Below are 284,062 nucleotides of genomic sequence, written 5' to 3'. Positions count from 1 at the left end.
CAGACCAGAGCTTTGAACATACCGAGCATAGCGCGCATACGTGAGGCCGACCGGACAAAGAGAACCTTCCACGGCTTCTCGCTGCACTTCTTCGCCTCGCTCAGGAATGTGAGATAAAGTCAGGGTGATGGTAGTTTTCCAGCCCAGTCGGGTTCGGAAAAGCAACACGGAAGGAATGTAAAGAAAAAGAAATAAATTCTGTAGATTGAACGTGTTTCAAAATGATGATTCCAGAACCAGAGAGCAGAACAAAACCTCCCTCACAATCTGAAGTGAGCGCACTGACTGGACCGGTTCACATAGTTGACATACCTGCTCACACACACTTCTCTATCAGAGTCTGTCACTCACACTGAGGGGGGGGGGGGGGGGGGGGGGCGACATGACAGGAAGTGAGTGGTGAGTCAGGTACAGATACACAAAGCCTCAGGTGAGAAGAATGTTCAACTGGTATCTGAAGTAGGACCAGGTACTATTGTGCTTGTATTGCTGGTTTCTGTTCTCTTTGTAAAGTAAGTCATAGTTTTGGTCAGAGTAGTATCTTCTGCTGAGGCGATCATGGAGGTCCAAGTCTGACCCAGTCACGGGGCTTAGATAACTCAGCAACAAGTTTGTTTTGCTACAATGTGCTGGAAGACCAAAACAATAAGTTTGTTCTTGGAATAATCTAAATGTATTGTTTTGGGGATTTCATTTGAATAAACATCTGCGTTCATTTCTGAAATAAACGCATTAAACTTTGATTTTTTTTAATTGAAATGTTTTTATCTTTAGCATTGAATTGAATTCAATAATTTGTATTCAGATTGGTTGAATTTTTGTTATATGTTTCAAAATAAAGTATTTTTTGTACACATAGTGCTTTTTATTTTTAACCCAATAGTTCAAAAGTTTACTTTCTGAATTCAATGTTTTTTTTATAAATAGGCTTTTAAATTCAATGAATGTGTATAGTATTATACACATTGATTTTAAAGGCTACAAATTGAAAAATACTAAATTAAGATATATATTTTAAATGATCGGATTAAGAATATCATTATATATATAATGTATAATTATTTTTTTAAAATTTTTATTAAAGAATCCAAGTTTCATTAGAAATGTTACATTCAACCATTCTTTATTCTGATGACACTGATATACTACATGAATGTTAACATTAAATAATTGGACAGAATAATTAGACAGAACTACCTTTACTTCCTTCTTAAATAATTGGATATTAAATAATTGGACAGAATGAGACGTTGGGGGGCTCTCAAAGTGTCGAGGTCAAACTACCATTTCGCTCGCTGGTTGCAGTAAAAATGAGTAGCACTGAAAGTCCTGTCCAAGTATGGAAATATATTTTTCTTATTTTAAGTGGAATTTTGACGGACATAAGTTGAAGCTAGAAAGTCCTCAATGGATCCAAACTCAGAGAAGTAAAATGTGATAACATGTGAAGCTTTTTTTGAAAGATTCGGGTCACATTTTAGGGTCAAAACACTACAACTGATGAATGTTCCCACATTCCAGGAACACGCGCGTGAACGACTCAATCAAGATCCTCCCCATCTCAACGTTCCATCATTCAGAAGGAGGGTAAAAAAAAAACTCGGGAGATGATGAAAATCCATTTAGAAGTCGACTTTTTCTCTTCGGGATTGGTTTGGATGATGTTTTGAAGGTTGAGGTTCTTACATAAACAGGCACTTGAGGTCCGAGTACAGGCTGGTACTGAGGGTCAGCAGTGGAGGAGGGAACGAGGAGTGTGAAGAAAACAGAGCGGAACACAAACAGTTGTTAAGTTAAAGCAGCAGCATTAGTCACTTGGTACACACGTGTTTACGTGTTTTGCTTATCAGGCGTTTGGTTCTGTTGCTGCACTGTCCAGAACACATCGTTTCGTTCTGTTGAGTCATCTTTATCGTCATGAACTTAATCACAAATATTCCATAAGATTTTACCGTTTAAACTTTGACCAGGTGATTAAGATAAATATACATTTTGCCAAACTTTTATTTTTGGAATGTTTGTTGAGTACATTATTTATTGTTATACCTTTTTTTTGTACCAAAGATTTTTTTTATACCTTATTCATCTTAAAAGTTTCTTTTGTGTTTTTTATGTCATTATTTTTGATTTTTAAAAAGATACTTTTAGATGGTTCGCTGTTGTTTTTGTGATTGTTTTATGTACTTGTCTTTATGTACTTTGTCAAGTCTTACATTAACTAACTCATTGGCACCATGTAGCCATAATAAACAATGTTTCCTTATATTTATACTTATACATATACTTATACTAGAGTTGAATATTAAAAAATATAATAAATCAATTATACTATAACTCGAGATAGGTCAATTGCTAGCAGTTAGCATCACAAGCAAAATTATATTGAAGATTATTATTCATATTTAAACTTGTGAATGTCCAGGAATCTTTTGGGGGAAGATGTAAAATAAAGAAAATCAAAATTAAAATGAGGAAAGTTATCTAATGAATATAAGTTGACGAAAAAAAAAGATGATAATATATATCATATCTGTTTGATTTATTGTATTAAAAATCCACAGATATTAAGAATGTATAACAAAAGAAATTAAAAAATATAAAATCCCTCAAAATGAATTATTATTTTACATAAAATATTTTTCCAATTTGCTTTCGATGTAATGACTGTTGAAAAATGACGTCAACATATAAATTCTTGTCGTCAACGACACGTAAACAAATTACATTTGTACGTACATTAGCATCAAAAGCAAAATTATTTTGAAGATAATTATTCATATTTAAACTTGTAAATATCCCAGAATCTTTTGGGGGACATGAAGAAAATCATAATTAAAATGAGGAAAGTTATCTAATGAATATAAGTTGACAAATACAAATTATAATAATACATATCATATCTGCTTTTTGTATTGTATTAAATCCACAGATATTAAGAATTTATAACAAAAAGAAAAATTAAAATCCCCCAAAATCAATTATTATTTTACATAAAATATGTTTGCTATGTGCTTTCGATATAACGACAGTTGAACAATGACGTCAACATATAAACTGTTACGTCAGTTAGCATCAAAAGCTAAACGAAGGACGAAAACATTTTATTAAAGTTAAAGTAACGATTAAATCTGGAATGTAAAAATGTATCTCTCATTGAAAAAAAAAAAAAAAATAGTATTGTGTGTTGTTGTGACGTCACAGCCCGCCTCCTCCAGCAGCTCCCGTCTTGCCAGGTCTGAGGAGGAGGAGGAAGGACGACGCTGGTCCACATCTAGACTGGATCCACTGGACTCCACCTGTCGCGAGCGTCTAGTCCTGGCTCTGAGCGGACAGGAAAAAAAAACCCCACAACACTCCGGGACGAGGCGAGGAAGCGAGCGCTTGTCGTGACCCGGATCATGGAGCCTCGGAGCAGCTCCTGACGGACGAGCGAAGCCGTAGACGCGCGACTCTCGGCGGATGGTTTTATCCGCAGTGTCTCCTCGGAGCACCATGTCCAGGCAGCAGCCGCAGCCGCAGCAGCAGCAGCAGCAGCAGCAGCAGCAGCGGACGCCGATGAAATCCACGGACAACGTGGTGGAGGTCAAGAGCAAAGTGAGTCTCCGTAGAGCTACTAGCCGGGCCCTGACACTGCCTTGCTTCATCCGCAATCGAACCTTCACCCCTCGCTCAGATTCTCGCTGCGCGCGCCATGCAAATATTACGGTAATATCAAATCAAAACATTGTTTTTTTAGTTTCAGTGTAGTGACATGAATCCCGCCTTAAATAAATACATCATAACCATATTTAATTCGTTTAAATCTCATAGATTTTAATACAAAGAATGTTTATAAACACAAAAACGAGTCCAACAAAAACATTGTGAATACTAAAAGAAACGCAGTAAGGGAAGGAAAATACAAAAAACATCACTTTAAAAAAATGTTTATATCTACTTTTCTTTCCCTGAGACTGTTCCAAAGTCAAGGATCCTTGATCAACAACCACCTGACAGTAAAAAAAAAACTTGACCTGAAGTAGTAAAACTAACACGAGGGTCACGAGTGGTCAGAATGTCATTGATACATCAATTATTATACATATTATTATTATTATTATTGATCAATAATATGTAAACAAAGTCAATCAAGTGAAGTTTTTAGGAGTATTCACTGTACCGTGAGATCATATTGAACTGACATTATTGCAGTTCTATATACGGCAACGACGACCTGCTCGTAAAAGTTATATTTGCAGTTTTTGTCTTGTGTATGTAGTAACAATACTCTCATGCGATGTCATTGATACTTCTGTACATACTCAACATAGCCACATTGTTATTGTTGAGATAGTTTTATGACACTGATGTTCTGCTTCACAGACATATTTTTACTTTTAGAAGTTGTTTTAAAACTTAATTAATGGCAAAATATAAGTACTAGTTCACCTGTCTTGTTAATCTTCAGTGCTAGGATGTTTTGTAGTTGAAGTACCAATAGATAGCACTTGACTACTTCAATGTATTGGGGATAATTGATGAGTTTTTTATTTTTTTTTCTGTAACATTGATGGATGACATACAGTGATCCGAGCTCCTTAGTATCGTGGCTGCTGATTGGCTCAACACTGGAGCATCAATAAGTGACTTATGTCCTGCATAGTTCAGTTCATATCCACACATGTTGACTCATCAGAGTCTGACTCAGCAGTGTTGTATTTGGATTTGGACGTCTAAAGGTAAATTCCAGAATATTTCTGTGATATTTTTATAGTGTGAAGGAAGAGCGAGGGTTGGAAAGTTTTCAGTGTCAAATCTATAGAAATAATAACCTTTTTTTTTTTTAAAGCTGAATTTCTTTGCATGTTTATTTTTTAGTTCAAACTGTTTGCAATTTAAATGTATTTAATATATAATATAACATTTAAAAATATTATCATATCATCATATTTAAACTTGAGAATGTCCCAGAATCCTTTGGGGGAAGATTTGAATATTAAGAGGACGATATTGAATATTAGTTGAATAAATTAAAATGATATTAAAAACATAATATTAATTGTGTGGGTTTTTTTTAAAGCCACAGTTTTCAAGAATGTAAACTAATAGTTAAATTCATAAATCATTAAAAAAAATGTGCTATGTAGTTTCGATATAACGAATGTTTAAAATAAATAATGACGTCAACGTATGATTTGTTTTCATCAACGACACGTCCTCGGATCAGGTGACAATAATTGCTGTTACGAAACTATCTTCGCCCGCTGTCATTAGCTCTGTGGTTCCTCTCTTCATTACCGGTCGTTTGTATCAGTGTGAGAAACCATGTGAAGAATGTAGCTCTTTATCTTGCGTTGAGTTTCTCACATATTTAAGTTTCTAATCACACGTACGTGTACGTTGAGTCGACATATTTATATAGCGATGAATAGTTTCCTGTCAGGTGAGAACAGGTGACACAAAAAGTTCATGTTTGCGTTCGAACATTCTTGAGGGCTGATGCAAGACTCGGCTATTGTCAAGGTCGTCGTTATGATTCACGGTTAAATTGATGTTTTCTGGTCATTGGCGGCAGCGATTAGTGCTGCAGCCTCTCATTTAAAGATGGTTGTCGGTTCAAAACCTGCTCAAAGTCACTCTTAGAACCTCGTGTTTGTGTGGCTGCTGTGATGACATCACTCCTGTCTTTTCAGTCACTACAAAGCTGTCGTCCACAGGTAGAGAGTAGAAGTCTACCGTCAATGTAGAGCTTTGTCTTTTAGCTAAGCTCATTCTTAATGATTGAAGACAGACATCTGTCCATCTCTTATTTCCCTCACTTGTGAACAATACCCCAGGAAACTACACCTTCTCAGTTACAGCCTTTACTTTCTTCTGAGAATCATGGTCTCCGATTTAGAGAAACTCATCCACATCCTCCGAACTTTTTCACCTTTAAACATTTAAGGATTTAATGACAATCATTGTTGTGCTAATGGCTAAATAAATACCTCAAATATAGCTAAATATTTGTGTTATTCTACCTGACCTTTAAAGTATATATTTTATTGAGTATTGTTTTGATTGTTTAAGCGCTTTGTGACCCTGGTATGGAAAAGCGCTATATAAATACAAATTACTTACTTACTTACTTATTTGATATTATAAGCTTTGGTTTCATTTTCAATGTGTCTTTTATTTCAGTCTATCTTCAGAAAAATGTCAAACGCAGTTTTAAAAGAACGAATAAGTCAAGTTTAATGGCGGAGGATAAGAATAGGAAGATACCAACATTGTTGTTTGCGCTCCAGCTATGGAGGGAACGGAGCGACCGCCATATTGAAAGACCTCGAGCAGTTTGACTCAGTGTGTGGAGGAAAATAACAAGATGTTTCAGGATGTGTCACGGTGTCCTCGCGGCTCCCTGGAGGAACGATCGCCCTCACCCTCACTTCTACTGGCTTCATGGCTAACATCACTAATGTTGGTGTCGGTGTCTGTGGGAGGAAACCAGTGTTATCAGGAGTCTGGTGTCAAGACGGTAGGGGTTCTTGAGAAAGACTTGAGGGTTGAACATGGACGCGTTTCTGTTGACATGTCATTTCGCACACGTGTGCGAGCAAGAGAATCATTATGTCTTGATATACAAGAGTTAAAGATGAGGTAAGAGCAGATTATTGTATAATATTAATAGAAAATCTGACCATTTACTACAAGAGGAGACAACATTAGACAATTAAAGAGGATTAATTTTATTTTAAAAGCACTATAAACGAGGCGAACATCCTCATTTAAGCGAAAGATTAAAGTTCACCATGTTTCGATAGTTCCTCTTCCCGTCCTGACTTTCTCCCGTTACTCACCCACTTCTATTTTCTTCTTCCCTATCGTTGACTCGGAACAACAAACTGTCCTTGGTTAGTTCTTCATGATCAGCCTTCCTCTGTATTATCATCACCAGCACGTCACACTGATGATAAAGCTCGGAACAGAACATTTCTTTAGGGGAAAGAAATGAAAAGATGCAGAAAACTGATAGAAAAGCTGAAGAAAAATCTGAAGATGTTATGTAATTATTTGAGAAATAAACATAGACATGGAGAATAAAAAATGAATAATAAATTCCTTAGTTTGAAAAGGGAATCAAATAAAAAGGAGATATATTCATAGTTTTTTTAGCACATTACAAGTATATTTAATTTAATTATTATTATTTTTTTATTTTTTTATTTGCATTACAATGATTTAAATTTAAAATGAGAGCTAAAAAGGAAGACATCTTTCTAATTATAGATATAAAAAAAAAGAAAAATACAAAAATACAATTAAAAAATCTGGCTTTAAAAATTAGTTTTGGCAACCTTTTTATACAAGAAAGGGTATTATAAAATATCTTTATTGAATGTATAAATATCCCCGAACTAAGTGATGGAACTAAACATAATGGTCACATTGAACGGGTCAGAAGTCTCAGACCATACTTTGCTTTGGTCACCCAAAGAGGATCCTCTCACTTAAACCTCACGTTGTTCTTTCCTCACTTTAAACCTGAAATAAAACTCTTTAATCGGGATCAAAACAACAAACTGTGTCGCAACCTGCACCAGCCGGAGCTCTGCTCGAGCGTTCGCTCCGGCTCGGCGGCTCACGGTAGAATTAGCAGAACCAGAGCGAGCGAGACCTGGAGGAGAAACTCCAGTAGAACCAGATCCTGACGGACGCCGCCTCGACTGGTTTGACAGATGGGGGAGGGTCCAACAATACTATTGTCGTCGTCAAACGTGTTTGCTTCTGCTTAATATGATTATTAATGATCAAATAGAACGATTATGTTGCTCAAGAAAATAAACATTTTAGTTATTTTATGTTGAGTCACTCGCTCTCTTTCTGTCTTGATTAATCGCATTGTAAAACGTATATTAGTACAAAACAATATTATCTTTTTGTATTTAATTATTTTTTTCTATACACGACTACAATTGAATAAATAGTTTAATCTATCAACAACTGATCATAACACGATTTTCTAAATGATTGGAAAAATTGCATTTCCTCATCCATTTATAAAGTCTTTTTTTTTAAGTGAAATATATGAAAAATGTTACTTTTGAAACAAAGAATTGTCTTAAATTATCTTTTTTTCATAAACCAAAAACATTTTATGACATTGTTTAATTAAAATACTATAAAAACATTAGTTTTTATAATAATATTTAGAAAAAATGTATTTAAAAACAGTAATAAATATAGATTCAAATGCTCAATAGTAATCATACTCGATGGTTTTTTGAATTGAAAACACATATCTATAAAACTAACACTTTAACAAGAAGAATCGAAGACAATAAAAAAAAAACGCTTTGATGGCCCCCGAGGGCCACGCATCACCGAAACAGTGATTCATGTGTGATTTCTGCGCCTCTTGTCTCGATAACTGAATTATTTAGTAGCAGGTTTTCAATCCTTCATCATCAAAACACTGCAGCTGTGCCTCCAGATAAGCATCACTGTTATGATAGCTGTTGTGTTGTCGGAGGAATCTTGAGTTTATTCTAGATTTCCTTCCGTGTTATTGGCACCAAACCAGATGGAACGTGTTCATTTGTTTTCATCCTCAGTTGCTTCAGTAAACGTGGCTCAAGGGTGTTTAACTCAATCACTCCTGGGGCCAAAAATCCAAAAACAGTCCACGATGTGAACCGGACAAAAATTAAAAACTAATTTACTTTGACAGGAAATGAGGACCTTAATGGAAGGAACTCTGTTTGAATTATCTAATTTTTATTTTAATTCAATTATTTTGCAAGCACACAATTTTTTTTTAATATCATATTGCAATTGCAATGTTGTAGCAAAGGGGGATCCAGAAACAAACTCAGGAATGAAAATGTGTTTGTTTTTAATGATGGGTTTGAAACTTGTCCTTTTTCTTCACCATAAACATAATCAATAGATGTATATATTATTAAGATAATTATTTATATTGCAGTAGTTACTAGGTCTGTTTATCTTGTTGGTCATTTGAATTTCACCTTAAGAGAAGATTTAGAAAGACGAAAAAAAAATAAGAGCGTGACAGTCAGAGAACAGTCGCCAGTAGCTACTGTAGCCATTGCCTCTACTGCCAGGATAAAAAGGTAAAAAAGTACATGAAATAAATATCATTATAATATATCATATTATCATTGTTCTTAAAGATGCATTTTCAACACGACTGGAAAGTTGTGATCATTTTAACACCCATGATACAATACAGTGGCAGTGTTTTCCTGCAAAAATAAAACAATTCAAGAAAAATAAACAAACCTTTCTGTAACTCGAAACAATCCTGCACATCGATACATTAGTATCAGACAGTTGTTATATAGCAAACAACATCCTACACATGAAAATAACATTGTTTTTGAACGCAATAATAAAGTCATAATATTACCACTATACTACTATTATTATTTGAGTATTTCTCAATCAAGCAAATGTTAGGGTGAGGCACTGCAGCGTGGTGCCTCATATCTGTCTGATCCAATACACTGGACAGCAGTACTCTTTCTCACCTCTAGACGTTTTTGACCTTAAAAATGATATTATAAATATAATAGAATATACATATTTTTCCTTATCATTTTGATAGACAACCTTTTTTAAAATTGATAAAAGCACCGGATTTATTAACAACATTTTACTGAAGGTCAAAATAATAATTTGTGTGGGTCAAATCTTTATACTTTAATTTGTTTCCAGTAAATATGAATTAGAAAAGATTCTAGTTAGATTTCTAGAAAATAATCCTTCTCAGTAAGACAAACATGTTCTGTGTATATATAATTGAACGAGGAATGAGGATAAAGTATTACCAGTTATTTGCTGTTCAATGATGATGAAGCTCTTTTGGCTTCTTACGATTGTAAATCTGAGTCGGTGCCTCACCAGCCATGAACTTAACCACACGTCACTGTCAGGCGTTATGTTCGCAGATATTTCTCTAAAGTTGTATCGGCGCAAGGTTGCAAAGTCTTGCTTTTCCCCTTCACTCTATAAATCTTGCATCTGGCGAAATTGGGACGCTATTATTTTGAAAATCCTCACATCCAGACCAAGATAATGGAAAATGTTAGTGAGTCAGTAATTTTCATTTTGTTAAATTAAATTCAAAGTCGACCCTTTATTAAATCATGATTATTCATTTCGGAATATGTATTAGTGATTTTTCACCTTCGCTTTTTTAATAACAACTAAATAATCAGGTGTTTTTTTCTTGTTTTCCAATATCTGCTCTTGAAGTGAAATAAACGTGGCCCAGCTTTGAATTTAAAACTCTCTCAGGCCACATGAATTGACTTGGCTCTGACCCAAACTCCATCAGTGCCATTTGTTAATGGATTTTTTTTTTTCCCCGTCTTGGCAGTTCGACGCCGAGTACCGGCGCTTCGCTCTGAAGAGGAACGGGCCCGGCGGCTTCCAGGACTTCTACCGCCTGCTCCAGAAGATCCACCGCATCCCGGATCTGGATGTGCTGCTGGGCTACGCCGACGACCACGGAGACCTGCTGCCCATCAACAATGACGACAACTTCTACAAGGCCGTGTCGTCGGCCAACCCGCTGCTGCGCATCATCATCACCAAGAGAGGTGAGAGGTCGTCGCCGGCTTGATGTTCCCTGTTATCACTGATTAGGAACATCAAGATTTTAAACTGAAAAACATGTATTGTGCATTTTTGAAAATATCAAAGATGATAGAAATCCAGTCTGTTGGAGGTCATTGAGTTTCTATGGGTGTGAGAAACTATTGATCTACTTAACTTGTGTTATCTCAGGGTCAAGCTGACCGGAAGGCCCGAAAACAAATGTGTTTGTGGTATCCCTTTGTGTCTCTGGGTCAAGGTGATCGGCATTTGTTAATTTTTGTAAGTAAGTATGTGAGTAAGTAATAGTTATTTGGAAAGATCTTTCTAGACCAGGGTCACAAAGCGCTTGAACAATCAAAAACAATACACAGTTAAAAATGCCTAAACATTTAAAAACTCTAAAAAGCCAAGACAACATAAGACAAACACAGTTTGTGTTGCATTTAAAATTATGGCCACTAGATGGAAGCAGTAATTACATCCTGCTCAGCTACAGGAACAGTGAAATCACGCAAGATTGCGGCGATGACTGAGGACGAGAGGATACAGTGACTCCAGCATTTAAAGCTGATGTTCGGACATATTTTGGTTTGAAAACAAATGAAAGCAGTTACGACTTCATCAAGAGTCATGTGGTCTGTAAATACTACAACACCAGAGTCAAGTACTGGACAATACTACAAATATATCCTTGTTACTACAGTATCACTATACAAATGTGTTTGTGGTATCCCATGTGTTGTCTCTGGGTCAAGGTGATCAGCATTTGTTTATTTTTGAGTTGCAATTAAACTTACAGCCACTTGATGGAAGCAGTAATTACGTCCTGCTCAGCTACAGGAACAATGAAATCCCGCGAGATTGCAGTGATGACTGAGGACGAGAGGATACAGTGGCTCCAGCAGTTTTAAAGCAGTTACGACTTTGTCAAGAGTCATGTGGTCTGTAAATTCTACAACACCAGAGTCAAGTACTCAACAATACTACAAATATATGCTTGTTCTTATAATATCACTATACTGTATATCGCAGATATAGATTCTTGCCAATACACACCTCTGTGAGTGTCGTGATCAGGTTTCTAACCTTGGTTAGCAAGTAGATGCAGTAGTTTTAGGGTTATTTATTTATTTATTTCCATACCTTTAATTGTTCTTTCTTTATCAATTTGTTCATGTTTTTTTCCATCAATCTTTTCTTTCCTCTCGTTTATGGATTTTGAACCTGGACTTACCAGGACAAATCAGCTCCACCATGACAGCGTCCTCACACTGTCTGGTCGAGCTCCAATGAAAATGGATAGAGAGTGACACTGTGTGTGTGTGTGTGTGTGTGTGTGTGTGTGTGTGTGTGTGTGTGTGTGTGTGTGTGTGTGTGTGTGTGTGTGTGTGTGCGTGTGCGTGTGTGTCTGTGTGTGTCTGTGCGCGCTCGTTTTCATGTGTGTGTGTCCATGCGATTGTGTCTGAGGGTAAAGTGATAAAAGCCATTAGCCACTCTCTGAGATTATCTGACTCCCAAAGACACCATCAATCATAACAGCTCCGTGTGTTACTACCTGCTACAACTCATGTTGTCGACACTCGAACACACACAGAAACTAGACACATATACACACACGTGTGTGCATGTCTGTGTTTGTGTGTGCGTTTCTTTGTTTGTGTCTTTTCGTCCACGTGTATGTGTGTGTGTTTGCACGTGTGTGTTTCCACTTGTGTGTGTGTTTGCACGTGTTTGTGTGCACTTGTGTGTGTGTGTTTGCCCTTGTGTGTGTGTGTGCACTTGTGTGTGGGCAGGGATCTGGTCAGAGCATTACATCATCCAGTGGTGTTTGATAAGTGGATTATGTCGACTTGGGCAGGAAACAGTTTGTGTAGCTGCAGTTCTTGTTGCCGTGGTAACATTTGTCGATAAATCAGACAATAACGTTGTTTTTTTAATCAACATCAATCATCAATCTGAGCATCTTCAATCGGGCTGATGGACACTTTGACAGTCGCTCTTGTGCAGCTTTTGTTGTGGTTGTGGTGAAGAAGAGAATCAAACTAACAACCTTCTAGGGGTTTTTGTCATTACAAAGGAAGAAAAGTGCTTTTTGTTGTGTAGAATTGTGTGTCATTGTGACTCATCTGTCACAGCATGAATAGTGTTGTCGCCTCTAGTAAAAAAAAAAGTTTGTTACGCAGCATCATTGTGCTAATGGCTACAATTGATTGTTGCCTACAATGGTATTGTTTTGGGGAAAACTCAATTCAATTCAATTGAAAGTGTAAAATCATCAACACTTTACAGTTTAAGACTATATTGGAGGTAAGAAAAACATATCTGAGAAAATCAACAATGAGTGAATCACAGTTTGACAGCGGTAAGGCAGAAACCTCAAGCAGAACCAGACTCGGTGTTGGACTGATGATTATCACGCTCTACCCTGTCTTCACCCTCTTCTTCACCCCTCTTCATCTCTTCTCCATGACTATATAATTAACCCCAATACAATTTAATTATGGGGATTATTTTCTCGTCTCTACCTCCAAATCACTATATCATCGGCAAACATCATCGTCCAGGGAAACTGTGTGTTTTGTGTCTATACATTTGCATAGATGTTGTTGTCCATGTGCAGCCTTCTTTTCTGATAATCATGATGATAAGATCCAGATTATTTGACCTGACAATACGTTGAAAGGTCCAGACCATCATGAGTGGAGAATTGAAGCTGAGAAAAAACATATAAACAGGAAGTAGTTCTTCGTGGCGTGATGCTAATAAAATAACTACGAAAGTATTTTATAACAGCGTCAAAAATATAATCATCAACAAGTTTAATAACTTTGTTTATTTGAAGAGACCTAATTTAAAGTAAAATTTGGAACACTTCCACACTGTGGCCCTCACGGCTATTTTTAGAATCCCTGCCATCATTTGTTGTTGTGCGGTCACAGACGTAATCGTCTTTTAAACTCACAACCTTACTCGCGGCTCGTCGGGTCATTGTGCTGCCGTGCGACGCGAAACAGCAGAAATCTGAGAAGTAGAGTCGACTGTGACGACCACACAAATGACTTTCCATAAATACCCGGCGTCGCAAATAAACACGGAGCTGCAGCAGGTTTGTGTCTGAGAGAGACACACAAAGTATTTTTAAACCGGCCCAGCTGTCGGTAGCAAACGCTCCGGCACTGACCGTACAAACGGTGGCGAGGAGGCATCAATTATTGACGCGTGAGGATGCTCAGAGAACGTTTCCTTCCCTTTATCTCGCCAGGAAATCAACTGGAGCGAATCGATGGACCGTGAAAAGATTGAGAAGAAACTCTTTACAGAGATACATTAAATTGAAAATATTCATTTAATTACGATTTGATGTTTCAAAGCAAAATTATTTTTTCCGGATATTATGAAGATTTAATTTGTTTTTTCAAATATTTGTCGAGAATCTCATTCTGATTTGAATAATCTTCATTTATTGCCAGTATGAAGCAGTTAATTCCTAAAATCTCTGATTAAATATCCATTTTATTAATTGACAAGCTTAACTTTGACTCATTTTCATACCATCTCTTAATGTATTAAGTTACATATGAACCTTTTCTGACATTTTCTTTGATAATTTTTACCCTTTTTTACTCATCATTTAAAGAAGACTTGCGTGAGACCTTAAACCTTATTTACATGGCCCCCAGATAAAACTGATTATGTAAATACATTGTTATGATACATTTTAGATTTAAAAATCAATATTTTATGTTTCTGGGCTATTTTTCCTTGGTATTTGTTATCATTCAAATTAAACAAATATGTCTTTTTTTTTTACATCTTTCTTCCTTATATTGTAAACATAAATAGGCATTTTAAGATGGTTTTTTTTATATAGTGTATAATATATTTACAATGTGTTGACAAACTTTCAAAAATCTTTATTTAAAACTTATTATCCCCTTCCAAGTTTTTTTATGCTATTTAATAACATATTCTTTCATGTTTTACCCTCATATTTAGTCTCTTCTTTATTTCAGTATAACAACTCTCACAAATCCCTGTATATATACATGTATGCTGCTTTAAGAGCAACTAATGCAAAACTCTTTTGACTCGGATGTTTCAAATATTGAAGTCTTCCTCTCCAAGATGCAATAAGTTCCTCATCATGACCATGTTTTACACTTATTACTTTATAAAGTTGCTCTGAAATCTGGGCGAATGAGAGGTTACGAGAGTAGACGTAATAATAGCTTCACTCCTCCTCCAGCCAGCTGTAATATGCTGCTTTGTTCATACAACGAGTTCCTCGGAGGTAGAGACTTACGGGATTGATGACGCGCGGTGACGAACCACAATGTTTAACCAATCACAACAGAGTGGGCGTGGTTATGGTGAATAAGATTTCATCTCCAGAAAAACAAATGTTTTCAGTGGGCGGGGCCTAAAATCATTTTCTAATGTAAATATTTAAATGAAAATAGAGTTTTGTACAAACACACACTGATGACACAATAGAGTCAACATCTATTTAAGACTCACATCCACTCATTAGTTGAACTTTAACTAAAAACATTTTATGATGTTTAAGGTTATGAAAAAGATCAAAAGGATGTCATAAGTGCTAGAAAGTTCAAGGTCATGTTGTGGTTTTCAAAGGAAACCAGCGACTGGCCGTGTTGAGTCCTGCTCAGTATTATCAGGGATTTGATCTCAGTGGGGGTCGTCCCTCCTCCAGGGTCGGGCCCCGTCACAGATCCTGTTTCTTATGGCCCGTCTGTAGGAGGGAGATCAGTCGAGTTAAGTTCTCTAACAACTTTAACGACAAGAGAAAACAAGAGCAGTGTTTCCAAAAATGGAAAATGTGTAATTGTGAATTATTGATGTGGAGGCTGTGATGAGGGTGTGAGTGTCTTTGTGTCTGAACACAAGCTCATTGTTCATGAGCTGGATGTGGCCATATGTCAGCCCCCCCACGTTCCAGATGGTGGTCGCTTCAGAGTGAGGTCACTGATACACACACACACACACACACACACGCAGCACTGAGCTCTTTGAGGCAAGTCATTGGAGGGATAGGAACCAAACTGGCCTGAGGGGCGGAGCTCCAGATACCCATCGAACGCCTCCATACAATAATATAACAAGTGTGATGTGAAGGAAACACAAGCATAGAAGCATGAGCTACACTTAAGACACAAAAGAGTTGTTTGAAGACGCATCTCGAGACTACTCAGCACACACACGGGCACTCCTGGGAATTCCTCCACCTGATTTTATGCCTGATAGTTCTTGCCACAAACTAAGACGTTTCAAATATTGAAGTCTTTCTCTCCAAGATGCAGTAAGTTCCTCATCATGACCATGTTTTCAACTCATTACTTTATAAAGTTGCTCTGAAATCTGGGCGAACGAGAGGTTACGAGAGTCCGTTGATACAATGAGTCCCTTCAAGGTGGAGACCTTAAGATCATTTTCTAATATCAACATTTCAGTGACAAAAAAAGAAAATACAGCAGATAGAAGACACACACATTGAACCACATGTATATGGACACAAACATCTGTAGTCACACACATATATGGATACACACACACATGGACACACAAACACATGGACACAAACATCTATGGTCACACACATGTATGGATACACACACATGGACACACACACACATGGGCACAAACATCTGTAGTCACACACATATATGGATACACACACATGGACACACAAACACATGGACCCAAACATCTATGGTCACACACATGTATGGATACACACACATGGACACACAAACACATGGACACAAACATCTATGGTCACACACATATATGGATACACACACACATGGACACACAAACACATGGACACAAACATCTATGGTCACACACATATATGGATACACACACACATGGACACACAAACACATGGACACAAACATCTATGGTCACACACATGTATGGACACACACACATGGACACACAAACACATGGACACATACATCTATGGTCACACACATATATGGATACACACAAACACATGGACACAAACATCTATGGTCACACACATATATGGATACACACAAACACATGGACACAAACATCTATGGTCACACACATATATGGATACACACACACATGGACACACAAACACATGGACACACACGTACATGGACACAAACATCTTTAGACACAGTCTCTAGAAGACAGGCAAACTCCTTTTCTCCTTGAGTGTAAGGTTTTTTATAATTGTGTACGACTTTTGATTTTAGTGTATAAGCAATCCAAAAAAACTGTAATATAAACTAGTAACATTCAATAGTTCACCCTTGTCATTCAAGGATGTCGAACTCAATCTCTATTTTCTTCAACAGTCTGAACCAAGTGTTTATTCACTAAGCTGCAACAGGAAGTTTAAGTCTGAAAATATGAAAATATAAAAAATAATAAATAATTACATGAGTGTATCACTAAAAACAACCAAGTGTATCTTTAGTGGCAAATGTTTCCTGCATCGGAAGAAACTTGTCTGAGTAGAAAAAACAATCGACAGTAGAAAGAAGTTTTGATTGTGGTTTCAAGACGACGCTCTGCAGGAATAATAAGTGCGTTGATATTCTCCACGTCGTTGACTTCCCTCCCCGGCTCGCTGAGAGTAATCCTCCGCAACAACAAACTCTTCCTCCAGCGCGACAACATCCCGACCGTGATTGTTGTTTCTCCGCAGTGTTGGTTTCAGCTCAGTGTTGACGTTCAAAGATGGAATATAATCGGACGGTGTGAGAAAACAAACGGCTCAATGTTGAGGATGGAAGATTCTCATGGCTGCTGCGTTGTGTCCTCCTCAAGACCTGACCACCGGCTGCACCCTGACAACCTGATCCTCCCGATGATTTGAGAGAGAAAAAAAAGATTTAGGGCTTTTCAGCAAATCTAATTTTCTGTAATAACATCAGGAGGGTTCACCGAGAGCGGCTGCTGTGTGTGAACGGCAGTCTGGTCTCACTTTAAGATGAAGTGAAAGAAGTTTGTGATTCTACTTGTCACTGAGGGCCAAATTGTACAAGGAACAGCAAGTATGGCTACATTTTTATGGTGTGTTGATCACAAGGGCAGGCTGGAATGTGAGATACTTGAGGATTGTGTGTCCGTCGTGGTGAAGAAAGCAAAAGCTCGCCATTGGCGGTGGATTTTGACTTTCACCTGTGATTAGCAGCTTTAAATTCACTCGAGAACAAAATCACACAAAGATTTCTCTTGAGATCAAAGCTCAGTCATAAAAAAGAAACTCATGGTAGAACATCTTCAACATCAGTTCTAGTGGAAGGTGCCCCGGGACAGACCCACGACAGGAGATGTCTCTGATCCGACCCTGGTATTCCACCCGATCCATGTTCCCCTGATAACGGATGGAATTATGCCTTTGTGTCCCAACCTGTTTCCACCGTAGCCATTAGCTCTGTCGTAAGCAATCCATGTTACTATGCACTCATAGTAACTCTTTGAAATCGATAAATACTATCGTTTATTTTGACGTTTCTTCACAAGTTCCTCTTCTCAGCTCGTCTTTATCTCGAGCCCCCGTCAGCAGAAACCATCCCCGTGGTTTCGAAAACTTGTTTCAGGAGCTTTTCTTAGTTAATTGCATGTTGGGAGCGTTCGTGTCGGCCTGCGGGGTTTTGGTCAGACCAGAAACAGGAATGCCGCGCGGAGAATGCAGCAGGTCAGATATTCGTCTCCAGCCGAGACGTGATTTCCTCTCCTGCCGACCAAATCAAACCTCTGTGCGACTGACGGACGCGTCAGATGTTGCTTTGTGTCACGGCGTGCCTGGAAATGTGGATTTAAGTGTCTTATATAACGTGCTGAGCGCCTGCTTTTGTCCCCCGTGAAGATCCCGGGGGGGGTTTGTTTTGATGTCGCAAGAAAATCTGCTGAGTAATTATTCAGAAGCTCATCTTCTTGTGTTTGAGCTGATATTTATTCTGCCATCCTAGGAATTCATTTAAAAAATACTAATATCTGATGTTTATTATCCTCATCTTTTGGATGGTTTACAAATGTATAATTATGTATTATTTAATTGTATTTATTTATGTTTAATTCATCTTTGCAATTTTTTTTTAAATTCTTTTTTAATTATATAATTTGAGACTTTTTATATTGCTTTTTTCATTTTACACTTTTATTTACTTTAAAATCTTTCTTACTTAATCTACTTTCAAAAATCTTTTATCATTTACTTTCAGACAATTTAGATATGAATAATGTGTTCTTATTTAAAAAGAAATATATATATATAAAACATTTAATTCAATATTATTAATTAATTATAAAATGTTGTCTTTAGTTTATATAATTATAATAATGAAAAAAAAAGTTTTAGTTTGAATGGCTTTAAATCCCTTTTTTACGGTTTCCACAAAAATCTAAATTATTGTTGTTTTATTATATTTTTGTCATTATATCTTCCATTATATATATTTTTTTACATATTTTGTGGTGCTTTTTACGCAAGTATTATATTGTCTTTGTTTTTTGTAATTAAAAAAAAAAAAAACATTTATTAATCATATTCAATTTAATTTCTATGTTATTTAACTAAAATTTAATTTCATATGTATGTTTAGTCATCTACATATATATATTTTTTTTAAATGACTCTGTTTCCTCCTTCTGTTTCTCTTGTGATACGACCTGGTAAATATTTTGTGTTTCTAAAATAGAAACTGACACAAAGACAAAAAAAAAGGTGCGGTTGCCGCTGGAACGTGGCCCAGAAATGTTCCGGAACGAGAATCTCTGGCCGAAGCTCGAACGTTCAAGCCTTTGTCGAAGAAGTTGTGTTGTCACGTTTGTTTGCAATCATTTTAATATAAAAACCACCGTATGTGATTAACGCTCTGACGGACAACAAGCTGAGATTTAATGGCGCTTGGACCAAATCCGACACGTTTACACCGAGTTAATCCGGTAAACCTCTTAAACCCGACCCTCGCCCAGGAGAGTCGCTCCAGTAGATTGAAATAATCCAGAGTCTGGAAAGAGAAACAAAGAGGAGTAATCTGGAGCCAGAGAGTCCGGATCGACATCGAATCTGTCAATAGGGAGTAGCGATGTGCACCAATTGGCGTCAGAGTCAGGATACGAAGGAGGTAGAAAACCAACAAACTGTGAAAGAACCTGTCAACACTATCTAATTGGTACCTTCAGACAGTTTTAAGCTCCTCCCACTGACTGTCAGGATGTTATCAATCAAGACTTGCTGTGGCACAACAACCACCTTGATGTCCAACAGATCTAGAATAGGAACCTTTGTCAAATTGAGTTGAATTCAGAGTCGGAGCATCAATGAACTGACCAGGCATGCAGGGTTAAGTCCCCTGAAGAGTAATTTCCGAACCCCAAAACCACCCGAGGTCCTCAGTTCCTCCTCACTTCTTCTCACGAGAGCTTCCCTGTAGCCATGGCAACCGTCACTGGAGCAGAGCGAGGCTGATGTCGTCTCTCCGGGCTTTCATGTCACAGTCCATTATACATTCGTTGAAGATCTGGAGGCTCAGTTCCAGCAGGGCGGACAGACTCCCTGAAGTCCATGCCAGAGAGAATCCTGGAGGAACTCTGTGATGTTTTAATCAACAGGTCCAGTAGAAACCAGCCAGCCGGGACAAGATGGACTCGAGACTTTTAATCTCATGATGTCTTTCTTTTTTGTTCCCAGAAGACGAGCCCGTGGTTTACGGCACCAACTCTCTCCAGAGAAAGAAGAATAGGCTGGGTCTCACGGGGCTGCGCACCACAGGATCTGGCTCGATACACTCCAAGAGACAACCGGTCCTTACGATCGGGCGGCCCCTGAACTTCAGACAGATCTCCTCCATCATCGACGTGGACATCCTGCCCGAGACGCACCGGCGCGTACGCCTGCACAAGCACGGCACGCACAAACCGCTGGGCTTCTACATCCGCGACGGGGTCAGCGTGCGCGTGACCCCCCAGGGTGTGGAGAAGGTGGGTGTTTTTTTGGGGGATAGTCGTCCATCCCGGGTCTGGTGGTCACGCGTCTGTTCTGGTCTCTGCAGGTTCCGGGCGTGTTCATCTCGAGACTGGTCCGTGGAGGTCTCGCCGAGAGCACGGGTCTGCTGGGGGTCAACGACGAAATCCTCGAGGTCAACGGCATCGATGTAGCAGGAAAATCTCTGGACCAGGTGACGAGCCCGCTCATAACCCACCTCTACCCTTTTAGCTCAGCTCTTTCTTCACCATAACAGACCACAAACATCTACTGACAGTAGCATCATGCTATCTCCTCCGTGTTTGTCAGGTGACGGACATGATGGTAGCGAACAGCCACAACCTCATCGTGACGGTGAAGCCGGCCAACCAGAGGAACAACGTGACGCTCCGAGGAGGGAGGGGCAGCTTGGGGAACTCGGGCTCCGTGGGCTCGGCCGGGTCCGCGGGCTCGGCTCTGTCACATGAGACACCAAGCCCCGCCTCCCAGAGTAATCCACTCACAGCGAGGTCAGAACTGTTCTTTGTTTATTTATTTTAATTATTAAAATACATTTACTAGTTAAATAAAACAACCATTGAGCTTTAAAATATTTCATTACAGTGGTCTCTTATCTCAGGGTCAAGGTCACCCAAAGGCCTGAAAACAAATGTGTTTGTTGTATCCCTTGTGTCGCTTTTGCTCAAGATGAACAACTTCCCTGGCTTCTAGAAATACATATGCAGTGGTTGAGGTCGTTCATCTTGACCCAGAAACAACACAAGGGATACCACAAACACATTTGTATTTTCAGGCCTTTGGGTCACCTTGACCCTGAGAAAACACAAGGGTTAAATCATTTTGTGTAAGGGATTTCTAACCGCACTCACCTTACTTATGGTCACAACAAAACTGGTTGCATGTCAAAAGTGTTGGGCAGATGTAATTGGTGGGCTGGGCGGCAAAGCATTATGGGAGCTGTTCAGGTCAATGTTGCTGAGAGGGTTGTTGAAAAAGACGGTTGCATTGTTGAGTTTGTAAGTTCGAATAAATGTTCATTACATTTCATCTAATCTAATTTTCAACATTATTAATAATTTATTATATAATAATAATAATGAAGTACACAATGTCTGAAATAATATAAATTGAAAACGAATAATCAATTATACAACTTTTACCAAATACTGAAAAAAAAAGGTTTGACGCTTTAATTTGATGTTCCTGCTTCTATCGTTACCGCAGCAACAGCATCGCCGAGGGCGACAGCGAGGACGACGAGGACGACGGCGACCTCATCATGGAGAACGACCTCCTGATGTACGAGTCCCACCGTTTCTCCGACAGCCCCGACCTGAGCCGAGACTCGGCGAGCGGCGGGCTGTACGAGTCGGCGCCGACCCGGCTCCTCCCCCAGAGCGTCTCGCTGCCCAACAGCATGGGCGTCGCGCTCGCCGACCGCTCCAATCACAACGGAACCGCCGGCCACACGGTCAGCCAGGAGAACCTGCGGGAGGACGGCAACGTCATAACACTGTAGACGAGGTGGGGGTGCGCGGACCAGGACTTTGACAAAAAAAGCACCTTCACTTTACACGTTTCTTAAAAAAAAAAAAACGCCGATCTTCCATTTGTGTGGTGGACTGGAGCGACCCGGCGACCCTGCATGGACGTTCACCCTTCCAAAGCCATACGAGGTGTGATGTCGTCGACTCTTACAACCAGGTTCTCCCACGAAGGACTCCAGCGCGGCGACCTGAGCCAGCCGTGACCCCGGGAGGATCGAAGTTGGGGTCAGGAGTGAACATTTAGTCTGAAATATTTTTAGTTTTGTATTTGGCAGGAAAGTTGTTTAGAGATCTTCGACGAAAACTCATGTGTTCATGTAAATGTATTTCTATAAACATGATTTTCAGGGGGGGGCGGGGGGTGGGTGGAGTCCGTTAAAATGATGCTTCTCATCTATTCTGATCTTTACGGTACTGCTGTAAGAATGATTTCCTCCCGTCTGCCGACGTCCTCGGATCACACCCAGCTCAGGTCGTCGCCCCAGATCAGCATGAACGCTCCTGATTTGAATTTTTAAATTTCATATTTATCTCCGAAAAGAGCTCGCCGAGTTTGTGACGCCGGCGTTTGCACACGGAACAGATCGCAGAGGGATTTTTATTATTGTGTGGATGAATGTGGAGAAATAAATGATGACATGAAGACCAACCTCTTTACTGTCCTTTTTTGTGTTTTTCCGGCTCCGCCCCGGGGCCTCCTCCCAGCACGGTTGCTATCGATCCACCGCACCTGTGTGCGCACCTCTGATGAAAACCACGGTGACACAAACACACACAAAAGTTGTGTATTTGATGGCGGAGAGTTGTAATAATTGTGTTAAAAAATACATTTTGGTGGAAAGACAGCAGGAGGTGGAAAGGGAGTGAGAGGAAGTGAGGAAATTCCTGTCGTGTCTGAACCGTCTGATCACTGTGTGTGTGTGAGTGAGTGTGTGTGTGTGTGTGTGTGTAGCACTGGGGGTATTACCTTACAGTCAAACCGGCTGGCTGACACACACACACTCACACACACTGCTCTCTTTCATTACTCTCCTGCATCTCACTTTCTTCTCAAAGCTCAGGCCGACGTTCATTCATCCTTCGCTCTTCGAAGAGAAGGAAAAAAGGGGGGACTCTTAAAGGGTGGCATTTTGGGGAGAGTACCCGGGGCGAGGCCTTTAAAGGGGCTCACGGGTTTAACTCAATGGGGAATAAAAACCAAAACACATTTTCAGTCCAACTGTAGTTGAAGCTTTGAGTATGAGGAGGAGACTGGAGTACACGGAGGAGATCGTTAGATCATGGATGTTTGAATACACATATATATATAAAACAGCAGGTTTTACTTCAGGTGCACAACATTGGTCGGAGCAGGATCTGGTCCAACTGGACTCTGGCCCCGGCGGATCTGAGCGGCTCAGCGTGGATCAGAACTCTCTTGTGACTGCAGAACAAACCTCTCAGTCACTGCGGCTTTTACTCAGTCTTTCATCTGCAGACCTTCGGTTTCGTCTGAAGATGTCGACACAAAATTCCATTTTAATTGATTTTGCTTTTTATAAATACTTATTTATTAACCCCAAAAATAAAGTTGTTTTTTTCCAGTTAAACTGACATTGAAGGAACTTAAGTATTTTTGCAATCTACTATAAATGTATAAATATTGGACATTTTAGATTTTTATTTAATAATATTTGTATTTATTAAATGTAGCTATATTTCGCCCTTTTTTGTGCATTTATTGACACACTTTTTAACTCCATTTGTCTTTTAATGACTATTTGCTTTTGTTCATATTTAATGAGAAATAAACATATATCAATGTAACCTTCCATAATGTATTTATCTATAATTAAAGTAAAAAAAAAGTTTGATTAATTTTAATTAACACGTTTTAAATCAATGGAAAATTCTTGCGGAGACTGTGCTGAAACCTAGGTGGTCTTTTTTTCTGAATATTTTTGATTAAATTGTTATTTATATTTTCTTTTTTAATGTTTTATATGTTTCTCTGTGGATTTAACGGTGAATTTGGGTAATTTATTTTATTTTTTAATCCTGTCCAATCTCAATTATATAATCAAAGCTATACAAATGATAACATTTGATGTAATGATCTATTCTTTTTACCTTGATTTAAATATTATAGATATTATTAAAAAAAATGAAGACCTGCAGAATATCATGTCACGAGCCTCAAGTTTGATACCTAAGCTTTATAGTTGAATTAGTCGTAAATAAACGTAATAATGAATAAAATAATGAACATTAATTCAACATGTTTTCCTCACGTATTTCTTTGACTTGTTTCTTCATCACTGAGCTCCCAGTAGAGGTGAAGGACACGTGACCTCATGAAGAGCCAGTTTGTTCCTCCACAGAGGCTCACTCTCCCCTCACACCTGATTTCCGGTCTCAAAGCTCCCACTTCCTGTTCGAGGAAGTCGGGAGTTGACCCCAGACGTGACACGAGCCCACATCAGAGCACTGACGTCACTCAAACACACACCTGAAGATGAAGCTCGTGTTTCATGAAAGTGACGCCGCAGATGTTTGACGTTAAACTCAGATCCAGACATGCCTTTGAAATACTCGCACCGAGACTTCTTAGACTTTTGTTTTTAAAAAAAATAAAAGTGTTTTAAGCTTTAAATCGAGGATCGATGACTTGAAATTGTTATTGTTCGAGTCCCCCATCGTCTATGTTACTTTGCCTCCCTCTAGTGGTCACATGTTGAGCTGCAGGCTCATGTCAATGGAACGAAATTATTTATTTGAATAGAAATAAAATCTAAATAAAACAAATAGAGATTTAGAACATTGAAATTGGTCCACATAGTTTTCGCCCATACATGTTAAACCTCTGAATGGGGTTTATTATATTGTATTAATAAATGTATACATTTATAGCGTATTTGATTAATATCATTGAAGAAACACCCTCATACCAAAGTTATATACAGACTTTATTTTTACACTCCGGCTCCTTGAATAAATTATATTTACAGAGACATTTTTTACAAATGTTGTGTGTGCATGTGTTTGTGTATGTGTATGTGTATGTGTGTGAGTTTCAGTGATTTTAAGTCTCATCTCTTCTGGAAGAAGTGGATCAGAATTTTCTCTGCACTCACAATGCTGCTGGGATTGTTGAACTGCTGCAACCGCTTAATGTCTGAAACACACACACACAAACATGAGCCCACAGACACACAAACATGAGCCCACAGACACACAAATATTAGTCCACAGACACACAAACATGAGTCCACAGACACACGAACATGAGTCCACAGACACACAAACATGAGTCCACAGACACACAAACATGAGTCCACAGACACACGAACATGAGTCCACAGACACACGAACATGAGTCCACAGACACACAAACATGAGCCCACAGACACACAAACATGAGTCCACAGACACACAAACATGAGTCCACAGACACACGCAGACACACAAACATGCACCCACAGACACACAAACATGAGCCCACAGACACACAAACATGAGTCCACAGACACACAAACATGAGTCCACAGACACACAAACATGAGTCCACAGACACACAAACATGAGTACACGGACACACAAACATGAGTCCACAGACACACAAACAAAAGTCAACAGACATACAAACATGAGCCCACAGACACACAAACATGGGTCCACAGACACACAAACATGATTACACAGACACACAAACATGAGTCCACAGACACACAAACATGAGCCCACAGACACACAAACATGAGTCCACAGACACACAATCATGAGTCCACAGACACACAAACATGAGCCCACAGACACATAAACATGGGTCCACAGACACACAAACATGATTACACAGACACACAAACATGAGTCCACAGACACACAAACATGAGCCCACAGACACACAAACATAGGTCCACAGACACACAAACATCAGCCCACAGACACACAAACATGAGTCCACAGACACATAAACATGGGTCCACAGACACACAAACATGAGTCCACAGACACACAAACATGAGTCCACAGACACACAAACATGAGTCCACAGACACATAAACATGGGTCCACAGACACACAAACATCAGCCCACAGACACACAAACATGAGTCCACAGACACACAAACATGCACCCACAAACACATATACACGTATGAGCACACTCACATCAAATAACACATTCATCCACACACAAACACACGTTAAAATATTCACACAAACAAAGAAACAGACACATATAGACAAACATAAAAAATCTTAACTCATATAACACACACGCAAACAAACACACATACAATTAGTGTTAATTAGAATGAACTACACTGTAAAACCAGTGATATATTTTTGACCTGAGAGACATTAATACGACACAAAACTCAAATTCAACTCAAGTTAATGCAGAAAAGAGTGTCTTCATGTTGTTTCACCTCTGAGGACTGAAAACAAGGGAGACGGACCCACAACCTTCCCTTCGTCCAACACAAATCTTCTGCCATCTGGAAACAAGAGAACACACTCTGAACTCTTCTCAGAGTTCCGTCCTGGATTTAAAAGTTCATCCTTAAATTAAAGTTGAATCAAAGACTCACGCTTGCCCTTCAGGTACATCATGGACTGAGGACCCCAGTGTGTGTTCAGCTGCACACACACACGACAACATGTTGTGAGTCTCGGGAGGATGAGCGAGTGTGTGTGTGTGTGTGTGTGTGTTACCTTCTGTGTGTGACAAGAGTGAAGCAGCAGAGAAAGGATCAGCGAGCTCGTCCACACAGCAGCTGCAGCGTTCAGCATCTGGAGCGTAAAAGACATGTTTCGTGAGGACGGATTAGAAGTTAGTTTCGTCTCAATCGTTGTTTTCTGAGTCTCTCATGGATGTCGCAGCTGCTAACTTTAACAAGACAGACAAAATTTGGCTTTTATTTAAAGTCAATGGAAGTGGGCGAGCTCTGGTAGACCAGAAACCTTCAGATCTTTTTAATACTTTCGCAGTAAGGTAAAAATACGTCGGCCATTTTGAGTATGCACTGTTATTAGATCTGTTTTGACCTACCTTTTGAGCTGTGACTCGTCGTCGTTCAACTCTTTATTGAGCCACCAATCAATAGAGAGCTTTGTCTTCTGGCTCACCTCTGTCTTCCGGACATTTTCAATTTAATTAAATAATATTTTACACTTCAATGAATAAACCTGGTCACGACAGGTCAACAGGAGAAAAGACAGGACCAGGAGTTAAAAGGCAAGATGAAGTAAACCACGAGCAGACCAAGCTAGACGAGCTCAGGATGGAAGAAAGACTAGACGAGAATGAAGTGGACGATGCTGGACAACACAAGGTAATGAACGATGACAGGATGAAACGCACTCACCATCTCTGCAGCTCCGCTCCTGTCAAGAGTTTGTGGATCTGTCCGACACTCCGAGCTGCTTTTAAGGTTGAGGTTCGATCCGGGCTCCCGGTGAGTCCCTGCAGGGCTCCTGTTTACCGACGATTGACGGGAACAGCACAAAAACAATGTCTGACGTCACGGCCGTGATCGGCTCTTTGGAACATTGATAGCCGCGACGCGACACTGATCCGTGACTGAACCGACAAACGACTCACTTTCAAGAGTCGATCACTCTGACCTTTGACCTATGTTGAGGCACTAATTAACCACCGTTTTTTTTTTTGAGGGAGGAAAACAGAGTTCCCTGAGAAAAGATGATTTGAACACTTTTAATCACAGTTTAAAGCTGAAGTTTAAACAGACTCTTGGTGACGACGACGATGATGCTGCTGCTCAAGACTGTTGTTGATGGAGGCAACACAGCTGGGGTCACTCGTCCTTAATGGATTGTTTGTCATTGATGTTTCAGCTGGATCTCACTCTTCCTCCTTCTGACTGGAAAACATCCTCTCACACTCTGTGTTATCAGACACACGTCACTTATCGACTCACACAACAACAACCAGATATATATTATAATTTAATATAATATAATGTAAGATATTATAACGTTTTATAACGTAACGTAACATAATGTAAAGTTATATAATAAAATAAACTATACTATAATATAATATAATATAATATAATATACTATACTATACTATAATATAATATAATATAATATAATATAATATAATATAATATAATATAATATAATATAATATAATGCAATGCAATGCAATGCAACGCAACGCAACGTAACGTAACGTAACGTAACGTAACGTAACGTAACGTAACGTAACGTTACCTAACCTAACCTAATGTAGCCTAACGTAACATAATGTAGCGTAATATAATTGAATGTTATATAATGTTTTATTAGGTAACATAATATAATATAATATAATATAATATAATATAATATAATATAACGTTTTATAACGTAACGAAACTTAATGTAACGTAATGTAATATCATAATAATAATAATAATAATAATAATATAATGTTATGTAACGTGTTATAAGATAACGGAACAGAACGTTATGTAACGAAACATAATATAAAATAACATAACATAACATAACGTAACATAATATAATGTAACGTAACAACGTAATATAATATAATACAATATAATATAATATAATATAATATAATATAATATGATATGATATGATATGATATGATATAATATGATATGATATAATATAAAACAATATAATGTTTTATAACGTTAAGTAACGTAACGACACATAACATAACACAAAATAACATAACATAACAATATATGATATAATATAATATTATATAATATAATGTATGATTTATATTATAATGGCAGATTTGAAACAGATTAAATGGAGTTTGCCTTTTTCTATTTATTTAAAAACATAGTAATAATATCATGTATGAGTTGTCATATAATGTATCGCGTCAGCTGCCTCTCCTCTTGGGTTCAGTTTTCGCTGTTTCTCTGTAGTGTGAACACCAAAAAAATATATATAATATAATTTTATCCAAACAACATATATATGTCTTCAAAGCTGCGAATTCTAAGTATTACAAGTAAAATATTTTTTAAAAATCCAATAAAAGTTAATTATTCTGATTATGATAATAAAAGGACAAATATCAATTGTCACCACTAGATAGAGCCAAAGCTAATTATTACAATATATATTTTAGTTCGAGAGAATAAATAGGACAAAATAATATTGTTTTGCGAGGACATTAGACAAACTTGATGTACAATATAGAAGCAAAATTATTTGGAGAATTTCGAATAACTTTCTCAACTCATACAAGAGAGAAACCTGTTAAAATTTAGGTTTTTAACGGTTAGAAGTGAATAAAATGGTCAGAGTCATCTTCTGTCATTTACTAGACAATCTTTGATACATACATGGAAGCTATTGTTGTTCAGTGTGAGCATCTCTCATACAATCTCTGTCAGGAAGGTAACGTTTGTTTTCACCTCTAAGTTATCTAACAAATGTGCGTTTTAATGTTTATTATGTGGGAAAATACGAACAATAACGTGTTAGATTCACAGACACAAGCTGTGTCTTTACTTATATTAAGTTTAGAACGTATATAAAAATCGGAGTTATGTTACAATAGCATGCTAACCATATTAACTTAAAGAAATATGCAGTACGTACAACTTATGGCGTATACATGTTACTTAAACCTCCAGAATCTGAAAGTTAACAACATTTAGAGTAACATGTTTTGACAACTGTCTTTACTTTTAACACAAATTGAACAACTCAAGGTAAAAGTTGAAGTTAGCTAGTTAGTGAGTCATAATGCTAACATGCTAATGATAAACAATGTCACCTGTATTTTCAACTGACTTCATGAACATGTATTTGAGTTTGACTATTTGAATCTTTTAATGGAAGTGAATTAGTTTGTTTGAATAAATATTTAGAATATTACATTAACATGTTTACTAAAGGTTAGTAATAAGTATTTTTGACATGAGCTTTAAATAGAAATAGCTTTGCAAAAATATCTATTGAGTTAACTTAATTTTTTTTAAAGCCGATTAATATTAACTTAAATGAAGATTAGGGTGTTCAACGAGATGTTGTCTAATAAACTTTATATTATATTATATAAATGATAATTAAAAAATATTAAATGGAGTTAGTGGAACAGTTTATTTATTTTGACTGTAAAAGAAGAAAATCTATACTAACATCAGCCAATGATTATTAAAAGAGAGACTTGTGAAACATTCTGTTTATGTTTCTTCTTTTAAATAATTTGTTGGAGCTGCAAATTCGACTATGATTAAAACTTGGGTTTTGTGATTTTATAGATTTATAGTGATTTTATAATGACATTTAACACATTTTCTTTTTGTTCTGTATTAAGTAAGTAAGTAAGTCATTTGTATTTATATAGCGATTTTCCAATCAACCAACCTCTACCAGTTTATATTATCAATAAAAAAAAAACTCACAAGAAAAGTGTCTGATTCTGATATTTAATTGATTATCTTTTAAAACTAAAATTATTTTTCCTACCAGGTTTAAGACAAATTTCATTCAAATCAACAATTATGTTGAAAACATCACTATCTGTAATTGACTTGTGGATGAAAAACAAATATAAGATAGTTTTCAAGAACAAAAAACGCTACATAGTCGAGGCCTCTGTGACTTTCAGTGGATACAAACTTTTATTTACACAAAGAATCTGATTTCATAAGTCAAATCTTCGGCTCCGGGGTTTTAGGGGGAAGGGGTTGACGGCAGGTTGACATCTAGGACAGTGAGGGTCCGGACAATAGAAACATCAACCAGGAGAGAAGACAGACACTGACGAGGGACACATTAGGGATTGACGAGTTCATCTGATGTCACGGAGGACGGCAGACTGTCCAACGCTCCCATCTCTGCAGAGACAACACACAGGCTTCAGCATAATCCTGTTGAAGTATCGACAACCTCTATTTAAAATACCTTTAAGTTTGAGATACGACAGGAAGTCGATGATCGTGTGGATGATTTCTTCATCTGCTGTCCTGTGGGCCCCTGGAAGGCAAAGCAAAATACCAAATTGTTTTTTCTCTGTCAACTCCTGATGATTTGCGGAAGAATGGAACGTAGATAGTTTCTACCAAAGATTCGTTTGAAAGGACAAAGTGTGCATGAATTGATGAAGAAACATGATTTGTACGTGCACAGCAACTGTCTAAGATGTTTCTTTTTATTTAGGTTTCGAATCAACGACAGACCTGTCCTGAAGTCCTCCTCCTGGCCCATGTCCCTCTTCCCGGCCAGGCCCGGCTTGTCTCCCAGGCTCCGGTGTCCATCTATGCCATCTGGTTGGACAGGAAGTGAGCAGAGCGACGCCGTCATAGAAGCAGCACTCATAGAGATAAGTTCATCAGTCTGCAGACTCACAGTTCGACTCGTCGTTTAGGTACAAACAAAACTTGCTGATAAAGTCTGAACAGGAATCGTTCGATCCACTGAAGGTGAATTATCGATTGACAGAGTCCTTGGATTTGCATACAGGTGTTCCTGAACTCCTGGTTCACGTAATAACAGGAAGAAGAAAACTGTCATAGTGTATGTATAACACGTGTATATAACATGTGCAGTTGATGCTTTACTGCGAATGTTGTAAACCACAGTTGAAACTAAAAAAAAGGCAAGAAATAAACATGGTAAAAACTCTGATCAGATGTGGATCCTGTTGATAAATTCTTACATTTTAGTGTTAAAAATGAATCAAACAGAACACATTTTAACATTAAGTATAAGACCTGTATGCTCATGTACAATGACTCTGCAATCCTAAGACTAGTAAGTATGAAAGTATAACAATGTCATCAGAACATTAATGGTTGAATTAAACCTTTGAAATGTTGAAACTTTTTAAATTACTATTAACTGTTTATTAATTAAATAAAAAATATTTAAAAAGTGAAATATTTATTTTTACACTCAGTTTGATATTATAATTTAAAAATAAATATAAATGTATTCTTAATACATGTAGGTCGGTATTTATCTAGTACAACTGTACCTTTTAATATATTGATTTAAAAGGCTACAAATTAAAAAAAAAAATCATTGGATTTAGAATAGCAAACCCTATTTTCGTTCATTTCTTAAAAATATTTAAATTATTTAAACTAAATTATTAAAAAAAAAAAAATTCAATATACAAATTATTAAAAAGAAAATGCCTAAAAGAAATACAACATTTCAATTAAAAACAAATCGAAAGTTTCAATAAATGGAATTATAAATTTAACCTTTCAATATTCTGATGGCGCTGATATCCTTCCGGTTTGGGCGACTGATCTGAGGTCATCAACAAGTTTTGAACACACATACACGTACAGACGGCACGGGGACACACCTTCACCTAAGTTCTCAAACTGACATTTCTCTGGACTGAATCTCATTGTGTGTTTGGTTGTTTGCTTCCAAACGTGTACGGACCACCTGCAGGGCTTGTCTCAGTAGAATTGCGGTCGCAAATATATCAAAGATATATATTTAAGCAGAGGGAGGAGGCCACACAGACAATAACATCAGTGAGGAGGTGGAGGAGGAGATGACGAAGGAGGAGTAAAGCAGGAGAGATTAGAAGCGAGAAAGGTGATGACGAAGACCGCGGTGGTATAAATTAAACATAAAAGTCGATAACAAGGACAATTAGAGCATCAGAAGTAGCACTTGATCATGCGACTCTCTTCAAGCTGAAGTACAATCGACCCTGTGACCTTTAACGTTAAGTGATTTTCTCTTTTACTACTTTCATCAATTAGACTCTTTGAATCTCGATTTTAAAAGGTCAACTTGTTTTGTTTTCCTCGTTTGTTTTCTCGAACTATTGTGAATAGTAAAGTTAAGAAACTGCACTTATAAGAAATTAAACGTTTGTATCTCGCTTGGAAGTTGTTTAACGGTTTATCATCTGACTAAAAAGATGTTTCAGTGTTTCTGAATTTAATTATTTTTTTTAAAGCAGTCAAAAGTAACAACAAAAAGAATCCCAATGTCTTTAAATATGTCTATTCTCAGTCCTATAGTTATTTTTCTATTGCAACTGTACTAACATCTGCATTACTTTTTCTGTTTTTAAAAGTTTCCGGATTAATCTCTGATAAATGATTTGCTAGAAAACACAGCATTGATCGATATATGTTATGATGTCAACATGTACTTGAGTTAATCTTGTTCCTGAAACACCTTAAATCCCTATTTCATTCATTTTAAATGATATTTATTTGAATATTTTGCAATAAAAAAAAGCTTTTCTAGACGGAGGAGATCAGAGGAAAGTCTGAAGAAACCCTCACTCTTGGCTTCGTGTAGTGTGTAGCGAGAGGAGTAAACACAGCAAGCGAACACAGCGGGAGGTTTGTCAGACAGCAGGAGCAAAGCGAGAAGTTTTCAGGCAGAGCAATTCCTGGTCAAGACCCTGCAGCGGCCGTACGAGTGTTTCTATCTTACATTGAGTGATCAGCTCTTCTCTGCCTCTGGCACTGGGTGAAGCCTTTATCTGAATTAGGTGATCAATACGACCTGAAACACAGGATGAGGCAGGAGCAACCTTTACCTGTTTACCTGAGCTGCACACACACACACTGACAGCCACACACACAAGCACTTACACACACACAAAGAGAATGAATCTTTGTCCTGCAGTGATTGGAGCTCACTTTTGAAATAGTCAGCGTCGGCTAAATGAGTTCTCTAATGAGGCCGGGCAGGAAATGAGAGTAAATTACGGTGCAGACGGAGAGCAGGGACAAAAGAAGCCGAGAAGCTGATTCACAAATGAGCTGCATCACAACGCACGTGTTCAAGACCTTCATTTGGGAAGTGAGCTAATAAACAGCCCTCGGTATCAATTTAACTTTGGACAGAGTGCGGCTCTTTGTCTGCCTCTATCATCGCGCAAATGGATTCATACTGCGGCTTTCTTTTGTCGCCAGATAGAGCTTAGTCATTTGTTCCTTTAAAGCACTTAAAACTTGAAAAAAATGTCTTCAGATTGTTCTTCTTAATACACAGATGATTGTTTAAAAATACTTAATATAAAAGTAATGTTTAGTTGTATTACTTATCCTGCATCAGCATAAATCATCTGAGATTTAATGTTAAACCAGTTGAATCCCTTATTAAAAATGGAACAATAGAGGTCCGATGCTTAAAGAAAATAGACTCTTAATCAGATCTTTGTTATGTTGTAGCAGCGGACTTTGACATTTCACTCTCACTAATATTAAATTGTTTAAAGTAGGTCTAAAATATCAATTCGACTTCTGTCAGGTATCACAATAATATTTTTGTACAGAATACAGAAAACTGTGAACAAGGTTTTCCCCCCAAATAGTTGCTATACAAACTTATAATTAAGATGTACATATAAAATAAATAAGCAGAATTGATATATTGAATTTCTATTAAGTGAACTATTATTTGTTTTAAAATATACTGTTTCTGAATTCGTATGTGTTATTATTGAATTTCAAACTAATTTTCCCTTGAATTATTATTATTATTTATGTTTTAATATATTAAATATTCATGTTCATGCGTGTCTAAGTGAGTGTGTACACAGTACTTACGGGGACCTAACAGGTATCCAGCACTGTTGAGGGTCCAGCCTCGCTTCTCCTTCGCCTGCAGAACAGATAAAGTAACAGATAAAGTAATGATGAAGCATCAGATCAGTCCCTCTAGGATTTATGTGTTTTATATTATTTCTATTATTCAGTCATTCTTACAAACAAGCAAACATTTAAACTCTAATCTTCACTGTCGGGAATTGATGTTAATTTGTATCAATAATTTCCTGATAGTATGTCGAGACGAGAACATAAACATTTATGTCCTGATATAAAATGATACATTTTCCAAACAATAATGAGAATTTGACTTGAATTTAACATTAAGTATTTTCAGTAATAAAAAAGTGCTCGACATGTATCACGGTCAGATATGAATCCAGAGATTCTAGTTCCTCGTCACACATTTGAAGTCTCTGAAATGATGTTTCTATTATAAATACATTTTATTAAACCTTAAATAGCATATCTATAGTCCATGTAACATCAAGAGCAGATCTATAGTTAATTAAAATAAATGTACAATGTAATATAATCCATTAAAATACAGATTTGATCTTTCCATAAATGCATCATTAAACAATAATGTTCTTTCCTACACCATCATTTTTTCTCAAGTATGATTTCCCATCATGTTCAGGCTATTTAGTTCTTTCTTATTGATCCTTCACAAAAATCGCAGTATTTATTGTGCTCTTAGGATCTAGAAGCTCACACTGCGCACTTTTCTGCTGCACGTAGGAAGTACAATCTGCTAACTTGAGAAGGATAAATGTTTTACAATGTGGATTCAATTATACGTCATCTTGTCCTTTTGATATACATTCCAAGCGATCGGTGAGTTTTAAGTTCAACAATTTGGTCCAGGATTGAGGATTTAATTAGATTGTTTTTCAACTTTCACTAACCTGTTGGTGGTTTTGAGTGAGATTTTGAGCCAGTTAACCATCTACATATTTGGCTCAAATGATCTGATGTCTATTTAAGATAAGAAATCTTTTGGTTTGTTAAAATAAACTTTTCCATGCATTCCCTTTAACCAAAAATACTGTATGAATTAAAAAATGTTTTATAATAATTTCTGATATTTTCTGTTGTACTTTCAGAAATGTTTCTTAACTTTTTATCAATAAGAAATAACACCACTGTCCGAAAAATAATTTATAAATATAATAAATCATGTCAGATAATAAGCATACCATTTTATGAGGGATCATTTTACATTTAAGATTTTCAAATAATGTCCAAGATTTTCTTGCTTTTTGAAAAGTGCATTTTTTCTGTTGTTTTGAATGAGTTTATGTTAAAGTTCATAACACAAAGAATAGGATCTCTCTCAGAAAATCTCTCGCATTCGGATCTTACCGCGATGACCAGCCCGATGGTCTCCGACAGAGTTGCACAGAAGATGAGCGACACACAAAAAATCCCAAAACACTTCTGCATCTGAGAACCAAAAATTAAAGATGAAATAATTTTAAGTTTAACAGTAAAAAAAAAACGTTTCTCTTACCTTTGAATGGAAAGTCTGTGCTTCCTGTCGAGTCTCAACGTGTGTGTGTGTGTGTGTGTGAAGCTCTGAGTGGAGACATGAGAGGTTCCAGCCACCTTTTATTGTCACTCCAGCTCGAGAGCGTTCACGTGCACGAGCGCTCGCTGCCCCCCCGCAGGCAGCACGGCTGCGTCACCGATACAATTGAAATCATATAAGGGCAGCATCACATTTTATCACCCGAGAAGGCCGCAGGATCATTTATGTTCAATCATTTGATCCACAGATGTTATTGAACCCTTGAATCACAACGTGTTTACTGAAATTTTAATAGCAACAGTGATTCTTAAATCATTGAAATAGAAATTTATTTATTTATTCTTGTGATGTACGTATTCATTTCAACTTCTAATTTTAGTTTTTCATCTTTTTAATTCACTTAAATGATTCAACCCATATAGCATAAACCTATTTCATTTTGTGAAAATAATGTGATTTGTCACATAAAAATAAATAAAGATCATTATTTTAGTCTTTTTTTTTCTGCTCCACAAGGTCACATTGCACTCAAGTCAATCCCAGCGACTGGAGGTAAGAGACACCGTGAATGTTGTTTGTGGAACGATAGACATAAAACAGATTCCCCGGAAGAAATTTAAAATCCAGCCGAAGACTTCTAAAGAGTATTAGTATAGATCTGAATACAATGAGGAAACTCTGGACTGTTTCTGCGAAATGCTGAAGCAACTTTCAGGGGTTCAACCAGATTTGAGGATCAATTACATCCCAGAGTTCAATAGTGACTCATGAGACTGATGAAGGAAGAGGCAGAAGGTTCCGGGCAGTGTTGTTTTCTGAGAGTCTTTTCAAATGTTTCTCGTCTCAGAGATAAATGGTCACACTCTGATCTGGTCTTGCAGACCGACTGCTGAGGCGTTCCTGTCAGTGTTGCCGGTGACGGTCATACGTGATCTAGAGTACGAGCACTGACCCGCGGGGGGCATCGTCGCTCTCAGAACAAGAGAACCGATGGGAAGAATCCGTTCACCAAAATAAAGTCATACATCAAACACAAGTTAAACTTGTTGACTCTTTAATTATTGGTGACATATGACCAGAGAAGAGTTGAATGTATCAAATACATATCATTATATCACTTTATATTTTGATTTTCTATTTCTATGTCCTTTTTTTCCTCATTTATGGTGTATTTTCATTATCTTTCCTTCCTCTTACTTGATAAAAATTAAAAATTCTGTCTTGTCATAGTTACATTACATCTTTTATTTAGTGTATTTAACTTATTCGAATCCCTTTACATTTATATTTATATTGTTATTTTCTCATGTATCTCATTTTTTATTTGTTTAAAACATTAAATTACCATCATTTTACTAATTCAACAGTAATAATACATTTGAATTAATCAATTGGTTTGTTTTTTGTCTTTTTTTCACTCCTCTAGTCGAGTTTTTACTTGTTTCCCCTTTTTTATTGAGCATATAAAGTCATGTACAAAATAATTAGATAACCCTTTGTTTTCTTTGTATAAAGAGTACAAGGAAAGTACATTTTAAAGGAATCTCTTATTAGCGATTTTCTACTTTCATTATAGTTATCCAGACAACTATACTTTTCCTTGTACCAGACATTAAAATATAGTCTAAAGAATTAAGAAAAGAACGTGCTATCATTTAAATACCAATATTTAGATGCTTCTCTTGTAATTGTTATTTAACAAATTGATTGATCGATTGATGAAACTTTCTGTATCTATCTAGGCTAGTGATGATGCAATTTTGTTGCTTTTCACTTCTACTTACTTGCCATGACGTCATCATTAGAGCCCATGAAAGTTGCTTCTGCATCTTCATGACGTTACATCACAATAGATTCACTTAAGATCGGTCCGAGTGTCGAGCTGCAGCTCTGGTTTGTCTCCGACCGGGCTCCATGTAGACGTCTCAATCTGGTTAACACGGTCATTATGAAAAGATGTTGTGTATAAACTATTGACCCGTCTGGATCCTTGTCTTTAAATCAGGTTTGCTATGAAAGGAGTCCCTTCATGGTTCTGAAGATCGAGGTTTATTACCGCCTCTGTTTTGCTTTCAAATTGTAATACAAATGTGATCAAACTGAAATTAAAATATCTCTGTTTGCTGTCAAATAATTCCTGTTGAATTTTAATGAGTCAATGACGACATTATAATTAATGAAATCAGATATAAAGTTAGAACATCATTCATTACAATACATTAATACAATTGAATGCCAGAGTCCGGGTGTCAAAAATTAAGGTTGTAGAATAAAGAATATATCTTCATATAAAGATCCTGACTGTACTTTTACATTTAAGACAAGATATCAGCTAAAACAAAATCGTTAAAATAAAATAAAAATAAAAAATAAAAATTTTCTTTTAATGTTAAAAGTGTTAAAACTATGATTTATTTATGGCCATGACAGAAAACAGTTCTCCAAGGTTATTACAACAACATCATTTTATTCACTCAAAACAAGTGAAGTCTTTCACCAGATCACCTGAAACATCACTAGGAAATCGATGGTTAAAGGCGGTTTAAAGAAAGACAAGTTTTCATTTTTTTGACTGCTTAAAAGTATACACAAATATGTTGAACCCAGCAAACTACTGTCACTAAACTTACTTTGAAATGAATACACAGCTTTACAACATTTATAGTTTATCTAAGCTGATATATAAATAAATAAATGTTAACCACAGTGAGCCAACAAAATAGAGCCAAAACACTAAGACTTTTCTTTTTTTTTTGGCATTAGAATCAAACTATATTGTCAGTACAATCACAAGTCTATAGTACAACACACATTTCAAGAAGACCTACATTTTTCATTTCAAAGATCAACCTTTGCTCTCCACCTACTCATTTGTTCGAACTTTTTCAGCGGGTGACTAAAGGAGAGTCCGTTTCTGGTCGTCATTGCACCCTGAATCTTCAGGTAATAGGTCTCCCCAGGTGACCCCCTCCTCATATTGAAATGCCCACCTTGCTATTGTGGACAGGAAGCCTGAGGATAATGTCTTTTGTGTTGGTGCAAATCCTACACTACCACTTAGCATCGCACGTCATTAGCATTTAGAGAGACCGGGATCAGCCCGGGATCCACACACACTTGAGATCCGTCAGAGGTCTTAAGACCCACACTCATAAAAGCTGGGACCAGTATGAAAACAGATATTTCATATTATGATTCTATTTTGGTTGAATAGCTAACATGCGTCACTGCGGCTCTTCAGGGTGACGGAGTGAAGGGGACATCAGGACGACGGGTTGCGTAACTTGCGTAAGAGGTAAGACGACTTACCCAACCTTTACAGTGTCCAGTAACCTTCCTTTGGAACCTTCAAAAATGTTTTTGTGCCAGATTCTCTTCAGTCAACCTCATCGCTTCCACACAATCCCATAAAAGTGGTCAAAACTAGAGCTGAACCTCAATAGCAACTACGCCAAGCAAGTCAACCTCCCTTCATAGCCAAATGACCAGGTCAGTTTTGTTTCTGTGCCAACTAAATATTGCGTGGTAGTGTTGAACATTTTTAGCTATTTAATTGTATGGACTATATAACTGCACATATATGACATCAAATATCGATTGCCTATTGTTTCTCTTGCTTTATGTGATATTTGAAAATATCGCCTAAGCACACAGGTACTGTTTCTGAAGCACCATCCCGCAACATCTTGGTTATTAGTTAGAAAGGGCAAAAAGCAGAAGAGCGCTCAAGGATGTCAATTTTGTTTCTCTGAGTCACGATGCAGGATGAGATGAATCCTCAACAAATACATTGCGACCTTTTGATCTATATGTTTAATGACGGCGTCGACCACACACCCCTGAAGTAAGTAATGTTCCTCTGTCACCTTCTGTTATTAAAAACACGTTCAAATTACGTTTAATCACTGGTCATTAAGGCCATCTTCAGACGAAGCCGGCGTCCAAATACAATGTCGTGCAGCAATTATGTGTCATTTTGGAGAAGAAGGTATAATGACGCTCTTCTCCTCACTTTGCTCCATGTAATATTTACGACATTGCCGTTGTTCTTGTCTGAGGCGACTGGCAGGGAAAGATTTATGGAGAAAAGTTGCATGTATGAAAGCCCACCTTGAAGAACATTTTTTACAAAAAGTTATGGTGCAGTTGAAATCTACTGTAATGGTGAACAATAGATTTATTTGAATTCAAATAAACACAAACATGAGAGTTACATTTTTTGTAAATCTTTCATATTGAGGAGAACGGGAGGAAAGTCTTGTTACCTTTCTTGCCATTGTATGAAATAATTATGGTCATTTTTAATGGAGCTACACGTTTTTGGAGATACTCACTGTACGCTCACTGTCTTGGTGCAAGACCCTTTTTTATCAGGGTTTAACCAATAGGTTTTAAGGAAATTTTTCAAAATAACAAATACGTTAATTGATGATTTTGATTTCTGAAGAAGACCCAAAAGGAGAGTGTTTTACTTGGCAGCTAGGACAGCTACAAACTGAACTAAAGGTCCCTCCACTCCAGAATTTGGAAAGTTTTGGCACACATGAGATAAGATTCTTTTTATCAGTTGTGAGACGTGTTAGTTTGCATTGTTACTTGTGATCCTGTATTAACAGAGTGGACTGAGGCATGATCAAATAGATCAGTTGAAAGAGCGTTTGCCTGTACATCAAACGGTCCCTCGTTCATTCTTAGGTTTCAGCAGCTGGGAATGCATCAGGGTAGCTTCTTTTCATTAGTCTATTGAGGTATTACTGTATTCACTCATAGTCCTGAATCTCCCCAGCCCCAGTAAAATCTGTGTTCTCATGTTCATGGGTCTTTTCCCAACCAATGGCAACAGGTGTAAATCCTGGGTTTCAGAAGCTTCTGGCACCCATCAAATGAGGTACTTCTTTTTGGATTGTGTGAGGTGTTCTCTGGCAAGTATCCTCATGTTCCTGAATCTCTCCAGCTATCCAAAAACATGGATGGACAAAGCGCCCTATACAACGGTGAATGATGGAAAATTGCTAATATCTTATACTCTGGCAGAACAGTTATTTTGTTTACATTAAAGCCATTAACAGCCAACCAATCTGGTGATATATGCTGAAATAACTAATTTGGAAGAGCGTTAGACTGAAGATATAAAGCTTGCCGGTTCAATCCCGAGTTTCAGCAGCGTCCGGCACCCATCAACTGTCTTTTTTTAAATTTAGATTTTTTTAAATATCACAAAGGTTTATCTCTTCAACCTCGAGAAAAACCTTTTCCTTCGAGCCGGATTTCAACCAGCCAACCAATCTGGTAGTATATGCCGAAATAGCTCAGTTGGGAGAGTGTTAGACTGAAGATCTAAGGTAAGGTAAAACTTTATTGATTGAAATTGTTTTAAAGGTGTTTATCTAAAGGTCCCTGGTTCAATCCCGGGTTTCGGCAGGGACTGGCACCAAGTAAAATGCAACATTTGTTTGGGATTTGCTGAGGTGAAATTTGCCAAGTATCCTCTGGTTGACATGTAATCAAGATGTTTCATAATCAAGGACACTAAGGCAAACCAGAGGATGGTTAGGGAATGGCTTTAACCATTGAGCCAAGATTTTTTTTAATATCCCTCTTCAAACTTAAGAAAAACATTCTCCTTCAAGCCAGATTTGAACCAGTAACCTAAGGATACTGATCTACAGTCCTCCACTCTACCAACTGAGCTATCAAAGGTCAATGGACTAGGAAATAACATAGTATATAAGCATGTTCAACAATATGTATATAAATGTAAAGCTTGTTATCCTACAGAATGTGAGGCAATAGAAATGCTAGCAGAGGATGGTTTTGATCCATCAACCTCTGGGTTATGGGCCCAGCACGCTTATGCTGCGCCACTCTGCTATGAGGCTTTTGGGTGAAAGCCACAAAGATCTTTTCAATGAAATGCTTGGAAACGCTTTTTGCTCTAGCACTGGAAAGTCCTAACAATTGAATGACATTCAGTCAATGAGGCCCATCAACCTTGCTCTGACCTAAGTCTTCCGGCTCAAAGGCTCCTAAATCTATAACGTTTAAATCATATCTATATAGACGTACAGTTTTTACTACTACAGAACAAGACCAAAACAGAAGCTAGCAGAGGATGGTTTCGATCCATCAACCTCTGGGTTATGGGCCGAGCACACTTCCGCTGCGCCACTCTGCTGCTAGGGCTGTGCTTTGAAAACAGCAAGATGTTTCAACAAAAGGTTGGAAGACTACTTAATGATGCAAGAGTCAATAGACCTACTAAGTAAAAAACACGTGAAGTACCAGTTCCTCGAAATCAACAGGTGCCACCGAGACTTGAACTCTGATCACTGGATTCAGAGTCCAGAGTGCTAACCATTACACCATGGAACCAATGGTAACTGGTTGACACGTAATCAACATGTTTCATAATCAAGGACACTAAAGCAAACCAGAGGATGGTTAGGGACCGTCTTTAACCATTGATCCAACATTTTTTTTAAATATCACAAAGATTTATCTCTTCAATCTTGAGAAAAAAAACCTTTTCCTTCGAGCAGGATTTCAACCAGCCAACCAATCTGGTATCATATGCCAAAATAGCTCAGTTGGGAGAGCGTTAGACTGAAGATCTAAAGGTCCCTGGTTCGATCCCGGGTTTCGGCAAGGTCAGGCACCATGGAAAACGAATCATTCTTTTGGGATTTTCTCAGCTGAAATCTGGCAACTATCCCCAGGTTACTGAATCTCTCCAGCTATCCAAACATGGATGGACAAAAAGCCCAATACAACGGCGGCTGATGGAAAGGTGCTGAAATAGTACGCTCGGTCACAGGTTATTTTGTGTACAGTGCCTTTAACAGCCACCAATCTGGTGATATCGACTGATATATGCCGAAATAGCTCAGTTGGGAGAGCGTTAGACTGAAGATCTAAAGGTCCCTGGTTCGATCCTGGGTTTGGGCAGGGACTGGCATCAAGTCAAATGCAACATTTCTTTGGGATTTGCTCAGGTGAAATCTGCCAAGTATCCTCTGGTTGACATGTAATCAACATGTTTCATAATCAATGACACTAAGGCAAATCAGAGGATGGTTAGGGAATGGCTAGCCAAGATTTTTTTTTAATATCCCAAAGATTTGTCTCTTCAAACTTAAGTAAAACATTCTCCTTCGAGCCAGATTTGAACCAGCGACCTAAGGATGGCTTTAATGCTCTACAGTCCTCCGCTCTACCAACTGAGCCAAAGCTGGGGCACTTTAGTCTGTTAAGGGGGGGAAGAAGGAAGAGGGTGATCGTTTTTATGCTATTGACAGTTTTTATCAACTATGGGCATTGTATTTACAATACATATTATATATATTTTTTTTTTATATCCTCAAGCCACTTCTCTTTAGGAACAGTCTCAGTCGAAGGGCAGTAAATTTTCCCCTGATACTGACTGTGCCCAGTCTCCTTTGTCCTAAACTGCCCACATTTTTTACAGCTATTGTGCTCCTCCTTGCGGTTCTTTACGCTGTCCACTCCTGGAGTGAACTCCTTTCTTTTGGACGCCTTAAATCGCCCAGTCTGCAGCTTTTCCTGGTGCCTGGCTGCAAACACAACCCTCTGCCGGTCATACTCGAGCAGGCCACTCCACAATGCAACAATGTTGCTAACCTAAGTCAAGAGAGCATTGGATATGTTAGGAAACAAAAAACAACAACAACTTCTTTATGGTGAAGAGTATGAGAGAATATATCTCACCTGCTCATTATTCAGGGTTAGGGATGACAGTGACCTAAGCTCAACCAGATACTTGGCAAGACTGTCCACCCTGTCCATGCCTGGTATTCCAGCATCGTCCACTGCCTGAAAGAATAAATACAAAACAATTTTTAGACTCATGTATTACATTCTACTTTGACATACAATAGATGCAGAGGAAGATGCAGCAGAGGATGACGCTGCAGACGTTGAAGCTGCAGTGGCATCAGTACTCACAACAACAGTTTCACCAGGGCTCTGTGTCCTGATAGTGGCTGTTAAGGTGGTGGGAGGCCTCACAAAGGCCACAGATGATTTCCTCTCAGAGGACGGTGGGGGGGCAAGGGTGAAAGTTGCAGGGCTGCGTGGAGCAGGGCTGGGTGGAGCAGAGCTAGGAAGCTGATGGTGGAGGAGAAGGACTTGGGCTGCGGCTCACTAAATTAGGCTTTAGTAGAGCTGACTTGGACCCTCCAAAGCGAGACTTTGTGAACTACAAAAAGAAAAAAATGTATTAGATCATGATTGATGCTCCATAAAATTTCACAAGTGTTGTGTCTAACTGTGGGCAGAGATAAAGAAACCAGATGCATGTATTATAGGTGTGTAACTATATTATTATGAATGGGTGTTTGACATTTGATTAGACTTCAAGACCATAATGATAAGAGCACAATGAAATAAAAAAAGACTATTATTCACCATCGATAAACTGGGAGGAGGTCTCAAGAATGACCGTGGCGTCGCCAAAGCCTCAGTCTGTGAGGGCCCGGTTCCTTCTCTTGATGTCCCAGCTGCTACTGCTGTTGAGGTGGTAGCATGGGACACCGATGTTGTTGTTGCAGGCCCGACTGGATTGACAACAGCAATAATGTAGCATTAGGACAGCAATGTTATAGTGTTATAACATAACATAATGCTGAGAGTAACTAATATTCGACACATGACCGTCATGCTGATGTTCAGCTCACAATGTAATCTCATGTGTTTATGTTATATGAATAAAAAGATTACTTTAGAGGCGTGAAAGCCACAAGAGCAGGCAGTGGATCCTCCGAACAGGACAGTTTGTCCACGGGTCTGCAAAGGGCACTTCTCAATCTGAGGAGATATTTTGGCGTTATTTACTCACAGTTTATAAGTATTTACGAATGCATAATTTTTTACCTTCTGATAGAGGTCATGCCACTTCCGCTGTCGTGGAGCTGGTCTGTTGCCTGCTCTAGAGGGCCAGACGCCTGTATTGGCAAAGGCCTTCAACCTGGCCATCCATTCACCATCCCCCATGGGCTTGTGGGACTTTGGTCTAGCACTCATCTGTTGTGGAAGTAATAAAGTTAAATTAAATCCCCAAATTTCTCATTTTTATTAAGCAAAAATAAGTGAATTATAATATATTATAATTTCTACGGCTGCATGCTTTGTAAAACGTGTAAAACTCTGTTTAAAAACGTGTAAAACTCTGTTTAAAAACAATAAACTCTGTTTAAAAACAATAAACTATGTTTGTAAAACACCCCAATAACTGTAGAAAAACGAAAACACAATGCCTATTCTTACCATGGAAATGTTAAACATAATATTTTATTTTATTTTTAATTCTATTCGACTTTAAATCATTAAACTCTTGTAAGATAACTTCTCCCTGCGTGTAATTGTTATTAACGGGAGACAAGAAACAAAGCCCTACTTCGACGGGCAAAAACACAGCCAAAAAATAGATTATTTGTTATAAAAGTTAGAAATATTTTTCTGGTTAAATTACTGACATGTATTTAAAGCGGGTTTCATTCATACATTAAAGCTAACGTGGGTAGTGACAAATATTTTGAAAAGTAGTGTGTTATAACTAGCGTTGCATGCACGACATTTTATGCAAGAAAATAAACATAAAATGTTATTTACATGGCTAGATAGTAATCCTTAATATTAACAACTTACCTTCTCAATGTAACAGTCTGCAATTCTTTCTCCCGAAGCAGTTAATGGCAGCAGCAAACTGTTTTTTTCTCTACACTGCAAGTCCTTAGGTAGGCTAGGTTTGGCACATCTGAAAATAATTCCAGGACGTATTTTGTGATGCACTTCTGTGCTGTACAATAGAGTCCAATCCTCGTTAGTATAGTGGACAGTATCTCCGCCTGTCACGCGGCCAGACGTGGATACCTGGAACAGACAAACAGCCAATCAGAATGCCAAATACTAACAGCCAATCAGAATTCTCCATCTTAACACCTGGTGGCCAACTGTTGAAATATTTAAATAATGTTGGCGCAATAAAGACCCCGGTTCGATTCCCGGCCGATGCACACATCTTTTTTTCTTTCTTGTTAAATTAATCACGTGGTTAAGTATTAAGTATTAAAAGTAATATTTTACATCGCCTTATGTCTCTGGGGGCTCAACTGTTTAATGTTAAAAGCATAAAACCACACATTTCTTTCTTTTTATATTTTTCTTTCCAGTTAAATGAATCCTATTGTGAAAGGTTTTTAAAAGAGGATTGATTATTTTTTATTTCAGGATTTTGGAGAATTTAATTTAATAATTTAATAATACACTTCAATGATCAACACTATTTTGCTGACAGGTGTCGACCCAGGCCAGAGAACCAGGGCTTCCAACTATGTTTTCATCCAGACTTTCTGCTGGTGTGAACAGGTCTAGGGGCCAATGTCGTGGGTTGACCAAGAGGCTTTGGATGAGGACGTGGTCAAACAGGTGGCAATGGCTGACCTGGACAAACATAACGACAGATTAGTTATCATAAAATTTGATGATAAAAAATGTGATGATAATATGTCCAACATACTTTTCAGAGGGCTTTGGCTGGTTGCTGTCTGTTCAACGGCCTTGTGTGCCAGAGTTGGTGCACTGGTTTCTGAATAGTGTGGCATGAGCAACAGGTAAATCAAGTGACATGTTTCAATTTGTGATGAACTTTCTGAAATACAATAACAACATTACTTATTAAGAATGAAATACACTATTCTGATTATGACTTTAAAAAGATAGCTATGCTTGTTAATGTGAGAAATGGATAACATGCCCAACTGGTAGAGGGGTGGAAGTTTCAGCTTCGGAAATTCCTTCTGGTAACAGAAACATCAGCTCCTTGGGAATGGGAACGGTTTTCTTCGTTGGTGCCTCTGTTGCCTCTGTAGGTAATAAAAGAGAAAAATAATCATGACAGTGTCGATGTAACTGAGAAAAAAACAACTTCATTTAATTTAATAATTCACCCTTGAACTGTTTGCATCTCCTCTGGGGCTGGACATGCCATTGTTGCGACTACAGTAGAAATGTCAGTAAGTTATATGTACAAGGAATTCACTGTTATGTACCGATTACACCTGAGGATGTATTTGAGGCCGGTTCCACAGCAGGGGTTAAGATGGATTCCTGTTTCTTTTGAAGGTATTTTCGCAACTTGTGCATTTTTGTGCCTGGGGTACATGCTTTTTTCAAAATAAAAGAAGCAAAGCCATCTTTTATGTTTGCCCAAATCTCGCCCCAGGTTTTATTTGCTTGTAAACCAAAGCCAACAAGCTGGTCGTCCTCTGTTCTTGTCTCGGGCCTTTTTCCCGGCATCCTGGATTCATAATCGAGGAGGGAGCTTATTTCTTTAAAGGAGAGGGCATAACTGATAAAGGAGAGTAAATTGTCCTTGCTTGGGCCTTTGGCAACAAACACACCAGCATCCTCCTCCTTCTTTTACTTGTTGATCAGATAGAGCGTGTAGCCAACATCATTTTCAAGAAGCCAGCGAAAAGACTTGTCCTTGTACTTGCCAAACTGCAGCACATGTTCTCCAAACACCTCTGTCTTGTCAGAAGCATCGCCTCCCCTTTGGCGGACCACAAAGAGGGCTTTTTCTCTCACAAGTCCTTCTTTAATGGGCAAAGACTTGTCCCGTAGAGATGGGTTACTCTTTATGGCTTTGGCCGCATCAGTTGGATCCTGTCGCAGATATCCAAGTGGACCTTTCCGAAAGGTAACTGCCACTCTTCCAGGAAAGAAGTTGATTTTAGACATTTTACCTTCAAAGAGAAAAATGTAAATTAATGTAACATTTTTTCACACATACCAAAGACTCACAGCATGCTAAAGTGACTGATAAAATATATAAAAATATATATATAAATAAGGATGTAAGTAACACATAACAGATGTGAGAAAGTTTAATAGTAGATGTGTTTTTAATTTAACCTTTATTTAATTGAGATACAAATCTATTTTACAAGAGTGTCCTGGCCAAGACAGGCAGTAGCATAGACATACATATACACAAAGACAAGGTGGACTAACTAGAAACACTAAGCATCCAAAACAGTAAACATTTGAAGAACCGCTAAAATGTCATCCAATTTCCCTTTAAAGGTGTGTTTATACAGACTGACAGACAGATCTATATATATATATATATATATATACACGAGTGTGTGTGTATATATATATATATATATATGTGTGTGTGTGTATATATATATATTTATATATATATATATAGATCTATCTATATATAGATCTATATCAGAATCAGAATCAGAATCCCTTTATTATCCCGCGAGGGGAAATTCTTTATAACAAACAGCAAGAGCAATATACCAGAAGAAAAATAAAAACACCCAGAAATAAAATATTAAAAAGAAAAGAAAGAATCTAAATAGAATAGAAAATAAATCTGCACTATATTATATACACATATTTACAAAAATAACAAGAAAGGTGCAGTTAGATAATTATCTGGCTGTGTTGTTATTGTGGAGTCTGATGGCAGTAGGGAGGAAGGACCTGCGGTACCTCTCCCTCACACACCGGGGATGGAGCATCCTATCACTGATGGAGCTCCTCAATGCCCTCAGTGTGTGCTGGAGAGGGTGAGACAAGTTCCTCCTCATGGAGCCCAGCTTGCTCCGTATCCTCCTCCCAGTCACTTCCTCCACAGGATCCAGGGGGCGCCCTAGGACGTAACCGGCCTTCTTAATAAGGCTGTCCAGTTTAGCCCTATCCTTTGCTGTCATGCTGCTCCCCCAGCAGACCACACCGTTGAAGATGGCAGAGGCCACCACTGAGTCATAGAATGACTTCAGGAGTGGCCCCCGGACACCAAACAACCTCAACCTCCGGAGCAGGTAGAGTCTACGCCCTTTTTTATAAAGAGCAGCAGTGTTATCCACCAAGTCCAGGCGGTTGTTGAGGTGAACACCCAGGAACTTGTAAGACGTGACAATCTCAATGTCCTGTCCCTGGATGTTCAGTGGTGAGGGGGAGATGGAGGGACACCGCCGGAAATCCACAATCAACTCCTTAGTTTTGTTGGAGTTGATCTGGAGGTGGTTTTCCAGGCACCAGTCAGCAAAGTCCTGGACAAGTCCCCGGTACGACCCATCATCCCCGTCCTTAATGAGGCCGACGATGGCGGAGTCGTCCGAGAACTTTTGCAGGTGACTGGTGGGAGACAGGTGTTGGAAGTCTGCAGTGTACAGTGAAAAGAGGAACGGTGCCAACACTGTTCCCTGGGGGACCCCTACACTGCACAGTACAGTCTTCGAAACACCATCCCGGGTCCTCACGAACTGTGGACGGTTGGTGAGGTAGTCCACAATCCAGTCCGTGAGGTGAGTGTCCGCTCCAGACAGCTCCAGCTTGTCCCTCAGGATGTTCGACCTGATGGTATTGAAAGCACTGCTTAGATCCAGGAAAAGGATCCTCACAGTGCTTCCGGGCGACCCCAGGTGAGAAAGTGCTCGTTGGAGAAGGAAGATGATGGCGTCCTCCACGCCGATGTCAGGTTGGTAGGCAAACTGCAACGGATCCATGGAGGAGCGCACCAGAGGACTCAGGTAACTAAGGACCAGCCGCTCCAGAGCCTTCATAAGGTGGGATGTCAAGGCCACAGGTCTGTAGCAGCTGGGATCCTTAGGGTGCTGAGTCTTCGGCACCAGTACCACACAGGACGTCTTCCACAGTAGTGGAACTCTTCCCAGGGTCAAGCTCATGTTGAACAGAAGTCCAACAATTTCACTTAACTGGTCAGAGCACGTCCTGAGTACTTTGCCACCGATGCCGTCTGGTCCAGGGGCCTTTGTTGTTCTATATATACACGAGTGTGTGTGTTTATATATATATATCTATATATATATATATAGATATATATAGATATAGATATAGATAGATCTATCTATATATTATATTTCTATATATTTCTAAATGTATCCATATGATAGATAAAACCTTCATCTTTAATAATACATAGTTATTATTTACAGAGGTTTTCACAATTTTATTGTCTTCCTGTTTAAGGTTCACATGTCTTTACACAGTATTTAAATGACTACAACATTCAACACATGATAAAACAAAACAAACTACAATAAAATGTTTCCGAATTAATTCGTATGATACATAAAACCTTCATCATTAAAAATACATAATTATTATTCACAGAGGTTTGCCATTTTTCCATTTATTGTTGTTAAAAGGGGTGATGTGAGTTCAAATTTTGAAATGACGCAAATACAAAATGACTTTTCATTCATTCTACACACAAATACGCCAGGTAAAATCTCCGGACAGGATCGAAAAAAAACACGTTTCAAAATGACACAATTTACAATTTTACAATACAAAAAGGAGTCTTAATTCCAATGACAAAAGAATATGGACAAACAGCGCCAGGGAGGCGTAAAAACAACCTTTGAAATGTCTAAAATCTAAATAGGAAACGATGCTCTATTCACATTTAAAAGACGCGGGTCCAATAGCGCCAAATCGGCACCCTGTGGCCGAAAATCGTATTGATTCTCACTACCAACTCATACCAATTCACTACCATTGAAAATGAATGGGAAAACTTCAGGGATTTTTAGCGCAATAATCCGCGGCGGCCGCGCCGGGTTCGATTCCCCGACGGGGAGGGTTCTATCATCTTTTTACAAATCTTCCCATCTGCTATCTTTTCTTGGAGATTGAGAATTGTCGGAAGTGAATAAACGCCTTGTGTGGGCCACCATCTAAATCGTGGTATCGTGGACTCTGCCAGTCTGTTTTGAGATCAATGGGTAATAATAAAAGGCTGGTAGATTACCAAAATTGTGTGGGTATTTGGATGTCTGCCAAATGACTTACTTACTTACTTACTTACTTTTCCTGTAAGAACACACTGGAAGCCTTGACAGGGAATGATTTGAAAATGGATCGGTAGGAGGAGAATATGGTGTGTGATAAAAAAGACAGCTCAATGGATTCAATCCTAGTTCAGGTTGTCTTAAACCAAAAAAAAAGTTGGTATTGTCAAATTGGCAGAAAGTGCAAAATGTGGCCTGTTTCGACACCAATTGTTTGTGTCCCTGTCTATTACTGTGGGTCAACACCTTTGTTAGATGTTTTAGTTCTGTCATAACCATTTGCCTAAATATAAGAAACTTGGTCACCTGAACAGGGACATGAACCCTGGACCGTCAGTTTAAAAGTCTGATGCTGTACCTACTGAGTTATCCAGGCTGGGGATCAATCCATAACCTTGGCGTTATTAGCACCACGCTCTAACCAACTGAGCGAACCGCCTCATGAAACTATTCCAAATGTTATGGTATGTTTTTCTTACAGATAACAGAAATGAGGCAAAAGGGTTAAAAAGCCAGCCATACTTCTCTGTTAGAACACCAATTATTTGTGTCCCTGTCTATTACTGTTGGTTAACACCTTTGTTAGATGTTTTGGTTCTGTTTTACCCATTTGCCTAAACATAAGAAACTGCGACCTAAGGTTGGCTTTAATGCTCTACAGTACTCTGCTCTACCAACTGAGCTATCGAAGGTCGATGGCCTTGAAAATAACATAGTGTATAACCATTTTCCATAATATGTATATAGATGTAAAGCTTGTTATCCTACAAAATGTGAGGCAATAGAAATGCTAGCAGAGGATGGTTTCCATCCATCGACCTCTGGGTTATGGGCCCAGCACGCTTCCGCTGCGCCACTCTGCTACTAGGGTTGTGGTTATAAAACAGCAAGATGTTTTAACAAAAGGTTGGAAGACTACTTAATGATGCAAGAGTCAACAAACCTTTTAAGTAAAAACAACCGGAAGTACCAGTTCTTCTAAATCAAGAGGTTCCACCGAGACTTGAACTCGGATGACTGGATTCAAAGTCCAGAGTGGAAACCATTACACCATGGAACCAATGGAATCTACATGACAAGTAATCAAGATGTTCCATAAGCAAGGACACTGAAGCAAAGGTGAGGATAGGGAACAGGTTTAACCGTTGATCCAAGAGTTTTTAAAATATCCCAAAGGTGTATCTCTTCAACCTTAAGAAAAATATTTTCCTTCAAGCCGGATTTGAACCAGGGACCTAAGGATGGCTTAAATGCTCTACAGTCCTCCCCTCTACCAACTGAGCTATCAAATGTAAATGGACTAGAAAATAACAGTGTATAACCATTTTCCACAATATGTATATAGATGTAAGGCTTGTTATCCTACAGAATGTGAGGCAATAGAAATGCTAGCAGAGGATGGTTTCGATCCATCAACCTCTGGGTTATGGGCCCAGCACACTTCCGCTGCGCCACTCTGCTACTAGGGTTGTGGGTATAAAACAGCAAGATGTTATAACAAAATGTTGGAAGACTACTTCATGATGCAAGAGTCAATAGACCGAAGTAAAAATGACTGGAAGTACCAGTTCTTCTAAATCTAGAGGTTCCACCAAGACTTGAACTCGGATCACTGGATTCAAAGTCCAGAGTGCTAACCATTACACCATGGAACCAATGGTAACTACATGACATGTAATCAAAATGTTTCATAAGCAAGGACACTAAAGCAAAGGAGAGGATAGGGAACAGGTTTAGCCATTGATCCAAGAGTCTCTGAAATATCTCAAAGGTTTATCTCTTCAACCTTAAGAAAAACCTTTTCCTTCGAGCCGGATTTGAACGAGCTAACCTAAGGATGGCTTTATTCCTCTACAGTCCTCGGTTCTACCAACTGAGCTATAGAAATGCTAGAAGAGGATGGTTTCGATCCATCGACCTCTGGTCAGGGCCCAACACGCTTCAGCTGCACCACTCTGCTACTAGGGTTGTGGTTATAAAACAGCAAGATGTTATAACAAAAGGTTGGAAGACTACTTAATGATGCAAGAGTCAATAGACCTACTAAGTAAAAACAACCAGAAGTACCAGTTCTTCTAAATCAAGAGGTTCCACTGAGAATTGAACTCGGATCACTGTATTCAAAGTCCAGAGTGCTAACCATTACACAATGAAACCAAGTTGACGTGTAATCAAGATGTTTCATAATCAAGGACACTAAAGCAAAGGAGAGTATAGGGAACAGGTTTAACCATTGATCCAAGAGTTTTTAAAATATCCCAAAGCTTTTCCTTCAAGCAGGATTTGAACCAGGGTCCTAAGGATGGCTTTAATGCTCTACAGTCCTCCCCTCTACCAATTGAGCTATCGAAGGTCAATTAAATAGAAAATAACATAGTGTATAACCATTTTCAACAATATGTATATAAATGTAAAGCTTGTAATCCTACAGAATGTGAGGCAATAGAAATGCTAGCAGAGGACGGTTTCGATCCATCGACCTCTGGGTTATGGGCCCAGCACGCCTCCGCTGCGCCACTCTGCTACAAGGGTTGTGGTTCTACGTCATTGGTGCTCCGCCCTCTAACGGCTTCGCTATTGGTTTACCCCGAGGCACCGCCTCGTCTCTGAGAAAGTTTAATGAACTCGCCACCCAGCAGGGGGCAGTCCACTTCCTATAAAGGCGGGAAGCACCCGCCGCACTTTCTCCATTTTCAACTCCGCGAGAAAGCTCCTGGATACAGCATGGCGGACGTGAGCATGAACGTGGACGTAGATGTGTCTTTGTGCCTAACGTGTGACACCCCCCTGGGGAGGGGGGACACACGCTCTCTGCTTCGTCTGCCTAGGCCCAGATCACGCGTTTGCGGATTGTGGGGCCTGCCGTATGCTTCCCGAGGAGGTCCGTAGGAGACGGGGAGCATACGAGGCCCATCGGCGCACGCCGCGTCCTCCAGCCAGGTCGTGGGCCGACTACGATGAGGAGGACGACCGGCGGTGTTATGCTTGACGTCCTGCCGCGCATATTCACCGCCGCGGCGAACCGCATGGAGGTCGAGCTCCCCCCCCGCACCTCCACTCGCGCCACCACCGTTTACATGCGTAGTGAAGGTCGGGCGGAACGAAGCGCGCAGGCCTACGGTTCCGGGGGTTATCTGTCCTAAACTGGACGAGATCTGGGGCTACGCGCGGCGAGGGTCTGCCTCTCCCATGGCTTCAGGGCCTCCCGTAGGATCCTACGGACCCTATTGCTGTGTGGACGGGGTGGACTGGCGGCGCGGTGTCCCGGAGCCCTCGGATACGGTACGTGCCGCCCTCGACCCGGGAGCTCGACTGTGGCCAGGCCGCCCTGTAGCTCTGCCTAGAGCTGAAGACAGGTTGACGGCAATGTTGTTTAACAGATCCTACAGGGGGGGGACGCAGGTGGTCTCCCTCCCAAACAACATGGCTCTCCTGTGCGGTGCGCTCGACAGGCTCACCGTGGACCGAGACGACCTTGGACCTTCGGAGTTGGAGGAAGTCAAGGACTCGGTGGCTGCGCTCCTCCGGATGTCGCAGGCGTACGCGATCCTGGGAGGGGGACTACGCGACGCTGGACAGCTGGGCCACCGGCACCTGTGGCAAGACCTGGCCACAGCGCTGCCGGAGAGAGACCGGAGGCTCCTCCTGGACGGACCGAAAACGGAGGACTCCCTGTTCGGTCCGGAGCTCCCGAACGTCGTGGCCCGGCAGGAGGCAGCGCAGCAGGAGTCAGCGCAGCTCCGCCATCACCTGCATGGACGTGAGGACGAGGCGCGACGGGGGTCCGGCGCTCGGAGACGGAGAGCCCGTTCGTCGGCCCCATCAGCTGGTGCGGGGGGAAAGCGTCACCAGAGCCAGCCGCCCCAGCAGCACCAGCAGCAACGGCAACAGCCGCGGCGGGCGACGACCGAGCGTCGCCGGGTTCCGCAGCCGGAGCCGGGGAGCCAGCAGCCGCAGCGGAGCCAGCGGAGACTGAGGGACCCGCGGCGGCGAGGACGCAGAGGCGTCGAGGCTTCGTCTCGGGGAGCCCTCCTCCCCCCTACTCTTTCAAAGGGCTCTATGTAAATAAAACTAAGAGAACGTATGACGTTTCTGTGGTTCGTTCTGAGAGAGATGTTGGTAGCGTGCATGTGTTTCCGCCTGTGAGTGTGACGTATTCACAGGCGTCATTAGAAACTTTCGCCGCTAATGCTAAGCTAACATGCTCCGCCGTTCATAGACGGCGTGATTTTCCTCTCATAACACAGTCCGAAGGAGGTTTTAAACCCCTTCGCCCGGGTCATGCCGAGACTGCAATAACGGAGTCTGTCCACACGAATGAGGGGCAGACTCCAACCACATGTGTTTTGTTTACAGACGAGCAGAGGTCCGCGAGACCGGCTGAGTCAGCTGTGTTTACTTCCGCGTCGACCAGCGCTCGTGCCCGACAGAGCGTGACAGCTGATGAGGTGAGTGGAACTAGTCCGGACATGTCTATGTTGACCGGAGGTTGTTCCTTCCCCCACAGCGCTGTCTACAAGCACTGGCACCGTGGAGGACGTCACGTTTGGCGGCGGAGAAACGCCATGGAACTGACCCAACCTGGTGTTTTTCCCTTGGGGGGCGGGCCGGAGGACTACCCAAGGTTCGCCAGGGCTGCGGTTCTGACAGAACATTATTCGGCTTGGAGTCGCCTGGTTTTACTTCTAAGACCCACTTGGCTGGGGGGAGTAATCAGGCGGGGCTATGCCCTACAATTTGCCCGTCAACCCCCGCGTTTTTCAGGGATTCTCTGGACGCGTATGGCGGAGCAGGAGAAATAATCCTGTTTGAGAAACAAGGTGTCTACTCTGCTGCAGAAGGAGGTCGTAGAACTGGTCCCTGCAGCCGAGATGATGACAGGGTTTTACTCCCGGTACTTCCTCGTGGCGAAGAAGACCGGGGGTTGGAGGCCCATTCTGGACCTCAGCTATTTGAACAAGTTCATAGCTACCCGCCCGTTTCGCATGTTGACGGTCAAGAAACTGCTTTCAGGTGTAAGTCCAGGAGATTGGATGACATCTATCGACCTGACCGACGCGTACTTTCACATACCGATAGTCAAGAGACATCGAAAGTACTTGCGTTTCGCCCTCGAGGGTGGGGTGTTTCAATACACTCGACTCCCATTCGGCTACTCTCTGGCACCCAGGACCTTCACCAAGTGTGTGGAAGCGGCAGTGGAGCCATTGAGAGTGAGTGGGGTAAGGATCTTGACCTATCTGGACGACTGGTTGATCCTTGCCAGGTCAGAGGCAGAAAGTTACGCTCACACACAGAAGGTGTTGAGCCATATTGCCACCCTGGGGTTCACAGTGAACCTCAGCAAGAGCGCTCTGACTCCAGTTCAACAGTTAGTTTACCTGGGGGTACTGTTGAACTCGGAGGAAGGATACGCGCGCCTCCCGGACGTGCGTATCCAGCCCATTCTCCGACTGACAACACAGTTGCTGGAAGCTCGGTGTCACGTGACAACAGCAGGCACTGTTATGTCCCTCCTGGGGCTCATGGCGGCAGCCCACACGGTTGTTCGGCTGGGCTTGCTGCACATGAGGGAGCTTCAGAGATGGTTTGGTCGTCTCAAGCTAGACCTCAAGCGGGAAAGAGGTCGGAAAGTGCGCCTTCCCGCTCGGGTTTTGCAGGACATCCAGTTTTGGAAATCTCACGCCAACCTCAGGCGGAGAGTTCCATTGGGTTGCGTCCTTCGTTACACTCAAGTGTTTACAGACGCTTCTCTGACAGGTTGGGGAGGCACCTCGGGTCAGGCCTACGCCAGTGGGGTCTGGAGCAGTCCGGTGCTCAGACACATAAACTGGCTAGAGCTGAAGGCGATTCACAATGTCCTGCTTCACCTCTCTCCCCAACTGTCACGGTCCAACGTCCTAGTACTATCAGACAGCTCCACCGCCGTGGCGTACGTAAATCGCCAAGGTGGAGTCAGATCCCCAGCCCTTCTGAGTGTGACAAAGAAGATTTGGCTGTGGGCGGACTGTCACCTGCTTTCGCTCAGAGCCCAGCACGTACCGGGCGAGCTGAATGCAGTAGCGGACAGACTGTCGAGGGGGGCCGTCCAGGACGAATGGGGTCTGTCCGAGGCAGTGGCAAGCGAGATCTGGTCTCGATTCGGTCACCCGGTTGCAGACCTCTTCGCCAGCAAGGAGAACTTCAAATGCCCTCTTTGGTTCTCCCTCAGGGCTTCGGATTGCCCCCCACTAGGCGGGGACGCTTTAGCCCATTCGAGGTGGCCGGTCGGTCTGCTGTTCGCCTTCCCTCCTCCGCGGCTCCTTCTCCCCTTGATTTGGAGGACGAGGCGGGGGGGGGGCTGAGGTTAATTCTAGTAGCACCAGACTCCCCGGGGGCGCTCTGGTTCCCAGAGCTGGTGCGCATGGCGGTCGGGGCCCCGTGGGCCATTCCTTGGGGCCCCGCTGCCCTGTGTCAGGCGGGGGGGACTCTGACAGCGCCCCCGGTGCTGGGCCGGCCTCTCAAGGTGTGGCTCCTGCACGGGACGAGCTGATAGGGACTTTGGACCCGGACGTTCTCCACACGCTGGAGAACGCCCGGGCCCCGTCAACACGCAGGCTTTATGCCTCAAAGTGGGGGATTTTCTCCCGCTGGTGTTCAGACAGGTCCTTGGACCCCAGCTCTTGTTTGGTCTCCGCTATCCTGTCTTTCCTGCAACATTTGCTGGATAACGGGCGGAATGTGGCGACACTGTGTGAGTGTTCGCATCAGCCATAGCGACGAGGCATGTCGGTTTTGAGGGTGCTTCGGTTCGCGCCCACCCCTTGGTGGCGCGTTTCCTGCGGGGTGCCTGCAGGCTTCGACCTCCTGCAAGGCCTTCCAGCCCTCAGTGGGATCTCCAGTTGGTACTGGACTCTCTCACAGGCCCGACCTTCGAGCCTCTTGACCAAGTCCCACTGGATATCTTGTCTTTCAAGGTATCGCTCCATCTGGCACTAACAACCACGAAGAGAGCAAGTGAGCTTTGTGCCCTCTCCATTAGCCCTGAGTGTCTTTCCTTTGGCGTCGAGGAGTCTTCGGTGTCTTTGCGTCCTAACCCAGCGTTCCGCCCGAAGATTCTGAGTTCCTTGTTCCGGGCGACGACCTTCACGCTGCGGGCCTTTCACCCGCCGCCCCACCCCGACCCGGGTCAGGAACGTCTCCACCTGTTGTGTCCAGTGAGGGCGTTGGCCTGTTACTTGCGGCGGGTGGCCGAGTTTAGGCGCTCTGATGCCCTCTTTGTCTGCCACGGTAGATGCCGGCGGGGAGAGGCGGTCTCCCCCCAGAGGTTCTCTCATTGGGTGAGTTCGGCCATTATCCGGGCCTACCGCGCAGCGGGTGGATCCGCTCCTAGCGGTCTGAGGGCACATTCCACCCGTGGCGTGGCAGCCTCAGTGGCTATTTGCGGGGTGTGGCAGCAGAGGATATCTGCTCAGCTGCCTCTTGGGCGTCCACGTCTACCTTTGCTAAGGCCTATCTCCTCGACGTAACGGCGGGATCAGTAGCTCATACTGTTTTGAGCGCTGCTGTGCCCCCCTCAGGGCCCACGGCTCAAGTGGTTTTTGGACCCTGGGCCGGCGGGGCCCTAGCGATGCTGCTCCAGGAGCGGCGTCCAGCTGGGGTTACATTTATCCCGTCAGGCTTCGCCTTTTGGGTAAACCAATAGCGAAGCCGTTAGAGGGCGGAGCACCAATGACGTAGAACCCCTGAGTTATCTATCATAACCTCAGGTTCTACGAGTTGGTGCGAAGCCCTCTAACCTCGTCGCCCAGCGGCCGCCCTTCTCGCTGAGTTTTCAGTTGGAGAAAGTGCGGCGGGTGCTTCCCGCCTTTATAGGAAGTGGACTGCCCCCTGCTGGGTGGCGAGTTCATTAAGCTTTCTCAGAGACGAGGCGGTGCCTCGGGGTAAACCAATAGCGAAGCCGTTAGAGGGCTTCGCACCAACTCGTAGAACCTGAGGTTATGATAGATAACTCAGGGGTTATAAAACAGCAAGATGTTATAACAAATGGTTGGAAGACTACTTAATGATGCAAGAGTCAATAGACCTACTAAGTAAAAACAACCGGAAGCACCAGTTCTTCTAAATCTAGAGGTTCCACCGAGAGTTGAACTCGGATCACTGTATTCAAAGTCCAGAGTGCTAACCATTACACAATGGAACCAAGTTGACGTGTAATCAAGATGTTTCATAATCAAGGACACTAAAGCAAAGGAGTAGATCGGGAAAAGGTTTTACCATTGATCCAAGAGTTTTTAAAATATCCCAAAGCTTTTCCTTCAAGCAGGATTTGAACCAGGGACCTAAGGATGGCTTTAATGCTCTACAGTCCTTCCCTTTACCAATTGAGCTATCGAAGGTCAATTAAATAGAAAATAACATAGTGCATAACCATTTTCAACAATATGTATATAAATGTAAAGCTTGTTATCCTACAAAATGTGAGGCAATAGAAATGCTAGCAGAGGATGGTTTCGATCCATCGACCTCTGGGTTATGGGCCCAGCACGCTTCCGCTGCTCCACTCTGCTACTAGGGCTGTGGTTATAAAACAGCAAGATGTTTTAACAAATGTTGGAAGCCTACTTAATTATGCAAGAGTCACCAGACCTACTAAGTAAAAACAACCGGAAGTACCAGTTCTTCTAAATCAAGAGGTTCCAACGAGAGTTGAACTCGGATCACTGTATACAAAGTCCAGAGTGCTAACCATTACACAATGGAACCAAGTTGACGCGTAATCAAGATGTTTCATAATCAAGGAAACTAAAGCAAAGGAGAAGATAGGGAAACGGTTGTTAAACCGTTCCCCATTGATCCAAGAGTTTTTAAAATATCCCAAAGCTTTTCCTTCAAGCAGGATTTGAACCAGGGACCTAAGGATGGCTTTAATGCTCTACAGTCCTCCCCTCTACCAATTGAGCTATCGAAGGTCAATTAAATAGAAAATAACATAGTGTATAACCATTTTCAACAATATGTATATAAATGTAAAGCTTGTTATCCTACAGAATGTGAGGCAATAGAAATGCTAGCAGAGGATGGTTTCGATCCATCAGCCTCTGGGTTAAGGCCCCGGCACGCTTCCGCTGCGCCACTCTGCTACCAGGGTTGTGGTTATAAAACAGCAAGATATTATAACAAATGGTTGGAAGACTACTTAATGATGCAAGAGTCAATAGACCGAAGTAAAAATGACCGGAAGTACCAGTTCTTCTAAATCTAGAGGTTCCACCGAGACTTGAACTCGGATCATAGGATTCAAATTCCAGAGTGCTAACCATTACACCATGGAACCAATGGTAACTACAAGACATGTAATCAAAATGTTTCATAAGCAAGGACACTAAAGCAAAGGAGAGGATAGGAAACAGGTTTTACCATTGATCCAAGAGTATTTAAAATATCCCAAAGCTTTTCCTTCAAGCCGGATTTGAACCAGGGTCCTAAGGATGGCTTTAATGCTCTACAGTCCTCCCCTCTACCAATTGAGCTAATGAAGGTCAATTAAATAGAAAATAACATAGTGTATAACCATTTTCAACAATATGTATATAAATGTAAAGCTTGTAATCCTACAGAATGTGAGGCAATACAAATGCTAGCAGAGGATGGTTTCGATCCATCGACCTCTGGGTTATGGGCCCAGCACGCTTCCGCTGCGCCACTCTGCTACTAGGGTTGTGGTTATAAAACAGCAAGATGTTAAAATAAATGGTTGGAAGAATACTTAATGATGCAAGAGTCAATAGACCGAAGTAAAAATGACCGGAAGTACCAGTTCTTCTAAATCTAGAGGTTCCACCGAGACTTGAACTCGGATCACTGGATTCAAAGTCAAGAGTACTAACCATTACACCATGGAACCAATGGTAACTACAAGACATGTAATCAAAATGTTTCATAAGCAAGGACACTAAAGCAAAGGAGAGGATAGGGAACAGGTTTAGCCATTGATCCAAGAGTCTCTGAAATATCCCAAAGGTTTATCTCTTCAACCTTAAGAAAAACCTTTTCCTTCGAGCTAGATTTGAACAAGCTAACATAAGGATGGCTTTAATCCTCTACAGTCCTCCATTCAACCAACTGAGCTATAGAAATGCTAGCAGAGGATGGTTTCGATCCATCGACCTCTGGGTTATGGGCCCAGCACGCTTCCGCTGCGCCACTCTGCTACTAGGGTTGTGGTTATAAAACAGCAAGATGTTAAAATAAATGGTTGGAAGAATACTTAATGATGCAAGAGTCAATAGACCGAAGTAAAAATGACCGGAAGTACCAGTTCTTCTAAATCTAGAGGTTCCACCAAGACTTGAACTCGGATCACTGGATTCAAACTCAAGAGTACTAACCACTACACCATGAAACCAATGGTAACTACAAGACATGTAATCAAAATGTTTCATAAGCAAGGACACTAAAGCAAAGGAGAGGATAGGGAACAGGTTTAGCCATTGATCCAAGAGTCTCTGAAATATCCCAAAGGTTTATCTCTTCAACCTTAAGAAAAACCTTTTTCTTCGAGCTAGATTTGAACAAGCTAACATAAGGATGGCTTTAATCCTCTACAGTCCTCCATTCAACCAACTGAGCTATAGAAATGCTAGCAGAGGATGGTTTCGATCCATCGACCTCTGGGTTATGGGCCCAGCACGCTTCCGCTGCGCCACTCTGCTACTAGGTTTGTGGTTATAAAACAGCAAGATTTTTTAACAAAAGGTTGGAACACTACTTAATGATGCAAGAGTCAATAGACCTACTAAGTAAAAACAACCGGAAGTACCAGTTCTTCTAAATCAAGAGGTTCCACCGAGAATTGAACTCGGATCACTGGATTCAAAGTCCAGAGTGCTAACCATTACACAATGGAACCAAGTTGACGCGTAATCAAGATGTTTCATAAACAAGGACACTAAAGCAAAGGAGAGTATAAGGAATAGGTTTAACCATTGATCCAAGAGTTTTTAAAATATCCCAAAGGTGTATCTCTTCAACCTTACGAAAAATCTTTTCCTTCAAGCCGGATTTGAACCAGGGACCTAAGGATGGCTTAAATGCTCTATAGTCCTCCCCTCTACCAACTGAGCTATCAAATGTAAATGAACTAGAAAATAACATAGTGTATAACGATTTTCCACAATATGTATATAGATGTAAGGCTTGTTATCCTACAGAATGTGAGGCAATAGAAATGCTAGCAGAGGATGGTTTCGATCCATCGACCTCTGGGTTATGGGCCCAGCACGCTTCCGCTGCGCCACTCTGCTACTAGGGTTGTGGTTATAAAACAGCAAGATGTTATAACAAATGGTTGGAAGACTACTTACTGATGCAAGAGTCAATAGACCGAAGTAAAAATGACCGGAAGTACCAGTTCTTCTAAATCTAGAGGTTCCACCGAGACTTGAACTCGGCTCATAGGATTCAAATTCCAGAGTGCTAACCATTACACCATGGAACCAATGGTAACTACAAGACATGTAATCAAAATGTTTCATAAGCAAGGACACTAAAGCAAAGGAGAGGATAGGGAACAGGTTTAGCCATTGATCCAAGAGTCTCTGAAATATCTCAAAGGTTTATCTCTTCAACCTTAAGAAAAACCTTTTCCTTCGAGCTAGATTTGAATGAGCTAACCTAAGGATGGCTTTTATCCTCTACAGTCCTCTGTTCTACCAACTGCGCTTTAGAAATGCTAGCAGAGGATGGTTTCGATCCATAGACCTCTGGGTTATGGGCCCAGCACGCCTCCGCTGCGCTACTCTGCTACAAGGGTTCTGGTTATAAAACAGCAAGATGTTATAACAAATGGTTGGAAGACTACTTAATGATGCAAGAGTCAATAGACCTACTAAGTAAAAACAACCGGAAGTACCAGTTCTTCTAAATCAAGAGGTTCCACCGAGACTTGAACTCGGATCACTGGATTCAAAGTCCAGAGTGCTAACCATTACACCATGGAACCAATGGTAACTACAAGACATGTAATCAAAATGTTTCATAAGCATGGACATTAAAGCAAAGGAGAGGATAGGGAACAGGTTTAGCCATTGCTCCAAGAGTCTCTGAAATATCCCAAAGGTTTATCTCTTCAACCTTAAGAAAATGTTTTTCCTTCGAGTTGGATTTGAACGAGCTAACCTAAGGATGGCTTTAATCCTCTACAGTCCTCCGTTCTACCAACTGAGCTATAGAAATGCTAGCAGAGGATGGTTTCGATCCATCGACCTCTGGGTTATGGGCCCAGCACGCCTCCGCTGCGCTACTCTGCTACAAGGGTTCTGGTTATAAAACAGCAAGATGTTATAACAAATGGTTGGAAGACTACTTAATGATGCAAGAGTCAATAGACCTACTAAGTAAAAACAACCGGAAGTACCAGTTCTTCTAAATCAAGAGGTTCCACCGAGACTTGAACTCGGATCACTGGATTCAAAGTCCAGAGTGCTAACCATTACACCATGGAACCAATGGTAACTACAAGACATGTAATCAAAATGTTTCATAAGCATGGACATTAAAGCAAAGGAGAGGATAGGGAACAGGTTTAGCCATTGCTCCAAGAGTCTCTGAAATATCCCAAAGGTTTATCTCTTCAACCTTAAGAAAATGTTTTTCCTTCGAGTTGGATTTGAACGAGCTAACCTAAGGATGGCTTTAATCCTCTACAGTCCTCCGTTCTACCAACTGAGCTATAGAAATGCTAGCAGAGGATGGTTTCGATCCATCGACCTCTGGGTTATGGGCCCAGCACGCTTCCGCTGCGCCACTCTGCTACTAGGGTTGTGGTTATAAAACAGCAAGATGTTATAACAAATGGTTGGAAGAATACTTAATGATGCAAGAGTCAATAGACCGAAGTAAAAATGACCGGAAGTACCAGTTCTTCTAAATCTAGAGGTTCCACCGAGACTTGAACTCAGATCACTGGATTCAAAGTCCAGAGTGCTAACCATTACACCATGGAACCAATGGTAACTACAAGACATGTAATCAAAATGTTTCATAAGCATGGACACTAAAGCAAAGGAGAGGATAGGGAACAGGTTTAGCCATTGATCCAAGAGTCTCTGAAATATCCCAAAGGTTTATCTCTTCAACCTTAAGAAAACGTTTTTCCTTCGAGCTGGATTTTAACGAGCTAACCTAAGGATGGCTTTAATCCTCTACAGTCCTCCATTCTACCAACTGAGCTATAGAAATGCTAGCAGAGGATGGTTTCGATCCATCGACCTCTGGGTTATGGGCCCAGCACGCTTCCACTGCGCCACTCTGCTACTAGGGTTGTGGTTATAAAACAGCAAGATGTTATAACAAATGGTTGGAAGAATACTTAATGATGCAAGAGTCAATAGACCGAAGTAAAAATGACCAGAAGTAGCAGTTCTTCTAAATCTAGAGGTTCCACCGAGACTTGAACTCGGATCACTGGACTCAAAGTCCAGAGTGCTAACCATTACACCATGGAACCAATGTTAACTTCATGACATGTAATCAAAATGTTTCATAAGCAAGGACACTAAAGCAAAGGAGAAGATAGGGAAAAGGTTTTACCATTGATCCAAGAGTATTTAAAATATCCCAAAGCTTTTCCTTCAAGCCGGATTTGAACCAGGGTCCCAAGGATGGCTTTAATGCTCTACAGTCCTCCCCTCTACCAATTGAGCTATCGAAGGTCAATTAAATAGAAAATAACATAGTGTATAACCATTTTCAACAATATGTATATAAATGTAAAGCTTGTAATCCTACAGAATGTGAGGCAATAGAAATGCTAGCAGAGGATGGTTTCGATCCATCGACCTCTGGGTTATGGGCCCAGCACGCTTCCGCTGCGCCACTCTGCTACTAGGGTTGTGGTTATAAAACAGCAAGATGTTAAAATAAATGGTTGGAAGAATACTTAATGATGCAAGAGTCAATAGACCGAAGTAAAAATGACCGGAAGTACCAGTTCTTCTAAATCTAGAGGTTCCACCAAGACTTGAACTCGGATCACTGGATTCAAACTCAAGAGTACTAACCACTACACCATGGAACCAATGGTAACTACAAGACATGTAATCAAAATGTTTCATAAGCAAGGACACTAAAGCAAAGGAGAGGATAGGGAACAGGTTTAGCCATTGATCCAAGAGTCTCTGAAATATCCCAAAGGTTTATCTCTTCAACCTTAAGAAAAACCTTTTTCTTCGAGCTAGATTTGAACAAGCTAACATAAGGATGGCTTTAATCCTCTACAGTCCTCCATTCAACCAACTGAGCTATAGAAATGCTAGCAGAGGATGGTTTCGATCCATCGACCTCTGGGTTATGGGCCCAGCACGCTTCCGCTGCGCCACTCTGCTACTAGGTTTGTGGTTATAAAACAGCAAGATTTTTTAACAAAAGGTTGGAACACTACTTAATGATGCAAGAGTCAATAGACCTACTAAGTAAAAACAACCGGAAGTACCAGTTCTTCTAAATCAAGAGGTTCCACCGAGAATTGAACTCGGATCACTGGATTCAAAGTCCAGAGTGCTAACCATTACACAATGGAACCAAGTTGACGCGTAATCAAGATGTTTCATAAACAAGGACACTAAAGCAAAGGAGAGTATAAGGAATAGGTTTAACCATTGATCCAAGAGTTTTTAAAATATCCCAAAGGTGTATCTCTTCAACCTTACGAAAAATCTTTTCCTTCAAGCCGGATTTGAACCAGGGACCTAAGGATGGCTTAAATGCTCTATAGTCCTCCCCTCTACCAACTGAGCTATCAAATGTAAATGAGCTAGAAAATAACATAGTGTATAACGATTTTCCACAATATGTATATAGATGTAAGGCTTGTTATCCTACAGAATGTGAGGCAATAGAAATGCTAGCAGAGGATGGTTTCGATCCATCGACCTCTGGGTTATGGGCCCAGCACGCTTCCGCTGCGCCACTCTGCTACTAGGGTTGTGGTTATAAAACAGCAAGATGTTATAACAAATGGTTGGAAGACTACTTACTGATGCAAGAGTCAATAGACCGAAGTAAAAATGACCGGAAGTACCAGTTCTTCTAAATCTAGAGGTTCCACCAAGACTTGAACTCCGATCACTGGATTCAAAGTCAAGAGTACTAACCATTACACCATGGAACCAATGGTAACTACAAGACATGTAATCAAAATGTTTCATAAGCAAGGACACTAAAGCAAAGGAGAGGATAGGGAACAGGTTTAGCCATTGATCCAAGAGTCTCTGAAATATCCCAAAGGTTTATCTCTTCAACCTTAAGAAAAACCTTTTCCTTCGAGCTAGATTTGAACAAGCTAACATAAGGATGGCTTTAATCCTCTACAGTCCTCCGTTCTACCAACTGAGCTATAGAAATGCTAGCAGAGGATGGTTTTGATCCATCGACCTCTGGGTTATGGGCCCAGCACGCTTCTGCTGCGCCACTCTGCTACCAGGGCTGTGGTTATAAAACAGCAAGATGTTTTAACAAATGTTGGGAGACTACTTAATTATGCAAGAGTCACCAGACCTACTAAGTAAAAACAACCGGAAGTACCAGTTCTTCTAAATCAAGAGGTTCCACCGAGAGTTGAACTCGGATCACTGTATACAAAGTCCAGAGTGCTAACCATTACACAATGGAACCAAGTTGACGCGTAATCAAGATGTTTCATAATCAAGGAAACTAAAGCAAAGGAGAAGATGGGGAAACTGTTGTTAAACCGTTCCCCATTGATCCAAGAGTTTTTAAAATATCCCAAAGCTTTTCCTTCAAGCAGGATTTGAACCAGGGACCTAAGGATGGCTTTAATGCTCTACAGTCCTCCCCTCTGCCAATTGAGCTATTGAAGGTCAATTAAATAGAAAATAACATATTGTATAACCATTTTCAACAATATGTATATAAATGTAAAGCTTGTTATCCTACAGAATGTGAGGCAATAGAAATGCTAGCAGAGGATGGTTTCGATCCATCAACCTCTGGGTTAAGGCCCCGGCACGCTTCCGCTGCGCCACTCTGCTACCAGGGTTGTGGTTATAAAACAGCAAGATATTATAACAAATGGTTGGAAGACTACTTAATGATGCAAGAGTCAAAAGACCGAAGTAAAAATGACCGGAAGTACCAGTTCTTCTAAATCTAGAGGTTCCACCGAGACTTGAACTCGGCTCATAGGATTCAAATTCCAGAGTGCTAACCATTACACCATGGAACCAATGGTAACTACAAGACATGTAATCAAAATGTTTCATAAGCAAGGACACTAAAGCAAAGGAGAGGATAGGGAACAGGTTTAGCCATTGATCCAAGAGTCTCTGAAATATCTCAAAGGTTTATCTCTTCAACCTTAAGAAAAACCTTTTCCTTCAAGCTAGATTTGAATGAGCTAACCTAAGGATGGCTTTTATCCTCTACAGTCCTCTGTTCTACCAACTGCGCTTTAGAAATGCTAGCAGAGGATGGTTTCGAACCATCGACCTCTGGGTTATGGGCCCAGCACGCCTCCGCTGCGCTACTCTGCTACAAGGGTTCTGGTTATAAAACAGCAAGATGTTATAACAAATGGTTGGAAGACTACTTAATGATGCAAGAGTCAATAGACCTACTAAGTAAAAACAACCGGAAGTACCAGTTCTTCTAAATCAAGAGGTTCCACCGAGACTTGAACTCGGATCACTGGATTCAAAGTCCAGAGTGCTAACCATTACACCATGGAACCAATGGTAACTACAAGACATGTAATCAAAATGTTTCATAAGCATGGACATTAAAGCAAAGGAGAGGATAGGGAACAGGTTTAGCCATTGCTCCAAGAGTCTCTGAAATATCCCAAAGGTTTATCTCTTCAACCTTAAGAAAATGTTTTTCCTTCGAGTTGGATTTGAACGAGCTAACCTAAGGATGGCTTTAATCCTCTACAGTCCTCCGTTCTACCAACTGAGCTATAGAAATGCTAGCAGAGGATGGTTTCGATCCATCGACCTCTGGGTTATGGGCCCAGCACGCTTCCGCTGCGCCACTCTGCTACCAGGGTTGTGGTTATAAAACAGCAAGATGTTAAAATAAATGGTTGGAAGAATACTTAATGATGCAAGAGTCAATAGACCGAAGTAAAAATGACCGGAAGTACCAGTTCTTCTAAATCTAGAGGTTCCACCAAGACTTGAACTCGGATCACTGGATTCAAACTCAAGAGTACTAACCACTACACCATGGAACCAATGGTAACTACAAGACATGTAATCAAAATGTTTCATAAGCAAGGACACTAAAGCAAAGGAGAGGATAGGGAACAGGTTTAGCCATTGATCCAAGAGTCTCTGAAATATCCCAAAGGTTTATCTCTTCAACCTTAAGAAAAACCTTTTTCTTTGAGCTAGATTTGAACAAGCTAACATAAGGATGGCTTTAATCCTCTACAGTCCTCCATTCAACCAACTGAGCTATAGAAATGCTAGCAGAGGATGGTTTCGATCCATCGACCTCTGGGTTATGGGCCCAGCACGCTTCCGCTGCGCCACTCTGCTACTAGGTTTGTGGTTATAAAACAGCAAGATTTTTTAACAAAAGGTTGGAACACTACTTAATGATGCAAGAGTCAATAGACCTACTAAGTAAAAACAACCGGAAGTACCAGTTCTTCTAAATCAAGAGGTTCCACCGAGAATTGAACTCGGATCACTGGATTCAAAGTCCAGAGTGCTAACCATTACACAATGGAACCAAGTTGACGCGTAATCAAGATGTTTCATAAACAAGGACACTAAAGCAAAGGAGAGTATAAGGAATAGGTTTAACCATTGATCCAAGAGTTTTTAAAATATCCCAAAGGTGTATCTCTTCAACCTTACGAAAAATATTTTCCTTCAAGCCGGATTTGAACCAGGGACCTAAGGATGGCTTAAATGCTCTATAGTCCTCCCCTCTACCAACTGAGCTATCAAATGTAAATGAACTAGAAAACAACATAGTGTATAACGATTTTCCACAATATGTATATAGATGTAAGGCTTGTTATCCTACAGAATGTGAGGCAATAGAAATGCTAGCAGAGGATGGTTTCGATCCATCGACCTCTGGGTTATGGGCCCAGCACGCTTCCGCTGCGCCACTCTGCTACTAGGGTTGTGGTTATAAAACAGCAAGATGTTATAACAAATGGTTGGAAGACTACTTACTGATGCAAGAGTCAATAGACCGAAGTAAAAATGACCGGAAGTACCAGTTCTTCTAAATCTAGAGGTTCCACCAAGACTTGAACTCCGATCACTGGATTCAAAGTCAAGAGTACTAACCATTACACCATGGAACCAATGGTAACTACAAGACATGTAATCAAAATGTTTCATAAGCAAGGACACTAAAGCAAAGGAGAGGATAGGGAACAGGTTTAGCCATTGATCCAAGAGTCTCTGAAATATCCCAAAGGTTTATCTCTTCAACCTTAAGAAAAACCTTTTCCTTCGAGCTAGATTTGAACAAGCTAACATAAGGATGGCTTTAATCCTCTACAGTCCTCCGTTCTACCAACTGAGCTATAGAAATGCTAGCAGAGGATGGTTTTGATCCATCGACCTCTGGGTTATGGGCCCAGCACGCTTCTGCTGCGCCACTCTGCTACCAGGGCTGTGGTTATAAAACAGCAAGATGTTTTAACAAATGTTGGGAGACTACTTAATTATGCAAGAGTCACCAGACCTACTAAGTAAAAACAACCGGAAGTACCAGTTCTTCTAAATCAAGAGGTTCCACCGAGAGTTGAACTCGGATCACTGTATACAAAGTCCAGAGTGCTAACCATTACACAATGGAACCAAGTTGACGCGTAATCAAGATGTTTCATAATCAAGGAAACTAAAGCAAAGGAGAAGATAGGGAAACGGTTGTTAAACCGTTCCCCATTGATCCAAGAGTTTTTAAAATATCCCAAAGCTTTTCCTTCAAGCAGGATTTGAACCAGGGACCTAAGGATGGCTTTAATGCTCTACAGTCCTCCCCTCTGCCAATTGAGCTATTGAAGGTCAATTAAATAGAAAATAACATAGTGTATAACCATTTTCAACAATATGTATATAAATGTAAAGCTTGTTATCCTACAGAATGTGAGGCAATAGAAATGCTAGCAGAGGATGGTTTCGATCCATCAACCTCTGGGTTAAGGCCCCGGCACGCTTCCGCTGCGCCACTCTGCTACCAGGGTTGTGGTTATAAAACAGCAAGATATTATAACAAATGGTTGGAAGACTACTTAATGATGCAAGAGTCAAAAGACCGAAGTAAAAATGACCGGAAGTACCAGTTCTTCTAAATCTAGAGGTTCCACCGAGACTTGAACTCGGCTCATAGGATTCAAATTCCAGAGTGCTAACCATTACACCATGGAACCAATGGTAACTACAAGACATGTAATCAAAATGTTTCATAAGCAAGGACACTAAAGCAAAGGAGAGGATAGGGAACAGGTTTAGCCATTGATCCAAGAGTCTCTGAAATATCTCAAAGGTTTATCTCTTCAACCTTAAGAAAAACCTTTTCCTTCAAGCTAGATTTGAACGAGCTAACCTAAGGATGGCTTTTATCCTCTACAGTCCTCTGTTCTACCAACTGAGCTTTAGAAATGCTAGCAGGGGATGGTTTCGATCCATCGACCTCTGGGTTATGGGCCCAGCACGCCTCCGCTGCGCTACTCTGCTACAAGGGTTCTGGTTATAAAACAGCAAGATGTTATAACAAATGGTTGGAAGACTACTTAATGATGCAAGAGTCAATAGACCTACTAAGTAAAAACAACCGGAAGTACCAGTTCTTCTAAATCAAGAGGTTCCACCGAGACTTGAACTCGGATCACTGGATTCAAAGTCCAGAGTGCTAACCATTACACAATGGAGCCAAGTTGACGCGTAATCAAGATGTTTCATAAACAAGGACACTAAAGCAAAGGAGAGTATAAGGAATAGGTTTAACCATTGATCCAAGAGTTTTTAAAATATCCCAAAGGTGTATCTCTTCAACCTTAAGAAAAATATTTTCCTTCAAGCTGGATTTGAACCAGGGACCTAAGGATGGCTTAAATGCTGTACAGTCCTCCCCTCTACCACCTAGCTATCGAATGTAAATGGACTAGAAAATAACATAGTGTATAACCATTTTCCACAATATGTATATAGATGTAAGGCTTGTTATCCTACAGAATGTGAGGCAATAGAAATGCTAGCAGAGGATGGTTTCGATCCATCGACCTCTGGGTTATGGGCCCAGCACGCTTCCGCTGCGCCACTCTGCTACTAGGGTTGTGGGTATAAAACAGCAAGATGTTATAATAAATGGTTGGAAGAATACTTAATGATGCAAGAGTCAATAGACCGAAGTAAAAATGACCGGAAGTACCAGTTCTTCTAAATCTAGAGGTTCCACCGAGACTTGAACTCGGATCACTGGATTCAAAGTCAAGAGTACTAACCATTACACCATGGAACCAATGGTAACTACAAGACATGTAATCAAAATGTTTCATAAGCAAGGACACTAAAGCAAAGGAGAGGATAGGGAACAGGTTTAGCCATTGATCCAAGAGTCTCTGAAATATCCCAAAGGTTTATCTCTTCAACCTTAAGAAAACGTTTTTCCTTCGAGCTGGATTTGAACGAGCTAACCTAAGGATGGCTTTAATCCTCTACAGTCATCCATTCTACCAACTGAGCTATAGAAATGCTAGCAGAGGATGGTTTCGATCCATCGACCTCTGGTGGGTGTCAAACTGGTCCAGAAGAGGGCCAGGGTGGTGTAGGTTTTTGTTCCAACCAGTCAAGCACATATAGTTTAACCAATCAGGCAACTGTAGACAGTAATCGATTAATTGTCAGTCAGGTGTTGATTGTTTAAGCCGACACCTGATTGATTAACTCATGTGTGCTTGACTGGTTGGAACAAAAACCTACACCACCCTGGCCCTCTTCTGGACCAGTTTGACACCCCTGCTCTTTAGAGACATTGAAATCGAATTAGGGCAAAATAATGCTGTCAGAAGTGGGATTTGAACCCACGTCTCCAGGGGAGACTGCAACTTGAACGTAGTGCCTTAAATTTGGCCATCCTACCTATACAGTACTCCCAAGAATGATTGGCACTGTGGTTTAGATGATTAAACAAAAACATTTGAAATTTCACATTGAAGAACAGACATACTTTATAAATACATTGAATGGAATATAGTGAAAGAAATCTTTGAGAAGTGAGTCAAACACCAATTACAGGGTAGACTCACCTGAACGCAGCGCCTTAGACCGCTCGGCTATCCTGACCATAGTCCATATGAAGATATATTGCTGTTCAATTTAGATGATTAAACAAAAACATTTGCACTTAATCATTGAAGCTTAGACATACTTTATAAAGACATCGAAAAGGAATTAAGCCAAAATAATGCTGTCAGAAGTGGGATTTCAACCCATGCCTCCAGGGGAGACTGGACCTGAACGCAGTGCCTTAAACCGCTCGAATATCCTGACTATAGTCCATATGAATATTTGCTGTTCAATTTAGATGATTAAAAAAAACATTTAAACATTGAAGCTCAGAAATACTTTATAGAGACATTGAAATGGAATAAGGGCCAAATAATCTTGTGAGAAGTGAGATTCAAACACTGGCTACAGGATAGACTGAAACCTGAATGCAGCGCCTTAGACCGCTCGGCCATCCTGACTGTAGTCCATATGAAGATAAGCTGTTCTATTTAGATGATTAAACAAAAACATTTAAACTTAAACATTGAAGCTCAGACATACTTTATAAATACATTGAAATGGAATAAGGGCAATATAATCTCTTGAGAAGTGGGATTTGAACTGACGCCTCCAGGGGAGACTGTGACCTGAACGCAGTGCCTTAGACTGCTCAGCTATCCGGACTATATTCCATATGAAGATTTGCTGTTCAATTTAGATGATTAAACTAAAACATATGAACTTAAACATTGAAGCTCAGACATACTTTATAGAGACATTGAAATGGAATTAGGGCAAAATAATGCTGTCAGAAGTGGGATTCCAACCCATGCCTAGAGGGGAGACCTGTGATCTGAAAGAAGCACCTTAGACTGCTCAGCCATCCTGACTATACTCCCAAGAAGAAAAAGCACCGTGGTTTAGATGATTAAACAAAAACATTTGAACATTATCAGTTTAATCTTGAACTTTTAAATATATATTTTATTGAGTATTGTTTTGATTGTTTAAGCACTTTGTGAGCTTGGTCTGGAAAAGCGCTATACAAATAAAAATTACTTACTTACTTACATTCACATTGAAGCTCAGACATACTTTATAAAGATATTGAAATGGAATAAGGGCAAAAATAATCTTGTGAGAAGTTTGATTCATACACTGGCTACAGGGTAGACTGAAACCTGAACGCAGCGCCTTCAACCGCTCGGCTATCCTGAATGTTCGCGATATAAATATTAGCTCTTTCGTTTAGATGATGAAACAAAAACATTTGAACTTTTACATTGAAGCTCAGAGATACTTTATAAAGACATTCAAATGGAATAAGGGCAAAATAATCTTGTGAGGAGTGGGATTCAAACACCGGCTCCAGGGTAGGGTCATTTACAGTGAATATATGATTCCAGGGAGCATTTGCCAGTTGCAAAACCTCTTTGTCGAGAATGTACAGCTGCATGTGGGCCATATTGCAAACACAAATCCTGTTTAAAAAAAACACAAATGTTACTTTAGAAATGTAAAATAAATATTTTTAATGATCAGAATCATATTGAACGTTATGGGCTTGCACTTAATTTAAGAAGGTACCTTATTATTATTGATAATACATTTCATTTATTTTGCATTTTTCGTCAAACAATGTTTTAAAGAGCTCTTACTTTTTAATAACAAATTACTGACAACAAACTTGTATGGAGAAATTTTAGTAATAAGTTTATCCAAATTTTCCACATAGACTCGTAATAATACAACATTATTTTACTGAAAGACTGAAATCAACCCTGCACAATTTGAACAAATATACTCCTTCAAATTGATTTCCAGACAATACATCACATTAATGTCGTGATTTATGTCCAACTGCTGCAAACCGGGACATGGCAACTTTTGCAACGTTTAGCGAGTGCTCATTGGAAATGTGGTCTCCCGTCGGGCTAAACACTACCACTTTAGTCCACCGGCGTCACTTGACAAAAAATAGCACAATGCTGCTTTAAAACCTATTTACATGCTGTAATGAAGTAAACACGCGAGGAAGATCCGACCTTTGTTTACTTCATTAGTTTTTATTCACATCGTTATTATTAAACGGATCATAGATAAATGTTTCGAAAGAGAATATTAAATATAAATATAAATTTATTTAATTTTCATTTAATAAAACAAAATACAAGGCGTATTTTCTTTCTATTATAATCCAAAGGGAATAATCAGAATAGAAAAATCGGTGGATTTTGAATTTGTAAAATGAACAACAACATTTAAATGACTAAAGAACTAAAACAGAAAAACTGGTCGTTTTTCTATTACTGAACAGGAAATCTGGATTTACAAAACAACAGATCATAGGAGAGTCTGACGCGCTAAACTATTCCGCATTTAATCGCATTGCCATGTATTTTCTTTACAGTACATTGTTTTCCGAGGTGGCAAACGGCTGTGCCTCGAGGAAGAAGACATCCCTGCAAACAAATTCTGTCTGTTTGTTACTCTCTCTGTCTTCTTGCCTGTGCGTCTGTTTGTGTCATTGTGTCTCTTTCTCTCCATTCCATATACTTTTCAATTATCTGGCCAAGTTTCTTCATAATGATTTTTATAAACCGCCTCTCTAAAATAAACTAAATATACAGTAGTGTTGGTTTGTTTTGAAGCTTAAAAGCTATTTAATGACAAAGCCACTAACACAAGATTGATGTAACAACTGAAGCCTGAGAAAGTAATACCTGGCGCCTTTATTCACGGAAAGGTTGATCAATAGTTCTTAGCACATACACACACTAACTTAAGTATATTCTGGCCGAAAATCTTTTTTGGGCTCCACTTTCGGGCCTTATGTTTGCAGATATTTCTGCAGATTACAAGCCATCTTTTGCCAACTCCAAAATTGTAATGGCGCAAGGTTCCAAAGTCATTCTCTCTCCTGTTAACTGCACAAATCCTGACCTGCACTGGCTCAATTCAAGTATATCTATCTGCAGAGGCAGAGGATTCAGACCGACCGTCGATTCAGACAGGAAGTGGGTTTAGACGATGCATTGGGGGCGTGGTCAATTCCGGAAGTGGCCTCAGACTAACTACGCCTTCTTTTTATTTTGTGAAAGACTTATCGAAGACTAAGAGAGGAAGATGGAGGAATTTGTACAAGACGCAAAAACAATTAAAACTGTGACAACACGGTAAATTAAAGAAATTAAAATTTTAGCCTTTCTTTTAAATATTTTTTACGTTTCTTTTAAATGTTAACTGTCATTTCATTTCATAACGTTTTCACGTAGTTACATTTCTTTTTTTTTTCGCTTTTGTAAATGTTTATTGTCCTTTCATTTCATAACGTTTTCACGTAGTTAAATGGCGGACAACAGGGTAAAATAAACAAATGAGATTTTTTACCTTTCTTTTACACGCTTTTTTAGATGTTAACTGTCATTTCATTTCATAAAGTTTTCACGTAGTTATATTATTTTTTTTCGCTTTTTTTAACACAATTTTAACATTTCTTTTTTTACGTTTTCACGTTGTTTTTTAAATGTTTACTGTCATTTCATAACTTTTCCGCATCGTAAAATGACCATTTTTACGCTTTTTTAAATGTTTACTGTCATTTCATAACATTTTCACGCAGTAAAATGACAATTCTTACACTTTTTAAAATGTTTACTGTCATTTTATGTCACAATGTTTTCACATAGTTTCAGCAATGCTTCTGTTAACTTGTTTTTCTAGATGTATAACGTAATCCAAATGTAGGCTTACAAGATTGTTTCTGTTTATTTCAATCATTAGTAAGTAAGTGAGTAATTATTATTTGTTAAGCAATTGAGGTTCAAGCAACGTTTATATATATATATATATATATATATATGATTTCCTACCATTCGTGATTTTGGATCTGCATAAGAATGGTGTTTTAAACTTATCCAGTATGTTCATTTAAATCATGTTCTCATCTTTTATTTTGAAATTATGTTATTGCTTAAAACTATACTAATATATATTTGGCATTTATTTTTATTTCATGCAGTCAGTGACCTGCATGAACCTCCAGAGATCTTTGTTGGAGAGGTAAACGTGGAAACATTCTGGGAGGCATTGTCCAAAGAGATGATATTCATAGGATTTCTTGCAAGTAAGTACAGGCCTTTTTGCTATTTCATATGTCAAATATTAAACCCAGTGACTTTAAAGTGTATTGCTTTTATTAAAGGCACTGGACAAAATCCGTTTGGAGTAAAACCCACTTATCACTTTTGGGCCCCTTGGATTGGGAAAAAGACACGCCGGTCTGACAGTGTTATAAACACTGAATATCTGAAACTCAAACCTCCGAAACCTGGCTCTGAGACTACAGCAATCTCTGTGACTGAGGAGCGTCTAAAGGACGAACTGCAAAAACAAAGGGTCAGTCACATTTGTGGATAACTACTTTATTGTATAATGTATAACTAAATCTTCCAAATATACAATATTGTTTTCTAGGTTAATGTTATACAGGAATTGTGCAGAGAGTGTGGCCTTGACACAACAGGCTCCCGTAATGACCTACTCCTACATCTGTCCAATGAAATGAGGACAAGACAGACCTATGACAAAGTATTCGAGAAAATCTGGGGTGCCTCCAGTGAGTGTTATTCTGTAAATGTATTGTTTTGTAAGTAAGTAAAGTCCAGTATATTGACATTAGATTGTGAGTATTGGGATGTTGTGTTTGATTGGATGTTAGTAATTCCTCCTATTTTAATTTTCCCAAACTAGGAGGATTTGGTGTCGTCATGTGCACACGTGGCATAGTTTACAGCATGAAATGCAACCTGAGAGCGGAAATTCTTCGTGCACCAGAATGGTGCCATACACCCTCATGAAAGGCGACTTTCAGCTCAAAGGTGGCAAACAACATACATGGAAAAGCTGTAATAGGTATTTTGAAATCAATATAATTAACATGTTGTTATTCAAATAGTAAATACAATTAATTCATTTTACATCAAATACAGGCTTCTCAAGTGATCTTAAGATGACCCAGGGCACTGGATGTTGTGTGTAAGTAATTCTTTTTTTCTGGCTGTTTTTATCTGCATTTGATGTAACAAATAACAGTAATTGAGCTTGATTTCCATCAAATAAGAAATCAAGGGTTGTTTCTGGTGTTAAATTGATGAAAAATGACGAAACAAAACCATTACTTTATGCATTATGGCTATTGTGAAGTTGCCAAAATTGTTGTACATTTTCATGCAGATCATGAAGCCAAAAGAGAGGCTCATGCACTTTCTGGACTTTACCAATCTCGATGGATTGGGTTGTCCTAATTATGTAGACCTGTTCAGGTTGCTTATTACTCATTCAATGATTTGAGTGAACCTGTTCAAAGTTCGAAGTTCAAGGTTTGTTTTGCATGTTGGGATGCACATTGGAGAAAAAAAGTGTGGTAAAATTCACATTATCATTTATCTTTCTTTTTTTTAATATTTTTTTTTTTTTTTAATAAATATTTATATAGCCCACTCCACAACAAATTGGCGGGGTTGACCCTGGTGTCTAAATGTTGATGGTGAGATATGGTTGTAACTATTTTAAATTCGGGTTCCACTTACGTTTATCTTTTAACTTGTTCCAATTTATCTTTTTTATCGTTTTTTTTTTTTTTGTATGCCTTGCATACTGTCCTTGCGGCACCCTACAACTTCACAGCAGTATGTGCAAATGAAAATATTAACCTCTGTTTTTCTTAAAACAAACATTGAGTTCTTCCAATACATATTTGTCTTCCAGTCTGACCTTCCACAAATAAGGAAATGATGGACTCTGGTTTTGATGGAGAACTTTGGGGACTTCCATGACAGACAAGTCCTACAACATTGAATTACTGTGAGAAGAACCCATGTCTAACCAATTCATTGCAAGACAGAAAACCATGACAGAGAGAGCCAGCGTTGACCGACTTTTATTAAAGCATTCGTTTTTTATTTTATAGTTTGGGTTTTGTGGTTTGTTTGTTCCTTTTTGTTGTGTGGATGTTTTGTGTAAATATAGTTTTATGAACAGTGTCAATGTGTCTTTCAGTAATGTAATTTATATATATGTGTTGTTAACATATAAATGAATCTTCACAGCAATGCAAAAATGAATACATCAGATGATAACTACTGTTGAAGGTGTCTATATTTAAGCCTTATATTGGCATGGTTTTATTCAGATACGAAGAATGACACTGCCAAGATATTGTGTCGGTGCCCCAGTGTCTGTTTGGTAAACTGTTCAGGATTTAATACCAATAAACACTCTTTTATTTTAGATTTTGAGACAAAATGCAAAAACCTTTATCTTAAAACTTGGAGAGATTCTCTATAATGGTAAAAATAAGTGAGTAAATAGTTCATAGCAATACAATAAGTACTTGTTTATGGTAATCATTGCTGCATGACATAAACAACAACAACAACATAAAAATGCGTGTCACACCTGTATACGTGCCTGTCATGCGCGGTATAGTTTTCAAAACATGTTTTTTATTTAAGTCACATTACGTAGCAGGTATCATTAGATCACCCATTATCGTCCAGAAGTATCTTTAAAGTGCTGTTTACTAACTAGTTGTGTCGTTTTTAATTATAAATAAACTAAATCTGTGTGGAATGTTCTAGCTAACTCCCCGTTTAATTACAATTAATCACGCTTTGTCGTTCGATATGAAAATCATGTTTATACTTTGAATGTGTTACAGATTATTTTAAAGAACATGCTCGATAACAGGTATTTAAAAATGGCGCTGTTGAAAATCACTCATCTGAAACAATTTCCTGTCTGGATTAACGGTCCGTCTGAAATTACCGGCTGCAGATGGACCCTCCTCGCTCAATTGGGATTCTCTTGTTCTGAAATTCCTAACATCCTGTTCAGGTTTATACAAAAAACGACCCATTTTTCTGTTTAAGTGCGTCAGTTAATTTATGTTTTCTTGTTTATCTTATAAATTAAATATCAACTGATTTTCTATTCTGATTATCCTTTTTTGGATTAAAATAATAAAAAACACGCTGTATTTCGTTTTTCGTTTTTTGTTTTTTAAATGAAAGTTGAATTACCACTCATTTTTCGTTTTTTAACATCTGCTCTCCCATCGAAAATCCAATGACCAAAAGTTACACGGACCCTTTGACTAACTGTGCGATCCAAACAAGTAATTTGTTTGAAAATAATCTAATAATTAGCTTCATTATTATTCAGTTATTTCTACAGTAGCATTTGATGATTAAGTTTTATCAACGCTCGTAGTTAAGTCATTTTCATTTAAGTTCATTTTTATACACATTACTACCATCTAGTGGCCTTTTAGTATAACTACATCGATTATTCTAAATCAGTTACATTTTTGTAGATTTAATAATACAGAATATTCCAACTATAGTACAATTACTGTATGCAGACATGTTCAGTGTGTACAAGAACAGAATCACAGGTATTTACATTAGCACACCATAATAATAAATAAAACAACTGGATCATGGAGCATTGGATCCCCCTTGTTTTCCTTTCCCCACGTATCCTGTACATGAGTCTTTACAAGAGTCTTCATATTTCTAAAATACTTTTGTCACTCTCCCCAGGAACTCGTGCGTAGCCGAAAAAAAAAGACAAATTGCCGAAATTGCTCACTCACGTTATCTCATGTTCCCAAAAAAGGGACAAAGCAAGAGCAATCAATCTCCTCAACGTCATACTGTAATATTAGACTTGCAATTTACATATATCTACTAACTGAATTAGTAACCGAGTAGTAATGAATAAAAACAGAATCTTATTTATAAATTTAAGTCAATCATACATCATTTTTTTTAACTATAGGCTTTTATGTGTACACCGCACCGCACATGCGCAGCCAGGATACTGTAGGCTGCCCTGATCCTGTACTGTAAAGGGGTACTTGCAGAACTCTGACTACTCAGTTACTTACTCGCTCATCTTCCCTCACTCGTCTTACTCGTAAAGGACCAGTAACACAATCAAGAACAAGCTTTAAAGCATTTTACAAGTTTGTTTAATGATGTAATTTAAATCTATGCAGCTCTGAAAAAAAAAATCGAAAGTTTTTTAACTGCTGTATAGAAATTATTTTTTGTATTTCAGTTACAGACCTTTACATTATATAAATTAGGTTAAGTTTGATAAGAAATCATTTAATTTTGATTATAAGTAAGTAAGTATCCAATTATTTCGTTTTCTGCATTGTTGAAATGACAATAATAATAATGGTGATGCAATTATTATGAAGTATATTAATGTATATATAACCTTTCAGAGACAGATAAGGCTTAACATATAAAAAGAGTTCAAAACAAACATGAATCAGTTCATCAGGACGAACAACATTCTTATGTTATTAATCAATGCTTAAAGTAACATTTCACCTAAAATTCAAACTCATTTTCTACTCTACCCTTATGACGACTAAGGGTTGAAATTATTTTCAGAGTAATCTTTTGGAGACAAAAATGTTAATTGTAATGTAGCGACTGGAGCTCAGCTTCATATTGCTCTTCCGTAACAACCATCTTGTATTGAAGATCTTTAGGCTGCGGGCCTGGTATCATCCACTAACAAAAAGCCTAAAATATAGTTGATTAATTTTCTTTGGAACAATTCCTCATCATGTACATCTATATACTTTGTTTAAATATAGCATAAATGCAAACAGAAAAGTGAACATTATATGTAATAATATTTAACTAAATCGAAAATGGTTTTGCTGCTCCCAATGTTTTCTTTCCTACAAGCACGGATCCAAATGGCTCTGAGTTGTAAAGGTTGCGACCCCTGTGCTAACGATTATCATTTCATTATATACCACACATTACCAATTGAAGCCCTCTAACAGTTTCGCTATTGGTTTACCCCAAGGCGTCTCTGAGAAAGCTTAATGATCTCGCCACCCAAAAGGGGGCAGTCCACTTCCTATAAAGGCAGGAAACACCCGCCGCACTTCCTCCAACTGAAAACTCAGCGAGAAGGGCGGCGGCTGGGCGACGAGGTTAGAGGGCTTCGCACCAATTCGTAGAACCTGAGATTATGATAGATACCTCAGGGGTTCTACTTCTTATTGGTGCTCCGCCCTCGAACAGCTTCGCTATTGTTTTAAACCCAAGGCGAAGCCTGACGGGATAAATGTACCCCCAGCTGGACGCCGCTCCTGAAGCAGCATCGCTAGGGCCATGCCGGCCCAGGATCCAAGTCTACTGGAGCCGTGGGCCTCGAGGGGGGCACAGCAGCACTCAAAACCGTATGAGCTACTGATCCTGCCGTCACGTCAAGGAGATAGGCCTTAGCAAAGGTTGACGTGGCCGCCCAAGAAGCAGCTGAGCAGATGTCCTCTGCTGACACACCCTGCAAAAGGCTGCCACACTACGGGTGGAATGTGCCATCAGTCCGCTAGGAGCAGATCCTCCCGCTGCTTGGTATGCCCGGATAATGGCCGATCTCACCCAATGAGAAAACCTCTGGAAGGAGATCGCCTCACCCCGTTGGCATGTACCGTGGCAGATGAATAGGGCATCAGAGCGCCTAAACACAGCCACCCGCCGCAAGTAACAGTCCAAAGCCCTCACTGGACACAACAGGTGAAGACGTTCCTGACCCGGGTCCGAGTGGGCCGGCGGATGAAAGGCCCGCAGCGTGATGGTCGTCGCCCGGAACAGAGAACTCAGAATCTTCGGGCAGAACGCTGGGTTAGGACGAAATGACACCGAAGACTCCTCGACGCCAAAGGAAAGACACTCAGGTCTAGTGGAGAGAGCACAAAGTTCACTCGCTCTCTTCGTGGTCGTCAGTGCCAGAAGGAGCGATACCTTGAAAGACAAGGCTTGGTTGAGGCCTTCACTGCTAATGCTTATGTTATGCTGTCAGTTTCTGCCGCTCTGCAAGGTTTTTCTCTCACCAAAAAACATAAAAGGGTTTTTCTACCGGGGCTTTCTTAGACGGTCTGTCCACACGGATGAGGGCCAGACGCGATTGCTTGTCTTCTATTGAAAAATAAACCCCAGACAAGCCCAAGCAGCTACCACTTCCGGGTTGATACTTGCGCCGGTCTGACGGGGTTCCTCAGCAAAAAAGGTTAGTAAAATGAAGCTGATATCGGGGGTTCCGGTGTAGGTACAATTTCGGTCCCCCCTACAATATCGGTCCCCCCACTTCCTACGTGATGACGTCACACGCGTCATATGCGAACGTCTCTTTAAAATATTTTTTATGGGTTAAAGAAACGTCAACAGAACGTTTACATGATACTTTTGACCACACATAAAACATTTATATTGACAAAAAGACGATCTTCGTCAACATAATCACTTTCCGTTCTTTCATTTCCTGGTCTGACGACACACGTGACTTTGAGACCAACGGAAGGGTCTGCGCTACATGTGACGAAGCCGCTGATTGGCTGAAGCTGTTTTACTAATAATAAAGCACAACTGTATAATGAAATAAAAATCATTCGAGTTCCGAAATAATTCGCTTTTCAAAAAAAAAAAAAGTTAGAATATTCCCCTTTCAATAACTTGTCTGTAGTTCGGATCATAAACACCTCAGTAATTATTTAGGTTTCGATTTTTTTTAAATCAATTAAATCAATTATTAAATGTACATATGCCCACTTTATTGAACGAGTCATTTTTTTTAATTGTCATATTTGTATAATGTATGCACTACAAAAAAAAACGTGTTTTTTAACACTACTGGCAATAAACATTTTCTAATTTTCATACATTGAGATTTGTTGTCATATTATTGAAAAACGGTTGTAATATATTAGGGTTTATGGTCTTAATTGTAACATTAAAGTGGCCAATCAGCGACATTCTCACATCTAGCAGTTGATTGGCTGAACCTGTCTATATAAATATCGGCGATATTCAAAATTCTTCGCTTTGATTACTTGTAAGTGATCAAATACCGACCGAAAAATGGACAACATTCAGGATGAAGTTCGCCATTTCTTGCTGAATAACGACTACAACAACCTGACTCTTGACTGTGATAATCCTAAGAACAGAAGGAGGATAATTAGGAGAGCAGCCAAGAAATACACCATCAAAGGTAAGCACTAATTACATGTATCTTAATGACTAGTTTTTAAGTGATCTGCATTTTTTTTCTAATAAATAAATGCAAATATAGTGAACATCTTAGTTAACCACCCTTAAAAGGTTTATCTGATTGCTTTTTATTGTATATGAATGAGAAAATGATTTTAATATATGTTAAATTTTTGTTTTCTAATAAACAAATATAAATGTAGTGAAAATATTTCTAATTCACTCCAAAAGTTGTATCTGATTGTTTTTTTTATTGTATATGTATGAGAAAATGGGGACATTTGTTAATATTCACCTTAACTAATTTACTATCTATTTTTATCTAAAAGATGGCCAGTTGTATTACTGCTTCAATGATGTTCTACGCCTGGTATTGTTCACACGGGACCAGGTGTGTGAAGTCTTGAAGATGTGCCATGACGACCTTGGTACTGGGGGTCACCCAGGTAAATATTTTGTTCTTATTCTTTTGTATGTCCAATATTCTTTAACCTAATTGTTTTTCTTACTCCACTTCTTCTGTATTTCTCCAACATGCCTAACTCTCGTACTAATGACACCCAATGATCTGATCACGCAGGTAAACGCCGAACTTATGAAAAGGTTACGGCATCATACCACTGGACTAATCTTCGACAAGATGTGGACAAATGGGTGAGATTTTTTGAGAATTGGTGACATTTTAGTCAACATAAGATAGGTCTGGAATATATTTTTCCAAAGGTCGATGAGTGTCCCCGCTGCCAGCATCATGAGGTTTTGAAGACTGTTGCTCCAGTACTTCATCCCATTGAAGTAAAGGAGGCGTGGACTGTTCTTGGGATAGACTTGATTGGTCCCCTCCCAACCACCGCAAAGGGAAAACGGTAAACCGATACTTACAAATAAGAGTAATTGCCATACGACCTTCAGCGTGTCTTACTAAAAATGTTTGATTTATCTTGTAGGTTCATATTGACGGCCACAGATTTATTCACCAAGTGGGTGGTGGCTAAAACATTTATACTAAAAGTGCCCATGAAGTGTCCAAGAAGATTGTGAACATTCTTCTGGAATTTGGACTTGTTGAAAAGATTATTACAGACCAAGGCCGAGAATTCGTCAATGAAGTACATGATATATATTTATATATATATGGCAATTAATGTGAGTAATGGATCATCCCTACAATCTTTCTATGTCTATCTGTGTTCAGCTCAACAGCAGTGTTTTTAAGGCTCTTGGCGTGAAGCACTGCATCACCTCTGCCTACCATCCACAAGCCAATGGTCAGGATGAGAGGACAAATAAAAACATAAAAACAGCGCTGGCCAAGTACTGTGGAGATGAACAGAATGACTGGGATGTTCATCTCCGGGGAGTTGTTGCAAGCATTAACACATCCAAACAGGTAACATGCCACAAAGTACTCTGGTGGACAAAAACAAAATCTAAATAGATCAAATGTTTTTTTTATAGAGGTCAATCAAGTACACACCGTTTTTCGCTCTGTTTGGAAGACACCCCCGTACTCCAGGTGTAATTAACGCGATGCCAAGTGAGATGGAAACTACATCCGTGTCTGTTGAAATCTCAGAAGAACACCTGGAGGCAAAGGCTGCAACAGTTGCAGAGTTACATGCCAAAGTTAATGTAATGATCATCTGAAAACCTCATGTATTGAAGCAAAGAATGTCAAGTATCCAATAACATTTGGTTTTGTATGTTTTTTTAGATCTACCAAAACATCAAGACAGCACAAGAGAGCCAAAAGAAGGCATATGAGGCTCGGAAAGGAAGAAACGTGAAGTCTTTCCAATTCGACGTCGGCGATGAGGTCCTTAAGGCGAACAAGCGGAAGGAAGGCCGCAAAGGAGGGCGTTTGGAGTGCAACTGGTCTGGACCCTATGTCATTGCCTCCATTTCAGGGAAAGGTGTGGCAATGCTGGCGAACACTGCAGGATCTCTCCTGAAACAGAGTGTTAACATTTCCCAGCTCAAACCCTTCATCAGACCAGAATTAAGAGGTAGAAGTAATTTCTTTATTACAAGAGTAGTTACAGTCTGAATTATATTTACATATTGACCTGATGTCTTTTTGTCCGCAGCATCCATTAACAACAGAGAGAACAGCATACAAGGTACATTTATAAAAGTTTACCTTTAATAGAATGGAATTTCATGCATACTGAAGCATTTAGCTAATATGTAGCAAGTAATAAGAAAAGCAAGTTAACAATGGTTACAATAAGATCAACTAATACATTGTTATGTATTGGTTAGGTGAGATGATGTATGTAAAGAATATGGAATAACAAATATTTGCTATATTTTGATTTGTTCAAAAGTATCCACATCTGAGCATTCACCATCACTAGGTTCAATGCATGGCCATGATTACTGGTCAGGTGTTGGATATTTAAGAGAGATGCAACCTGACCAAGTCCTGCTGGTATGTATAAAAATGTTACAATTGCAATATATCTATATTGTGATGTATGTGTGATTTTTTTTTCCCTAAACTATTATTTCTAGCTTGACTACGTGCTGGACGAGCTCAGACCACCCGCGGAGATCATTGTAAAGGACCAATCTGTGTGCCTTACCAGAGAGGACTTCTGGAACTTGGGCCTTCCTAAATGTTTGGAAGCCAATGTAAGTGAACTTTAAAATTGTATTGCATTCTTGACAAATGCATCACTTGTTTCTTCTTTACCCTGTGACAGATTGGAAATGCATGCTTTAAGCTTGTTGAGGAAGCTGCTCGACGTCATGTAGGTTTTTCCACTCTCATTGAGAAAGACATAAGCCACTTAATACTTTTCTACTTTCGGTTTTCTTATTTTTATTTTTTAAGCAGCATAAATACTGAATGTGTGTTTAATCAACAGGGGAAACATATCCATGTTATGGATTTGTATGTGGTGCCAACAATGAAGATAGGAAAAAGTACATTTCCTGTAAGTTATCCACAGTCCTGTTTTTACCTGTGACATGATATATCTAATTCTGTTGTTTACAATTATAGGATGATCTGTCTTTAAAAGATATGATTGTCATTCCTGCCTGGAGCCGACAGACAGGGAGAGCAGATCACTATTTGCTCGCAGTGAGTCAATTTAAAAATACATTAATTAATCTTATTGTAATCCTGCTATACTTATTACTTGCTAAATACTACCTAAATGCTTCAGAATGCATGAAATTCCATTTATTTCTCACAATGATTTCAGGTCCTGAACCCAGCAAAGAAAGAGATTTTCTTTCTTGACTCCATTAAACCTGATGGGTTTGGTGACAGTTCCTACCAGAGCATTATTAGGTTTCGTAAATTTACTAAAGCCCTGTTCAGTGGCTTTCTTTGCATGTCAATTTTAAAGAATTAAAATAATTCATAACTTTATAAATACAAAGTCATACATAGGATAAATACTGCCCTGTCCTTAATAGATGCCTCGTTTGAAAGGCTTTTGCCTCATTTGAAAGGCTTTTGCCTCGTTTGAAAGGCTTACATAAGTTGTTTGTTATATTTTTTGCATTCTATTGACTATTTTATAACTTTTATTTCTTGTAATAATTACAGTAACCTTGCTCAACACATTGCTCCTGGCCAGTGGACAACAAAGTTTGGACGAGACCTGGAGGTGCATTTCTTCTGTCACTAGTATTTTATTTTATAACCCCTAACAACAGCACTCAACTTTTAATGTATTGTCTCACAGGGCTTTCCTCAACAAACGTCTGGGAATTCCTGTGGAATTTTCATGTTGATGGTAAACTAGTATCACTATTTTATTTTTTGGATTATCAGAAACTTGACCTATTATCTTCACAGTACGCACTCCATCTAACCACCGGATCTCCGTTCTGGTTTAATGAGGTCAGCATCTTATGTATAAAATATGATATTAAAATGATTAGTACTGAACATGTAATGGGTATAACAAAAATGTTATATTAATAGGAGGACATACCACGTATCAGAAAGTGGTGGTGTATAACTCTGATGCAAAGATTTGAGACTGAAGGGTAAGACTGAATACCTTTTTTTCCTAAGATTTCAATAAATGAACCCTATTTACACTATCTCTGCTCTCTATCAAAATTTAAAGCCATGGACGGAGATTTGCCTACTGGACCAATGAAGCCAGAGTTCTGCTTCAAGGGACACTGAAACCAATATACAGGGTCCCTAAGTCCCAAAAGAAGATGCACATGGTAAGCAAGATAATGGAAAAGTGACTTGCATTCAACTTTTGTTTTTCTGCACATTGATTCACTGAAACTGTTATCGTTTAAAGGTTCGGACTGAAAAGGCTGACAGGTGTCTCATACTGGAGGTAATTGTAATTCATATTATGTTGCTCTGAAAAACAGGAATTGCAAAGAAAAAAACATAGTTGATGCTTCATGTCAAAAACATATGTATTTGTTTCATGTAATTTTTTTAAAATTATTTTCAATAACATTCAATCTCTGGATTGCATCTACCATTATTTTGCAGTTGCCAAAGGAGATCCTCTCAGAAATCCTCCTTGAGGTTATCCTACTGGTGGGAGATGGTGCATACCTTACATTGAGCCTGGTGTGCACCACTTTCAGAGACACCGTTTCTGCAGATTTCTTCAGAATACGGGCACATTTTCAGTGACTTGATAGTAAGTACAACATGCATGTATTCACAAATCCTATCCAACTCCTTTTTCTTACGACTTTTCTTTTTTACATATATCCTGAGGCATTAATACCTGGAGCACAAATTCTGCATCCTTTAGAAAAGAGTTCTACAGGATGTACACAATCGACTCCTGCAGAGGGTGTGGCCTGGAATTCAAAAACAGTTTACCAGGTAAACGTGTTCGTAAGGTCATTCTTTGAACATAAAAATGGATAACCTTTATATTCATTTCCATAGGTTACACTGGGACCAGAAAAAGGGGAGATCTGCAGGCCTTTTACTCAGAAGGTTCCGAATACTGCAGTCATTTTTGCAGTCTAATGCCATAGGCAAAAGTAAGTTGTTTTTAGATTTTCATAGTGTAGAGTAGTTGCACTCCCTACCATGTATCTCTGCTTTCACTGTTATTTTCCTATAGGCACACATCCAGTCTCCATTGTCCATTCTGGTAAGGTGGCTTTTTTCCAATTGTTCCCGAGTTGGAGGATTCAGGTGAGTATTGTGTCTGAACATTGGCTTCCTGTAGAATTTAGAATATAATTTAAAATTCTTCTCTTAACCTTTAAGAGCTCTGTATATCCTTCCTTTTCTGCATTACATTCATCACCTGTGCAGTTTAAACACCTTTTTATTTCTCTCCCGGAGCCCCAGGACCTCCAGAGCTGCTGCTCATCCAGGATCTCCAAGACGTCATCAGATCCAGAGTTCTCTCCAGCACCTCCATGGACTCTCCTACACTGTCCTCTTTTTTTCTCACTATATCCTCCCTCACTCTTCTCTTTATCCATCTGTCTACCCCTCCATCCTTCCTCCCAGCCGGTCAAAGCGGCAGGCCGTCAACAATGAGTCTGGTTCCGCTCGAGGTTTCTGCCTTCTAAAAGGAAGTTTTTCCTCGCCATTGCTCACTGTACAGTGTTTCGCTTCTTGCTCTTTGTTGAATTGCTGGGATCTATTTTTCCTTAATTAACTATAGTCTTACTTCAACTGTGAAGTGTCTTGAGATAATGTTGTAATGATAAGACACTTTAAATAAAATTGAATTGAATTGAAAGCTTGTATTTTCTTTGACTTGAAGAGGCGAATAAACGACCCGTTACACACTCTTTGTGTTGGAGCGACTGAAGTGTCGTGTTTTGATCGTTTTATGAACCATTGGTGGTCAGACAGTTTATTACTGTTTGTTGAGTGTTGTGACCTAGAGGCCACATGCTCATGAATATACTGAAAGGCCGTAATTATTAAATGTTGTTGTCATTTTATCATTGTTTCTGTCATTTATTTGTGTTGCAGTGTAAATAAACAGACTTAACTGTAGAATTGTACGTATTATGCAACTGGAATAATCAGCCTAAACATGTTTCCCCATTGTTCTACAAGCCCGTTTACAATTGAGAACAAAAAGCAATATAGGAGGGTATATTCCAACAGTATTATGAAGAGAACAAATCTCAATAGTGTGAAAATTAGAAAATGTTTATTGCCAGTAGTGTTAAAAAAACACTATTTTTTTTGTAGTGCATACATTATACAATTAAAAAAAATGACTCGTTCAATAAAGTGGGCATATGTACATTTAATAATTGATTTAATTGATTTAAAAAAAATCGAAACCTAAATAATTACTGAGGTGTTTATGTTCCGAACTACAGACAAGTTATTTAAAGGGGAATATTCTAATTTTTTTTTTTTTCGTCTTTTTGTCAATATAAATGTTTTATGTGTGGTATGGTAAAGTATCATGTAAACGTTCTGTTGACGTTTCTTTAACCCATAAAAAATATTTTAAAGAGACGTTCGCATATGACGCGTGTGACGTCATCACGTAGGAAGTGGGGGGACCGATATTGTAGGGGGGACTGAAATTGTACCTACACCGGGTTAAACACCGATGTGATGGCAGCGTGGTGAAGAAGCTCTCAATAAAACCTGATAAATTTACTAAATAACCCCCCACAAACTGAGAAATTTCTAAAGATTTTACATTTTAAACAAAGGGGGCAAGCATTCTTCCGTGATTTGGACCCAAAAGACGTGTCTCGAAGGACAGCGAAAACACCTGTAGCGGCGCAGACAACGAAGCTAATGAGCCAACATGGCCGACATGGATCTCATCCTGCAAGAATTGAGAGGGTTCCGACAGGAAAGTAAAACTCAATTTCAATCATTAAAAGAAGAGATGTCGAAGCTAAATACAAGGATGGAAGAGGCAGAGGGACGGGTTGTGACGGCAGAAGAAAGGCTTCAGAACATCGAGGAAGTTGCTACAGAGATGCTAAAGCTACACGTGAGAGTCGAGGAGAAGATGGTGGACTTGGAAAGCCGATCTAGAAGGGAAAATATACGGATCTATGGCGTTCCGGAGGGGGCTGAGGAGTCATCCTCGATGATAACTTTTGTGGTGAACTTGCTTCGTGACGGACTTGGGATGACAGAAAGCGGAGCGGAGCTGAGGATCGAGAGAGCGCACAGCTCCACTGGACCTCAGCCGCCCGACGGCGCAAGACCGCGCTCCATCATCGTCAAGTTTTTGAGTTTCACAATGAAAGACTCGATTCTTCGCAAGGTTTGGCAAAGAAGAGGATTTTCCTGGAAATCTAACCAAATAAACATGGATCATGATTATCCTCCAGCCGTCATCAAACAGTGGCGCGAGTATGCAGAAATGCAGAAAAAGTCCTGAAGGAAAATCAAGTTCAATTTCAGACTCTTCCCGGCCAGACTACGAGTAAAATACAAAGACGGAACCAGAACCTACGCTACAGTGGAGGAAGCAACGGAGGATATGAGAAAACGGGGATACGACGTCACACTTGTCAGACCAGAGCAGTCACTAATGGAGCAGCTGAGTCGACTGACGTGGACGCGCGGAGGCGGCAGGAGGCGAGGAACACGCGTCACACTTCCACGTCAGGATCAGAGCTACAAGGAGAAACTGCGCGCTTTCAGAAGAACTCTCCACTCAGCGGGTTTGTGACACGTACAGTATTATTATTCACTCATAATTAAGATCAGCGGAAGGAAAACGCAAGAGAATTAAAAAGGTTTGTTTGGGACACTTGTGGCTGAACAGGGTCAGTTTCTGAGACCCCTCCTTTGGGAGTCACTCAAATTGTTTATTAAGTTGGATGTATTATTGAGTTTGTTTGTTTTTTCTGGATTTGTTTATTCGTTTTTGGTTTTTGAGGGGGGGAGGGAGCATACCCGTTTTGTGAGATTGTTCGAAAAGGACACCAGTAATGGATAAAAGATCAATAAATATTGTGTCGTTTAATATTAACGGCGTACTCAACCCTGTTAACAGGGCGAAGATATGTTCAAAACTTAAGAAAGATAAAATTCAAATTGCTTTCTTACAAGAAACACATCTTGATGACATAGAACATGGTAAACTGAATAAATCAGGATTTAAACACGTCTATTTTGCTTCTCATAGTTCAGGAAGAAGGAGGGGAGTGGCAATCCTCATAAATAACGCAGTAAATTACCAGCACATTTCAGAGTATAAAGATAATGAAGGTAGATTTATAATAATTACAGGTAAAGTTGAAGATGAATTGGTGAGTTTCTTAAACGTGTATGTTCCACCTGGGAGCGACTGGTCCTTCTATAAATGTTTACTTGAAATAATGACAACAAAAAGTCAAGGGATGTTGATTTGTGGGGGCGACTTCAATATTCGACTTAACCCCAACATGGACTCCTCTAATGGCAAGTCAGACACAAGAAACATCAACAAAAAGTTCAACAATATTATGGAAGAAGTGGGAATTATTGATACTTGGAGAGAGTTGAACTCAAATAATAACGAGAATATACACATTACTCAGCAGCTCATAATGTTTACTCTCACATTGACTATTTCTTCATGTTTAAAACGGATCTGCAAAGGGTAAATAACTGTGAAATAGGCCCTAGTAGTGTTTCCGTCCACGGTCCTGTCTACATGACGGTTTGTCTGGGTAAAAAGCGTAGATCTACAGTTTGGAGACTAAATTCAAACATTTTAAATAGACACGCTATTAAAGATAAACTGAAAGCTGAAATTGAAGACTATTTAGAATTAAATGATAACAAGGAAGTATCACCACCTATATTATGGGATGCTCTAAAGGCTGTGTTGAGGGGTAAAATAACTTCTATCTCTTCATATGAGAAGAAACTTAGACAAACAGAACTTATGGAATTAGAAGACAAACTGAGGACAACTCAAATGAAACACTCCCAGTCGTTAGATGATGCAACACGTCCTCACACCCAAGGCGTCATACCGTCCTACGCTGTGCAATGTCCCCCTGGCGTCCCTAAGGTAACGTTACAGGGGGGACAAAAACGTCGGTTTTCGCCTACCCGGGTCACCCAGTAATATACAGAGCACTCCCCGACGTCGGATTCAAACGACCCAGGTTACATTTGAGGCGTCGCCTAACTCATCGTTGCCATGGTAACGTGACGTGTCGCTGTTGTCATTTGGCTACCGTAATTCTAAAACTATGAAGCGCACCTGAAATGTTTAATGTCAACAGTGCGATTCTACCCCCGATTGTGCTTAACGACCTCGATCCACATTAAGGAGATGAACATAAATCGGTGAAAAATGCTTCATTTTTATTTTTTGAAGCTTGGATTGTTCACGCATCGCGGAAGTCAAGAGGCTCTCGCGGATTAATACAGATGGTAGAGTGGTTGCCTGCAGTCCAAAAGGTTGCAGGTTCAATCCCAGCTCCAGACAAGCTTGTGTCGTTGTGTCCCTGAGCAAGACACTTTACCCTGATTGCTCTTGATGGTGAACTTGGCGCAGGTGTGCAGCCTACTCCCATCAGTATGTGTGAATGGCTGTCAAAAGCACTACCGAATTTCCCCTTGCGGGACAAATAAGGGATTCTAAAAAAAAAATTTAAAAAAATGCTTAAAAGGTCCTGTAAAAGCGACTATATTGTATATTTGTAGGTGTTTCAACTCCATAATGTTGACATTGTTTTATGAATGAATAAAATAAAGTCTGGATGTGCTATTTCGCTTGATCCTCTTTATAATCCGGTGCGCTTTCCTATGAAAATAGAATCTTTCATTGAGATTGCGTTTATGGACATACAAGTATGTTTTCTTTTTATTTAGCTGCGATTATGAGCGTCTACGTGACGTTTGTCAACATTAATCGAGATCCTGCAGAGGTGACGTCACACACACTAATAAACTGATCCTGCAGCGGTGACGTCACACCACAGGAATAAAATGAGATATTGTGCTTGTTTGTTTAAAAGCACCATGAATACAATTGTAGATGTGTGCTTGTATAAAGACCGAGTTAAGTTTAGTTTAAATTTAGCGTCAGCTAAAAAGTTTTCAAACTGCCGCACACGCAACTTCCGCTAAACTTCCGGATGTTGACGTCACAATTGTTGACAAAGATCGATAGCATTTTGTGCTCACGTTTGTGCTGTAACTTGACGGAACCAGGTGCGCGTCACTCGTCTATTAAGGTAAGATATAATTATTGCTTTAAAACTCAGAAATAAGGTTTCATTGCGTGCAATGTAACTTTCTGTGGTGCGTTAACACGAGAGCTAGTTCGCTAAAACTTAGCTTTTTTAATTATAATGTAACTCACACACGTATTTTGTTTTTTATTTTGAAGGACGAAAATATATTTATATTCCAATAAAAAGTTTGCTATATTGGTAGGTCATGGTAGGCGATTTATTTTATTAATATTCAAGATATTGATTTCATTTATCACCTCCGCATATTAATACAGATAACATATTTATCGTATTTAAGTATATAAGTATACGTTTATTTTAACCCTTTTGGATGAGGGATTTGATCTGTTGTTGTTTTCTTTAAATGAAAGAATATATATAAAATAATAATGAAAAGTATTTTAAATTCCAGCATAAAGAGGTAAACCAGATGGAAACACCATCAAACAATGGATGAAGGAAACATGGAGAGCTTATCTCTGAATGATCAGGTATACTTGCTTGTATTTATTGATTTATTATATTTAAAAGGGAGCACTAGTATGTTTTTGTTTTGTTTTTGCATGGAAGTGACCTGCAAGAACTGTCCAGAACTCCAGACCTGCTTGACATGAAACCTTTCTCTCTGTGGTTCCTGCCAAATGATTTAAAATGTGAAGTAAGTGAGTAAGTACTATTTGTAACATAGTGAACACAAACTTGTAAACCTACAGCACATCCCATCATGTAAATAATCTAAAATGCAATTCTATGTTCTTTTCTAGGTGAGATGTAGTGCTGCATATCAGGTGCTGGACTAACCATCAGAGGTGGAAGGGGTCAACATGTCAAAAGCAGGTGAGATGGTTACATCATACATACTTTGGTCATTAAAATAGTCATGTTTGGTAATAATGATCAATACATTTCTGTGGCAGGACGCACTGACATGCTGACGCTTATGGTCAAGGTTTTCTGGCTTCTGTTGTTGGAAACACTTGGTCGTGCCTGTCAAGGTGGAAGGTACCAGACTGAAGAGTCTTTTTCAATAGATTTTACACTTCAAATGATTGGAATCATACGACTTCATTAATACAATGTTTTCCAGGCTCGGTTGACTTTCGGACAAAGAGGATTCGACGTTGTTATGGCAGTAAGGAGACGGCAGGAAGTGAAAGATTCTTGAGAAAGAGATGAACCACCTCTGGAAGTCTCTGTCAAGTCGTTGGGATTCCCTGAAAGAGTTGTCTCGCATGGCAGCGTCACAGCAAGGTAAGAGTTTATTTAGCAAGTGAAGAACAGAAGTACAGCTGCTCATTCTTTTTTTCTTATTCTTTTAAGATGCACCATGGGCTTGACTGGTGAGGCTTTGAAGGATCTTCAGAGCATTTGAGGAGCAGCAGCAAGTCAGCATGACGTCACTCGAACCATGACTCGGACCAGAAACTACTACACACAAGTCTACGCTGAGGACGAGACCATCAACGTCGTGCATATTGACTCTGATGGTTACTTGTGACATTTGTGACGATCTGTGAACATTTGTTTGATATGAAACCTGTAATAAAGCACAATTTGACATCATTTTGAATAACGTCCCATAGTATTCATCATCAGTGCAGGTAATGTGTTGTGAAAATGACTATTGGTGATTTAAAAGTTGTAAAAAGGTCTCTGTTTACCCCAGTTTGAGATCGACATAGAGTTCAACATGAAAAATATTCAGGCAAAGCAGACATCATATGTTAATGAATCATGAATGAATGAATGCTTTGTTTCAAACATGTTACATAAGAAAGTAAACTTAAGAAAAACAAACAAAACCAATGACATTAGTCAAACAATAATTATAGTCAAACAATAATATTTAACCAACATGTCGAAAAAGTAAGAAGGATGAAGCATAAGCTTTTCTATACCTAACCCTTCACTACTCTGTTACTCTACTCTATTATTAACCATCAACACCCAAAGCATTAAACAAAATACAAACATAAACAAACAAACGTGCAGCAAAACACAGTGGAGATATTTAAGATATAAATAGAGATAAACCACTGCTTTCTTGAAATCACCACACTTGCAATGACTTTCATAATTTCATAATGTTGTCATTCCATGTGCTATGGGTAAGCAGTAACAATTGATTTAATTCATCAGTAATCATCATTGTTTAAAATAGCAACTAAAGAGCTATTTGTAAATTACACTCAAACTATGAAATAGAAGACAGCACTTCTAAAAGCTTTGTGAGACCCACAGTACATGTTTGAACTTAAAAATATACATATTTATGTTATTGATAGGTGACTCAAGACTGCTGTTATACTATCAGAAAACTACACACACCAACATGATTCATTTGTTTGTAGTGGCCTATGCTACATCAAAGGGTTAATTCTCTATCTTCAAGAGGCATGAAGGCCCTTGTAAAGCTGATATTTATATGACACATTCAGATGGTCTCCTACTATCCTGTGAGAAGTTTGGTGTCAATGAGTCCAAAAATGAGGGAGGGGTTGTCATTCTTCTGTCAAGATCGTCTCTGAGTGTAACAGAATAAGCAGACCTGATCCTTCGGGAATGGACTTAGGCAACTTTTTTTCTACTTGGACCTCAGAGCTGATATTTGGATATGTTATACTAGACTCTATTCTGAATTGAACGGTGGTGGTTTGATGTTGCTATGAACTTCCTGTGCCCCATGGTATCATGGGAAACTTGGAGAAATCTGGACTTTGAAGCTCTATAAATCGACCATTGTTAATTCAAATGATCTGAAACTTTTAGAGGTTCTTTATGTTCCATTTGTACACATATGTTTTCAATGGCGTTTTTCTAGTTGCTTCCTGAAGCTACTTCAGGTTTGGGAGGGGCTATTATTATGGTTCTACCAGCATATGATTTTAGAGGTGTAAGAGGTCACGCAAACCAAGTTTCATATGTCTGAGGGTCACAGAGGTCAAATAAGAGCAAAAGAGCAACAGTCATGAAAAACACGTTTTTGGCCCCAGTTCATTCCCAGCGGCCCCTGGGGGTCTGAAAATGAGCATGATAGTTCACACTAGCCTCAATATCAAGCCTCTCTTAATTAATGTACATGTTATTGATTACTAATGTATGATTATGTTTGTACTTATGCAATACATATTATTGATTACGTGTGATACAGATGTAATTATTTCAATAGTAGTAAACTTTTAACTTTTGACACTGGATAAGCTATTAACTGTTATCATAAAAACTTTATTTTAATTTTTTAAGCATTCATTGGTATCAATTATAGGCATCTCTGAAGTTACAACTGCATTGATCATGTTGGGATGAATACTATGGGAGCATTATTCAAAATGATATCAAATTGTGCTTTATTACAGGTTTCATATCAAACAAATGTTCACAGATCGTCACAAATGTCACGAGTAACCATCAGAGTCAATCTGCACGACGTTAATGGTCTCGTCCTCAGCGTAGACTTGTGTGTAGCAGTTTCTGGTCCGACTCATGGTTCGAGTGACGTCATGCTGACTTGCTGCTGCTCCTCAAATGCTCAGAAGATCCTTCAAAGCCTCAGCAGTCAAGCCCATGGTGCATCTTAAAAGAATAAGACAATAAGAATGAACAGCTGTACTTCCGACGTTTTTGTCCCCCCTGTAACGTTACCTTAGGGACGCCAGGGGGACATTGCACGGCGTAGGACGGTATGACGCCTTGGGTGTGAGGACGTGTTGGATGATGACACTAAATTGAAAGTCCAAAAACTAAGAAAAGAAATAGATGAAAAAAATACACATGAAATACAAAAAAAACTACTTTTCACCAAGCAAAAATACTACGAGGCTGGTGGAAAATCTATGAGGCTCCTGTCCTACAAATTGAAAAAATAGCAAGCTGACCAGTTTATAAAAAGAATCAGAGACCCCACAACTAAAAAAGTGGAAACTAATCAACAAAACATTCAGAAATGTTTCTTGAAATTTTATGAAAAGCTCTACTCTCAACCTCAAACAGCTAATGTCCACCAGATTGACAAATTATTATCCCAAATTGAGCTTCCAAAGGTTAGAAATGAACAAAACGAAAAATTAACATCAAAAATGACAGAAGATGAACTTCGATCAGCAATTAAAAGATTAAAAGGAGGGAAATCCCCCGGGACAGATGGATTTACCTCCGAGTGATACAAATTAATGCAAGATCAACTAATTACTACACTCCTGAGAACATTTAACTGGGTTTTAGAACGTAAAGTTGTACCTCCCTCATGGAGTGAGGCAATCATATCTGTCACCTGCATACTTACAAGAAGAATTGAACCAATCTTACCTAAATTAATTCATGAGCATCAGACAGGCTTTGTTCGAAATAGACAAACTCAAGATAGCATCAGGAGAGCATTACACGAAAAGGCGTTCGACTCTGTAAGTTGGTCATTTTTATATAAAATTTGATCAAAATTTGGATTTCATGAAACTATAATTGATACTTTTGCAGCATTGTACAAAAAACCAACGACTCTCTTGACACTCTTTGCCCTCTTGTCTCTTGACTCTCTGGACACTTCACGCTGGACTCTTGGGGTCTAATCCCCTTCTCTCTTCACCCCCGTACCTGACTCCTGCCCCTTCCCTTTCTGCAAGTTGGTGAGAAGCTCCCCAGCTGCTTACCTTCTCAAGACTCAAGGAAGCTGCATGCATCCAAGCTCTTGCACTCATCCAAGCAAGGCTGAATCTCTCTGGCTCCACCAAGCAACCAAACTTCTCTTCCAGAAAGATCTGTGCGTCAGAGACTTGTGATCCCTTGAGTAGAGTAAAGATATGTCCCTGGTTGGTTACACCAACTCGCTCAAGGAAGATCTTTGCCAGCCTGCAACAAAGGACCAGGAACGGACCCAAGAAGACCCGACATCGCTGGATCCAGGGCCTTCATTCGTAAGAAACATTGTCACTCTTGCATTGATTGATGTGTTGGGATTTTTCAAAATTGATCATAGGTGGCAAGATTAGCTTAAGATAAGTCTTAAAGCTTTCCAAGAAGTTGACAATTGTCAAATCTTTCAAGTCCATTACTTCCTGATGAATTAATATCTTTCCTTCCATGATATCAAAGCAAGCATCATCATTCCATTCCATTTTTCTTAACTGTTCTCCCTTTTCTCTTTGTTTCTTTCAATAAATCCTATAAAAAGAACATCAGTTGCCTCTACAATTTTTCATATTTTTGTATAATCAATTTTAGAGCCTCTTTCTCTCTTACTAAAGTAGTAAAGGTATTAATCACGAAGTGGGGACTTAAGTTAATGAGATTGATTCAAACAAGTGTTTCATAATTATTAATAAGGCCAATTCATTAATTATTATCCACATAAATGTAATAGTTAGACTAAGTCGCAAAGGTGGTGCTCGTTTCTTCAGGTAATTTTACCTGGAGGAAATTTTAAAGTTAAATCTACCACAACTTAGATGTTCTGAAAATAAACCTTTTTATAAGGCATATAACATTACTACATATTTATTTATTTAATTATTTTTCTCTTTCTACTGTTTTAGTTGAGTGTTTGATTTGCCTTTATTATCTTCCCCTTTGTATTTCGTTGAACTTCTTGCGAAGAGAAAAGGCTCTGGACATTGTATTTATTGGCAAAAAGACTCCTAGGACTTTGGCACCATCAATTGTACGGTTTGTATTTTTATTTATTATTGTGGATCACTTTTGTACTTATTAACAATGCCTTCAGCTCCTCAGACGCACAGGGTGCGAGGGGGTCATCTGCAATCCTGCCTGCACCCCTCGATAACCTGGTAACATACAGTGCAGTGATGCAAGAGGGCAGCCAATCACCTTCTCAGCAGAACGTATAATCCGCAGCCGTCTTTTCCTGTCCATAACTCTCGCAGTGGTACCCAATTGCGATGAAGGAGTTGATGATGGACTCAACAATGGCCAAGGAGTATATATTTTAGAATAAAATTTATAATTTCTGGAAATAATAATGGGAAGCATGTATCATCCTCACTACATTTTAGATCATATTTTAAGTGTGTACATGGAGGACGGACTGCACATCTCAAACTGGATTTATAAATAAGGAGTAAAATAGAAGTTTCAAATGTTTTATTGTTTTCTAAGTTTGATCAGAGTCACTATTTTACTTTTCTTTTAAATATGTTTTAGCTAAAAAGTAACAATAAATGAGGTAGTCAAGAGGCAGTAGAAACGTAATTAGCAACATTTATCACAAAAGTGTTGATAAGTAAAACGTTCATGCTTCCTGGTGAATCAATAAGTTGCATGGTCATCACTAAACACTACAGAAAATAAAATAAAACACAATTTTGATCCATGTAATATATCCACAAGAATTCAGCTCATGTGTAGGCTTTAAGATTATAATATATTTTTTCAAAAACTAATAGTTTCAGGTTATTTAACACAGGTATTATATGCATGTAGATTAAAGAGACTGTTATATTATCTAGCATGTTTAGAAGTGGTTCATGTGAATCCATTCACATGTCACTCATGACGAATGCGTTTTCTTGGAGATGCTGGTGGATCCAGAGAAAAGGCAGTTGGAGAGATGGGCCTGGATTCAGGGATGTACTCTGACTGATACTTGTCGATGTATGGCTTGGCAACATTCCACACCTGAGTAAAAAACATTAAAGTGAGCTGTTAAATGTCGACACAATAGTGTGATGATATTGAGGTTCTTCCACTTGCCTTTTGGTCAAGAATGAGACGATGCACAGCCTCAATATCTGGAGACATGAACCTGTCTTTGATCCATGGTCTGTTTCCAGCAGAGCAAAAGAGACAGACAGTCGCAAGTAGAGAATCATTAACTACCCAACTCATCATTTCAGTGGATAGAGGGTCTTTGGACCTTGACAAAGTGTGTTTGACTTACTTGACCACACTGCGCACCAGGTCATAGACCTTCTCCAATGGAGTGGTGGTACGAAGAGGACGGAGGAACTCGATACCCTGACAAGCAGCCAGCAGCTCAATAGCTAAAACTGAGCAGACACAGAATGTTCAAAATCATTTTACACATGGAAGTGCATATAGAATGATGAGTAAAAAACTATTTCAGAAAGTTTTATCGAAATTTCCATTTAAACCGGAGTAAAATATTTGAAGAAGGACCAAAGTACATGTCGACCTGCCAAGTGCTTCCTCATGCCACTTTACAGCCGTATTCTTTTAAATGAGATTTATGGATATGCTAGTCCTGGAAAATTATCACTCCGATGCTGTCAATCCTCTGTTTCACGGCTCATTTTCTGTATGATTATTTGTCTAGAATAGCTCTTGTTGTGTCTCTTTCCTGTTTTTTATCTTAACAAAGATAAAATGGACTCAACATACTTAAGGGACTCACCTTGCTCTACATGTTCCACCACTCTGAGCGCCTTCCTGGCTGCCCAGCCGCCCATCGACACATGATCTTCAGTAGCAGCACTCGTGGACAAGGAGTCAACAGAAGACGGGTGACACAAAGCTTTGTTTTCTGAAACTACACACAAGAAAACAGTCAGATCAGACGGTACACAGAGGCTTAGTATATGTGAAGACTGACCAAGCGCAGCTGCAGTACAGTGAGCGATCATGAAACCAGAATTCAGGCCTCCCTCGTTGACCAGGAAAGCCGGAAGCTCGCTAAGAGATGGGTTACACAACCTCTCGATCCTCCTCTCGCTAATAGAGGCCAGTTCATGGACGGCGATGGCCAAAAAATCAAGAGCCTAGTGACAGAGGAAATATTACAAACTTATTCAAGGATTTCTTTTTTAATGTTATCCCATTAACTAGGAATAGGACAAAATCTGCATCACACATTTTGAAACCTCTTAATGGTCTTTGTTCTGGATTTCTATCTTATCTGTTTCCAGTTCATCAACCCTCTGGAAAACCTCTAAAGGAGCATATTTTAGCGTTTACGGCCGGTACCTCTGTAAAAGATGATTCAAGGGCCTGACAAAAATGACTGCATGTTTTTTTTGTCTTTAATTATTCTGGTCCTTTTATGAAAATGGTAAATGGTATCTTTCTATGACTATATCTATTTATTTTCATGGTTCCTATCCCAGCTGCTTTGGGCAAAAGGCAGGGGACACCTTGAACTTACACCTGAAAAATGCAGTCTGTGTGAAGGAGTGTGGGAGTGCCCTGAGTAAGCATAGACATATATACATAGACACCGCATCGAATGCACACGGATGTGTATAAAGCGTCTTGGTACAGTGCCATCAGAGGCAGCGGCGCATTAACAACTGCAGGGAAGGAGATACTTCTCAATCTTAAAATACAATTATTCACTGAATTTTGGAACAGTTTGGTTAGTTCAAACCATCATACAAGTAGCTAAGATACAGACTGCTTGGATAATAATAATAATAATAATAATAATAATAAAGATTCCTTCTGATCATTTAGCAACTATGGCTACACCTTGGATAGTTCCTGGCCATAGAAGCTGCCGTTTGAAATTAATGTTCTGAAAAACAAGCCACCACAAAGTTGTTGACAAATAATAACTTCTGTAATAAGAAGAAGATACTCAAATGCAAGAAAGCTTCAAGCAATAAAGATCAGAATGTTTTTTTGGTTGTTTTGGTTTTATTTATGTCTGTCTGTCTATCTAGCAAACAAACCCTGTGAAAATAGCAAATGACAAATGAGCGATTAGTGATATAGACGTAATGCACTGTCGGAGCAAGTGGCACTGTTCCAAGGCGTCTATGTATATATATCTATGTGAGTAAGCCCTTGCAAGCAAGGAGAGAACATACCAACTCATCACAACAAGGAAGCACATTGCCACAGGTCTTTACATATGGTAGGTGCCATGATATCACTTCCTCATGTGTGCATGGATGTAGACAATTAGTTAGAAGGATGGTTCATTGTAAGTCTTTGACTTCATTTTTTTTTTAGGTTTTTCTTCTTTTTTTCAAGCGTTTTTTTATTAATTAAACTTAGTTACTAACCTTTGCTGGGTATTCTCCATGAAAATTACCACCAGATATAGTCTCACCCCTTTCTGCAAACACCATCTTCATCCGACTGTTAAGTATTCTTAACTGTTTAAATTTCAACAGGGCTCTAGGTACATGTGTACAACACCTTTGATTAAGAACATATTTCCTCCCCAAATAGTGAAGGATACCGGGTTATCAGTGGCACTGTTGATTTCAGTGTTGATGATGTTCTGGACAAATTTGATTGTGTCAGTGGCGATTCCATGAACCTACAATTGAGGAAATCAGAAAAGTTACAGCAGTAATCATTGGTTGTAAAAGACTAACATTTATGGTACCGATTGTAGATCATGAGGTTACCTGAGGACAGCAGCGCATTGTATAAGCATCCTGGACTCTGTCACAGAAGCGATGACTCTCTAGGAGAAGAAGCATGACAGTAGGGTTTAGTGAAAAGACATGAGCATGAACCTGAGTAAGTAAGTAAGTAGTTGAGTTGACACGATGGAACATCAAATCTTAAACCCACTCAAGTCCTGCCGCTTTCCTCTGATGTTCTCTCAATGATATTTAGCATTCTGCTTGGCTAGATTTGTTTGCTTTTTCATCCTGAGGTGTTTGCCCAGGTTGTCCTGGACATCTTTATGAACTCTCAAGCAAGTCCTGTCTCTCTTGTTTTTATAACTGAACTTGGACGTTCCACAACTACCAGTATCAATGTCACCTGCCCACTTGTCTGTTTAGTTATTTTTTTGACTTGTGAATTGTTTCCCTTTCATAGGAAATGTTGTTACATTTTGGATAGGTTGTGTATAAGGTTAAAAAATCTATATGGGGGTTGATTGGCAGAAATCTGAAACCCCACATTTTTATGAAATGTATTGCACCAAATAAGTAAGTAAGATTCAGTCATTTGTGATCTGGTGGTTCTAGTGCTGACCTGCGATCTGGGACGGATGATGGTCAGAATCTAAAAGCGACCGAAAGCGTTGGGCCACTTCAATCTGGCCTGGATGTGGCCGTAGTGTGTGAATGTCTGTGTCAGAAAATAGAATAAAATAAATGCATTATTGATGGAACATTAAACCTTAAAGCAAGTCGTATCTTCTCTGATCCTCACCGCTATCAAAGGCCTTTGTGGTTCCCTTCAGAACCTCCAGAGTGAGAGCAGCTATGATGTCAGCTTGCTGGGCAATGGCCTGGGCTCTTTCGACAGCCTCTGCCCCCAGTGATGTGATCATCTGGGTCCCATTGATCAGAGCTAGACCCTGTAAGAGCGAGACACATAGAGGTAGGTCAGGGTAGGTCAGGGTGGGTCAGGGTGGGAGGCCAGCAGTTGATAAGTGGGTTGATAACTACTCCAGTGTTTGAACCAGTGTTTTTGTATGATAATAGATTCTCTTTGAACTTGCTGGGTCAAAAAGCTGCTTCTGTCTGATCAAATATGCATAGGCACCAAACATTACCTCTTTGGGCCTCAGTGATATTGGCTTCAGTCCATGGGCCTCCAGGACCTAGTCATAGAAGAGAGGAAAACATGCCAAGAGGTCAAGGGACGTCGTAGGTAAACATGTTTCCCTTTTGAACCTTGCAACATCAATGAAACACATGCGTCACTTTTGTTTTACAAGTATACTTCTTACATATTTGGCGTCGGCCCATCCGCTCTTGGGCGACCACATTTTACCCTCTCCCATCAACCCTAGTGCCAGGTGAGAGAGAGGGGCTAGATCCCCACTCGCACCCACTGTCCCCTTCTCGGGAACGAAAGAGAGACAGGAAGCTGCAACAGGACCACAGTTTAAGATGACTGATCGGCTGAGGTAAGATTGGGATTATTGTACCATTAAAGGCCTGGATCATGGCTAAAAGTGTCTCCAAAGAAATTCCACTATGCCCTTTTGCAAGAACGTTGATCCGCAGAGCGAGCAGCATACGCGTTCTCTCCGGACTTAGTGGGTTTCCCACACCTAAACACACAACACAAGCAGTTACAAAAAACAGGCAAGGTCTAAACCAAGACATAAAATCTGACATGTTACCTGCTGAGTGTGATCGCACAAGGTTCTCCTGCAGCTCCCTTCGAACACACAGTTAGGGACACATAAAATGTAGAAATATTCAAGCTAAATAAATAATTTGAATAATAGGTTGGAAAGCCTTACTTGAGCTTGCTTACTGGAATAACAGTCCGCGCAAACTTGCCAAAACCTGTTGTGATACCATAAACGACTGAGGGCAGAGATAGACACTATTTTTAGACATGGGTTGTTTCATCCAGTGAAATTTCTTTGCAACAGTTGTAAGAGAGGAAAATACCTTTGTTTTCTTTAACAATTCTGTCCAAAAGCTCTCGGGATTGCACAACCTTCATCTCTGCCTCTGCTGTCAGCTGGAATCAATATCCCAAAAAAGGGTAGTTGTTTACAGATTACCAAAGAACGGTAGCTTCAACATGCACAGCTGCCACTACCTTTATCTTGTAAAGTCCTCTGCCCAAGTTAACCAGATCAGTCGACGTCAAGCTGTTGCCATCCAAGGCAAGAAACTTAAATCGTTGAACAATAAAACAGTCAAGGTTTGCAGATGTTACAGTTATACTAAAGTCCTAGTACAATAATAACTTTTTTGTGATTAGTTCATTTGAAGGGGCAAATGGAATGTTCCTCATAAACCACTATACACATCCACAGCTAGTCAATTAATTATACTAATTAATGAATAGTTATACGTAACTGTGACTTATAAATGAACTGTAAATGTACTTACCTCTCTAGGTTCTCTGTAAGCTGCTGTTCTGTATTAAATCATCATTGAGGAAACATCAATCCAACTTTATGCTTCAGAATCTTCGTAAATCATAGTTAACATTTTTGATTCTAGTACTTTTAAGCAGCAAGCAAATTAAGGATACAGATGAGACACTCCAGGTTGGCAAGGAATAAAGTCAGGAGACATGGTGTCTCCTTCAATAGCTGTAGGGAAATGGCAAATATTCACTTTCCGGTTCCGAATTTGTCTTGCATGATAATACTTTAAATTAGAGAGCTATTATTTCTGAAACTACCAAGCTCAACGAAGTCATTATCCTCCAGGACATCGTCAATGGTGTCGTCTGTGTCCAGCAAGCCCAAATTCTGACACCTGCGCACCAAAAACCGTGTGTCCTTCACATCGACGATACCTCCGTTGTCCGGTTTGTTCTTGATGTACCGCTTGAGAGCCTCCTGTCCGAGCCACCGGATGGTGTTGGTGGTGTCTCGGCAGGGCACAGCCAGCCACTCATCTCGGATGTGGACCGTAAATCTAGGCATTGTACTTTCAACCAAACTCTGCAGCAGTGACCGTGGCGATGCATCACAGAGGCATCGTTATTAAGAGGCTAAAGTTCAGCAGCCAATCAGGGAGCGAGGCCTTGGCCACGCCCCTGGGACTACTGACCCCAAGCATGGATATACTAAAATCCTTGTTGCTCACACAAACCCTAAAACACCAATTAGCTTTGACACATACATTTCTTATATAATGTGTCATATAGGTGGTTGAAGCTGGAATATTAAAATAGAAGTAGACTTTATTCCCATACACTAACACAATGGGACTAGAGCATCATCAATAAAAATGATAAAAGAAAGTATATCAAAACATGCAAATCAAACACAGAAGTGAAGTGAATGTGATTATTATATAAAGATTTATATATTAAATACATTTTTCACATTTGAGGTATCAATTCATTCTCAAATTTATGAAGTCTGTTCTTGAATCTCTTTGTCCTAGTTCTCCTTTTGGGCTCAAGCAGTAATTTATGATTGCTTTAGCTCTGCTGAGACAACGGGAGGGGTAGATGTCGATCAGGGAGGGGAGAGAACTGTCAATGATCTACTGAGCTGTTACAACTCTCTGCATCCTCTCCCTGACTAGGGGTGTGTATTGGCAAGAACCTGTCGATGTTGTAACATCAGGTACGGCAGAAGAGGAGGGGACATTTTGATAGAGGTGTTTCAACAATAAAGTCGCCAAACTCACATGTTTATCATTTCTGTTGTGGCTCAATGTTGAAGGTATTTTGCTTTTGCAATTTCTTCGATGTTTGAATTTGTTGTGAGCTTTGTCATCCATCAGAACTCCGGCCCCTCCCCTGCTTGAAAGTTGCTCTTTGCTTAAAAGCTGCACCATATGCATTCCTCCACGTGTTTTCCATGATGAGGGTGTGTCTGGTGCGCAAAAAAAAAAACTAAATCAAAACTAGTGTCTTCTTCAGCCGTAAAATATTTCTCCATGTCTGTAACTTTTTTTTCGTTTAGTGCAAGTGGGGCCCCTGGTGGCTGTTGGTCACTAAAAATCTATATAGTGCGTGGGGAAAAAGTACAACTTATATTACAAAACTACGTTACATTCACGAGTTTAATTTTCACTGGTAGACTGGAGCATTTGAAGTGGCTTTTACAGAATAATTAATAAAATAGAATTTGTATTATTTGAATAGAGACAAAAATTCTAAATCAAAGGAGGTAGTGATGGTCTGATGAAGCTTTATTTTTAGTCCACTAGATGGCGGTCTCTGCACTATTTTCCTAACTGTTGTAATGAAACTTCTGATGGCGCCACCTACTGACCTCTTAATTACATTACACTGCAAATGTATTTCTGAGACAGTGGTTCAAAATCAGTTTATTCACACACGTGGAGCAGAAGGGCAAAAGCTCGCTTGATCTTGATTTTTTAAACATGCAAAATGTCTCATGCCCAGACATACATACACATGCAACCACATAAAGGGGCGGTATAGATGAATAAATATTGTCATATATTATGTGATAAACATGATGTAAAGGATGGTATCTATTGACATTGACTGTCTATGCAAGTCAATGTAAACTCTCTATTCTCAGAAGAAACAGTAACCAACACAAACTAGATGGTTGTTTCTTTTGTGTCTTCAAATTTTTAAGGCTTGACTTGACTTTTGAATGCATTTAATTAAACAAAAAAAAAGTGGTACTTTTATATTGCAGTCCACCGAAACCGTGTTTAATGAATAAACAAAGGTGTTTTGAAATTAGACAGTTCCCTCTTGTGGTTTTAAATGGTAGTTGCTGGAAAGAATAGGTTCAATGGTGTTAGTTCATAACATTAGGGGGCGCTATTATCTGTATTTTTTATTTACTGACGTGAACTTGGCCTGCATGAACATATACGATACAAGTGTGGTCAACAATACATCGCTGATGACGTAGGTGCCTCACTCCGCGTCCGAAGAGTTACACTAAACATGCAAATTGTCTAAAAGAAAATACAATACACAATTATTTTTTTTTTGTATTTTTAAATGTAAAACCATCAAATTATTGTTATTTCCGACTCTATGTTGTTGCTTTACAAACGTGTTTTGTGGCAGTGTGGTATTCCGCGAAAAATAAATAAAAGAAATGGATTTTTAATATTTTAGTTTAACTTGTGAGCTACTCGCTACCATGTATCTATCGATAGGTGATGTTTTGATGGTATTATTGTTTTTACTGTTTATCAATTGAAAAAGTGCGTTTTTGTTGCGACACTTCGAGGAACGAGGCAGCCCTGAACTCAACGCTCGAGCTGCGGCCTGGTGATGTCACTTCACGGACGGTGGGAGTTTCTGGTGTCGTGTGTGCGCGCGGACAGAGCTCGACCGTCCGCGGGCAGCAGAGGGAGGAGGAGGGAGCAGCAGTGTGTTGACACAGACGGCAGAGCGCCTGGGGAATGGTCGGGGAGAGGAAGTGAGCCGGCTCTGTGTCTGCTGCTCCAACTTCCTGCTCAGAAAGAGAAAAAAGTCCAGGATCCGATTTCAGTCCAGCTCAGTCGTGTCGAGCCGCAGCAAGCATGGAAAAACAAGGTCCGGCAGAACCGTAGACTTCCACGCAGAGAAAACAACGTCGCAGGTAAACTAACTTTGTTCGACATGTGACTTTAAAGTTGCCGTGTTTAGACTCTCGGCTGGTGTTGACAGCGACTTGGGAAAAGTAGAAAGACTTTTTGCTTCCGGTACTGAACGCGAGAGATAGTTCGAGGGAAACACGGTTTACGGAACCTCGAGACGTATGCAGATGCTTTTGTTTCGGGGCCGCTGTTGGTTCTGCTGCCAGCAGGAAGAGAGAGCAGCTTTAGTCATGGCTCAGTAATGTCTGCACACACACACCGTCTAATCTCATTAGGAGTTTCCGTTCAGCAGACACACAGCACGTCTTTGTGCCGAGCATCCCCGAACCAAAACCACCACAATGTCCCTGTGATAGTCCTGGAAAGAGAGAGCCATGTCCGCCGTGTCAAGAGTGCTTGTCATCGCGACTGTTTGATAGTCCGCCGAGGTTTCTACATCCTGTTTGCCAAAGGTGACAGTTGGTCGGATCACTTGGGTCCTTTGTGTCGGTGCGGTGGTTCTGGTGCTGTTGGACTTCATCTTGTCTGCTGCCTCACTTATCAAATCCTTTTATTAATCACACCATTGTTTACGTCCCAACAGGCCCTAACTTGACCTTTGGTGTCCCTCAGGGATCGTCACCAGGTCCTGTTAGGATGTCACATATATTGGTTTCCATTCTGGTTATGAGTTAACTGTCTTTAATAGGTTTAAACTCAAAGTCAAAGATTCTCTACTTTTACTTTTGGTTTATCTTTCAAACTTTTCCTCTTGTAAAAAGATTTTGTAGCTTCATATTTAAACATTTTTAAAGGAGTTCAAGATAATGATTGCGTCGAGACTGTATAGAAAAGCAAATTCAAACAGAAAAGCACAAGAGATGATTTTTATTGTCGTCTGTCTTAAGACGGAGCAATTCAAGTTCAAAATGAAGGCGACGCTGTGATTTCAACACTTCAGACGGCAGTCGGTGTCAGTCAAACAAATGTTTTCTAGAGCTCCAGACAGAAAAACAAACTTCTTAAATAATGACAGCGTATCTGTGTGTATTGTGTATTTTTAAACTCCAGTCTGGTTAACTCAAACATAATTTAATATAATTTATAATAGCACATTTCTTCATAAATATTTATAGTGGGTTATAACTGTGTATTCAACTATGATACTACCATGTTGAAAAAATGATTAGAGAAGTCTTAAAGTTTTATTAACAACACTTAATTCAATTCATATTTTTCATGATTTATTTAAAGTCACTAACACGAGTGCTTGCTTTAAGCACACTTTACTATCTATAACAAATGTTAATGTCAATTTAAGTTTTCCTAATGTTGTGTAGAAAGTAAGAAAAAACAATCACACTTTTAACATAGTTTCTTTGAAAACGTTAAAAAAAAACTTTTTCTTTATCATAAAACATTTCTGTAAAAAGTAACACTCATGTTATTACTATTGTTTTTGACCTGGAGTTAATGTCCTGTATGACGGTGCTGAAGTAAATCAACTTCCTGATAAGAAATGAAAAGGCATTAACAATGATTCAAATCCAACTTTATCAACACTACTCGGCTCACGTTGGCACAGCTGAACAGCAAGGGTGTGTGAAAGTGTTTACAAGCAGAAAGTGCTCAAGTGACATGGAGGAGAGTTGAGAGGACAGTGGCGTGATCTCTTGACCTGACCCACTGTGGAGGGAAGTGTGCTGGACTGGTGGAAACCCTCCCCTGCTGTGCGATCTCCTCCGGGCTCTTCATTTGTCCTTGGAAGTAGAATAGGAGGAAGTCCTGACTCTGACAGCTTTGTGGTTTCACATGACAGATAGAAAACTCAGGGGAGAGTGTGTGTCGGAAATGAGTCCAGTCTTTTCTATCCGTCTTTTCTATCTGTCTTCTGGGTCGGTGCCGCCACAGGATGCAGTTCAAAGGTCAGCGTGTTTGTTGCCTCCACTGAAGGTGTAGTTTAACAGTTTCAATCAAGGAATGTTCTGTCAAACCATCAACACTTTCACTGTATTTCAGCTACAACAATCTTTGGTCTCATGAGCTCCGCTTGACCAGCAGAGATAATATATAATATAATATATAAGATAATATAACGGTGCTGGCCTCTCTTTTATACTTGTGTATATGCAGTGGTCAGTACCAGCAATCGTGGTCCAAAGAAGACATGATTTATCATGTTTTAAAAATAAGCTTAATCGTTTACAAAAGTGTAAATGTGCAATTATTTATGGTGTTTACTATAACGCACAATAATCTATATTTATTTATGCTATAATTGATCATTCATTAGTTCACACTGCTCGGTTGCAAACATTTTATTGATGCATGTATCATCAGACCTATTTCTGTGGCCCTCATAAGGACAAACTCAGTGAGGGTTGTTTTGTTATTCATTAGCTCAACTGACTTTCTCTGTGTTTTATTCTTTTAATTTGACATTTTACCCTAAAAATTCTTCAAAGAAAATGTGAAAATATATTTAGGTTTTATATGATATTTAGATGTAAAAAAAATAACCTTTTTTAACATTTAAATTAAATCTACGAGCCAATAACTAACATATAAAACAACACATTTTATTTTATATTTATATTTTATATATTTATATTTATATTTTATTTTCGTTTTATAATTTGATGCCATAAATATACAATTTACTTTCAGCATTTTATATTTTTTTCTGTTTTGTCTTCTCTCAACAGAACATTTGTATACGTCACAGTACAGATTGGAATTCTAATTTTCAGATCCCGATACAGTAGTAGGATTCCAATCTGTACTTGTAGGATTCCAGATCCTGCTGGATTCCAATCTGTGTTTTGACATATACATCCCTTGCTTCTTCTCTCTTCTCAGACCCTCAGTCGTAGTGTTAATGATGTCTCTACTCAAAGAAAATGGCATTCACAACCCTGACAAAACAATGAAAAGCCCTTTTTTGTGTTTGTCATCACACCGCTAGATGTCATTGTACTTTCTGCATTTGTACAGAGCTGTAACTGTCTCAGTGTGTTGACTCGACCCTCCGTCTGAGATCCTCGGCAACGATCGACTTTTACGACTGACGCAGTCAACAAGTCTTTTTTTCCTGATCAAACTGCGATGACTCGCTCATCAATTATTTGCCGATTCAATTTGATTGAATTGTTTTAGGACGACTGGTGTTACCCGTCTGCCCTCTGGGTTCCTGTGCTAGCAGACAGACGGGAGCTGCCAGGCAGCACATTCCTCTATTAGAGGAATAACCCACCCCGGGCCGTCTCACTTCCTGTGGAGAGAGGGCCAGGTTGAACCGCAGCATATTTCTTGCTTGAGCTGTTGTTCCTCCTCATGTTTTTTTCCCTCTGCCGCTGCAACATTATGCTACACGCTCGAACACACACCTCTATTCATCAGCCTAGCTCGTCCTCACACCAGCCGGGATGAGAGTGTGAAAGGTGGGGACGAGGCTTGGCAACATTTTGACGTCAGGGTTTGGCGAGGAGCTCCTGCACGCGTCTGTGTTGCTAGATAAAGGTCCACAGATGTGTAAATGAGCTCATTCTGAGGGTTGTAAGTGTGAAAGTGGAGGTTCAAGGTGAAGGAGGTCTAACAGTGTCCCCCCCACATGTTTCTGGAGGTATGGACAGCGCCATCACCCTGTGGCAGTTCCTGCTGCAGCTACTGCTGGACCAGAGTCACAAACACCTGATCTGCTGGACGTCCACGGACGGAGAGTTCAAGCTCCTGAAGTCGGAGGAGGTGGCCAAGCTGTGGGGGCTGCGCAAGAACAAGACCAACATGAACTACGACAAGCTGAGCCGAGCGCTGCGCTACTACTACGACAAGGTACCTTTGATGCTCACAATTCTTTATCAGTTCAGAAACACAAACCTATTCTTTGAAACGGTCATCATTAACCAACTCACTTTTTTATTATCTCGCTTTTATTATCATCTTAAGTTCTGGCTAGTCCAGATCTCTAGTCAATACCAAGTCAGAACCAGCAACATTTCTGCTGTGATGCTGCTAATTGGGTCAATAGAAGGTTACAGGTTAAAATTAAATCAAGGTCAGCCAAAAACGTAGATTGGATTAAGAAAAAGCCTTCGTTTAAGAGCTTATTGTAATTGTAGTTACAGTTTTAAGTTGACTCTTAAAATAAGTAATTTTTCAGGCAGTTGATTTTGCACTGAAAACCAAATAAATAAAATAACTAACTTCACAAAACTAGTCATTCGCTCTGTCAATGTACCTCTGCACACACAACCGTAAATACAAGAATTTCCCCAAAAGAGATTTTTAATTTTCCTCCTATTGAACAAAAATGGTCAAGATCCACTGAGCTGTCATACTTGTCTCCTGCGCTTCTGTTGTTTGTGTTTCAAAATGTTTAAAACGTACATCAAAATAAACATATATTTTCATCTGGAAAAATACATTGTTTAACCTGTTTTACTTTTTCAAAACTTGACAACAATGCACAAACTAAAATGCTGACATTATTAATTCAACCACTATATGAAACAACACGTCACATTTCTCGATAACACGACATGCAATACTGTGGAACCTTTAAGAACAATAAGAAAAAATGTTTTTGTGTTGTTCTTTGTTTGTTTTTGTGTAGAACATCATCAAGAAAGTGATCGGACAGAAGTTTGTCTACAAGTTCGTGTCCTTCCCCGAGATCCTGAAGATGGACCCCCAGACGGTGGAGATGGCTCTGGCCTCGGGGAGGTTTCCCCCGCAGGAGGGCGACTCACCTGAGCTGGACGTGGAGGAGGAAGAGGAGGAGGAGCCAGAAGAGGAGGTACACCGGAGGTCTCTGTCGGCTCTGGAGGCTCAGCAGTGTCGCAACGACTACCTGCGCTCGGGCCTCTACTCCTCCTTCAGCATCAGCTCCCTGCACAGTCAGTCCAAGCTGCTCCGAGCTCTGAGGGAGCAGCAGGAGGAGTCGCGATCCGTCATCCGCTTCGGCACCAACGAGAGGAGCGCCTCGCCCTCCACTACAGAGCCCTACATCAGACCCCCCCATCGCCCACCTCACTCCCCCACACCCCCTCCATCCCAGCCCAGCCAGAGCTGGAGTCCTGCAGTCAAAGAGGAGCAGGAGGAGGACTCGGACCAGAGCGCTCAGCCGCTCAACCTGTCCTCGGGGCACAGGGAGCGGGCCCTGCATCCCCCGGACAAGAGGAGGAGCAGCAGCAGCAGCAGCAGCAGCAGCAGTAGTAGTGGCAGTAACCATGGAGACAGACTCCCACCTAAAAGCAAAAAGCCTAAGGGGCTGGAGATCTCTGCGCCATCCCTGCTGCTGGCAGGAAGTGACATCGGGTCGATTGCCCTCAACAGTCCTGCCCTGCCGTCAGGCTCGCTCACTCCGGCGTTCTTCACTGCACAGGTGAGCTTTCTGGTCACCGCTGAGTTCTAGTGTTGTTAAATTACTGGAACATGTTGACGTGTTATTTAGGTCAAGTTAAGTTAACAAGAGTGTGGATCGTCCTGGTGAAGTTGTGAAGTATGTTGGGGTCTTGTTCCAGAGTGAGGGAAAAGCGAATATGGATGAACTGAAGGATACAAGTGGCTGAAATAAGACTCGAAGTAGAACCACTGCTCCTCATGACGAGCCAGTTGAAAGGCTATGAGACACTTTAAGGTCCTGCAGAAGTATCAAGGGCACATTTTAAAAGCCACAGGAAGATGTTGATGCTATAGTTACAAACTTTGGACTCTTACACGAGCTCAGCTGTAGATCATCATAGAGACACAGCTTGGTGATAAAACAATATCCACAGAAACCAATTTGAACAGTTGGAATAAATGTTCAGTCACCAGCACGCTTCACAGTCTAATACAGAAAAGTCTTATTTTTTATAATTCATATCAGCTTCTGTCTGTGGCCTGGTGAACCACTGACGGGCAGAGCTGGATGATGTCATTGCACTTTCTGACCCAGATCAGCAAGTCTGACTGTTGAAAAACATGTAAACCTCATGTGTTCGTGTTAACCACTTCATCCGAGTGTTCTTCATGTTGAGTGTTACAACTTTCACGTTGCTTGATTCTATGCGAGTTACTACTCTTGTAGGCAGCAGAGGAGTAGAGCTGTGTCCTCCACTCTCCTCAGTACAATCCCAAGTGCTTTTCTAGTCGAGGGTCATGTGGCAAGTGTAGACCTCCACCGTCCCAGTGCACGTCTCTCACCATCCGAGAGGACCAGTTTTAAAAGACAATGAATATAGATGGGGGAACTTCCCTACCACGGCTTAATCACTTTCTACCAAACTAAGAATTTCATCCTGCTGTTTATGCTGGTTAAAATTAAAGAAACAACAAACACCGGTGAAGACTTGACCTCCTAGGCTGAGGTGGAAATACAGTTTGTAACAGCACTGTTGAGTTTTTTAGATTTATTTTAGGCATAAATGTTTAAAAAACAACCATATTATCTATAGTTATCCTAATTTTAGTATCATATGCATTGAGAACGTAAGAAGCTCAATTTAAAGGCCCTAGCTTTTGTTGGCTCCTTCTATTGTCAGACCTGCTATGACTTAAGTTGCCAAATTACTGCTTGTGCATGTACATTTCTACATGTGGTTAAGGCTCTTGTTGTGTCCGTTTCTGGTTGAAAGTGAAAACATTCTCTCAGTACTTGGTCACATGACATTCACAGACTCTCCAGGCAAAGGTATGTAGCAATAAAAGTAATAATTTACACTCCTAGTAATAAAATAATAAAATAACAGCCAGAGACTTCTACTATGTGGGTCATGAAGCATCAAAATTGAAGCATCATTTCAGAAATATTAAACAATAATAAAAATAATGTCAAAGTTTTACATATAGTTGCTTTAAGAAAATACAAAAAAGTTCTCTAATGGTCTTAATTTTACATGGATTTTTGTCTTATAGTAAAATAATGAGTAATAAAATATATTTATAGACAAATATGAAACATCACTAGAACAAAAAGATCATTTGTCTATTTATTTATGATAATCAAATATCTGAACTTGACCTTAATATGTGTCCAGGTTTATGGTGTTTATTTTAGTCACCTTGTTTATTTTTATCTATTAATTATCATTTGTTTTCTCCGTCATTGAACGTTTCATTCGTTCCTAAACAGCTATTAAAGTACGAGAAATGGATCATGACATAATCGCTCGCGTGATCAGTCATCCCAAATGAAGAGAATGAAATGCTGTATCAAAATTAAGATCCCATGTCAGTAGATCTAACATTATGACCTGCTAGCTGTGCTTCAATCTCAGCATTATAGTTTCCAGTAGTCCTGGTGTGAGTCGCTGGTTGTCACGGCGACGATGGTTACGGGGTGGACAGCACAATCTTGTCTCGGTGAAGTCTTCAAACACATCATCTCTCTGCCGGTCGGAGTCAGAAAAACAAGAGATTAGGAAAGGTTCGGCCCGTCAGACCGGCGAAAGGCGGAAAGGGCCCTAAGTGGTGCCATATGGCCCAATAATTCCATTAATAACGAGCCGGGTCGCTCCACAACACTGGCTCGCTTCTCTGAGGTGACACAGAGGAAAAGTGGGGGAGGGGGAGACGACCAGGGGAGAGCAGGAGAAATTGATTTCATATGTTTGCTCTGGAGCTGGCGTTCCAATCAACAACATCCCCCACCGTCCCCGCCGCTCTCCCAACGTCACCCCGCTATTCCAGGGGAGAAACCACAGACTTCCTTCCTGCTCCTTCACTTTGTTTTTCCAAACGCCAAAAACTGTCGTTTAGCTTTGGCTGCATGTTTTTTATTAGCCCGGAGTCTGTTCGTGCCCTCACTCCTCTCTCCCTCTCCCTCTCTCTCTTTCTCCTTCTCCTCACAGACGCCCTCCGGTCTGCTGCTGGCCCACAGTCCGCTCCTGTCAGGAATCCACTTCTGGAGTAGCCTGAGCCCCGTCGCCCCGCTCAGCCCGGTCCGGCTGCAGGGCCACAACTCTCTGTTCCAGGTGAGTCTCGCTCCACGGGGACCGTCGGTGACTCTGCCTCCGCCTGCTCCTGCTGTTTGATTCCTACATCTCTACACACACGTTTTGCTTCCAGGCCGCCGTGTGTGTTCTCGGCACTCGCCGCACTCGCTCCAAGAGGTGACGTCACCCTTGGATTCGACCTTGCTCATGGGCTTTTTAAGCGGAATCAGACGAAATGATGCTACATTGTTGAACACGAGTTTCGTTTGAGCAACACATTCAACACTTCTTTGAAGTCATTACAACTATATGACTCACAAAATAAGTCAAATAGTAACACAATCACCAAATGAAACACAAACTTGTTGCCTCTGCTAAGGCAGCTTCAAAGATCCAAACACTGAAAAGTTCAGAGGTCGCAAAAGGTGGAAGAAGGATGTAAATAAACAGCACTCTGCTGTGTAAATGTCAAACATAGTGTTGCAGTTCACTGCGCTCTTTCTTCCTCCTCTCATCCTCTAGTGGTGACGTCATCCTCACTTTCACCCTGTTATTCTGGTTTCATCTCATTTGCTAACGAGTAAACACATGCGCCCCTAGAGGTGTCTCCCGTTAGTGCACCCAATGAGACTTCCTGTTTTTTTTTAATATTCTGCATGAGTTGGATCAATAAAGAGTAGTTTTTCAGGCAGCCTACAGGGGGCGATCGACAACAGCTGAGTCATCACTGACTCTTCTACTGAACCTGGTTAAATGTGGCCCCTTAATTGGTCAAGACTTCTAAACCATGGATGCAATGTTGAATTTAGCCATAAGCACAACATACAGCGTCGTATTAAAATAATACATTCTGTTTTAATAATAGATAAAGAATGTAATAAACTGCGCAGGAAGTGAAATAATTTGATTCTGTGCTGGTGAGGTTCAGTGCTGAAAGTGGGACCAGAGTGGTGAGGCTAGTGTCGGTCGGTCAGCAGGTCCATCTAAGGTGTCCTGTTTCAGTGCTGGAGAGGAAATCCTGTCAATACTTCCTGTTTGAACCCTGGGGAGCCGGTCTGAACTGGGCGGACCGGTTTGCAAGCGGCTCACACACACACTCCCCCCCTCCTCCACACACACACACACACACACACACACACACACACACACACAGACGGTACCGGATTCTCTGTGCACAAACAAGGCTGACGGCTGCCTCCGGAGGCGCAGGGAGACAGAGACCAGAAGGAAGAGGCACAATGAGAGCGGAAACCCGAGCGGTGACAACGCTGCGCTGACTAACTCTGCTCCGCTCTCTTCCTCTGCAGTTCCCCAGCATTATCAACGGACACATGCCTGTCCCCCTGCCAACCCTGGAAGGAAGTCCCTCCTCCCTGCTCCTGTCCCCCTCCAGCCACAAGTCCTGATCCCCCATCTGTGGACCGTCTCCATGCATCTCACGTTGAAATGTTTCATCAGCGGCGTCCTCAGCGACAGTATGTGACCTCACTTGTTTTTGCACTTGAGTTGCTGCGTGCTCCGGTGGTTGAAAGCACTTGGTGAAAGTTAAAAAAAGAAGAAAATAGGAAGCCATTTCGCTGCGACCTCTCCGAGACAACGTGGCGTGTTTTGTTGTGACAAACTTTCAGCACATTTCTACTCCGTCTGTCCAGGACGGCATGTAGTCGGCTCTGTTATTCAGCCGGCTGCACATCTGAGCAGAGCTTTGTTGATGTTGTAATCTCTTTTCCACCGGCACGTTCACCTGGACAGGTGGACCAGCATCACTGGATTCAGACAAACGGCAAGATTTGTTGTGTCGTGTGAAAGCAATGATGTAACACCTAAATTTCAGCAACTTATCAAGAGCATTTAAAGATTTTTTTTCCTCCAGTCTGTAGCCTTTTTACATCGAATATAGATGTACAAGAGGCGGCATAGTCTGACCTATTGTAAATGCATACAATAAACCTGCAAAAGAATCCTTCCTTATATAGAACGCACTTACAAAAATGGGATTAAAAAGAAAAAGTTTTATTTTTTTTATCAATTTGACCCAGGCCTAAACTTGGAAGTCTGACAAGCTACCATGCTATCCGAACAATGTTTGTGTCCCTGCAGAGTTGCCGTAGTGATGTAACAAGTGGACGAGAGACTAAAGTAAAGTTGTCTGAGATTACTAAACTATTAGAAGTAGTATTTCTTTGAAATACTTCTTATGCACGCACAGCCATTACATCACCATCAATCCACATTGGTGGTCATAATTATACAGCTAATCTGGCCTTAATCTAAAATATCAAAACAAGGCTGTTGGATTTTTAAAGGTTAAGTAGTTGGTCTGCAAATAAGATGTAGCTTCTTCTATGTGCACCACAACACTCGTGACAAACAAACCTCATCACGTTTGTGCGTTCTGTTCAGGGCTGTCTGTCCATGTCAACGTGGCCTCTGTATGTATTTCTCTGCACTACGCTTCTGATAGTACCGGCTGTGCCTTATTGTTCTATTGTTGTTGGTTTTTCTCCAAAATATTTTGAATGAAGACAAGATTTCAGATCGATGAAAAAACTTTAAAACTTGTAATGTTTTGTTTTTTATACTGGACGCTACAGTTTGTATTCTGTATCTTTTGTATTGTGAATGTCATTTTCAATAAAAGCATTGAATGCTAAAACACGAGTCGACACTGCTGATGTTCAACATTTCTTTTACTCTGGAAAAAGAAAGTTTTGGGGAAAACGTCTGCAATGAAATCCCACACTGATAACAATTATCCACATATGAAGTTAAAGAATATGATACAAAAGTTCTGTGGTAACACTGTTAGACTCAGTTTCACGAGGGGCGGGGCAAGAGGAGGCGAGCGGCGGCTTCCTCGTACAAGATGGTGGCCATGCAACAAGACGCAGGCGTTCCTAGAATAAAGGTCAGTTTGTACGGCGAACAGCGAAGAGGAGGCTCTTTCTTTGTAACAGACAGGTCGTAACAAATGGTGAAAACAAATGATCAGTACTTGAGGTTCTGCTCATCCTTCATCAAGGTGGAATTAAAAATAAAGAACTTAAGAATGTGTTTAACTGTCTGTGTTTAAAGTCCAGAATAGCTCAGTGACCCCATTTACAAAAGTAACATCAGAAAATATAGTTTTTCTCCTTAACAGTGAGCGAAAAAGTGGTGAGGATGAACCCGTGGGGGAGGGGGGAAAAGTCAAATGACAAACCCTTTAGAGTTTACAGGAACTCAGAGTAACTTGGTTCTAAAAGAGTAACCCTAATGGACTGAAGCCGCTGAGCTACTGTCGTTCAGTGTGAGGCGAGGGATTCACAGACCAGTTACACTCCTCTGCTAACAGACTTCTGTGCTCGTCGCCACCAGAACCACATGGAATGATAAACCAGCACGATCATGATTCCACGGCGCTCCCACCAGGAGTGAGAATGAGGAACATACCCCCGTGCACTTCCGAGCTCAGATCCATGTATGAAATGAAACGATGACAAAACAAACACTAAAATACCACCACTTCAAAAAAAAGAAAAGAAAAAAAAGTCTATACACATTGCATGAACTCATTAAAGTGACTGAGCCAGTTAGATTCTAGACAGTAGTCAGGTTTAGCAGCAAATTCTCTTCTTAATAAATATAGATGTACAGTATATAAACGTCTATTCAAGGGCCCACTTCCGGCCAAACCTGCGAGGGGGCGGGGTCACACTGTGGACGAGCACCCAGGCGGGGAAAGTGAAGATGGGGATGGTGATGATGATGCTTCACGCCAACATCCATCCGAGGTCACTGCTCCGACAGCGCGAAGTTAGTCCCCAAATAAAAAAATACAGTCCGGAAAATCTAAAACAGCATGCTCTGGCGTCTGCTCTTGCCGCTCCCTGAGGAAGAAACACAGCGTCAGGCGGAAGAAACAGCGACACGTGATGCTCGTTCAAGCCGTTAGATTCACTTCAATGTAGCTCAGCAACAGAACCGCTGCCACTCTTAACGCTTCACATGTTGACCAGCAGGTGGTGTTATCGTCACACTGCAACCACGCTGCGGTTAAGATCCAACAAAACAACTAACTAGACCATACTTGCCATGAGGTGAGAGGGTTTTTTATGTTGTTCTTCTCTTTACATTCTATCACTAGTGTTGTTCTAACAATCACTTTTTGTTTTCTTTGGATTATTTCTTGTCCCTCAGAATAAAGTAAAAAATATCCACACGGTTGTCTACATTTGTATGGATTTAAAATATACCAATTAACCAATTATATCTTATTTAGTTAATAATAAAATATAAATATTATTAATATAATAAAAAAAAATGATCCGTTTTAGGTTTTCCATCCCAATAATGCATCATAGTAAGACAGTTTCAACATTGTTTCCAAATTTACAAACAGCCAAAACATCATAACCACCTACTGCTTTGTTTTTTTTTCTTAATTCTTTCACTTTTTTTAGAGATGAAAAAGAATACAAAAGACATTTTACTCAACTAAAATTGGGTTAGTTAAAATGTACTTGGTAAAAGTGACTTGAACTGCACATGGAGAGAGACGTGGGCTGCTGATCATTTTACTTTTTTAGAAGGTTTTCTCATTTCAATAGTACCGATGTACGACGAGTGAAAGTTATCTATGAAGACCTTGATTACTTCATAGCTGGTAAAGGCACATGCTAAACATGCTAAATCAATGTTCTAACCAGGAGATCTTGTTGCTGGCCGCACGGTTGAGGCTGTTTGACATAGAAATACACATTTACTTTGTAAGTTTCATCTTCTGGACTACTTGTTTGTGAAGAGACCAAAGTGTTGTTTCCAACACTGCTCATGTTCGGTTTCTTACCTGACTCCGGATACGAGGAATTCCGGTAACCAGGGTCTCTCTGCAGCTGGACCTCCTTCAGGGTGAATATTGATATGCCTGCCAACAACACAGACAGACTCAGTGACGGCAGCACTCGCAGCACTCGCAGCACTCTGTGCCAGGAGAATGTGGGCTCTGAACCTCCACCAAACGCAGATTGATCTTTGTAACTTGTACGCGGCGGAGCGTGCCGACTCAGCAGTACTTACTCTCTGGCAGCGCGTTCACCCGGGGCCCCAGACTCCTGAAGTACGGCTGCCTCATGCCCTCGTCTGCGGAGATCCTCTTCTTAGACTCGTACTGAACCATGGAAACACAGAGTGGTCAGAGTTTGGCGTGACACACAGTGCGGGAATCTTACACTCACTTTTAGGAATGACATCAGCAGGTCAATGCCATCCGTGTCCAACCTGAGACAGGAGAGAAGAGGGGAGGGGGAGGAGATGAGGGAGAGGTCAGTGGAGGTGCTGGAGGGGCAAAGATGCTGGCAACTGTGAGGAAGGAAGTGGAGTCAACTATTCCACAGGATTTCCTAACAGGAAGTGACAAAGAGCACACACTCCTAGTCACACAAACCCGAATGCTAGACTCGGGTGTACCTGAGTTGGCTGAGATACGTTTGCTCAGTGTCATCTCCAATGATGAGCGGGCTACCGAGAGAGGCGGGACAGTCACGTTTAAACCTCTGTAAGAATAGAGGTGAGCCACGGTGGGGGGGGGGTACCTGGGTGCGTGGTTGATCAGGGGCTGCGTCTTGTACTTTGGGAACTTGTAGGACTTGAACTCGTCGATGGAGGAGATCCCCGGCCAGCTGTCCTCGGTGGGCGTGCCTGTTGAGGCGACATGATACAACACAGTCAGAGTTCTGCTTCGCCCGGGGCAGCTGGGGATGTTTTTCGTGCCGCCACGGTGGCCACATGCCGGGGTTAATACGATTAAAGGATCATGTTGACAGAGTGGTCGATCTCTGCCAGCAGGGGGCAGAACTGACCTAGAAGCCTGAAGATGAGGTGCAGCTCGTCCTCCACCGTTGAGCCTGGAAATAGGGGCCTGCCGGCTGACATTTCGTAGAATATGCAGCCCACTCCCCTGTAGAGGAAACATGCAGAAGAGATTATGACTCTTTGGGTCGTGTGGTCACTCGTCCTTCAGTTGATCCACAATGGCGAGACATACTTTAACAAACTAATCAGAGCCAAACAATCTCTGTGTGGGTCATTCACAAGAGTTGGCCTTGTTTAAGGCTGACCAGGGCTGATTTAATTCACATGATGAATGCGTATATTTTTGTTGCACTCTAAAATGGGATCAGCATTGGACAGTTGTTACTTTTATAGATTAGATAGATAGAGTAGATGTCATGATTTCACCATGCTGAAGTTTGACACGCCACCTGGGATTTTAGGTTTACTTTGGTTATATTAATTTTGCACTGTAAAGAAAATTGTCTCGACTTCTTAGGAATTCAGATTTGAACCAGGGCATCTTCCCATATTAGCACAACTTAACTACCTACTTTAACCTCCTGGTCTCAGTTCAGAGGAGCAACAGCTCTACTCCGAGTCCTATTTAACAAGCTCCTTATTCAGTGTCTCCACACAGCTCAAGGGGGAAACTCACTTCTGTATACTGGACTTGTGACTGAAATGCTGGTTTTCCACCTGGTGTGACTGGTTTTGAAGAAAAATCTGTCTTCACACCACCTTTGTTTTCAAATTCCCTTCAGATGAGTTGTATGTCTTTGTGTAGTACTCTTTCAGGATGTGAATTCCTTCTACTCATTTCTGTTTCCTTTTCACTGGTTGCTGTCAACACAAAAGCACCGACTGTGACTTCCATCTGAGGCAATAGCTTCAGAACGGGGAGGAGTTTAAAAAAAAACAACCCACGTCCGATAGAATTGATTCTTTCCATTACTGTAAATGACTGACATTTCCTCTACCTCTCTGTAGACAAATAGAACGTGAACATATATACGTATATTCTGTGTGGTACTTTAAAGGGGCTTAAGAAATCAAGTTTTTCCCTTTTTGAACATAATCTTAATACTCTAGAATTATAGTAGTTTCGTAGACTAAATCATTTTCAATTGACTTCTAGTGAATATTACCGATGTTTAGTTGATGATGAAGATGAAGAAGATGAAACAAAGTGATTTCATTTGTAATCGTAGGAAACAGACCAGGATCTTGCCTACAGATGACATCATCTGACAAATGTCAGATAAAGATTTCAGATTCATTCACTGTCGCAACTCGACAAGAATGCTGGAGCAGAAATCAATTTTTTAAATAGCAGTGGGGGGCGTTTCAGTTCAATCAGCTGAAGAGGAAAACTTCACAGAGGAATTCAGCAACAGCTTGATCACCAGCAGACGTGCCCTAAATCTCCGTCTCTGCGGTGCGGATTACAACACCTGTCTGCGCACATCATGTGACACGCTCCAATCAAAGTGACGCAGCGATCCACCATCCACGACTGAAGCACCCAAAAACCCAGATAAACATGTCGTATTAACTTCATTATGACATATCAAGCCGCCCTAAAAACTGAGTGTCAACCAGACAGCTGTTGAGGGAGATTCAGGTCAATGTTGATGCCGTTTCTGAAGAGCCCCTCATCACAAATACTAATATAAGTGTATTCTATTAAAGAACATCTATTCTCATTAAAAAAAAAATTAGAAAATATATATTATGTAATTAAGTCCATATCCTTTCCTAGCATATCCCATCAGCATTGCCACAGTGGTCCGCCTTCTCTACCTTAACCTATTTTGTTTTGCTCTTCCTGCCTTCATTACAACCTCCACGAATCTGGACTAAATGTTCTTATAAATATAACCATTAGTTGTAATAATCACATAGTCAAGCAAACCAGTCAAAGGTTCGGATAAACTGAACAAAAAGAAGAGATGAAGAAATCTGTGTTGTGTGTTATTTGTTATATCAAGACAGATAAATGAACATGCTTCATAAATGTGGAAAAAACTGCTAAAATCTTTCAGCTAAAATCTGTAACTACATTTTTTTTAGAAGATGTTCACTCACCACATGTCGATCTGCGTGGAGTACTCAGAGGAGCCCAGCAACACATCTGGTGGTCTGTACCAGAGCGTCACAACCTCGTTGGAGTAGGTTTTAGTGGGCACAGACTTGGCTCTTGCTAGGCCTACAGAGGAGGGAGATGGAGAGTGAGAGGAAACACAAACATTCTCTGTTCATTTACTTGAAAACGACTGCTTTTAGACAAAAGTTCAGGCAGCATAATAAAGCTACAGAAGTCTCCAATGCTGAGGCTCAGTCTCCTGGTACCAAGCTGCTACTTTCAGAACTCTGTCAGGAATGTTCTGATTACATGCCACAGAGAGTTGCTGCGGAGTTGTTGGCTGAACAACCACATCCAAAAGGTTTGGTTGGACTGAAATCTGGTAACTGCGGAGTTCATTGAGCCTAGCGGTCATGCCCCAGAAACTCGTCTCAGATGATTTCAAGTTCTCTCATGGTGAAAACGGCCATAAGAAGACGGTCCACTGTGTTCTTAATGGGTTAGACATGGCCGACAACAGCCCTGGGGGTATAAAACAAGCTGGTCAAGTTGCTTGGAATGCTTGTTTGTCTGTCCTTATAGAACATGTTTTTAGAACATGAGTTTTTTTACTTTTCATTTGTAACCTGGGTTACTTGTTTTTATGCTCGCCAGGAGAAGAACATGGCATTACGGTTACATGTGTGGTGCACACATAGATGCCCATCATCATCTGGCAATCTTCTGCTCATTCTAAACAGCATTTACCAGGGAACCGCTCACTGGCAGTTTCTCTGTTGTTGGACAGGAGCCTCTAAACCTCAGAGATTGTTTTGAGTGCATATCTCACTTGATCATCTCTGAAACTCCATGGATGACACATTGTGGAGCTGCTGCCACAAGCTTTATAGGTGCGAGTGTATTTGAGGATCTCAAACTTAGAATATGAATAGATAATGAAAAACAATCTTTACCAAAGTCGGCCAGCTTGAGCTCCCCTCTGTCATTGATGAGCAGATTCTGTGGCTTCAAGTCTCGGTGCAGAACTTTCCGTTTGTGGCAATAAGCTAAACCTCGCAGGATCTGGTACAGAAAGATCTGGCAGGGGACAGAAACACTGGTAAGTCGAATGAAAGCAGATATCACTCAGTCTGACATGTCATCTTACAAAATGAGAAGTTCAACAGTCAATGTCTCTACTCTACCACCAGGGGTCGCACCAGCAGCGTGTGCTGGTGAGGATGCAGCCACTGCTTTCCACACTCACCTTGACATTCTGCATGCTCAGGATGTTTCCACAGTCGTCCATGTACTGCTTTAGATCTTTGTCCTGGACCACAGACAGATCACATGTGTTAGTTGAATCAATAATGGGATTCTGTCAACCACAGGTGTTAATCTCCTCGACTCACTGGCGAGTCGTGCGAATGACTTAAAAAAATATTTGTGCCTTTCCTCACCAGATATTCAAAGACCAGTGTGAGCGACTTCTCTGTGTGTACAATATCGTGGAGCGTCACAATGTTGGCGTGTTTCAGGTCCTTCAGTAACGAAACTGAGAGCAGGGGGATGAAAATAAATGATTAACGAAAACGTCTGAGGTCATTGACAAGAGAGAACCACAGTCAAAAGTTGGTAACATGAGGAATATCCTAACAACCCTAATGTCCTCAGATTCTCCCTGGAAACAACAAGAAATGTGGTTGTTTGGTTCATCTAGCTCACACACTGCACATCAATCTTTCACCACAAATGTATAACTATAGGTTTCTTCTCTGCCTTATCTCATGCTTTAATTCCCATCTTCCTATAGCAACTCACAAACTAAACAGACTTGTACAAATATGTGCAACAGAGAAGTGCAGTCATGTGGACAAACAACTGTAGAGTTACTTATGTAATGTTGTAGAGTGGAGTGAGACAAGATATCATAAGGAAAAAAGGGATACATCAAATAAAATGTTGGTACCAACGCTACGAACAATCCATTGCATTTTTAAAATTTAATTTAAAGATTCTGAATATTTACACGCAAAAGATATAAATAAATCATGGTGAATTAACATTAAGGTACATCATTTAAATTCATCAATCCTAAAACAAACATTTTCTTAAAATGTTTGTTTTATTCACATTAGAACAAGACATTTTCATATTGCCATCATATCTACTTGAAAATTGTGTAAATAGTTTAACTCTGACCTCACCAGAGCTGCATAGCTACAGAGCAGCTATGGTCCACTGGCCTCACTATAGTGTAATCTAGAAGGCATCAGTAACTGTGTGTAAACTGTTCTGCCCACAAATCTTAGATTTCATCATTGAGGACTGGCTTCTCATTTATTTAAAAAGCGTTGCCTAGTTTTTATTCCTGTTTCATGTCACATATGATATGATCTCAGAGGAAAATAAAGACCGATGTCAGAATCTGTGACCTCTTTTTGACAAAAAAGGAAATGTGTACTTCTCTAACAGATATCAATATTAACCATCTGAATTCCACATGGCCACAAAACGTTCATACCTACACACAATATAATTTTTTCTGTTGCCTCTTTGAAAAAATGGAACTAAATATTTTCTCAAGAATGATGCTGCTCAATGTGTAAATAAGTTAACTATAACAGACTAAGCTTTGATGATTCTGGATGTTTTGTACCTTCTCGGATAGCTGTGCACGGCGCCCCCTCTTCGTGCTCCAACCGGATCTCCTTTAGTGCCACAAGGTTGTCCGTCAGCTTACTCCTCCCCTTAAAAACAGTTGCGTACGTGCCCTGGATAGAAGGGGAAAAAAATGGGTATCAGAGGTTTTTTCTGGGAACAGCAGCACCTGAAACACGCTCAAGGTTGTGACCCACTTACCTCCCCCAGTTTATCCAGTTTAATGTAGGTCTCCAGCTTTCCAAAACCAATCTCAGACTGAAAGAAAAAGAGAAAATAAATCAACAACAGCGGGGACTTTATTAGTGATGACAAGCGAACACCCACCACAACAAATCCTTATGACAGCCTGGAAGCAGAAGAGGGAGCAACTAACACGCACAACCCCGTTAACAATCACATGTAATGTCTTATGACAAGTGCTGATCAGCTTCTGGCTTATGCGTTACTTCATGGACATTATACACAACTATGCGTTAAATAAGTCAGCTATCTATATAATATGTATTCTGGTTGTAATGACTGTGACAAGGAGTTTAATCTCCCCCCTAATTGCAGAATGTTTGGAAAACTTGTTGGACTGTAGAGTAATAACATAGCCTCATCGGAGTTACTTCTGCCCGAAGCGTTTACCTTTGGCTAAATTCACATGTTCACATGGGTTTAGCACCATCAGCATCTTTTAAAGTGCTATGAGGTTTGCTGTACAAACTTTGAGGGGATTTTTAGCATAATTCTGGTTAAAGCTTAACAGTAACTTCCTTACCAACTTAGTTTCTATGCAATCATAAAAATAACCTTATTAAACACAATTACTGAGGTAAAAATATCATTATAACATTTGCATTTCTCAAGCATGAAATGTGTTACAGATTGAGCGGCCATTTTGAAAAAGAGATTAAATAAACATTTGTTTTAACTTCCAAAAGGGAGAAGGGAGCTTGACCTCTAAGGCGAAGGGGAATATTTATTAAGATAATCCTGGGTCCTTAGCAGCAGAAGAATAATACTGTCGCCACTGCCAGTGTCACCACAACATCATCTACACCAGAGCAGGACGAGCAACAGCGCCTGACTGAGCCGGGAACTACTCCTGAAGAATGAATTCTAACATTAATCATGTTATGAGTGAGACAGTTGCCATAACAAGTCTTAAGTGAGATGTAAACATGTGTAGAAAATGAATAGCATTGTGTTTATAACCCAATAATGAGCTAAATATTCAAGCAAAAACACTCTTAGCCAAGCCTGAATTCTGATAATAATGTCAAAAACAGAAGAAATCTGTAGAAGGCAAATGATTGAGCTGCTTATCATCTTATCAGCCTATGTTCAAGTCAATATTTCGATAAAAAAGATATTGGTCCTGTCTGAGCAAACCTGAATGTGTGGTTAAATAATAAAGGTGGAGTAAATCAAGGTTTATATGTCACCTCTACAATCTGTTCTCGTAATATAACTCTACTCAACTGCATGTTGAGCTAAAGAAAATACAGTTTGACCTTTACAATACATGAAGAAAATCATTATCAGTAAGCTGTATTAATTTAAAGGCTGAAAATAAATAAAATTAGTAGGATTTTTGCGGAACATGGATTTTTTATATTTGGATGTTTTTAAGAGTGTCTTTTTGGACGATGATTACTGACAATTAGTCGCTAAATGGATTTAAGTTTGTGCCCCACAAGGAACAGATTACTCTGAAAATAATCATAACCCTTAGTCGATATGAGAAAATGTGTGAAAGTAGAATTTTGGGTGAACCATCACTTAAATGCACCACAACTTGGTGTCCAAGTTCTTATTTTACATCTTAGGCGTTGATAGTATAAATGTAATTTCACAAGAAACACTTAATGTTGAAAGTGGGGCTGTTTGTTGCACCTCTACATTGACCTTAAATGTAAAAGTTCATGAGACAAAGAGTGATATATACCACTAAAAAGTAATCATAGGCAGGCAGGCTCATAACCTCCTTGGCAGAGGTAATCATGTGTTGCAATTAAATGTTTCAATCAAGCAACATGTGATTTCTCAGAAACAAAGCAGCCTTTGATTTCTGCAGATACATAGACTTTAGCAAATAGTGAATACAATGATAAGAGTACATACAACGAGGCAAGCGAACACAGGATTGCATTTTTCCTATAATTATAGCCATGGAGAACAGAAATAGTGAAGGTCTGATAAAGACATTCTCATGACATGCTCAAAAACTGTAACCTACATTTCAGTATTTAAATAAGCATTTTAAAGTTTTTTATTTCCGCTATTCACTCCACTTTCAACGTCCCAACTCACCAGAGATGCTCTGCGGGAGCGGCGGCTTAGTGGCTGGTCAAACGGGGGGCTGCTCAGTTGCAACTTTTCGAGGTAACCGTCTGGTATCCGGATGTCAGCGGGCAGGGAAAGCCGCTTATTCAGGTCCTGAAAATAGACACAAACAGCCAAGAGCAAACTATTTAAGCGTGGACCAAGAAAAAACACATGTAGTCCATCAGCATCCTACACAGGTTTAAATAAATACCACAGATTGACAAGGAAATGGCAGAAAATCTAAATAAATATTCCGTGACCAGAAAAAGCTAACATTAGACGGCTGCCTTGGGCCTAATGGGTCAACAGAGGAACTAGTGTTTAAAGGTGCATGCGCAGCAGCAGACATGTGTCTAACAAAGGGGGCTCTTTAAGAGTTCACTGTACAGCCTTTCACACAGCAACAAAGTACAAAGGCATGATCCTTATAACTGGTTATATAAAAATCACAACAACTCGGCAGACAATGTCTGTATTCTTCCCATCACTCATTTCCTCCATTTGTTAGATTATTGTTAATCCTCTCGGCTGGTTTATATCCACTTCCGACCCTTCCGCAGTTGCACCAGATGACCCTGCATCCCTCCTTGTGGTGCGCTAATGCAAGAACAAAAATACACTTTGAACCTCCAGTGGTCATCAACAAGAAGATTATTGATGAATGTGTAACTGAGTCCACTTACTGATGGACATCTTAAATGACCCTTCAACCTCTCTTTCTCACACACACAGTTTTAGATATCTGCTGAAATATTCAGACACATGCTAGTAAATGAATTCTTCATTTTCAAATAATCGTTCTCTTGATTAAAATAAATTTATATGAAGCTGAAGAGTATCAAAGAAGATGCAATTACAATGTTGAAGGACACATTGGACAAGGAAACCACTAAACATGTTCATCCAAAGCCACATACAGAAGTCAAATCAAGATGTGGTTTTATAACTCGTGTGAGTCAAAGGTATTATAAAGTAGAATGTGTATATGGTCAGATCTAGGTGGGCTGAGTTTTCTGTCTCGAGTGAAATAACACATGAACTGAGAACAGAAACTTCTATTTTAATAGTTGCTTCGTGTTCATGTTTGCTGTGGAATAATTGAAGTGATACACAGGAAGTACTTTTTCTAGTCCTTTTTTTCAGACAGGAAGAAGTGGTCATTTCTTCAGGTGAAGCTTTCACACAACACTTTGCAATAGGAATGAAAGATATTCTCGTGAACTTGAGCAACAGGAAACTATGAATCACTGAGTCTGACTCATCAGATCTGACAGTTATTTGAAACACCTGCTACTTTTCTCAGGTTGGCTTCTATTCACTAGCACATTTTAAACAACAACTAGCTAAATAAATCATCCAAAGAAATGTCCTGTTTGAGGAGATTTATTAGGGAATTAAAACAAATTCCATTTTTTTTAATTTTTATTAACACAAAATGAATGAAGCTGCAACTCAACATCAAGAGAATGTTTTTTAGTTGAAAATGACAGTATCTTACTGAAAGAAAATCATCTTTAAATTATTTTTAGAGTATTTTTAGACCGTGGTTTGGTTTTATGGGCAATAAACATCCCACAACAATTAGTTAGATGAAAGAATGAGCCCCTCAGCTTTCGCACTATTGATAGCATGATAATTGTGATACGATATCATGATATATGATAATTGTAAGTTCTAATTGTTATTTTGTTTTGTTCATTTTGAGCTAGGAAATGATTTCTATGACATGTAAAATGTCTGTGTTCTTAGGTTCAAGTGACAAACATCCTATTGTTATGGTTTGCTGTGTCACTCACAATTGATACACATTTTTCTCACCACAGAAAGTGATGCCTTCAATCTTCTGACCTTTGAACCCCTCCCCCGGCTGTTGTCCAATCAACTAGTCTTAATCTGTTAGAAGAGGAGCCCATCTGGAGCGTATTACACTAATCCATGTGATGTAATTCCAAAACAGCAATGGCTTCCTCTGCTGTGAGAGAAAGACAATCTGCCACCTGACCACCAAACGGGGGATTTCCTCACTCATCTTCTCTTGACAGGGACACAGAGTTAATAAGGTTCTTCAATATGATCTGTCAGGTCAACTTTATCAACAACTTGGCCTTTGCTGAAACACGCCGAGGACACAAACAAGTCTGTGCTCATCCACACAGACACTACAAGAGAGGCAGTGTTTTGACGCTCTGCTTCCACACTACTGACACACAGCAAGAGGTGATGTGTCATGTCTGATGCCCCAAAAGAAGTAAGCAGCTTAGACTCACGATAAGATTTTTTTTCCCAGTGTGCTCAGCAGCGTGCTGTGAAAACACATTCAGACAATCTTGCGTCAGAGGTCTTCACTGTTGTTCACTCCATCTCCCCTTGACGCAGCTCAGACCACATGCTCTCCACAGTCAACAACCACCCATAAGCCACAGATGTTGTCTTAATGTAGCCGATATTATTTTGTACGACACACCTTTAAAGGACGGTTCAAAATTAACTAAAAAGTTTTAGCAACCAGTGGTGTTTAGAAGGATCGTATGTGCCCTAGTACAATGTAAGTATTTAAAACTATACAATTCTTGATCCTCATAAACAAATTACAAACTCAACACAATTCTAAGCAATGGTTTACAACAAACAGGAAAAAAAAAATCTAATTAGGAGTCATTAAGATGGATTGAAGTGGATTTGTCATCAAGGGATGTGACGTACATTGTAACTCCAATATGAAGTTAAAAAAGTAAGAAAAAATAAACTGGCATTTGTTGTAGGACCTGGCCCAAGTTAATATTTAACAAAAGATTGCAGGTGGCTGAGATGTTTATTTATTTGAGACGGTTTTACCATTTCATTGTCTTTAAATGTTAATCTTATGATATAAAATTGATTCATTTAATCTCACAATAAAATGATTGATACGATATTTTTTTGTGTAGTTTTATGAACGATTTCAGGGCATACAACATTTTTGTGACATCTTTTGATTCTTCCACTCTTGTTTTGGTTGAATTTATTGAACCAAAAGCCAATATATGCCCAAATATTGACTTTTAAAGCAGCTTCAGCCGAATGTGTACTATCCCCTCATCCACAGTCATCAGATGCAATTTAAGTAACTCTTCTGTTGTTCCATCTGACAGACCACATGCACGAAGTTGAACTAACAAATATGAGTTTTGTCCATTAGGTGACAAAATCATAGACCTTTACGGTTTGTCCCTTAGCAGATTTGTTGTCTATACAAAAACATTTACATCTTTCATATTTTGTTTAGGAGAAAGCAAGACTTCAAGTATAACGGAACATCTTTCATTAGTTTGAATGTGGGTATAGAGTATATAACCATCTTCTTCTTTTTTTGACATATTGCATTTACAGTACATTACATAACTACTTCCCATCACTGAAAAAGAGTGCCAAGTGGGTGGATGACCGTACGAAACCTTTTGCAAAACAGCTTTCAATGTGCGTTCTGAAGTACACTGTAGTGTGTATATGTGTTTTCCTATTGAGATTGTGTGGGCAGTTGAGGACTTGCTCACGACACACCACGTCAAAACACCTACACCAAGCTGCCACATGTAACTGCCGTGACTACCACAAAGATTCCAGCCAAGACATTCGATCACTTGAAAATGTACAGCTCCAAATTATTTGTGTATATTAAACATTACAGATAATATGAACACCTAAAGGTTGTGGAAGGCAAACACAAAGTCAGTCAGTTGAGAGTTAAAAAGTGCAGCACAAGAAGAGAATAACAGCAGAATGCTGGAGGCAACTCACCTCTGCAGAGATGCGTCTGTTCCCTCTGTTCCTCAGACAGACTCCTGTGGGCGACTGCACCTCATCAGACGATGTTCCAGAAGCCTGGTCACTCTCTCCATCTGACCCCATCTTCATGTTTTCATGAACAATATCTAGATCCAGAGGAAAAGTGAGAAGCATAGTTGAGATGAAGAAAGGATATACATATATTAAAGAAAGACAAAATCTAATGAATACAATCAAACTTTTTGTGTCAATTATACAATGACAAAGATATTATTACGGTTGACTTCAAACCACCATATTATGCAAGCAACAAGTGATTTTAGTATAAGTACTGCAAATAAACGCATCTATCAATATCTTTCTTATTCATAATTAGTAAAGGAAATAAGGAAATCTTATTTCAGTATTTCCCGTTAGCAGTTGATTTGGCCATTTTTTAATAAAGCATCCCTTTCTTGTTTCTTCCAGAATGCGATCTTTCTTTACACCCACAATAACTTTTTTCCCATGAACTGCGATATGATGATGTGAATGTCTCTCACCGAGGCGGCTGCCATTGCGAGGCATTACCATCAGCGATCCCAAACCTGCTCCACCGATAACACTCTGTGGTCGTCGCAGAGGTGGCTTTTTAAAGGAGCCGGTGTACTGGTGAAGAAACGAGTGGACACTGTGAGCCGACGGTGGACGTCCATTCCTCACGATGGGCTCTGAGGAACCAAGAACACAATTTTTCAACACCTCAGCACAACCAAAATAATAAAATACCTAACCCATTTTATTGACTAAAAGAAATGAGGCAATCCATATTTGCCTACGCAAACAGATGATGAATCTCATTATTCATATCTTCCATTTAGCCCCACGGTTAATCAATGTCGGGCTTGAAGCATGGACATTTAAGATGAATATAATACATGCTGAACTCATAATCATAGTGCATCTACACATGAACAGATTACAGAGTCATTGGTGTGCTTATGCAACAGGATTTCACTTTTAATCTACAGATGGAGCCGGACTGATATTAAGTTTTGATCATCTTAACCGTCAGAAATCATAAAGACATAAGGGATGTTGTCATGGTCATATTTACTTATTTACATTTTTTTAAACTTGAGCACAATTTAATATATCCAAGAATTACCTACCCCTAGAGTTACCTTGAGCATTGAGGCAACATCAAATATGAACAATTTTTGAGTAAATCAGACATAAGGCTGAGATGAAGGCCACCATGACTAAGATACCATCAGCAACTAGTCATATCTAAACTGTATAAATACAACAAGAAGAACAAGTTATATCACAATCCAGAGAAAAACCACGGCTCTCCATATTTGAACGACTTCCAATTTCCAGGGTCATTACAGTTCTTTGTATCTGTGCAAATCGGACTTAACTAATCTCACAAGACCCTGGTTGCCAGTTCGGAGAAGAGAGAGAGTATTCTGTGTCAAAAAGATTCCATTACATAAGTTTAGCCAACAGATGTCACATTTTGGAGCCTTCAAGTTACTTTTCACAACTTAAATAACAAGTCATGGGTGTTTACTTCCTTGCACAAACGCATCGATGACTTTCCTGAATTACAGATTAGACATTACTACCACAGACACGGGCAATATCTGTGAAGTGATGTATCCCCTCTCGCATCTCTGAAGTGACTGCTACCGCTGGCCTGGGTTATGACTATGAGTGTTACATAATACGATCACCACGCTTTCCCCAGTCAGAGGGGTCGGATCACATTTGATCTGGCTACTTGTTTCTGTCTCCTTTCTGTACAATTTACTGTTACCACAGCTGCTAAAACCCCTCCCCGACCTCTCTCTCGCTCGCACACACAAACCAACATGATCTTGTGTCCTTCTCGCCCAGAACAGAACACTCTGGCCAATCCTGATGTTAATCAATATACAAAGGCTGCTTGCACAGTCCAGTCCGCTCGGAGCGGAAACTTCAATGATATGATTCATAAAATAAAAATGTTTTATTTCGACAGGGAACAGGGTGGCCAACCAGCTGAGGGTGCTAGAATTGAGGCAACCAACAAATGTGATCCTTGTTCTACCAAGTCATCCTCGTTCCCCTGGAAATATAATGGGAACTCGACAGCTCTTCCAGGCTGGAAACCCATGGCAACAGGCTTCTCCGTCAAGCTGATTTCATTTCACAAAAGCTCTGATATTTGTGTCCTTCAACAGGATTCAATTGAATAACAGAACTTTATGCAAGTACTGAATGAAGCCGGAACCGAGACTACTAGTGAATCAGACCCGCATATTGTAATTCCATTCATCTTGCATTGACAATGTTGATGACTCACTGATGGAGATTAAATCTAGTTGTAAACCGTTTGAGTAACATAAAAACAAGAGGTTAACAAGGATTAACTTAGTTTGCAAAAAGTCTGGGTAGTCAACTTCTGGTATCTTATATAGAGGTAGTTGACTGTGTATTGCTTAAATTATAATAAATCTTCCATTGTAAAGGATCCAACAAATGTCTGAACTTTAATGTTTTGCATTCCCCAAATGTGTGCCTTTATCTTTTGTTAGCTTGACTTAATGGTGAATCAGCAGAAGAAATTATTTTCCATCAAATTTCTTAGTAACACACATGATGTGATGCTGCCTACACGCATTCTTCAATATTTATCTCCGGTTATTTCCATTTCACGGACACCGTGTATGGACAGATAAGTAAACGGCCTTATTCTGTCATCATATAATATATCGTTCCACTTTACTGAGCATGTATACAACATTCTCTTCCTGAGAAGTCCATATCTCCTAGTAACAGGTGAGTAAATCATTGTTGATTCAGGCTTAATCAGCTGACCAGTTTGGTGGTTTAACCCATGAACTACCAAATTTCAAATTGTAAAATTTGTTCTGAAAGAAAAGGATTTTCCTTCTGTGAATAAGTCCTGATCGATCAAAACAGAACTGAAAATAGCAAAAGGAATGTAGCATCTCAACATTCTCGGAGAACGAGAGGTTACGAGAGCAGAGTCCATTATGATGCAATAATGGGCTTCACTCCTCCTCCAGCCAGCTGTATCACACCCTGCTTTGTTTATTAAACGTCTATTTTCTAATGTAAATATTTTAATGAAATATTTTAAGAATTGTACAAACAGACACATGATGAGTACAATAGCAGTTCAAGATCAATTTAAGAGACACTTAATCAACATATTAGTTGCCCTTCATGCCTGTCATCATCCACCCTCTCTTCCCTGCCTTTTGGTACCACCTGGTAACTGCTGTGTAGTGTTTACCTCAGCAATGGCATCATTATTTGTAAAGAAAATAAATAAATAAATAAAAACAATTTTTACACCTCATGGGAAACTTGGCTGTGAAGATCCAAGAAAAAGTTGAAGAAAGTCAAAGAATCATACTGAACCATGCATTGATCATTTTAGTTCAGTTATGTGGGTTAATGGAAGTTGCATTTGGATAAAGACTGCAATTAAAATGCAGTCCATTAAATTTGAGCAACTAAATCCTATTTCATAAACGCATCATTTAAATTTGCTGCTGGCAGACGTGGTGGGCCAAAATACTAAAATATGTTAAGCGGGTTTAGTCAACTTCTGGTGATAATTATGATTTCTAAAAATCTTCACTTGAGTCTAAACTGAAAATAATTTCCCAAAACCCTTCCACACTCCCACCAGCGTCTGTACTTCCTCTGCTCTTGGATGACTTTTGTGTTTCTGCTGTGGATCTCTTCCTATTCATGCTGCTATTATGTAACGATTACGAAACACAGATCTTCGGACAGGTGACAAATCAGATGTAGCACTGGAGCAGAAATATGACAAACACAGATGCTCCCACACACGGTCACTGAATAAGTACATAGAATTAAAGATGATACTGTAGCCTTCTCAGTCGTAATTTATAAGCCATAACAAATACATGGTAAGTCTGTTACATTTCAGATTTAATTGAGATACATATCATAGCATTCATTATAACAGCAGATGCTTCATAAACCCCAATAGGATGTCAATCTTACCGCTGTCCTTTAAGCCATTCTCCTCAATGGTCATCTGCTCTGCCAGCTCAGAGAGAGACTCGTCGATGGTGTGGCTTCCTCTCAGAGTCTGCGAGAGACGTCGCTTGAACCGCTTCATCTTCTCCATGGAGCTCTCGGGTAGGGGAGGCCTGGGGAAGAGTATATTAAATGAGTTATTAATAATAATAATTCATACAAATTCATTCATATTGCAGGTAACGTACATTTCATATTTCTAATATTTCAGACAGGGTGTTCCGAAGTCTAGGTGCTCTGAATGAGTAGACTCTTTCACATAATCTCAACATTGGAAAAAAAATATCTGAGCATCCTGGAAGGCTGGTAGAGTGTCTTGCAGTCCAACAATGTATTGAGAAAGCAATAGATAGGCGTTGTAAGTCTTCCACAAAATTCATTGCCATGAAGCAAAAAACTGTGTTTTCATCTGAAGGAACATATGTTGGTATACAAGAGCACAGGATTTTTTGCTATATATATATATATATTATTTTGACTTGTGTTAGGGTCCAAGGCCATTATAAGGGAAGCAATGCTAGTTTTGCGAGCAAAAATAAAAATACACTTGCTCTACAATTATTCAGATAAGTGTTCTGTGTGTTTTTTAAAAAAAGGTTAAATAAAAAAATAATAAAACCCTAGGCAAACAACATTTAAGCCCGCAATGGTGTCAAACTGGTCCTGAAAAGGGCCGAGACGGTGCAGGTTTTGGATCCAACCAGTCAAGCACATATAGTTGAACCAATCAGGCATCTGAAGACAGTCATCAATTAATTGTCAGTCAGTCTTGTTAAAGCCGACCCCCGATTCGTTAACTCATGTGTGCTTGGCTGGTTGGAACAAAAACCTGCACCGTCTCTGCACTTTTCTGGACCAGTTTGACACCCATGATTTAAGGTAAACTTGCTAGATAAGACAGAATTTTTCTCCCAATGACAACAGGATTTGGGTGACGGCAGTGATGTAAATTAAAAAAAATCAATCACATAATATAAAACAATGTGGACAGAAGATGGATATGTAAACATTATTCTTAGCACAGATGAGACAAAACAGCCTTGCCTCAGTCAATCTATGCATAGAATTTGGGAAAATGAACAGATTGTCAAAAAGAAGACTGGAACAATAACCAGACACTCAACACTCTGACGTTAACTATGACTTGCCTGCCTCAAGCACATTACTTTACATTCCAGCTGTTGGGAAAACATGACATTGCAGTGAGAGATTCTAATGGCCGAGTTTGGCAAACTGGACTGAAAAGGCAAATCCTAAAAGTAGGGGGGGATTGACTGATGAATGGAGCAGGACTAGCCCAGGCTACGTTGAATCCACATCACACATTCCAGCCACAGTGACTCTCCGGTGAATCTTCATGAGTGACACAGTACTCCGGTAAAAGTGTGGGTGTGTGTGTGTGTGTGTGTGTGTCGGTGCAAAAAAGGGAGAGGACGTGTGAGACGTGAGTAACTGTTTGAAATCAAGCCAGAAGACATTTTGGAATTTCTTGGCAGGAGTTGATAACAAGTGGTTTCTCCCCCATGAACTCCACGTACAAATGATGAGTGCAACGCATCTGCAGATCTGGACATGTCGGTCTGTGGCCATGATGTGTGAACACTGACGTAGAGACAAACCGGTAATTTATTTTTTAATGTGTGGGCCTTTTACACTTTGTGCCAATTAAATTCACTCATGCAACAATTTCAGCTGGTATGAGGCAGTGTTGCACAAACACATAACTACTTAAAATTATATTAATTAAAGTAAATGGGACAGTGCTTTATGAAGACATTCACACAAGTGCCACTAGACGCTCTCCCAAAAAAATTAAATGATCTGGCACATTTGTGTGAAAACTCTCAGTTGATTTGTGTTGTTGAATGAATGATTGATCCAGATATAGAACTACAAGTTTAATCCAGTAACTCATTTTATTTCCTTGATTTACTTTGAAGTAAATACACATTTAACTTAACCAAAAGTTGTACTTTAAATTTCCATGTTATTAAATATGTATATACTTTTATAACCTTCTTGTAATGCGAATTCATCATATAGTGATGAAACTGAATATATGAATTTTGTTTTAATAAGTTGCTAAAAAAAAAAAGTATTATTATTATTATTATTATTATAGTAAGAGATATTTTAAGTAAGATCAGTTACCTCTAGCTTTAACCTCCATATTAACAGCTTCAGTAAATAAAAATACAAAGAATCAAAAGTTAAAAATAGTTGATTTATGATCATTTTATATTCTTACCAAATAAAACATGCTTCTTTAAATGTAGGTGATCATATATTGTTTTCTAATGTCAAAACAGTCAAAATGCTTGGTCTTCATTGGTTTTTGACTCTTCAGTGTTAAATGTTAACTTTATAAACTCTAAACTTTCATGAGTAACCATGCTAGAACAAATGCGCAACTACTAGCAAAAATGACCATAAAACTAAACATAAAAATATGGTAAGTGAATAGTAGTTGATATCAGTAAACGAGTTGTATAACTTTATGAAGATAAATTGTAATATCAATGCACACTGGGAGAGGAACCATTCATTATTGATCCATCAGGCATTTATATTAATCTCTTGTAGCAAATAATTAAATCAAATGCTATATTAAGTAGCTTTTGTTAAACCACAATGTCTGGCAATGATGACACATCATAATGTTTATTTGGGAACAGAAGCATCCTCTAACAAAGACTTGTTTTAGGGCAAATGGCTGCCTACAGTTTCCTATTGTATAAGAAAATTGTTTAAATCCATATGACCCACCATCGCAAGACACAACTAATTATTGGGACAAATAACATGCATGTTAAATGTTTCTCATTTAATGATTACAAGGTCTGAATTTCTATCCCTATCCTCTGAAGACAAATCATATAGAAATGTTTCAAATTCCCTGGTGGGAAAGTTTGAAGCAACCTGGGCAAAGCGAAAGCTAGAATATTAAACAAAGTTTTTCACAGCAGCACCACACAATGCAGCTTGGCACACTGTTCGTGTTAATTAGAGACAAAGAAACAGGAAAGTCCAAACTTGAATACCTACATGTCACCCAGCTTGAGTCATCAAACCAGGAAACAACATCGATGACTGGTTACGTGATTCAGAATTGCCATTGGTCATGTCTGACACTAAAGACTAAAGTGAATCAAACATTGCTTTAACAATAAATTAGTCATTACAAAAGAAAATAATAATAATAAAAGACTGAGGGGAAAAAGAAAACGACAAACTGTGCACATTCAAGACTGATAGAGATAAAGACTTTTTCCGGATGGAGTTAAAAGTAGGTCGCACATAGTCAGTTCCATCTTTGAAGCAGCTCTTTGGTAACCACCAATTCTGTTGTCAAGGTGGCTGTTGCCTTGTTTTCAGAAGGACGTGTGCAGACTATTTAACATTAGTGACATAATCAAGCTTTAAGACCAGATATTTTCCATTCATCTTAATTTCCAGTGAACCTCAAGAAAGCATTTAAAAAGCAGCCCATCTATCTGTAGTTTACTGATGAGTAACTTTGCATCACAAAGGCAGATTTAATTTATTCTCAGATTTATGGGTCTGACTGTAGTAAACCCCTGCCTCAATATGCAGTAAACACTTCCATAAGGAGGCGTGAAGACATTCCTGCAAGTAGTCGCAACAACCTGAATTAGTTCCTCTCAAATCAACATAACACTGACCGAGTTTACCGATTATACAAAATCCATTTTACCTGCCTGAGGGAAACTATTCTTGGCTTCACCAGCGGGAAAAATGATTACAAGTTAGACAAACACAAAATCCTGAAGCTCTGACTTAAGCCATCGGGTTTATCCGATCAGAGCCACAAGAGTTGCTTCTTTGTATCTGCACATTTTTTTGTATTAATAATATGTGAAGCAGCTTTTCTTCCTGGAACACTTAACTGTATTTCTTAAAATCCTCTTTACACCTCTATTTGAGAAATTTCAAAATGCATGTGACAGACCTCGATGTTTGACCAATGACAACAGAGTGGGGGTGTGGTTATGGTTAATAACAAGCCAGAAGACAAAGATTTGATCTCCAGAAAAAATTCTAATCGACACATTAGTTGCCCTTAAACAGAAAATACAAGTCTGGTTTAAATATTATGTTTTCATTCTTGTAGGCTTGATTCTACCTTAATTAGATACGTTTTCATTCTCCAACACTCCCCTAAAAATCTATACCAAAACAAAAAGTAATATTTTAGTCACCTGCCTACAAAAACAATGCAGATACTCATTTGCCATTTGTCTAGCCTTCCCCCTCTCTATTTGTGCCATGAGGAGAAGTTGAATATTGTGACAATCCTATATAGAAGAATATGCTCACAATGTTTTGAAGAACATCTACACTGCCTTTAAGCATAAGGTGGTTGTGGTGTTGTGATAATAATAGAATGTCAGTAGGTATGCAAACTAAACTATACTAGCAATGCATTGTTTAGTTAGCGAGCGCATTCAATATTGCGTTTAAGCACAATTTCTCCATAAATAAATGTTTCTCTACAGATAAGGTCATATAGGTAAATTGAATTCCTGATTTATGCTTCTGCTCTTTACTCTTGCGGTCCACTACATACTGACACCTAACTAAATGGAAACAGACCTCAAGTACACAATCAGTTATTCCTCAGCCTAAATTAGCTATAGATAGTTAGGACATTCAATCACTCATTAAAATGCAATTTGAAAAAGCACATTTGACACATAAACAGGACGTGAGCCCAGTAAGCTTATTTGCACCTTTTAAACCTCACAAAAGTTCATAGCCACGTTTGAAGGGGTTGGGGGGGTTAACTAGTGTGCACACGCATGTCTGCTGGCCCGGGCACTTGCTCTGGGATTGAGTTTGGTGGTTTGGACATGATCCCCATTCCTACTCTTATCCCAGCTCCCCTAAGTAGGTGGGTCTTTAAACAGAGCTGCTGATCCGCTGGGAGGGGGCCAGAGACTGGCTGTGGGGAAACAGTGGGGTGGAGGGGGTCTCTGTGCACAGCACTGATTCTGGATTTGTTTCCAAGGCAACCCTGCTGCTTTTTCCATGTTGAAAATGCAGAGCACGAAAGGCAAGCGCATGCATACTGATTTCCCACCACCCTTCATTTCATATCCAACCCCGGCCACCCATCTGCATTATTCCCTTTAATAGATGTATACTTTGTGACTTTTAACACATCCACTCATGACTCCAGCTGTAAGCGAAATCAGGATTTTTATACGTTGCTCTTGGCAAGTACAGTAGGTATATATGAAAAGAGAACTGGATGCTGGGGAGGCGTGAGAGGAGACGTCACTGCAATGTCGATGCTGCACTGGTGACAAAAGACACATGCACCATATAGAGTCTGTCCTCTCAGGGCCAAGGCCTGTGGTGATAATGAACAATGAACAAGCTTATGAAATGTTAAGATTAGAGCTCCAGCAGTGCTGTTACCACCACCCCCAAGGAAACCCTGCTATGCCAAACCAAAGCTTGAGAAGGAAGTACCATGTATCCCACTTCTGCTGGACCATTCAATTACACGAGGGTGACTGGAATTGCTGCTACCCATAGGAAAAGGGTAATGATCCCATATTCCATGTGGCCGAAAAAGTTTAGTAAAAAGAAAGCAGGCTACAAGGGACTAGAGGTCTTTAAAAAAAAAACTGCTTTTTTAAGATGCTGAACACAAAAACACGTGACAGTTGGCGTGATTCACGGATGAGCTCAGCGTTGCCTTTTCTAAAGAGCAGCCTTTTCTCATCCTGACCAAGACAATGAGGACATGAGTGAAGGAGCTGGCTCTATTATTGTGGCCTTACATAAAGACTGCATTGTGCGTAGTAGCACGGTGCAGAGATCCTCTAACCTCATGCTGGTCTGGTTTTGTTAATATACTATACTAAAAGTATTCACCCAGAGCAGACGTGTTATTTCTACACATTGCGGAGTCAAAATGAATCAGTCCAGGAGGAGAAATGTTTGTTTTAAGAAATATTCAGCCAAAATCCATAGCTGAATCCAAAACCTAAAACACATCTAAGATAAAATGATGACAAGTGGGTGAGGTCATCAGATAGTCATCGCTAAAGATTAATAGATCAGTAATGTACAAATACACAGCACAGGTTTAAAGACTGGTGTTGCCCTAGTCTCACTGTACTGCATATTTTAGAACAGTTGCTATGACCTAATTTCACAAGAAACAACATCAAACAGTTGATTTATGTATGATGTGAATTGTTCATCAAATAAATCTGTGCATGGTTGGACGGGGTTTCGAAGTTTAGAGTATATTTCTAAAAACATCCTCAGACTTTTTAACGGATCAAAAATGATTTAATCCCGATGGATTTTCCAGCGACCAGGAACCACTTCATGATAGCTGTTGCCACCGTTACTTGATGGTTGACCCTGTAAACTGTAGCGCCACCTGCCTGTCCCATGTGCATAAGAGTGAGTACAATTTTTTTAAAGCCTTTAAGAAAATGTTTTTCTGAATTTGTATAAGGTTTCTACCTTTGATAAGTATTCAGGTGTAAATATATTAGTTTACAAAAGAAAAAATGTTGTTAATTAAAAATAAATCCTAGTGCAACTTTGTACTTAGTGTAGCTTAGTTTAGGAGTCATGAAGGTTACAGAAATAATGAGACAAATTAAGAGTTAGAGAACATCAGAACTTTTTACTTTCTGATACCAAAAACGCAATAAACATCAAAAGTTTCAATAAAGGTAAAGTATACATTCCATTACATATTGTAAAAATAAAGCGTCAGTCCGGAACAAGTTTGCCTTCACTGACTGAAGAAACTAAAAAAGTTTACTTCATGAAGTCACTTTTCTTTGTCTTTTATAAGGTTAACCACCATCAAACACAGTTTGACTTAATGTCAGGTCAGATTCATTCCTTTTTTAAATGGCAGTTTTAGAAGCACAGACTCCTGTTCAGGTCATTAGAGAGATAATCACCAAGGCGTGGATTGATCCAGAGTCAAGTCACCTGGCCGGGGCTTCAGAGCATTAGCACCAGACAAAGTGACCATTAGTTGCCCTCTCCACGCCCGTCTCCGCTCGTCCTCCCTTCAGCTCCTGATAGTCTTTCACTACACTTTAAAGAGAACGACCAGACAAGGAATCCATTTGAAAGCTCAGGGTTATCAGAGCATCAGCTTACAAATCAAACAACAAAGACAAGCAGCTACCATTAGTACCTGAGGTAACACAAGTTAAGATACACCCAACAACATACCGCTAGATAAACCTCTTTGTTCAACTACAAGTTTTGCCAACTGAGATCCTTCCAGGCTGTTGCACCTAAGCTTTGGAACAATCTGCCTCTCCCACTGCGTTAGATGGATCTACTGACTCCTAGAAAAAGCATCTTAAGACCTATGTATTTGTGCAGGCTTTTTCTGCTATGTTTGTCACCGTGTTATCTTGACCTTTTAAAGTTTTAAAAATTTGTATGCATATAAATTACTTACACATAGTCACATTTAAACTCAAAAGCTACGTTCTGTCATTTTTTACAAGATATATTTCTAAAACAATACTATTCATCCTTTATTAGGCTTTAAAACTTATAAATTAATGTTCTAATGCTTGATTCAGTTACTAGTGCAAGTCACTTTCTTCCACCCCAAACCCTTTCAACCAAGCTACCTTTTACCAATAATGTTATCTCCATATTAAAATGCAATGACATGAGCTCTACTAGTGGCTTTCTACAGAAAATATGAGCAATTCTGAATTGAATTCTTTTCTGAAGGATATGAAAATCCCTTCTGTACAAGAATACATATAACTCAAGAGTGACAAAAAGGCAATCTGTAATACTCATCTGTAGGACGTTAGAATTTTGAATATCTATTAAAACATGTGACACAGATCAGTGACCAGCGTTCAAAGAATATCATAATTCTGAGCAGGTTTGCAGCGTCAGAGTTGAAACGTTTGTCCACTGGAGCAACTGCAAGGAAGGACCGAGCTGCTGGTGCCCGAGAGTTCTTGTTTTCATGCCTTAGAGAAAAGAGAAAGAGTTTGTATTCATGGCTATCTATAGACCGGAGCGGTGCCGGTGACATAGCAGCTGTTCCCCGGAGAGTGGTGACACATTAACCTTCAGCCAGCTGTCTTGGCAGACCACTTAAACACACACATATGAGCCGTCAGGCAAAAACGCACACACATAAATTAGCATAAAAAGTGTGAATAAAAACCTTGAACTGCACAGAAAGTGACATTGGCAAGTTGCAGGAAAGTATGAACGGGGTCATTAGTACAGACATCTGGGTGTGTGCATGTACACCCAGGCAAATACCAGACCATCATTTGATCTTCACTGGAACTCTGGGGGATCAGCGCCGCGTGGCTACAGCTGTTTCTCAGCCGGTCGGGTTACCCTGGCATCACTATCCCCAAGGCCCTCACCAAGGGAACGACCACGAGCCTACCCAACACACAGGTACAACTGCCCAGACCAGATACTTGCTCTGGTGAAGTGACTGAAGCTCTTGAAGGACACATGCATTCAGCTCTCGCTTGTCAGTCAAAAGTGATATCTGTTTACAGGAAAAGTGAGAGTGAAAACTTTGTGACGTCTTAAAAAAGGATTTGTTTTAGAATTGATTTAGTATTTGTTTTTAAACATAAATGTGAAAATGGTTTTGTATAAAGAAAGCGTTATTAAGCCAATGCAGTTGTTTTTTCTTTGTTTTCTTATAGCAAGAACATTACATTTTATTAATTTCAGCAGTGTCAGGGTAGATTGTGGAACGATAAAATTTAAAAAGATACATTTGTGTTCTCACCTTTTTCCAACTAACATATCACATTCAGAAAAAAAGTGTAAAAAGTCATGATGGATATTTTATGCAATATCATTCAACCACATCTGTCATGACATCACCACCCACAAATACTGTACAAGACATTCAAGCATTGAAATGAGTCATCAGTCCACCCTCCTGTTGATCGACTCTATGAGGCGACAACTATTCTTGATATCACAGGTGTCATTCAACTACTTTCCACTCAAATCTGAAATAATCTCTGTGGTTCATCCCTGAATACATGATGTATGAGGAACCATCAACTAGAATCCAAAAGCATGTTTTTACTACTAAAGGTGTCAAAACTCTTACAGGCCACATAATGTGATTTGGTGGGCTGGATTCGGGACCCAGGCCTTCAGTTTGACACATGCGGTCCCCGTGTTCTGCTTCATTCTAGACTCATGAAAAAATCTTATCAAACTTAACCACAATTATGGAGCAGTTTGGACAAATATTGATTTGGTTTTAGAAAATGTTTCAAGATGGCGGCGCAGAGCAGTGGCTTCTTGACCCCCTGGGCTGATAAACAAATAACAGCAGGATTATGGATAATTTTGATGCTAATTTTGTCAGACAATATAAACTAGCATGGCAGACTGACGCTACTGAGGACATCAACCATCATTTATTTCATTTTCGGGCCGTCATATAGTCACATGACTTTAGAGCGACGCCGAGCAGAAAGAGCGAGAGAAATGTTAACACTCCGCTTTAAACCGATGATCACTGAAGTCTACAGAAGCTAAAGAGCAGCAGTATATGACAAATGTGGGGATAAAATGCTAACAGTGTCTCAACAACATGGAACAACATGTAGCATCAGACTCACAAGCGAACTTTTCAAACCCCCCTATTGACCGCGACTTAAAACAACATATGGAGTAGTGAACAATCTTCTAATATGATGATGGCAGCTCAGATGAATGATGCTACAGTGTCCACGTTAACATCCTGACATCGGTTCATAAATTTGAATTGAGACGTGCTGCTGGCGTGTTTGTGTGTGTATGCTAATCCAAAGTATTACCTTCACAATGACACAATTCAAATTGTGTAAAATTACAATATATTAATGTTAATGACAGGAGATGCACTTAAATATGACGGAGAAACTTGACTAGGAGAAAATTTGTGTAAGAAAAGAAAAAAAATACCTTAAAATACAGTGATATGATTTTAAAAAAAAAACATGATATAAAAATGCTGTCTACCGCCCAGCCCTACTTTAAAGGGTATTTTTCAGCCCGTGGGTCTGAGAAAAAAAATGGTAAAGTTTCCAGGGCCATCTCATTGAATACAGAGAAATAACTCCCGATCTAAGCAATATTTCACTTCTTATGAGCCGAGGTTGATGAAACAAAACGTGAGGATGATCAGAGAGTTTTGAAGCTCAACAGAAATCAACCTTTTATAGATAAATATCCTGATGAGAATCTGATGGATTCTCAAGCAGAAATGTATGCCCAAGTTTTGAAATCATCATAAATGGTTGTTATGGAAATGGTATACTTAACACAGGTAGTGACAACACATTTAGGCCTGTTTTCAAACAACAAAGTGAAGGTTTGACATATTTGTATTAACTCCAGCCCACGCCATTTTTATACTCCATTGATTGACTATTAAATTAACAGAAAAAATATTCTCATAACAAAAAGCAAATCAGAAAATTAGCATTCAGCTGTCATCTGTTGAATTATTAGCAAATTCAGAAAACAACAGCAAATAAACAGACAAAATAAACATCTCCTCCACTAAAATAACCATAAAGAAATAGCATCCATCCACCCGTACAATAACAGACAGCCGATGAGATACGAGCATATGCTATAAAGAAGGATGTACAGGACTTGCATCATCTTGGACTTTTAATATACAGCAAAGCATCCGCTAAGCGAGAGGGTTTCTCAACATATTTCTTGCATCATCTTTAAAAGCAAAGTTTCAGATGAATTCTCTAGGCATCCTCGAAACAATCCACGTTGAATTGTTGTTTTGCACAACAAAGACCACCTAGTTGACTCCCAGATAGCTAGAGTCTACTGAACTTGTTGCCTTGAACTTGTTCATCTTCAGGAAGCGTAAACCATTCAGGCATGGATACGTTACAACAGCCACCAATAAATTAGGCGTTTGGTTTTTAAGCCGTATAAAGTTGGGTATGACCACTTGAAAATTAGTTCAATGAGTTAAAGATTGAAGTTGATTGAAATTAAAACAAATGCACCACACCCTGGTTGAAATATTTTATAGAAGTATTTGGCTACAAGTGGACTGACTTTCTATGGAAGCTAGAATAATTTGTGCTTCCAACCAACAACAAGAAAGTGGCTCTAACAACAATATGCTGGACTCTATGCTGCTGCCTTAGTCTGCCTATGCTTATGTTTACATGTCTGGTTGTCTACTCTTGGACGAGCTGTACTGAAAACAATTTTGTTATTCTGGGAAACCAGTTCAATGACAATAAAGAAACCTTGATTCCTTTGATTTTGATAATTTGCTTTTTCTTCTCACCAAGTAAAAAATACATTAGTGTCGGTCAGGACACGTCAATCAATGATAAAACATTAAAGAAGATGCATCTGAGTTTAAGGCAGGTCGCTGATATCTATACACAAACAGAAATTGTGTATAATTAACATTCTTGTCCGTGTACCCGTTTTACAATTAAACATCTTCCTCTTTCATCTGTAAACACACTTGATCTTGAAATAACTTTATAATTAGGCATCAAACTAAACGTTTGAATAATTAAGACTGTGTTTATCAAAGAGTAAGTGACTTTGTGATGAAGTCCATGTCCCAAAAAAGACATGGTGATAAAACCTGCTACTCAACTCTCATTAAAACAATTAAACATAAGAGTACCTTGCAAAAGGAATTCTGTAACAGTTCCTTAAACTTAGTAAAAACAATTCTTTAAAAAGCATTTAGATGCCTGATCTATAGCGATATAGAGAGTAACTGTGATACTGAAGTGCCGACGATGTTAAATTCAGTAAAGTTAAAAAGGAAAATCAAAGACAACCAACTTAACTATGACCAAGTTGTAAAGCTAATGTTGTTTTCTTCTTAAAGCTTGATAGCTTGTAACAAATAATGAGTGCAATCTTGTCTCTTCTCATACAATGAAATTATACAATTGCCTTTTAAAAAGCAATGTTTTTAAATTTCTTCAGAGCAATGACGTATTCAACGCATCATTTGTTCTCACACAAATGTAACCTGCATGATCTTGGAGTTTGTTTTAGAGCAAGGTTATTCTTGAGGGATCCAAGATTAGAACTAGTCGGTTGGACATAATAAGAGACCCCGTTGACTTGCCCAACGGTCCCTGGCATTACCAGAATTTGGCAACTCTTATTTTACCAAACATGTCTTATGTTGGCTCGTCTACACAGATGGTTTACGGCAGTTAATACTGTGCGTTTGTGTGTGCGCGTGTACGTGTGTTTGTGTAGCTGGAGAAATGTAAGGGCCAGACAAAGATGACACCTGTGAAATGTGGGTCAGTGCGTTGGTTGATCGCAGCCGTGCAAGACGATACAAGCAGAGCAGCAGAAGTCTTCATGACTGCCACACACTCGCACACGTACAGAGACAAACACACACACACACGCGCATACACACACACACACACACTGTGGCGCACGCATACAAACAGCGAGAGAGACACACACACGGGATAATGATATAGTTGTAGGTAAACTTCTAGGGAGCAGCCATGTTGCTAGCAGCTTGTTTAGCTAACTGCGACCACCCGCCGGTGAGCGAGACGAGCTGGAACAACAAACGCTGCATTCACAGAGTCACAGTAAACATTGCTGCATTGTTCCTCCTGTTTGTGTCAAAGCCGCGAGCGTTTCACTCGAACAACTGTCCTCTCTTCTTCGCGTCCAAAACCGCCGACGTTTCTCCGCCGGTTCTACCTACCAGAACCGATGAGCGCTGCTCCGTCCGGAGTCCCCCACCTCGGAGCTTCTCTTCAGGCCGGATGCCGTCTTTACGTCCGAGAGGGTTTTCAAATAAGCGTCTTCTGTGTGCGGGGTTCGCTGCGGAGGTGGTTTACTTCCAGGCGCAAAAGACGCCTACATCCGCGGGGCTCTGACGTCCACGAACATGGCGAGCGTCAAAGTTTGAACGTCGGTGAAGAAACAGGACGCGCTGCTGCGGCGGAGAGCATGACAGAGTGAGCTGAGCTGCGAGGGTGACTGAAGCTCGTCCTGCTGACGCTGACCGCGGATGTTACCTCACCGCAGGGAACAGCGACACCTAGCGGAAGATACCGGGACATCCTACGAAAGAGCCAACGTGGCCTTACAGCGCCCTCTGTCGGTCGATAGACGTTGGAAATTACAACCGAACATGCTAACATTAGTTGAAGGTGAAAGATTAATAAATTAAAGAAAGAGGTGATTTTTCAAATTCATACAAATAAAGCGCGTCTGATGTATATATATAATTATCTATATATATATATAGATATATATTATTTTGGATCAACAAATGAATGATTTGGTTGCTAAATTAGGACCACTGTTTTATTTTATTTCATTTTAATTCAAATTAACCTTTTTATACTTGTAAGGCAATGTGCAACATTTTGCCCGTTTTATTATTTAGGAAGCCGTAAATAACCTATCATATAAAATTGTTGTTTTATGATTTATATTCAAGTAAAAAGTGTTTTAATGATGAAATAAAACACAATCCATTTGTTTATTTACTTTGTATCATATCCTTTTCTTATAATATTAGTCTTTTTTCTATGTTGTCCTTGTTACTGATGATTCCCAATCGTATAGGCGTCAGAAAGGACAGCTGAACAATCACAGGGTTACTTTAGTTGAAGGTGAAATATTAATTTAAAAAAAGATTCTTATATAAGGTAAGGTAAGGTAAGGTAAAACTTTATTGAACTAAATTGTTTTTTACCAATAGCCAGCAATTTTTCATAAACAATAAAAAAATAATACTTAAAAAATAAAATAAGAAGAAGAACATAAAGAGGAAGAACAAGATGACACAATCTAAGTCTAAAGATAAAGACAAAGAACATAGGTCAAAGAAAAACAACAAAGACAAAGGATACAAAGACTAACATAGCACAGAAAATCCAGATACTTTCACTCCACTCCTGCCCCGGAACTCAGAATTGTACAATTTAATAGCCCGAGGGATGAATGAGTCCCTGAGTCTATTTGTTTTGCACCTGGGTAGGAGCAATATTCATACACATATAGCATGTCTGGTATATACAGTATATACGGTCCTTTTTTCTATTTTAGCTAAAAAAAAAGAATGCTTTGTTTGTGAAGTTTACACGAATTATCAACTCAACTCAACTTTATTTATAAAGCGCTTTAAAAACAACAACAGTTGTTACAAAGTACTGTACAGTGACATAAAAGAAAGCATAGTTAAAACACACAAAGGTAAAAACAATATCAAATAAAACAAGTAAAAAAGCACTTAAAACAGCTCAGAGTCTCATGCTGTGTTAAAAGCCAGGGAATAAAAGTGTGTTTTAAGACGAGATTTAAAAATGGACAGTGAGTATGTATCAAACTGTTATCTACTCTGTTAACAATTTGTTTACTTTATTTTGTATTACTGAGTTAAAAATTAGTCTTCTGAGTTGACACTACATTTTATTTAATCCCACTCCAGGTGACAGTCAACATTCTGTACGTTCAAAAGATCTACTTGATAGGGTGCTGTACAGAATAAATATGAAGATGATGCAAATGTCAAATTAAATTGGCGTCACAAGTAAGAAAAATGTAATGATACAGTTCACACATTCTGAGATTGATGGGAAGTATTCTTCAGGAGTTGGTTGACGGAAACCACCTGAAGAATGACCTTCAATCACATAGTTGTTGTAAGTTACAAGCTTGTATAAAAAAACACATGGTTAAATGACTTTGACAGTAAAATGACAACATCTTCCTAAATCCTCCCACTTTAATTCCTGCTCAACTTTCCTTCCCGGCCAGCAAGTAAACATCATATTGCCAATAATATGCTGAGGTGAAGCTCAACGGCAGAGCAACAGCACAGTGTGATTTGACAAGCTTCATACAGCAGGAAAACTGATGTTTTGTACGGGTATCTTTGGCCTCACACACTCACCAGTGTGTACATGATTAACAATCTGGTTTCCTTTATGTTCAGCATCTCATATGAGTCCAACCCCCCCACTAAATCTCCCTGTGACTGACAGTCAAGTATATGAATCCCAAAGCCCTCCTCTCACACACACCTACACCTCTGCCACAGGCTCATCTCTCAGCTCCTCTAACAGGAACCTGAAGATGTCTTGGACGTCCGGGAGCCTCCTGACTCTCTTTGTGGTGCTTTTTGCACTTTCCTGTGAGTCCAGTGCAGGAGCATATTCTCTGTTTACTAACACTGAATTCATCTATCGTGTCAGGCATCTTAATGACATCAAAGTCTCTCTTCCATTAACTTAGTCCACTTGTGTTCCGGCAGTGTCTCTGGAGGTTCATTCTGCAACTGTTCCCAGCACAGACAAAGAGCCACAAGGTGAAGAGCTGCCTCAGCATTTTTTAAATCAAGCAAACATCCTTATTTCTTCATGTTTTCAAGCAAAATCTTCTGCTGGCACAGCAGGTTTGCTCAAGAGGATCTTCCTGAAAGAGTCTGACGCCTCAAACTTCTTCAAAAGACGCAGCAGGAGAGGAGTCAAGTCGCAGGACGAGATCGATGGTGAGTTTTTGCAATAACTTTGAAATAATACCCTTTATATCATAGAGCTGGTGGCAACATGTGTGTGTGTACACAACTAGATGGCCTGAATCTATGATATTAATAGATAAATATTAATTCATGAGAAAGGTATCTGACTTCATTTTATTAAACCCTGAATGAAAGTCAAGCTAAAAAGATGAGTCAGGTAGATAGTTGAGATCTTAGCCTGCAGCAGGATCCCCAGGACTGCCTGGAGGTCCATCATTCTCCAGTGAAAAAAAATATTCTTTCATAGAATTGCTGTGAAATTTCCCACAATAATGTGTCTGACATTCCGGGCTGATGTAACGCATGTGTTATGAGCAGCTCCGGCAGCAGGTAGGTGAGAGAACACACAGACCACGGCTCTGACTGAAACTTACATAAACAGTGTGAGGAGCGAGTGGGTGAGAGTTTGGGAGCTGGATGTGCCGACACGCCAGCAGGATGAGCTGGAATTAGACAAATATTTTGGATCAATTTGAAGTATACACACATGTTTGGAAGTTGCAAGTGCACGTGATGCTTATTGACACTTCAATATATAAAATGATGGACTTTAAATGCTGTTTTATAATAATATTCTAACTACACCTTCACCTTGCACAGAGCTGTGCTCAAGATCCCCAAAGGAGGTCAAAGGTCAGCATATTTGGAAGGTCCATCTCAGTCCATGCCTGCAAAAGATAAATTATTTGTGAGAGGCTTCACTTGTTTGACCCCTGTAGTTTTTCATTATTCTTATTCAAATTGACCTTTTCAAACCTGTAAGACGATGTGTGACCCCGGGGGCCACACGTGTACTGTCTTGATGAGAAAGACTGAACCAATTTATCATATGAAATAGTTATTTTGAGATTAATATTCATATTAAATATTCGTATGATGAAAAGTCTATTAACTTTTTATGTTGACCTTGATGATTTCCCACCTTATAAATGCATGTTTTCTACTCCGTTACTAACATTACATTGTTTTCTCTCGTTTATGACTTATCTTTTTTCATATTTTTCTTTTACTAAACTCTTTACACAGATTTATCAACAAAGGGGAATATAATCCATGAGACTGTAGTTATATAACATACTCTTTATGTAAGCATCAACAGGGACTACTTCTGTTCTCTCAATTGCTTTTTACACAAAGATTAAACATCATCAGCGTGTGTTCACTCACACAACACACAAACAAGAAAATGCGGCTTTGATATCGACTGCCTTTAGATGATCATCTATTTATCTTTGTTTCTAGCAGCCGGGTTGACAAGGACGAGTGTGCGACTGTGGGTCGTGCTGCTCTTTTCTCATGGAAATGTCAACTTACTGTGCAATTCCACTTTACTTAGGATGTTCTGTGTTGTGGTGAATGATCACAGATCGTCTGAGTCACAGCATCACAGCTAAGAAATATATTCAGCAATCATTCAGCAGCCTTTGTCCGGGCTTCCTTGAGTGCATCACACCTTGTTATTTTGAATCTAGTGAATGAAAACGACCTCAAGCTAGCTGTCGATGGACTCATGATCTACGCCTCATAGTAGGCAGACATATTGTCTGTGACTAGAACTGTTGAGATGAGGAAGTGTTTTGAAGTCAAGGACAGACCCACTGATGGACAGGTGGTTTTGCTTCTTCAAATAAATACAACAGTCAAATTTTAACAAAGTGTCAGTCTCAAAATAAAGGTTCTTGAGATTCTGAAAAATTACTAGTTGATCTAAAATAAAACAAATGACTTTCAGCTGAGCAGCGGCAGGTTCTGGCGGCCGATGAACGGAGGAGAGAGTTCCATGAAGAGAAGAGGAACGAGTTCGAGAGCTACGCTGAAGAGGAGCATGATGGTACGTGGAGCTCATATTTAAATGTCACGAGTCATTCCTGAACTTTATTATACGGTCTTTCAGAACAAAACGAGAGGACAAGAGAAAGCACGGAGCAGTGGAGGGAGTTCCACTATGATGGGATGGATCCTCCTCAAGAATACAATCGACACATCTGAACTTTCATCTAGATGTAGATAGACTTAATTGAACATGTGTTTCTTCAACTTCTTGTCCTAAACGGCATAATGGCAAAATCTTTAAACAAAAAAAAAAACTATTAAAAAACAAGTTGCCAGATTCATCTTTAACCTGCGCTTCTGTTTTGATGACTATTCTTTCTTGTGTACAAAATAAACTGCATATGAAGAAGAAAAATACAAAAATAAAGACTTACCCAAGGAGGGTACACTTAAGCTTTTTTATTTAAAATGTATTTCTAAAAACTGTTTTTTCTTCAACGTTCTTCTCTTGATGGTAAACATGCTAACGCGGATCTCAGATTTTCGTCACTCCTGCTGAGGTTTAAGGCTGAAATTTGCCTTCATTCATTTTAATGTTTTTAATTATAAAATAATTTGTTCTTCACACTTTTGAGTTCAGTTTGGGTGGAAAACTTGGTTTTTGGTGGGAAATCTGTCAAATCAAAATGATTCAAATCAACATCCAAAGAAAATTAATACAGAACTCGAACAATAATTATTTACATTTATTCACTAACATACAAGATCATGTCTATACATTTTCCGGTTAAAAATACAAACATTTACAGTGTAAATATAAAAAGAAAACATTGACATTACTCTGCCAAAAAAGCCAAAATAAATTCAAACCAACTTCCTTTAATACACGAATCAAGTCCAAACAAAATATTTAGAACATGCACACAAATAGTTTTTTTGTTGAGAAGATTACAGGGAAGACAAAAAGAAACACTCAACTCCCAGAGAACAAGTGTCGAGATTTGAATTTACTGTAAACATACAATTTGAATATTTTACGACAGTTAGAGATGAAGTCTGCGGAGCATGTACAACATTTGATAATTGTATCTTCAACCCTCGCACTTACAAGAAAATTAAACCACACACACACACACACATATTCTGCTAAACTCTACAGACCGGGAAGAAAGCTTCTTTTTGTTTTGTTTTTAATTTGCCACTTCACGTGAGCGGAAGCAGACCACAGAAGTTCAACTAGTAAACAACAAATGTGATTTCATTTTTTTTGCATGCGCCACTGAATAAAATGTTTTAAAGATGAGAATTGAAAAATTCATGTTCCGTTTGTTTTGCCACTCTCCTGATGGCACGTTCATACGCAGTGTTCGGAGGTCTAGCAGAGGGTTTGGTCAGAACATCCCTGAGAACTTCTCACAAAAGCAGCAACACGTGGTCGCCCTCTTGTGGTCAAGGGGGCACTTCACAGTACTTCAGCAACTTGGTTACAACGGTACGACGGATAAATAAACAACTTTTTTCAGTCCGGCCTCACCTAAAAATGGCATACTTGCTAGAAAAGTTGAGACATGTAGTAGGAAAATAAATAAATCCATTAGTGCGGCTCTTCTGCTCTCTCACTGCTGCAGCCTTGAGAACACTCTCAGTCCAGCCCAGACCACAAGACTACGCACTTTGAAGCGAGGAAACGTGTCTCTGTCGTACTGCAGCAAGTAAAGACCGTGTTGGCCATTTGCAGCAGCGACCACAGAAACACAAGAGAAAAGCTGTCAAATGAGAGTACAGGTGATGTTACAAAGATTCACTACAGATGTTGATTTGCTCCACCGAACTGCTGCGCATCCATATATCACAGCGTTCCATTAGTTCCACACCATGTCCCGGCTGTTGGAGTACCATGACTGTGGCAGTGCACTTGAGTGCCAGGCAGTGGATCCAGGCTGAACACAACTCTTTCCCTCAGAGCTCGTCTTCACCTCCACTTTTTTGAAAATGGAGCTCCTCAAATTCCGGCCCACCCCGGCACAACGGGGCGGGAGGTTGCGGGATGGCAAACTGGGCGATGACCTTTTTAAAACACGAGGCCGTCTCACAGCTCCGTGGTCTCCCAGCTCACCTCCCGCGGAACTTGGCGTCATTTAGTCCCAGTGTGGATGACCGTGACGGTGGAGGGTCGCGGCCGCGGCGCCTCCACCAGAACAGACGCTTCCTCTGGGACAGGGGAGGAGATGTGAGAGTCCTGCTCGTAGGAGGTCACTGAAGAGGGCAACTGGCTGATTGTACCTGGAGGGAGATAGGATGGTGACTAGAAGACCTTAGTCAACAGTGTTTCAGGTATATAGAATATTCACCCTAACATCCAACTAGCCATGGTTTGACCATAATATACCTTGTTCATTGAATGAATGAGAACTGTGGCTTTGCACTCATATAACAGTCATTATGGTATTCTGCAGTAAGAATACCTACGGGAGGGAGCCAGACAGAGTGAACTAAGCTGGAAGCACAAGTTTACTAAGCAAGAAAATGAGTCAGTTCGGAGCTCAAAGGCTAAAAAACAAAGCAGGAAACAGAGCTTGTCCATTGGAAGAAAAACTAAATAATAAAAGAGATTATATTTTCTTTGGTAAAAAGGAACAAAATAACTCAGTAGATTTAAAAAACAAACTTGGCTGACATGTATTTAGGTGCTGTAGTTATGGTTTGAAGGTAATCCAATAGTTCAGTCAGTGAAAGTGGCGTGTATCGAGTTACTGTCAGATGGGTCTTCTACACGACATCCTGATGTCAAGAATAGGACAGTTGTGCTTCGGATTTCAAAGTCTAGAGGATGAATATTGGCATTCATGACAAGTCTTTTTGCGTCGCAAAAAAGTGCTAGATAAATGTTTATTATCATTATTATAAGATAAGGGGCCAGGACCGTGACTTGACTCACTAGAGGCTGACAAATAAAGATTATATGTAGAGCACGTTTTTAAAGAAATTAAATGCACGGAGTGATGAGTAGATCGATGATAAATATTCTGACACCAGTAGTATTTTCATGCGCGCTTTCATGCGAACCACCTTTAATAGCTTGAACTATTGGAAAACTGTGTTCAAGGCTCCTTTGATGACGAGCACACCTCATGGTACCAACAGTGAGGAGCACAAATGTTATGTTTGTTATGAAAACATCTGCGGCGAGTGCCTCCCGTGTCACTCACAGTCCTTCAGGGAAAGTGGTGCGCAGTCCACCGACTGGCTCTTGGATGGGACTCTGCTGCCGGCGCTGGAGTCAGTGCTGGAGCTGTGGATGCTGCTGTTGAAGCTGGTTCCCAGCTGCAGGCGCCTCATGTGACGGATCACAGCTGTGGCATTAAAGGCTTGCTGCAGGGAGAGAGGAGACGTGTAATACCACTCGCACACACCACGTCAACTGCTGGGAACAGATTACTCTCCGCCATAGATTATTCTTTTTGTTTGGTGTGTTCTCACCCGCCATTTGCTCTTAGCAAAGTTCTTCCGCATCTGCCGACTGACTGATTCATGGATGTTCTTGCAGAGTGCAGTATCGCCCGCAATCCTGCAATATTCAAGTGGGACACGTGATGAACACTCGCACTAGAACAGTCACGTCAATGATGAGAGTTTGAGTCCATCCTGAATACACTGCTGATGAGTGGCTGTTCAAATACAAACAGGTGGTTTAAACATGACAAATTATGTTGTTGGATGGTCATGTTAAATAAACATAATGAAACATGTTTTAACTTATTTAAAATTGGTATTTTATTTTCCTCTAAAGGCTGGCAAAAATTTGAGTACAAAAAGTACTGCTTGTAAATTCACTAGTTAGTGTTGAGATCAGAATAGATGTAGTGAGCAGTGAGGTCATCCAATTACAGTTTCAGCCATCAGGCTCTACAATAGCTGTTTAACTCTAAATTAAGGTTCATCATCAGATGACAGATCTCAGACTGCAGCCCAAACAACACATCTCCATGTAACCTTATTAAAATGATAAATGTTAAACAATACGGTACAATACAATATTTATGGTCAAAACCACAAGGCTTTTTATTATTATTATTCCAAGATTGAGATTTAAAAAAATAATGTGGAAAGACCTACAATAATTACATTTGTATACCAGCAGGCCATGATTTTGCAATCGCATAGTTTAATAAATGTAATACAACTTATTAGAATTAGGATAAATAGTTATAAAAATAAATAAATAACATGTGCAGCACACTCAAGTAAGTGTCACCTTTTATTTAATTTCAATACGACCGTTTAAAACTAGACAAACAACTTCAAACTTGGCTACTCCCTTATACCACTCTTAATCCACTTTAAGTCTCTCGAGTTCGAGTTCCTCAAGAGACACTTTCACAAATACAGTTATTTTAACTATTAAACATGATGACAAAACTCTTTCTAGGTAGAATAAAAATAATACACATTTGCTGAAGATCATGCTTTATGTTTTCTTACATTTCTAACTTTTTTTTGTAACTTATTCACAGCTTTGTGCGACTAAAAAACTTCAGCATCAAACTTGGCATCATGATGAATTTGATTTAATAGACAAGAATATTGCATTATTATTTGTGTCTCCCATTGCAGTAATAAAGCAATTCCCTCCATTTACCAAAGGCATTTATTTTCATATCTGTAAAACTCTGATCGATGAGCTGAAATGGTATCAGCAGATTCCACCCCGCTTCACATTCATCATCATGACTGTCTCCCAGACCTGGCCGACAAGAGTCATTTCTCAGTGTTATGACACCTGCTGCTGGTGTCAAAACTCACATATTTGTATCTCGGTGCTGAGAAAGGCCCATTATCCGTCATCGGATTCATTCATATTGTCCTGAGACGTCAGCGAGCCGAGGAGGCGTTCTGTCAGACGGAGCTCAGACATGGGAGGACAACCTAATTGTTCATTAACGCGCCCACATTCTTTAAGGACGAGTACCCCGCTCACTAATTGGCAGCCATTTATACAACAGATTTCTCATTGAGGGCGACACTGATGTTGAGAGGGGGGGGTCCAGCTGGGAGCCATGGCGACAGATGACAGTGGGAGGACATGCTCTTCATGACAAATGGCCGTATGAGTCACGCTGCTGTTTAACCACTCCGAAATCTTTGATGTCTCCGGTAGTGTGTGTGTGTGTGTGTGTGTGCGGCGGTGACCATTTCTTACCAGGGATGTTCCAGGGACTGGTCGCAGGTGAACCTTTTCTCCGGATCCTTCTCCATCAGGCTGCTAATAAAGTCTTTGGCTGTGGTAAAAAAATGAAGACAGAGTTTGATATAGAGCCATGCATTCAAAGTTAGACCCTAGTGTTCCATCGTATTAGTAGTATTTAATAGTAGCCCAACAATTCCTAGTCTAAACATTTGCTTCAAAGACAATTTTATTCAATTTTTTTTAAGTCGTTGTGATCATCACTTCTTGTTTCAGAAAGTGTCCCCACTTAAAAAAAAAAGAGCAGCAAAGGACTTCATTCCAACAGACTCAAGCTAACTTCCTCTAGAGAAGGCTTGTAGCTGACAGTATTTACACACCATCAGTATTGAGTTGATTAAGGAGTGTGTGTTCTTCAATGTAAATACTATCTACATACAGTTTGTAATTATTTTTGAATCACTTTAAAAATAAATATATACTAATCATTAGATAATAACTGTTAAACTCATAGAATATGGACTTCTGCTGTTGCTATAGTAACAAACCTTCCGGAGAGAGTCTCACCAGCAAAATATGTTCTTCATTGTGAATTGCTTTGAACTCATAGTAAGAAAGTGACAATTATAAACAACTCCTGAGGTATATTTTAGAGACTTCGAAAGTAACTACTATAATGTGTATGTATATAGGTGAACTGTACCTCGGTGAAAGAGATAACAGAGCGAGTGGGCTCACCTGAGTCAGATATGTCATCCCAATACGGTGCGTCAAACTCGTAGTCGGCTTTGAGGATCTGCTCGAACAGCTTGGAGTCGTTCTCATCATAGAAAGGAGGGTAGCCGCAGAGTCTGAGTACAGATTACACAACAGTCCGTGTCATCGACCAGCCGACGTTACGAACTTGAATCCAAAATGTAAAAGGATTTGCTGCAACATAATCTTATTCACTGGCACTTATTTATTGTTTCATACGGCCGGGAGCCGGGAGACCCCGTCAATGGATTAGAGAAAAACGACTTAAACTGAAGGACACAGTCGAGCAATTGACTTTGTGCCCACGAGGTCTGTGTCGGTCTGTTGTAGGGAAGAAAGAGCTGAGCCACAGGGCAAAGCTTTGCATTGACCGGTTGATCCATGTTTCGGAATTTAGATAAAATGTCAATGATTTAGACGGATCGTTAGAGATATTCAAATTATTAAGACAATTAATAGAAAGAGATTATAGCGAAATATTTTACTTTCGCATCAGTTTGAAATAAACCTCCAAATAATTGGTTTCCTAACATGTATCATTAAGGAGTCGGATTATTTATAAACTGCAGGTGCTGGAACCTTCCCAGCTGCAGCAACATTGCAACAGGAGATTAGACTATCTTTCTGTCACGATAGGTGTGCCACCTGCCAATTTGTGTCAGGACGCCACTGATAAGAAATAATCCCACAAAGCCTTTAAGGATACGTTTGTGTTACATGCACGCCGTTTCAATTCAAGCCTCAAATCCAGACCGATTTTCTATAAAATACTTTTCATGGTGAAATATCTTTTTTTTTGGATCAATCATGAATAGATACTCACAGGATATAAGCGATGACCCCAATAGACCAGCAGTCCACAGCTTTACTGTAGGGCTTCTGAGCCAAAACCTCAGGGGCTGCAATAGAAACAAAAGTTGCACATTTAGTTTCAGATGAAATGAGAGTTGTCCTAATCTAGCAGCCTAATGAGAAGAGAAGGTGTCTTCGGTGGGTAAATAACACATCTGATTAACACGGCTCATCTCACATTCTAGTCTGAGCTCACCCACATATCCTGGTGTCCCGCAGGCCGTCGCCATGACGTCACCTGTTCCCTCCATCTTGGACAGGCCAAAGTCGCTGATCATGATCTTGGAGTCATCATGGGGACTGAAGTAAAGAAGGTTCTCTGGCTGCGAGAGACAAGTTGGTTAAAGACTCTTTTAGCTTACATACATTTTATATTTTCTCCACCGACAACTGGTCTTCAATAGTACATTATGCAATATTTTTATTTTCACATCAAATCTTATTGCCTTCTATGATTCATTAATTCACTGATGATTATTCCTGACCACCTACACTAGTTACCCGTCATTCAGGTGACACACAAAAGACATCCAATGGGTTTAACATCACAATGCCACAAGACTTCACAGATTACACCGGTTATGAATAAATGTAGTTTCTTCTGACTTTCATGTTAGGACCTGGTGTGGATTCCTCAAACGATCAAATAAAAGACCTATAAGATTATAAACTCAGAACCTCCATCATCTCCATTGTACCTTCAGGTCCCTGTGCACGATTCCCATAGAGTGGAGGTAGTTGACTGCGTCCAACACCTGTCGGATGAGCCGACTGGCATCCATCTCTGTGTAGAAACCCTTTTCTACAATTCTGTCAAATAGTTCTCCTCCCGAGACCCTGCAGCACAACACGTAGAGAATTTAATTTTTACAACGCTATTTTCATACAAGAGGGTTTCAAAAAGTATGTAATTATTATCCTATTATTACACACAAGCAAGTATGGACAGCATTTCTTGCCATGATTGTACAAACAACAGTGTGGATGTCAAACGCTGTTCACTATATTAGCAAGGACTTTGCGTTTCATCCTTCAAACACATTTTAGAGAGGTCAACATGTCAGCAGAAAAAAAACAAAATAAAACACTCCCACAGATATCAAGTATATAAACAAATAAAGAATCACAAACAAAGCAAAGACTACATCGAAAATAGATAAAAGTAAAAAACTGTTAGTATTAAGAGAATAATATATTTAATCTATAAATTTGTGGGGGGTTTTGGACACTGTACGTCACGTTATGATGAGAGGGTGGATGAAGACAGATGATCAAGATGGCGGATTGGTACTCACAGTTGCATTATGAGGTACAGGTGGTTGGAGCTCTCATAAATGTCCTCCAGAGCCACGATGTTCTCGTGCTTTATCCTGCGAAGGAAACAACAGACCATGTAGACGCTTTTCTATCAAAGCACAAGCAACTAATGAGCCACAATTAGCCTCTTTTCTTTTCAAATAATGGCGCCGGCGACCACTGACAGCATGATGCGTCTTGTGTTTATTCAAACAAACAGCCTCTGTTGTGTTCATGTGTGCTCCTACATGCGTGTTCTTTTACACACTTGTGCAAATGTTACTCATCTCATGGGTGTGAATGTTACTCGTTGCATGAAAAGAAACCCTTTTGGAGTCTAATGTTGAGCTGTGTGATAGAAATGAGAGGATGTTCGGAAGTGAGTCATGCACGGCAACCCCCATCAGCAGGGGCACTTGGAGAGAATAAAACAGGATGGAAAGAGATGCTGGAAGTCTTGTGTCCAAGCAACCAGCCAACAGGGTTTCAGTAGAAGCCCAAACAGATGAGGTTTAGCTGCTGGAAACAAAAGGTCATAGGAGGACTAATCAACCATCAGAACTTTGACACAGTATTTTGCAAATTAGCAAAAGTCGTAGCGCTGACAAACTCAGAGAAAGGGGCCGAGTGCAGGAGATCACGACAAAAAGAGGAAAAGCAGAAGTCAAAAGACGGCGACTGTAACCAGGCAACTACGCCCACGACAGTCACTTCTGCACTCAGTGATAACAGAGATTCTCCGGGGAATAACCCGGTGTGCAACGAAGGGATCTCACCTGGTGTCAGTCTCATTTGACTATTGGGGTTGCACTGTAACCCTTTTTGAGACTGATCAGACAATCGAAGCAAAAGAAAAAAAAAAATCTTCCAACTCTAGTGTCGTTCAGTACTTACTTTCTAAGCACTGCGATTTCATTTTCGATGCTGGTCTCCTTTCCCTTGAGAGCCTTTTTTGGGATGCACTTGATGGCCACCATCTTTCCGCAGGCCCTCTCTCGAGCCATCACCACCTCGGAAAATGCCCCGCTGCAAGATACGAGGGGAGAAACACGTCAGCCTGCTTGGACGGGCAATATTGACAGAGGAGAGCGAGGCGGGTGGACAAGGCCAGAGTACACAAACAACATATTGGGAACATTTACTGGGAAGTGGCGAAGACTTGACTCAAGCTGTCAGCTGCCCTCGTTGGCTTATAGAGCGCATGCTGCCAAAGGCACTGCAAACAATTTTAAGAAACCTCTAAAGAGGAACAAAAATAGTTTTGTATAACTCAAATACACGTCTTCTGTAGCCATCTGTCTCCATACAAACAAATACAGAATTAAGGGGATATTTGCTCGAGTAATCTGCATCTGTTGCTATGATACCACAGCGAGTCCACCTTAATGAAGCTTGCAGAGCAGGAAGCAGGACTTGTTTTCTTTACACATCCCCTTTTTCTATTCTTGCACATTTACCGAGCTCCTTGATGTGTGGCAGTACAGATGGAGGTGTGAGTGTACACCTCGAAGGGAAGCACACAATATTTATTCTCGAAAATTAACATAACACAGGTCGTTTATCAGTTTGATAAAGAAAACTGGTAAAAGTTTTTTCTTTAAAGTGAATACATCAGGTCAATAGTGTGTGTTGCTTTTACTGCTTTCACTGTATTAAAGGTCAATGATGGCGGTTAATATATGAAGAAAATAATTGTTGGGATTTGTTTTGTCGTTATTAGATGTTGTACATATAGCCCTGGCCCCTTCATATCCAACATATTCGTACATGTCCACATGAGTCCAATCTGAGCCCGCTCTCCACACCTTTTATTATCCGCATGAGTCGCTCCTGGATCGAGTTAATTTTCGTTTCATCTCAAATTCTTCCGTAATAACAACAGATATGCTCGTCATAGTTGTTGTCATGTTGTTCTGTTCTCTCATCATCCAAGGCACCATCTTTATGCCATTATAGTTGCTCGACTTTTGTTAACATTTCTTTTATCATCATTGTTTTTCTAACTTTCTCCATATCCTTACCGATCTTGTTATTAAGTATCCATCCTTAAAAACCAGCACAAAAAGAGTTGAATGCTGAATTCATGGGCTGCAGTGATGTCTACTGAAACCTCTGCCTGAAGTTCATTAGCTTCAGTGTAAATACAAATATTTACAATTGATTATCGGTCTTCTATTCTGATTTAAGTGTCTTATCAGCTTCAACAACATGCGTTTCTCAGTGCTAACATAGCTACAGTGAGCCAGTGCAGCAACTTTTACATCGTTCAAAATTTGTACAGGACTTTGTTGCTGCCGATGAGATAACAGAGGCACAAAATAATAGAACCAACTGTTGCGTTGAGCGGTGAATTAGATCAATGCTTTGAAAGCTTGCTTAAAATACATCCACTCACACATTGGACTTGTATAGAGGCTTGTATTTTGCAGACTATAACACGGCCAATAATGCTTTTCTACATTTTGAATTTTTGTTCTATAATATTCTTAAAAACAATCCGATCCTGTTGTGTTCATGTTTTATTTCTCCATTTTGTTGCTGAGCAATCAACTTGTGTTGCACATGTTGTCATTATTCCTCTAATCTGCTGCCAATACACAGAAAGTAATCAGGACTGCGCCTTTTCATAAGCTTGAGAAGGTATTAATTAAATAAGGTTTTGGGAACGACAGCTTGAAAAGAGCAACACGGATGAGAAGGAAACCTGCCTGGGATGATTGACAGCTGTTCAATAGCAACATAAAAGGGTCGATTACATCCTCAAAGTGTAATCAGTTCCTCCCAACAGGCATCAGCTTCTCGGTCGCTGGCTGCACTAAGTCCCTCAGTGGCCATCAAATCCATGCTAATCCTTCACTCCATCAGTCCTCGGGCGGGAGGGGGAAGGGAGGGTCAGCCAGAATCGCAGCCATGAATACACATGGGCGTGCAAACAAACTACCTGCTCACAATGCTGCAGGTGGAGAACCCCGGACCGCTGAGAGACGCTGAACCCAGACCTTGGTTTGACCGTATGAACGAGTTTGTGTTGCTGTGAGGAAAATGAGCATTCCGTGCATGCACCACACTTCCACAGCTGCACAGACATTACAGGAAGTCACATATAAATAGGATTCATCAGACTGAAGTGTGAAAATGTTACACGCCTACTGCAGCAGGAGAGGTGAACCCCCCCCCCCCACACACACACACACACACACACCCCATCACCACAAAACAGCAGCATCCTCACATCCTGTGAACGACTGCATGACAGAATGTAAACCTGCAACTTCCCTTCAAACTCTCACACAAACAACTGAGCTGCAGCTTCTGGTGGCATTTATGTATGAGGATGTGTGAATGCTGCCACTGGTGACGCGTGTACTAGAAGCTTTCATCATCATATTCATCCAACCAGCATCTGCAGGTTCTTGAAGAAGAATATTAAATCCAACCTATATTTTCAATGAATTTAAAAACATGTACATGTGAGCTTATTAAAATTTAATTAAAATACCTTCAACAGAAAAAGCTTGTTTAATATCAGTGTTTTTCTCCTCTAGTGTATGTGATGTATTCACAATGAGTTTGTCCACGTCATAATTTTGTCTTCTGAGAGACAAATGTTAATTTTAGGGTAAGATTTTCACCAGACTCAGTAGGCTGGGCAGTAATTATCAATATCAATGAATGAGCAAAGCAAGGATTGAATCCATTAACCAAATGTCTGTGACACAGTTTGTGAATAATCATTCTGCACAGTCATGCAATAAAATGAATAACACTGGTTGGCTTTTTGCAAGCACTCTGAAATTACAGTATGTGTGTGTGTGCATAATTGGTGCATAAACGTATAGAACGCCAAGTTTCTGCCGGACAATTATCAGACGTATAGCTCCATGGTTCCAACGCCACAGAAACAGAACTGTGGTGCATGTCAATAGTAAGTAATACTAACTAATAAGTTCAAGTAAGGCTTGTCTGATCTGAAAAATAAACGTCACCACATTTTTATTTCTCCTACATTTAAAACCAGTTCTTTTTGACTGGAGGAAGCATATGTGAATGAGACGAAACCCATGAGAAAACTAGACACTTCATGTACTTGCTGAAGATTGCCCAACAAAGCAATTCAAGCAACAAACAGTTATTAAAAGGAATTACAGTTATTAATCATATTTGTGTAGTTTTTACCCCCTTTCTTAACGCCTTTTTCTTTTGTTTTCGCTTGAAAATTCAAAATCTTTCTAATGCTACAATAATTAATGTTAAAAAGGCTTAACACTAACTAAACACAGTTCATGCCAGGCTAACTTGTTAACTAGCTAACGTTTGTTAACCCAGCAGTGTAATGTAATTATTTATTTCCGCTTGAATAATAAATGTATGAAGTTCTGCAAGGTGGAATTTATCACCTCCTAGAAAAGAGTCAACAATCTAAAACAAATGCAGATGATGACTCGTTTGTCATCGGTAGTAAAATAAGTATATAGCCCATCCCTTATGATATGCAACTAAACACATTACAACCACTTTTATAGCTGGTTCAGTGGCTTTAACTTTAAGAGGAGACAGAACTTGTGAAATTGTAAAGCCTCTTCTCAACTATTGGAAAACACACACTATTCCACTGGACTACAAACTACTTCCTAGGAAAAATATCTATCATATTCATCAAAATGTTTATTATGTTTTGTCACAAGTGCACAGGTGGATTGGTTATAAAAATGCTCAATCCTTTTGTTTTTTCACAGTGAGAAAAAGGAAAACACAATCATTAAGACAAGTAGAAAGACATGGAACTAGATTACATGGAAATCATACATACTTGGTTATAAATCTTAAGGGGTTTAAGAGTAATATATAAAGTACAACACATTGTAATCAACCGTTTATGAAGACCAGATTATTGAAATTGCCTTAGTTGGCAGAGAGAAAAAACAATGTAATGTACAAAGCCAGAAATAGAATTTTACCTGAACATCTTCAAATGTTAATGAGACCGACACCTGATGAAGAACATGAAAGACGTAGAAGGAATTTTTGTTCAAACTACTCCAAGACAGGTGAACATTTTAGTTAAGTGACTAAAAATATCTAAGTAATAATAATAATAGTAACTATTTATAACAGTATTAATATAAATAACACAACAGTATAAAAGGTAATGATTACACCAATTGATCAAATTATACACACACACGATGTTAACATAACACACACAATGATCTTATGACACAGACAAAGTAAGTATTTAGTTAAATCAATCAGAAATAAACATAATTATCATTTAAGTGGTACCTTTCTATATTGTGTTTAGTGAAATAGATATATAGATAAATAGAAAAATGCATAGAATATGGATGGAAATCATACAACTGTTCTTCTTTTAAACATCTATGTTTTTAAGGGTATAATTGTTAATAAATGTGAATACTTTATCTTTTGTAAATGACAATAACGAGTATGCATATTTTGGTTTCAAACTAAAGTCATTTTAGCAGATTATTTGACTCTCGATCGTCAGCTGCCATTACAAAACATGTCCTTCACAAGAATGTAACTGAAGGACCCTGTTGGTGGGAAAGGAAGAAGGAACCAAGGACTTCCATCGGCCCAGTTGCCTAGCTGCCATTTTCTCTGCATTCATTGGTGCTTTCAAGGACCCAACACTCTGGCAGGAGTCACATTTCAGAAGGTCTCCAAAGACTTAGAGGACTTAAGTTTCACATCACTATGAAAACTGAACAACAGTACTGTCGGTGTAGACATGAGCTAAAAGGTCAGTTAAATGTTATCTTTTTTGTGTTCAGACATTGTTGAGTTAACCTCAAAAATGTCTATTATCTTTTTTGAGATTTTAGTTAAGATTACACCTGGGGGGGTGGGGGGGTATGTTTATCCCGGTGATTTGACACACATTTTTTCCAAAAAACATTGAGAGCACAAACATCACCCCTGCAGAACTAAAAAGACCTTTAATCCCTGGTCGTCCACAAAGAGGAAGTTTTCTGAACAGGCAATTACCCAAAAATGTAACTTCTCGAATTTGAAGATCCTTATCTACACTATATACAGCTATCAAAAAGCTGACATCCAAGAAAAGGAATGCAAGTGGAAAAACAAGAATACGTCATTTCTGTATGTGGAAAACCATTTATGGTCAATTTTGCTCAAAAAAGAAGACTACTGGCCGCGTGCTGGATCAGTAAAAAATGTAATTGACGTAAATGACGCGTTTGTATGTGCCCTAGGTGAGCTGGGTAAAATGGTAATTAAAGCATGTGCCGTTTTATATAATTTAAATTATGAATAGTATTTTTACATTAATAATTACTGCATAAATATACCCGTCTTATATACACGCAATAAATAAAAGCTTGCATTGATTATCTGCTATAGGTTTGCAACATTTGAAAGTGTGTCTTAGATTAAAAAACTCACTTATGAGGGCGTCTTTTTGCAAACCACAAACTATAGTCTACCAGTTCCAGTGGCGTAAACAAATATTAAAAGGTCCAGGGTGGGGAGAAACTATTCAACCTGACATGACAAAAATTCATATTATGTTTGACAAAGATCCAGCCTCTAATTCTTCAACTAGGTGTGGATAGTACAGATTAAAAAAAACGATGTCAGCAAGATTAATCAGATGTAAATAGGGCCAGCGGACATCCTGCTGTTATCCGTAAACACGGCTCCTGCCCGCTGTGTGTATATAGGTTCACCTGAGCAGGTTACTTAACTTGCTTCCACAGCCATCAGCAGCTTAAGGCTCTGAAATTAGCTGCAGGCCAGTGGTCAGACTCGAGGATGGACTTCAGTGGCACAGATCTTATTAGTTCACAAAGCTACCTTAGGAAGACACAGGAGTGTTGCTTTGGTATTAATGACACAGCTCTGTCTGATAATGCGAAGGATTCAACGCTGCCTGAACGCACGACAGCAGGAAACAATCGCGTTCATTCGTAACAAACATTGAACCATTGCTGCGTCACAATAGTTGTCCACGTTACCAAAACAAATCTTAACATTGGTTCTGGCACTAGAATGTAAGAAAAGTCATGTTCAAAAAAGACAATGTATATAGACATTTTTGGAACACATTCATGCCCCTGTGACCTTAGATATAATTTAGAAAAGTTATTCATTACTTTTAAATCTGTCAGTTCCTAGTGCATCTTCATAAACTCAAGTTCCTTTTTTTTCCCCCCAACTTCCTGGGTTGATTCGTCACTAGAAAAGAGAACTAAAAGGAAAAACAAAGACATGACAGACATGGCATGTTGTGAAATCCCATGATGCAACACCAAAATAGTGCATTCAGGATTAGGAGAAAGTTCATAGAAAAGTTGGGATTCTGAAGTTTGTCTGAATAGTATAAGAGTGCATTCAGTGATGGGCGGAGCCTAAACATGTATCGTGATAATTCTGAGAACAGTCAAGAATAAACAAGAGTATAAATTAACATACAACAAAAGTGTTCAACTTGATAGCAATAGATCACTCTAATGAGACAGTTAACACCGATTCCTCTTCCAACTTCTGTTTTTGTGTAAATGACACGAGTAGCTGATCTTCTGTCAGTAATTCAATGTATTACTACTTCATGAAGACATAGAGGTGCATCAAACTATGACCGTTACCTCATCTTCTCCATCAGCTTAATTTGATCCTTTTTGCCATTTGCATGCCAACAGCAATATTGATGCACTAGTTTAAAAACATTTCAAATCATTAGCCATTTGGAAAAACCTGCATTAGGGATGAGATGTACTGATAAAAAGGTTTATATGTAATGAAGTTCATAAGTGCATGACATAGAGATGGAAATCTTTGGATGGAAAAACCTTTCTTCTTCATGCATGTTTGCATAAGAGCAGATACTTCAGTGCACAGCGACTACTTCCGTGAGGACTAACGTTGTCGGGGACAGGAGGTCACATGGGGACTGCTAACCTAACAGGAGACCTGCAGGAGATAATCTACACCTCGTCCACGCCCATTATTAATCCTTAAGAAAAGCTGCAGGGTTGCAAAGCCATTTGTGAACCCTACTGTGCCGATTATGAGGACGGAGACATCCCTGTATGAGGATCAGCGTAAGAAGATGCATTCATGTGTAACATGTGGCTAACCTGAGGTGTGTGCTCGGTGTGGTGGGCGAGGTATGCGAGCTCCTCCGAACGCAACTCAACGCAGATGATTCACTGGTGTTTTTCACAAATAAAAGGAGAGCCTTGGGGAAATCAAAAGTGCCTTCAAGTAAGAATGTCTGACTGTTCGATACAACACAGCGCGATGAGAGCGCTTCATGAATCATCAATGTGGGGGAGAGTTTTTGTGATGTGATGTCGGGAAACAAGTCTGCGGTCAAATTGAGTTTCTACAAGACAAGATGGAGAAAAGATTGTGCAAGATGATGTGTTTTACTTCGACAACAAACCAAAGCAGATCGTGTCATCGTGTATGAATGAGTGGAATGAGGTTCAGTAGGTCAAGTCAACTAGAGGGAATCAGTTTAAATAAACAAAAATCCAAACCCTCATCCTTTCTCTGGAGGATCAACACGATAATTCCACTCGGTTAGAAGTGACTTCCTTTTTAAGCCTCGTTCATCAAAACAAGCATGAGGATCCCATTCATGCCAATCAAATGATTAGAGTATGATTACAATTATATATATATATTATATATATTTGGATAAAAGCTAAAATATGACAGAAAATAGAAAATAAATATAATGATACTGTTAAAAGTTTTAACACAGTTGCATTTGTAAAACAAAAATAAATAAATATGAAAAAACATGTTTAACTTAAGTGTATTTTCCAATTCTCACAAGCTCCTGTATTGACTGACTAAATATACGTCTAAATTTCCATAACTTGCAGTTGAGAAAAAATAAATTGAAAGTGAAATTGAAATATGACTCATTTTTGTTTTATTTTCAACGATCAGCATTGACATTTAACAGAACCCCTTAACCACTTATCACAATGACATTTAATGCCTTTTCAAAGTAATATATTTAATGAGCTTGAAAACGCATCAGATGTAAAAGAAAAAATTTAGATTCACACTCAAGTATTTGATCGGACCAGAACTAAACTAGTTAGAAATTAAACACATGGCTACTGTCTTTGTCATCGGGTCCGTCTACTGAGTCACATTACAAAAAAGCGTTCAATTAAAACTTCTGCGTTGGCGTTCCAAGAACCTCTGGATTAGATTATTGCTCGCGGAAATTTGTAGACGTGGGTGAATTATCCGAGATATTCCCTTCACGGCAAAAACAGGACAGTACTATACCACACAACCGGTTTTGGTGTGAGTCCAGCTTGAACCCAGAAGCCAAGACCCGTGACTTAACTTGAGATTCTGGGTATCCTGGCGTTCTTTAGGAAACTAGAAAAGCTAACAAGAGCACTACATAGATCAGCACTACAATCCCAAACTTGTTAGTTCAACCATCTATGGAATACTTAGGAATTTAACTCAAACATTGTCTGTAGTCAAACCAAACCAGTAATCATGGCGACTGACGATCCTAAAAGAATCATAGCTTGACCAACAAGTCTTTTTACTCATACCGTGAAGACAACAGTCAAGTCAGGGACAAGGGGACCAAAATAAACGGGAATTTCCCCAGATACTCTGTTCTCCCGTTTAAAAAAAAACAAAAAAAAGTTTAGTGACCCCAAGATAAATCTTCGTGAAGCAGAGGTCCCATGAATGTATTGATTTAGAACCAATGTAGGCCAAGAGATGGGTTCATGGACCATCTCAGATTAATAGAGATGGTTCATGGTGGTAGGAAAGAGTGAACATTTATTTAGGTCTTGGATATGACAGAGTGAAGCTGAAGTGGCACTCTAATAGTTCAAACATTAAAGATTCGCACAGGACGAGAGGGTGGGCCAGTTTGACCTTGGACAGAAAAAAAACACCAATGTTTACAACAGAAAACTTTAACTGTGCTTGGCGATCTGACCTGGGCGAAGCTAAATCATATAAGGAGAGAAAATATTGGTGTTACTAAGATCATAACGATGTTCCAGAAGCCAAAACAAATATGATTTGATCCAAATTCCAACCACTGTGTACAATGTGGTAGGATCTGTTGCCTAGTGGACATTTGTTGTGGACATCGTCCCACTGGCCTGAATACAGGGACTGGTTACAGGGACTGGTTAGTCAGCCCAAAAGAGACTTTCTATTTAAGGATCAATCCAAAAGTTGTCCTCCTTTAATAGGATATCCAAACAAAATTAGGTCCACGTTTTTAATCCTTGAATGCTAATCTAGCCTGAAGGCTTTAACGTGGTTTGTGTTGCATAAATACATAAATTGCTCTACATCAAAACCACCTCCAAAACACACTGGCCAGTCTCCACACAGATCACCTGCTTTCCCAATTTTAATCGAGTTCTCCATCAGTTTTTATTTCAAAGTTAGTTGTGGATATTGAGGATAGTGTTTGCTTTAAAATAAAGAATTTGGATGGATCTGTTGGTTGCATATCAAAATTAATGAAGATGATCTAATTATTTTTTTTAATGTATACACTTTATTAAACACTAATTACTACCTAACCTTTTTAATCTCAACTGTTTTTATTCATTTTTCTATTGCAGTTACAGCCCAGTACCCAAGAGAGTTTGACTTAATCATTTCAAGATGGTCAAAATGAAATTTTCCTCTAACATACATTGGAATATGAAAGTGCACAAAGGTTAATAATAATCATATACATATATATAAAACCTTCTTAAACTAGTCGGTTGTTGGGAACACTCAGCAACCATTTTTGATAAATACAAACATTTAAAGTGTTGTTTTTATGCAAAGATATTCTGTAGGTGTAATAGAGTCTATTAAAAAAGCAACACAGCGAAATATAGTATTAGAGATTCAAGGAGGGTCAACCAATTTGATATTTGATTTAATAACGAAGTAGTTTGATCAGATCTTTAATTCATAGTTTTAACAACTTTTTCAAGTAATATATGGATGAATTAAAAATGAGGTTTAAGTATTGCGTGATGTGAAAGATCTTAGATACGAGGTCATAATGTTATAAACATGGATGAATTAATCGTCACATGCTTCATATGTTGATAGTTTTCGGCAAGAGGTGGTTTGTTGGATTATTTTCTGGAGATTTGAAATCAACCCACGTGCGCTCAAAGCTGTGCTCGGCACACATTAGATTCTGTCGTTTTTAACCAAAGATCGTGAGACTCGCTGTGGTTTTCTTCCTCGCGGACTGAGCTTGAATTCAAGTGAAAAGCAGAAGTTAAGATGTCAGACTGTGACACGCAACAGCTGCGCGTCGTGCGGAGGAAAAACGCCTGACTCACACAGGTGGATGAGAAGTTGTGTGTCTGCGGAGGATCTACTCACGTCCCGAGCACTTCCTTGAAGTCGAAGATAGTCTTGATGTCATCGACGTGTTTCTTCCAAGATCCATCGCTGGACTCCCCGTTTTCTTTCGCCATTTCTCTCCTCGCCGAGTACTGTCTTCGCGGGGAGAAGAAGGCGATGGTCTGGAGAAGAAGTAGTGCACTTGTGTCTTCCTGGAGCCCCCACTGGTCTTCAGCCCATGTACGCGGGCAGAAGGAGGAGGAGTGAGTCCTGCTCACCGAGGGTTCGGTCTAATCTGTCTGACGTCGCTCTTCGCCTCCGTCCAGCTCCCAGTGACCGGGAAACACCTCCTCCTCCCCGGGCGCCTTCAGGCGGTGATGCGGTCAGGTGAAGTCGGGCTCCGCTGGGCGCTGGTTGTTATAGAGATGGGAGGGAGGAGCGGGAGACGCCGCTCTCGTCTCTGGATCAACCATTCAAGTGTTCGCATTGCACCAAATACACCGGCACTGGGGAGACCCCGGACCCGAGCAAGGGGTCCGACTAGGATCTATTTTCTTAAAAACCACTCCGCCACGTAGAGTCTTTCAGGGTGCACCGTCAAGACGCTGTTGCTGCCTTCAATGTTGCAGCCTGTGAGGTCAACCAGCGACCTTTTTAAAGGGCAACTAATGTCAAACTCTCCTGACTCACATTTGAAACATGCGAGTCTTGCAGTAAGTCTCTCATTATGACGATGTTTAGAACTTATGACTTTATAAAGTTCTCTCCTGTCTGAGATCTCGGCGAACGAGAGGTTACGAGAGCTGACACCATTATGACACAATAATGGCTTCACGCCAGCTGTAATCAACCCCCGCTACTTGGTGAAGTAGGAGGTGAAGGTTGATGATGTGCGGTGACAAACGTTGACGTTTTGACCAATCCAAGCAGTGAGTGTGGTTATGGTAAACGTGATGGAATCTCCAGAATAACCAAGAGTTTTCAGTGCACACAAAGGTAAATTAAATGTTATTTTATTATTGATTTAACAAGTTTTGCAAGCAGGTCAAAGGGCAGCTAATGTGTTGGTTTGAGCGTCTCTTCAGAATCAGAAACTTTTATTATATAAGTGTCGTAAACACGACATATGAATTCTTCATTAACAATTATCTTTAACAACTCTAAATGAAGACAGCTGAATAGTTATTGTCAACTGTAAATAGATTTATTTGAGCCAAAAAAAAAGGCAAGTAGGATATTTGGTTATTATTAAGTCAAATACTATTTAATTCTAAACAGACATTTAGTCCTGGCTTATTCTTGTAAATAATGTCATGACATTAACACAAGTTGAACTGACATTGTTTAGCAATTCACCATGAATTATTCAAAAGCATTTGACAAACCACACAAAGTGAAAATAGATTTATTTGAAAATATTTAAATGTTCTATCTATTTACATCCACTGAAATCTTAAAATCATGATCACTGACTTTCCCAAATCTTCCCCACAAATCCCCTCAGTGGTCAGATGACAGGGTCAGCAACATGTTTCTCATCCTTCAAGAAGTTTTGTATTAAACTCCAAGTGATAAAGTATAATTCCAACTTGTTAGGATGACATGATTCTGAAATGATAGTGTGGTCTACTACACAACAGCTGGACCTGAGTGGTACAACATCAGTGGTGAGTTTAAGTCGTTTGTTCGGTAATGCTTGCAGTTGCATCTAAACTTTACTTCTTGACATGATCTACTTTTTAACATAGTTAGAGAGGGCGAGGTTGAGATCAGCACAAACAAAAAACATGGTTTTATTCTAGTCACTTCTAGGAGAAGGTGGCCGACAGGATGGCCTCTTGCTGCTGCTGGTGAAGAGTTCCGATGCCCACAGCGGGTGCCGGAAGAGCAGGTCGACTCACTAACCGGAGCTGGAACACAGAGAATTTCAAACTCAGAGCATGATGCTTATGACATCATGTATCACTACAGATGTAACTCACCTTGCAGGCCAGCTGCTTTTCAAACCTGGGAGCCACAAATGACCACGGACCCATGTTCTGAGGCTCCTCCTGGCTCCACACAAACTCTGTAAGACAGTTGGATTCAGCGCAAGTGTTCCAGAAGCACAGAGAAGTGATTTATTAACAATCTACTTTGATTACATTTACAAGCATTTGCTTTTATTTGGGGATTTAGTATGATTAACTGTCTCTCTGGCCTAACTTTGGAGTTGAAATGCCTCGAGTACACTTAACAAATGTTCCAACTCAGAAGGCCTTGAACTCTGGGTCACATTTTTCACAGACGGAAGGCTTAAGAAATCAACGCAAGCCTTCTTGCGGCTGAAATGTGTTTTAACAGCAACGTGGTAGTTTTTAGTTCACCATTTAACAAGCAGCCAATAGAGCAAAGGAACACATTTATAGCTGATCAACATCTCCACAAAGTACGTTACTGGCCAAGAACATTTTTTGAGATCAAACAAACTGCAATAGTGTTGTTTGATGAGCAGCTGTTGCTAAAGGTATTTGTTTAGCAGTAGGACAACCATGTTTCTGCACCTGTATGACTTGTTGTCAACAAGCGATAAACGTTAAAAATCTAATTATATTGTTATTTCAGCTCATGCAGAGAATTTTAATTCAAGATTTGACGTGTCGATGATCAAGCTCTCATGTGTCAAACAAACCTCAGCATCAAACATTTTTAAATTCACAATAACCTTTTTAAGGTAAATATTAATGCATGTTGTGTAATTTTAAACCATCCTTTCATCTGACAAATGTATCCTTGTTTTTCTGGAGTTTTCAGCCTTATCGACCTAAGCTATTGATCGATGCAATTTTTTTCTTCTATAATTAATTTTGACTTTTTAATACTTATGTTTTCAACTAGTTTTTTGACAAAATATTGATATATACTATAACTATTCAATGGATTCTGCTGGTGATAGTCACTGTAATTTAATGATTTTCGCGTCAAGGTAGAGATTTCTGGCCAACAATAGCAGTGGTACTGCAGAAAGGAAAGAACAAGATGGAGGTAAACTTCTTCACCTTTAGCATTAGGGTACTTGTGGAGCTCCTGTTGAAGAGCCTCCAGTGGAAACGGACACAGCTCCTCCACCCTCACGATGGCCGTGTCCTGCTGGGCTGGTGCAGATGACTCTCTCTGCTTCAGCAAAGCATAGTAGTGTTTGCCTGAGCACAGCACCACCTTCTGGACACTGAGGGGCAACACAGCAACGTTTAGTAGCCGGAAAGTAAATGGACAAATACAGCATTACAACAAGAAATGGACTCAACCAACTTAACCGGTGGTAATATTAGTGGTGCTTGGAGCTTCTCGTACCTTTCTGCAGGGGCCAAGTTATCTCCTATCACTGGTCTGAAAGAAGTTCCTGGAGCCATTTCGCTGAGACTGGAAGCCGCCCCCTGGAGGATGAACAGTCATTTACCCTACTGGAATACTTCTGGAGCAAAAGGAACAGAAGGGAATAGAACGTGACGCCTACTGAAAATCTGAGAAGAGTTTTGGGTCCAACAACAATGAGAGGTTTGCGAAAGTTGCGGATCATCTGTCGCCTCAGCAGGTGGAAGTACTGAGCGGAGGAGGTGGGATTGACCACAGCCATGTTCACATGATCACCGTCGACTCCCTCCTCTTTGCTGTCGCACATCTGAAAATGCAGGGCGTCTTTTATGTCACAAAGACAAGTCATTTCCTGGATAAAACCCAACGGCGTGTTCAAGTCTTCTTGTCACACTGGCTGATAAACTCCTGTGATTTCAATCAACCACAGCAGCAGCACATGCTCTCACAGCTGGATCAGATTGACAGCTCGAACACAGCAGAATCATTTAGATTAAAATAAACAAAATTGTCAATCAAGGAGTTGGCAAAAAAAAACATTTGTTCAAGTGATTTATCTTTTTGCTTATCAAAATATATGATTTAACCAGAGTTCAGGGATTAGTGAACGTGTTCGGAAGATTAATGACAAAAACAATCAAGTGTGCTTTAATCCGGTTGATATGATTATACTTGAGTAATGAGAAAATGACTGTCTGGTTCCATCATTGATGTGAGATGAAGAGGATAGTCACAGCGGAGAAATCAAAAGTGAATTGTTTTAGTTGGACTTGGCAAATGACTTCAACGATATGAACAATGTTCTCGGAAGCATTTCAGTGCTCAGTATTCCATGAAAGACTGCAGCTGTCGCTCTACTCAACGTGCGTTTCCTGACATTGGAAATCCACACGTATGACCAGACGTAGTTGCACCTGCTCTCACATGAATGTTTAGTGACCACATATAGAGCAGATTCCAATGAGGTCATGACCTGTGCGGAACAAAAACACGTTCCCTTTTCTCTCCGACTACTAATGACGAACAGTGAATGTGATCAACTAGATGGCCTGATCAGATGTCCCCACTGTCAGTGCCTCATGTCTTCATATTGAAGTCTGCCCTGATCAACTGACTCTGAATTCAAAAAACATTGAATATCAAAATATAAAAATATAAATACCATTTAAAAAATGTTCTCATGACTGGGCCATAGTCACGACAGAAATTGACCTCTGACATTTGAGATTAAGATTAGTGATTTTAAATTGGAGTTAATTTTCCCCATATTTTGTCAATAATCTATCACAAAGGCATTTAAAAAGCTTCTTCCTCTTCTGAACAGTGCAGTCGAGTTTAACCAAAAACGTGTTAAATGCTGAAATTGTCCTGTGACAACTTAACGTCCTTGAAGTCTGTTGGAAAACTGTGTCCGGAGAAGCATGAGGTACACTTCTGCACTCCTGATGTGGATGAATAAAAATATTTCTGCTTCAAAAAAAACAAAATTTTTCTAGCAGTGTAATTGACAGCTTGACACTTTTGTGAAGAGTGAATAATCTGACTCACTCACTTTCTGCACTGAATGCCAGAAGACCTTCAAAACCCATCGCTACTTGTTCATCCACGTTTTTCTTTAACCTTCCTTGACGATGCCAGTTGTGTGTAGTGTTCAACACTCTCTACACACTATCATTCATGAAACTTCTGTAATTCTGATTCAGTTTTCACTTCAACTTGATTATCACTAAAGCTTTTCTTTTGCAGCTGAAGAATATTTATGGTAGTCCTTTTTCTAAATACTTGATCAGACTGAGTCATTTTAAAATCCTAAACTGGTTCTGCAAACTACTGCAGCAGTGACACTTGTCATACAACAAGGCACTTCAGCATGTTGAGAAAACCTATCAAACAACAACCTTGTGATCGCTCTGACAAACCTGGAGGAAACGCTCCATACGACAAGACGAGTGTTCAGGTCCTGCTCCGTCGTAGCCGTGGGGCAGCAGGATCACCATTCCACACTGCAGGAGCCACTTGGCCTCACCTGGACACACATTTATGTTTAAATATCATCAAGCATGTTCATAAATTCCTGCCTTTACCTCCAGAAATGAAGGTGTCAAAGATGATCTGAGCTCCATTGAAGAAGTCTCCAAACTGGGCTTCCCAGATTGGCAAAAGCTTTGGCTGAGCGATGCTCATTCCATACTCGAACCCGAGCACCGCTTCCTCAGAGAGAGGGCTGTTACACACCTGAACATGGACAATGGGACAATGAATCAGTCTAGAATTTAAAAGTTTCATCTCTAGGGAACTCCTTACCTCCAGTTGACCCGTCTGCTCCGAGATGACGTGGTTTAGAGGAATGTACATGTCGTTGGTTTCTTGACAAACCACCATAGCATGACGCTGACTGAACGTCCCTCTACCCACATCCTGTCCACTGATCCGAATATTGAAGCCTGAAGAACATATGAAAAAACAAGTTGTTTTTTTTATACAGCAACAACCAACAATAAAAAGCTCATGAATATTTAAAACTATGGCGTAGAAAATAAATTCTGGTCTTAAGACAAATGATGCTAAAAGATGAGAAACATCCTTGATAGTCTAATTTTAAAGGCACTTTTGATTCATGTGGGTGGTTTCAAAGCGAAACAGCAGCTTTGATCCACGTCTGCAGCAACTCTACTTAGATGTGACATTCAAAATTGATGACACAGAAAGAAAAAGGAGGATAAAAAAAACATGATGGGAACAGAGGGAAAAAAATTGATCAAACTGAGGCTCCAAATACATTTTTAAGAGCTAAATTTGACTCCTTTCTATTCCACTATGCTCTCAAACAATGATCAGTAAAATGCTCGAGAGGCTGAAGGTCGTAATCATCTACTTCACACATGCCTGATCGATTTTCTGATTCCAGCAGCTTTCAGGTGATGAACATCTATAAAGGCACTACTTTTCCAATTCACATGTTCTCTTTGTTCCCCAAGGACACTAATGCATATCAAAAAAAAAGTTTTCCATGAAGCTCATCAACGCAGTGTTGTTTCTGATAGGACGGCAAGTCATTCATCCCATGATCCTTTGCATGCAGGAGCATGCTTGGACTATTGACGTAATTAGAACTGTATTATGAACATAAGAATTTATGACTTTTATAGTTACTCCCAAATTCACAATCACTGTTCTCATGTTGCGCATTGTTCAGACACACTATTCACCTTAATGAGTACAATTTCTGTTACTTATGTTCTCGTTAACCACATAATGATTTCACATTTTGAGCAACAATTTATCACACAATGTCACCCTCGAATCAATCTTCTTATATACAATCGAACCAATACAAAACAAACAGTGACCTTGGCAGAGAAGGGAGCCAAAGGCTAATGCTTCTGCTGTGGACCAGTCCAGTTTAGTTCCCTCTTCCAGTTTTTGAAGCCGAGCCTGACGACACAAACGGTAAAAGTATTGTGTAACTTTTTTTGATTCAAGGACAACAATTGACTTTAAGCTGAGAGTATCCAGACCTGGACGTGGGTCTTCACCAGGTGGCTGTGAACCTGGATATGCTCAGGGATTTCAACTGACTTTGCGCCTACGAACTGCAGGAGTGAAATGGGAACGCCGGTGTCCCACCTGGTGACTCTGGGCTGTGGTTCCACCAGGTCCCCCCAACGACCCTGAAGGTTGGTGGGTGGTGGACTATACAAGGTCATGTTGGCCAGTTTGTCATTAAGCAAGGCGTAGTGTTTAGTCTTGATCTGGTGGCACTCGTCTTCTGTCATCAGACCCTCGGCGATGAGCTGGTCTGAGTAGGAATCAGGGACGCTTTTTCTGGACCTGTGAGGCAAAGCTTATTTTAAAAAATGACACTATATAGCCTCTGATATGACTCGGACCACTAGATGGATGAGTGGGAGAAGATTTGACATTTGAAGAATAGCAATATGTTGGATAATTGACTAACCGGATAATCTTGTACATGGCTGGGTTGGTGAAAAAAGGTTCGTCCATTTCATTGTGGCCCCACTGTCTGTAGCAGATCAGGTCCAAGATAACGTCCTTCCTGAAGTGCCTCTGGTACTCCACTGCCAGACGAGTGGCCCTCATCACGTCCTCTGCGTCGTCACCATTGACATGGATCACCGCACAGTTCACCATCTTACCTGTAAGCCCAACCACTGACATTAGAAAAGGCACCATCAAAGACACTCCATGAGAGGATGATCCTCACTGACCGACATCGCTGCAGTACAGAGAAGATCTGCCTCTCTCTGAGGGAGTCGTGTAGCCCACTTGGTTGTTGACAATCAGGTGAATGCTGCCCCCCACTCTGTAGTGAGGAAGGTTCGAGAGGGTCAACGTTTCTGGAACTATACCTTGACCAGGAAAAGAGCCGTCACCATGGACCTGTGGAAGAGAGACGTCTTTGTCAACATGTTGTGAAGCTTCAAAAATAATGCTAAAATACACTAGTAGAAATAACAGCAGGGATTTAGAGTCACATTGCTGATTGTTGTGCATCACTATTGAAGATTTTCCTCGAAAACACAGTTCAAAAAAATAGTACAGCAAGAAGTTCGTAAGTTCTCTTCCAGTTTGAGGGACTGTGTGTAGCTAGTGTATAATTATATAATAATCAATAATAATATTGCTAAAGTACTTTTGACTTTAACTTAAGCCTTTAATTTTGAGCAACATATTTCTGAACCTACTCACCAAAAAGGCCACATTTTAGACTTAGTTTTTACTCTTGGCCTGGACATGTATCTGTACATAATGTCCATCTGAGTGATCATTCTCTTGTTTTGTTTAACTTGGACTTTATCCCCGAGTCTAAACCATTAAAAGTTGGGTCTCAGAGGCGTGTTATCTCAGCCAATACAGCAGTCGTTTTTTCTGCTGTGTGACCCTCTTTTCTTCAATGATTGCCATGACGTAGACAATTTGATTCACTGTTTCACTAAAATCATCGTGTTGATATACTGGATCAAGTTGCACCTGTTAAATTGACAATTCAGAAAAAAGCAAGCAAATAAAGATCCTGAGTCTGAAGAGACTTTGTCGAAAGACAATGCTTTGTTGAGATTTTTCACTGACAAAATTAAATTGATCAAAGAGAAATTCCCTTCCCTTTTGTGTGGAACCCCTGTTGTCACTGAGCCTGTCTCTACCTTCTGGGCCTTCTATAAGCCTGTAACTCTGGCTGATATTTCAGCACTGGTGAGCAAGATGAAACCCTCCTCTTGCTCGTCCTTCCATGTAGCCTCTTTATTAAAGTGTGTAATTTTAATTGGCCCCTGGGTGAACAAAATGGTGAACTTCTCCCTTTCCATAGGGGTTTTTCCCAATGCATTTAAACATGCCATTGTGGAGCCTTTACCCAAAAAGTCAGGCTTAGACCCAAATAACCTCAGTAATTTCAGGCCCATTTCTTAGCTTCCCTTCTTGTCCAAGATCTTGGAGAAGGTGGTGTCTGAGCAGCTGTCGTTGTTCCTGGATCAGAGCGACTTCCATGAGAAGTTTCAGTCTGGCTTCCGCAAACATCACTCTACGGAGACAGCCTTACTGAAAGTGTCCAGTGACATCATGATGTCAGCTGACTCGGGTCAATACACTGTTCTGGTTCTCTTGGATCTGTCCTCAGCCTTTGAGACAGTTGATCACCAGATCCTGCTGAGAAGACTGAGGGATGAAGTGGGACTGTCTGGGTCTTTGTTACAGTGGTCATACCTTTCTGGGCGCAGTCTCAGTGTATCTGCCAATCAAATAAGGTCTGAATCGGCGGATCTGTTTTGTGGAGTCCCTCAAGGTTCTGTTCTGGGTCCTTTATTGTTTTTTATCGATCGATCGAACTGCTAGCTCTGTGGTGTTGCACTAGAGACATGTCTTTGTCAAATACAACACCCAGGTTGCCAGGCTTAGTTTGAAAGACTGACCTAAGTCACCCAATAATGACTCAACCCTGGAACCTTGTCATTTAGCTGCAAAGTGTTTTCACTCAGCCATTGTTTGATTTCTAGCAAACTATTGACTAAGCTGTTCAGTATCTGGGGCTCAGTTGGATCAAATGAGCAGTAGAGCTGGATGCTCTAGTTACTAGAGATACTGCGAGTTCTTCTACTAGACTCTAGTATTTCCCCGATCCTTAAAACTCTTCACTGGCTCCCAGTTTGTTTCAGGATCAATTTTAAAATACTGGTTCATACTTTCAGATCTATTCATGGTGAGGCTCTTCTTTACATCAGTTATCCAGCCTTACACCCCAGTTCGGGCTCTGAGGTCTGTGGATCAGAATCTACTGATGGTTCCTCGCACACGGTTCAGGAACAGAGGAGAGAAATCCTTCCAGGCTGTTGCTCCTAAGCTTTGAAACGATCTTCCTTTCCCCCTGTGTTTGATGGATCTACTGACTCCTTCAAGAAACATCTTAAGACATTCTTATTGTGCAGCCTTTACCTGATTTTCTGGGACTCCTGTGTTTTACTTATGCGTCTCGGCCTTTTAAGCATGTATTTTAGCTGTATATTGTTTTTGATATCTAAAGCGCTTTGTGACCCTGGTCTAGAAAAGCGCTTTACAAATAACTATTACTTACTTAGTATACACCATTTTGTGAGTTTACAGTCCAAAATAAATATAGGTTGATTGTGTTTTATGTACCCTATGACAGGCCCTGCCTGTCACCCTAAAGAGCTAGGACAGTTTGAATAAACTATAGTTCACCGATGCATGTGACCCTGGTCTGGTCTCCTGGATCTCGGATTATCTTACTGATCGACCACAGTATGTCAGGCTGAAGGACATCATGTCGGACACTGTGGTGTGCAGTACAGGAGCACCTCAGGGGACAGTACTGGCCCCTCTCCTCTTCACCATATATACTGCAGACTTCAGCGGAGTCTTGTCCAGAAGTATGCTGACGACACTGCCATTGTTGGATGCATCTGGGACAACAGCAAAGACGAGTATAGGAGTCTGATGTGACGTCACATGACTTTGTTGACTGGAGTGAGAGGAACCACTTGCAGCTGAACACCTCAAAGACCAAGGAGCTGGTCTTGGACTTTGGGAGGTCCAGGACAAAGCCACGTCCAGAGTCCATCAGAGGCGACGAGGTCGAAATAGTTGACAACTAAGTACCTCGGTGTGTGGCTGGGCAGTAAACTGAACTTTCTTATACACATGGTCTGTGCTGCAGGACCAGTCCAGAGTAGACTAAGGAGGCTCCGATCATTTAACATTTGCAGGAAGCTCCTCTGCATGTTCTGCCAGTCTGTGGTGGCCAGTGTCCTGTTTTGTGTTGGGGTGTGTTGGGGTGGGAATGTGTCCAAGAGTGTCAACCGGTTGGACAGGTTAATCAGAAGGGTTGCTCTGTGGTTGGCATGAAGCTGGACTCACTGGTGACAGTTACTGAGGGGAGATCACTGGACAAACTACTGTCCATCATGGATGATGACAGTCATCCTCTGAACACCGTCATCAGTGAGCAGAGAAGCAGATGGAGCACGAATACTCCTCCCCAGATGCAAAACTAATAGACTCAGGGACTCATTCATTCCTCGGGCTATTAGATTGTACAATTCTGAGTTTGGTTGCAGGAGTCACTCAGAATTGTACATGATAATATTCTATGTTAATCTTTGTATCCTTTGTCTTTGTTATTCTTTGATCTTGTTCTTTAACTTTAGACTTGGATTGTGTCATCTTTACTTTCTTTTTATAGAAACTTTGTTATTGTTCTGTATTGCTGTGTGCTGGCTGGAAAAACAATTTCCCGAAGGAGAGTCAGTCTCCAATTTCATACACTTATTTTAAAGGACAACGTAACTTAAAACCTTTTACACATTTAAGTTGAAGCCTAGTTGGGGTGTATGGGGGAAGCCATACATTAAAACCTTTGTTGCTTGTCTTAAAAATTGGGCATTAACTGTGAAAATATTAACGTTGTATACATCAGGGATAAAATGGGAAAATCTTTGTGCTAAAAAATTTGAAATATTAATCCTTGAAAAAAGCAAGGAAAAAGTAAAAAGGTATTATTAAAGTTAATCATTGTGTTGTGTGGAATTAGCTGTACCTTAATAAAACACTCAAGGACTTATAGTTGAAATGCTAACAAATAAGTTGCTCAAACCTGCAGACAGATGACTTGGTCACCGGGCTGAGCACTGTCTTGAGAGGAGTAGTCTCCCTCTTTCCGGAGCTGCTGCCTTGCTCGAGCTTTGCCCATAGCCACAGGGTTGATGGCCTCCAGGTGAGACGGGTTAGGCAGCAGGGTCACATGAACAGGTTTTTGTGCTCCAAAGTCCAGCTCCACTGAGGACGTGAGGTGGGAGAGGACATCACCGATAGAGGGTGATGTCTCAGGGAACTCGCTGAGGCCACGCATCTTACGAAACATCAGCTAGAGGAAGAGAAGATATTCGTTCATCAGGTGCATGTGAGGGGTTGGTTGGGTAACAGATCAAACCTCAGGCGGGAACTTGAGTAGACCAGTAAGCAGGTTAAGGCGCCCCCTGTGAGGCATGCCAACGACCACATCAGTGATTCCAGAGTGGGCAGCTTGGTGGAAAAGCTCGTAAAAAAATCCCATCATGCTCTCTGCTCCTTCACCACCGTAACGCTTCACTGTGGCAAATTTTGTGGCCAGGAAGTGGTCAAATTCCTTTCAAACAGAATAGCAGAGTCACTATTTGTTTTTTTTACATTTGAGCATTTCCTTACCTGAGACTGCAACATGATTTCTGCAAGCTTCTTTTTCTCCTCAGGAGAGAAGCTTGTCTTCTTCAACTCTTCAAAACGGTCAGCGAACCATTCCCTCTCCTCAAGGTTCTTGAGCTGACTGACCTCCACTGAGAGGTGGCCACAGTAGGCCTGCTCCAGGTAGGCCTGCACCTCCTCCACAGAGCCCACCGTCTTGCCAAAGTGTCGTAATCCTGCACAATCAAACAGAGCCACAACATTGAATGACTGCCGTTTCTTAAAATGCATAGAATTGTCCTTTTCCCAGTAGATTTCACAGTTTTTTTCATCCAAATTCTTATTACAAAATCCTTCAGACACACATTATATGATCATCCATGTTTTTTCTTGGCAAAATAGCTCAAATAGATGAATGTTATTTTCAGGAAATGCTGATAATAGCACAAGACGCAGACGATATAATTATGGATTCATGATCTCTGTGGTGCCGAAGGTGCTGCAGTACGAGCTCCTGTTTCGGGTCATGCCTAATGTGGGTAATGGTGAGCCACGTCCAGAATCCTGTTTAAGGCAGCTCATTGCTACTAACAATTTTCAATTTTTTACGTTATGTACCTATATCAGTACAATTTAATGTAGCAGGATAATATTAGGTATTAAATCAGAAACTGGTGAAAATAAGTGGTGTTGACCCCTTGTTTTACTATATACTAATATGTTTCTTACTTCATTACAGTTAATAGTTTACATATGTTGAGGTATTGATGTCATAGTCTTACACTTCTTTTAAAAGTGTTTCAGTTTGACCAATGTTAAATTATAAGATAGATAGATAGATAGATACTTTATTCATCTCCTTAGAGAAATCCACGTGTCAATAAGTGTCAATGAAGTTGAACCACTAATCTATCATGATCTCTGGACATCTAGGATTATCGTACACATTACACAAATGTGCAAGTGACTCATAAAGGACAATGGAAGTAAGTAAGTAAGTAATTAATTTTTATTTGTATAGCCCTTTCAAGACCAGGGTCACAAAGCCCTTTAACAATCAAAACAATACTCAATAAAGTATATACTTTAAAGGTCAAGATAAAGCTGATAACACAACAGGAGTTCCAGAATTTAAGCCATCACAGAGATCCAGGTTTGACGTCACACACCTGAAGTGTTGAGTTGTCCCGTCATCGTTCCTGCGAGTGTGTTTATCTCTGGGACGCTGTAAACAACAGGCTGCTCTGGCAGGAGAGGGTTAATTTTAGCAGCCTTGTGTCCATGTGCTCTGTATGCTTCCACCAGACGAGCAAGACTGTGATCTGTGGACAAAATGACATGCATTTCAAAAATACCTGCTGAAGAACACAAGGTGTAGTTTTGCTGTTGACATCCAGGATTAATGTGTTACACAACTCGATAGAGCTCTACACAAACACAGCAACTCATCTCCATTTCAATTATCTTTTTTAGGGACTTTATAATTCTCATTTAATTTAATAAGATCCTTCATTTATTCCCAGAAGGTGACTGACCTTGGTTGAGCGCAGTGATGCGGTCGTCCTCCGCCGTGTGCGCCCTGCTGCTGCGCTTGGGTTGGAAGCCATAAACACCCTTCTCTGTGTGATACCAGCAGCCCACCGCCTGCCGAGACACCCTGGGCGAGAGTCTGCTCAGCGGGCCCCGCAGACACAGAAGCGCATACATGTTTTTTTTAATTGTAAAAGTCAAAGTTATACTCGTGAACTGCTACAGGTCGGCGGCCATACTGGCGACACACGGCGGGTGTGGGAGGAGACGTCACGCGCGCGCCTCATTGGCTGAACACAGGAAAGTTTAGTTTATTAACTCCCGCAATTTTTATATTTCATTTATTTTTTATCTTATTTAAACGAATACAAAACGTGCTAATAGTGTCACCGAACTTGACTTTAAAGGTGTTTTTTTAAAGGCCAAACAAGTTGGTTCCGGTGACGTAGAGCAACAAGTGTCAGGCGATGATACTGTGCTGCGTTCAGGGGTTTATGGAAATAAATGTTGCGTTGATGTCCAAATCAATAAACTAATGCATATTCAAATTATATTTCTTTTTTTATCCTTTGTTGTGACAGGAGTAAATAAACCCTGTAGTTTTGAGTACAATATTATATAACAATTTAATAAACCGAATGAACGTTAAGCTTTTCGATGTCGTGTTTACTAAATCCACTAGGGGGCGACATTCACCTACAGTGAGAATCAGACTATTGATAAGTTATCTCACTGTGACTTCATCACACTGCTACATTTGTTTTGTTACGCTTATGTTAAATGTAGAAACGGCGTGAAAAGAAACCTCTTAAACCACAGCTGTGGACTTTTATTCTGCAGTGGTCAGCACCTGTGAAACCGTTCAAGGACAAATATATTGAGTCACACTTTCCTATGAATGCATGTTGGGATACATCTTTCAACAGGTCAATGTCTTGTTTTGACCAGCGATTTACAACCGTGTTCAAGGGTCCAATAGCATAAAATGAGAAGTCGCACTCTCTCAATTGACACGTGTACGAGTTTATACTAACGTGACTAGGGTATTAAAACGTTCACTACAAACAGTATTTGATCACATGCTAAATAAAATATAAGGTCGGGTTTAAACCATCAGATTTCTTTCATATCTAAAAAATAATAATTTAGCCAAAATAAATAGATGTTTGACACAATAAATGCAACAAAAATTACCTGCTCTTACCACTGCAGGAATTCCCACCATTTTCATGTTGCAATTCTTCGTCCGGTCGCTAGATGGCAGCAGTCATTACCATGCAGTCTGTAAATCCTGCAACGCCAGAGTCAAGTACTAAGATAAGGTAAGCTAAAACTTTATTGATTAAATTAAATAAAATAAAATTACTCGGGCAACACTACGAATGTATCCTCGTTTCTAACGGTATCTCGATATATTGTATAGTTGCACCGGTATCATGAAATGATTGCCAATAAATCTTGCGTATGAAAAAAAAAAACTAATAAGTACCCAGTGTTGTCATGGGAACACGAACAGGTGATTTTCATCCTCCACTGGTTGAGGATGAAAAAAAAGGATGAGGAAGGGGACCGCAAAGTTCAACATGAATCTTCTCTATAAAAAGGTATGCATTACATTCAGGTCTTGATCTTCGTCAAAATTTAGTTTCCATTCTCTGTTGGGTGAGGAGTTGGCACTTCAGCTAGACTTTTGAGTAACACCTCGCTCTAAATTAACAAAATAAATCATGTATTTTAGGTTAAACCTGAGCTCAAGATTTTACAATACAGAATAAGAGTTTAAAATGGTTATCAAAATCCTGTTACAATAGATATTCTTTTGTCTTAAATACTAAACTCGATCATCATCCAATGCTCAAACTGAGATTCGACAGTGAGCAAAGAGAAGCACAAAAAAAAGAACACATCAGCAGGACAGGACACACTGGGGAGGGTCTGGAGGGTTTAAGATATATATGTCTTTACAACACGGGACAAGCACAACACACAAGACACCGTCAATATTAGGGGTAATGATTTAATTTGGAGACGGAGGCAAAGAAACACACCACACATGAACAAACATTGACAAAAGTAAAGAACAGAGTTTTTCCAGCTACACACTCCTCTAGGGGAAACAGAAATGTCTACACAGGTAAAAAGCAAGGCTCAAACTAAACAAAGAGTTAACTCCTCAACTAAGACAATTATCCACACACCAAAATTCCGATGACATTTATGTGGACAGCACGAATACTAACATGGAACTTACCACAATTTTAGAGAATCCCCTAAAAAGTGAAACAGATGCAGGGATCCATGTAAAATCAAAATCAGTCATCTTTTAGAAACAAAAATAAAAGGAAAAAAATTGCTTGACACCACCAAGAGGCCAAACCCCAGACCTGGTCAAGGTGAGGCCACATTGAGAGGCCAGACAATTTCTTATTTTCCAATATAGATTATTTTTCTTTAATTTCCAATATAAAAGCTTCACTGGTACAAAATACATATGAACAACCAGCTGTAGAAATTGAAAAGCCTGTGCATGTCATTTTTTTTAAACTCATCTTTCAAATCCCGCCCTAAAAAAAATAAACACTGAAAAGAAAAGGAAAAAAAACTACTGTGTGTGTACAGATCACATCGAGATGCACCCACTTTGGCTTTCATCAAGACAAGAAAAGGAAAGAAGCACTTTAAATGTGACAAAAAAAATAAAATAAAGTTGAACAGGATTCGTGATGGAAGCCCCTGAAGTGAGTCAGTTCCATTTTTTGGGGGGGACAGATGTGAACTGTACATTGTGCTTTTATTCATCAACCGCAACGCTTCACAATACATCCACTCACAAGTAAACATGTTTCAGTGTTTGACACGGTTGAAGAAGCTAAATAAAGAGACAAACTACAAGGTCAGATTGCTTCTGCTGCACGTCGTGGATTGTATTTCAAAGCGTTACAGTTCACGATTTCACACCAACAAAGCGTTTCAAAACGGTAGGTTTATTTATCTACAATATTTTTTCCACTTGCTTTACAAACTGTTCAGATCGAGTACATCACATCACACTTTTCACCAGAACTGGACACAGAGTAGGTCAGGGGAGGAACACGAGCAAGTGACACTGGCAAAGAGAGAAAAGTCTGCAGCAATCTCTAACCAAGGCCTGATAGGATGTGTAGGCAGTTTCTAGACGTATATGGCACTTTTGAATATTGTATTGCATTTGGATAGAAAAAACACACCTGTACAAAGCACATGCTCATATTAGAGTACAAAGTGAATTGAAATCCAAGGATAGAACAACACACACACATTTGGATTAAGTGATAAGCTCCCCATTATTGTGCTTGATGATTCATTTACAAAACATTTCAGCATCTAATTTGGTTCTTTTTCGGGGGGCAGGGTGGGTCTTTAGAGACATTAGGGGTAAAAAATGGCAACAATTGTGCATTTGACTTTAGTAATTCTTTGTGATCTAGTATAAGACAGAAAACCCTGAGTGGACAACTCATTCGTGCATTTAGGAGAGCAAACAAGGGGATATATTTTACTAAGGTCGTCTCATGCAGTCCAACTGACAGATACCAAAAGTGTAAACTTTGTGCTCAAAGGAAATGGAATGTACTTGAAAACCGACGACCTGGTGGTGGATTTCACCGTACGGCGCGGTTGTGCGACTAACTTGATAAAGCATGCATGTATTATTCAATGTGCAGAGAGCCACAGATCATGTGACGTGTCCATGTGACCTCTTCAGGGGCTCCCACGTGCACAGCAGTGTGTTGTGGTGTCAGAAAGCAGGGCAAGTTTACAAGAAAGAAGTGAAAATCCTAAACACAGATCAACACACGGGCACTTGGACAAGAAAAACAAAGACATCGTCTGGCATCAGTATGTTTGACAGACATAAATAATCTTTCAACATTGAGGCATCCAAATTTAACTAAAGTGAAAACATCCATTATATTATTCATGAGAGGTTCACAAGTCATCAAGACGTACCATGGAAGTTGAACACTAGAATTCTATCGATTTGACACAAAGAACTAATAAATCGCCCAAAAGAAAAAACAAAATCTCACAAAAAAGCCTTTAGTTGATGCGGATATTCTTTACATCAAGCGTGTTTTTGAATCAATCATTTTTTTTTTTTAGAAATGCCATAGACTGTACGCCCCCCCCCACCTACACAGATGACAAACAACATAATCTACAAAAAACCCAAGGTTTCTGGGTTTGTTAGTTAAACCTCTATAGATTCAATGGTATAAAATATAGGTAATCTAAGTGTGCATTTAAACCACAGATTGTCTAGTTGTGAATCAGTTCTAAAAAAGTCGACTCATGTAGGTAGTCATTTCTCTAAAGAGAGTAAATGTACCTTTTCTTGTGCCATCAATAGTTCAAAAAGGTAAATACACTGGATACTTCTGCAAAGGAAAAAGGTATTTTAAATAGCTCCGATGAACGTCTGCAGAGTTTTACTGCTCAGACTTTCAAAAGTGTTGAAGAGTGGTCTGTAAAGAAGCAGTTTTTTAAACAAGCCAACATATTGCTAATGGCACAAAGTAGAACGGCAATGTGCCAATCCCTGTATTCCAACGTTCAAGTTAACTTTACTGAGAGAGGTAAAAGAAAACATAAAAAAAACAACGTTTAAAATAAGAAATCCCACAGGTTTTTTTTAAAACATTCAACAGAAGAAATCACAGGAACACAAATCTTCACATTAATTTGTTTGACCTCTCTCCCATCTGTCACATTTCTATACAGAAAATAAAAACACACATGCAGAAAGTAAATAATCAGGTTGATCTAAGGTCAAGAGTCAGTGGGTGGCCAGGTATTGGTCAGGCGAGCTTAGAGAGACATCACAGACAATGGTGGGATGATGAGGCCAGGAGTTTGGCTTGGCTTTCAACATCATGAAGACATGCTAGGCTAATGATGGGCAAACAGGCATGGAGATTTGTTCTAAAAAAGAAACAAAAACACAAAAGAGAGAAAGAGGGGGACAGAAAGAGAGAGAGAGAGAGAGAGAGAAAGAGAGAGAGAGGAGACAAAGAGAAAGTTAGGGGCACGGCACAAGAATCTTTTATCCATGAGGCACAAAACGACAACAAAAACAACCACCACATGTAGTAGGAGGAGCGTAACGCTGCCCCTCCTCCACACACAAACAATACACAAACTGCAGAAGGTGACACCACCGGGATGGATGGCAGAGACTCCCACATGCACTAACTGTTTACGTGGCACCCAGAGAGATCCATCAAGAGCCAGGCCCCTGCGAGAGGCTGGAGGATGGATGGAATGACTGGAAGAGTTGTTAATAGAAAGAGAGGTAGCCCAGCGCAACATGGCTTAGATCAGAGAGACGGCTGGAGGGAGGAGGACTGGGAGACACGGGGAGGAGAGACTGAGGAGTGCAACACAGCTTCACATTGATAATGAGACACAGAGACGCAGACTCTCAGACGTGGCCCGGCTTCAGCCCTTTAACAACATCTGATCCTTAGTCAACCTGGCGACTTGCAGTCAATAAAAAGGCTTGGAAACAAACTCGATGCTCCACGACAACGACACACCTCCAGCGAACACCGACTCCAGTGATAGTCATAAATAATCATATACATTAAAATATTTCATCCAATTGAGCCACATAGTAAAACCGCAGGAATGAAATACAATAAAACATGGAAAGATCTTTGCAACTAAGATTTTTTTTTTTTTTTTTTTTAAAGAGGAGAGTCACCCCTTTTCCCTGTGCCCCCACTGAGTCTCTGCTGTGGTGACTTTGGCTGGAGGGCGAACTTACCCTAGCATTGCTAGTATTAGAGCTGGGGAGGGGGCAGAATCAGTAGGGCTTGCTGTCGTTTTTGGAGCGCTTCAGTTGAACCTTCAGCCGCTTCATGCCGATCTGGAAACCATTCATGGCCTGGATGGCGGCTTGTGCAGACACTGGATTATCATAGCTGACGAAGCCTGGGACGGAAACATAACAGTCACAACAAAACCACCATCACTTTGAACCTCAAACACTCTGGAGACCTTGCATCTACAAACTCCCACCGTTTGAGCATCTACTCAATGTTCTACAATAATGGACAATATAACTTAAAGGCAACCAAACAACATTCAGCTCTTCATGTATTCATTTACTTCTGTGAGGTTGTTAATAGACTTCATATCCATGGTAGACTTCATATTTTTACACATTTTATATGGATAAATGGGAAAAAAAAATCTTACCGAAGCACTTGCTCAGATTGGTCTGTTTATCAATGAAGACTTTGGCTGAAACCACATTTCCAAAAGGCATGAACATCTGCAGAAGATCCTGGTCCCCAAACTCCTGGGGCAGATGGTAGATGAACAGGTTGGCACCCTCTGGCCCCACTGGCATTTGTAAAAAAAACAAACAAAAAAACACACATGACCATGTTATCGTCTTAATTGAAAGATTTCAAAAGTCTTTCACATTATTATTATTAATTGACGGATGTAGCTGAAGATCCATCAGATAAAGCTCAAATCTCCTTTGAAACGCATCAAAAAGGCAGTGGAGCTGGTTTGTTGCGATGACATGCTTCAGGAATACAGGTCGTGTTAATATGTTCACCTTCTTTCTGGCTGCCAGCAATACTTTGCTGCAGGAGGTTCTGACCATAGAGTGAGGGCAGGGCCGAGGCGGTGTACTGCTGCATTCCTGAGTAAGCCTGGGTTAGCGCGTCCATAGAACTGGCTGCTGATCCGTTGGCCATCGACCCAAGACCTCCATTCAAAGCCCCCATTCCTACCAAAGAAAAAGAATATTACGCACTGCATTGGACTTTCTTAGCCACTAGTGGGCAGCAAACAGTCAGTCAAGAGCAAGCGTTTGATTTTTCTGTTCTTACCAACACTACTGGTGAGAGCGTTGAGGTTGTTGAGGCCCATGGAGGCCCCAGTGAGACCCTGCAGGGTACTCAGAGAGGCCAAAGTGTTCATAGCAGCACCAGCACCTGCTGTTGAACCGGCTGTTGATGGAAATATTGCAGCATGAGCACAGCGGCCTCGATCAAACCATATGTCGGTTTGACAGCCAAAGCAGCTTAATGTCAAACCACAACATAATAACAGTATTGTAGATGCTAGTAGTGTTAAACAATTTATACAAGCACTACTTGAGGCCCTCGCATCAATATATTGACACATCATGTGCATGAGGAAACCACAGTCAGTTACCTTGACTGGCCAGTGCTCCCAGAGCTCCGCTGCCAGCAGACAGGCCACCGGTGGATGTGGGGCTGCCAGAGTTCTGGGCTGCGGCGGCAGCTGCTGCGAGTGTGGCCAGGTTTTGCAGCTGAAGAGAATTCATACCTTTGGAGACGACATGCATTATTGAAACACTGACCAATATGCATGATTAAGCAGTATTGCGGACATTATTTAGCCGTTTTTGTTTAGATCATTAACATGTTAACGATACATTATAAATTAACATTTACAGGCTTATTAATCCTAAATTTGTAATCCTGTTAAAAGGCCTCACTAATCTGGCTAATGAGTGACATGGTCTTATGTGCCCTCACAAACCGATATATGCCATATTATACATTCAACTACATGTCTTGTGAGTCAACCTCATACTAGTCGATGGTTGAAAAGGTCAGAATTATAACAAACGTCAAAACAAAGCATAGTAAACGTACCTCCAAGCCTCTGCATACTGTTGAAGCTTCCCTGGTTGGGGGTTGACGTGGCCTGCTGGAGCAACTGTGGAAGCAGGGGAAAACATTTATCAGGTCCGACATATTGAGGTGAAATCATATTTTGAGGCAGCAGCTCTAAAGTATTCTTCAAGTCTAGTTTTAATTGTTGGGATAATACTTCTCCAGGACATGTCAGAATACAGTATTAAAGGCATACATTTATATTTTAGGATTTTGTGTTGATTGTCACACCCACAGCAACATGCATGCTTGTTGACTTACTGCCATATACTGAGGCGAGAGAGTCCCCAGGCCAGTAAGGTTCCCCCACGTAGAGGCGCTGTTTAGCTGCTGAATCTGTTGTACCAACTGCTGCTGTAGACGCCGCTGCTCCTTATCCCTCTGAGTGTCTGCAAACTTCACCACCAAAGGTGAGGAGCAGCCCTAAAGCGATGGAGAGGTGAGCCATGTTAAGCCGGCACAGAAGCCTTAAGCAAAACCACTTTACTTTCTAAAGCTGAAACAGACTGTGAAAAATTATTTTCAAACAGGGCGGGGGGATATTCTCTATGCCTGGAGACACTTTTGTATCTGTTGCGGTAATATCAAGACTAACACAGAGGTCATCTGCCATGCATAGCTTAGCTGGACCACATTTCAAATCAGGGGTACAGGACAACGCTGCAGACAACTTTTTGGAGCCTTTTGTAAAACTATTTTGACAAGCAGACAACAGATGGAGACAAAGTTAAATAAACACATTCTAAAAGGAATACGTCAGCAGACATTAAGAAGGAAAAGGTGCATTATATTACACATAATCTCCCAGACAGACAGTCACATACTGCTCAGACATACTCGTGGACGAAAGGCATGCGGTGCAAAGTATTTTGAGAGCCAAAGACGGGGACTGGGTCGGACAGGGAAAACAGCTTCTGAACCAGCAGTGCCTCCCCATTGCTGCCGAGAAGCAGGTAGGTCGTGATAATGGGTAATGTAGATGGCAACAAGCACAGCCACCTGCTTTTCTTTTCTACACAAGTGAAACGTTTGGCTGATAATTAGACTTGGTGTGATGCTTCAGTGGGTATTTCTGACCTACTAGCTGTCACATTATTGCTGCTCCACTTCGACTCCATAACGACCCAGTTTTAAGGCACATGCTGCAATCTACCAACCTGTATTTTTTATATTTTAACAGCTCATCTCTTGTGTGTTAGTAACAAGGCAATATGATTAGATGTAATGTCTTGTTTATCATCTAGAAAAAAACTGTTTGCATCGACATCTTAATTTTTCTAGCAAATGGGGCGGCAGATTCTATGAGGGAGGGATGAAAAATAGGTGCTGAGGGGTACAGTACCTCCATAGTCTGAGAATGATGCATGGTTTTGATTGCATTCTGTGCCATTGATCTGGTAGCAAATGTGACAAACGCACAGCCTGTAGGGGGGGAACAATAGGAGAGGGAGGGGGGAAGGAGGGACAAGAAGAAACAAAACAAGACAAAAGGTTTGGACAACTCGTTATGAACCCCCAAAAACACATTACAGTACAGAGAATGGCAACTCCCAAGCACACAGAACCACCCTCACTGGTTAGCACACACAGAAAGAAAACACAACGAGGAGAACAGTAACATGTGAGCACAGTGATTCAACAAATTAATTACCACCCAGAGGGTCCGCTATGTGGGATGTTGGTAATTACACATATGTGAACATTAATTCACATTTGGGGCAATCAAGAAATACAAAGCTAGCTTTATCCGCTTTGTGAAATGTTGATAGGTGTGATTGAAAGTTTGGGAGTTAAAATTTAAAAAATGAGCCTACATCTCCGCTTGTATGCTGCAGAGCGCTGCGGAGGAGATGTGACGACAGGCTAATTCTAGTCTTTGTAGAGTGTGATGAAGGAGGCGGTGAAGGAGGAGCTGATCCCAGCTCTGCTGCCTGCCAGCTGAGCCCACGAACATCAGCAGCCAGCGGTAACCATGGCAACAATCTATTGTACCATGGACAAGTGCAAGTCTCTTCACCACACTACGTGAAGACTGGATGTCAAAGTGATGAGCAGACAGGCCTTGGAAATGAAGCTGTGTCAATTGTAGGTTATTAGAGACTTTAATATTGGGATGTAGAGGTGGGATAATCGAAATAGTTTGTTTTATATGTATAGCAGCATTGAGACTAAAACCACTGCGCTCTAGTTCAAAGTATATCTACCTCTGCTTTGACCATCTGGCCCGCGGAGAATTCGACATTCTTCAATCTGGCCAAAGGACGAGAACATCATCCTGATTTCATTCTCGCCATATTTCTTTGAAACCATTCCAATGAACAATTTTCTGTCTTCTACCGCTGCAGAGAGGGAAAGAAAATAAAGTTACTTTTAAATTACTAAACACAATAAAAGAGGCAGAAAATAACTGACATTATGAATCAAGCTACTCGGTCATTTAGTTTCCATGGCCAACTCAATTGAACAACGATGATTACTAGGGAACTGTTGAAATGTTAACAGTTTTAATGTCTCCTTTTTCTATTCTCTTAAACACATTTTTTAACAAAACTGACTTAAAGGCCATTATCCATTGTCTCGGAGCTTTAGGCACCATCTTTAATTATTAACACACAGTAAAAAGCCAAACAGAGCCTCAACTCTTTTGAAAAATCAGTCCATATCAGGGTCTATAGATCCTGACATACAAAGATATCATGATAATGCATGTCAACCTTGACAACTGTCAACTGACATTTTATTCAAGAGTTATATCTGGTGACCTTTATATGGGAAAAATCATAATCTAAGTGAGCAATAAGACATACTAATAATATCAGTGCATGTAGGTAGTCTCTTAAGGTGAAGATTCCATCTTTACAGAAATGTATTATCAAAAGCATATACACATTCATCAGAGTCAAACTTAAACTTCCAAATAAAATTAAATCCATATCCCTTAATCAATCTACTACTGTCGGAGTGTATGAAATCATCAGTTGCTACACATTTCAGCACATTTTTATTCCAAGTTTTTCTGTTCTTAAATAAAAGCCAAAACCCTGCAGAGCATGGCCATTGTGTGGCAAAATCAAAGAGACTCCAGAGACTTCAAAAGGAAGGGACACAGGAGAAGTCACAGAGTGCCAAAACAAATCCTCTTACCGCTTGTTTTCTCACTGTCAGCGGGTTTCATCTGAATAGGATGATGCATCTGTGGAGAGGAAGGGTAGAGAGTTGGTGAGCATTCTGTCTGGTAGTATAAGGTTAAAGGAACAAAACAAGATATTCCCATCCCCCAAGTCTGATATGTTCTGCTCAAAGTGGGACATGTCAGTATAAGACTTGATGTGTGTGTGTGCGCGAGTGCATGTAAAATGGCTGACAAAGGACAAGTTGTAGCAACCATCGGCTGTGACGATGTCATCACTATTTTAATTCCCAACAACACTAATCCAATTTTAAATGCCCATCTTTGCCACAAAAGTTTTAACGTGGATAATTGTTCTATATTAAGTTTAGAAAAGGTTGATTCAAGTCAGTGGGTAAATAACACTTGAATTAACTTCTTTAACTTCTTTGGAGCAGATTTGTTTATCATCAACATACTTTCAGTCAGAAGCAAATAAGAATGGTCATCTACTGATTTTAGGGTAAAGATTCAGTAATGTGTTATAGAAGAGCTGCCAGCTTTCAGTCATGTCCATCTTAACAGGGGGTCGCAGAGTGACCTAATGGTGGTTAATGTGGCAGACCTATTCACTTTGGTATGAAAATGATGGCTTCTTCGGCAGGCATCTAAAAGGTAATGACAGCCCACCTTTACAACCTAGCTATTGACCAGTGTTCAAAAACACTTTTGTCTAGCAAATGTCCACACCTAAATTGGTTGCAAAAATGCTCCAAGTTACCAATGAAACATATTACCATCAAGTCTGGATAGTAGAAGAAAATAATTGTTTGATTAATAACAGCAATAATAAGAAATGTCCTCAATTAAGAATATAATTTGAGTGATATGAGATTATGTCTTCTGCAGTTTTGCACCATGTCTCTACATGTCCTACAAGCAAACATGAATAGTGTGCATAAAAATAAAAAAAAAACTAGCTCATCGGATGAACAAAAAATGTGTTGAATAAAAAACGATAATGGGAATAAAATGAACTCAGAATAGCTGAATAACTCAGCTTTAATTTGACTGATATTCATATAAAGTATCTCTGGATGTCACTTTGAAGCTTCAACTGCAGAATAACTGCTACAAAAATCTGGAACACGTACTTTTATCTCGACAAAAACTCCTCTGAAAAAATATTTTTAGCGCATTAACCTGCCATGTGGCATGAAAGAGAAGAGATAAATAAGACCCATGAGACGCCGAGCAGTTTGCTCTTGGTGGGTTCATTATTGACAAGCACTGAAGAGGAGCAGACAGATGGCATGCTCAGTATGAACTGGCTAGCATCACCAAGTGAGAAGGCACAGATGGACGGACACAATAAAAACATACTTTTCTCACCATTACCAAAATTATTGTCAACAACAGTTTATGAAGCTGTAATCCACAAGAACACATTTTGAGCACGGAAATAACTGTATTTGTCATAGTTTTGCTGGAAATGTATGGATTCATTCATTTTATATTTTTCAGATCAGTAAGAGAGACATTGAGGTGAAATTTCAATGATGATTCAACTTATATAAGCAAACCTTAAGAACGCCAAGCTTATAGTTTCGTCAACAAACATGCTTTTAAACAACCCTATTTCAAATGTCAAGATGATTGATGGCCCTTTACTAAAGAAGTCTAGCAACCCACTATCACCATTAATCAACTGTGTCAATATTTATGTGTAACTCACCGACAGTAGCTCCTTTCCCAATAGACTAGACGATTGATTTCATCGACCATTGGAGTTGCTTCATAAGGATTGCCTTGACTGGTCTGAGAGTAATTTATAGCAAGGGACATGCTTTTACTACTGCACTTATGCCATTTAAATAGATCATTATGACTTAATGGGCCATGTGTATCTTTAGCTTATACAATATACGCATGAGACATGAATGCAATTACATAATAACTTAACAGTTCAACAATATAGAATATTAAGTATGTAAAGTTTAAAACAGCACAAATACACTATACAAGCTTTAATTTTACTTCATCAGTATCATAACATTTTGTCAAGTTCATTAGCAGTTCAAGGATGACTTTTACTACTTTTTATTTGGATTGACATTATTTTTGATTGATTGGTTGGTTTCTCAAGCCTTTAGGTTAAGTAGACATGACTTGTTATTGGCATGAGAGGAATGACAAATTGTTTTGTAGTACAGATGAGCCACTACAGATTTGCCATTTAAGTGTCTGGTAAATAATCTGTATATTTTTAATGCATTTTTTATTTTATTTTTAAAAACTCCATTAGTATCAAGAGCAGTATTCCTCATATGTCAAAATGTAGACAGAGTGTAAACAATTGGTCTCAATAATTTACCTTTTCACACAAGGTTGATCAACATTTATTTGATGCTACATCCCCTTTTTATTTGACGAATCCATATTGTCCATTTCATTTGGCAACGCGTTCTTGGACGGGTTAAAAACTTTGCAAACGTGAATGTGTTGCATGTCAAATTAACACTGTACCAGTGAAGCACCCAACATTACTAATGACCTGAACTACCCCCATTTAAATTTCTATCTTTGGAATGTAAAGACGTAGAGGTTTATTCATAATTCAGCGAGACTGGCATTAATAATTTGTTCTTCTGTGGCAATTGTGTATTCATTGTAGCACACTCCATGAAAACTAGGCTGGCCAAGAATTATGTGCCAGATTCTAACATTTTTATTGGGTCATCTGGTTTATCAGTTCCACGTGCGGAGATTCAGGGCAGTCCTCTGTGTGTTGGTGCTAGTAGGGGCCAGGATATTTTTGCAGGTCAGACAGTAGTTCAGCAAGCCGAGAGCACATTATCTGCCAGCCCACAGCTCACAGAGAGGAGACGGGTTGTTGAGGGGCTCGGTCAGCCCCTACAGTGATTACTCACCCCACTTAAGGTCTTTATGTTGTGCAGTGCATTCTGGGCATCCAGTGCAGCTTTTCTGGTATAAAAAGTTACAAAACAGCATCCTGCAGAGACAGACGTACAGGGACAAAGAAGGGGTTTAGGGAAGGAGACAAAAAGAGAATTAAAATCATGGCGCATGCAGGCAGTAAATAGAAAACCTCAACTGCAGCAGAACAGAAAATAAGCCAGTGATAGGAAAGCATATTCTCAAGTCACATGTTTCAACATGTGACCGGATATTCTTAGCAAGGACTGTTACACCAAACTCATGGAGGAGCTTGAAGCTAGGACACCAGGGTGATGAGATCATTGACGACTGCTACGTGACATGAACATCAGCTTTATTTTACAGTCACGGAGCTCTGGTGTGGCCAACTTGTAGGTCAGAGAACATCGTTGGCGTCGGAGGGAGCGATGCTGCCGTTCTAAATTAAATCATACATATCTAGGTACATATTAGAAGCATTCTAATTGCACAAAGACCGGAGTAGGCGATATGAGATGGTGGGGGAGGGGTAAAAGGAAAAGAAAAGCGGGGGAGGGAAAAAAAAAAAAAGAAGAAAAAAAAATCATCCTTCCGTCCCAACAGACCGCCAGTGGCGTTCCAGCCTGTCAGTTTTGCTGGGCTAGGGAAGTGGAGCACTGCAGCGTCTCTGACCTACATAGTGTGTATTATGTTATTGGAGCTCCCAGGCCGCGGGGAGGGCTGATGAACTCCAATATGCATCGAGCTTCTCTTGCTTTCCCTGCCATTTTGCCCTCCCACCCATTTACCGGAGCTAAATAAACTATCCAAAGAGGCGTGATGGTTATCATATGATTTTTTTATGAGCTGCGGTAGACATGACCTAAAAACAAAAGAAAGCCTGATTCAATATCAAACATCCCAAAATGAAGAGGTGAGTCACACTTAACAAACTAAACAATATGCAGAATCTTCATCAGGTAAAGGCCCAACAAACCGAAATGTAAATGAATACAGGCTGTCAGCATCAGACGGCCTGCCTGGACAGACGTCTCCGACTCCCACTGTGGAATGACGAGTTGGTAAAGAGGAATGGAGGCGTAAAGAGGCGGGAGCAGCTGAAAATTCACTTCACATGGGGCGAGCGAGTCGGCTGCGATCAAGGCAGATTATCTATTAGAATTCATTAACATCACATTAACATGTCAATAGGCCATCACAGCTGACACTCCACATAGAAGAAGGTGGGGCCATCTTAAAAAAAGGGGTCTTTGATTTGCTCCAAGTCCAAATGAACCACACACTGACTCTGGGTATTGATTAAACAGCACTACCCGGAAGCCTCTTCCCTCCCTCCATCCAATGGAGCTCTTCTGTTCCTGTGTTGTCAGAGGGGCTTTTGTTGAACCACATCATAAACAGAATCCAACATACCCAAGGTGGAGGCTCAGGCATATAAAGTTCTGCTTTTAGTTCTTCTTTTAACCAATAAGAGTCCAAAACTAATGTTAACTTCTCTTCATTACTCAGAAAACCTTTGTTTGATGTGAGAAACAAAGCAGTTTCCATATTTTTAAACAGAATAGCTTAAACAAGTCCTTTTCATTTTCAATTAAATATTAAACAATAGTTGCAACTCTTGCCAAGTACCTTATATAACAGCACCATGGCACACTGTTTTAAACTTAATCCAACCCCAAACACACAAAACCTCTTGGCCTCCCCAAATTCCGTTCACAAAGCAAACTTGGCATCTATAATACTTACTCTTGGCATGAAACGAAACTGCACTTCAGTAATCCAAAATACACATTTATTGCTGCATATGCAACAAACAATATATTTGGAAGAGGATATCTCATGTTGGACGGCCATGCTATTCTTTACAGGTCTCTGACTACTTATAATTAGTACTTGTGTTCTTCAATGAAGAAATTGGCAAGTGTTTATAACACAGAAAAAAGGCAATCAAATGGTAGATTAAATGGCTGCGCTGCACCAAAAATAGCTCTGACATGAACAGTGCTGTTTAGTTTATCCAACAGCAGTTAGTTACACGAGACTGAACACTTCCAGTGGCACTTTGCAGTCCTCCATAGACGGCCGACTTCCACTTCAACGTCTCCTCTAATTGCAACAAGAGCTGAAGCATCATTCCCTACTAAGCCGAGTGCATCGACAGGTGGAGTAATGGAAGATTTTAGTGGTGGTTATTCTTTGCAACATTTGGATGTGAATTTTATCGTTTGAAGCTGAAGTGTGATGAAGGATGCATGTCATTACTCCAAATCTATAAATTAAAAAAAAAAAAAAGGCACTGATAGACTACTTTCCAAGAATAAAGAAAACAAAGCATCAAAGTGGTTTCTATTAGAAATGAAGGATAAGCGGTGGTGCAACTATATGATGATTACTGATACACTTCTACCTCTACAGAACCTTGTGTGACATGAGCTCTGTGAGGTTTTCTTTTTGCAACGGACTCCATTTTAGGACTTCATTTGCTATGAGAGATCCAGCATTAATGAGCTGCTCCACAAAGAATCATGGAAGAAAAAAAAAAATCAAAAGGATCTATGCAGATGAGCAGGGCACTGTTTAGCATTCATATTAGTGTTTGCATGTCCTTATTTCCCATCATCACCATTACCTTTGCTCTGAGGGGGATTTTGGGTGCGGTCACGGAGGATGTTGATTTGGTGCACAGCTCCAAAAGGCTCAAAGAGCTCTTTAAGTTCCGTTTCTGACCAGGCGCGTGGGATCTGTCCAACAAACATCTTGATGGAGTCCGGGTCTGGTTGGTCCAAGTGTTCCAGTGAACCATTCATCTTGTTGCCGTTGCTAAAAAAAAGAAAAAAAGAAAATTTCCTTAAGTTAGGGGACGTTCATGAGTGCACATAATCATTTACAGCATGTAGTCATGAATTCTTCTGAAAATAGCAATTGCACAAAAGCTATTAAATGACATTCTAACGAACAGAAGACTCATCCATAATGAAGACCTTCTCATAAACCCCCATGAAGCGGTAATTGTAAATAACAAGTCTGTCCGGATTTTCAAAAATTTTGCAGTGGACAAAAATCTTTCCGACGAAAGTCACACAAGTGAAGCAACAGGTTGTTCCAGTAGCAGCTTGAAATCAGCAAACAGGCAGCTGTATCAGTGGTTGCCCCCGGGCTGGTTAAACACACACAACCAGTTGAGAATGAGTAATAATACAAGGCTTTTGCTCAAGTCCATTGTGTGTCTGGGTTTCTTACATTTGAAATGCATCATCATGCATTATAATAGCCTATCTGAAACATTTTCTAAAACTTCACAAAATTGCTCATTTAACACAGCAGGTATACATATAATCCCCCACTACCTGTAAAATAGGCAAAAAAAAAAAAAATGTTTTCAGTTCTCTAGCTGCAAATCTACACCTGAAAGCTGCTTGTCTGTTGGAAAAGAAGGCAAATAAGCCAACGCATTTCCATAAATTAGACTGTCATCTGTGCTCGTGTCACAATATATCAAAGATACGCTTTCCTTTATGTAAAGACTATTGTACGTGATTCAATACATGATAGGCTGTGTTGCTTCAAACTCTTTAAAGAGCATTAAAAAAAGTAAACAAGTATACTTGAGTGAAGGAATATTAAATTGACTGACCATATACATCACCAATAATATGAGACCAAGTATTGTAGTCATTCGCATTTACAGATCATTATTTAACTTATATGGGATCATTTTTTTCATCAATGTTTACTTACAATAGGTTATTCTATAATGTTTGATGTTGCAAAGTGTACCATAAAAATTAAAAAAAATGAAAGGATAATAAAAAAGGTAGCATTGTTGTCACTTCAAATAGCAGCAGAGTTCTTCACACCCTCATGTTTGCCTCGATATCCTGAGAGCTTTGTTTGGAGGAATTATTCTTAATTTTAGATCTTACATTATTTAACAACAACAATGTAAAATCATCACATGCCATTAAACCCAAGTCACTGCTAAGGAAAGATATAGTATTACTTCACTGTGCACAAAGGGGATCCATGCAAACTATCAAACCAAATGGAGATTTAAAAAGACATGTTCCAATTTACCACCAGATCAATTTGGACAGGCAGTTAGTACTGAGGAGAGTACTTTTTCAATATACTAGAGCAGTGTAACTGAAAACCAAATACCAAGTATACATGACAAATGACAGGGCCCCGACAACAGGAAACAACTTGTTGCATTGAATTATTCACATTACAACATAAAGCCACACATTTGTTCCACTTTAAACCATCACAAAATCTAAAGAATCAAAAATACAAACAAACCTTTGAACACGACTCATCCATCGCTTGTATATCGAGCCGAGCCTTTCAGCAGAAACCCCAAACTCCTTCAGGGATTTAAATGACATATTCGAAAACAAGGTCTCCAGTTCAGGGTCTAAAACAGCTTGGTATACAGTGTCTGCGTACAAACTCCTTCCGTATACGGCAAAAGCAAACTTTTCTTGAAAAGGTATATTCTCCAGAGAAAAAAGTGGTAACGACTTCTAATTTAGCCAGGCTTAGTCACCTCAGAGCGTCCAATCTTTGGAGTTTTGTGGACAAGAGACTTGGCGGTAAATAGCACTGAGCTCTCTGGTGATGGTACAGAGAGTAACCTACAGCTTCTTCGCCAGAGCAAGGGAACAATCATATATTGTCCCTGCATGCTATTCACTGATCCACCAGCAGCACAATGGGCCGAGTCAGTAGAATCAACTGCTGTAAGCATTCCACAAATGGGGTGTAAAAACTCTGCACAATACGGTTCATAATTGTAGATATTGATCTTTCTGTTGTTTCCTTCAAGAGGATCGATCGACATGCGTCTCATCTAGCCGACCCATCTGTGGCGTCGCTTCTCCGCTGCATATGAACTAAAACGTCTGCATAAACCGTTACAATTGTGTTGTTTAGTACATGATGTTTTCATTTAAGTCAAGTGTTTAATGTACCGATATAAAATGTCCTTGACCTGATGCCATTATACAAACCCAATTTCTCTCACACATGTGCCAAAGTGGTAATTTGAGAAAAAAGTTTAATCACACTGGTAGGCTTACCAGCTATTGCATTTTATTTGAATCGACTTGAGCATGATATGCTAAAAACATCTCAAAGTTGCCCGCCAAGTAGTTGGCAGGGTTTTCTGGCATGGCAATTATATTTAGAATATTTTCTAATGGATTGGTCATTCCAGCAAAGATGGAGCCAATTGTACCTATTTCTTATTGACAGAATCTTTTTTTTTTTGTAATCTTCTTTAACCTCAAGTGATTAAAATGCATTTTGTTTTGCATACAATAAGGTTAATTAAAAGCAGTGATATCTGCCAACTCTTTCAGTTTGCTCAAGTGACAATCCACCAACAGCCCCACAAGTGGCAGCTCATCACAGACGCCCTGCAGCAGCTGACGAGTCCAGCACTGGAGTCCAGAAGTGGCATGTCAACTGCTGCACCGATCATAAAGACAGGTGATTTATCCGAACTATGCGTCTTCCTCGTTTATGAGCTCTAACCTTCCATGTATGCCAACAATTTTTTTTTCAAAAACAATATACAGCCCGTTAAATTGACAAGTCAGGTACAGTTTATAAAGCAGCCCTCTAAATGTTTTGAAGTTAATTATTCTCAGAGGAACACATGTGATAGTGCCTTGTCCTCATGAATGGCAACTTAAATTAAGTATTCATGAATATTCACACACAATATTTCTTTTAAGCTGTAATGATTCGAATGTGACCTGTGCAGATGTAATCATCTTACCCTTATTTACCCTTTCTTAGGAGAGAAATCACTGCAATGTCTCTTAAGACTCTTAAATGTCAATAAAATTTCATTCTGTACCCATGAAACAAGATTTCCAAATCGTCATCATATCATATCCATAAAAACGATTTTTGTGCTACATATTAAATGAGCAAATCAACATGTACCTATTAAAGTACAAGATTATAAAAAGGGTTTACATTTAAACACTGAAATGGGACAGGAGCCACAATAAATGCAATAAACAGCAGGCTCTTATGATCAACGCTTGGTGGAGGAAGATAACAAGATCAAGACACTGCAGGATATACATCGAGACAGGAATAACTGATCACAAGCAAAGCAAATGTCCCAAACTATTTACTTCACAACCTCTGTATAATGTGCAGTATAAGACAAAAAAAGACCATAGCCTTGAATTAAGTCGTCAGCAAGAGACACTTGTTGACCAATGGTTGTTTTGGTAACCCTCATCCAACTGCCACCGCAACATGTTGGGATTAGGAACTCAATCCAAGTTTAGACACATTTGAAGCTTCAGAGAAAGAGGAAATTGGTTCATTGAAACTTATGGTTGCAAGTAGGTCTTTGAGAAATACTTTTTCTTTCAGGAACGCATACATACCGATTTCTTTGCTAATGCCAGTGACATGTTTTCAAGTTGGGCATACTGGTGGTTTTTCTCAGCTTGCTTTATTCAACAAGCCAACAGAAAAAGGGGTCAAGTTTGATATGCCTTTGCACAAAAATATAAAGCTCATTTTACAGTGGAATAAGTTAACAATTAGGAATCTGGACCATCAGATACACGCTGCACTGATTTGAAACAGTTAAAATAACAAGATGAATATTTAATCGACACATTGCTGTGAACTGGAGTCATTTTCCTATCGCAACCAGGGTTCTTAGTTAAATTTCCCCTGATGAAGACAGACATGTTCAATCATCCTCCTAACAGGCTGCATGTTAACAGACGGCCAGCATCTGATGACAAGGCCTTGCCCCATTAGCTTCATAATCACACGGACTCCCTGGCGGTTACAGATGACGATGTTAAAGTAAATCTAGTCACAGACAGTTTTACATCAGTGTCAGGTATATGCAAATTTAAAAGTGGAACTTGATGCATCAGCTCATCATCACAGCAGATGAAGAAGGAGCAAATACTGCTGATTAGTTTGATGGATTGTCCCTACTGTGATGCCTTGATCAAACGTGTATTATTGTAGCCCGTGCTGGGCTTCAAACTATTTCACTCAGAATTATTTTCTTCATCTGATGCATTCAAGCAATTTTCTTTGCAAATATTATTCAACTCAATAACTTTATTGAGCTAGCAAACAAAGTGTACCAAATCCTTCAGTGTTAAGACCAGGGGTGTCATCATTTACCCTGCAAAATTGTATTTAGTATACAGTGGATGTGGCCTAGTACAAGTTACATAACACATTATCAAAGCAACACTTTTTTTTTTTAATATAACCTTTGAAGGATATGTTGTTGTTTTTTTAAAACATAGCTGAGCTACAGGTTCAGATGATGGAAGGCTCTGATGCACTATAATAAAACTTTCGCAAAAGGATCTTGCAATGACTTCTGTATATAATCGCAATGCTTCCTTTTGTTCTCGTGTAACACCTACACACAGCCAACTGGAATACAGAAGCAATCGAGGTCATTAAGACAATACAACCCTTCATATAACTTGAAACAGTTAGTCACAAGACTGGTGCAATTCATTACTCTTGACATTTAGTTGCACGGATTTACGCAGCTACCTATTTATGATCATTTTTAAGAGTCCAATGCATTATTTATTAAAAAGTAGCACCTATGTGTCAAAAATCATCTGTCAGAGCTGTGTCAAAACTGTACAGGGTAGTAATTTAAATAGGAAGAGCAAAATATAGATGCACAATTCTTACATGAAAAGGTATAATAAGGAAATTGCAGTTTACTTATTACAACCACAAAAGGCTATTATGCAGCAGAGAGGCATGATTCCTTCATATTCAAAGCCAAGACACCGAACGCCATACTGATGAGCCGATATCCAGGCACAACAACAAGGATCACTGTGTCGATTAACTTAGCAACATTGCAGCGTCTGTGTCGGCTGCCAAAGGATCACTCTTAATCCCAGATAGTCTCTTCGTCACCAATCAAACGGGATAATTCAATTAACTTAAGATGGTGCCTGATCTTTAGGCAATTCAAAATATCAAGCATGTGGCTAAAACATTTTTAACGCGATGAAGGTTAGTCATACTCCGACAAGACATTTGAAAAACTTTAGGGCTTGAACTTCCTCAGATAAAATATACAAAAACATGAGATGACATGGTCAATTTGATTTCTATAAAATGTTTTAACATAAGAAAACCAAATTAAAATTATGCTTCAAAATATTACATAACCATATGCCTTTAGATAAATAATACATCATCTACGTTTCAAACGAATTGTGCTCCAACATTGGTCTATTACAACAGTTTTTAGTCAATTAAAAGGTATGGTTTAAATACAGGGGACACATGGCTCACTAAGGATTCCTAATGCCATGGTGAAATGTCTATTTATATAAGGTGAAATTTTCCTTGATTTTCTTGAACTCGGATCAGTTTTATCTTGCCCTTTAAAGTATATACTTTATTGAATATTGTTCTGATTGTTTAAGCGCTTTGTGACCCTGGTCTAAAAAAGGGTTATACAAATAAAAATTACAATTACTTTATTGAGCTAGCAAATTTACCAAGTTTACCAAATCCTTTAGTGTCAAGAACAGGGATGTTATCATTGACCCTTCAAAATTGTATTTAGAATACTGTGGTTTAAACATGAGCACGAATGGTAAAATGTACCAACAACTTTAATTTGCTAAAACAAAAACACCTAAAATAAACACAACCTTCAAGTTTCCTTAACACTTTATAACAGCATTTACTGTTACAAACGGACCTAACGTTTATAGGCACGTGCGTGAAAATGTAATCCGTGTCTTCTTAAAAGACTGGAGACATGATGCACTTAAACTAAACACATATCAATAATCAATCTATGTTGGCTCTTTTTAATCGATTGATTTGGTCATACGGAGATGTGTATATTCCCAGCCTACTTGTTCACTCAACGTGTCACAAGATCTCTGGTAATGCAATAAAAAGTTGCAAACCACGTGTTTTCCAGGCCCCTCAGAACTTCACGGATCTAACTCCAACATGGCTAGCGAACCAGCTGGGAATGGAAACGAGCAAAAACAACATGGAAATAATATTGTTATATAATATTGTTGCTACAGTCAACGAGGCGGGGAGTTTCCATTCAAGTGCGCTAGCAACATAGCTAGCAATGCTAGCACGTAACCAGAGCGTTATGAGGCGTTCAAGAGCTCTGTTATCAGTTTAACCGTTTCGGTTAAAAGCAAGAGCAGACTTCACCCCCGGACAAGAGAGTCCTCCGAGGCCCGATCGTTTTTAAAAAAAACACCCCACGGTGCAAAAGGAGGAACCATGTTCGAACACAAAAGGACCGAAAAGTCGAGACTATTCTATCCGTGCTGAAGCGTGTGATGCCCGGAAGCACATGTCACTTGACTCTCTCGTTAAATGTTCAATTGTTCACACGGGAAACTGCGATAGAATCCGCCTCGGCATGTGTCGCAGCAGCTCGGTGAAGGTGGCGGTTCTTGAGCGTCCAAGAAAGTGTTGAAAAACGCCAGGCGGGCGGCGCCGGTAACTGTTTATTTCGTTAGCATGTTAGCTTCGCGTGTAGCTAACGCTGCTAGTTGCCTCCCTCGTCGCCCGTGCTCTCCAACAAAACGCCAGAAAACCTCCCATATTATCACCATTTTAACACAAAACGTTTACTTACATTGAGTCGCTTGAAGCCATTAAGCGACTTTCGGCGAGTGGGTGGAAGTCCAGGTTATATGCCGAAGTCATATTCGCCAACAAACGTCTGTGCTCGAACAATGAAGGAAGACTCCAGTCGAGAGGACGAATCCGAACAGGTGCGGGGAGTAAGGGGGGAGTCTTTTTCAGGTTAGACGTGCATGAGAGACGGAGCTGATGTCCGCCTGGATCCTTCTGCCTTCTCTCTCACTTTCAGACTGACTCGACTGAACAAGCCGCTGACACAGCCCGCCGCAGAGAACCAGGGGCGTGGCTTCTTCAACCCTCGCCTGAGACACCACACTGCTGCTGCTGCTCACAATGGACGATCTCAGGCTGGTTTCGTTCCACCAAAACTGGGGAGTGTGGCTCTTATTTCCATTAAAAATTAGGTAATATATCAATTATTATTCACTCAAAAGTGAAACCATTTAAATCAGACATCTTGATTTATGGTGTACATGAATGGTTTATTTTATATTATGATATGCTGTCCATGTAGTTTGTTTTTAAAAAGGTTGTGTGTCTGTCAGGTCAATAATATATATATATAATAAAACCATATTATTCTTTTCTGAGTGAGTATTAGGAACGCTGTGGCATGTGAGTACAGATCCGAAAGGTCAAGCAGATTTTCACAGTCCAAGTATCTCTTAGTTCATATTCATTCTTGTTTTTTTCCCAGCGTTTCTTCTTCTACTTTTTGCTCAGCAGTGAGATATGTATTTGACCTAATTACAGCTGGCTCCTCCAGATCCCTTTTTTTTCCTGGTTATACATTATCTCATCATATTCTGTACAAATAACCCTCGTTTTGTTAAAAACCTTTTAGCTATTTATCTAAAGAAGTATCTCAAACACACTAGCAATTAAAACAATTAGAGCAATAAAAACCTAAGGAGATATATTTATACTTTACCATCTCAAAACTAATATTTAGACTTAATTTATGGAATTTCATACTGTCCCTGCTATCTTCATGTTTTTTTTACATTTAAACAGAACCTTCAAATGATCATCTTTTTAATACAGTATTAAAAAGTTAAATGTTATATCACTACTAAATGTTAAATGTACAAATTAAAAAGTAAAATAATCTCTAAGTGATTTGAACTATTGTAATGTGTGTAAATGAAAGATTTAGATCATGTTTATCACATCAGGAAGTCACTGGTGCGTAGCTGTTGACAAGATTAGTGGGCTGTATTTATCTTTGTTTTAAGCTCCATAAATCAAACGTGAGATCATTAAAACAAGCTTTTTTTCTGCTGGTTTCACTCCGGCTTGTCCCGGTGTCATAGGTTGTTCCCCTCTTTGTTTTGGGCGGCTCTTCCCATGGGGGAGGGGGAGCCTATCTTCTTTTGTTGTTTCGGACAGGCGGGGTGAGGCCTCATTTGGAGGGGCGAGGGGGGGCAATACTGTTTGGCACAGTGGAGAGCCTAATTACTAAAACCATTTAGTATTCCCGAAGCAGCTGCACAATCCAAAAATATTATTCATAGTGAGTGTTAAGAAACATCCCATTTATGAAATCCCACTTAATCCTCGTATTCATTGCGATTTCAAGGCAACCTGCCATCAGAGTGGAGGGTGCTTTACGAAGCAGTGCAGAAACTGGTTGCTGAAGATAATTAAAAATGCAACCTATTTTCTTGTTCATGCAGACAGGCCCACTCTGGAACACATACAACCATTAAGCTTGAGGGGGTGCTAAATGTAGACTAAATCTCCCCGGAGAATCAGCTTTCATTAAGATGGAGAAGAAAAAACAATAATGCCATTCCCGTCTACAGCTTCAACCTCTTTTCTTCAACTCAACGAGATCCCGAGGGGTCTCATTGAGAGGTCTGCTGTAATGGAAGGACGGCTCTGGCCAGGAGCGGGCACTCTTTAATCCAGATTACATTCAATACACTTCTTTGTCCAATAGCAAATCCACTGGCCAACTTTAAGTGTCTCTCATGCTTTCCAGGCTGATGTCCAGGCATTTATACCAGCCGCCTATCCTTAATCTCAGATTATAACAACTATAATCCAATCATAATCCTTCACATGCACTCTGCTTTTGTTGTTTACAATCTGATGTCCTGAAGTGTCCTGCAAGTGGTGGCAAATGTGAAACCAGGCCAGCTTTGAGTCCAGATATTCTGCGTCATGTCTTTTGAAATATTGTGTTAACTTCAAGGCTCTTTTCACTTGAATCGCAGCAAATGAAACGGCTCTCAAAATGGATGGAGACGACCGGATCTTATCATGTTTGCCAAGAGGAAATGTTCTGTAAAAGAGATGCAGTGTGCTGTGCAGATAAAGCTCGGCCAGCTTTTTGCCTGCAAACCTAGATATATTTCTTCTTGTGCTGTTCAAGATAATGTGTATTTTAGAACAAGGCCTGGGGTTCTCAGTGGTTTCTGTAAAACATGATTATTGCTTTTTTTTTTTTTTATTCATGTGTTTGCAGTGATCATCTTGTGTGGAACTTCGGAGCATTGGAGGAAATAATTAGGGAACCAGAAGTGTGGTGTTTGTTCGCTCTTCTAAATGGAACTTCTATGAGCGTATCATGTTTTTTATTGCAGTCACACAGTAAATGATTGATGGATTTACACATACATTGATCCGGTGTTATGATAAAGGAGAAGCACTAGCTGCCGCTGGGAGAACGTCTGACCTGGAGACGTTCCGAGACAATATCCAGCAAAGACAATTGAGGCACTCCTAATAAGGGCCGATCCAGAACGAGGGGGCCAAACCCAACGTACCTCATAGGCAGGTCCTCATTCCTTACAGGGATCCCGGCTGCAGAGGGGGGGCAGCGCATGCTGTTGGCATACAGACTCTGCACCAGGGCCAGCTCAGAGGAATGCTCCAACATCGGTGCTCTTCTTATATCCACCCGGTGCAATAGATACTTTCTTCCCTCCTGCTCCTCTTATGTGTTTCTCTGGGTTCCTGTGCCTCCCGCCCACTCTTTCTCCTCGTTTTAGTGCAGCAGAGCGTCTCCCACCCCCTTCGCTTTACTGGCGTGGCTGAAATAATCCTCTCTGACAGCTCATCGTGTGCTAATGCATCGCGTTGCCCTGGGCATCTCAGCCTGTAGGAAGTAGGGCTGTTTCTACAGTGGCGCTCCAGCACTCTTTGACACCCATGTTGGAAACCTGGAATTAGGCTGCCAACTTCAGCAGTGTTATTAACGACAGCCATGACAGAATTGAAAAAGAGTGAAAGGATTTTTTGGCCGGTAGGAAAGTCAGCTTGGTCCGACCCATTTTCTGTTGTTCTTGTGGAGTGTATTAACCAGCCTGCAGTCGGCTCACCTTTTATGCTATTTTATAAATAACCCAGGCAGCAGGTTTGATGTTTTATTGTACGGCAGAATGTCGTTGGAAAGAAGCATCAAAATATTCTCTAATAGTGGATCAAAAGAAAACAAAAGTAGTTTCACATAATGACACTTTTTGTGGCCAGTATATTTCATGACCTTGCAAAAATATAAATGGACAAGTTCTATGAGTAGAATAAAACAAACTTGCTTAAAATTCTTTGTATAAAAACAAAAGTTAAAATGTTTTTATTTTCTACAGTCCATTCCCTTCATTTCAAGTGGGCTGGAGACAAACCCAGTTTATTAAATTGCTGCTCTCAATTATGCAGAATTAAAAAATAATCATATTTTTTTTAAATCTCCATCTTGCAGTTCTACACCAACATGTGACGCCTATATACTGTATGCTGTCTATAACAAAGACATACTTTCATTCGCTCAGTCATGTTCTATCGCTCCAAGTGATCCAATAACACGTGACATCACAGCAGGTGATATCACTGAAACCTTTGTAAGAACCAAAGTATGTTCACTACTCCCTACACAGTTGGATTTTACTCATTTGTTTTGGTTAGTTTGTCACTGTCAAGCCCTACACATATAAAAAAAGGGAAAAGCTAAAATGCGTGTTCTTTTCTCATTTATTTTATGATATTTATTTTTTTTCTACATGGGGACATTTAAGATTTCAGTACAGTCCATCCACGAGTAGACCCGTAAATCCGTAAACATAACAGCTATAAAGCTTAGTTTAAATATAAACTGATTGGATTTCTTGCTATCTTAGCTAACCAGTGCTAGTCATAGTCATTCTGAGGTGAAATATTAATTGTATTTATGAGTTTGTAATTGGGAACTACTATTTGCATTTCTGATAAAAAATTCCAAACATGTTTACAAAAGGGAAATGTGTAAATGTTTGACATGTATGTCCACATTATGCCTCAAATGGATTCCTTGATTATTGGGTGGTGAAGAACATGGCACACCAGTAAAACAAGAACATTATTAATGGGGTTGTTAAAGGTTTTGTTTTACATAATGTTGGCCTTGTTGCTTGCTTCTGTTTTTCTATTCCTCATTTGGTTATGATTTTATTCTGTACAAATCTGTCACAATTGCCAAGCAACTGAGTTGACATCACGACTCAAACAAAGTTAAATGCCTCCTAGAATTCAGTTATTGTGCTGGAGTTGAAAATAATTTCTGCTTCACCATTCAATAGTAGAGAATAATTGATTGAATATTACCTTTTCATGAATCTGAGGATGGATTGTCTCTAGACATGTCCATTTAGTACTAGTATAATTAAACACAACACTTGGTGGGAACTGTAATTATTATATATGACTCAAACCTGACATAAACTTTCTCTTTTTAGATGTCTTTCTCTTTGCAAATTTAAAAATGAACTATTAGTGTGTAAACGTGCACAGGTAGCTGCAGTGATTGTAGCAAGACATCAATGTGTGAGTGTCACTCTTGTTTCAAAATACTTGTGTCGTCTTGTGTTTCTCTGTCATACCAGGGTCAGGTTGCGAGGGCAGCAGCTTGAGCAGGGAGATCCAGACTTTCCTTTTCCCTGAGCTGTTCCCAGGCCATCTGAGAGACAATGCCCTCCGGATGTTTGATTATCATAGATGATTTAGAAAGTTTTTGTTAGACTAATTCTATGTTCACAAGCACAGCAAATTTTTGAAGACATAAAAAACGTGTATGTATTAGATTTGGTCTAACAAATAAACTAAAAACGTTCTCAAATAATTCAGAGTCCTTTTTTTAACATTTAAAGTAAGAATTTTAAAGTCTTATGATCTGCCTTAGCTACCGATACAATCCGATGGTTGATGGAGATAACAGGAACTGCTGCAGTATGATGTACAAAAACTCATGAGTTATTCTTACAAAACAGCTACTCCAGCTTAAAGTGTATTATGGTGGCTTCAAACATATATATTAGGGCAACCTAACTTTTAAGCTAGCCTATCCTTTTACCCAAAGCTACTTACTATAAGTGCATTAAACCATTAGTGCCTCACACCCGGACAGACATAACCTAAATAAACCCTTAACTTCAAATATCCAGGCAGGATTTTTCAAACGTGTGTGACAGCAGAGGCCTGGTCAAAGACTGACGGCAAAGATGGAAAGACTTTGGCTTCAAAACAACCAACAACCTGCTCAGTTCATTGGAGCCCGGGCAGCAAAAAAGTCCCAACTTAGTCGAGGGGCTACGATCCTCTTAGCGAGGGAGCAGGAAGCAGGTGTTATTGGTCTCATGTGAGCAATAAGAAACATTAGCTTTCCTCTCTGGAGAACTTCATAAATCTGGACCACAAGGCCGTTGAAGCAAAGAACGATTCAAAATGTCACCGTGTTTGAAATATTAATCTTCAATTAGTCATTCACAACCTTTTCAAATGAATTCAGGCCAACAAATGTTTTTGTAAAATAGGACAAAAAATGTCTGCTGTAAACATGTTTCTATCAGACACACACAGACACTCCCTTTACATCCGCCGTCATCTGACTCTGGCCTGAGGCGGAGCTGAACACACTCCCGGCCTTGTATCAACGTCACTACATGTACGCATGATAGCAGGTGGCCTGCTCGTGGTGGAAAGTTTGCCCACAGCTTTCAATGTTTACATAAATTCTACTCCCTGCAGACATATTTCACCAACAACTGCGGTTTCAAACTGAAAAAGCAGACTCGTTCTCGTTGATCAGTGGAGCGAGGAATTCCTGAAACAGTTGTTGTTGATGTTATTTAACAAAAGGTGGTCAATATAGCTTGAAGGCTCCTTATCAGTTATTACAGAAAACAGATTCTGCTTAACAATTGTATTAGAACAGTTTGATTCTGGTCTGTTTTTCTCTGGAGGTGTAGAAGATCATTTCGTGTCTCGGTCAAACCTCAAAAACGTCATCAAAGTGACTCAAAACCAAACCTGAAAGGCGTCTGCTTCCTGCCCTCGACTCAAAGACTAATCACAGACTCGCCTTCCGAGTCTATGACGGATGACAAAAACTACTGAAATATTGATCATGCTTCCTCTTTCCATAATCCCTACTTTAATGTTGAGTTAGCGTGTCGCTGAGAATCATGACCTCAGACTTTGGGATGAGCTCAGATGCTATTTGTTGAAGGGCTCAAGGTCAGTGACTGCAGTGGACATTATTATATGACTTCAAATATTGAAGAGGAGTTTCCTAAACCAAGTGTGGACCTCATGAGTAAAACTATAAAGATGGTGCTTCTATTTGTTAATAGTTTAACTCAATATATACTACTGTACAGACTTTTGTTTTAGGTATTTGTATCAGTCAAAATGAAATAAAAATAAAAACATTTAAATTAAATATTTATTTGCTATTTATTTAATGACTTATATTAAGGGGAAATAATAAAGAATGTACAATATTTTGAGTTCTTCCTTCATAATGTGACCCTGTTCTTCATGCCTTACAACAGTAACACCGTCTACAGTGGCCTCGTAGGAAATGTAATTGCTGTTCTGTGCTGAAGTGAGTCTCTCAGCCAAACATGTGAAAGTACGCCAGCATTATTGTCGGATGATGACATACAAGTCTTGGGTGCATCATGTCCTCGTTCTATCTTTACCAGAGCTGCTCAGTTAAATTTACGATCCAGCAGATGCTGGAGACAAGTCTGGACTGAGACCCGACACCAGCATGTGAGAGCGAGGCGAGCGTCAGACAGCAATCATAGCCGCTGTTCACTCATTTAGAAAATCCTAATCATCTCCAGATTGTGTGAAATCGACTCACGATTTGAGTGTTTGACTCTCGCAATCACTTTTATTCTATTTCCACTTCAAGGTGCGCCGTTTTAGGGAACTCTTTTATCGACCAGGCAAGAAGGGGGGAATTAGTAGTTTGGTTAAGCCAGCAGGTCCCATGTGGGATGTAATGGCAGATTTGGGGCCCTTCAGCTACAATAGAGCCTCAGGATTTAGATCAGGAGTTTCTGATCTGGTACCTCCATCTTGTTAGGTCCCAGGTATACAGATGGTGACTGTGACAAAACCCACGGTTCTGGAAGACGTGTGCGTTCAGACAGATTAACTGAAAGTCTTTACTGATCTACTGAGCGAACTTCATCAGCAGACATTGATTGAGGTCTGTATGTTAAAATAGGTTCAGATAAGATCAATGATTTACGCAGTCGTTGATTCAAGTGATCAATACTTAACTCTCTATAAGGAAGAGCACAGAAAGGATCCTGCTCGGGGGTTCCCCATGTACACGGAAAACACATGATCCATTAAACTAGAAGCCTGTCAATATTATTACTAAGTGAAAACGTCAATATTTGCTCCGAGTGAACGTTAACCAAGTTTTTTAATATATCTTGCTTATCGCATCTCCATAGCTGCCAATCTATGAAACGCTTTAACACAAAAGTACAAAAATGATGTTACAGGCTGGATGTACAGTACTGAGAAAACGTCCATTTATTTGAAAAAAAGTGTAGTTTAGTTTTAGAGGCTTTTAGGATCACCTTCCCCTCCTTCAAGTTTCAATGTAGTAGTAGGACTTTTCCTCGACTAGAACATATTTTTACCTCCAAATGATAGACATGCCCACAGCATGATTGATGATGTTTTGAATTTAAAACTTGTAATGATTATAATAATTTCAGAGGCCAAAAATGCCAAAGAAATGACAATTGTCACTGTAAATAAAAAAGGAAATTGATGAAGTGGTCCAACAAGCAAGATGTGTCATGTATGTTTTCCACTGGAATGTAAAATAAATCTATTTGCCTGCTTTTTTGTGAGATTCTGAATGATTGATAGTACTTTAATGAAAAAGCAATTTCCAATTGAAACGTATTTTATAACTACTGTACACTCTAGCTAACAGAACAGGGATTGAGATTGTTTCAATGTTGCATTTGTCTCAAATGCATAACTTAATCTACAAATGTTTTAATTGTAACAGAAATAGTCCTCCATGAACAATTTCATGTTGGTCAAAACCACTTCATTGCACATTTGGTCTGGAACATCCTAATAAGATAACTCTGTATGTTTTGTCTAGGCTAGTGAAAACTGAAGATAAGCTTCCTGGAAATGTATAGCCATATATTTCACTAGATCGCTCTGCATTTTTAGCTGTTTCTAATAAGCATTCTCTAATTAAAATGAAGGTAATCAAATATAACAGAAGAAGTAGGAGTATGCCGTAAGAGTAGTAGAGCGAGAAGAATTCCCAGGTTCACAGTGTGTGTGCTGACATGGCTTCATCTCTAAGACAGGCCCACCAGGTGCCTTATTCTTCAAACCCCTACCATTGTTTCCTGTGTCGTGCTGCGAGCAGAGTTGTTGTGGGAGTGAAAGCTCCTTTCATTAACAAAAGACATTATTCTAAACCTCTAGTCTATCAGGAAAGATTGCTGATCTTTGCTTTTCACACTGGAACACACAAAGAGACAGTGTGTAAGCTGAGGTCCAGGCTGAAAGATCATAATAATGTTAAACACCAGGTTCACTCTGTTCTTCCCAAAGCGTGTTGTGTTGTCACTGTGATGCAAGATGTCACCTTTGAGATGATCAGCGCTTAAAATAAAGCCACATAAGCACAAAAGAGAACCCACTGAACAACACAGACAGCCGTTAGAAGAAATCTTCTTTCGCTTCCTCTTTTCTGTGTCAGATGTTCCACTTCCTGTTTCTGCGAGTTATATCTGAACGGTTGAGTACATTTCCATTGTATTGTTTCTAGTGTGGGGCAGTAAAGTCAAGTCAAAAGACACCTAATGCTGTTTTTTTTTTTTTTTTAACTTAATAATTAAATTTATAAAAAATAAATCTTGCTGTAATCACTTACTCCCAAATCAACACAATTAAATATGTTTGAGGGAAAATATCAAAATTGATTGTTGTTTTTTGTGATCTTATTAATACATTTGATCTTATTAAAATGTTATAAACGCATGCTAACAGCAGAGTTCAGTTGTAAAAAACAACAAAACAAGATGTGTTGAATCTAGCGACACCCAGTGGTGAAATGTTGGAACGGACGCAAGTGAAACCTGTAAATCTCAACATCTAAACATTGTAAATATAACTTTATTGGGAAGAGAGAATTAAAAAACACATAGAGAAATATAAACGAATAAGCACTTAAATGTTAAGTAAATAAGAGAGAAAATACAACTGAATTAAATGAGTGTCGAATTTCATGTTTTAATGAAATTACAAATGCACATCACATCTATATAATCTACATCCAAGTATCATCCAGTTCTCTTCACAAAAATAGCCACCTATTCATGTACAGCCCTCAGATTGCATCATCTTCCCACATCCACACGTCCAGAGAGATACAAGAGAGGGTTTCTCTACATGAACAGGACTAGACATGTTTCTGTTTCTTCACAAGTGGAAGATCCTCAGTGAGAATCTCACTGCCAGCCAGGTGATGAATCCAATTTACTGTCACATGTTCTTTCATGTCCATTGGAAAGATGGGAAAAGTTCTGTGCGAGCAGGTCGATATACATTTTTATAAATACTGCTATGGTGTTTAAAAGGAAAAACAAAACAAAAATAATGAAAGATGCAGGGGATTGGAAATGATCATTTTATTGTTAGATATATGTTCCTCAGTTGTTGAAGGTTCATGAAGTCCTTTTCCACATGGAGAAAACCAGGTATCGTGTTGTACATACAAGGAGGTGTCTAAGGGAAGGAAACTCTTAACCTCACGCTAGAAGACAGAAGGATCAAATAAAACACATTAACGTTCCTCCATGTCTTTGCTTAATAGTCACAGGGAGGTGGAAGTGTAGGTAAGCTGGTTAGAACTGTGCGAGCTGAAGAAACCATTTGAAGAATTCAACCTGAAACCCCACAACCGGTGAGAACACCATGTAAGACAAGAGCCATTAGAGCCGCGTGTCTTCTGATAACTCTTGAATGAACAGTATTGATCGGAAGCTAAATAATCAACTCTAATGACTTCAGCGAGTCAGGTTTTGTACTTGACCCTGGATTCTACGAGACACAAGTAGTGAAGATTTAGAAGCTCTCGAATGGTCCAGCACTTCTAGTGTTGTGGCTTTGACCTTCTTGACGCTTTAAATTCTGGTTCAGAGGCGCCAAGGAAACATTTGTGTGAATCCAAAAATTAAATTAATTTAGGATTTCTTATATAAAACCCATTGGAGATCGTAAACTCTTCATATAACGCCTCCAGAAAGCTAGTCAACGGCAATTAAGACCCTTTTAATGAATGCATACAACACCCTCAATTGATAAAACAAGTTATTTTTGGAAAGCAAACAGACAGTTTGTAGAAAGAGGAGACCCGCAGAAGGGACTGGCATGTGTGTGTGCTGTTAACAGGTGTCCAGAAGTGTGGGACAGCTGCTGCTGCTTCACATGTCATGGTAATGAGTCTTTCGAGTGAAGTCTGCATGTGCACAGACCGCTTATCTTTAATGTTGAAGCCAAAAGAATCACATTACAAACACAGCTACGGTACAACTCCAGGACGAATCCTAAAGAAGGGGGGGGGGGATACAAATTTAAAAATGTACAGAAATTACACGGATGTATCACAGTTAAAAGCAACATTTTGGAAATGGCCGTGACAAGAGTCCTAAGAACAAAACACGCTGGTATTTACACTTTTATACACACCATCACTATATACACAACACTTGAAATGATACTGCAGAGGACTGGTGTACGTGGAGGGATACAGAAAGGACGATGGATGTTACTCGTCGGTGGACGATGAGCACCGACTGCAATTGCTGTCCCGAGGAACTATCTGGTGCTTGCCAGACAAAAGAATCCAAATGAGGACTAAGGCAGGAAGCGTGTTGTGGCTGAAGCCTTGTTCTCTCGCACCCGTTGACATCTTTAATATTGAGAGTTAGCAGTTCCGGTCAGCCATTCTTCTAAATAACAGCAATGACACAAGTGTTTTCCACGGATGGCTTCAGTCCGAAAAAATGTGCTTTTTTTGTTGCATAGTCTCAATGTGGTTTGTGTTTCTTTTTCTTATGTTTCTTGTCCTTTTTCTTACTGGCACATTTCACGCAGTACCACTGCTGGTCCTCTGGGGGCGCCGTCATGATCCCAACGCATGGCCTGAGCACAGCAAGAGGGTTGTGGTAAATACACACGTAATTCAGTTGCGTTTTGAACGCTGAATAGAGCAAAGATTATTTATTTTCATTTGTGGGTTGAATTCCAAAAAGCAAGAACTGTTTCAAGTGCTTAAACAAACTCACGCAAGAGAGTAGTAACCGTGTTAACATTAACATAACATTATGACTCCATGACAAGTCTGGAACTCATGAGGAAATTTCATCATCTAAGGTTTTTCATTTTAAAACAACCGATCATTGTGTTTCGATGCGTCTCTCTTTAGATCTGTCTATTTAACCAGATATCTGCATATTTACTGGCTGTCTTTCGCTCGTTAATCTTTGGACTGTTCATTTCTAACGTCTGTCATCTTTTTCTCCATGGTTTTGTTTCTCTGAGCTGTAGTGCATGGGTATCTGTCATTTTTTCCATCCAAATATTCTCTTTCCTTCCTTTTACTACATCTGTCTGTCTTCCTTTTAAATTGACAATCTTTTCTTGTCTACTTGCATGTTTCTTTTACTCCTCCTGTTGGTGTCTCAAGTCTTTCTCCTTCTTTCTTTCAGTGTCCACATCTCTCACTGTCTCTTCCAGTCTCTCCACCAACTTATTCGTTTCTTCATCTGCTTTTCTTACACCTGCCAGTGTCGTTGTGTAGTGTTCCCGATCTTTTTTAGTTAAAGACCTTTTTTTTCTTTCTACCTCTCTCCAATGTTACTCTGTTGTGTTGATCATTCATCAGTGCCTTTGTTTAAGGGGATGCACGAGACATAGAGCAAGGGTTCATGCAGGATCTCTTACCAGTGATACCAGTCGTCACAATCATCACAGCCGATCATTGGACTTCCATCATCAGCCTTGTTGCATCCAGGACAGATCCAAATCTGGTTCCCCCACTCATCGCGAATCTGAAACAACATATAATGTTGGCAAAGCTCAGCAGTGGCCCGACACAATGGATTACAGCACCCTGAAATAATATATTGTCCATTTGGTATTTTTAATTGACTGCATCCCTACACTCAGTTCTGCCTCATCCTTCTCCTCAGACGCTGACTGTTCAGCCCTGTGATGTTCTGACTCTCCTGAAACAGAAACTAACACGTTACTCACCAGAATATCTTCCCTGTTAGATAAGTGTGTCACACTTGAGTTGTCAATCAAATGGGTTTTACCTCTTTCTGTGCTTATTTAAGCACAACTGGGCCAACAATAAAGAACAACATTTAAACATAACATTAAGAAAAGATAATAAACTGACACCACTTTTGTTTCCTTAGTAGGGAACGGACTGGTTCCGTAGAACAGTGTTTTTCAAAATTTTGAGCCAAGGTACTCCTTTTTCCTGAAGCACACCACCAACCAAAAATCTTAAAAATTGATACGCTGTAGTCCAGGAGTTCCAAACTTTCTTCTGCTTGCGACCTACTTTTAAAATGATCAAGCCCAAAAGATCTACCTTCAAGAAATTTGCTCTACATAAGTAACATGCAGTTTACTTGGAGTAAAGGTATCATGATGTTCTGTTCTATGTTAGTCTTTGTATCCTTTGTGTTTGTTATTTTTCTTTGATCTATGTTCTTTATCTTTAGACTTAGATTGTATCATCTTGTTCTTTCTCTTGATTTCTCTTTGTTCTTGTTCTTATTTTATTTTGATTTATTTTTTACGAAAAAAGAAAACAATTTTACAATCAATAAAGTTCTACCTACCTACCTACCCATGACTTGCACTTAATGGACTGATAATCAGTCATGATGGAAGGATTTGTGGATGAAATCATTTTTATAGAAAAGGGTTGACTTGCATAAATAAGTAGATTTGGATATTGCAGTCAAGGAAGTAGCATATTTTCTCATAATTGGATACTTTTCCTCTGAGTGTAACTTCCAAAAGAGATAGAGATAGAAACATTTGAAATTATTTCTCAGCCCTGTCAGTGAAATAGTGTCACCCAGGTGTTCTAATCCACTAATACAAGGAAGTGTAGAATAATCATGGATTATCATCTACTTGCTGACTTCAAACATGTCTTTGAGAGTGACGGCCATATTTATTTTATGTGCTTGGACTAACATAAAACAACACATCATCAAAATATATGCATACCTAATGCTCTGAAACTCAAGTAGAAGCCGATACCTGAACAGGATCAAGAGAGTACTCACCACATACGTACTGACCGTCTCTGTCACCACACTGCGAACTGGTGTTTTGAGGGAGGCAGACGGGGACAGCATGGGGGCTGCTGTTAACAGGGACGGGAGGGGCGGGGCTTGTGGCATCTGCACAGGAGGTGGAATCGGAAGAGGCAGGACAGGCGTGAGAATTGGTGGAGGCGGCGGTGTCCGGGGACGGTTCCCGGGACCTGACTTGGGAGCAGGGATCTTTGGTGCTGGTGTTTTGGGCTCTGAATTGGGTACCACCTTGCTGATCACACTGATGGAAAAAAATAAATGTGAGTAAGTTCCGTTTCTAGAAAATAAAGTTAGAGGTTGATACACTGACTTGGTATTGACTGATATCACTAAGTCGGTAGAAATGTTTTCAGACTTCACCTAAAATTGCCTCCAATCTTAAAACTCACCCTGCTAAAACTACCAAAAAACAATCTCTGATTTGACCTTAAACACTACCTGCAACAATACAAAATCACCTGCAATCTGTGGTTCACCCCTCAGTAAAAAATCCAATACAAACGTGTTGGAGGTAATAGATATTTTCATCTGAAACAAATGGTTTGTCGTAAGACAAAAAGCCTACAACCAGAGTGGTTTCATGAAACTGTAAAACTGTCTTCCTCCGCATCAACACCCCAACAAACCACGACATCTTCAGGCTCCAACTTGAACTCTACATTAACTGACACTATACGACTTAACACATGCTCTGCTGCTCCATGTCCCTCTCTCTGCTCCCTCAGCTGCTCTCTCACTCACCCTGCACACTATGCTGCTCCTAGAATAAAAGGGTAAGAGTGTTGAGAGAAGAATGTGACAGAGTGAACAGCTCAACTTTAACCACCGTCTTGTTTAAAAACTGTTCGAGTTGGACAATGTTGAAACTAGACATAGCAAACATAAAAAAGAGATGTTAATACGTGATGAATCCAAAGAGCGGCTTACATTTTGTCTTGTCCAGCTCCTACTCTTAGAGTCAGTCTCGGGATCACTGGAGAGGGAAGAGCAGCAGGTGCTTCCACTTTCACCTGCAAGAAGAGTGATCACATCATTTAATCCTCCTGAAGTAAAGACTTGATCATTCATTATGACATACTGCTGAGAGTACAATAGTGCTGAACTATGATGTTTTTATTTATAAACGGACCAGTAAAACAATAAATCTCAATTGAGATTGGAGCTCTCCATTGTCAACACAGACTTGTACTGAGGAGGATCTAATGTGATCTGTTGGAATACACAAGTGAACACAGGCAAACACTGCCTATAAAACAAACCTTCTCTAGTCGAATCCTCTCCTTTTCCTTCTCCTTCTCCTTTTCCCGTTTCTCCTTCTCTTTCCTCTTCTCTTCTTTCTCCCTCTCCCTTTCCTTTTCCTTTGCCTTATCCCGATCTTTGTCTTTATCCTTCTTTTTCTTCTTCTCCTTTTTGTCCTTTTTCTTGCTTTTCACCTCCTTTTCCTGGAGAATGGGGGCCAGTTGAGGAAGCATGGGGGGCATGCGGAGAAGCGATGGCTGGCTAAAGAGAGCTGGCATTTCACCCAAAGCAAACGGAGACAGAGCAGAGAGCTTCTTATCTTCTTTACTCCTGTCCTTGTTTTTCTCCTTCTTATCCTTGTCTTTTTTGCTTTTCTCTTTAACCTTCTTTTTGTCTTTGTGTTTCTCCTTCTCTTTTTTCGGTGCATCTCCATCTCTGGATTTAATTTTTAAGGAGCCTTCTGGCAGTGGGAATTCACGGAGCGTGAATGGTTCCACATCTTTTACACCCAACTCTTTCCATGGCATCTTTCCATCCTTGGAGTTGTCCTTGTTCTTCTCCTTGTTTTTGTCCTTATTCTTTTCTTTCAGTTTTCCCTTTTCTTTATTACGATCTTTGTCTTTTGGCTTGTCTTTCTCCTTCTTCTTTAGTTTTGTTTTAAGCTCCTTCTTCAGCTTTTTCTTGACATCAATCTGTGTTGCAAATTTATTTTTCTCTTCAAAAACTTTCATAAGAGGTTCAGGGGTAGGAGGTGAAGCTGAACCTGAGGATATGTAGTCGGGCTGCTTAGCCGCCTGCGCTGAAGGGCCGCCCTGGTTGACTTTTCGTATCACCTCATTTATAGAATCATCCATAGTCCACTTCCCAAGACCTAGGTGTAGCTGAGGGTGAAGCGGTGTTGATGTATCCTTTATAGATATACTGGCCCCTATGGGGGCTTTGGGCGTTGATGGTTCCATTATGGTCAGCCTTCTTGGACTAGAGAATCCATTGCTGTCTGAATCAGAGCCGGAAGAGAAAGCAAAAGGATCAGGCTCATGCTCAGCACAAGCTCTGGCGATCACAGCATCTATGGAGTCGTCAATGGCTGCAGTTCCTTGCTCCGGCTTAACAAAGGAGCCGTCCATTATATCTGCGTCATCGTCCACATTCTGACCCATGAGGATGTTCTCTTTCCCCATGCGCTCGTTCATCGTGGATAGTGACAGTTTGACACCAATGTCAGTCTTGCTCTGTGGTTGAGGTGCTTTGGTCGGAACAGTCTTGGGACTTTTAGGGCTTTTAGGACTTTTGGTCCTGCCTGGAGATTTCTTCCTTTCTTTTGATGATTTAGGAGAGTGTATAGGACTGCTACCCATGGCTGCAGAAACACCCCCTTTTGGGGATTTAGTCCTTTGTCTGCCAGGGGAGGACCCTTTAGATTTCTTTCCAGGAGTGGGCAGAGCCTTCTGATCAGAATATTTCGTTATCAAAGGCTGAGGCCGGAAAGAAGGTAGAGCACCAGAGGGCGGTTCAGGCGACAGACTATCAAGGCTATCATGAGAAGGCAAAATTCCAGGAGGAACACGCTGAGAGTTCAGGGAAGTAAGGGGCTCTCTTGGCTCCACGCCCCACTCTGGGCTAAGACCATGGTACATGCGCGGTCTTTTCGATGAGGGCATTATTCCCATAATAGCTTCAGGGCTGTCCATCAGTCTTTTCAGGGGATGGTTCTCATCATTAACAGTCTCATCATCGTCCATGTCGTCCTCATCTTCCTCCAGTGCCACCTGCATTGCTTCTGCTGAGGTTCCAATGTCAAGAGGGACGTCTTCCTCCTCCTCTTCTACAAATGATGAAAGAAAATATGTTAAAAAAAGAAACTTGCACCATCAGGGAATCCAATTTCAAAGTATAGCCGTTTGAGTAAGGTAGCTATCGTTTAGAACAGAAATAACTTTTGAACAAATTTAACGTCTCATAGTATTATAGAATCAAATATATATACTTTAGTTTATGTTATTAGATTTAGCAAACAAACAAAAAACAGTGGGTTCTTTTGTGATAAAAGAATAACCATATAGTCTTTAAAGATAATGGTAGACCTTTGTTTTGTATAAATGATGTAACATGAAGTTAAAAACCCACTGATTCGCTATCAGTTTTAACCTTGTATTTAGAAAATATTGTATTTGCCTGTGCTGGCATTGCATTTACATTAAAGTGGAAAACAAGCATGTAGATACTCTGCCAATTTAAATCCTTTTCGTGCATTTCGCCAAAATGTTCTTACATTTTAATGCCAAAAGTCAATGAATACAATTATTAAGATATTTATAATTTAGCTGTATATGTAACTAAGCATATTTTATTGTATGAATCGCAAAAGTGTGAATTGCCGTTTTAAGACACAACCACCAGTGACTTTATTACCCAAAGATGAATTCATATCAACTGACCTTCTTGTAAAGACACCAGTGGCGGGAAGTAATCTGGAATATATTCCTTTCTTTCCTCTGCATCCTGAAAACCAGGCTGAGGAAACTGCAAGACGTTGTTTTTGCTGACAGGGAAGAGTGGCGTTTGATGGGTGAAGGCCACTGGCTCCAGGTTGTTGACATAGTCCTCCAGTTCACTCAGACTGACCCCCAGCAGTCTAAACGCCTGACTGACATCATCCAACACAGGATCTGTCCTCCCATCTGTAGAAAATGTCAAGATTATTATATAGTATCCACAGGATCAAGAAGTGTCGTGAACCCACGTTACAAATTCAACAGGTAAAAACGGACTATGGTGGCAAAACAGCTACAAATTAAATTTTCCAAACGCAGTTTACAATTAATCCCGAGTATCATAATAATAAAAAACAACTCTAGAAATAAAAGAGTGATCTCGATACTGTACTTTTGACACTCGGGTATGTCCTAGGGGGCGCCACTCACAGAAACAGTCAACAAAAACAACACGATCAAAGTCGACGAGTTAATACGGCGAGAGGGAATAAATAACACTCACAGAGTTCAGAGTAGCGATGACAGCCCCGAGCCAACTGCTGGATGTATCGATGCAGGACATCGGACAGCAGATCACAGGCGGTCACTTGAACCGCGTCCCAGCCCAGAGCCTGGCAGATCTGCGCCACCGACACACGCAGCAGCGAGCGGGCATAGTTCTCGCACATCTCGTAGACTTCTTTACAGTCCGACTGCAGGTCAAACCCTCGTCCAGAACATGTCCCCGTTGTTCATATTTCACAAACCCCACTAGGGGTTGGACAAAACCCGCTCCAGCGGTTAGTTTAGGACATCTATTTGAGTAACTATATTGGCGCTTTTGCCAGAGTCGCCATCTTGATTCCGTAGAGATAGACCCATCCCAGTTTCCGTACTGCACATGCGCAGAAGACAGCGCCCGCCCCTCAGCTGGGACGGTCGAGAGGAGGTCAGTGTTGTACTTCCGCCTTAAAAAGGTTCATCATATACGGTTTCATACATTTCTATTCCGCCACACTTCCCAGAGAAATACAGCATCCTTTTCAGGACCGAGAGACAAAGACGCTCGTTTTCTTTGCTTCTATGTCCTTTGTTTCACCGCGGACCGACTTTATGACGGGATTTGCGTCTTTAAATCGGTATTGCCTTTAATAAATATCAAAGTAAGTTTTTCATTGTTTCGCCATTTCCTCTTATGTTCACATTAATCGTCCATGTTGATATAGTTATATCCGCTTTGCTGAGTCATCCTTAGCAGAATATGCGTTTCCGCTCTGCCGCAGTCACGTGATAATAACTTATTGCGCCATTGATTCTTTTTTTTTTTACAATAAACTTTCCTTAAAAAAAAAACTGTGCACATTTATTGAAACACACTCATATGTACATAAATAACCCGTCGTGTATGTGATTGTGTAAGATTTTGTGTTTATGAAGATGTAAGTAATAGTAAAATATACGATACTTGCAATGACAAAATATATATATATATATATATATACAGTTTAAGCAAACATATAAAGCACCTCCATAATTTGCTGACATTATTTTTACAGGGGTAAAATTGGTCTCTACCTATAATTTGCCAGCATACCAATGAAGACTTCATATCTAATCCATTTGTTTTCCTTTCTGACTAAGAAAAATGTTGTAAAACTAAATATCCTCCAATTTAAATACTTTGAGTCACCAAAAATATACCACCAATTTTGTCAAAAGGAAAGAAAGGCGAAGAACACAAAGAACACGCATCAACAACTTACTTTAATATTGAGGTAGAACACATATTACACTTTCTAAATCTATTATTTGAAATCTAGGTTTTGATTATTACTTTATTCATTATTCTCCAATCAAATTTGTAGCTGGGTCATTATAAGATGATATTTAAGCACATTTATTTCCATCAGCTCTTGTTCAAGTAAAAATATTTTAATAAATTCTTTAGGCTACATTTTTCCTGAAAACCACACATGAATTACATAAGAATGTTTTATTAAACAAAGGACATTTGTACACTAAATCTTCTGCATTTCAATATTTTATTTCAGAATGTTCATGACACAAATGTTTAAGATAAACATTTGGTCGAGTCGATAAAATTTATGGATTTTGTACATGTCCTTTTGAAAATGTAGTTAACAAAAACTTGTATGAAAAGTTTTCTCTGGACTATTTCAACTAACATGCAGAGTTTTACTTCTGGTTCTCTGAATGTTCATAGAACAAGAAAGTCAACACTGTCAACTAAAAATACTGAAAGTATACAGTTTTCTCCTGACAGTAAACATCACATGACTTGTCATAAAGACAAATGTTAAACATTTTTCACAACCTATGCCAGAGATTTGGCAACAGAGATTCACTTCTCGCAAAACAAACTTAACGGAACTGTACTAGGAAAAGGCAAACAGTGACATTTTACCCTTCCTGACTGAAATACTTTGGAAAAAAAATAGTATGTGTTATTTCCAACTTCTTTGACCATGTAAAATGCATGAAGCTAAATGCAATTTATCTCCCAAATCAGCATGTCAACATCTGGATGGATTTGATTTTCAAAAAACTCTGCACAGTCATTGTCGAAATTCCATTCCTCCATATTTCTTCAACAGAGCAGACATCTGTAAAACACAAAGCATCTTCTTCATTTAAAAACTTTAGAAACATTAACTGACATTATGCATGAGGAACAGTTTAAAATAAAAATAATATTATTGTCATAAATAATACATACACTTTTGATATGATTTAATTAATAGACACATTTATAAATCCACATGCTTTTCCAATTCCATTTATATGGTTATAAATGTATTTTTTTTTTAAATTGATCTTGTAAATATATAATTTCAAGATCCATAGATTTCCAACATTTATTTTCTTTTTTTTAAAACATGTCTACAATCGGATAAACCCAGCACGTATTAAATATGTAGTAATGATTAACAATAAATTACAGTGTATAGCTATTAAACAATTCCGCATCCCCTGCTTGAAGGTATAAAGTCCTTGAAGAACGAGAATCAAATGACAGTAGTTTAATGTCCCAATAAACACAATTTTTAAGCCTTATTGCTTTACTTTGTAAAATGTGTAAAACGTTTTGGATTTACCTGATAAAAAGATTGAAAAGCGGGCAGATATATTCTGAATCTGCAAGTTGGCCAGACATGGGGAATAGTCGGGTCCATCTCGTGTTCTCAGGTCACAATCATGGTAAGGCAAAACCTCCAACAGCCCAGCTTCCTCGCACTCGTCCAACAAGTGCTTCTTCTCTTTTGACTCCGTACTTGATCTGGAAAATAATGAGACACATTGGTTTGTTATCATTATCAAGATCACCAAAGATGGAAGAAAATAACATAGATACCTCATCTATAAAATACCTTTCAGAAATCTTTAGAAATAAATAATACAAAGACAAAGACTAATGATCAATACATTAAAAATTGGGCCACATTTGTGGTTTAATTAATGAAAAGTAATTAAATCTACGTGCAGATTTGCACATAATCTACTCCAGATTAATGAACCACATAGGGAATTTGGATCTAATTGTAAAAAAAATCCGATGATGATCAAAACCAATCACTAGTAAAGAGGGAGAGAGAGATGAAAAAATAAGTTTTCTAAATCAGAGATTGAAAAGTTTGGGTGAAGTAGAGTTCAGAAAAAAAAATCTGTTAATAGTGGAGTTGTGACAGTCAAAGAGCAGTTCTGGAGGGAGGTAACATATGTTGTTAATCATCCTAACATATCTATCCTATCAGAAGCTGTAACTAAAGAGGCTTTTGGAAGTTTAACTGGCAGTGATCAGTGACTCAACTCTGGCCTTGAAGCGGACAAAGACTCTTGATGGTTTTAGAGTGAATATCAAACTAACTTTACTAGGGTCTGTTAATCTTGCCTCTGTAGAACAACTAATGCACCCCAGGTGAAAGGTAAATGGTTTGACATGAAACTGGAGGCAAAGAAACTCATTAGCACATACAAAAGAAAAACATCAGCCACAGGAGTGATCTCATAGTAACACCTGTTGACGAGCGCAATGCTCACATTATTGTGCAGTCATCTTGATCAGGAAATATATCTGACAATGGTTCACATATTGGCATTTTAGCCCCTTACAAGACTTAATTCTTATATTTCATTTAATTGTTTTATTACTATTAATTATTTAAAAGGTAAATGTATAATCTACTGTCACCATTTACATAGATAATTCTCACACCTGCCTCACACTCGTTTCTACTCATGTTAGTATCTTATGAGGGAGGTAAAATTACTTAATACGCACACATGCAGGTTCAAAACTCACCTTGCATTAACATTCAATCGATGTCGGATTCTGTAGTGTAAAATCCACTTCCACTTTCCACTCTTGCTCAGCTCTTTCAAGACTTCGGTTAGTTGCCTTACCTGACCTGAAAGTCCAGAAAACAATAAAGCCATTAATTAGGGAGCTGTCTGCGTGGCCTGTGAGGAGGTTTGCTCTGCGTACAAAGGGACAAAGAGTCCAGTGCCGCCTGGTCCACCATTATGAATCCACCCCTCAAGAAAAGTTCACGATACGTGAGATTGATGATGTCATCGGGTTCGTCAATTCCAGCAAAGCGCACATTGGGAGATTTTTTCAGTTCAAGCAGATATGGTACCTGAATTAAAAGAGAAAAATAAGTTTCATACTTAAATCATCTATAATAAACCTTGTACTCTTTGTACCTCACAAATGTGTTCTGCTATATCTTCATTTCTGAGGATGACGAAGAGAGAGGATCGACTTTCTTTGCGTTTTAAGAAATGTGCAGGGTGTTCAGGAAAGTGTCCCTCTACTTCTAATAGTGTCTTAAAAACAAAAACAGAAGTAAAGCCAACATATATTTTAATGTTGTTCTTTTCCCTTAATCTTACCTTTGTTTTCTCAAAGAAGGAATCCTTTGATGTCACCATAATGAAATAGCTAAACAGGGACCTTTTCACAAGTGAATTCAACTTATTCTTGTAGGACTCGTCCAACTGTCCCGTCATGTGGCTGGGGTCAAAACGGTTTTTCTCACTTTCTGTAGAGATGACCTTGTTGGATTGTTCCTTTTGTCCAGGATTATCCATTTGGCCACCACAGACTTTGTCCATTATTGCTGTGTACAACACGGCGCATTCTGTCACTGCAGAAACATGAATGTCCAGTTCTTGAGCCTGAGGTACTTTTTGTATTTTAGCATCTCCGATATCTCTTGTTAGGATTCTTTCTTTATTTTTCTTGAATATCTCATTAGAGATGTCCAACTCGATCTTTTCAATGCCAGGGGCTTGAGCCTCCACCACAAAATCATGCTTCACAGGATTGAAAAGCTTTGTAGTTGCAGGACATTTAAAAGGCCACTTTATGTTTTCATGCGTCTTCATTTGCTTGGCAAGTCTATTTTTGCTGCTTTTTAGAAGCAATTTCATTTTCTCAGAGAAGATAAGACACTCCTGATCAACAGATGCTTGAGTGGGGTCATTCTGTATGCACCTTGTGGACAAGCGCTCAAAAAATGAAGGAGGTGGTTTCGGATTGGTGTTGGAGACTGTACACGAGAGTAAATCCTGGGATTGGTTTATTGAACCTCTGGCTTTGGTGAGAGATGGTTCAATGTGTTCTGCTTCATTCTCATTGATATCCATAGATTCAGAGTCTGTCACATTTCCAGAAAAGCAACCATCAGTTGAACAAGTCTCCCCCTCTTCAATAGACCTCTCACGTGTATCCCTAAGCAGATTACACCCCTCTGGATTTTGCACAGAACTCTTAGAATTTCGACAAATAGTCTCAGGTTGTGATGAGGGGATTGCGGTATTTTTGACAAATATAGGGTCTGCACCTCCACATTCACTGGACGTGAAGTTTCTCTTGAGTTCTTGTCGACGTACTGGCTCTTTCAAATTTTCCTGCTCATCTTTCGTTTCGTTTTTTATATCCGTTTTCAAACAGCCACCGCTGAGAAATAATTTTGGTTGAAGATGATCTTGCACTGTAGTTGATTCCTGCATTTCCCAACATCTTCCTGAACTGAATGGCTGTACAGACCGATTGTTCATCTGGTGATCAAGCAGCTCACTTGTTTCACTATTCAAATGTGAACAGTCCAACAATTTAGTTTTTACCTGATGCAAATCGGTGGAGTTGGCCGTTTGCCCCAGATGGTGTGGGTGCTTCCCAATTGCAGAAGAGTATGGCGAGCTCTCTTGGCTCTTGTCATTAGAAATTGGAGTCCTGTCAGTTGTCATAGGTTCATCACATATGCTGGTGGGTTGAGAGTGACGCAAAAGTAATTCTAAACTTTGGAGGACTCGGTGAGTTCTTGCATTTATATCGGGATAAAAATTAGGCCAAACATTAGACTGATTGGGGACTTCTGACACGTCACCAAGAGCATAGTTAGCTGCCAGTTTGTCTTCCACAGGAGGTGTAAGAACAGAGTCACTACTGCTTGGAGATTCGTCTAATTCATCTCCAGGTGTTGGAGATGCCGACCCAGACTTCAACGTCCTGTCTGTAGAGACCACTTGGTTGGTTTCACTTGTATATTGTACAGCATGTGAAATGCTCGTCTTTTCCTCCCTTGACCTAATATCAGTATCAATTCCCAACATGACTTTCTGACAAGTCGTAACTGTATTGAGACTTTTTTCAGAAATTATTTTTTGCTCATTTACAGTCCCTGCATCCATATACATCTTCACCTTCAATGCTTCTGTTTGTTTTTTTTGAAGCATTTTATCATCGGTTAAAAGTTCAAGTGGGTTGGTCACACCCATCTTCTCAACATTAAATCCATGTATCAAGGCAGTAGCTTGAGTTGCTTGAGTACCATTGTCACTTATGTGATCTTCTTCTTGTGAAGTCTTTGCATCTTCTTCCTTTCTTTCGCTTATCTTGTCAGGAGCCTTTGAAATAACACAAAAAAGAAGAATACATCAATACCCATCATACCACAGATACTCTGCTGAAAAGTGCAAGATAGAAAAAAGAAGGAACCAAAAATGCTTAAGCCGTTTGATCTGACTTTAAAATCGATAACACAGGGACAATAAGTGAAGTGAAATCTATATCAACAGCATCTAATCTAAGAAATGCATGACACATTTTCCCGTCCGTCCTCCCTAACCTAATCTCTGAGCACTCCTCTCATTTCTAAGCTTGTTCTTGTTACTTCTAAAGAAAACACCTTAAACTCTGACACACCCTGTTGTCACAGATCACCTGACAGTGATGTCCAACTGTTCATAATGCCTGCACTCTTCTCTTCACCTCTCAAAATCTCAGCTCACTTCTCACAAACCCTTGAAATATTGTACTACCTGTACTCCCTGAGAAAAAGCTATTGAAGTTCCTGTACATGATAAAAGAGGACATGATGAGGAGGATATACGTTACTAGGGAGCACATCTGTGGCAGGAATTGCTCCAAAAAAGAAGAACATTGCAAACGTCATCACTGATTGATTCTTAATTCGATGCACATCGAGCTCCCCTTCTATACCCTGTGATCTCTAATCTGAAACATTTTGTGAAAAGTCACCCACTCTTGGTAATGTCCAATATTAACAATGACTAATTACTCATTTCAACTCCAACATTGTACCTGTTGACCTTAGATGTGACTAAAACATGCTGGTTCAAGTGTATCATAACACACCTTATGTGGAAGAGAACAAGATTGCCATTGTCCATCTGAATGTCACTTTCTTCACTCTATAAAATGTGATTTACCCAAAGTCTGGCTGGCATTTACCCACAGAATTACTCAAGACGTATCTCACCCGACAGGTTCACTTGATACACTAGCTGACTTCACAAATATGTGTTGAAACCACTTTTAAGAAACAAAGAAAAGCTTTTCAGAAAGCCACTTGAAAAACTAACCTGTAGTGTGCTTGTAGACTCTTGCCCAACTTCTGGTATGTCAACAAGTTCTTTCCTTTCATCAGACACATCCACCTTCGATTTTACAGGAGAAACTGAATCTTCGATGACATGACTGGGGTCAGAACTTGTGTCCAAGGAAGAGGGAGAATTGTTCCTCAATAACATCTTTGCCATGTCCACAGATGAAGCAGATGATTTTATGTGGCTCTCAGCAGGAAAAAGGTCTGATACACCGCAGTTCTTTTCTACAGTGCCACTGTCCTCTGAACCTTGGGGCAACACATTAGAGTCGAGTTGAAAAAATCTGTCAGTTGATCGGCTGTAGAAGAGTGCAATCCACATGTGAACCACTAGTCGCATGTCTTCATTGGTGTCCTTAACAGAGGTATCCCAAGCACTATCAAACAAACAGAGCAGAGCATTAGTATTCCACATAATTTCATCTGTAGTATTACATACCCATGTAAGGCCCTAATGATTGTCCTGTCCTTGGGATCACATGAAAATCTGCTGTCGTAGTTGAAGTCATAGTTTTCTTTCCAGTACCTTGTAATTTTGACAGAACTTCCATTTTTGACAAAGTGTCTCGCAGGTATGGTCTTTCTCCCCAAGCCTGGGCTCTGGCAGTCTCTTTCCTCATAATTCGTTTCTTTACATTCACCAATGGGTTGTGTTTCCATGCCATATACAGGCATCGTTTGTTGCTGTTGCCGCACTTGGCTGGAGTCACCAGTTACAAGCGGAACTTGGAAAGTTATGGCTGGCAAACAAAACACTCTGATGAAATGTGGTGGCGTTGAATACGAATGTTCTCTGCCCACCAATTCCAATAGTTCTGTTGCGTCTACAGGGGGTTTTGATGTGTGGGGCACCAGAGGCTGATTTGGTCTGTCAGCAGGCTTTTTGAGCAGAAGCTGTAGAAGTGAATCTTCCTTGGAACTGACATCAAGCCTTTTTGTGTCTTCTTTGTTTTGTTGCGGCAAGTTGTCAGTTGACGAACTCAGTGCCAAGTCAGCAAGTATAGTCAAAGCATTGGAAGACGGGCTGGTGTTTTTCTTGTTAAGCAAAACATCATTGCAGACAGAATGACCGACTGAACAATCCTTTTCATTTTTGCTGTCGTTATCGCAGGACATGGTTTTAAAATGCATCCACCCTATGGAGGTAAAATAAATCAAAACATCACAAATAAATAAACATTAAGGTATTTTGAACATTTTCTCTTTTAATGGGAAACTAGATTTCATCTGAACAAATTGACGGGTTGTATTGATCAAGTAAACAACTTAAAAAAGTTAATTTAATACCATACTTTAATACATATTTGAAGTTAAAAAGGAAAAAAATGATTTAAAAAAAAGCAACTGGGATTTTAATTTCTTAACATGGCAAGTGTCAAGGCTGGCTTTTATTTGGTTGTTCTATGTTGGATCTTGGATTCAGACATTGGAGTCTTTGTGAATTGTTGCCTATTTAACTCCCTGTTCAAACTTTGATGTCTGTGTTAAACTGTTCTGATCAGCTGTCCTGACAGAAATAAATGGAAAATCGGTAATACATATAAAATTAACAAGATCTGAAAAAAGTTTGACGACGTCAGAAAACTCTACAGAACAGATCTACGGCTCGATCACCAAACACAAACGCTGAATCTGTGTCTCTCAGACACTACACATAGGATTATTGAGAATTTATTGTGTTATAAATACAATTAAAATGATATGTTCAGCCAAAGTCCCTCATATTTTCTCAAACCTTATTTGTCCTTACTGTAGCGGTCTCGGGCATTTGAGCCCTGGCATGGGAGACACACTTCATTTTCACAGAACTAAGATTATACAATCCAATCTAGACCACTTGTTTTATTTATATCTTCACAAAACAACATAAACATTTAAACTTACTGTCACTGTTACATTTTTTGCATTACGAGTATACAATAGTGATATTTTGCCATCTGACCTTTGTGTATAAATTATGTTGACGTAGCTAGACTGGGCCCAAATTTAAAGCCAATAATTCATATTTGATTGTATTGTGTGTGTGGATGGAGGGGGGCAGAGGACACCAGGTGGGTCATCCACAACATGACCCATATACTGTATACTGACATAAAAATAATTAAATCCAACTTACATTTCTCCTCCAACTGGTCAAGTGGGACTTCTGGTTGCCTTTTAAGTCTTCTGACCTTAGTTCTCTTGAGAAATATCGGCAGAGGTTTCTTCTTGATTTGGAGTTGAGCACTGGAATAGGAATTGCAGGGTGGATCATCTTCAACTATATTTGTTTCATTCGTTTGTGTTGTCTCCTTCGGGGTCAGGCCCAGAGCAAGGGCGAATGCTGGATCGATTGACATGTTCTGTGAGACATCCCTGGTAACTGGATCAGTTTCATGTGGATCAATGTTGTCACTCTTTGACATGCAAGGATCAAGTCTTGTCTTCTTTGAACAAGACTCTTGAGCTGTATCCACCATTTTTTCTTTTTTTTTCTTTTCGTTGCTCCAAACAATTCTGTGCTTCAGCTTGTTCAATAAACTCTCCCTCGACGCAGCCGACCATCTTACGTCTTTCTCCGGAGAAGTAACGCCAGTACCTTCTTCGTCTTTTGTTGCGATTTTAGACGACTCTTCTGGTGGTCTTAATGGGCTGCTTTCTGGATAATCATTAGAAACTGCTTCAATAGCAGGCGTTTCAGGCAACTTTTCTTCATCCACATCAACCACGTTCACCTCTTCATCCTCCACGCTCACCTGGACAGGTTTTTTAACACAGTCAACGCCTCTTTTCAACTGCATGTTGTTTGTCACTATTTTTTTTCTATCCTTTTCTTTTAAAGACCCAAACGGTACCAAAAATCTCCCACAAGAACTGATAACTGGCCGTAGATCCCATCTTCCAATCTCTCTCTTCAGAAAACAAGCAGTAAGTTGACTCAGAACAACACTTTTTAAAGTTTTGTCTTCATTGAGCTTGCTTATATCGGCAGATGATGTTGGCCGCATTTGTCCTTGTAAACCTTTATCTTCAGGTTCAGTAACAATCGAATGACAAGAAGATGGTATTTCCTGATGAAGCTCTAAACAATTAGGGTGAAAGACTTTGGGTTTCTTCCTTGACGTTTCATTATGTACTCCATGTTTAAAATCTCTTTTAGAAGTTGCGATCTCATCCGTCAGTGACCGGGCAGCCGTTTGTTTGCTTGATGAGCTTGCGGAAGGTAATTTATCGGGATTAGAAGATGCTGGTGGGAGTATATTGTTATCATTCACAGTTTTCTCAGAGGTAATGCGGAAAATAATCTCAGTTTGGGGCTCATCAAATGAGTGATTTGGATGGTCGTAAACATCAGAGATCACAGCTCCGTCAGTATTTGCAGCAGCAACAGTTGGTAAACCAGCATTTGCCATTTGTTCGAAATGAGATGTCTGATCTTCTGAGGGTGGCTCATCCGATTTTAACTCTGGTCCAGGGCTAACAGGATGAACAGGCGACTCATCAGGAGATGAAAGACTAATGTAGAGATCACCATCAAAGTCTTGGGCCTCTTCTTTACCAGTAGCAAGAAGCTCTCTGGCCTTGGACACACCCAGTTGAAAAGATTCTGGCTTACTGATGTACGAGTTGAAGTTTTGCCATTTTCTTTTTGTCCATTCTGGTGGGCACTGAAGTTGTTTATAAATATTGGGCATGTCATACTGGTCAGGGAAGTTGCTCGATTGATCCTGAGGCAATGTGACTCCTGGGTTTATCAGTTCAGCATATTCCTGAATCTGGTTTGCCAGCACTTTACAGAGCTCCTCGTCCGGCTGAATGTCTAACCTCTTAATTTCGGCTTCAGCTTTACAAAATACAGGCAGAACTTCTAGGATCTCATTTGAAGCCAAAGCGTTCCTCTCAGTCTTAAGCTCTGTAAACAAAGAATGCAAAGATGTCACTTTCCTTGTCATCAAAATCTTACATGTGACAAGGGAAACCAAAGAAATCCCTGAAGACATTACCTTTTTGCACAACTCGCGACCTTGGAAACACAAAGAGACCTCGTAGTGCTTCATTCGAACTGGACTCTGCAAACGATACAAAAGATACATAACACCTAGGACTAGGTGAACAATGACGATGGAGGAAAATATTGCAGTAACTCACCACAAAGGTTTAGGAAATGGCTGGGGTGCAGCAGGAAAAGAAAACCCCAGTCAACGAGTGGAACAGCAAATGCCTGTTTGAAAATGAAAACATTGATGGGAAGCTGACAGCAATGCATTGTTGATATTTTGTACTGACAAAATGAATCAAATAGAAAATCTCTCCCCCTTTGTGTGGAACCCCTGCTGTCACTGAGCCTGCCTACTCCTTGTGGTCTTCCTTCAGTGCTGTATCTCTGGCAGATATTTCAGCACTGGTAAGCAAGATGAAACCCTCCTCTTGCTCGTCCGACGTCCTTCCTTGTAGGCTTTTTATCAAAGTATTTGATGTAATTGGCCCCTGGGTTACCGAAATGGTAAACCTCTTTTCCCAATGCATTTAAACATGCCATTGTGGAGCCTTTGCTCAAAAAAACTGGCTTAGACCTGACCCACCTCAGTAATTTCAGGCCTATTTCTAAGCTCCCGTTCTTGTCCAAGATCTTGGAGAAGGTGGTGTCTGAGCAGCTTTCTTTGTTCCTGGATCAGAGCGACATCCATGAGAAGTTTCAATCTGGCTTCCGTAAACATAATTCTACGGAGACAGCCTTACTGAAAGTGTCATCTAAAACTGAAAGACATTATGATGTCGGCTGATTCTGGTCAATACACTGTTCTGGTTCTCTTGGATCTGTCCTCAGCCTTTGACAGTTGATCATCAGATCCTGCTGAGAAGACTGAGAGATCAAGTGTCTGGGTCTGTGTTACAGTGGTTCTCGTCATACCTTTCTGGGCGCAGTCTCAGTGTATCTGCCAACCAAATGAAGTCTGAATAGATGGATCTGTTGTGTGGAGTCCCTCAAGGTTCTGTTCTGGGTCCTGTATCATTTTTGCTTTATTTGATTCCCCTGGTAAAAATCATTCAGAGATTTTCGCTGATGACATCCAGCTCCACTGCTCATTTGATCCAACTGAGCCCCAGAGGCTGAACAGCTTGGTCAATTGTTTGCTAGAAATCAAACAATTGCTGAGTGAAAACACCTTGCAGCATGATCTGGAGCCTGTAATCCATGCGCTTGTGTCTTCTCGTTTAGACTATTGTAACAGTTTATTTTCATGTCTTAACAAGAGGAGCTGTCTCACCTGCAGTTGATACTCTGCGGCGACAATTCTGACCAGCTCTAGTAGAAGAACTTACATTTCTCCGATCCTTAAATCTCTTCACTGGCTGCTAGTTTCTTTCAGGATCAATTTTAAAATTCTGGTTCTTACTTTCAGAGCTATTCATGGTCAGGCTCCATCTTACATCAGTGATCTGATCCAGCCTTATCGTACTGATCGTCCTCTCTCTGCACTTGATGGAGTCTACTGACTCCTTCAAGAAACATCTGAAGACACTTTTATTCGTGCAGACTTTTCCTTGATTCTCTGAGACTCCTGTGTTGTTCTCTGTGTTTTCTTGACCTTATTGATTGTTTAAGCGCTTTGTGACCCTGGTCTAGAAAAGCGCTATACAAATATTACTTACTTACTTACTTACGATGCTCTTCAAAAAGTAACTTTGTCTGGACAACCTTTCCAGAGAACTATGAGTGTACATGTGACCCCAAACATACTTTACAGCAGTGGGTCAGAGGGAGTGTTTTCCTATAAAGTACTGAAAGAATTTAAAGTCACAAGGAAGACGAGACAAAAAACTGACACAAGACTTTATCGTGCTAATAAATCCAGTGTCCATCAGAGGCAACGAGGTGTAGATATTTGACAACAATAAGTACCTCGGTGTGTGACTGGACAGTAAACTGGACTTGTGATGCAACACAGACCATGTGTATAAGAAAGTTCAAAGTAGACTGTACTTTCTGAGGAGGTTACGATCATTTAACATCTGCAGGAAATTCTTCTGTATGATCTACCAGTCTGTGGTGGCCAGTGTCCTGTTCTATGCTGTGGTGTGTTGGGGTGGGAATGTGTCCAAGAGGAGTGTCAACAGGTTGGACAGGTTGATCAGAAGGGCTGGCTCTGTGGTTGGAATGAAGCTGGACTTACTGGTGACAGTTGCTGAGAGGAGATCATTGAACAAACTACTGTCCATCATAGATGATGACAGTCATCCTCTCAGCACTGTCATCAGTGAGCAGAATGAGTGCACGCCTGCTCCTTCCCAGATGAAAAACTAATAGACTCAGGGACTCATTCATTCCTTCCTTGTGCTATTAGACTGTAAGTATAATTCTGAGTTTGGGAGCAGGAGTGGAGTGAAAAGATGACTCTTCTATGTTAATCTTTGTATCCTTTGACTTTTATCTATGTTCTTTATCTTCAGACTTAGATTGTGTAATCTTGCCCTTTGTTTCTATAGAGACTATGTTCTTGTTTTTTATGAATTTATCGTCTGTGTTGTTATGTGCTGGCTTGAAAAACATTTTCCAGAAGGAGACCTCCAGAGGGATCAATACAGTTTTATCTATCTATCTAAATCTACATGCAGTATGTGGCAACTGCATAATGGAGGCATCATGACTGATGCTGATACACTGTTATGACACTATAGAGAGCCAGACATGAATTACTGTAATTCATTACATATCAACAGCTGTCAAAACAATACCCAGCCTTACTTGTAATAATAACCTAAAAAAACTACTCACCACATCTTTCTCCTTCATCTCCTGCAGAAGCAAAGCGAACCCGTCCGTTTCTTCTTCTGAAACCATCTCAAGCAAAGTGCAGTATAGGCCATCTTCAAACACTATAAGGACAGAAGTTCATTAAAGTTAGAATTAACTAGGAAACAGTTGTGACAAAGATCTTAATAACATACCTTCAGCTGAAAACCTAGATTCAAAGACAGACTCCGGGAGTATCTGTCGCAGATGCTCCATAGAAATTGCTCTGTGAACAATCACCACTGGTGACCTTTATAAAGGGGAAACGCTTTTACTTAAAATAAAACCTCAACAGAAAACAGTCAACAGCACGAAACTTACAATTCAGCTGGAAGCACGAAACCCGACATAGACCTTATCCCGACATTGTAGGACTTGGATCCAACATGAAGGCGCCCCCTCCAGAGCATGTAATGTTGAACTGATAAAAATGAAACATCATCATAAATACTAAAAATACTATCGTAAAAAACAAGTATGTGCATTAGGTGACATCTTATTGCTTACCCATCTTTGTCATTGTGCTGAGTGAGAAGAAATAAAAAAAGCAACTCAAACATGTAACTTGTAACTCAAACATTTCTTAATGTTCAAAGAGTTCAAATAAAGAAGAGATCCTACCTTTTCCCCATCTGTCCATGAAGCTCAGTTTTGCTGTCTGTGTATGAAAACGCAACAAGCGCTACAGGACACACCTGGCTGGGAGACAAGGCTGTCTCGCCGCTTTCATCACCAACCAACTCGTATATGTAGCACTGAAAAGAATGACAATATGTAGCACTGTAATTAATAACAATATGTAGCACTGAAATGAATGACAATATGTAGCACTGAAGTGAATGACAATATGTAGCACTGTAATTAATGACAATATGTAGCACTGAAGTGAATGACAATATGTAGCACTGAAGTGAATGACAATATGTAGCACTGAAGTGAATGACAATATGTAGCACTGAAGTGAATGTCAATATGTAGCACTGAAGTGAATGACAATATGTAGCACTGTAATTAATGACAATCCTTTAAATACTGCTCAATTTCCAAGATAGTCTTGAAAACATCTTTTATCTATAATCATTGTTTGATCACAATTCATTACATAACTTTGGTTATCCACAGTTTATTACACTGTTCAGTCATAATTTGATAACAATATAAATAAATCACAAATTTTGCCTACCTTGTTATAGATAAGTGAGATTTTAAGATGTCAGAAGTCTAACAGGATTTTTTTTTTTAATAAAATCAATTCTCAAATTCACGAGAGCACAAAAATGTTAGACAATTCAAAATGAATAAAATTGTAAATCCTAAATCTTGAAGTTACATTTAGGATTTAATTACTAATAATGTTGAGCTTTCAAAGTTATTTTTAATCTGATAGAACAATAACATGCAGAAGATCAAATACTTTATAAGTAAGCAATTAATTTTCAAGTAATATTTCATTCAATGGATTTGGGCCATTACCCATAGTTTGTATTTATTTTCTCCCAGTAAACGCTCAAAGATACGATCCACTATGTCCCACTGTTCCTGACCTACACAATACCTCCTTGTTCTACTGAGGTTGATTTATTTTCTTTGCTGCCAATTTCAATCTTACCTGCGTTCTTTCAAAGGCAAGAAAGGAACTTGTGCATGCAGACACAAGAGGGAGCTGGTTGGACACATGGCAGTCGTAGCCCACGGTGGGTGCTTTGAGGTCTTGAGTGTAGTTTTCAGGGACCTCCTTAACACGTCCCTGCAACGAATACCAGGGAATACAAGTTAAACCACTACTCATGCCGAAGCTTACGTTTTAAAAAAAAAAAAAGTCAAACCTTTGTCAATCTGAATATGGCAATGTACCCTGATTTTCCATGATACCATCGGTTTTGTTCCAAACAGTCAGAGTATTGGCAAATATAAACACCTGACAGAAGACAAGGCAATGACAAGGAGTATAAGGTTAAAGATGTTCAATAGAAAAGCACAGAGATAGGCTATACCACTGCCAAGGAGGTCAATTTAACAAACAACATCCCTGTGACATCATAAATTGTGGGGTAGAAAACAGGACTTCATTTTGTTTTATATTTAACATGCCGGTTGAGGTACTAACAACCTAAAATAACAACCAAAATAGCTGTTAAAGTACCAATGTCTTGCTCAACTATTTAATTTAGTGACTATTAATGCTCATTTACTTTTACTACGTTTTGCCTGAACTTGTATCTTGTGTTGTGTTTTTGGTTCTCAAGTTTAAAGTCACAATTTAAAAAGTAAAAATAATGTAGAATTTCCACAGAACTTTTAAATTCTATACATCGAGGAAATTTTGATCAACACTGAAAAAGATCATGCTTATATCTATTGCACTTATCTGATGACACACCTTGAAAAAGTAAATGTTTTACAACCGTCATTGGCAAAACAACACGTCTAACAACTGCTATAGGTACACCCTGCACCTGAGACAGTTGTAAAAACAATGTTATAAAAAAGCCTCACAAGCTGTTTGAGGGTTTTTTAAAGCATGGTCAAGTGTTTGAATTAAAGCATTTATTCATTAAAGCGACGCTTTACTTTATGTTCCCCTTCATTCTTCAATCGGCTACTTGCTTTCACATTCCTTTTGGTTTCTATTTCATACTCTGGCTCGCACTGGACGCAAGAGATTACTGATCCGGATACTAAAGTGGAATACTGGAGAGAAGAAATAGTTTTGGATGTTCTCTTCCAGGTAATGTTCTTTATTTAGCTTTGACTTCAAGAGCAGAGGCAAGACTAGAGGTCAGCAGACATGTTGCTCAAGAAAGACTGCCTTGGCTTGTAAAAATAACAAGAGTTTGAGACAAAAAATAAAACAACTTTACCCTTTGATGGATCTCCAAGGGTTGTACAAGCACTTGTTCCCCTTAGTAGTCCACGTCTCCCAAGATCGGTAGCCTTAAGTTGTACATGACATGACATGAGCAGACTGTCCCCATTGAGTTGAATTATTTCAGGTTGAGCAAGATTTTCCAGTTTTACCGTGTTAAAGTCATCAAACAATAAAAATCCATAGGTTTCTTCCAGATCTGCTTCAGAATAGCCAAGGTTTCTCCTTTTGGCTCGAAATGATCGATACTAGGAGAAGGTTTCAGAATATTAACCATTTATGTGATAGGAGTAGGTAGGTTGGTCTCAGGACTCACCTTTTCTTCCAGTATAGGACTCTTCAGGAGAACCGCAGACTCGTAAGAAAAGCAATGTTTGGAGTCCTCATACAAGAAGGAGGTCTGAAGGGGTTCAAGTATGCTGGTATCAAAGGTCTTTGAGTTGTTTGGTACTTGAATTAAAGTCCCTGTAAATAAAGAAGCAAGTGTGTTGTTGGTTTTGAAAAATATAAATAAATAAATAAATAAAGTATAATAATAAAGCCTTGAAACGTTTTTCAAACCGTTGAAAAGGCTTTCTAATCGGTAGCGATACTGGGAGGTTTTGAAACCTCAACACTCGTGCGTACAAAGTGAAAGTTAGACAGAACGGAGCGGAACAAGCTCGTCACCTTCAGTTGAGCAGACTGTCCCATTTTCCATCGTCGACCAACTTAGATATCCTTCTCATCGTCCATTCTCGATGACCGTGGTTTCTGTTTGAAAACATCCCCACAACAGTGTCAGTACATTCATCTCGAGTTTTCCACTGACAGTGATCGCTTTCTCTGCGGTTTCACAACACACGCACTGAAAAGACACGCAAACCAGGAAGTTGCTAAATACACGACGTATGCTGGAAAAGGAGGTATTACTTCTTTTTTTAAACAACTCGGAGCTTTTAATGGCTTTTATCCGTCACCATCTAAGACACCTATCCGGAGTAGCGCCGAGTGTTAAGTCGGTCCTGAAAAAGAAACAGAAACCTAAAAATGATCGGCGTCCATCTTGGAAGTGTCAGGCTGGCTCTGAGCTTCAGAAGTTCAGTGCAGACTATGAGGTAGTTTTACACGTCTGTCCATTTCTACCCCTAAATGCGGCATCTGAACTAAAAAAAATATATAAACACAATTTTATCTATTTAGGTTTCGTATTTTATCAAAGTATTGTGTAATACTTTCTTCACATTCATATTAGTAAAATGGTTGATTAATTTAAAACAATATTCTTAAATCGTGCGTAAAAATTTCTTTAAAAAACAACCAATTATAGCCTTTTTAAGTATTTTTATACACTAAACAAAATCAATTTCTGTTTTCACAATGACAAAATGGCTGTTCATGTAAATGAAACAGTTCAGGAGAAACACTTAACTTACAGTTCTAACCTTATTATGGGATTGAGAGAAATTCCTGTAGTCCTTTAAAGTAAGTAGAGGTCAAATTAGTATATATCAAAATAGATAGATAAACTTGATTGATCCCTCAGGAGGTCCCCTTTGGGAAATTGTTTTTCCAAATAGCAATACACAGCAATACAGACGATAATTCCTACAAATGAAAAGTAAGAACAAATTTCTATTTTATATATTTTCTATAGAAAGTACAAGCTGACACAATCTAGTGTCAAGTCTAAGATAAAGAACATAGATCAAAGACACTCCTGCCCCCAAACTCAGAATTGTACAATCTAATAGCCCGAGGAATGAATGAGTCCCTGAGTCTATTAATTTTGCATCTGGGAAGGAGCATTCGTGCTGCATCTGCTTCTCTGCTCACTGATGACAGTGTTCATGTTCAGAGGATGACACCACAACACACCACAGCATAGAACAGGACACTGGCCACCACAGACTGGTAGAACATGCAGAGGTGTTTCCTGTAGATGTTAAATGAGAGCCTCCTCAGAAAGTAGAGTCTACTCTGAACTTTCTTATACACATGGTCTGTGTTGCAGGATCAGTCCAGTTTACTGTCCAGCCACACACCGTGGTACTAATAGTTGTCAACTATCTCCACCTTGTCACCTGATGGACACTAGACGTGGCTTTTTCCTGGACCTCCCAAAGTCCAAGACCAGCTCCTTGGTCTTTAAGGCGTTCAGCTGCAAGTGGTTCCTCTCACTCCAGTCCACAAAGTCACGTATCATGACAAGAGTTGTAGCAGAAATCTAAAGTGTAGATGGTGAAGAGGAGAGGGGCCAGTACTGTCCCCTGAGGTGCTCCTGTACTGCACACCACAGTGTCAGACGTGATGTCCTTCAGCCTGACATACTGTGGCCGATCAGTAAGATAGTCCGAAATCCAGGAGACCAGACCAGGGTCCAAATGCATCTGTGTCAGTTTGTCCTGGGGCAGAGTGGGCTGGATGGTGTTAAAGGCACTAGAAAAGTCCAGGAACAGAATCCTCTCTGAGCCACTTCCTTTATCCAGGTGGGAGTAGGTCCGATGCAGGAGGTGAAGGATGGGATCTTCTACACCAACCGCTGGGCGGTAGGTAAACTGCAGGAGGTCTTGTGCGTGCTGGACTTGTGGCCTGAGATATTTTGAGGACCAGCCGCTCCAGTGTCTTCATCACCTGTGAACTCAGTGCCACTGGTCTGTAATCGTTCCGCTCTCTCGGCCAGATCTTTTTTGGGACTGGAACGATACAGGAAGTCTTCCACAAGGTTGGTACTTTCCCCAGCCGTAGAGGTTGAAGACATGCTGGAGCGGTAGAAAAGCAGTAGAGCTCAGATGGTCAGTTCTGTGTACAAATCCATGAAAAGCAAAGCAGATTTATGAGCTATTTGTACAACTGGGTGTAAAGTGGATCGGCTAATTCAAGGGCTTATCCGCTCTTTTTGTTAGCTCCCTGCTACCTGTCTGCACATGCAAGCCACTGTTTTGTATTTTGATTTTTGATATGATTATGATATTTCTGATTGTTTTAATATTTCTATTAAGCTAAAGATGTTGCACAAAGAGCTCTGGATAGTGTTCAATATGGATCCCTTGGATCAGTCCACAGGCTTCACATATGGGGTGCTGTGCCGATCTATGCTGGTGAGGAAACAGATGATCCGAAAGGTAAAAATATAAAATGATTTACTGTTTGTACTAGCGGTCTCCAATATTTTCTGCCAGCAACTTTTACAAACGCGAATGAGTCGGTGATCAACTAATGAAGAGCCCTCTTGGATAAGAGCTGAACGTTTTCTCAATCTCTACATCTCTTATCTTTTGTTACCACTGTCTACTTGGCCCGTTGACAGCTTCCATAGACCAGATCTGATGATTGATGGTCACACAGACATCAATGTTAGTATTGATACAGCCAACAATTTAGACCTCTTTAGCCAAGGTAAATAGAGGTGTTATTGTGTTATTGATGTCACAGGACCTAAGCTCAAGTCAACAAAATAAAAAGGTAGATTGCCATAATGTTCAAGTTTTCTTTACCCTCTTGGAATTCACCAGCTGAGTATGTACATCGATTTTACTTTTTTTGTATACAGAGGTTAATTTGGGGCGCAGTCCTGGAGCATCACCAACAAGGAGAAGATGGACAATATTGCATTAACCATTGTGATGTGGAAAGAACCTGCCAGAATTCACCATGAACATCCACGTGATAGCTCTTGACAAAAGCTTATGTAACCTGAAAAAACAGTCAACTGGTGTCGTATCAGCCTTTTGCTTCTGTCATGGGGAGTCGCTTTTCACTTCTAGTTTCCATTCAAATGAAATAAATATCACTCTGTAGATCAGGAAACACCCACGTGGAGCTTGTTCAAATAAATATTTTCTATTCTATAGCCATCTTATTATATTTGATGTTGTGTTTTCTTTCTTGTTTCTCCATTAGTAATTATTGAAGAATCAACGTATTGTGATTTGTGTTTTTGAGGAATACTTTATCATCCATAATATTATCTATTAAGATATATAGGACTGTTGCTTTAGATCATCAATTCACCTCAAGCTATATTGGTTTTCAGCTAATCGTATTTCATATAGGTCATAACACAAAACAAAAAAGTAAAGAGGTATGTTTTTTACCGACACTTTCTGGAGCTGTGCTTGGCCACACGTGCTTCAAATATCTGTATGCGGTCTGTGTTATCTTGAGCAAATGAAGACTGATGTCGCAAGATAGGAAGTAGACACGATAAAATCATTGAGCTAGTTAGTAAACATATTTTTTATGGCTCTGTCTTTAACGCTTTCTAAAAACACATGAATTAAAAAATATTACTAAAAAGGAGGTAAGTAATTTTTATTTGTAAAGCGCCTTTCGCAGACCAGAGTCACAGAGCAACCAAACAATACACAGTTAAAAATATATACAAATGCCCAAGCTGGGGTGTAAAATATTATGTAAAAAAAACAACTAAAAAAGGTATGCAATTTAAATGATTTACTTCTCTATACTTGTATAAATTTTACTCTCCTCTCCTCCATTTAACATTCTTGATTTTTCTATATTACCTTTTTTTATTTTAAATAAATAATGTTGAAAAAAAACCAAGGAGGTTTGTGCATTTTTATGTTTAGCTACGTCATACATGTTGAACTACATTTCCCAGAGTTCCTTGCTCGTGTTTATCCAGAGTGGGAACGACTGTGTGGCCAGCGCTACAATTTCCACCTGGCTAAAGCTAGAAGCACAAGGCTCTTGCAGAAATGCAAGTCTTCTGATCTGTTTTCTAATAAAGACGTAGGTAAAGCCAGGCACTGGACAGAAGAAGAAGTCAGTGCCATGAAATGGAGAATCTGCCGACGAGACCGTCCTTGTATGGAGACATCGGTAAGAAGCTTACAGACCGTAGACTGAAGGACTGCAGTTGTCTGTCACATGCAACGAGCAAGTCCTAGTTGGCCAAATTTGTATCTAAAAATATTTTAATTCTATGACAAAACCGAAATCAAGTATTTCATTATGGAGTGGACTTCATATATGGTCACCAGGAAATGTGTCATTTGACATAGTAACAGATTGTTATAAAGTGTTATAGACTATACATATAAGGCAGCAGACATCTGAAAATATCAGGGTTCTCAAGTTGAATATCTCTCTCCAACTATTGTATGACATTTTGTGATTAACCAGTTGTTTAAATCCTAAACTTCAACTAGAATATTTTAAAAATGTTTCATACCATCACATATGGCTCAATCTTCAGAATCTGAGGCAGATGTCAGACTAGCTACCCCAATGGTAGATGATAACTTTACTCATAACCCCATATTTTTTAGTATTAGGAAATAAGAATCAATTAAAAGTATTTAATGTTGCTCTTGATTAGTTCTAAAATGCAAAGTCGCTTTCATTTGCATTTAATGACTCGACTTACAAAGTGTTTCGCCCGTGAATTCTCAGCTCATGGTCTGGGGTTCTGGACGGACCGGTCAGCCGTCCATGTAGCGGCTGCTCAAGGACGAACGCTCCAGCTGCAGCAGCTACTAGAAGGGGGTGCAGCGGTCAACATCCTGGCGATGGACTCCATCACTCCGCTACATGAGGCTTGCATTCAGGGACATACTCAGTGTGCAAGACTGCTGCTGGCGGCCGGTGCTCAGGTGAGACAAACTTCACGGTTCGACACATGAGAATGTTACCCTTGATCTATGACTGAACCCGTCGTGTTCCCTGCAGGTAGATGCTCGCAACATTGACGGCAGCACCCCGCTGTGCGACGCGTGTGCGGCCGGCAGCTTTGAGTGTGTGAAGCTGCTGCTGGACTACGGTGCCACAGTTAACCCTCCGCTGTTTACCTTCTCACCGCTGCACGAGGCCTGCATGGGAGGTGAAGTGACAACAATTTTTTTCACAGATGCATATATATTTATTTGGAAAAAAATGAAGAAATAGTAATAAAATAGAAGTAAGAAAAAAAAAGCGTAGAAAAACAAAAGCGGTCTGGTTAAAACCTATATAACATTACAGATTTTAAAAAGTAAGTGGATACAGACATAAATAATGAGTAGTTCTGTAAGTTCACGTTGAATAATGTCTCATTTTATCTGCAACAATTTTGTAGAACCTTTTTCTTTTGGAAGTTGGAGGCAGTTGGTCGTATGCACAATATAGTTCCAGTCTGGTCTGTTTTTAGGGGAGAAACATTTTCTAGAGAATGTGCCTGGCCTTCTGCTTGTACTTTGCATCTGCTTTAAGTAAGGAAATGGGCTTATATATATTTATAGTCTTGACTGCAGTAGAAAAAATGGTCATAATTCTGTCTGTGTGATCAGTTCCTCCTGTATCTTCATGTTTTCTACGAAAATAGTTGGCATGTTTAGTCTATTTAAACAGTAATGAATATTGTTTTGTCCCGTCTGTTGTTCAGGAGTTCAAAATAGTATCTTTAAATATTTTCACAATGTGTATCTGACTTGAGGTTGGCGTTCCAGTCACAGTTTGGATTTTAGGAATATTTTTGCTGGTTTAAATCCTTCCAATTGGCTTGTCCTTGTCTGAATAATCTTTGTGTCCGTAGAACATTGCTTTTTTGTTTATTCGTTTGAGCAGAATGTGTTGTAAGTAAGTCATTTTGTTTTTGCTTTAACTTTTGTTTAATATATGTCAAGAATTGTATCTGTGTGAGTGTTGTTCAAATTGAAGGATTAGCTTTTCTATATCTGACCATTCTCGAGAGAACCTGTGTTCCAATCGTGCAGTGAATCTTCCACACAGTCAGACTGGAGACTCTGGGTATTGAGTTTGTCAAAAGGGAAAAAGCCATCAATTTCTTTGATGTGGTATCTGGTATACATTATGTTCATAGGAAAATAATACATTCTTTATTTTTAGGATTTCAAACAAGTATCACAGTTACCTTAATCGTAGAGAAAGGTCTGAATATATAGAGTTGTTCACTTGTCAAGCAGACTTTTAAAGAAGATCAAGCTAGAAACAAGAAAAGTTGAATCATTTATTGTACAACTTGACCTAATCAATTATCCAGCAAATGTGTCCAGTGTCATATTCGGTGGTTCAAAGGAGATATTGACTGATAAGTATTCTAACTCACCTGGTTTTAGTCCCAATTGAAGAATGTTAAAACTGCCTCATCCATTGCAAAGTTTCTGATATGGGTTTCAATTAGGAAAATAATTCCTGTTTTAAATTGTTTGTTATGAGTGGAAACCTTCTTTCTCTTGCTGTGATCGAGACTCTGGCCTTCACATTCCAACTCAATGCCTTTAAATTAGGATTTCTAAAACCCAGGTGCTGTCTCTTGTAGTCAACACAAGGCTATCCTCTCATGACCTTGGATGTGAATCTAGTTCAGGGTTGTTATTTTTTCCTTTGAGACGATGTTATTATAGTGGAAGTTGTGAGTTCCAGAATCTTACTTCTACTTGCTGTTAGTCAGCTGATTGAAAATGATTTAAATTTATAGACGATTAAGGGTTAAAAGAAATACCCCAATCTGAGTATAAATGAGTTGTAAAAAACATTCCTTCATAGCAGGTAACTCAAGATGTGTGGAACTCATGATTGACAACGGGGCGTTCATGGAAGCTCAAGACTGTCACTATGGTACTCCACTTCATGTCGCCTGTGCCAGGCAGCATTACGACTGCGCCAAAGTTCTCCTCAATGCAGGTGAGACATTGTTAAACACTGCTGCTTTTAACATCACTCTAGATAATGGCTATATGGAAGTCGACTGTTTCCGGTTCAACCTTCCGCAGTTTCACTGTCCTCTTGTTTATATTTCAGCTCTTACTAACGCTGTACTTTTTACCATCCAGGAGCAAATGTCAACGCTGCCAAGCTGCACGAGACGGCTCTCCATCACGCTGCCAAAGCCAAAAACATCGACTTAATCGATCTGCTGGTGGAGTTCGGGGGAAACGTGTATGCAAGGGACAACCTGGACAAAAAACCTATTCACTACACCAGTCTGGGAACACCATCCTATCTCTGCTTTAAGTTCTACGAGAGTATGTATTTCACCAGTTACAGATTCTGCATGAACTTTAACCTCTCCTGTCGTCTCTGCAGGTACGCCACTCAGTTTACAGCAGCTCAGCAGAGTGGCAGTGAGACAGACTCTTGGCACGAAAGCGCTTCAAGTCATTTCCGAGTTGGAACTACCGAACCTGATTGTGAGGTTTCTTTCTTACAAACCTCCGCTTGTTATTGACTTTTAAAGACTTTAAAGGCCTGCGTTGAATGACTGAACGCAGTGCTAGATGGTTGGCTAACCTTTCATGTAGGGTCGTTACATGGGTAAGTTATTAATGGTTATTAGCCATCTGAGCGTCAAGGCAGCATTGCAACATTTACAGACTTGAGTTTAAGCACACGCACATCCTTCTTGTCTTCATTTGCCACTGTCAGCTATTTATCTGGGATCTCAACAGCACAGTTATACCTCTAGAGAAGGCAGATAATATCAGTGAACGTATATTTTAATGTTGTGTTTTTTAAGATGCACTTTAACGAGTTTTATGCCATCACATTCAAGGACTGTGTTGTATGATTAAAACACAATTTAAGCACCTTATTTCTTACTGTGTGTCTACCTATGTAGTTAACTTGACACATCATTATCAAGTTTAGTCAAATAGGACAACTCTGTCTACAGTAATAGTACATGTATAAGAAACAAACATACTTTTTGACTTTTGGCATTGCTTTAACTGCATAAACGAAATGTACCTGCAAAGTTGTGGAACCTTGTTGAGCTGTTTCCACGTTCCACATGTATATTTGTTTACAAAACAGGATAAAGAATCTTGCTATGTCTGTTTCTGGTTCTATCTTCCTGGTAAGTAAAAGTCTCTCAATACACTATATGAAAATCCTTGAGTCTTTGACCCACTGCTATAAGGGTAGAGTCATCACTTTTCAAAATGATAGTATAATTTAAGGAAAATTATTTGAAAAAATGTATTTATAACATCAAACTGTGCTGTTTTAAGTTTAAACACATGACCAGGAACAGAATGCCAAGATGCATCATATACAGTAATCCAAGGTTAATTGAATGAGGTTACCTTTTCCTCTAATTAAAAAAACAGTGGGGTGTGAAACTCAATCATACAAGAGAAAAAAATTCTTAAGTCATCTATTCACACGCCGAACTTAATCTATATTTCCAAGCTCTCCGCAACAGGAAGTATGAATCTTTTTGCAATATTATTTTTTATTATTGGAGGCTAAATGCATCTTAAATATACAGTATATATCTCATCTCTTTCTTTGTCCCCTATCAAACACTTCCTTATCTTATCTTAAAGACTGACATCTTTATAGGTTACAATAGAGACATGAACATGAATCTACTTTGATAGTTGTGTGTCTAAGATTTTTCTTTTAATTACAAATCTATTGAAAAAATGATATCAGAACTTTTCAAAGTCTGAATTGTGACGATATTTGTAATAGACATTTGATGAGAGTAAGTCAGATTTGTCTTTTACATTGAACTGAACTGAACATTTGTCAATGGTATATGGTTTCATAATGGTAGTATTGCACCCTTTTTTTTTAAATGGTCACAATTGGAATGATAATTTTCTTACATTTGCTACTTACAGTTTGAATTAGAGTATTAGCTTCAGATTAAATTACTTTAGTTCTCAACGAGGGAAGAATATCACACTAGGAGCCCCTGAAAACATTATGACTCAAGGGATAAGATGGGATGGTTGAATAATTGTAGAAGACCCTGCCTATATGTCATAAATTATGATCTCTGGAATTCTGCCTTAGTTTAGAAAAGTACATCAAAGCAGCTAGAATTTATTTTTATTTTTATGAAGTAGCACAATATTTTTATCCGTAGAGCCACATGAGGTCAATAGACAAACAATTAAAAAATGTTTTCAGAATTTACAATTAGGGGGATTTAATTAGAAAAAAAGATCCCACTAATTACTAATTTTCTTGTATGTCCTTCAAACAGTTTTTAGAATCTAACATCACGTTTCAATTGCAAACTCAGGTGATCGGGATCATCTAAAAGGTGCTGTTGTTTAACTATGTTTAAAACTGTTTCCTGGAAAGGAATAGTGCTGAGTTAGGGTCTGAAGAGAGCAAATGGTTAAAGAGGCGTCTGAGGGGGTTGAAGTGCACTTTGGGTGTTTATCAGTTCAAAGTCAAGAGTAGCTCAAAGCTCAATGTTGATGATTTATTCCTTATTCCATCACAAGACGACAATCGATTTTTACTTACAAGTGGATGAAATGGACATTCTCTGTCCGACTTGTAACACGCACATGTTGGAGGGAATGGCGTGTGTTGAAACGCTGACCAGTGCCAATACATAATAAAACTTCAGTAAATACAAGGTTCCACACACGGCGATGTAAACAATTTGATCCAATGGCAAACACAAGACATTTTGATAAAAGAGCAAGACACTACACAAATGGACGGGCATAAGGACTGCAGCTACAAAGACATACGACATAGAAATAGTGGTTTTAAACGTTAGAATTCATGGACGGCTGAGTCTCTACACTCCAGTCTCTTTTCTTTTCAATGTGCCCTGTGACCTCTGGTCCAGCCTGGTCTTGGAGAGCGTCTGAGGTCTCAGTTTGGGACCCAGTGTTGGAGGGCAGTTTTCATTGGCCTCTTCGTCGTCCACGGTGACGGAAATGATGGACGAGCGGCGTTTTGGTTTGGTGACCTCCACGGGCAGGACTCGCTTTGGCTCCCTCTGTTTGTCTGCGATGGCACTGCGCAGACAGTTGAGCCACTGCTGCTTGTGGTAGACGTCGTTGCTTTGCAGCGTGTGGCTCTGGCCGTGGGCGGGATCCAGGGAGCTCACACGGAACACGTTTTTAGCTGGAGGGAGAGCAAAAACCTCATGGTCAGCCATGATTTTTGATCTAAAGGAGTAACAAAAGAACCCACCCTTCTCTGTATTAGTGAACGCTCCTCTGAAAGACCCTCCCAGTCGGATTTCTCCATCTAGCAGATCTTCCAGGGCCATGTCTTGGACTGGGATGGGTTGTCTGTAGACCTGGAAGCAGCTCCTTTCATAACGTGTGACCGGTCGGGTTAAAACGAGCAGCTCGGTGAAGAGGAACACATGCAGCCTCTGAGGATGAAGAACATTTTTTTTGTTACAAACATGAATTTGTCAGAGACAATGAGGATTGAAAAGACCCTCACTGAGCCACTCTTGTTCCGCAGCTCGCCATGACACAGCAGAGTCTTGCAGTCGTCGATGAGCGGGTCACGCTGTTTCTCATCCAGGTACTCCAGCTTGTCGATGTAATACTGACACTCAGACTCCCCTTTGCGGATGTTTATTTCGGACAGAATTCCCTGGATGATGGACACCTGTTGATAGAAATAATAAGTTGAAATAAAGTTTAAAAAAATAATATTGATCAAAACTTACCGCGCTCTCCAGACGGGTCACGTCCGGGTGGTCAGCAGGTGTGTGTCTGAGGATCTCTCGCAGCAGCAGTGGGTACTTTACCAAGCGTGAGCGTGGGATGTCCAAAAAGCTCCAGAGGTCCAGCTTGCGGCTGAAGGGAGACTCGAGGCAGCGCTGAAGGAAGTCCTGCACCCGCCTGTCCTGCTTCTTCTGGTCCAGCAGTGCCTTGGCCGCCAGCTGGTTGCTGCAATAGTTCTTGTAGGCGTTGAGGCCAGGCAGCTGCGGAAAATAAGGGATCACAGAACTCACCATCAATTTTCTTAAACCTCTGAAGGTGTTGTTTTTAGAAAATACATCCTGGTTAGGTAGTCAAAAGCTAAAGATCATAAACAGGGTTATGTGTATTCATACTTTTCAAGAATTAATATTTAGTCTTGTGTTGAATCCAAGGTTCTCAATAAGGTAGAATTTTTTAAAGGTAGATCTACTTTAACTATTAAGAAGATTATTTCTTATAACTCAACAAGTATTTCATCACAGTTAAGTAAATGTACAGGAAGTGACTAATCGTCACACCATCTGTATTTTTTGTGATTCACAGAAACGGTCTTAGCGAAGATTTAGGCGATAATAGTCAAGACTAATAGATGTCAATTTAAAGATCCACAGTATATTTAATCAACTCTTAAGTGAATCCAGGGAAGGTTTCAGCACAAACGTACCCAGTCGATCACGATCTGTCCAATTTGATCTACCGTTCCATCAGAGCCGGTTCCATTAGTCAACTTCATCAAAAGATCTACAGCATGAGGGAAAGCAATAAGGAATATTGAAGCAAGAATGTTGGAGACACACAAGTTTAGAGACAGGTTGTGACTCACCCTCATGCAGGGGGATGTAAGCGTCCAGGTCACCAAAAATGTGACCCAGTTCCACCTCCGTCATGATGGACAGCTTAAGCATGGGATCATGATACGCCTGTTTTAGAGCAGAGAGTCAGTTACCATGGTGACAGAAAGGTATGGCTGTGGTGGATACAATTCACAACCTTTCTTGCAAGTTGAAGATCCTCGATGAGATCTTGTTCTCCGCGGAAAAGCTCATAAATTGCCTGAAGAGACACATCAATTAGTTTCAGCTGCTTCTTACTAAACAGATGACGACACATGACAGCTACACCACCTCTTGTCTCTTGATCTCCTTCGAGGAGAAGAAACTTTTCTGATGTACGTCCAGGGTCTCAGACCATAGAGTGCTGTTCCTGCGCTTCGTGGGTGTGGGTCCTACTGTCCTGCCACTGCCCCTTAATGACATGCCTGGTGACCTGGAGTCCCCCCGGAGAGACATTGACTGGGAAGAAATATCAGAAAAATATGAAGGTTACCTTTTCTGGTGCAACCAGGAAACCTAGTTATTGCAAGAATTATTCAATTTTCCACTTTAACAATCTAGCCTTTTCTAGCAGGGGGCAAATATTAACAGATTAAATGTTTACTCTTTTATTAATTATTCAACCACTTATTTTTGGTTTTGATAAAAAACGGAAAAATTAAAGAAAATAACTTATTGGGAAAATACATTGGTCGAGTATGTTTTAGCGCCATCTATTGGCTGAATACAAACGTTAATTTTTTTCAATGTTCTCATTTAGGAAAAAAATGAGTTACTTTAACTACATTATCATTTTTTAAAGCAATTTCAGAGTAGATATCTAATGTCTTTTATTTGAAGCATTAGTATTGGATGGATATAATGGACAGTCAGCATTTTACTCCATTTCCATTCTTTTAAAGTTACTGTGTTCAAGGCTGTCTCACTTGGTGAATGACTAGTGTTTTCAGGGCAGGTCAAGGAGCTATTAGTCTTCAGTAAAAGTCTCATTTCAGTGTTTAAGCAAGATTTACTAATGAAACCTATTTATGAAACATGCAGTAAAATAAAGTTATATGAAAATAAACAAATAGCGAAGTGTTCTACAGTAGTAGCTGTGAGATGTCGAGGACTTTAAAAATGATACCAACAATTTAAGATATATTGGCCTGTCATCAGATGAAAATGGGAAATATTGGCTGAGCAGGCCAATAATTGACAAAACCATTATAGGTGCTTGTTATATGGTTATAAGTTTAAGAATAAATCAACACGGGTGATTCCTAATGCACATGTCCATGTGACTGTATACTACAGTAGATAAAATAAACTATCAAATTGAAGTTCATAATTAGACACTTTAAAATATCATGAAATAAATAATAATAACATTTACAGTAATGTTCAGAGTAACAATAGCTTAAATAGAAGAGTACCTGGATAGTCTGACCAAAACGTCGAACAGCTCCATTCTTTGACGGTGAAATCAAGTTGACCAGAGATGTGACCTTGGCCAGTGGTCGCACTCGCTTGTGGTTGGGTTCCTGTTATCAGGAGAGCAATGTTTGTCATTTATGCATTAATAAACTCAATGTGAAACTTTTGAATTTGGATTATTTCATTCAAATTCAAGGCCTGTTAGCGTTATTCTACAATGAAACGTTCCAGGATAAAATCCTCAAATGGATTTCTGGAACATTATAGACTCTCAGCGAGGTGTAAAGGAACAGCTCATAACTGTGAAGGTGGAACAACATGCTGTACAAACAAAGTAGCTGATACTGTTGTTGGTTTAATCAGTTGAGGAGTCTGTCAGGCTGGCTGGGTGTGGGAGGATCTTAAACAAGTTGCACAAAAGAACACTTGTGGAGGAAAGCGTGAGTCATGGAGGATTAAAATTTCTCGTCTACAGACAATTGAAAAGTGGGATTCAACTTACACATTAATTTGCAGAAATAATATCACTCACCTTTAGATCAAAACTAGACAAGCTGACTGTGTCATCGTCCTTCTCCTTGCGTTTCCTTTTCTATAAATGAATAAAATGAGTTAACAGGAATTGTAATAAAAATACAATAGTGTCTTCATCCATTGGACCAGAACAGGTACAGTGTCAAAAGTGTCAAAAGTGTCAAAAGAAAACCTTGTAAAAAATATATTTCTGTGAAAATATCTATTAAAGATTAAATTACTTCCTCACTAACACGACAAGGACATACTGGTTTTTGGAATAGCTGTGTGTTTACAAAGAGAATCCCTGTTGCATCATATTTAGAAAGAAAGAGTGAATTCATGCTGCACTGGAATGAACTTGAACTCACCAGACTGAAGTCCCATGGTGTCCCTGGTGTGAGAAAGGTGAAGGAGCTGCCTCTCTGGAGTGGAGGTCTAAACACAGAATCGATTAGACACTCAATCGTATGTTACAATGAATAAACTAGTTTCTGCCAATGACAGAGCCTTGTTTCTGTTTCTCCTTTAAGAATAAAGACAACCATTTGTAAGTCCCACTGGTTGCATGAAAGTACATTTGATGGCTTGTAAATGAGAGTTTTGCTGTCTGATGAATAGAGGCTTTTATATTTAAACTGGATGAGGCTCTCCAGTCATCTCTGACACTTAAGGGCATTTGTGATGCTAAAACAATGTCTCCATAGTGTTAGACATGCAGCAGAAAAATACAAATAGATTCATGTCAAATGTTGGAAATAAACTGTTGTTCCCCATTTAATTTAGTTGATGTTGCAATAATAAAACAGTAAACTTATGCTATAAATCAAAATGAGAGACTGTGTATATTACTGTGCCACGAGAAAACACAGTTACAAAGTGATGCGTAATACAGACACAGACTGATAAAACCTTATTCATATATTGAAGCATTTTTGGGTAAAATGTATTATTTTAAATACAAGAGAGCAGACCTGTACACAAAAAAGTATACCCAGTCCATATACAGATAAAAATGTGTGTTTATCTTGAGAAATCGATTTGTTCCGAGCTGCACTTGAACGCATCGTTCGTCAGTTAACAGCGATGCCGAGCATGTTTACTCAATAAGTTCGCGATCGCTTTACACCTAAAACAACATCTTGTTTATTTACAACCACATGATCCGAGTCTTAACACACACCATACATACTTTTTAGAGTTGGTTCTCCTCAGTGTTTTAGGAGAAACCCCTGCAGCGGCACTGACACTGTTGATCGAGATCCTCGATGACATTCTGCGGAGCTTCGGTCGTTTTTCTTCGCCAACTTCCTCGTATTCCTCCATGTCGAAGTTACCGTGTGCCCCAGAGGGTTGTCCGAGTATTTTAAAGTGAATAATATAGAAGTATTAAGTGAATATTGAAGTGGAGTAAATCAACTTAATTCGTACAAAGAAAGAAGCTCGATGACAACAGCTCACACGGCACAGCGGAAGTTTGAATATGGCGGATTATTGGAAATGGACCAATCAGGAGAGAGCTCAGTGCTACGCTGCTAGGAAACACTGAGATGGGCGGGATCATTACGGAAACGATAAATAACAAAAAGAAATGTTATTGATAATGATTCATGGCATCGATTTTTTTTTAATCCCTTATTTATTAAAAAGATTTTTAGTCAGTTTGTGAATCAATGACCTTACATAGTAAATTGAGAACCCATACGTTAAAAAAATCTACTTCCACTTACTGTTAATAACTACAATACAAACATTTTTCGACGTTTGTGGTACATCTTTTTTTGCGCAATTTGTTTATTGTGTGTATTTTCATATGCAATATGAATCCATGCTTAAACAATCAACAATCAAAACCGGCTAAATTTATTCTTTAGCTATAGATTATATCTGGGTCATGTATTTGCGGCTGCCCAAAAGGAAAATTAGATGATTTAGTTGTATTGTGTGTTAGGTTAAATTAACAAATGTATAGAACATATAAGGTAAGGTAAGGTAAAACGTTATTGATCCCTCAGGAGGTCTCCTTCGGGAAACTGTTTTTTTCCAATAGCCACAGAAAATACAGCAATTTTTCGTGAAAAAAAAAAAAAAAATCAAAATAAAATAAGAACAAGAACATAAAGAGAAGATGACACAATCTAAGTCTAAAGATAAAGACAAAGAACAGAACATAGATCAAAGAATATGTGTAGTAGATAGTAATATGTGTAGTATAGTATATATATACTGTATATATATATATATACAAAGAATATGTGTAGTATATGATGTATACTATATATATATATATAGACATCAGAAGCCAAAGGATGTTTCGTAGTAGGAGATGACATAATTCAGTCCTCTCCAACCTCTTGGACCCTTCAGCATCGTCCTTCACGAACACATGATCACTTTCCTAGGGCTGCCCCTTCCTCTTTAATCAGGAATACTGTCACCGTCATGATCTATGAAGAGTGACATCACTGTAGTGTCTCCATAAAGGGTGTGTGATAATGATGGTGAAGTGATGTTGGCTCTTATATAAGACCTTCAACGAATATACTCAACTCTGCTCACGCTTCTAGAACCACTGTAAAATCTTCCCAGGCCTTGCCTGATAAATAAAAAAAATCGAAATAAATTATTTGTTGAAGAGAAATTTCAGATGAACAACAACAAAAACACATCAAGCTTTGTTAAAATGAAAGTCAACAACAAACTGTTTAGACTTTGTTTAATTCAAAGAATCCTCAGGTGACTTGAGCCAGTTGCTTTAAGCAACATAGCATTTTAATCATTCATTTTTATGAAAGGATGAAACATGCAATCCAGTTGCCTTAATACTTTAAATACTGTAAGTTAGCATGATAGAAGCAAGAAAACAGTGGATCACTAGATGAGGTCCATTGCCTCATCTTATAGTCAACAGCAAGGGGCAGAACATACTATGTCCACTATACTATTTTCCACATTATTTTGACATTTTTAGTCCTGCTTGAAACCTTTACTCCTCATAACTATTATTTATTAAAAAAAAAAAATCATTAAATTTTACCCCTCTTTTTTTGCTATTGACAAGAAATGAAAATTAGATATTTAACTATACTGGTGTGATAATGCACCACAGTAGAGGCTACTGTGACTTCAGAGTTTCATACAGTAGATCTGCCTACCGTGCATGTACTTTGTTTTTGTTTTTTTGTCTCAAATAACCAAAAGATTCCAGTTTGTGAGAGCTACTGTTGCCCACACAATTTAGCCAAATCTTGTCACTACTCACTAGTGGAGCATAAGCATGTTATTTATATCAAGAAGAAGATACATATTTAACTAAACTTTTCTCTGTATACATTTATATTTTAGGCAAATAAAAAGCCCTCCTCGAATCCTTTCATCCTTTTACCATATCCACCATTCAATTAATAATATGATAGAGATTGAAATTAAGAACATAAAATTGAAAATAAAAAAAAAATATTGTAAATACTTAGATCCAAGGTTCCCTAGTTTATTAAGAAATGTATTTTTATTTATCTATTTAGAAGCCAAAATGTCCTCCCAAATGTGGAATCAGCCTTAAAATATTCTGGTTACGAGACAGGAATCTTCACTTATGACATTTTCTGATTTAGTCGATTTTATCCGTGATTTGAAAGAGACGCAAATTACTATCTAAACTCATGACTTGAACGCAGCGTTGTTGGCAAAGAGAGCCGAAAAAGCATTAAAACAATGGCAGCAGCTGTGAACACTCAGAGAACGCAGCAGCAGGTCTTTCAACAAAATGACCGACATTCAGCCTCGTTCTATATTTCGGTTCATTCATGTACAAAGTGTGTACATGCTGATAGTCCACGGCCCAGAACACTGATTTCATATGGTGCTAGAGACTGGGTACAAACATCTACGTCACCAAACAAAATCAGTTTCTGAGCGCAGTCCCTCGGTCAACACATTCATCACATATCCAAAATAGAACATTCATCAGGAACGGAGGGACATCTGGATAGAATGTGTGTCAGACATCCAGCGGTGAAAGAAAGCTTGGCTTCGGATGACATCAATAGTCATTTCGGTGATGAATTAACTGGTTGCAGGCAACTCGGGTTTCATCTTCCTCTTTGGAGAAACTAAAACACACAGAAGAAACATAAAAACTCAGATTATGAAGGAATAAATGGCTAAAAACAAATTTAAGCCAAGGAGAATTAACACTCCATTATTACTTTATTAGCCTCTTGCTTCACCATGAGTTGGCAAATATCCTGTTTGATCCAAGAGTCAGATAAAAAATAATGTAATCTCAGAGACTTGCTTGAAGAATGCTTCGTAATTACATTAATTAGTGATTTTTTTTTTTTTTTACATCACTATGCACTATTTTGCTAAACTCTCCAAAAGGTTAAGCAACAACTCACATGGTCACTGTGTAAAAAGGACAGTGAGGACAATAAAGATCCTTCACACAACAATAAAACTAGTCCAACTAAAAGACAGATGTATCACTAAGCCAACAAGAGGAGAGAACAAGCTTTTAACTGTAGTGAGAGTTCTTTTTACTGCCCTGTTTGCTGCACTGGGGTTTAACCTCTTCAACTACCCTGAGTGGATCATTTGTCCTTGATAGAAGAGGAGTGAACTGCTGCTAAGATGTAGTGTTCTGATGTCCAACCTTCACCCTGACATCATTCTCACCCCCTCCTCCCAGAGATATGAACGCTGTTAATAGTTTGTGTGATGATCAGGGAGTAGAGAAAGAAGAGGAAGTGTTACTAAAGTTTGCAGATATTTACTTGGTATGCACAAGTTTTTTTTTCTCACAGTAGAAGCAGGAAACTATAAACGCTTTAAGCGATGTTGCTAAAGTACCAACAATATATCAGAGCTCAATAAGTAGTAATGGAGCACTCATGCTATACAACTGAACTTCATATTGAGCCCAGTACAGAATGATAAGCAGAAATGGTATGAGCTATAACCATCCAGTTTCCCCTCGCAGAAATAAGTCAGATATTATGATTGACTATACAAAATAGCCAACATATATGATGGGTGTCAAATTGAGTTGATGTGACGGTCACAGATCTTTTTTTTTTGCCATACCTTTAACTTAATAAATCCAACTCCCATCATAAACTGTTCACAGGGCATTGAAGTGGATGATATTAGATTATAAATATAACAGTTTAATTTATGCTGCTCAATCTATAGCTCCATCAAGTTGGTATCACTGTGATGCTGGTGAGTGTTCTTGAGTTCACACATCGGGCAAGGTGAACAATTATTGCTAATGGTCTAAGAAATGACCTCATGAATATGTGCAACCATGCGCTCATGAGGTAGAAGGATCAGGGGGGGGTTGGTGTGTAAAGACTGTACTCTTCATGATATGGGAGTCGTGCAAGTACAGCATTTAAATCTCCCAGAATTAAATGTTTGAACAGCGAAGATCAAGAGCAAATATATTCTGACTTTATAATACTGATCATTTAAATATCTGGCCAACCTTTCTGGTTATTGCCAAGACTTGACAGAAGTCCATTAGTCTATTAGTGGGCTTGTCTATTGTTTGTTATCCTGCTGACTCATCGCAACAATAAGTCAAGTATTGTTATTATAAACCAAGCGGACTATTGGTAGTGAGAACCTTACTCGATGTCCCACAGAGCATCTCTATGCAACATACTGTGCAGTCAGTACATAGACGGCTTCTTGATGTTATCAATTGGATGGTTGAGTGGGTAGCAAAGATTATTAAGGGATGGAATGTTTCCAATTTTATGTCCAAAATTGACCTGTAATGGTCTAGTTATGTCATACTAATAAGGTCATGACTGTGAGACTTTGGTTTTGTTGTTTTTGTTATTTTGGTTTTGTGGTTTCAATTGCCCTTGATCGAAAGAACCACAGTATATTTTATAGATAGATGGATTGAAAATCAAGTAAAGTCAATAATATGATTGATTTGATTGATACTTTGCTTGTCGTTCGTTTTTGTCTTAAGTCTCCAGCATCAGTCAAAAGTGGTGAACATCCACAGACATCCCAGTTAACAAGGGAATTAGTAGCATAAACAGGGCTGTGGGTGCAAGTGACCGGTTTGTCGTACAAAACTCTCATTCTGTATTTGAATCAAATGCAGGTATTTATCTCTCTGCCATGGTTAGATCAATATGAGAAGGTGTTTTATAGAAATCCCATAATGAGGACCTTCATCATCTCGTCCGGCTGTATTTACAAAGGAGGACTTCATCACGTCACATTTAAATGACAGAATGAGGTTTGCGGGGAGTGTGCTGTGTAGTTAAATATAACTTTGCAGATGTAGAACAGGATTCAGGTGTGGTCATCGAGCACTCAGGCAGACCTTTGGACAGCTACCAAACATTTAGAATCCTTGAAACAAGAAGAGAGCACTGACATACATAGATAGATAGATCTGGTTTGATATGAATGAATATCAATTCTATGGATTCAATCAAATATTTATGACAACATGCTGCTCATCATCATGTGAAGTTCCCTGGATTAAAACAGCCCTCAGTGTTCCCTGCTAGGGAACAGATGCTATTTTGAAATAGACTCAAAGTGAAGGTGCAGCATCATCTTCAGGAAAAGAAAAAGTTGTGTTATGACAGAAGCACGAGTGTAGAAAACACGGCAGTCGAAAGACGAGGAGGAGAAAGGAATGTGAAAGAAAACAAACCTGCTCCGTCTCCAAAGTCAGGGATGGCAGAAATCTCCTGCATTTACATGTAGGAGCTTTAATCGGTTGAAGTGGTGAAGAGTCTTGCCTGGTGATGTTTCTTCATTAGAGTGTGGACGTGCTGGGCGTCAGAGAAGGTCTGAGCCGAGGATGCAGGGAGAGCTGCGTTCCCTCCTCTACCTCCTCCCTCTCTTCTGTCTGCTGTTGGTGAGAGCCGCAGAGTCATTGTAACTGAGTCAACATGGAGACGCACACACACGCACACACTCGCACACACACCTAGATTTTATTAATCCCTCTGAAGATCTCCTTCGGGATCAACTATTTCCAGTACACAGCAGTCGATAAAAGGTACAGCAAGTTTCATAAAAGCTAGAAAAAGAACAAAGGGCAAAATAAAAAGAACAAGTGCAAAGAGATAACAAAGTAGGTAGGTAGGTAGGTAAGTAGAACTTTATTGATCCCTCAGGAGGTCTCCTTCTGGAAATTGTTTTTTTTCCAATTAGACACAGCAAAACGGCAATTATTCATAAAAATAAAATAAAAATAAAAATAAAATAAGAACAAGGACAAAGAGAAATAAAGAGAAAGAACAAGATGATACAATCTAAGTCTAAAGATAAAGATAAAGAACATAAGTCAAAGAAAAAAAACAAAGACAAAGGATACAAAGACTAACATAGAAAAGAACATCATGATACCTTTACTCCACTCCTGCCCCCAAACTCAGAATTGTACAATCTAATAGCCCGAGGAATTACTGAGTCCTTGAGTCTATTTGTTTTGCAAATATAAAGAGCATAGATCAAAGGAAATAACACAAATATCTTAAAAGGATACAAAGGTTAAAATAATATCATGCCTTCTCTTTGCCCCAAAATTCGTAGTTAGAAAGTCTAATAGCACGAGGAATGAATGAGTTTGTGAACGGGGAAGCAGATGGAGCGCAAGAACAGTAGTTTGTCCAGAGGTCTTCTCACTGCAACTGTCGAGTGTGAGTCCAGCTTCATGCCAAACAGTGGAATGCAGGTTGAAACAGCTTCTGAAGTTAAACCAGAGTGTCTCTCATCATTGGCAATGACGTGCTAACAGGAGTTAAAATGTTTAAAACGGTCATGACTGGGGCAGGCAGGAATTTCATACCACAGGCAAATGCTGTGACGGGAATACGAATAATTGCACTTCTGTTGAATATCTAAAGCTACTGATCAAACTTCCCGTATTTTGTATGGTGACTTAGCTGACCACATGATGAGTGGTCCCTCCTCTCGAGCCAACAGACAGGGAAGGAAGTAGCTGCGAGTGCTGAGTCACGTCAACTTTGTATCCTGATTCACACTAAAATAAGCTTGGCAGCTCTGAACTTGAGGCTGCCAACTCTCTCTCGTAATGAGTCATTCCTATTTCTTCAATCAGATCCCGGTCTTGTTTGTGAGCTTTTGCAACAGCCCAACAGCGAAAGTTGAGGTGAAGATCAGATATACCTAAACCACATTGTGACTTCCTTACTCGCCCAAAATAACTGAATAAGAGAGTGAGTTTCAAATGCTCTTACAATATTTCTCCTCACTAAAGCTTGTTCAAATAATTCAATTCAGTGGATGTGTGTGTGTGTGTGTGTGTGTGTCATTGAGGCATTTGTTACCAGGCCTCACAGAAAGAATAACAATTTGTAAATGTGTTTTGTTTTATCAAATAGATGGTATTTCCTCCAAAGTAAAATGAGTTTGTGGCCCTGACACGTAAAGATGCTTGTTTAAAGTTAAGTTCATAATAAAAAAAAGTTACCTGTAAACTAGTGAAAATTAGTGAAACACAAGGTCTATATTCTTTTTATCTGAAGGACGGCATATAATGCCGAGATAATACTGGTCTGTGGTGCAAAAATCGTTTTGGCCCCCTGCCTTAGATCACATGTGTCTGGGGACCAAATCCAGTCCATCAAGTAATTTTATGCGGCTCAAAGAAAGATTGGTTCAAATTGTACAATTGTACAAGTTACTGTTAATGTTGATATTGTGAACTATTAAGATGTCAGTGTTTAATACAAGATGAGAGCATAGCTTACAGTTATTCAGAGGCTTCCAGTTGTGGCATCAACAATAAAACAACAGTGTTTAGTTTGAAGTGTAGGGACTTAATGTAGTAACATATATAAACTCACATGACACGACCCTTCCAGCCCACTGAGAGAACCCAATCCTCAGTGCTCCCCACCATATTAAAGATAAAAAGAGTTACCCAGAGTAACAACAAAGTGGACAAATTCGAATTTTCCTTTATTTACTATTCTTAGTTTACTTCTTTATAATGTATAATAGATTCTAAAATATTAACTAAATAGTACAAATATGTATTTAAAAGATTATATAAAAAAATGTAATTATTTTGCAAATAAGTAAGTAAATTAGTATTTATAGAGCGCTTAAACAATCAAAAAATACCTAATAACAAAAATACAAACAAGTTGGATTCAAAAAATACTTCACATAATTTAGAAAAATTGTGTAAACAAAGCATTGTACTTCTCAAATGAATAATATAAGTCAATAAAATGTTTAAAAATGTGCACATAGGTGTAAGATTAAAATGATAACTGGTTAAATATGTTAGCTATGCTAGTGTTAGCATGCAACATTTCTATTAATCACAAAATGGATTCTAAGACACCGCTGCCCTTAAGGTAGAAGTGATGATAAGAAAACATTAACTAGGATTAATGTACAAACCTAGTTAGTCACTCGTCTTCTGTATACTGTTCAGAGCAGCTATCAAGGTCACAGATGAGATGAAGATAAATGTTACATTGTTCCCTTGGACGTGTCAGTTTTGTACATCTCAAAGTGACAAGATTACATGTATGATTTGTCTCAAGTATTTCGATCATTTCTACTGCAGGATCATGAAAGGATCGACTGAGGCAGGACTGATGTGGGCGGATGGAGACATTGCTGTAAAACCTGACGCTGCTCACATCCATGTTACATACTCATAGCACCCTAAACATCAAGGCACGAACCTTCAGTTCTTTACTGACGTAAAGAGTCGTCCTTCAGAGTCAAACCTGTTTTCAAAGCATCGGTCGCTATGAAACCTGGCTCTTTCGTTGCAGGTGCTATAGTGATTGTAACCAAGGAAAGTCTGACGGCTCCAGGAGTGGGATTGTTATATAAGGCTGTTATTTGTGTTTTCGCTCGTCGCCCTGCCCACTGCCCCCAGGAGACCACTGTTACTATATCTGGGACTGGACCAAAAAGAGCCGTCTGGGCATGAAGAAACCTTTTGAATGCATTTTTAACAGATGTCGCCCACTGTAAGGTGATCTTTCCCTCGACATGAAGTTCAATCATTGACTGAACATTTTTGCTGACTGGATTAAGTAAAGGCTGAAGTAGGCTCTTCACTACACAATTTTATCTGCGGAACCCGACACATGGACATCCAATAATTTCATCAGCAGTAATGGGAGCCAGCATTTGCATTAATTTCTATATCTTCAGAAGTTCAGATGAAGATGAAACTGGAAACCAACCCAACAGGCTTTGTTAACAGATGCTCCTGGGCTGTGACAACAGTGCTGGAACTTTCACCAACATTGCAATTACACTGTTTTTACACTGGGGGAGCTAGAAACAAATACATTCAATATTTCCAAGGGCTGTGTGATTTTTCAGTCGTCTTTTTCAGGGTCTTTTTTTCAAATAAGAGGAGCTTCATACATCATCATTATAACGGAACACTCGACAATAAAAGCTAATGTATTCTCCTTCACAGAGAATAATCATTGATGAAGAACGTAGTTTAAAAGTGGATGACTGGCACCAGATCAGCTTCTGTCGATTTACTGTGCAATAGGATACATGTTAGATATTAAAGTTCCAGTAACCATGAAAACAGGAATCGTATGATATATATTATGAAACATGCAGGTAAATGATTTACAATTCAAGTTTATTGACACAGTTCATTTGGAAAGACATGTAGAGTGAAAAAGTCTAGTTCATACTTCTGTGAAATCATGAAAGGTAGACCAGAGTTAATGACTTAATGTCCAGGTGTGTACAGTTCAGTTAAATAAAATCTAAAGAATGTTACACATAATATGGTGAAAAGTCAGATTCAAACAAACTTGTTAATTCGAACATCTATTTCACCGAAACTAAGAGTTTTTGAGATCTTTCCTCATGAATCTTTGGGAACTTCTTGTATCCTCCAGTGCTCAGTTTATTCTGTAAACAAAAATGGGAAAAACCCTATAATTGAGGCGAAATCTTCTTATAACGATAATGAATAACACTCATACTTCTTAGCGTTGTCCACACACTGCATGTACGCTGAAGCGATCCTGGAGCAGGACAGAGACTTTCCCGGGTTCTCCAGGTAACATCTCAAGACCTGACTCTGCAGGTCGCCACACACTGGCTGCAGGTTGTAACGCCTGAGAACACAAATATCGAAACAGGACCTGCATTAATCTGTTGAGAAGAATACTAATAATATTTTATATTCAGTTGAAATGTTTGCTGGTATCATTACGTTTACGTCTGCTTCTCAACTGTAACAACCCGATGTGTTCGTAACCAAGGTGACACTTGACACCAAGGTTGTGTAATCCTTCTTGAAATACATTCTAAATGTACTGAAACCGATAAAAAGGATAAGTTCATTTAAAGATCAAGGAAAAATTCTCACGTGAAGCGACTCTGTGTCTCCTCTTTGCCTTTTTGGAAATTCTCAGTGGCGCCCTTGTAAAAGTCAGCACACTGTCAAAGAAAGACTGGGTCAGACTCAACTTTTCTCTACTTCATCCATTTTAAAGATCAGGAGTCTTTAAATGGACTCATAATTTGTATTTATTATTGGATTACCTTGGCCTGAAGCTTTGTCAGGTGTTGCTTGTAGAGATCCTTGCGCTTTTTTAACTCGTTCTCCCTCTCCTCCAGCTTACGGGCCTGTGAAAAATGGTTGATATTTTAACTCCAATTACTCATCAATTACCGGGATCATATTCTATTGATTATCATCTGAACATTTTCCAGTAAATCCTTGCTTTAAAATCTTGAGGATAAAGCACTCACCTTCACCTCCAGCCACTGAAAAAAAGAAAAGACCATAAGTGAAAAAAACATCACGTTAAACACACATACAGGTAGTTTTTTTCTTTTACTCACATATAACTGTAATTTCAGCTGTGAGTCCTCCGTCTTTACCGTACAAATGGAGTCAGAGAGGATCTCCTTCTCTTCCTCCATTTTTCTCTTCACCTGCTGCTCCACCTGTGCCTGCACAGCTGCCTTTGATGCTGACTCAGCATGCAGACGCATCTCCTCCAACCTGGACATATGAGCACACATGGCAGATGTCACAGCCTCTCATCAGTTTAGAATTTGGAGGTTTTAAAACAAAAAAACTTTAAAATACATCTTTTTTAAATTGCGTGCAAGTAGATATGATGATCAATTTAATGATGACTACTTGGTGTTATGTCCATCTTGAGTTTAGAAACATTACTGTTGCAGGTGAACAATCCAGTGTCACACACGTACTGTCTCTGCAGCTCCTGCTTCCTCTGACTGATTTCCTCCGCCAGACTTCTCAACATCTCTTCCCTGATTTGCTCCCTTAACTCTTGCTCGGATACACCGGCAGGAACTGAAAGAGCAGTGAAACACAAACATCATGAGATAATGTCACGACACTTTTGGGATGGAAATGTTTAGACAATGATTTTCCAGAGAAGATGACACAGCTGCAGCAAAGAGAGAGGTAGAGAAGGATTTTCTTATCTTACAACAGGTGCACAGAAACGCTCCGCCTAAAAGTGCTGACACCTATGTTTAGAACTGAAATTTGAGATGAAGGGACCTATTTTTAGCTGGTGGACAAATATTTAGGTATTTAAGTATTTACTCTTACTTTGAATTTTAAGTTATGAAATTAAAACTATGCAAGTAAAGAACATAAATCAACAACAAAATTCACCTTAAAATGGTGTAGTGAACTCAGAATTTGTAATACAGTGTCTTTTCATTCTAGAAAGAAAGATTCACCTGCTGCCGGTGCAGGTGCAGTGTGTTCTTCTTCAACAACAGTGACTACAGAGGGCATCATGTTGGGGGGTTCTGCTGCGGTGTTTGTTGTGACAGAGGCAGCAATCATGGGGAAGACTATTATTGAAGGATAGGTGGGTGTGGTTGACTCTTGGAACGCGATCTCATGTTCAGAAAGAGGAGCTGCTAGAGGCCCAGAAGAAGGCAATGCTGCTGGAGGTTGAGGTGCAGCAGGAAGTTCAGGTGCAGCAGGAGGTTTAGATGCAGCTGGAGGTTGAGGTAGAGCAGGAGGTTCAGGTGCAGAAGGAGGTTGAGGTACAGCAGGGGGTTGAGGTGCAGCAGGGAGTTGAAGAGCATTAGGATGTTGAGGTGCAGCATGAATTTCAGGTGCACAATGAGGTTCAGGTTCAGCAGGAGGTTGGGGTGCAGCAGGAAGTTGAGGTGCAGCATGAATTTCAGGGGCACAAGGAGGTTCAGGTTCAGCAGGAGGTTGAGGTGCAGCAGGAAGTTGAAGTTCAGCAGGAGGTTGAGGTGCAGCAGGAGGTTCAGGTGCAGCAAGAAGTTGAGGTGCAGCAAGAAGTTGAGGTGCAGCAGGAAGTTGAGGTGCAAAGGGAGGTTCAGGTGCAGCAGGATGTCGCGGCGCAGCAGGAGGTTCAGGTGCAGCAGGAAGTTGAGGTGCAGCAGGAAGTTGAGGTGCAAAAGGAGGTTCAGGTGCAGCAGGAAGTTGAGATGCAAAAGGAGGTTCAGGTTCAGCAGAAGTTTTGACTGCGGCTGTCACAGAAGAAGAAGGCGACACGTTAGTGAATTTAGAGGGTTGGAAAGGTTCAACAGGGGAAGATGTCATTTTCCCTTCCGAGGGTAAAGGAGAAGGACTTTCTAGTTGAATAAAACTAACAACTTGAGGTAAGACAAGTGGGTGAGGAGGGTTCTCAGGTTCTGGAGTAGGTGGTTTGAGTGAAGGTGGAGGCGAAGCCACCTGATTGACAGATACGAACAGGGGTGTTGGAAGAGTCTGTGGCGGGGTTGACTTCTCAGGTGTGTGTGTCTTTTCATTGGGAGGTGGGGGCTTAAGGTCTACGGGAGGGGAGGAACTCTGAGGTGGAGGAGACTTCTCAAGAGCCGGAGATGAAATCTCAGGTATGAGTGGCACTTTCGGGACAGAAGTTGCCTCGTGTGGTGGAGGAAGTCTGAGAGTGTGTGGTGATACCACAGGTTCTGTGGGTTCAGTTGGAGACTCTACACATGGAGCTGATGTTTCATGTTCAGCAGGAGGTGGAAAGGAGTAGAAGTTGATTGGAGGAGGAGGAGGTTGAGCGGGAAGAGGGTCTATTGTTGTCTTTAGAGATTGTCCTTCTGGTGCCTGATGCATGACCGATGACGGAGGAGCAGCTTCAGGTGAGCCAGCAGGTTGATCGTGGGAAGGAGGGTTAGACATCTTTAGATTTCGTTTCATCCGCTGGACGACGCGGTCAGACAACTGAAATTAAACAAACAGAAGCATGAAACCTTCCAACACTGAGTAAAATCCAAATATTATTTTAAGGTAAAGAAACATGTTTTTTATTTACTGCATTGGCTGCTGATGTAAATACACTTAGATTATTGAATTCAAAATTGTGTCCCAGATACTTTAAATATAGTACTAGAAATTGATTTGTGTACAAAACAACAACACACTTTTTTGCATAAGCAGTTTTCTTTGTACAGCATTTTATTAAATTCAGCACTTATTTAATCTCTTGCATTCAAGTTAAATAAATAAATAATAATAAAAAAAGAGTTTTTGATGGTAAGGAACAATTAGATGTATTGCTCGGTTAGAAAAATATAAATACAACTTTAAAGTGTTTTAAGTGAGGCCTGGAAGCTCAAACAGAATTAACTCAACATCTGCCAGATAAAAACATGTCACATTTGTACTTTAAATCAGTACTAGAGCTGCAAAGTTGCGACTCACCCGAATGCCATTGATAAATATCACCCTATCTTCAAAGTCATCCTGAGGCAGGTGGCTCCCACTGTTTCCACCCATCCTGACGCAAATGCACGCCTCAGAATAGGATTGTAAAGCACAACGTGTGTTTGAAGACGAACAAACACAAACAGATGCAGAAGCCCAGCCTCCCCCTTTAAACACACACCGGTTGGCTTAACAAGACCCGCTGCAATTGGAGGGTCTTCAACATCGGCCCTCGTGATTGGCTTATGGGTCTCACGCTGGAAAAGAGTCCGAGTAGAACACCTTGTACAACTTGGGTCGCGATTGAGACCCAAGACTCAACAACATTTAAAATAATATAAAATAGTTTGGTTTGTCACGCTTCATCTGAAACAACTACATTTGGACCACCTGCTTATATAACCAAAATCAATCACGCCATTCTGCAGAGCGCATGCGCAACATATCACGCCTCTCTTCTATCCAATCAAGCGCATTAAGATTTAAATATTATCAATTAAGTCCCAACAATAAAATTAAAGTTACAACTTAAAAAAAAAATTGAATTCCTATTTGTAGAATGGGTTTATATATGTCATGATAACACAAATGTATTACAAAACAAAACTTTATTGACAAAGGAGTGTGGAGGCATGTTTTTTCTATGCATTTGAAAAACCCATAAAAGACAAAAAACAACAACAAAAAGAACAGTACACCAGAACATCTGCATATCAGCAATATTTCAAAGCACCACAAGATCTCATGGCTGAAAGTAGTTTCTTTAAAACCAAGAGCGATGACCTCCAACAAAAACTGTTCCAAATATTCAAACGTGAGCATAGCTTGACTGTAACGCGACCATCTTTAAGTTTAAGAATTCAAATTGGCCTTTGGAACTGCAATACACCCTTTCACAACGCACCACGTCTGAATTTATGTAAGCCTGGTGGTTCTATGATGTGACCTGTATTGACATATGCTTGCATTTTATAGTACATTTAAAAAAATGATGAAAACATCTAAAATGTTCTAAAATGCGGGAAGTTAACATTGAGGCTACTTAAGCACAAATAAAACGCAAACGAAATATGTGCCACATTTGTATGGGCTTGAATTGTTAAGACACAGTAAACAAACCAAAACAATTGATTGAACAGTAAATTATTTGAATTGAAGTGTTGAGAGTGTTGAGCTTTTGCATACGAAGATCCATCTGCTCCAACACTCTGCTTTAAATAAATGAAGTTGAGTGGGTGACACATATTTAACAGCTCATTTAGCAAGTGTAGATGTAACCCGTTTTTAAGAAAACATTGTTTTCCCTTCAAGTCCATATTCGGTAAATCACAGCAACTCAGTAAACCAAATCAGAGGGTCTTCTTTAATCCACCTTCTTCTCCTTCATGGCTGGTCCACGCAGCGCTGCATGCAAACTGCTCAAAACCTCCGTGTATAACAGGGTCCCCAGGAAGACGACGGCTGTGCCCACCCAGTGCCACAGGGTGAAGGGGTTTTGGAAGTACACGATGGAGAAGATCAGACTGAAGAACTTTCTCAGAGTCACCACCAGCGTGACAGTGAGCGAAGCACACTCTGTGGTCAGGAAGAAAACGCCGCGGATACAAACATACCTGAGGGAACCAGTTAAAGGCAAGAACCAAAGTGACATTTTTTTGTAATGATGATATAAAAGAATAAAATTAATTTCTGATCAATTAAGTTGACAGTTAATTTTGAGCCAAATGTGTATAAATACATTTCCTCAAAGATTACCTCAAATTACTTTATGAGTTATTTGAGTTTTCAGGCATTAAAACCTGATATCATCAATACTTTTATACATTTATCTATAAATATTCACCGATAAGTTTCTTTCTTTAGATACATTCAAGTTCATGCATATACTGTGCACTGTGAGCAGATTCACTTCTTAACAGTACTGGAGCCCTTATGGCCAAAAAACAATGAATGCACATGAAGGATACTGTGTGACGATGTTGGCCAGCAGGTAGACCCACATTATTGGAACATTTACCCCAATGACAGGAACCTCTACAGGAGCTGTAAAAACAAAGATCATTAAAGAAACCATGTGTTCAATTCAGATTTTTTTTTCTACTGGCGACATCTAGTGAGCAAAAAAAGGCATTGTAGACAGTTTAATTTAGTAAATGTTTTACAAATTAGAAACAATCTTTTTGCAAATTACGTTTAAATGTCCGTGTGAAATGTGATTTTAGAATAAATAACAATTTTCGTTACATTGACAGTGAACATCATTAGAGGTTTTAAGACACAAAAGTATTTGTGATCCATAAACCTGCCAGACATGCTGCTAAAGTAACTAGAACATCACAATCTCAGTGCAAAGACTTGACGCAGGGCTTGATTTAGCACATTACCACGTCTTAAACACTTTTTTAAAGATGCAGCTATTGCTTTGGAAACATGAGCCTCATGGGTGTGATGACACTGCGATGGCCACGAACAAGGATCTTTAAATGTGTAAACATCTCTTGTCAAAGTGAAGAGGACTCACTGCTTTGGCTGAAGTAGACACAGTGATTGTAGATGTCAGAGGACAGAAGCAGGAAGCCCGGCAGAGGCAGGAAGTGCTGCAGAGAAGAGACACAAACACAGATAAATAATTCATGTTTAAAAGGTTATTTCTACCAGTGTGATTGTCAAACTTCCAATATTATAATACACATGAATTCACAGACATTTATCTTATCCTCATCTTATCTTATTCACCTGAACCTCAATGTTTGACTTATCACAGTGGGTGTGGTTGGGGTAAACGAGAATAAACAAAGCGTTTTCAGTGGGTGGGGCTTAAACACATTTTCAAATATTCATATATTTCAATAAAAAGAGAGTTTTATACAAACAGACACATACTGATGAGTACCATTAAGGTCCAAGATATATTTAAGAGACACTTAAATCACATATTAGTTGCTCTTTAACAATAACAACCACAACAAAAGTCTCAACCTGTTTTAGGGTAAGAGGTAGAGAATTATTTTCAATTTGAATTGTGTGTAAAAGCAGAGCAATGTTGTTAGCTTTCATCAGCTGTTACTTCAGTTTCAAACAGTTTTTATATAATGTTTATCGTAATTTTGTTTCTTTTATCTCTAAATCTTCTTTAATCATAGCCTTCTCTTTCCAGCCCAGGGCCCACCTATCTCAAAATATTTGGATCACCACTTCTGACTTTATATATAAGAAAATCCAGCGAGATATTGACGTATATTTGAATGTCCTTTTTATTTCAAACATAATTTTGTATGTTACTGAGTTTAAGTTTCATTTAATTAAACAAATCTTTTTTTGGAAAATATTTGGTGGTTCATTTGCAATATATTAGTGTTCAAAAGGTTTCAATAATAATTATGTATAAAAATAATAAATTAAAAGGAAAATTACACATTTTGAATCATTGTCCATTTATTTAAATATGCTATGTGTAAAACACTATTTTGCATTTATTCCATTATTATCACCATTATTCCTATTTAAAAAAAAGGTCAAATTTACTTTTAGTTCCAAGATTGTTCTCATGGAAATGCAACGTCATGTGATTTTTCACAGCAGCCAGAGGGCTTAGCTGCACCGAGATGTTTGTTCCAGCTTGTCAGAAGCTCCTGAAATATTGAAGAAAACGTACGTTGTAGAAAAGAGCTTCCTTGGAGTGTTTCTTTCCATACTCCTTGTAAAGCGTCTCCTGGAATATACCCATTCTTGCAGACATCAGGAGAGCAAAGGTCAACATAGCAATGCCTAGAAGAAGGTGAAAGAGGATTTAAAATACTTTACAACTGACACAAAATAACATTTTACTGCTTGTGCAACTTTAGTTCTTCTGTATCGGGGCCACCTCACCCGTGAGCCAGTGCAAGAAGGCGTAGAAGCTGTCTTTTTCAGAGTCCTCATTGGCCAAATTCTAGAAAAACATATATTTCATTTGTAAGTAAGTAAGAAATGTACATTTATAGAGCGCTTTTCCAGACATGGGTCACAAAGCGCTTAAACAAACAAAACAATACTCAATAAAAAATACACTTAAAAGGTCAAGATAACACAGAGAACAACACAGGAGTTTGAGAAAATCAGGGAAAAGCCCGCACAAATAAAAATGTCGTAAAATGTTTCTTGAATGTGTGTAATCCATGCGTTTGGGTCTTCTCGACTGGACTATTGCAACAGTCTACACAGTGCATAGAAATGATCAATTTGATGTTTCATAATTGTGTTTATGGAACATTTGAAAAGAACAATGATAATGTAAAACCTCTTATAGTTGAGATACACCTGGATACTTATTAAGATTTATTTGACTCGCAGATCTTTTAAATGATGGTTGGTAGTAAATTGAACCAATAGAATCAAGACTGAGGCCTTGTTTATTTAATTTAGCTCAGAAATGTTCACGTTTTTAAAGAGGATGGTGAGTACTATATTTTCTGCAAAGCTCAGGTGTCTGTCTGAGTATTTGGAACCATCCATCTGATCATCAAAGCCCGTAATAAAATGTTTAAGCTCAACCAAATTGTAAGTTAAAAACTAATCATCTAATTCTATTGAAAACCACCAGAATTGACTAAATCTGCAAACTATGTGAAGATGACTGAGTGCTTTGGAGGACTCACCACTTGTTTGGCTGACATGATAGTGCAGATGAAGATTCCAGCTGAAACTAAAGCTATTGACAAATACTTGCTCTGTGAATATCTGTAGAAAACACAACAGGGAAGCCAAATTAAATCACTTGGAATGGTGGCAGTATTGTAGGCAAGGATGGATACCTCTTCTTTAGAATGATGATTCCCAGGACCATGTTGGCGATGAGAGACCCCTGAATGAAAGTTGGTGCAAGTAAGTGACGACCTGAGGTGACAAACATATTAATGAAGGATTCTTACCGATCTGAAGATCATGTGAAGAGGCATGGAGATGCTGAAGTTTAGCGCGTAGTTGTTGATCACACTGACCGTGAAGAACATGGCGACCATGATCACATAGTTTCTGGTAAAATAGTGGTAAGATAAATAGTTACTTGAATAGAATCTTCTAGTCATGTGATGCAAGCTCATACTGCAGGCACAATTCCTGTAATTGTCATACAAGTATAACAAATACTGACAATGCAATAAGACACAATTACCTCAGAGGGATCGCTGGTTTCTTCCTACCAAAGTTTGTTTCGAAGATGAAGCCTTCAAGTGCGATGAAGGCAAACTGAGCGAAAGTGACGATGTTACCACATCCTGGAAACTCCCTGTGCAGAAATATGAAGATAGAATCTATAGTAAGTCAGTAAGAAAGTCATTATTATTTGTAAAGCACCTTTCTCAGACCAAGGCTACAAAGATCTTAAACAATCAAAACAATACACAGTTAAAATACATACTTTAAAAGGCCAAGACAACATAGAGATAAACACAGCATCCCCAAGAAAGATCATAGCCTGCAGCAATAAAAATGTCTTAAGACAATAATAAGTTCTTCCAGACAATAATATTGATCGCCTTTGTTTCCTTACTGCCTTTAAATATAAAACAACAAAAGTATGTCACTGTGAAAATCGGGAGGGTTTTATATTATTATTGTTTTCCCAAACAGTTGAGGAAAAGCAGCTATAATGGAGCTATTAAACATTGTTAATAGGGTATTTGTACAAGAAAAGTAAACAACTGACCTGACGAGCAGCTCCAAGAAGACCACATTACTGCAGCACCCCACAAAAACTAGAATAACAGCACAAGCTGTCCCCATGTTTGTTCACTGCGCGGTAGATTCTACAGTCAGGTGTTGTCAATGCCCGAAGAACCGTGTCATTTCGGAGCACACAGAACAGGGTTTCTAGAAGTCTTCTCTCCAGAAACTATTGCCTGACTTGAACACGTATGAACCGGAGACCGAGCGGTTCCGGGTTCCAAAGCATGATGGGATATGTAGTCTGATATTACAACGCGAATTCAACAAATATAATTTCGGAGCAATATGAGTAAAGCATGAATTAAAATTGTGGAAAATGCAATTATTCGTCTATTTGGTAATTTCGTCTACCAAATAGACGATTGTATTTGATTTTTTTTTTATTTTATTTAATCGCTCATGCGCAGAGGCTGCCCAAACTATTGTTGATAGTTTTGAATTTGGTAAAAATAACTGATTTATTGTCTTTTATTAAGTGTTTTTTTTAAATTCCTAACCCCCCCGTTAACTATGTAAAAGTCATCATTGTGTCACGGTCGGCTTGAACGGCCAGAGAGCTTTTCAATAAACGATCTCTGCAGAGTAGGACGTGACGTAGACATCTTTGTCCAACTCCCGGCACATACGCCCCAGGATCGGCTTCATCCTCATCTTCGAAGCCCCGTTAGATAGCATCGATCTCATCTCGCACCAGGATGATTTCTCTCACGCACTCGCAGAGTAAGTTGTTGATGTTTAGCGTCTTTTTTAAACTTACGTTATCGCATGAAGCACGGACTGAATGAATGAATGAAGCTAGTGGCTTAACGCTATTGGTTACGCACAGCGTGACGTCACACATTGTTGGAGCGTTTCATGATGAGTTTGACTTTTTCAACTGATTTTTTTAAAATATATATATAAATTGTATATAAATATATAAAAAACACTTTTATTTGAATTTAACATTAATGTTGTTAAGCGTCTGAAAGTATTTTCTTTATAAAAATCTTGTTTTTGTGAAAAAAGCAACGTCTGTTTCAAATAATATTTGATATATGTTATCATTATTTCATTTTCAGAGATTGGAATGGGTCTGACTGGGTTTGGTGTCTTCTTCCTCTTTTTTGGAATGATGCTGTTTTTCGATAAAGCTCTCCTCGCTATTGGAAATGTACGTCTTATACACATATACTCGTAATTATTCGTACCTTACTGATTCTTTCTCTCTTCCAGATTCTTTTTGTCTCGGGTCTATCCTTCGTCATCGGTCTAGAGAGAACGTTCAGGTTCTTCTTCCAGAGACACAAAGTAAAAGCCACTAGTTTCTTCCTGGGTGGTGTGTTCATAGTTCTGATTGGCTGGCCAATCATCGGCGTTGTCCTGGAGATGTATGGCTTCTTCCTCTTGTTCAGGTGAGATTTGAACCAGATACATGACGACTACTGAGGTTCAACCGTGTTTAACTGTCAGTGGTTGTCTCTCAGGGGATTCATGCCAGTGGCCGTGGGCTTCATCAGAAGAGTTCCTGTGCTCGGCTCTCTGCTCAACTTACCTTGGATCAGAACTGTAAGATAAAGAACCCACAGCATTCACCTGCAACAATGACCTTCAGCTCCTAAAATAAGCCCTTCTAAAGTGGTTCTCTCTTCTTGTCTTGCAGCTTGTGGACAAAATTGGTGAAAGCAACACGATGGTATAACACCAGACCTGTGGGAACTGCCTCCTGCTGCACTGAAGGACATTTTTAAAGACGTTTCTAGACCTGCCGTGGTCATCACGTGTGTTATTAAAGGTGTATTTGTGCCTGAGGAGTAGCTGAGAAAGTTTCCTGATATCATGTGCCACTGAGATTTTATATAACTCTGAGTGTTCTGATGATTTGTTACTGCTGTAAAATTCATTCTTTAAATACATTTTATACAGATTTGTGTTGGGTTTCTCTTTGTATGGTTTCTGTCACTTGTGACAGAGCTTGTAGGAATCTTATTCAATGTTCTTGAGGGTTGTCATGGTTACGGTGTAATCTTTGCCTCCAACATCCTAACAGCTGTTGTTGATCATCTGTTGTTTGGGAATTCACTTTTACGGAAGCGTGTGGCACAGAACCACCATAAAGTATTGCTGAACGTCTACTCAGGGTAATATTGTTCTCTTTTTATAATTGAATGTACAATAGAAAACTATCGACCTTACTGACTGATATGCTGGTTTGTGATTTGGAATTTATGTATTCGTTTTTTTAACATGTTTTTATTAAATGTCTTAAATAAGTTTATCCATTATTAGTATCCATAATAAAATGGAAAAAAAGACACAAACAACTATTGGTTGAGCAAGCATTTCCTTGTACCAGCTATACAATTATTTGCTAGTGTAAAACACATAAAAATAGACCTATTTTAATACAGAATCAGAATTAAAGTTATTTTGCACATTTCCAAACGTAATACAAAAATAATTCTGTCTTGTTGATTATTTGCAAGGAATATATATACAGTGGAGGAAACAAGTATTTGATCCCTTTCTGAGTTTGTAAGTTTCCCACTGACAAATAAATAATTGGTCTGAACTTTTAATGGCAAAGAGAGACGGAATATCAAAAAACAAGTCTAAACTCTTGTCCTTGGTATCCTTCATGATTGAGAGGTTAGTGTCTGATTGATTGATTCTGTGGACAGGTGTCTTTTATACAGGTAACAAGTTGAGATTAGGAGTAATTTCTTAAATGAAAGGACTAATGATTGGGAGCCAGAGTGGAGTGTGGAAATTGTGGAAGCCAGAATTATTTATGTTTGGTAGGGGATCAAATACCTATTTCACTCAATGGAGTGTGAATAATTTTAATCTTTTCTTTTGGGATTTTCTGGATGTTCTTTTTAATATTCTGTCTCTCACTGTTAAAATGAACCTACCATTAAAAGTACAGACCATTCATTACTTTGTCAGTGGGCAAAGTTACAAAATCAGTGTGGGTTCAAATACTTGTTCCCTCCACTGCATTTATTGTATATTTTCAAGTATACATCGAAAAATAAATGTATTTTTCAAAGCTGAATAGGATGCCATTTGATTTAACCACAGCCTTTTGTGTTAAATCAACACTGTAAGGCATATTTACACATATATTTTTTAAACGATTAAATTGAGTTAAGGTTTAAGGATTTTTAAACTAGGTCTAGATCCATTTTTAAACTAAAATAGATCAATCAATCATCCATTGATTGAGATCTATCATCTTTCCCACTGTTGCTTTGTGTAAAATAGACAAACAATTCATATTTTTTTAGGCCCCAAACCTGTTATTCTTTTTCCAAAAATGTTCCGAATGCTGTGTAGCACATCATGTTTATTATCATACTAGTCATCTCAGTTAGCTTAGCTAGGATTTTGAGAAAGTAAAGAAGTTACTTCTTTGACTTCCCTACCCACCTCCCACAGCTGTGACATCATAGACGCCTCCACACTGTCATCACTTCTCATTCTTAGAATGCTCATTAAACAATGATCCTGTAAAGGTCCAGACCCTCATTGTGACGTCTTTGAAAGTGATGGACGAAGATGGTTTCACTTATCAATTAAAAAACCCATGAGTGACGTCAGTAGGTTAGAAATAAATATGATGTCGACCGAGTTTTGTTGTTATTGACGGAGGGAGACGGCAGGAGCAGCTTTGACTGTGAGTTCATCTCTATTTACTTGTGACTGATATTTTTGAAACTGTGTTTGTGTTATTATTATGATACACAAAAAGCTTCCATTGTAATAATGATATTATCTTGACTAACTGATTAACTTTACCTATGTTTTAGTGG

At 39.6% G+C, this 284,062-nt stretch overlaps 16 protein-coding genes, 3 long non-coding RNA genes and 18 other non-coding genes across 52 annotated transcripts; 10 read left to right on the top strand and 27 right to left on the bottom strand.

The window, feature by feature from the left end:
• The first annotated feature begins 2,930 nt into the window (after positions 1 to 2,930).
• On the top strand, positions 2,931 to 22,771 carry pard6a (par-6 family cell polarity regulator alpha). Its single transcript, XM_087797536.1, has 6 exons — positions 2,931 to 3,594; positions 10,364 to 10,586; positions 20,282 to 20,571; positions 20,643 to 20,768; positions 20,885 to 21,084; positions 21,800 to 22,771. Exons 1-6 carry the CDS (start codon positions 3,460 to 3,462, stop codon positions 22,092 to 22,094), a joined length of 1,269 nt encoding a protein of 422 aa, XP_087653662.1. The 5' UTR covers positions 2,931 to 3,459; the 3' UTR covers positions 22,095 to 22,771.
• A 7,957-nt stretch (positions 22,772 to 30,728) lies between these two features.
• gal (galanin/GMAP prepropeptide) lies at positions 30,729 to 36,409 on the bottom strand. Of its 2 annotated transcripts, XM_087796990.1 has the most exons (7): positions 36,154 to 36,409; positions 36,006 to 36,086; positions 34,641 to 34,695; positions 33,520 to 33,591; positions 31,284 to 31,370; positions 31,009 to 31,080; positions 30,729 to 30,941 (listed from the first exon to the last, which is right to left on the bottom strand). In XM_087796990.1, exons 2-7 carry the CDS (start codon positions 36,084 to 36,086, stop codon positions 30,880 to 30,882), a joined length of 429 nt encoding a protein of 142 aa, XP_087653116.1. In that variant the 5' UTR covers positions 36,154 to 36,409; the 3' UTR covers positions 30,729 to 30,879. The 2 variants fall into 2 exon arrangements, with proteins under 2 accessions (XP_087653116.1, XP_087653117.1); XM_087796991.1 differs by lacking the exon at positions 33,520 to 33,591 and having other exon boundaries at positions 36,154 to 36,256.
• A 5,060-nt stretch (positions 36,410 to 41,469) lies between these two features.
• trnaf-gaa (transfer RNA phenylalanine (anticodon GAA)) lies at positions 41,470 to 41,592 on the top strand. The gene is made up of 2 exons: positions 41,470 to 41,506; positions 41,557 to 41,592. It is a non-coding gene; the product is annotated as a tRNA-Phe (tRNA).
• An 879-nt stretch (positions 41,593 to 42,471) lies between these two features.
• Positions 42,472 to 42,543, bottom strand: trnaq-cug (transfer RNA glutamine (anticodon CUG)). The gene has a single exon. It is a non-coding gene; the product is annotated as a tRNA-Gln (tRNA).
• A 200-nt stretch (positions 42,544 to 42,743) lies between these two features.
• On the top strand, positions 42,744 to 42,816 carry trnaf-gaa (transfer RNA phenylalanine (anticodon GAA)). The gene has a single exon. It is a non-coding gene; the product is annotated as a tRNA-Phe (tRNA).
• A 227-nt stretch (positions 42,817 to 43,043) lies between these two features.
• On the top strand, positions 43,044 to 43,116 carry trnaf-gaa (transfer RNA phenylalanine (anticodon GAA)). The gene has a single exon. It is a non-coding gene; the product is annotated as a tRNA-Phe (tRNA).
• An 8,895-nt stretch (positions 43,117 to 52,011) lies between these two features.
• On the bottom strand, positions 52,012 to 52,083 carry trnaq-uug (transfer RNA glutamine (anticodon UUG)). The gene has a single exon. It is a non-coding gene; the product is annotated as a tRNA-Gln (tRNA).
• Positions 52,084 to 52,606: 523 nt separating this feature from the next.
• On the bottom strand, positions 52,607 to 52,678 carry trnaq-uug (transfer RNA glutamine (anticodon UUG)). Its single transcript has one exon. It is a non-coding gene; the product is annotated as a tRNA-Gln (tRNA).
• An 8,159-nt stretch (positions 52,679 to 60,837) lies between these two features.
• Positions 60,838 to 60,909, bottom strand: trnaq-uug (transfer RNA glutamine (anticodon UUG)). The gene has a single exon. It is a non-coding gene; the product is annotated as a tRNA-Gln (tRNA).
• Positions 60,910 to 61,842: 933 nt separating this feature from the next.
• On the bottom strand, positions 61,843 to 61,914 carry trnaq-uug (transfer RNA glutamine (anticodon UUG)). The gene has a single exon. It is a non-coding gene; the product is annotated as a tRNA-Gln (tRNA).
• Positions 61,915 to 62,934: 1,020 nt separating this feature from the next.
• trnaq-uug (transfer RNA glutamine (anticodon UUG)) lies at positions 62,935 to 63,006 on the bottom strand. Its single transcript has one exon. It is a non-coding gene; the product is annotated as a tRNA-Gln (tRNA).
• A 432-nt stretch (positions 63,007 to 63,438) lies between these two features.
• Positions 63,439 to 63,510, bottom strand: trnaq-uug (transfer RNA glutamine (anticodon UUG)). Its single transcript has one exon. It is a non-coding gene; the product is annotated as a tRNA-Gln (tRNA).
• A 429-nt stretch (positions 63,511 to 63,939) lies between these two features.
• trnaq-uug (transfer RNA glutamine (anticodon UUG)) lies at positions 63,940 to 64,011 on the bottom strand. Its single transcript has one exon. It is a non-coding gene; the product is annotated as a tRNA-Gln (tRNA).
• Positions 64,012 to 64,440: 429 nt separating this feature from the next.
• trnaq-uug (transfer RNA glutamine (anticodon UUG)) lies at positions 64,441 to 64,512 on the bottom strand. Its single transcript has one exon. It is a non-coding gene; the product is annotated as a tRNA-Gln (tRNA).
• A 120-nt stretch (positions 64,513 to 64,632) lies between these two features.
• On the bottom strand, positions 64,633 to 64,717 carry trnay-gua (transfer RNA tyrosine (anticodon GUA)). The gene is given in 2 exon segments: positions 64,633 to 64,668; positions 64,681 to 64,717. It is a non-coding gene; the product is annotated as a tRNA-Tyr (tRNA).
• Positions 64,718 to 65,514: 797 nt separating this feature from the next.
• Positions 65,515 to 65,586, bottom strand: trnaq-uug (transfer RNA glutamine (anticodon UUG)). Its single transcript has one exon. It is a non-coding gene; the product is annotated as a tRNA-Gln (tRNA).
• Positions 65,587 to 67,680: 2,094 nt separating this feature from the next.
• On the bottom strand, positions 67,681 to 67,752 carry trnaq-uug (transfer RNA glutamine (anticodon UUG)). Its single transcript has one exon. It is a non-coding gene; the product is annotated as a tRNA-Gln (tRNA).
• A 933-nt stretch (positions 67,753 to 68,685) lies between these two features.
• On the bottom strand, positions 68,686 to 68,757 carry trnaq-uug (transfer RNA glutamine (anticodon UUG)). The gene has a single exon. It is a non-coding gene; the product is annotated as a tRNA-Gln (tRNA).
• A 2,094-nt stretch (positions 68,758 to 70,851) lies between these two features.
• Positions 70,852 to 70,923, bottom strand: trnaq-uug (transfer RNA glutamine (anticodon UUG)). Its single transcript has one exon. It is a non-coding gene; the product is annotated as a tRNA-Gln (tRNA).
• A 515-nt stretch (positions 70,924 to 71,438) lies between these two features.
• Positions 71,439 to 71,510, bottom strand: trnaq-uug (transfer RNA glutamine (anticodon UUG)). Its single transcript has one exon. It is a non-coding gene; the product is annotated as a tRNA-Gln (tRNA).
• A 21,878-nt stretch (positions 71,511 to 93,388) lies between these two features.
• Positions 93,389 to 95,023, top strand: LOC148073388 (uncharacterized). 2 transcript variants are annotated; one of them, XR_015712117.1, is made up of 7 exons: positions 93,389 to 93,480; positions 93,893 to 93,971; positions 94,051 to 94,138; positions 94,245 to 94,317; positions 94,398 to 94,482; positions 94,568 to 94,731; positions 94,801 to 95,023. It is a non-coding gene; the product is annotated as an uncharacterized LOC148073388 (long non-coding RNA). The 2 variants fall into 2 exon arrangements; XR_015712118.1 differs by having other exon boundaries at positions 94,051 to 94,146.
• Positions 95,024 to 99,558: 4,535 nt separating this feature from the next.
• Positions 99,559 to 105,768, bottom strand: hal (histidine ammonia-lyase). The gene is made up of 20 exons (XM_087797692.1): positions 105,511 to 105,768; positions 105,358 to 105,418; positions 105,213 to 105,240; positions 104,917 to 104,991; positions 104,763 to 104,835; positions 104,609 to 104,675; positions 104,486 to 104,523; positions 104,288 to 104,413; positions 104,087 to 104,226; positions 103,910 to 103,957; positions 103,564 to 103,711; positions 103,384 to 103,479; positions 102,804 to 102,862; positions 102,632 to 102,712; positions 102,453 to 102,518; positions 101,042 to 101,207; positions 100,844 to 100,978; positions 100,370 to 100,478; positions 100,183 to 100,252; positions 99,559 to 100,107 (listed from the first exon to the last, which is right to left on the bottom strand). The coding sequence occupies exons 1-20, from the start codon at positions 105,755 to 105,757 to the stop codon at positions 99,976 to 99,978; spliced, it is 1,965 nt and encodes a 654-aa protein (XP_087653818.1). The 5' UTR covers positions 105,758 to 105,768; the 3' UTR covers positions 99,559 to 99,975.
• Positions 105,769 to 108,121: 2,353 nt separating this feature from the next.
• Positions 108,122 to 117,819, top strand: LOC148073386 (ETS domain-containing protein Elk-3-like). The gene is made up of 5 exons (XM_087797906.1): positions 108,122 to 108,364; positions 111,964 to 112,172; positions 112,954 to 113,724; positions 116,174 to 116,296; positions 117,565 to 117,819. The coding sequence occupies exons 2-5, from the start codon at positions 111,966 to 111,968 to the stop codon at positions 117,661 to 117,663; spliced, it is 1,200 nt and encodes a 399-aa protein (XP_087654032.1). The 5' UTR covers positions 108,122 to 108,364; positions 111,964 to 111,965; the 3' UTR covers positions 117,664 to 117,819.
• Positions 117,820 to 118,929: 1,110 nt separating this feature from the next.
• Positions 118,930 to 149,963, bottom strand: LOC148073385 (cyclin-dependent kinase 17-like). Of its 2 annotated transcripts, XM_087797903.1 has the most exons (18): positions 149,704 to 149,963; positions 136,908 to 137,056; positions 133,418 to 133,585; positions 132,888 to 133,021; positions 129,096 to 129,221; positions 126,996 to 127,052; positions 126,793 to 126,907; positions 125,594 to 125,688; positions 125,401 to 125,463; positions 125,108 to 125,231; positions 124,157 to 124,277; positions 122,098 to 122,195; positions 121,831 to 121,936; positions 121,706 to 121,756; positions 121,474 to 121,516; positions 121,316 to 121,406; positions 121,086 to 121,163; positions 118,930 to 120,126 (listed from the first exon to the last, which is right to left on the bottom strand). In XM_087797903.1, exons 2-18 carry the CDS (start codon positions 137,032 to 137,034, stop codon positions 120,089 to 120,091), a joined length of 1,635 nt encoding a protein of 544 aa, XP_087654029.1. In that variant the 5' UTR covers positions 137,035 to 137,056; positions 149,704 to 149,963; the 3' UTR covers positions 118,930 to 120,088. The 2 variants fall into 2 exon arrangements, with proteins under 2 accessions (XP_087654029.1, XP_087654030.1); XM_087797904.1 differs by lacking the exon at positions 121,706 to 121,756.
• A 2,124-nt stretch (positions 149,964 to 152,087) lies between these two features.
• ucmab (upper zone of growth plate and cartilage matrix associated b) lies at positions 152,088 to 154,751 on the top strand. The gene is made up of 5 exons (XM_087797568.1): positions 152,088 to 152,145; positions 152,266 to 152,319; positions 152,407 to 152,502; positions 154,265 to 154,363; positions 154,427 to 154,751. Exons 1-5 carry the CDS (start codon positions 152,088 to 152,090, stop codon positions 154,519 to 154,521), a joined length of 402 nt encoding a protein of 133 aa, XP_087653694.1. The 3' UTR covers positions 154,522 to 154,751.
• Positions 154,752 to 155,036: 285 nt separating this feature from the next.
• On the bottom strand, positions 155,037 to 174,234 carry camk1db (calcium/calmodulin-dependent protein kinase 1Db). Its single transcript, XM_087797905.1, has 11 exons — positions 173,783 to 174,234; positions 163,289 to 163,420; positions 162,394 to 162,468; positions 161,797 to 161,935; positions 161,295 to 161,421; positions 161,070 to 161,145; positions 160,229 to 160,341; positions 159,506 to 159,584; positions 157,786 to 157,873; positions 157,515 to 157,677; positions 155,037 to 156,588 (listed from the first exon to the last, which is right to left on the bottom strand). The coding sequence occupies exons 1-11, from the start codon at positions 173,875 to 173,877 to the stop codon at positions 156,440 to 156,442; spliced, it is 1,236 nt and encodes a 411-aa protein (XP_087654031.1). The 5' UTR covers positions 173,878 to 174,234; the 3' UTR covers positions 155,037 to 156,439.
• Positions 174,235 to 175,132: 898 nt separating this feature from the next.
• On the bottom strand, positions 175,133 to 187,674 carry dhtkd1 (dehydrogenase E1 and transketolase domain containing 1). Its single transcript, XM_087797138.1, has 17 exons — positions 187,327 to 187,674; positions 186,961 to 187,113; positions 185,816 to 186,027; positions 185,562 to 185,756; positions 185,226 to 185,495; positions 181,327 to 181,498; positions 181,056 to 181,254; positions 180,616 to 180,928; positions 180,448 to 180,532; positions 179,402 to 179,541; positions 179,182 to 179,332; positions 179,017 to 179,123; positions 177,240 to 177,404; positions 177,077 to 177,159; positions 176,782 to 176,951; positions 175,726 to 175,811; positions 175,133 to 175,653 (listed from the first exon to the last, which is right to left on the bottom strand). The coding sequence occupies exons 1-17, from the start codon at positions 187,496 to 187,498 to the stop codon at positions 175,552 to 175,554; spliced, it is 2,775 nt and encodes a 924-aa protein (XP_087653264.1). The 5' UTR covers positions 187,499 to 187,674; the 3' UTR covers positions 175,133 to 175,551.
• A 1,596-nt stretch (positions 187,675 to 189,270) lies between these two features.
• LOC148073381 (CUGBP Elav-like family member 2) lies at positions 189,271 to 213,812 on the bottom strand. 5 transcript variants are annotated; one of them, XM_087798076.1, is made up of 14 exons: positions 213,505 to 213,812; positions 203,700 to 203,890; positions 201,064 to 201,146; positions 198,169 to 198,217; positions 197,229 to 197,363; positions 196,367 to 196,446; positions 195,286 to 195,447; positions 195,004 to 195,067; positions 194,537 to 194,671; positions 194,209 to 194,328; positions 193,932 to 194,105; positions 193,562 to 193,708; positions 193,128 to 193,294; positions 189,271 to 192,283 (listed from the first exon to the last, which is right to left on the bottom strand). In XM_087798076.1, exons 1-13 carry the CDS (start codon positions 213,615 to 213,617, stop codon positions 193,167 to 193,169), a joined length of 1,581 nt encoding a protein of 526 aa, XP_087654202.1. In that variant the 5' UTR covers positions 213,618 to 213,812; the 3' UTR covers positions 189,271 to 192,283; positions 193,128 to 193,166. The 5 variants fall into 5 exon arrangements, with proteins under 5 accessions (XP_087654202.1, XP_087654203.1, XP_087654200.1 ...); XM_087798077.1 differs by having other exon boundaries at positions 189,271 to 193,294; positions 194,215 to 194,328; positions 213,505 to 213,811; XM_087798074.1 differs by having other exon boundaries at positions 189,271 to 193,294; positions 213,505 to 213,810.
• Positions 213,813 to 221,504: 7,692 nt separating this feature from the next.
• taf3 (TAF3 RNA polymerase II, TATA box binding protein (TBP)-associated facto) lies at positions 221,505 to 229,103 on the bottom strand. 5 transcript variants are annotated; one of them, XM_087796774.1, is made up of 9 exons: positions 228,631 to 229,103; positions 228,072 to 228,314; positions 225,654 to 227,458; positions 225,322 to 225,404; positions 225,079 to 225,154; positions 224,365 to 224,635; positions 223,217 to 223,281; positions 222,998 to 223,104; positions 221,505 to 222,196 (listed from the first exon to the last, which is right to left on the bottom strand). In XM_087796774.1, exons 1-9 carry the CDS (start codon positions 228,794 to 228,796, stop codon positions 222,082 to 222,084), a joined length of 2,931 nt encoding a protein of 976 aa, XP_087652900.1. In that variant the 5' UTR covers positions 228,797 to 229,103; the 3' UTR covers positions 221,505 to 222,081. The 5 variants fall into 5 exon arrangements, 4 of the variants coding, with proteins under 4 accessions (XP_087652900.1, XP_087652901.1, XP_087652903.1 ...); XM_087796775.1 differs by having other exon boundaries at positions 225,136 to 225,154; positions 228,631 to 229,102; XR_015712079.1 differs by lacking the exon at positions 223,217 to 223,281 and having other exon boundaries at positions 222,147 to 222,196.
• A 750-nt stretch (positions 229,104 to 229,853) lies between these two features.
• On the bottom strand, positions 229,854 to 247,564 carry tasor2 (transcription activation suppressor family member 2). Of its 3 annotated transcripts, none has more exons than XM_087796909.1 (23): positions 247,107 to 247,564; positions 246,352 to 246,435; positions 245,999 to 246,147; positions 245,835 to 245,930; positions 245,678 to 245,750; positions 244,643 to 244,734; positions 244,426 to 244,563; positions 243,438 to 243,571; positions 243,324 to 243,340; positions 243,138 to 243,237; positions 242,972 to 243,066; positions 242,799 to 242,899; positions 240,170 to 240,242; positions 240,025 to 240,090; positions 238,158 to 239,933; positions 236,481 to 237,177; positions 236,019 to 236,418; positions 233,022 to 235,040; positions 232,833 to 232,955; positions 232,612 to 232,765; positions 232,429 to 232,534; positions 231,224 to 231,405; positions 229,854 to 230,731 (listed from the first exon to the last, which is right to left on the bottom strand). In XM_087796909.1, the coding sequence occupies exons 2-23, from the start codon at positions 246,380 to 246,382 to the stop codon at positions 230,634 to 230,636; spliced, it is 6,720 nt and encodes a 2,239-aa protein (XP_087653035.1). In that variant the 5' UTR covers positions 246,383 to 246,435; positions 247,107 to 247,564; the 3' UTR covers positions 229,854 to 230,633. The 3 variants fall into 3 exon arrangements, with proteins under 3 accessions (XP_087653035.1, XP_087653033.1, XP_087653034.1); XM_087796907.1 differs by lacking the exon at positions 247,107 to 247,564 and adding an exon at positions 246,595 to 247,071; XM_087796908.1 differs by lacking the exon at positions 247,107 to 247,564 and adding an exon at positions 246,706 to 246,724.
• A 966-nt stretch (positions 247,565 to 248,530) lies between these two features.
• LOC148073378 (uncharacterized) lies at positions 248,531 to 249,528 on the top strand. The gene is made up of 2 exons (XR_015712083.1): positions 248,531 to 248,786; positions 249,215 to 249,528. It is a non-coding gene; the product is annotated as an uncharacterized LOC148073378 (long non-coding RNA).
• Positions 249,529 to 250,320: 792 nt separating this feature from the next.
• Positions 250,321 to 254,428, top strand: LOC148073377 (ankyrin repeat and SOCS box protein 13-like). 2 transcript variants are annotated; one of them, XM_087797025.1, is made up of 6 exons: positions 250,321 to 250,506; positions 251,080 to 251,279; positions 251,356 to 251,506; positions 253,171 to 253,308; positions 253,458 to 253,649; positions 253,711 to 254,428. In XM_087797025.1, the coding sequence occupies exons 1-6, from the start codon at positions 250,464 to 250,466 to the stop codon at positions 253,857 to 253,859; spliced, it is 873 nt and encodes a 290-aa protein (XP_087653151.1). In that variant the 5' UTR covers positions 250,321 to 250,463; the 3' UTR covers positions 253,860 to 254,428. The 2 variants fall into 2 exon arrangements, with proteins under 2 accessions (XP_087653151.1, XP_087653152.1); XM_087797026.1 differs by having other exon boundaries at positions 253,174 to 253,308; positions 253,711 to 254,427.
• A 1,402-nt stretch (positions 254,429 to 255,830) lies between these two features.
• On the bottom strand, positions 255,831 to 261,451 carry LOC148073376 (neuroepithelial cell-transforming gene 1 protein-like). The gene is made up of 12 exons (XM_087796930.1): positions 261,057 to 261,451; positions 260,236 to 260,302; positions 259,884 to 259,943; positions 259,351 to 259,458; positions 258,227 to 258,394; positions 258,093 to 258,155; positions 257,926 to 258,022; positions 257,767 to 257,843; positions 257,066 to 257,323; positions 256,834 to 257,004; positions 256,573 to 256,759; positions 255,831 to 256,503 (listed from the first exon to the last, which is right to left on the bottom strand). Exons 1-12 carry the CDS (start codon positions 261,188 to 261,190, stop codon positions 256,172 to 256,174), a joined length of 1,722 nt encoding a protein of 573 aa, XP_087653056.1. The 5' UTR covers positions 261,191 to 261,451; the 3' UTR covers positions 255,831 to 256,171.
• A 1,112-nt stretch (positions 261,452 to 262,563) lies between these two features.
• Positions 262,564 to 267,357, bottom strand: LOC148073375 (uncharacterized). Of its 2 annotated transcripts, XR_015712111.1 has the most exons (3): positions 266,832 to 267,331; positions 266,553 to 266,753; positions 262,564 to 263,976 (listed from the first exon to the last, which is right to left on the bottom strand). It is a non-coding gene; the product is annotated as an uncharacterized LOC148073375 (long non-coding RNA). The 2 variants fall into 2 exon arrangements; XR_015712110.1 differs by having other exon boundaries at positions 266,553 to 267,357.
• A 3,364-nt stretch (positions 267,358 to 270,721) lies between these two features.
• LOC148073374 (uncharacterized) lies at positions 270,722 to 274,696 on the bottom strand. Its single transcript, XM_087797514.1, has 9 exons — positions 274,560 to 274,696; positions 272,603 to 274,079; positions 272,099 to 272,204; positions 271,724 to 271,886; positions 271,631 to 271,645; positions 271,421 to 271,504; positions 271,245 to 271,315; positions 270,856 to 270,990; positions 270,722 to 270,781 (listed from the first exon to the last, which is right to left on the bottom strand). Exons 1-9 carry the CDS (start codon positions 274,632 to 274,634, stop codon positions 270,772 to 270,774), a joined length of 2,136 nt encoding a protein of 711 aa, XP_087653640.1. The 5' UTR covers positions 274,635 to 274,696; the 3' UTR covers positions 270,722 to 270,771.
• A 455-nt stretch (positions 274,697 to 275,151) lies between these two features.
• Positions 275,152 to 280,456, bottom strand: slc35b4 (solute carrier family 35 member B4). The gene is made up of 10 exons (XM_087797037.1): positions 280,249 to 280,456; positions 279,715 to 279,828; positions 279,473 to 279,575; positions 279,356 to 279,405; positions 279,200 to 279,281; positions 278,433 to 278,493; positions 278,218 to 278,330; positions 277,084 to 277,159; positions 276,530 to 276,605; positions 275,152 to 276,175 (listed from the first exon to the last, which is right to left on the bottom strand). The coding sequence occupies exons 1-10, from the start codon at positions 280,323 to 280,325 to the stop codon at positions 275,926 to 275,928; spliced, it is 1,002 nt and encodes a 333-aa protein (XP_087653163.1). The 5' UTR covers positions 280,326 to 280,456; the 3' UTR covers positions 275,152 to 275,925.
• A 451-nt stretch (positions 280,457 to 280,907) lies between these two features.
• LOC148073372 (vesicle transport protein GOT1B-like) lies at positions 280,908 to 281,974 on the top strand. Its single transcript, XM_087797405.1, has 5 exons — positions 280,908 to 280,988; positions 281,330 to 281,421; positions 281,484 to 281,662; positions 281,735 to 281,816; positions 281,911 to 281,974. Exons 1-5 carry the CDS (start codon positions 280,964 to 280,966, stop codon positions 281,947 to 281,949), a joined length of 417 nt encoding a protein of 138 aa, XP_087653531.1. The 5' UTR covers positions 280,908 to 280,963; the 3' UTR covers positions 281,950 to 281,974.
• Positions 281,975 to 284,062: the final 2,088 nt, after the last annotated feature.

The sequence above is a fragment of the Callionymus lyra genome, chromosome 8 (genome assembly GCF_982586985.1).
Source record: "Callionymus lyra chromosome 8, fCalLyr1.hap1.1, whole genome shotgun sequence".
Taxonomy (NCBI): domain Eukaryota; kingdom Metazoa; phylum Chordata; class Actinopteri; order Syngnathiformes; family Callionymidae; genus Callionymus; species Callionymus lyra.
Note: the sequence above shows the minus strand (reverse complement) of the source record. Positions and strands in the feature narration are given on the sequence as shown.

Bases quoted from the DNA above. Each gene is read 5' to 3' on its own strand.
- pard6a (XM_087797536.1), top strand. From the start codon at position 3,460: ATGGTTTTATCCGCAGTGTCTCCTCGGAGCACCATGTCCAGGCAGCAG. The intron at 3,595-10,363 runs GTGAGTCTCCGT...CCGTCTTGGCAG, and splicing joins TGGTGGAGGTCAAGAGCAAA to TTCGACGCCGAGTACCGGCG. The intron at 10,587-20,281 runs GTGAGAGGTCGT...TTTTGTTCCCAG, and splicing joins CATCATCATCACCAAGAGAG to AAGACGAGCCCGTGGTTTAC.
- gal (XM_087796990.1), bottom strand. From the start codon at position 36,086: ATGCAGAAGTGTTTTGGGATTTTTTGTGTGTCGCTCATCTTCTGTGCA. The intron at 33,592-34,640 runs GTAAGTACTGTG...CCTGTGTTTCAG, and splicing joins TGGATACCTGTTAGGTCCCC to GTCGTATTGATCACCTAATT. The intron at 30,942-31,008 runs GTATTTTAAATA...TTGTCTCTGCAG, and splicing joins GTCGTATCTCAAACTTAAAG to AGATGGGAGCGTTGGACAGT.
- hal (XM_087797692.1), bottom strand. From the start codon at position 105,757: ATGCCTAGATTTACGGTCCACATCCGAGATGAGTGGCTGGCTGTGCCC. The intron at 105,419-105,510 runs GTAGTTTCAGAA...ATTTCCCTACAG, and splicing joins TAATGACTTCGTTGAGCTTG to CTATTGAAGGAGACACCATG. The intron at 101,208-102,452 runs GTTAGTAACTAA...CTCTGTCACTAG, and splicing joins ATGGAGAATACCCAGCAAAG to GCTCTTGATTTTTTGGCCAT.
- LOC148073386 (XM_087797906.1), top strand. From the start codon at position 111,966: ATGGACAGCGCCATCACCCTGTGGCAGTTCCTGCTGCAGCTACTGCTG. The intron at 112,173-112,953 runs GTACCTTTGATG...GTTTTTGTGTAG, and splicing joins TGCGCTACTACTACGACAAG to AACATCATCAAGAAAGTGAT. The intron at 113,725-116,173 runs GTGAGCTTTCTG...TTCTCCTCACAG, and splicing joins CGGCGTTCTTCACTGCACAG to ACGCCCTCCGGTCTGCTGCT.
- LOC148073385 (XM_087797903.1), bottom strand. From the start codon at position 137,034: ATGGAGAAGATGAAGCGGTTCAAGCGACGTCTCTCGCAGACTCTGAGA. The intron at 126,908-126,995 runs GTAAGTGGGTCA...CCTTCTATCCAG, and splicing joins AACTGGATAAACTGGGGGAG to GGCACGTACGCAACTGTTTT. The intron at 125,689-126,792 runs GTACAAAACATC...CCCTGCTCTCAG, and splicing joins GTGCACAGCTATCCGAGAAG to TTTCGTTACTGAAGGACCTG.
- ucmab (XM_087797568.1), top strand. From the start codon at position 152,088: ATGTCTTGGACGTCCGGGAGCCTCCTGACTCTCTTTGTGGTGCTTTTT. The intron at 152,146-152,265 runs GTGAGTCCAGTG...GTGTTCCGGCAG, and splicing joins GGTGCTTTTTGCACTTTCCT to TGTCTCTGGAGGTTCATTCT. The intron at 152,503-154,264 runs GTGAGTTTTTGC...AATGACTTTCAG, and splicing joins GTCGCAGGACGAGATCGATG to CTGAGCAGCGGCAGGTTCTG.
- camk1db (XM_087797905.1), bottom strand. From the start codon at position 173,877: ATGGCGAAAGAAAACGGGGAGTCCAGCGATGGATCTTGGAAGAAACAC. The intron at 162,469-163,288 runs GTAAGTACTGAA...TTTCCTTCGCAG, and splicing joins GAAATCGCAGTGCTTAGAAA to GATAAAGCACGAGAACATCG. The intron at 160,342-161,069 runs GTGAGTATCTAT...ATCTGTACTCAG, and splicing joins GGGGTCATCGCTTATATCCT to ACTCTGCGGCTACCCTCCTT.
- dhtkd1 (XM_087797138.1), bottom strand. From the start codon at position 187,498: ATGTATGCGCTTCTGTGTCTGCGGGGCCCGCTGAGCAGACTCTCGCCC. The intron at 186,028-186,960 runs GTGTGTGACGTC...TTGATTGTGCAG, and splicing joins GGGACAACTCAACACTTCAG to GATTACGACACTTTGGCAAG. The intron at 185,757-185,815 runs GTAAGGAAATGC...TCTGTTTGAAAG, and splicing joins AAATCATGTTGCAGTCTCAG to GAATTTGACCACTTCCTGGC.
- LOC148073381 (XM_087798076.1), bottom strand. From the start codon at position 213,617: ATGTTGGAGCATTCCTCTGAGCTGGCCCTGGTGCAGAGTCTGTATGCC. The intron at 197,364-198,168 runs GTAAGAGGATTT...CCCTCTCTGCAG, and splicing joins TGACAGTGAGAAAACAAGCG to CGGTAGAAGACAGAAAATTG. The intron at 195,068-195,285 runs GTAAGTCAACAA...CTGCTTCCACAG, and splicing joins TCTCGCCTCAGTATATGGCA to TTGCTCCAGCAGGCCACGTC.
- taf3 (XM_087796774.1), bottom strand. From the start codon at position 228,796: ATGTGCGAGAACTATGCCCGCTCGCTGCTGCGTGTGTCGGTGGCGCAG. The intron at 227,459-228,071 runs GTCAGTTGATAT...CATCATTTGTAG, and splicing joins ACTGGTGTCTTTACAAGAAG to AAGAGGAGGAGGAAGACGTC. The intron at 225,405-225,653 runs GTTTGTTTTATA...CTCTTCTTGCAG, and splicing joins AGAGGATTCGACTAGAGAAG to GTGAAAGTGGAAGCACCTGC.
- tasor2 (XM_087796909.1), bottom strand. From the start codon at position 246,382: ATGGAAAATGGGACAGTCTGCTCAACTGAAG. The intron at 240,091-240,169 runs GTGAGTTACTGC...TATCGTTTGCAG, and splicing joins CCATTTCCTAAACCTTTGTG to AGTCCAGTTCGAATGAAGCA. The intron at 236,419-236,480 runs GTATGTAATACT...TTTGTTTGATAG, and splicing joins ATCATTAGGGCCTTACATGG to TGCTTGGGATACCTCTGTTA.
- LOC148073377 (XM_087797025.1), top strand. From the start codon at position 250,464: ATGGAGAATCTGCCGACGAGACCGTCCTTGTATGGAGACATCG. The intron at 251,280-251,355 runs GTGAGACAAACT...TGTTCCCTGCAG, and splicing joins TGCTGGCGGCCGGTGCTCAG to GTAGATGCTCGCAACATTGA. The intron at 251,507-253,170 runs GTGAAGTGACAA...ATTCCTTCATAG, and splicing joins GCACGAGGCCTGCATGGGAG to CAGGTAACTCAAGATGTGTG.
- LOC148073376 (XM_087796930.1), bottom strand. From the start codon at position 261,190: ATGGAGGAATACGAGGAAGTTGGCGAAGAAAAACGACCGAAGCTCCGC. The intron at 259,944-260,235 runs GTGAGTTCAAGT...ATTCATTTATAG, and splicing joins CACCATGGGACTTCAGTCTG to AAAAGGAAACGCAAGGAGAA. The intron at 259,459-259,883 runs GTGAGTGATATT...TCCTGATAACAG, and splicing joins TGTCTAGTTTTGATCTAAAG to GAACCCAACCACAAGCGAGT.
- LOC148073374 (XM_087797514.1), bottom strand. From the start codon at position 274,634: ATGGGTGGAAACAGTGGGAGCCACCTGCCTCAGGATGACTTTGAAGAT. The intron at 274,080-274,559 runs GTGAGTCGCAAC...GTTTAATTTCAG, and splicing joins TATTTATCAATGGCATTCGG to TTGTCTGACCGCGTCGTCCA. The intron at 271,887-272,098 runs GTACGTGTGTGA...TCATATGTCCAG, and splicing joins AAGCAGGAGCTGCAGAGACA to GTTGGAGGAGATGCGTCTGC.
- slc35b4 (XM_087797037.1), bottom strand. From the start codon at position 280,325: ATGGGGACAGCTTGTGCTGTTATTCTAGTTTTTGTGGGGTGCTGCAGT. The intron at 279,282-279,355 runs GTATCCATCCTT...TGTTTTCTACAG, and splicing joins ATCATCATTCTAAAGAAGAG to ATATTCACAGAGCAAGTATT. The intron at 278,331-278,432 runs GTGAGGTGGCCC...ACCTTCTTCTAG, and splicing joins CTTCTTGCACTGGCTCACGG to GCATTGCTATGTTGACCTTT.
- LOC148073372 (XM_087797405.1), top strand. From the start codon at position 280,964: ATGATTTCTCTCACGCACTCGCAGA. The intron at 281,422-281,483 runs GTACGTCTTATA...TCTCTCTTCCAG, and splicing joins CTCTCCTCGCTATTGGAAAT to ATTCTTTTTGTCTCGGGTCT. The intron at 281,663-281,734 runs GTGAGATTTGAA...GTTGTCTCTCAG, and splicing joins GGCTTCTTCCTCTTGTTCAG to GGGATTCATGCCAGTGGCCG.